The 243793-nt window shown below is 36.8% G+C and overlaps 3 protein-coding genes, 2 long non-coding RNA genes and 1 pseudogene across 9 annotated transcripts in view; 3 read left to right on the top strand and 3 right to left on the bottom strand.

Annotated features, from left to right (window-relative positions):
• The first annotated feature begins 315 nt into the window (after positions 1–315).
• Positions 316–10602, top strand: LOC120621475 (uncharacterized). The gene is made up of 3 exons (XR_005658165.1): positions 316–552; positions 8117–8213; positions 9857–10602. It is a non-coding gene; the product is annotated as an uncharacterized LOC120621475 (long non-coding RNA).
• On the bottom strand, positions 7924–8032 carry LOC120622448 (uncharacterized; annotated as a pseudogene).
• Positions 10603–11625: 1023 nt separating the features above from the next.
• On the bottom strand, positions 11626–130965 carry PPARG (peroxisome proliferator activated receptor gamma). Of its 4 annotated transcripts, none has more exons than XM_039886764.1 (8): positions 130887–130913; positions 110923–110995; positions 59697–59924; positions 57496–57665; positions 49079–49217; positions 37908–38107; positions 28299–28749; positions 11626–12080 (listed from the first exon to the last, which is right to left on the bottom strand). In XM_039886764.1, exons 3-8 carry the CDS (start codon positions 59914–59916, stop codon positions 11833–11835), a joined length of 1428 nt encoding a protein of 475 aa, XP_039742698.1. In that variant the 5' UTR covers positions 59917–59924; positions 110923–110995; positions 130887–130913; the 3' UTR covers positions 11626–11832. The 4 variants fall into 4 exon arrangements, with proteins under 4 accessions (XP_039742698.1, XP_039742697.1, XP_039742701.1 ...); XM_039886763.1 differs by lacking the exon at positions 130887–130913 and adding an exon at positions 129877–129977; XM_039886766.1 differs by having other exon boundaries at positions 11629–12080; positions 110923–110998; positions 130902–130965.
• Positions 130966–201084: 70119 nt separating this feature from the next.
• Positions 201085–243793, bottom strand: part of SYN2 (synapsin II) — a 164318-nt gene continuing 121609 nt past the window's right edge. The window contains exons 5-13 of the mRNA XM_039886761.1: positions 240679–240768; positions 230289–230351; positions 229778–229920; positions 225393–225467; positions 224832–224934; positions 223353–223502; positions 208896–208956; positions 204669–204918; positions 201085–201987 (exon numbers count right to left, since the gene is read on the bottom strand). Coding sequence (XP_039742695.1) covers positions 201852–201987; positions 204669–204918; positions 208896–208956; positions 223353–223502; positions 224832–224934; positions 225393–225467; positions 229778–229920; positions 230289–230351; positions 240679–240768 — 1071 coding nt within the window. The 3' untranslated portion in view covers positions 201085–201851. The remainder of the gene's footprint in view (positions 201988–204668; positions 204919–208895; positions 208957–223352; positions 223503–224831; positions 224935–225392; positions 225468–229777; positions 229921–230288; positions 230352–240678; positions 240769–243793) is intronic.
• LOC120621473 (uncharacterized) lies at positions 201942–206978 on the top strand. The gene is made up of 3 exons (XR_005658164.1): positions 201942–202037; positions 205116–205189; positions 206820–206978. It is a non-coding gene; the product is annotated as an uncharacterized LOC120621473 (long non-coding RNA).
• The window catches only part of TIMP4 (TIMP metallopeptidase inhibitor 4), a 22762-nt gene continuing 11537 nt past the window's right edge, over positions 232569–243793 (top strand). The window contains exons 1-5 of one of the 2 annotated variants that reach the window (XR_005658163.1): positions 232569–232819; positions 234019–234116; positions 234548–234662; positions 237248–237372; positions 238010–243021. Coding sequence is in view for 1 of the 2 variants with exons in the window: in XM_039886762.1 (XP_039742696.1) it covers positions 232681–232819; positions 234019–234116; positions 234548–234662; positions 237248–237372; positions 238010–238207 (675 nt within the window). In the remaining variant the exon portion in view is untranslated. Of the gene's footprint in view, positions 232820–234018; positions 234117–234547; positions 234663–237247; positions 237373–238009 lie in introns of both variants that reach the window. The other variant, XM_039886762.1, reaches the window with a different exon arrangement.

The raw sequence follows: 243793 nt of genomic DNA, 5'->3' as shown, positions 1-243793 counted from the left end.
TCTTAGTTTGGGCTCCCCCACAAGCAGACCCCGAGCAAGGATCTGAGTCTAAGTAGTTTATTGGGAATTGTGAAGGGAACACCAGTAGGGGAGTGAGGAAGTAAGATCTGTGAAAGAAGTCAGCCAAAAAAGGTGTATTCTCAAACTGGTTACCACTGTAGCAAACTGAATCTTATTCCCACTAGAAACTTTTGGGAGTCATTATAGCTTGTACCATACCTGGGGAGTGAGGGAGAGTAGTAAACACTCCTACTCTCATCGGTCCTTGGCTGAGGGCTGTTCCTGGGGAGCATTAAGACCCTGGCAACTCAATCAGGAAAAACAGCGCCAGGATGGCAGCTGAAGGCAGGCCCTGTGCACTCAAGTGGCAAGGGTGATGGATTTGGGTGGGACTCCTACATTCATATTCTGCAACAGTCTCCCAAATGGTCTCCTGACATCCACTCTCTCCCTTCTAATCCCGACTACACACTTCTGGAGGGCAGCAACTGTCTCATTCATCTTTCTGTCCTCAGCATTCAGCAACAGAGCCTGGTTCAGAGAAGAGGCTTGGTGGGTACTGAATGAATGAATGAATGAATGAGTAAATAGGGGTGGAATGGAGTGGCTATCAGGTTAGCAACTTTCTTCCTTCCCGGAGAGGGGAAGTAAGGGGTCTAGAGATCCCTAGGAGCCGAGAGAACGTAGGTGGATGGTGAGGCCAGGGCAGGAGAGATGGAAGTGGGAAGTAATTGGGATGAGGGAAGACCATCCCATGTCTTTGAGGTTGGCTGGCCAGGTGGCCATGAAGAAAGGCTCATTTCATGTATTTTATGGGGCGGGGAGGCTCCCTGGCTCAGGCCTCGCTGCTGTGGAATCAGTTTCCGCCCTGAGCCTGTGGGGTTGCGTGACTCCTGGAATGCTGGGCCCAGGGCGTGGAGGCAAGCAAACGCCATTAGCCCTATCAGTGATCTCCCAGCGCAGATATGGAAGTTTGAGGAGGCCCAGCCGGCTCTGCCTGACTGTAAAGGGACGTGATTGAGGCAGGTCATGGGGAGGTGGTGGTGATTAAGGGGGGGGTTGAGTCCCTCAGACTTCCTGCCTAGCAGGTAGTGGCGACCATGGGTTATTAGTCATAGTGTAAATCCTCTCTGAGCTCATAAAACCTGGGCAGAGAGTTGGTTTGGGAGCCTCCCATAGCTCCAGGGAGAAAAGCTGATTCCCTGGGGTGCAATTGTGGCCCTCTGGGCTTATTTTCCTAGTCTCAGACTAAAGTGTATGCTTTAGTCTTGGGTGTACCCGCCCTGAGGCCCAATTCAGAAAGGTAGGTGGAGACAATGGCTCTAATAAGAGTAACAAGAACTCAGTGACTCCACGATTTCTAGTTTATAGTGTTGGCAAAGCACTTTCTCCTCCTCTTTTCTCATTTGATACTTCGAACGGACTTACTAAAATGTAAAATTTTAATGTAAAATGGCCATCACCTCTATTTTATTGATAAGAAAACTGAGGCCCCAAGGGTTCGGGTCTGAAGAAATGGGGGTGAAAGGGAGCATATCCAGGTAGTCAGACCAGGGGGCCAAATTTCAACCACAACAAGTCCAGTGTTGGGCTCTGGCTGAGGTGTAGGTACACATGCTGGGGTGAGGAGACTGGCTTCCTGGGCTGGAAACTGGAGGCAGTAGCCTGCAGGAAGAAGGAATCTAAGGGTGAAAGGACTCTGGCCCTGGGCCCCGCCTTCTGTCTAGGCCACTGCTTCCTGATAATAAAACTCTTTCTCTACAAGGAGAGACAGGAGCTCAGGGGAGTTTCCTGTTGAGTTACGGGAGAGAATAAAGTCCTTTGAAGGAGTCAGAGCAAGGCACACCTCTGAAATGAGATGTGTGAGTCTGTATGTGTAGAGATCAGATGGAAACACCCACGGGGGACCCATTTAGGCAGGTTTCAACCCCCAATTCCTGGAGGCCATAGTGAAATAAATACTATTCATCTCCGATGGTCATTGTGTAGGAGAAATGAGGTGACATGTGCCCTTCCCCATGCGAAGCTCTTAAGAGCGGGGAGTTGAATGGACTCCTATTTCTCCAACAGCCCCTGGCATGTAGAAGCCACTCAATAAATATTTAGGGAATCAATGGGTAAAAAGAAGATAGAGGAAGTCAAACCTCTTATTGACCTCAATGAGAAAACAAGGCCATGTTCTGGAATGTTTGTTGGTCATTTCCTTTGCTTCACTGTCCTGTGATTGTCCTCATCTCCATCGTTTCCACGTTGCCCTGCTGGCCCACCTCACCCCTCAGCTGCAGACCCCCATCTATTTAAGAGCCAACTAGACACCCCCACCTGGATGTCCAACAGGCTCCCACTCTTGCTATTTCTAAAGTAGGACTTGTTATCCTTCCCTCAAACAAGCCTCCATCTCAGTAATGAACATGCCCTGTGCTGCCCTATTGCCCAAGTCAAACCCTGAGAATCGCCCTAGACTGCCCCTCTCCCTTGCCCACAGATTAAGCAGATTTGGCCTGTTTCCCAAATCTGTCTGCTCCTGTCCCCATTGCCAACGCCTTCCCCTCACTCATGTCACCGTTGACTTAAGAAATATCCAAACCTGTAGAGAATTTTTATGAGTTTATTTGAGCCAAAATGATGACATTTGCCAGGGAGCAAGCCCTCAAATTCTCCTGAGATTAATAATATTGCGACTTCTTTTATGCATTTGAAATTAAGGAGGGTACACGTAAGGAAGATTGGAGAAAGCAAGTCAGGGATTAGATTACAGATGGTTAACAAGATTATGTGCTCCCTTGAGGGTTCATAACCCCTTCCAGGGGTATTACTTCTGGCATTTCAAAGATGTGTTAACCTAGAAAAATGGATAGGGGTGGCTTAAAACCTTTCACTATAGAAGTTATAGGCCTGGGGCGTAACTACCCGCCATGATCTGCCCAGTTAGGAATTTATGATCACATCACCCTGTGAGGTTACTTTGATAGAACCCCTTTTTTCATCCACACCGCCATCTTCTCTTGTCTGCAAGATCATCGTAGTCTCCTAGTGGTCTTCCCACCTCCCATCAAGTCCTATCTCCTTTCTGGCTGACAAAGTGGCTAGAGTAATGTGTCTAATTTTGCTCCTTCCCTGTTTAACTCTCCCATGACTCTCTGCTCCCCCTTGGAAAAAGTCCAGACTCCTTCATGCATTAGTATAGGCCCCTCCCCTAATTCGATTCCATTCTACTGTTTCAGACTTTTCCCTGTCCCAGCACCCTTTGGTTCCTGTCACACCAAAATATCCATTCTTCCACTTGCCAGGTGGCACTGGTGTTGCCATTTTATGTGCAAGTCTCTTCTAGGAGAGTGTGAGTTCCTTGGGGTGAGTCATGCCAGGCATATCTGAATATCCCCAGAGTTGGGGATAGAGAATGTCAGTGAACATTTGCTAACATTAAGCTCAAATCTCTTTCTCCTCACCTCTCTCAGGCTGACCACGGGCGACCTTTTTCACTTTGGAGCTCTCTTTCAGGCTCTCTTTTGGCCAGATTTCCTGTGTTTCAACCATGCAAGGAGCAAGGGTACGGGACTCAACATCTGATTATCACCTGTGTGATGTTGGGCAAATAACTTCTTTGGGATAGGTAGAAATAAATTAACTTCTAAGTGATATTTTAAACAATTTAAAATTTAAAAATATGTAGTTTGGGGAGTAAACTCCAAAGCTTACATAACTTTCGGGATAAAACAAGCATGGGTTGCTTTGGGCCATACTCCTTAGGTCTCTAGGGAATATTATGTGGAAAACACCCAATAAGGTTGTTCCAATTCCCAACTACTGGGTCCCCCAAGCTAGGGGCCTGATGAGATGCTGAATGCGCCAACCCTCCCTCTTTCTTGCCCTGCTCCCCTAAGTCTGCTCTTATAGCTGGTTTAATACAGTGGGAAGAACTTGGCTTTGGAACTAGACAGACCTGAGTTTGAATCCCAGAGGGGACCGTTACCATTCTGTGACCTCAGACTTAAGATTCTGTTTCCTTTTCAAGTGTCATGGGCTTAACGATACCACTTACCTGTGCTGCCCCTGCGGATTAGCCCTTCAGCCTTCTCTACCCTGCTGTGAGCCCCCGCAGGCTGAATCCTACAGATCCTGTCAATGGGCTGTTTTGTTCTAGCTTCCAGTAGGGTTTGGCCAATGGGAGACTCAGATGGGGGGACGTGAGAAGAAAGAGGACAAGGTGTTTATTCCCCAGTTGCTCTCTGCTGTTTGGAGTATAGCAGTGAAGGAGTTCCTCAATTCCTTGGGCCACAGCTCCGGCCAGGTGGCCCTCTTGCCCTCAGCGTATAGGGCTTTCTGCCATGGTTAGCTTTGGGCGGGGGTGGGGTAGGGTGGGGATGAGGGGGGGGTGTCTCACCATCCTTTACTGGTTTTCTTTACCTCCTCTCCTCAAACTTTGTAAATGGTCTCAGCACTGAGCTCTCTCCGATGGTCCCTTCTGAGTGAGCCAGTTATTTCCTGTGGGACCCTGACCCATAAACAACTTCACTGGGTTTCTGGAAGGATTAAATGGCTGCAAAGCAGTTTATAAGTAAAGCTCGTACTTGGTGTTTGAGAGGAATAATGACTATCATTGGGGACGGAGTTGGGAGACTGGGGAGGGCAGAGGCAGCCCTGGCTAGAATCTTCCCAGAAGGAGGCAGCTCCTAAAAATGTCTTCCTTCACCAACACGGGTTCCCCACCCTGGAGCCCTGGGAGGCCTGGCTGGGGACAGGCTTTTTCAGGGCACAGTTCCCATGGCTGTGGCAGGAGCGGCAGCATCATTGATAACATGCGGGGCTCCTCGGAGGCCCTCCTGGCTGCATCTCATCTGGCAGGCTCAGGCGGCCAGGGAGCCCTAGTGCCTGGCCGCCAGGGCGCTGACTCAGCACAACGCCTCTCTCTCAGCAGCTTGACTTGGGTGGAAACCAACCAGCCATCCGGTGGCCCCTCCCCTCCCCTCGGAGGCGGCGCCCCCTCTGGTTGGAGCAGCCCCAGGCCCCTAATGAGTGCTGGCTGGTGTCCTGTCCAGCCCCAGGCCTGTGGAGGGGAGAAAGCTCTCAGGCAACAGAGAACACAGGCTTCTCTGATGGTCAGCCAGAGAACTCTGTTTCCCTTCCAGCCTCCCCTAGAGCTCCCCAAGGTCTTAGGGTGTCAGAGCTGGAAGGGCAGAACAGAGACTCCGACTGTGTAGATGGGGAAACTGAGGCCCAGAGAAAGCGATTTCCCAAGGGCAACAGCAAGTCACTGTCAGAATCCAGGCCAACACTGGACAATTCCTCACAGGCTGGAGTCCCACGGTTTCTTTTCTGGTTAAAGACACTAGTCACCAATGTCCCCATGTCAGGATGAGCGCTTAGCAAATTGTGTCAGTTTGGAGATACTTGTCTTTAGAAGATTTTAATTGTTTAGGGGCTGTAGGCACATCATCTATATATGACCTCTCATCCTCCCAAGGTAGGAATTAGGATTTTCACAGACTGGATGGAGAAGCTGAAGTCCAGAGACAGGAAGCAACTTGCCTGAGGTCGTACAGCTAGTATGTGGCAGAGACAAAATTCTAATTGAAGTATTTTATGCCATAAGCTTGCGCTCTGCCAACCAGGCAACACCGTCTTTGGTTCTGTCAGAGACAGCAGCACATAGTAGAAAAGAGCCATAGGTGGAGTGGGCTTCAGGAAGCCCAAGGTCTAGCCTCAGCTCTATATCTCCTTTTCTTTTGTGTAACCTTGGGCTAGCTTCTTTCCCTAATTAGGCCTCACTTTCTTATCTGTGAATAATGGTGATCAAGCCTTTTTTGTTTCCTTCATGTGATATTCCATAAGACACGCAGGATAGGTACTATTATCCCCATTTTATGGACAGGAAAACTGAGACCCATTCCTTTATTCATAATGAATGAATTAGATAGCAATTGCTGAGAGACTTCTATAGGCCAGGTACTATGTCCCCAGAGAGGAAGGTGACTTACCCAAGGTCACACACCCAGAAAGTGGCAGAGCTAAGCCTCAAACTGACAGTGTATCCTCTCATACACACTTCACGGCCCCCAGTATTGTGGAGAGGTGGCCAGAAGATCACGATTTTCCAACTCTTGCAGAAAGCCCCTTGGATCCTCTTTGAGCCCAGCCCATGGCACTAAATAGATCCCAGGAATGACATTATCCTGGGAACTTTTGGCCTGGAACATATTTACAAAACTCCAGAGGGGATGGAAATATCCCAACCCACTCCCTACAGACCCAAATTAGCAAATTTCTTATTCTTCATAACCCCTCTGGAAATATAAACTATGTAATATCAGTCTAAAATTAGGAGCATAAGTCACAAGAGAAACGTCCCACTACTTTTGGAGGAAATGTTTTCCTAGCATCATCCCGTCATTTGTTCTAATTCAGCACACAGCAGTTGTCTTTCAAACAATTATTTTCTCCTAAACCTTACGGATTAGGGGCTAAATACTTTTGAGAGAACATATTTTTACTGTGCGGCCAAATGCTGTAATCCAATCTCTTTACCTAGCTTTGAATCTACAGGATATTCAGGGGAAGGCCCAGAACGCTTGAACAGGAAGAGCCTGTTCCCTGGTCCCAGGGTGCCTTCTTAAATGAAGGGCACTTTAATAATAACAATGGCAATAATGTTCTCTGTGGCCAGCACAGATGGACTGCTTAAGATGTGCCAAGAAACTATGTGAAGTGTTTTACAACCACTATTACATTTAATCCTCGTGATAACACCTATAAGATGGGTTTTATCCCATTTTACATACGAGGGTAATTAAGACCTACAGAGGTTAAGAGATTGGCCAAAAGCCATATGGTTATAGAACAAGTAGGTGGTAGAGTTAGAATTTTAACCCAAATCACTCTAACTCTAAAGTCCACACTAGGATATTGTCTCCCATAATAGTTGCACCCACTATATGCACAGTTTTAAGTGACTTACATAATAATCTCTTGGTCATCACAATAATCCCTCCCAGACTTCGTTCCATTCTTTTCCTTTGCTCCCCAATGCAGATACTCAGACTAGATTCAAGTCTGTCACATGCTTTGAGATTTTCTTGTTAAATTGCCAGTCTCCCTGGTGGTAATGTCAGTGTTGATAAGAGTACATGTGTCATACAACACCTTCGAATAAACTAATCCTAGTAGACTCCTAGGACCTTGGGCATGTTACTTAACTTCTTTGATCCTCAGGGTTCTCATCTTTCATTTGAGTTGATTGGCTCCTTTGAGCTCTAATTTTCTAAAATTCTATAACTGCAGGGCCTGTCTGGAAATGGGTGTGGGATATGCAAGCTTTGATACATGGGGGCAGAAATGGCCTTGCCATCAAGGCAGAAGTACTTTGCAAGTTTGGGGGCTGTGAGGTTCTTGCTCCTAGGAGCAGCAGAGAATGGATGGCGAGGGCGAGGCAGCCAGGGTTCTTCAGCTGGCCAAAGGATTGAGTCAAAAGATTATAGCCTGATTGAAGAGGATGGGCGAGTCACACCCCTGAGAGTGCAGGAATAAGCATGTGGTATGTGTGACCCCAGGGGCAGAGTAGGCCTATACGATGGAAATGGAAATCACTGAGGGGATGAGAAGGGAGAAAGCTTCTTGTCCCTCCAGGCCGTTGTTCAGGGGCGGGATAGCCAGTGGAAGCATTGTAGAGGGGATCTGACTTTTAGAAAGCTGACTTTCCAAAATGGACTTTCCTGTCCCTCTTTTGCCTGGCAACATCTACCAAATCCCCAACTGCCTACGAATACTGTCCAAAGTAGCTCCTTACAGTGGAGTGTGAGGCATGTCACAATCTGCCACTAACTTGGCCACATCACTTCTTACCCTCTAAGCTACAGTAGCCATACCTAAATTCCTGCTATTTTATGAACACATTATGCACTGTTTTTTTTTTTTTTTTTTTTTTAACACTTACAGCACCTGGTCTTCCTAGGTGGTCTCCCATCCAAGTACTAACCAGGCCCGACCCTGCTTAGCTTCTGAGATCAGATACATTCAGGGCGGCATGGCCGTAGACACTGTTACACTTCTGTGTGAATCCTTTTTCACATCGCTAGTCACTTGGACTGAATTGTAATTATGTGTCTGACTTCCTCAACAGACTGTGACCCCCCCTGAGGACTGGCCCTAGTCATGTTCAACTTCATATGTGGCAGACTTGACTGGAGTATGAACTGGGTATATATTTGATGAACGAGGTCAGTTTAGATGACATCTGATGGCCTTTTAAACTCTTCAGATCTTGTTATTTTATTTCCTTCCAATAAGCATTAAATGGAGGGACTAACATGTACCATCACATGGTGAGGGTTGGGGACACACAGATAATAATAGTGATAATAACGTAACCAGAGACAACCCAAGAACCGGGGTTAGTGAGGAAAGAGAAAAATAGGGAGGCAGCTACCTAGTGAAGAACAGGCATCTTGGCTCCTTTGTCCCATAGCCCCAATCTCTTCCAGTGAGTATGTGGGAAAAGAAGAAAGAAAAAGCAATGGGGATGCTCCTGCTGGAAACGAACTTTGGTTCTTTCTCTCGGGATTTAGAACTGAAATTGGCTTTTTTTTTGAGCTCCAATTTTCTAGAATTCTATGACAACTGCAAGGTCTGTCTGGAAACGGGCATAGGATGTGCACGTTTTGATACATGGGGGGTAGAAATGGCCTTGCCATCAAGGCAGAAGATTTTGCAAGTTAGTGGGATGTGAGGTCCTGGCTCCTAGGAGCAGTAGGAAATGGACAGCAAAGGGGTGGGGGCCAGGGTTCTTCAGGAGTTCCCACCCCAACCCCAGCTCCCCAGTAGGTATTTCCAAGGGAATAGGTATCTGGGGGCCAATTACCAACCCCTCTCATCCTGACGTGCTTTATCAGCACCAAACAGTTAATAGCAAATATCAACCAATTCAAAGCCTGCCCATGCCTTCTATCGCCTCCAGGGAGCCGAGAAACAGTCACTGGAATCCAGTAGCAACTAAGTAAGCCCCAGAAGCCTAATTTTCCCTTTATCTCTTTTTCCTCAGTGGAATTGATATAACTGTCCCCCTGGTTTCTTCCCCACCAGCTTATAATTGAGAATTTGCAGTGAGACACCAGCTAGTGCTTCCTGACTCTCTTGAGTTCTTATCGAAAAAGCCCCAGTCCTCTTGCTCCTCATCCAAATTCTATTAAAGAATCCAGGCCAGTTTTTGATGGCTGGAGAAATGGGGTGTACAGATATGGTTTCTCTCATATGTACCCTGCTATTCCTGAGCTCCACTGACAGCACGGAGATGGAGAGGAGCCAGGTCATATGCAGGGGCAGTGCTGGGGGTAGGGCTTCATGGGAGCCTCAAAACCCTTTTTTTGACTTTTGACCAAAGTTACTTTTCTTCCTATGTTGTTAACACAAATCTGTGTGTTTGTGTCCAGAGAAAGTACTATGAATAACTGATGATATAGTTGTTGATTAACTTGTGAATCATCCTGAGGGAAAGGGAGACAGAGAAAGGAGAAGGAGCTTTGGAGGCTGTATATGATTTGTCATAAAATATTTAGCAAATGATGGTCCAAACCACAGGGAAAAACTCAGAGAGATGGGAATTTGAAAGCTGCCAGGATTTAAAAGCTATTTAATGCTAATCGCCAGTGCCAAAGAGCTGAGAGCATCCCCCTTCCTCCCCGCATTGGCAGCCACAGCCTGGAGAATGTGGAAAGGGCTTGGATGGGCTGCGGAGCGCGGGTGGGAACTGAGAGCAGGCAGCGTGCTGAAAGCCCTTCTGTTTGGGAAATCTTGTAAACAAGGGATCTCCTCTGAGGTACAATCCTCACCTTGTCTACTGTTTGCCTGTTCTTTCTTTTTCCAGATCTCCTGGATGATACACTCTCCACATGGAACAGTAGCGAAGGCTCTAGTCAGTCATGTGGATATTTCAAAATATCCTGATGTTTGAGATCGAGGAAGGAAAGAGAAAATCGCCGTATGACGAATCGAATTTGTCACAATTCTTCCCAATGTCTTGGTGTCACTTAGACAATGGCTTCAGTCGCTGGTTCTCAAATGACATGGTTGTTCTCTGTTGTTCTAAAGGTTTGAGCTAAAAAGTTGTCTCTCCTAAAAGGTTAGGGAACCTACATTTTTAGGTCTGGCGCCAGGACTCACTTGTTACCTGACTCTTTGGAGATCTGTTTATTTTGGGGTAAAGGATGAAAGGGTCTTCCCTAATATTTTGGCTCGAAAGCCTCAAATGTAAAGTTTAATACCATAAGATAAACTAAGGGAGAAGCAGCAGGGAAATAATTTAGGTCAGCAGAAATAATCATCCTGGTGAGCTGGGACCTCAGGATAGCTTGTTTATAAGGCGTCCTTCAAAGTCATAGTATTATGAGTTCATGCGTAAGCAATGCTAGTGAATTTGGTGGCTTTAGTCAATGCTAGTGAATTTGGTGGCTTCAGTCAATGAACCTATTAATTGTACCAAGAAGGTCCCCACTTTTAGAGATTATATAACCTATTTGCTGTGGAAGCATGCATTTCCTAAATGATATGGACAATTAACCTTAGAGATCAGAAAAGTAAGAGATCTCTGGGCAAAGTGGTCCCAAGAAGGACCATAGGAATAACTCCAGCAAAACTGCTCTGCATACAGAACATGGTTCTCTCTCATCCATGTTTTGTTTTGTTTTGGTTTCTTCTGCTTGTTCCTGCTGTTTTGCCTCCATAGAATGTTACTCTCCTACTCCCTACCTATCCCAAATCTAACACATCCTTTGAGGCTCACTTCAGTGAATGTAAGAGTCACTCTTTACTATTCCAATCTTCATTAATCTTCACTTCCTTTGAACTCTTACAGTTCTTAGAGTCTGAACCATTCATTTGGCACATGATTATACTGTGCATTATAATCTGTTTTTATGAAAGATTAATCTTTTCTCCTGAATCCAATTTTAAGTTCTTTTTGGCAGGTGCCAGATTTTAAAACATTTCTGTGTTACTCACAGCTTATAACAGTTTAAAACTTGCCACTGAGTATTTGCATATGCCTCAGTATCCTGTTAGGAGGCTGCTCTTGGTGAGTGAAAGTCTTGGTTGGGATTGTTGAAAAAGACTGACTTCTTGGTAGGCCTAGGGATAGGCCCCAAGTTAGCACATACAGGTTAAGAAACACATGCTCTGTGTACTTTTTGGTTCTGAAGTTCTCCTTTCCTTCTTAGTTGTGATTGTTAAAGCAGATGAAGGGTTCAAAAGAGTTGTAAATTGAGTAAAAAATTAATGTCGATCAGCAGTTCTATTCACATTTTTTAAATGTGAATAGAACTGCTGATCGACATTAATTTTTTACTCAAAAAAGAAAAATAAAGGAAGGAATGAAGAAAGAAAGGAAGAAAGGAAGGAAGGAAGGAAGAAATGAAGGAAGGAAGAAATGAAGGAAGAAAGGAAGGAAGGAATAAAGGAAAAAAGGAAGAAAAAGGAAGGAAGGAAGGAAGGAAGAAATGAAGGAAGGAAGGAAGAAATGAAGGAAGGAAGGAAGGAAGGAAAGAAGGGAGACTGAGAAGAAAATAAAAAGAAAAAGCCTGGGGCAGGGTGACAGGGTAGGTGAGGAATACATCAGACTCAGTTTTCAAATAAAACCACCAATTTCATAATGTGGTAATTTTTAATATTAAAAGTAAATTGTAAATGTATCTTTATAAACAATATGCATAAAATAGATCTATTATTCTAAAACCTTTTCTTTTTAAAATGCTTTTTCACAGTAAATTTTTTTAGGTGTCAAATCTTCCCTCAAAATAATAGTGCAATTGGAAGAAGGAAAACGTCAGTGAATTTGGGACTTCTCTGCTAATACAAGTCCTTGTATATTTCCTGTAGGAGTGGGTGAAGACACATGTCTGTCTCTGTTTTCTTTATTACTTGCAATAGCTGCACATGTTCTGTTACAATCTGTCTGAGGTCTGTCATTTTCTGGAGCAGCTTGGCAAAGAGCTGAGAGGACTCGGGGTGGTTCAGCTTGAGCTGGAGCTCCAAGGCTTGCAGCAAGTTGTCTTGTATGTCCTCAATGGGCTTCACATTCAGCAAACCTGGGCGGTCTGTGGGAGCAGAAGAACAGGAGGTTTGGTTACAAAATTCTCTGGTGCCACATCTGAGGCACATTCATCCAAACTACTCACCTGTCTTTTTGTTGGTTTGTTTTGCTCTGGTTCTAAAATAAGGTGGGAAGGGAGAGTAAGCAGATAGAGGACAAGAACTTCATACAGGAAGACGGACTGAAACCAAGACTTATCAGAGCCCTTGCCAGGGGTATTCTTTTCCTGGCCAGGACTAAGTAAATCTGTGTGATCAGTTGACATAAAATGGTAGCAAGGCAATCTCCTCCCCAGACTGAGGACTCTTCTGCCAGTATGCTTCTACTCACTCAGAAATCTCATTTTTGGCTTCTGCTCCTTCCCAATGAGTCTATGTTTCATAACCTCCACTTACTTTTTCACCGCAGCTTTAAAGATGCTTTTAAAACGATCTTTATCTTCTTTTTTTCTTAATATATTTTCAAAGAGACTAGACATAGTTTTTCAGTACTGTTCACCAAATTTTAACAGGGGTTTATTCTGAGTGGTGAAGTTGCAAATAATTTTCACTTTCTTCTTTATACTTCCCTTCTTTGAATTTTCAAATGGTGAGCTTAAATTACTTTATTTTTATTTTTTGTTTTTCTTCATGCATATCTTGTTAAATGTATCCTTAAATACTTTAATTTTTTACTTTATAGTACTCTATACTTTTTGTTATATTTTATAACATAACCCTGCTGATGTTTAGAAAAATTATTAACTTTAGTATATGGAATCTATTTCAATTTCCTTAACTCTTGTCAATTCAAAAAGTCTTTATCCTGGATGTTTTTTTTTCTATTTTGGATAGACAATTACATCTGCAAATAATGGCAGTTTCATTTATTCTTTTCCAGTGTTTACATTTCTCATTGCTTTTTCTTGCCATAGTGCATTGGCTAATACCAAAATAATAACAGTGGTAAGAGGCATTCTTATTTTATTCCTAACCTTGAGGAGAATGCTTCTAATGGTTTACCACAAGTATGATAATGACTATAAATTATGGTGGATATGTTTTACTACTGGCTTTCTAAGTTTTAAAGTTTTTCATTTCTTTTAGTCAGGAATGCTGTTGTATTTGTCAAATGCTTTTAAATTTTTTCTATCTAAAGAGATGACCATATGGTTTTATCTTAATTTGAGTACAGAGAATTATATTAATAGATTTTCTTATATCTTTGTACTCAATTGCTAATAATATACTTAGGGTTTTAAAATTTGTAAGTGAGATTGGTTCACAGTCTACTTTTTTTGTGCTATCGTTTTCCTGTTTTGGTAATAAATGTTAACTGGCCTTATAGACTGAGTTTTTTTCCTTCTGTTTCTATTTAATAATGATCTGTTCCTTGATGGCTTCTTGGAATTCACTGATAGAACCATCCGAGCCTGGTGGTAAATCTTTGACTACCTTCAATTTTTCTTCTATAGATTTTTTTGACTCTCCAGGCTTTGTAGTACTTATAAGTAAAATTTTAGTAATTAATACTGGAAAAAAGTTTTAGATGATATTCTCTTAGAATCTGAAAGCTCTTATTTTTATTTAACTGAATGCTTTTTCTTTGTATTATTTAAAAATTTGATTTGTCAAAAGCTTATCTATTTTTTCCTTTTTAAAAAACATAGATTTTAGTTTTATTAATCAACTTTTTTTTAAAAATGGTATTTTGTTTTCAATTTAATTCATTCTTTTAACTTCCTTTAGTTTTTTTTTTTCTCTTTTTCTAATTTCTGGAATTGAATGCTTAATTTAGTTTTAGTGTTTCTTATTTTTTGAAAGATGCCTTTAAAGCTCTAAAATTTCCTCTGAGTGTCACTTTGGTTTCACTCCAAAGGCTTTGCTAAGTAGTACATAATTCTTTTCTAAATAGTCTGTCTTATTATTTTGATTTCATTTTTAACCTGAGTTATACAGAAGTGTGTTTTTATATTTCCATGTGGCAAGGTTGGGTATTTGTTTCTGTTTTCTGATTTCTAAGTTTTATTTTCTAAGTTTGTTGCATTGTGGTTAGATATAATTTTACCCTGAGGGGTACAGAGTTTATGTATAGCAGGCAGGACACTCATTTGATAGCCTGTATTGATTCCAAATTTTAGTTCTGAAAAGCTATTCACCCCCTTTTTCTAACTTTAATTCTTCTCCCCTTCACTGTAAACTAAAGCACTATATGAGAGTTTTTACTTACCTTTTACTATCCTTCATCCTCTAGCCTCAGTTTCTGTAATTATCTCTTCGCTCCAACCATATTAAACTATTTCCATACCAAGTCCCTCAAACATCCTATATTCTGTCATGGCTCTGTGCTTAAGCAGATTCGGTTCCTCCTGCATGAAACAGTCTTACTTTTGCTTCACTCATCTTACTGACTTCAATCTATTCTTCAAAATATAGCTTGTGTCATTATGTCCTGGAGGCCTTCCTTGACAATAACCCTACCTCTCCCCTGTTCTTCGATCCCCTTTCTTTGGATCTCTTAGCACCCTATAAATACCTCAGTCACTACTATACTCATAGATTACCTTTATTGAGTTGTTATCATTTTCCAAAGATTGTGCTAAAGGCTTTATACAGTGTGTCATTTAATCTTTACAATAAATCTGTGAGGTCAGTGTTTTATGGAGGGGAAAACAAAGATTTAGAGAAAGGAGTTAAATTTTGCCCAACATCTGTCACTTGCTAGTAAATGGAAGAGCTGAAATTTGAATCTGTCTATCTGATTCCAAATGTCATACAGCAGCAGTCCCCAACCTTATTGGTACCAGGGACTAGTGCTCCTATGAGAATCTGATGCCTGATGATTTGAGATGGAGCTGAGGCAGTGATGCTAGCGCTGGGAAGCAGCTGCAAATACAGATGAAACTTCACTAGCTTGCCCACCGCTCACCTCCTGCTGTGTGGCCCAGTTCCTAACAGGCAACCGACTGGTACCAGTCCGCAGTCCGGGAGTTGGGGATCCCTGCCATACAGTATTTGACTCACATTATTTTGTAGTATAAGTACTGATTTTCTTGTTTATCTCCCCTACTAGGCCATGAGCTATCAGAGGTCAGAGACTATGTCTTGATCATCTCTGATCAAGTGAAAACATAGGAAAGTACTCAGTTGGCTGAGTTAATGAGTGAGAAGGTTGTTCTGGCTAAGTGTCCTGGATTGAAAAGTCCAATTCTTTGGGCTGGGAACAAGACTAAAGGCAGGATCACTACACAATGAAGACGTCTCCTGTAAACGTTGTTTTCCTGTATCTAATAAACTGTAGTAACCTTTATCCATTAAGGTGAGGCACAGGAGAGCAATGTTAAAGAATGGTAAAGGTGGGGATTTTCGGAACTCTAAATAATGCTCTGAAATTGTTTCTTTTTCTTTTTTTTAATTACAGAAGGAAAGTTACCTTTGGTTTGATTTTCTTTTTTCTAACTCCTTTAACATGTCCCATTGACCAGAATAATAATCTTTTTCAAACTTCAGCATTTAATTTTGGAACCATCAGCAAAAATCTCAAATTCAGAGAATGAAACAAATGATTTAGTCCTGGCTTAGAGAATCATGCTCCTGGAGGAGTGGTATCTTTCTCACAGTTGCTATGCAATAACAAATACCCCTGACACTTCAAGGAAAACCAGGTCCTGGATTGGTGCTTTTGGTTTAATGATTGCTGATCCTCCCCCTGAACAAATGTTCCAGATTTCAAAGGCCAATGGCAGTGCTAACGCATGCACATGGGAAGTTGGCAGCACTTTGTGTCAAGACAGGTGTTAAATGTGGCTCCTCCACGGGCCGGGACCGCACACTCTTGTGTAGAACTCTCTGCTCATTGGGGTACTGGCCCTTTAGAGTCCTTTCTCCTTCCTTCTTCCTCTTGAGCAGCATCAGTGGGGTCAAAACTTCTGCTGAAGAGATTACATTAATCTAGTAGGTTTCATTTATCATGACAGTTCTAACCAAACCCTAAAACGCAGCTGCTAAGGCTTGCTGCAAACACTTGGATTTAGTGCAATATAATGGAACTGGCCCCTCTAGAAGTTGGGAAGGATCTGGTTTGGATTTTTGAACCCCACTTTGGCAAGTTACTTTTTATGATGTGATAGATGAAATTTGGCTGAAGGGCTGAAATTTTGTGGTCACTGATTTATACTTTCTCTAGTGACAAGTTAGATCATTTACAGATCTGTCCCACTGTCCTTCTTACTGAGCCTCAGTCAGGGCAAAAGGGAGTGCAGTACAGTGGAAAAAATAGTATATTTTACTTCTAGGTCTTTCACTAACCAGCTCTGTGACCTCGGGCAAGCTCACTGGGCCTTGATTTTCTCCTCTATAAATGAAAAGGATTGGACTAGATAGATGAACCGTAAGATCTGAATTCAAAAGTTCTAAACTTTATTCTTATTTGTGATTCCCTTTACATAATTCACATAATTAAACTAGAAAAATAAACTAAAAATCTAATTAGAAAAGTGTACTAACAAGCTTACACATTAAATTTAGGACACTTAGCTTATTTAAAAAGCAAAAAAGCTCCCTCTGGTCTTAAGTAATCTCTAGGGTCAAGGGCATTTGTCAGGGTTGCCCCTCGCCCTGTACCCTCCAATCAGCAACTAGGCCTTTCCAGTTCCCTTCTCCTATCTTTCTCTTTCCATTTTCCTTCTACTCACACTCACACCCTTACTGAGCTCAGCTAGGTATCACAAATGTGTCATAGAAATCTGTCTATTAGCTCAGTGCCTGCTAAAATATCATTCGCAGCATGCCTGTCTGAGATCCTCTCCCTGCACCTTGCTGACTGTTAAGAGTTGAGGTCTAGAATAGGATCAGGGTCAAGTGACCCCCCTTTACTAGCGTAGGCTGCTTAGAAGGCCCTTTTGGGAAAGTGTGGGTTGACTCACATACTCCAGGACACAACACTTAAGGAAGCTGGAGTCAATTACTGGTTCCTTCTCCCCAGGCTCCAAAGAATTGGGAAAGAAACCTTTCTGGTCTCCATTCACACAGTGCTGGAATTGATTAGACAGCATGTTGATTACGGGGAAATCTACAAAGATTCCATCTTATCTAGATCTGGTTCCCTTAAGTGGACAGCTTATCTGAAGCAGATTCAAATTCTCTTGACTCTCCTGGGATCTGCCCACCTGGGCCAGGCATTTCCCTAGCACAGATTTTTCTCAGGCGGCATCTTAGTTAGGGAACCAAATGCCCATAGTGGAATCTTCTGAAGGACAGGCAGAATAACCGAAGTAGATGGTTCTGTCTCTGTTGTAGGAGCTACTGTCATGGCTTTTCTAATCTCTCCCTATTGGCTTTCTGATAGACACTAATAATCTGAAAAGGACTGTACCCAGGGCATTTAGAAAAAAGAAGTCTGATAGCTGGGCAGCTGTACGATCCACAGGCAGTGAAAGACCTAGTTCAGGTATGGGTGAAAACTGAAGAGGAGGGAGGCCCCCTTAGCGAACTTGGCCCTTGGTAGGCTCACTTCTTTTTACACTTCCTCTCCAGTTTCCTTTATTCCATTGTTTCTTAAGTTCACAGATGTGTTAAAAAGAGCAGTGGATCTAGAAACTGAAGACTTGATTTGAGTCCTGTCTCTCCTCCACTTAGTTTCCTTGTCTCTGTGGACAAATCATCTAATCTTCCTGGGTTTTGACTTAATTTTTAAGACAATAGTATTTCTTTCCTAAAGTAATGGTGAGAATGAGTTAGGTAAAGGAACTTTATAAGATATTACTTTTGTGTTGTGTGTGTGTGTGTGTGTGTGTGTGTGTGTGTGTTCACAAATAACGGTGATTTCAATAGGGATGAATCAGGAGTGTAAGCAGGGATGGGGGTGGCGTATTCACTGTTGGAAAATGCAAGGTTTTTGAGTTGTTGTTGGTAAGAGCATAAATTTAGGAGCAAGAAAATAATTCCTGTTGCAGACACATGTTTGGGGGTTTGGACAAGGTCCCATTCATGTAGTTGAATGCACATAAGCAAGACAGTTTAGGAACGATAACAAAACAAAGCAGCCCTGGTTCCCAAATTCACTTCTTCCTGGAAGAGATAGTGTTAGGAATTCTTTGATACTTTTCTGATCTAACCATCAAAATCGTGGTAAGCATGAAGCAAAACTGTGAATTCAGCTAAGTTTATCTTTGGGAAACTCTGGGATGGCCTTTAGCAATTCCCTCCCACCATCCTACCTTTAGGAATAAATAATTTAAGAAAGTTTCACACGTGTTCTTCTTTCTATATTTAAATTTGAACTGGAGCTTGATTGAATGCAGTGATTCTCAACAGGCTATACATTGAAATCATCTGGGGAGATTAAAAACACACCAAGTAACACCTGGGTCCCATCTTTAGCGATTCTGATTTACTTGACCTGGGGTATGACCTTCGATACTTCTACAAGCTCCCAGGTGATTCTAATGTACAGCCAAGAGGAAGCACTACTGCTTTAGTGAGAAACAGTTGGAATCCCAGCCTTAAAACTTACCTGCTGGGTAATCTTGGGCAAGTTCCTTAACCTCTCTGTACCTCAGTTTCCTCATTTAAAAAATGGAGACATAACCGTAATCCAACTTACAGTGTTGTTGAGAGAATTAAATGAACTAATAGATGGAAAGCGCTTAGAGCAGTGTCTGACACATAGAGAGTGAGCTCTTTCTATTTATAATAGCATAACTCACCTCTTTTCCCTTTCTCCCTTTCTTCTCTCATTTCTCTGATCCTTCTGGGTCCTCTTTATATCTCTGCTATTCTTTCTCCCTCAGTTGCTTCCTTCTTCTCAGCCATTCCTCCTGCACGTCTCCCCACCCCCTTTCCACTCCTGGATGGCACCTTGTTGGGGATCTGGTATTAGAAATCCCAGCAAGGCCAGTTTAAATTAATCAGAAGCCTGAGCAATAAATGATTTTAAGAGAATGTAGTTGACTGCTGCTATCAGAGAAAAGGAACAACATAACTTAGAGATCTTGAAAATGCTTTACCAAACAGGCAGAGATCATCTGTAACGAGGACATTTTGCCATCAACACACACGTTACTGGTAGAGTCCCTTCACTCTGAAGTGAGTTAACATTCTAACATTTCCCCATTTAAACAATAGTTTAATAAATGCTTTCTCTGTCTCTGTCCAAATGGTAACATCTCTTCACAACAATGACACATATGATTTGGTTATGATGGTGGAGGGGGTTGACCATGAAACCAAACCCAGGCAATATTTTCTTTTATCTGTCCACTAAGCGATTCCGTACCAACTCCCCTCATCTCAAACGCTCAACTACCACCTCCAAAAGGCCCCCTCCCAAACTACAACAAAGAACACGAAAACATCTGGTAACCAAGTGGGTAGCACTTTCCCCTTTGCTACGTCAAAGCTCGCTTCATTGTTCAATGGGTGCCTCTAGAGAATTAAGCTTGGGCTCTGTTTTATTTCCGGGTCTTTAAGAATGGAAATGGGACTTGAGATTTTGGTCCTGCCCTTGGGACACCTTTGTCTTTCCTATCTCCTTTCACCTTGGGGTTAGGGTCTTCTCGTTGTTCTAGTCATTAGAAGTCACCCAATTGAAGTTCAGCCATCATGTCTGCTCCCCTTTTCTGTGACAGGACCAGGAGAGTAGGGTGTTCTTTCCCCAAGCCGCGGCATATGGATAAATTTCTGCTCTTTCTATGTCTAACACTGTCTCTGGTCAGGCCTGGAAATGGGCAGTGGGTGGGAGGCAGAGGAAGGCTGGAGTGCGGGGGAATTTTTTCTTTCCCATCGAGCCTTGAAACACTCAAGCTCCCAGATCCAACTACTCCTCCTTGCTTCCTCAACCTCTAGAAACACCAACAGCAAACCAAAGGTAGCCAACAACAAACCAAAAATAAAAAGGGGCCAAGTATCAGTTCTTGGCAATCCCACCCTTTCTTCCTTTCCACTGACCTTAAGGAGAACCCCAAAACAGAGGCGTGATCTCTAATCTCTAACATGACCTCTCAACACATAACGTCCCTCCAAACTGAATCCGAATTCTAGGAGCATGGAACCCACCACACTCCTATCCCCTATCTCCTTCAGGGCAAGTAGAGTTCTCTCCACTTTTCCAGCCCATCCCCCTTTCTTCAGTATCTCTTTCCTTTGGGGTTTTGTTCTCAGTCCACAACTAATCCCCTTAAAGTGATTGCTGATAAAGAGATTATTTGATATCTCCCTAGGGGTATTTATATTGTAATAAGTATTTTAAGAATGGCTATTGGTGGAAATAAGCAATTTGACTGGCAGGAGTGAGTGGAGCTACTTCAAATATTATACAAGGGAAAAGGGAAAATTAGCATTTATTGTGTGCTTAACATGTCTCAGGCATTTTGCCAGAGATTTCACATAATGTTATTTCATTTACTTAGGGCACTGATAAAGAAATTAAAGCTTAAGGAGGTAAATAATTGCCTGAAATCACATATCTAGTTAGGAGTGGAGGGGGCGGGTAATAACACTCAGGGCTGTCCATGGGATCCTGAAGCTTTCCAATGCCCTTCCTGCCTCTTCTGGTCTACTTATTTGTGAAGCTGGCAAGAACCTTGGAAGGTGCCTTCCCTGAGTACGTGACTTCTTCACTGCCTATACTGGCCTCTCTGTTATGAGTGACTCGCACCAGTCCTTGGTTTCATTCTTCCTCACTTGCAGATGATGTTTGAATGTCTTGGCGAATTGTGCCAGTCTGGAAGGCTGCCTGGGGTCACCCAGAGTTTAAACACACATTGTGAGAACCCAAAATGATAAAGTACTCCAAAAAGCGGCCCACTGACTGGCTGACTGAACTTTTTCCAAGAGTGCCGGTGTGGTGACAGAAATGACTCAGCAGTTTGGCTTTCAATCCCATGTCTGTCTCTGAGGTCAAATACAATCTTTTGCTCACTCACTAAGATGATCCTAGCCTACCAGGCTCAGGGTGAGGAGGGGATTTTATTTCTGAAGCAGTCGCAGATAAAGATGTTTCTATAGTCTACAATCAACGAAAGCCTCTATTATTGTGTGTGTGTGTGTGTGTGTGTGTGTGTGCGTATTGTATTTTTAAGTTTCTCAAATGAATATTCCATCTTCACCCTATGCTCCCTCTCCGCCAGCTCTCTGGATTTTAGAATTAGGGTGCCAGCAGAGAACATATACTTTGCCTCTGTTTAAGTCCATGTGGTTATGAAAAGAATGAACTAATGGGACATTTATAGATAACTCAAGTTGAGTCATTATTCAAAGCCATACTGGCCATCTGACAGGGTTTTCCCATTGGTCATGGCAGCATGGTGGGATGAGTAGAAGGGTGGAAGAAGGGAAGAGTGTCATAAACTATGTAGAAACAGTAGGTGCTCATTAAATAGTTTTCGATTAATAAATGAATGCTATTACTCTTTGACACAATCACAGCCCAAGATGGGGGATATGAACCATAAGGTAATAACACTCTTAGACTGTCCTGCTTAAGGCTTAGTCATATGAGAAATCAGATAACCTTGTTTACTCTCAATAACACAAGAAGAGTCAGAGAAATAATTTTCATCACCTACGCACCAGCCTGAGTCTTGTCCAAAAGAGCTGTATGGATAAGGTAGCTGAGCATTTAACTGGCGTAGGTGAGAAGAAAGTGGCCTACTAGTGTTCGTACTATTTTTAATACCCAAGTTTTAGACTATTTGGGGTTTTGTCTCCTCCCAGTTAACAAGTAAGGATGATACTAACAAAGAACATGTGGGGGCGACTGGACGGTGCAGAATCAGAGGCCCTTTAAGCTGGGGTTTCCTCACGAGAAGTGTAGGCGCACTCAGGCACATACTCTCTGTCTTTGGTTCGAGAGGAATGTTATATTGTCCATTCTAACTTGTAGAAATAGTTCTGCAGTAAAATGGAAAGGTCACACATGAGCTAGTAATATCCCCAAGATTTTGAAGGGCAGTTAAGGGTGGGGAAGAGACACGGAGCTCCTCACACTCCATGCCTGTGGGACCTTAAGTGTTCTGAGAGCTGGAAGGAGGTGTTCTGCTGTTGCAGCTCAACAGGTGTCGTTTCGACTGTTTCTGATGGGCAAGACGAAATTAAGTTACTGGATGATATTTTAACAATTTTAAATTTCTCTCATAAATTTTTCTGCAATCACATCTCTATTAGAACCTGGTATAAGATGGTATCAGACTAAGTATGAATGTATTTACTTAGTTACTCAAAGCTTATCGTCAATTTTTGTGGGGAGCTCTGCAAATAGGGCTATTATCTCCAGGGGTCACACTACTTGCACAAGATTAAGAACACAGCCCCAGTCTCCAGTGTTATCACTAGGCCTCACTCCTCCCCAGGGCAATTTTCAAACCTAGGGTATAATTTTCTTAGATAGGTTAAAATGGTGTCTCAAGAAGGGCTTTGGATATTAGTAAGTAATATGTGGACTATAACCTGGAAATTCTTGATTAAAGTATTAGGAGGCAATATGAAAATAGGTAATTTTGGATAACTCCCAAACAACTCCAAGACCAAGGTAACTAATTGGGATGCTTCCATATTTTAATATACAAAAAGCAGTAGTAGTTAAAGGCTTAAGTTTTAAAGTTAGAGAGACCCAGGTCTGAACCCTGGCTTCATCAAGGAGCTCTGTGATCCTGGGCAAGTTGCTTAATCTCCCTAAACTTCTGTTTTTCTGATCTGTAAAATAGGGATAATAATAGGCTCTGTAGAACTGCAAGAAAGATTAAACAAAGATTATGAATATATGTGAAGTGCTTAGCATACAGTGAAGTAGTCAATAAATGGTAGCTATTATTAATATTTGATTATTATTAATTCGACAAGCATTTATTAAGTATTTATTCTGGACCAAGGGCTGTGCTTTGATTCTATTCTAATTCCAACAAATTTAAAAGTCTGTATCTACATCTAAACCTGTTATCTATAGCTATACCTATATATATACTGTATAGTAATGACCAAGGGGAAGAAGCAGGGGCCTTAGGTTATTGACCTGATGGGACTAGCAGTTATCCAATATTTGATAGAATAGCAACTCCTCCTTGACCTATAAATGTATAGCTACAAGGACAATTTCCCCTTCTTGTATCCTATTCTCACTGCCCACTCAACAGCAGAAACACACATGTCCACTCCAAGAACAGCTGTCCAAAATTGCTTCGCAGAGAAACAACATGGCTGGGATTGCTGGAAAAAGAAGGAGCTGCTATATAGGTGGTTTGTATAGCCAAGCCAGACTCAAGAGGGTAAACGAGAAGGCTGGATGAGTTGCCATCTGTGGCCATTGTATCAGTATTTATAGCTCTTCTGTCATTAGGATGGTGATGGCAATCTGCCTAGAAAAATATATTGTAAAATCTAGTGAATTTCCTCCCCCATATCTTGGAAGTTTGGGAAGAACTGTAATGGATTCCAAACTGTTTTGAATTAACAAAAAGAGCTTTTTCCTGTTTCAGAGTTCCAGCTGGAACCCTCCTATGTCTTTTCTTCCCCAAACAGCAAATGCTCAAAGGGGCAAAGTGTCCTGGAGCTTGTCAGCTTTACCGAGCTTTACACTTGGCTTTGGTTGCTGGGTAGGTTTTGGGAGTTTGCTAGTGTGGCTGGCATGCTCTTATGGCGCCAGTTGCAAACATGCCCCTGCTGGAGGCAGTTTTATTACTCTTGACACTACCCATCCAGTCGGTGAAACTAGAGGGAGCAAGGAAAGCTATTACTCAATAGGAATACTGAGGAATAAGGTATGGATTATAGGTCCATCCATACCTTAGAGAATACCATGAAGAGAGTGCCGGTTGCAGACCCCAACACAAATGTGAGGGAGCTGAACACGATCCACTGGCCAGGTAGCAGAGGGCAGGGTGTGTGGCAGACAGGGCACTTGGAAGTGATAGTTAGGATACCTGGGTTTCATTCCTAGTTCCACTGCTCACTGGTTGTTAGATCTTAGACAAATTGCTTAAGTCTATGATCTTTACTTTTCTTTCTATGAAATGAGAAAAATACAGAATTGTCAGGGTCTAATGAAAAAAAGCATATGAAATGCTCTTAAAAAGTACACGATGCTTTCCTTTGTCTAGTTCTAGAATATAAACATTCTTTTAGTCTCATTCTTGCCTCAAGTTCAGAGAAGAAAGAGAGAGAGGAGAAAAAGTTGAGAACTGGGTCATCTTTCTCAGCAACCTTGGTTTGAAAGCTGAGTAAATAGTAGAGAAGTTAAGCACTAGGCCAATCTAAGTACCACATCTCATGGTATCAGCAGTTTCTAGGGTTGAAGTTGAGTGACAGTGATCTTACTACAGCAACTCCAGTTTCCTCAGCAAACACTTGTTGGGTCAAATCGGAAACTTCCTTTTATCTTTTTTTTAGTTTTTTAAAAAATTTTATTTTAATTAGTTTCAAGTATACAGTACATTGGTTGGACATTCATATAGTTTATAAAACGATCGCAATTGCTCCTTCTCTCCTCTGGTTTTCCATCTAGCCAATATATTAATGCTAACTACATTCCTTATGCCATGCTCCCCATCCCTGTTACCACCTATTTTCATCTTAAAAAATCCCCCTTTTGGGTCCTCTGGGGCCCCCCTTTAATATCCTCAGTTCCTTACCACCCCACTTTTACATCATGCTCATCTTCCCATTTCTCCTTCAGTCTAGGGTCACAGTACCTTCACCAGAATGAAGCTCTTCTGTGATTCTAAGGCTAGCTCAGAATGAGGTCAACAGATCCATGAAAGCACTACCTGCACCCCGCCCCACCTCCAATCACTAAAGCTCTCTATAGATTTCAGAATAAACTGCAGAGCAAAAAAAGTGACCAAGTAGAATCAGAAATTAGTTGAGTAGATCAAAACCTCTTGCTTACAAAAATGTTTTCCCTTTCTGGAAAATCTGGTAGAAAAAAAATAAAAAACTAATTGAGAAATATATGTTGGATTCTAATAAACTACAATCTGGGATACCGATCTCACCATCTACAGATGACTGGGATTCTTATCTTACTGGAATCCAGTCTTTGGACTGGGAAGGACTTAAGCTATTTTTTTCTCTGACCTGTACCCAATCAGCTTTTCTGAGCAAAGAAGAGAATCAAATTCCTATGTGTTGAACAAACATGGGTTCCCATTTATTCATTCTTATCTACTGCCTGTAAGTTAGACTTCATCTACAAAAGCAAACTTTGATCAAGGAAGGATTTGCTTTTCTTGTTATGGGAACTAGTCAATGGTAAATTTTACTTTTTTAAAGGAAATCTAAAATTATTCACAGGGTTTTCTCATTATAACCACAAATATAAGATTTTAATAATCTATGGCTGGCTGCTATCTTCAGATTTCTTTCACTGTTGTGAGGATCCAATGATTGGTCACCGTGAAGACAGTCTGTGTAAGGCTGAAGGAACTCATTTATACAGCATCTACATTTAAATGGCACCATTTTTAATTTTCATAATTGAAAGCCAAAGCCTGCAATATCTATTAAATTGAATCAAACTATTCACAGAACTTTTTTTTTTTGCCACTTAATGAAAAATTTAAAGGCCTAATAAATCACTGATTTTTAAATAATAATAGCTTGCAGATTATGAGCAGTAATGGAATTTTTTTCTAGGTAAAACCACACTGTTATCTCATGTGCCCATAAGATATTTCTCCAGTTCAAAAAGCCCAACATTAACATGATTGTTTCTTGTCTAGACCTTTCCTGGTTAAAAACTAAGCAGCTTTGAATGGTTTACTTCAAATGCCTCCTTTGGCATTTGCAGATATATAAACTGGTACACACTTTATGAAAAACAATCTGGCAATGACATAACGAAAGACTTAAAAGTATTCATAGTCATATACCCAGCAATTCCACTTCTGGTCATTTGGAATAAAAAAATAACCTAAAATTTGAATAGAAATTTATACATAAGAATGTTCACTACAGTAAAATTTGGAACACATTTTTAATAATTTCTTATATTCTTCTCTATAGGTTTTTATGTAAGTTATAAGCAACCTAAATATAAATAGGGAGATAATTTAGTATGTAACGATCCTTTATAAAATGGAATATTTTATAGTCATTAAAAATGGTAGCATATATACATGCTAGTACATGCTAGGAGAAAAAGGGCTTTGTTAATTCATTTTAATTCTGGGAATAGAGACCTTTACTTTTCGCTTCCACTTTTCTGTACTATTTGATTTATAAAATGACCAAGTATTACTTTTATTTTTAAAAATCCATAAAAAATGTTAAGAAAGAATATGTAATGACATGGAAAAATAATTAAGCAAAAAAAAAAAAAGGAATATAAACATGGTATCTATAGTACACTTAGGAAAAATCTTAGAACATATCAAATGTTAATAATTCTATTTCTATTTTTCATTAAAAATAAAATGTGCTTTAAAATATTATCTAGTTAAACAATATTAACTTGTTTTCTAATCAGGTTTTTCAAAATTTAATCTTTTTCTCCCAGTGAACCTCAAATAATCTAGAATCTCATTCTTGTTTGCTGAATTAATCACGTATCTGAGAGGATCAAGGGTTAATTTAAGACGTAGATTCAGTCAAGATATTAAAACATGTTGGATAGCATATTTTTGTTATATTAAACATAATACCAAAAAAAGTCATTTTTAAGTGAGTTACAACTTAACACTAAACTTGAGGCTCCAGAGTTAATCTATGCCACATTGTTATCCATTTGCACCCTAGTCATGTAAAGGGCAGTATCAGTATAGATGCTGGAGCCAGACTGCCTCTGTTTATAATCTTGGCTCCATCTTTTGCTAGCTGGGTAACCCTGGCAAGTGACTGACACTTTCAGTGCTTTGTTGTGTCCTTGTTTCCAAAATGGTGCTTATCTCATTGGATCGTGAGAATTAAACGAATGTGTATGAAGTGCTTAGAACATTGCCTGGCATATAGTTAAGTACTTAATAACTGTTTGCTATTATTACTTTTACTAACATACTAAGCACCTGATTTCAGAAGCATTCCATTCTCAAGTAATTGGGCAACAAAGTACTACAGAGTGAATCATGGTTTTTATAATATCCTGAACAGTTGCACACAGCTTACATCTATAGGACCACTATCCCTCCACTGTCACATCAGTTTTCACAAACAGAGGATATTCTGTAAGTACACAAAAAGCTCACCTGAAATGCACTTCAGTTATGAAAACTCGTTGTTAAAAACAATTTTTATAGAGTGATATGACAGTAAAACTTTCTTCTACTCATTGGAAATATGCGAGAGGCCAATGAAAGTAGCATTTGGTATAAAACCTGGCTTTTGGAGTTGGTTAGTCAGATCAGCAGTCCCCCACCTTTTTGGCACCTATGAGCATCTGATGCCTGATGATCTGAGGCGGAGCTGAGGTGGTGATGGTAGCTCTGGGGAGCAGCTGCAAATACAGTCGAAGCTTCGCTCACTTGCCCGCCACTCACTTCCTGCTGTGTAGTGCGATTCCTAACAGGCCACAGACTGGTACCAGTCCGTGGCCCAGGGGTTGGGGACCTCTGAGTTAGATCATGTACTTGCAAGGCCAAAACTAAAATGAATTGCTAAATAACTCAATTTATTGCTCTGCTGTGTGTTCTTTGGTTCAGACTGAATTCTTAATCACAGCCAACCACCTCACAAAAGTACTTTAAGGGAAGCCATCAGAGGAATCGACATGAGAGGGTAGATAGAGGTCAGTAGATATACATTCTTTGATTCCCGATATTGGAAAAGCAATTCAAAGAAGTATCTTACCGATGGTGGGGCAGGAGTACAATTTGACCAAAACCACTTAACGGTGCTTTCTATATGCTAAATGAGCATCATCTTAAGCAAAGTTATACATGTTATTACTTAAACGAAATGAATATTAGATTAGCCTTCTGAAAAGAAGAGAAAAAAGAGAAGAAAAAAGAAAATAAGGAGGAAAAAAAAAGGGCATTTGCCTTCCATGTATGAGTTTGATTGGAAAAAATATTATAATGGATAAAAGAAAAGAGCATGGGTTACCCATAGTCTTCAAAGAGCAAATCTACAATATTCTTTCTTGGTATTTTACACACATAGAGACCTTCTCATGGCATTATGCCATTGGCATTTTCTATATGAAAAGTAAGAATAAGGAAAAAAGGAACACAGACAATCACCAAGGAAAGTCAAAAAGTTTTCACCAATTCCACCACCATCCCACCCTCTTTCATGGAAGATCAAAAGATGAATCTTACCTCCACTGAGAATAATGACGGCTATAAATATTGCCAAGTCGCTGTCATCTAATTCCAGTGCATTGAACTTCACAGCAAACTCAAACTTGGGCTCCATAAAGTCACCAAAGGGCTTTCTCAGGCTCTTTAGAAACTCCCTTGTCATGAATCCTTGGCCCTCTGATATGAGAACCCCATCTTTATTCATCAAGGAGGCCAGCATTGTGTAAATGATCTCATGGACGCCATATTTTAGGAGAGTTACTTGGTCATTCAAGTCAAGGTTTACAAAGCCAGGAATACTTTTGGCATATTCTGTGATCTCTTGCACTGCTTCCACTGAGCGAAACTGACACCCCTGAAAAATGCGGATGGCTACCTCTTTGCTCTGCTCCTGCAAGGGGGTGATGTGTTTGAACTTGATTTTATCTTCTCCCATCATTAAGGAATTCATGTCATAGATAACAAATGGCTGCAAATAAAAAGAAAAAGTGGCTGAGTTGGAGATTTCTAATTCACAGTGAATACCATCCCGATTTCTTTATACACATTTGCTTTAATAACTAAAATCTTTAAAGTCAACAACACTTAATAATGATGAAATACTCTTATCTCCTGATTATTTCTCCTCATTGTCTTCTGGGATCAAACATATTTTAATAGTTTTGGTCTTTTTTTCCTTCAATTTATACTATAACACTTTACCTATGCCTGGCTAATAGTTCCAATTTCTGTTGTTTGGAGTGTTTGTTGTTGATTTAAAAAATAATATAAAATTTATTGTTTATCTTGGCTTTCAATAGAATACGTTTTTAGCCTTCTTTCAATAAAAAGCATTTCAGCAACTCAGGGTTGAACAGACACACTTGAACATAAAGTAACCTTGCAGTTTTAAATTAAATCTACTGAGATCTGAAATGAAACAAAGTGTGCATGTAAAATATACTTAATTATAAAACTCAGTCTGAAAGCAGATTAGAAATATTGAGCCAAGAAAATGTCTATTTCTTTTTTTTAATGCTCTGGAAGCAATCTGTTTCAGGAAGAGCAGATGTGTAAGGCCTGTGGGTAAGCGCTGCAAAAAGTGGCAAAAAAAAAAAAGTTTTGAACTTATTTTTCAAAATATTGGTATTTAAGGGTCAAATAATCAATAAAACATGAGCATCAGGTTTGCAAAAGGCTGCTTTTAAAAGCAAGTTGTATTAGCCATGAAATGATCCCACTCCTTCATTTTCTTGTATAGAACTAACAAAAGGTTTGTAGTCATTGTGAAAACTCTCAAGGCTACTCTGATTGAGAAGGGGCAGGACTTTATATACATTGGATATAATGAACTACATAAGGAATCAAACCTCTAGTCCTATTCAAATCAAGTGCATACCTGGAAGTATTAGAACAAGAGTTGAGGATACTTGGGTTCTAGCTTCTGTTCTGTGGTTAACTATCTGACTTTAGGAAAGTCATTTATCTTTCCTAGGCCTCAACTTTCTCATTTGAGGAAAATGGATTAAATTGGAGATTTCCATCTCTTCTCTTGAGAATACTCTAGTTGTATTTCTCAGAAACTGTGTGTGTGGTCTGTGTAGTGTGTGAGTGGATATGTGTGAGCATGCATACACATGCATGTACACTGAACATGAAGTCTCTAATGTGCTATAAATATTCGTTTGAGCAGAGATGTTGAGAATTCTCTCCTGATTGGCAAGAGAAAGTGAGTGCAATGAGTGGAAGTCATTGCCAGCTTCAAGGTTTAGAGATTCTATTAATCTCTATATGAGTCTAGAATTTTCACCAAGCTATTAAATCTGTTCTACACTGAAGAAAATAACACTAACACTAAGGACTCTAAGATGCTGAATAGATTTCCAAACTTGCATATTATTTCAACACTATTTACTGGAGATATGCCAGAAATTCTTCATTTAAAAAAAATTTTACTTCAATTATATTGTTTAGCAAACCACAAAGGAGGACAGATGTGAGGAGCCTAACAGTAAGTTTGCCTGGTTGCTCTAACTAATTCTTCAAGTAAATCAGGAGCAAATAGTGCTATGTTTTTGTATATTTTGCTTTTTTGTTTTTTTTTCCCTACTTTAGGATTGATATTATTAATGGGAGAGGAAAAAAAGCCAGAGTAGATAGTAAGTCATATCAGTTATAATGTGCTATTTCCTCGGAATGTCAGATTCTAGTGGGTAAAACTTGTTTTATAGAACCTAGAGCAAACCTGGTTTCTGTTTTCCAGGAGTTTTGTAGCTTATTATAATTTATGTTGAAGAAATACTAGCTTTTTTGCCATGAGAATCTCATGGTATGCATACCTGAAAAGTCTACCTGCACATGTATGTACAAGTTACATGAATATAAAATCATCACCTCTTCACATATGAAAAGACTGTACCCAGAACAACCCACTTCAACTTTTAGAAGAGCTTCTGCTCACCCATTTGGTTCTTGGCACAGAATGTATGCAGAAAATTCTTCCACCCCCATGTAAGCAATTTATCTGGAACTATGCCCTGATAAATCACCCTGTGACTCTTCCCCTTGACTTCCCCTGTCCCCTCATATAAAGACCCAGGTTCCTGTTTTTGAAACTCTGAGATAGTTGAGCATAGGGCACAAAATCCTGCTAATTTTCTCTCCCAATTTAACAACAATGTGACTTTAACCCCTTGGCAATCAATGTTGGTCAGGATTTCCTGGCAGTAAACACTCAAGGACAGAGAAAGGAATCAGTGGCCCCCACCATCATGCCAAACCATTCCAGTTTTTTTTTTTTTAATCTCTTCAGCATTTTGAAAGTGGTGAGCTGGCAGAAAATTCTAGGTATTGACATGTGAATGAATACCAGGTGGATTTTTGTTTTGTTTTGTTTTCCCAGTCATATGATTATGCTGTTTTCATTGAATTTTTGAAGTCTGCATAGTTTCTTTCAGCCTCCACGTGCATCTGTCAAACTGTACGAGTGATGATCAGATATGATCTGCCTTTCTTTTTCACCAATTTGACAATCCTTAGATTGCAAACGGTTAATCTGCAGATTTCACACAATGAGACCTCCATATCCTAAAACAGTAAAAAACACTGAAGACCCTATCGCTTAAAACTATGGGTGAAATTAGGTCTGTGGAATTTATTTTGAATCATTAATTCAGTATTACACTTCTGGTAAAATATTCCACATTTCTGTATTTTCTACAAAGCAAAGGGAAACCTTATCTGTTCTATTAGCTTGTACAGTATCATTAGATGATCTGCCATTATAAGATGAACCATATCATCAAATTTAGTTTTAATGATTTTACCCTTTCAGTTTGGAACTAACAATTTATTTATCTTCAGACACTCTATCATATGGCTAGATTAGCATCTCTCCTTAACAGGAAAGCATGCTTAATTACATTTAGAACATTATCAGGGATAGATCCAGGTTTTGTGGGGCTTAAAATGTACATAGTTGTTGGGTACATTTACAACATTGTTGGGTTCAATAATACAAATTATAAGAACAAAATTGCTCAGGTTCTTCTCAGGGATTGGAAAGGGCTCTGTGCAAGGGAGGGGCCCTTAAGCTTCATCAGCTTCCTGGTGAATCTGCCTCTGGCCATTATGATGCTTGTCCTTCTAGTACACTGAACAGACCAGAAAAATGTGAGAATGAAATGAAAAAAACTTCATTTGAACACGTTTTTCCAGAGAAGGAAAAATGGTTTCTATAAGGGGAAATTACAAAAAAAAAAAAAAAAAAGTTTTCTCTGGAGAGATACATCAAATGTACTTTATTTTGATATATTGTGATTTTCAAAAATGGCTCCACATATCAAAGCCAGGATGAGATTGGGGGGGGGTACTGCTTTATATAAATAATTAAATTTAGTTGCAGACCTATTTCATGCCTCCTATGTATAACACAAAGGTCACGGGGAAAGCTGGCTTAATAATGGAGAAATAGAACAAGAGTGTTCCTTAGTAGTCCAATAACATCAGCATTTTAATACTAGCTATAAAAGGGATTATACATGAATGCTCTAAGTTTACAGCTCCTCAAATAATAAATAGCAAACTAAAGGAGATAAATGAGAAAGTCAACTAATAAAACACAGACTATTCCAGTGATTTCTCTAATTTGGGAGACTGAAATTAGTGTAGCAGACAACTAACTCTACCTTCTCATAAATGATCACTTGGTAACCACCTCAGAGTTAAAAATGACCTGAAAAAATGTGTACTTCATCTTGTGGGGTTCTCCTGATATTCTTAGTTTTCTTGACAAATTAAACAAAAGTACAAGGAAGAAAACTGAGTTCTTAGGGCCTCTCTTCTTCATTTTGTTTCTTTCTTTTTATATTTCTGACTTTCGTCCTTTTAGACACACATAGTTCTCCTCAATTAGCTATAGTGGGTGAATGTTCATCCATAATGCATTGGTTGGGTTTCCTCGACTTCTTTCTAGTTTCTGCCCTTGTTGTTCCTATTTTCCTTTTTTTGAGAACCATGGGATTTATAGAACTAAAGGGGTCTGTAGAAATAAGCTACAGCATTATTTTCTGACTAGGTATGAATAAACTGAAGCCAAGAGATGTTCCAAAGTCATAGCTATTTATAGTAAACCTGAAGTAGGACTAGATCTCCTGACTCATAATTAGTTCTTTTCTCTTTCTATTTCTTTCTACATGACTTCCACACTTTTCTTCTTTAAATAAAATTACCGTTCTGGGAGGAATTGGGGCTTTTACACTGAAGCTCCTATATGTTGGGATCTTGGAGTCAGAGCCTTCTGAATTATTATTTCCTAGAGGTCTAGTGAAGTGCTATGTGATTGAAGTTAAATTTGAAAGTCTCTCAAATGTAACTCTGTTTTCCTGCATGGTTTAGAGATTTAAGACAAACAAAAACTTAATAGGAATAATTATTCATACTTTAATGAACTAGCACATAACCACAGCTCTTAAAAAACCATCAACTGCCAGTCAAAACGTTACTCAGCTGGCAAGCAAGGGTTTTGGTCAACTGAGTCTAATCGTTAAAAAAAAAAAAAAAAATTCCAAGCGCTTTTTTTCTTAACTACATAGAATATTATCTTTTTAATTTATTGTCTGAAAGAATACTATTGGTTCAGATATATTATATCTTTAGCTATCCCTGACAGTCCTGGCAATAAAGGAATTTATTTTTTTATTAACACAAATTAATGATCCCAGGATCCTACCTTCTATAGTAGCCATTGAAACAAAATAGCACTATTATCCTGCTCTTTATTTGTACTAGATGCTGAGTCTCTTTCCTCTGAGGGTTTGTCTAGTGTCTTCTCAGGAGAGTGAATTCCAGCTCACTCAGGTTTTTCCACAGATAAAGGGGAAAGAGGGCACATTTTGTGTAGCTGTGAGTTAAGTGTAGGATTTTAAAGGACAGATATCTTTCCAATAGTTTGAGTTGCTAGATTTGATGGCCACTGTAAATTTTAGAATGCTAAAGTTTAAGTGGGTACGGAAGTATTTTCACAAAGTTTTACACTCCTATATTGGTTTTATTAGTCAGTAGTTTTATATTTCATACACTATTTAGAAAAACCATTTTCATTATGGCATCGGTCTGTTCTTATAATTATAAAAACAGTGACTCCACGTTTACCTATCATAAGCAATGTGCTGCCTTGGGACCCAAAGTCCAATAAGTATAACTAACAAGTTTTATTCCTTATTTGCAGATAGAGTACAGCCAGGGCCTCACCATCTCTCAGATATAAAGTGAAAAGCTGGCAGGCACACCAAGCATTTTTCTATTTATTGTTTTATGACAAACCATGGCACTGAAAATGGTTTTTGAAAACCACTCTCTTTATTTTCACCAACAAACAGGGGATTATGTGATAATTATACACCTAGTGTGATCATCACATCAGGGTAATGGTCAAACACTGGGAAATTCCAAATCCATTCAGTACTCAAACTGCCTTTGTGAAACACAGCACCTAGTTGTAACTTATTCGTTTTCAGAGTTCACTAGGATCTCTTAAAGGAGGGGCCTGGGCTGGAATAAGCCACTGAAAGAGAAAGACTGCGGGAGAGCCAGTTTCGTTTCTATTTGAGGGTAGCTAAAAGGCCTATCGCTCCTAAAATTCTTCTCCAGTGATCCATATTCTGTGCTTCCATATCTCATCTTCTCTTAGCCCTGGGCCTAAAATTCCCAAGCATTATTATTTTCAGACAAGACAATGAAAAGTACATCATGTCCCAAAGATATGATGTTAAAGTTAAAAAGATAAGAGGGAAGCAGGAACATTTAATTTATCTGTCCACTTATCTGTTTTGAAAGGTGCAAATGGCACCAGGGAATAAGATATAGGAGAAGGAAGTTAAGTTGGCAAGGAGAGAAGCCCCGGTTGTACTGCAGGCAAATGCTGGTGCTGGGCCTGGGAGGAGAGATTAGCAGACATTCCATATATGTGACAGAATAGGCAATGGTTAAATTAAATAGTAAGATAAACTTAAAGAATGGCCACTTCAATAAAGCCATTTCCTTTTCCAAAGGTTCTGGGCACCCATTATGCTGAGTAGCCTCCCCCAGGCTTGGCCTAACCAACACTAATGACATCAGTTTTAGCAGGGTGTATATAATGAGACCCAAACTGCTCTACAACACCAGCCGTAGCCACTTTTCACATTCCCCACCCTCTCAAAAGTCCATATTTCTGCAAAACTTTTCCTATCAATTCAAATCTTAACTTTCATAAGTCTTGGCCAAGAGATAACATAACACCCCTGAGAAAGATGCTATCAAATGAATAACATGACCATGTAAGATAAAGAACAAATCTCTAGTCTCATTGGAAATCACATTTTGGATTTTTTTCCCTCTCCCATATTCCTCTCTGAACTATTTCTTTCCACCAGTGCTTAATTTGATTTTGAAAGATAAGGAGAAAAAGGAGAGCCAAACAATTCTATTTCAGTTTTGTGTAATCAGGGAATGGATTATTTTAATTTGGCCCAGTCTCTCATTCCTTTCCAGATCTTTATAAGAGGCAATTCTGCCTCTATCCAGATCATTAATGATGTCCAAGTTTGGTGAGCAAATATTGGGCTAGTTAGAGGCCAATTTTTGCTGAAAGTCCAGAATTTCAAAGGGCATAGGCAACAGTTTTTAATTCAGTTAAGCAAACAGTTTTTAATTCAGTAATACATCCCGAATAACTACTATGGGCAGTGCACACTCCCAGTTACTATAGTGGAAAAAATGACAAATATTTGGCCTCTGAACTTGAAAAGACTATAATCAAGCATTTTGTATCCCTTTCCCTTAAAATAGCTTAATACCTATTTATTCCATAAAGAGCCTGCAATTATCTTATTTTTAACTCAAAGATTTAGAGCCGAAGAGTCAATTGACATGAGGCTTTAAAGTGATTTACAATGGATTGGGCTCTGTGCCCTTCAGTAACACACAGAAGAGTATGTTGGACACTGGTAGTGTAAACTTAAATTCTTGACTACTGGGGAAAATTTAAAAAACAAACAAACAAACAAAAAACTATCTTCCTTCTATCTTCCAGGTACTATTAAATTGATAGGATTTCCACCATGGTTTGCAGGTCTGGATTGGGAGATAAAGTGAAGCTGAGAAAGCAGTTCCAGGAAAACAAATGGCTCCAGGTAAAACTGGAGTAAACAATTTGTTTTAGTGCTCTTTCCCTGTCATTATTCCTTTCTCAGTTCTGGGGCTCCTAGCCTCCACTTCCCTACCCCATACTGGCTTTCAGCAAGCTGTTGCAATTTGCCGTAAACTGTTAACCCTCTTTAGCCACACTGCTCTAGTATTTCTTTTATTTTTATCTCTTTAAACAAACAGTTTATTTTCCGTAGTCAAATCGGCTATGTAGAGGTCTTCATTTATTTGCTTTTGTTTTGTTATGCCTTGACTTTTTTCATGTAATGAATACACAGACTTAGCTTTACTATGACCTACAATAAATGTCTGTGGGAGACAGTCCTGGTCTCTGTAATTCAGGAAGAACAAAGCACAAGAGTATACTGGGATAGCAGAACAAGGTAGATAATTCCTGCTATTCTAAAAATTGATAAAAATAAATCGTAACTCAGAATGTTTCTCCAAGGTGAAACTTTCCTCGTGTATAAGTCAGCCTGGCTCATTGCTAGCCGATGGGAAAGGCTAGCTTCCAGAGAGAATATCATGCTAAGAAAGCACTGAAGTAGAAGTCAGAGGCCTGTATTATAGTCTTGGTTCTTCCACATGCTAATTATGTGATCTCAAGGCAAAATGCTTAACCTTTAAATAGAGGGTAATAACAGGAGCCATGAGATGGTTTGGTGTCTCAAACATATGAATGTGTAAGATTTTTTTGAAATTGTAAAGAACTGAATATAGGTATAATACTGTTAAGGTATCAACAACCTCTTGTAGTCAGAAAACTCATTGTCCTTCTGGGCATTTCACCCTTTATACGGCAATATCCCACAGGAGCTTTTTCTTTTAGTTGACCCTACTCTGTTTAGCTAAAAGGAAAAATAACATCTTGAGATAGTCATCAAAATACATTAAAGGGTAATGAAATTTTCCCCAAAATATAACTGAGTGGGGAAAAAGTTACATATATCTATCAAGTAACTGCATACCTCTCCTAAAGGTGTTCATTTGAAAATAAATGAGAGCATAAAAGGGCTCCTAAGGGCTGGGATGGTGTCTCCTGAATGCGTTCCGTGAATCTTACTACCCTAGGAACCTGCTGTGGAGAAAATGACAATCAAAGTCAGACCCTGCCTGTGTAAACTGAGGTCCAGAGATGTGATCAATCTGCAAGCTAATGGCAGAACTGGGATTAGAATTCATGTGTAGTTGTGTTTTGTTTTAATATGAATCCACATTGTTTTTTCAGATTCCTGCCAGAGAAGAGGTCTGCTTCTGGAAAACTTGACTCAATAACAATTATAATCCATTCTGGGTTTTCTAAACAGTGGTAATCAATGAGCCTACAGATGTTTGAGAATCCACTAGAGTAGCCCAAGCAGCTCTGAGTCTCACAGAAGATAAAATTCATACATATAATAAAAGGATAAAGCTCTCAGTTACCCAGGAACTATCAATAAAGTGCTACAAAGGAAAGAAAGGTAATATAATATCCGGAATGTATTTTTGTGCCCCACGTGGAACTTCGTAAAAGGTAACTCTAATAGTTCTCTTAAAAGATAAAATAAGGGGACTGAATACTTTTCCAAACCTAGGTCAGGAAAGCCGGGTTGCATGAATTAATGTAGTTGTGACCAGCTGTTTTGATACCAAAAAAAGAGATGTATCCTGAAAGAGGATGGTGGGATGAAGGAGGCTTTGGTTCATTCATTAAAGTTAAGATGACCTGCATATTTTTACACTGTTCTCAAAGAATTTATTAAGAGAACTTGAAGGACTTTCTCCCTTCTCAAAATAATTTTCACTTATCCTATCTGAAGCCATTTCCTTTCCTGTGTTTCAGACTCAAGCCTGCAGTATGTAACAGCCAATAGCTGAATAGTACTCTACCTGTGTGTGTAACATGGTAAATCATTTCCTCAAAGGAAAAAACAACAACAACAAACCCGGCCACCCCAAATGAAGACAGTAGAGAGAACTAACTGATTTATCTGTTGTCTTTCCTGTCAAGATGGCCCTCGCCTTTGCTTTGGTCAGCGGGAAGGACTTTATGTATGAGTCATACAAATGTTTTGCCAGGGCCCGTAGATCAGCAGACTCTGGGTTCAGCTGGTCGATATCACTGGAGATCTCTGCCAACAGCTTCTCCTTCTCAGCCTGTGGCATCCGCCCAAACCTGATGGCTGTAGAGGAAGAGAAATGACAGGATGAATCATTGAAATACTACTGCTCTTAATGCACTGTTCTCCTGTAGTCCTAGTGCCTACAGAGAAAAGGCCCTCCTCCCCTCCACCAATCTCAAGTCCTGGTTTCTATCTACAACCTTGCTCATATTTTTATTTCACAGCAATAGGACAGGCTACAAGTAAATATTAAATTGTTCACTTCTTTAATTTAAAAAAGTAATGCACGATCTGTGAAAGAATCTAAGAGTTTGACCAAAAAAGGTATTCGGTCCCATTATTTACTTACACATAGAGAGCCAGCTCCTACTCATCCCTCAAGACCCAATTCAAATGTCACCTTCTTTGTGAGGCTTTCTCTTTTTTCTTCAAGCAGAGTTTATTATTCCTTCTCCTGGACTCTAACAGAGCTTTGTACATACTTCAACGATAGCAATTTCACCCTGTACTTTATTTATTTTACATGTCTGTTTGTCTCACTCTAGAACAACATCCTGAAGGCCAGGGCAACGACTTATTCATCTTTGTGTCCCCAGCACTTGACATAAGGTCAGGCACTAAAAGGATTAACATGTTTTACGAATTAAAGAACTGTGTAGGATTCAAAGTTGTACAGACATAGACTTTATTCTCAGGGAGTCTGTATAATCTGTTTTGTCTCTGTTATAAAGAAATACAGATGGTGCTTTCTTTCATGTTACTAGGCCAGACAGTACTTTTATATTTGGTGGAAAGAAGCCATAATTATCCCCCCGACTTTACAGGATTATCACTTAATGATGTTTGTCAAAAAGACAATTTCCTTAATATTTGATTTCCTATGGAATGAGAAAGTATGAAAGAAGAAGAAAACTAAAGGAAGAAGGGCAAAAAGGAACATTTAAGAGGTTTGTAAGGCCTACATTGGGGGAAAAAAAATCACCTATTTATAAGTGCTTCAACTCAAATATGTTTTTCTTCCTTCCTACTAATACTATCTGTAAAATAATATTATTATTTTATTCCATTATTATCATACCTCATTCCAGGTGCTTACATATGCTGTTTTATTTAAATCTTCAAAATTTTTATTGAGATATAATCGACATATAACAATATGTTAGTTTCAGGTGTACAACAGTGACTCAGTATTTGTATATATTGTAAAATGGTCACAGTAAGGCTAGTTAACAGCTATCACCACATATAGTTACACAATTTTTTTTCTCGTGATGACAGTCTTTGAGATCTACTCTGTTAGCAACTTTCAAAATAAAACTCAGTATTATTACTATAGTCACCATGCTGTACATTACATCCTCAGCACTTAATTTTATAACTGGAAGTTTGTACCTTTTGACTTCTTTCACCCATTTCACGGCCCGGCACCACCCGCCACTCCCAGCCACTTGCCTCTGTTAACCACCAGTTTGTTCTTTGTTATCTATGAGTTAGTTTTTTGTTTTGTTTTCTTTTGTTTTAGAGTTCACATATAATGAGTCATATGGTATTTGTCTTTCTCTGTTTGACTTATTTCACTTAGAGTAATGCCCTCAAGGTTCATTCATGTTGTCACAAATGGCAAGATTTCTTTCTTTTATATGGCTGAATAATGTTCCATTGTGTATATATACCATATTTTCTTTATCCATCCATACAGGAACACTTAGGTTGTTTCCATATATTGGCTATTGTAAATAACGTTACAATGAACACGGGGGTACAGATATCTTTTCAAGTTAGTGTTTTTCTTTCCTTTAGATAGATACCCAGAAGTGGAATTGCTGGAACATAATTTTGACTAATGCTACTTTGGGGCCACACTTTGGACTCTGCATTTTCTTGTAATAAGGTCATTTGGATATCATATCAAATATTACCCTGTGCATAGCTCTACTATTATACTTATCATATGGTATCATAGTAATGTGTTTGTTTTTATGAGTCTCCTGCCCTAGACTATAAGCTCCTTGAGGGCAGAGACTTTTGTATTCATTTATATCTCTAGCACTTAGTGGTGCTCAGTTAATGGTTGTTGGATACAGGAATGAATAAATGGATGGTGCCTTGCTATATGTCATTATGCTAAAGATAGCATTTCTACCATAGACATAAAAGCACATGAACACATTTCCATCTGAGTACTTAGTGAATTTTATTTTGGATTTGCTACAGAAGAGACTGCTTTGTATCCCTGAGTCTCAAATTCCTAAGTTCATTTCAGTTGACCCTAAGCTTTATCAAAAACTAATACAACTATTGGGTTGTAGGGGCCTCCTTAGGGACCTCTGAGTTAGAAGGGAAGAGAATCTTACCATTCAGTTTGGAGTCCTTTAAATTAAATTAGCCTATATCCATTTGGTAAACATATTCTCTGCGTATGACCCCTTCAACTTGCCTTTTTTTTTTTGGTCAAAAATCTTGTCTTTCTTCTCCCTTTTCCCCATTCTCTTTCTTTTTAGTTCCACGGGGATGGGCAATGAATTGTTGTTCACATTCTTATCTCAGTCCCCCACCCCTCTGCCCTGACATATAAGTCTCTCAGGATATAACCTCATCACTTATTGTATTCTCTTTCATAGCACTGATTACAATAATGATCTGTGATGTTTTCTTTTTTCCTCTGCTATATAATCTCCACGAAGGCAGGACTCCTGTTTCTTATTGTATCCTTAGCATTTAGTATAATGTCTGGCATTTGTTAAATCCTCATATAACATATTTTGAAATAAAATGAAAAAAAAAAAACTAGATAGTAGATTCCTTCAAAATCCTTCTCTGGGAAACCAGTCCAATTATTTGCTTCCTTGTACTATGTTTATTCTTTGTTCACCAGTAGTTCTCAGTTGAGGAGTGGGGAATAGAGGGGAGGCAGAACGTGTTAGAATCACTTGTTAACTTTTAAAATTATATATCTTCTATAGAATATTTTAATATGCCATTCTAATACTCAATGAGGAGTGTATCAAAAACTTGGGGTTTGGGAAAGTGTAGAAAAAACTTCCTAAATGATGGGCTCATGTTGTATGCATACCTTAGTTTATCTATCGAGCTAGTACTATACTACTATATTGGTTTATGTTGGTTATTCTACTAGAACATAAAATATATAAGTACCAGGTTTTCTCATCTATGCTCCTGAATGTAACAAAATACACATAGTAGGTATATAATATATGCTTGATGAGTTAAACTCCAAAATATCAAGTTTGAAAACAAAAAATGAGATAGTATTATATTGGTAAGTTTGGGAAAGTGATCACGAAAGAAAGCACCCAGTAATAATTATGGCATATAAAAAGTAGAAGAAATTTGGGTGCAAAACTTGGAGAAAATCAGAGTTATATACCAAAACAGAGGTGGTTGGAATTACAAACAATCTTTTGCTCTTTAACTTTCGTTATTTACCAGAGCATGCAATACTGCCTCTTCACTCAATGAGTAAGTACTGACTATCTACTGTATGCCAGACATTGTCCTAGGTGCTGGTTATTTTTTCACAGGTAATAAAATATAAATACACACAAAAGTTTATGTGCCTAGGAAAGCACTTTTTTCCTAATAGGTAATCCAAAAAATTAATTTAGAATAAACAGCCAAAGATAGTCACTTATAACCTTTACTAGTCCTGCTTTTTTATAACCTAACAAAATAGACAAAAATAACTTTAAAAAATAATTTTAGAATTAGGATATATTAAAGCTAAAGCCTTTTGCTCCAACCTAAATAAAATGTGAATTCTTATAAGCTGAAGTTCCCCCGAAAGGCTAAATCTCATGAACAAATGTTCTGTATCGTTAAATGCACATGCTGCAAATTAAACTCAATTAACTATTAGTGCAACTAATTCTATAGGTGATTTTAGCATTTTTACATACCAGAGATTAAAAAACGGGATAAAAAAATACATCTCATTTAGTGGGACTAAATTTGCACAAAATGTATAGAAATCTGAAGTGGTAAGGGAAATACAATTTTTTATTTGTATGCCTATTTTAAGGGAGAAAAAGTTGATTTTATTTTGTCGCTTTTGAGTCCCATTAATAATGTCTACCTACCCCATGTGGGGTGAAAATATTAGGCACAGAAAGTGTTTAGCTAGTGCCTGGCATGTAGTAATGCTTAATAAGCACAGCTTTTATTACTTGCGGATGAAGTGGTCTAAGGCAACTACGGTTGCTGTAGACTATAGACCAGGATGGTAGGCATGGCGCACTGTCCCAGATTCTTTCTCACAGGCAAAGAACAAACCCTGAAGACCTAATCTGTCTGTCTGTCTGTCTGTCTGTCCGTCCAAACATCCATCCATCCATCCATCCATCCATCCATCCATCCATCATCCATCCATCCATCCATCCATCCATCATCTCTTTCTTTAACTTGTTTAGGAATGGTGTTTTTTAGTGAAGTAATTCTTGAACCTCAGTTTCCACCTATTGAGTGGAGGATCTGAGAACCGAGAAGAGGGAAGACTTCTCTTTTTGGACTGCTGCTTCTGAAGAGACTGAAGTTAAAGCTCAGAAACAGAAGTTGAAACTTCCAGACTGGGGACCAGAAATACAAGGTTGAGCGTGCCCATATACAAGTATATTTTTCCAAATCTCCTACCACTGCTGATTAATCTTAAAAGATAAAAGGAAAATGCTCCATGAGTCACTGAGGGAGAACTTTTGGCTTCTCTGGAAGACAGTGGAATTAACACTGCTCTTGAGATAGGTAGTTAGGAAGTCTACTTTCTAGTTTTAGCTCAGTGGAAAACTAAGTGGCTTAACTTCTCTGGTCTTCAACTGCTTCATCTACAGGATGAGGGACTTAGAAAAGATCTCTAAAGATTCCTTCCTTTAGCTCTGAATTTAGCTATAAAAATTCTACAAATCTCAATGATACATAGTACTGGGGAATATGCTATACTCTCTCTCTTTCTTTTTAAAGCAATATTTGTTTAGTCTTTGAGGTGCTGAAAAAACAAAACAAAACATTCTTTCTGTTCTACAGATCTAGCACATATCACATAGGGCAACTTCCAAAATACTGGCATTCATGTATCTTAGTTTTAAAAAAACTGTCAATATCAGAATCACTACACACTCTTCAGGAAGAATAGGTTTGGTAGACACTCATTAATTTCTGGTAAAAATATTAGCATGCCTTTATGTAATATACTTTTACTGAACTGAATGCAGCTCACTACTAGCATATGACAGATTCAGCACTGAGTATTTAGTACTGATAAACTCCAAGCACATGGAACATTTAGCTATCTCGCTCTTTGGATCTAAGTATAGCGCTTAGAAACAATTAATGTTTCTTAATGATAATTAATGACATATTTAAAAAACATATACCTAATTGTAAGATCATCAATGACAAATGCTACTTAATTACACAGATAAATTAAAGCAGATATCAAATAATAAATCAAAAGAAGATAGAAGAATTAAATAAGTTGTGTTTTATTAAAAATGCTTTTGTCTTTTAACATCTAAGGGGTGAATGTGCAGTCAAATCAGGCTTTTGGCAATTAGTAAGGTTATGTTTCATGGTCAGTTTCCCTATTTTTAACATGTTTATTTTCCATAGCCTTATCATATAAATAAGACTTGTATAACACTATTGCTTTTTGTATAGCTACTGTCAATAAGTTATATGTTTTCTCACCTCTTTCTTGAGGGAAAAAATGTGCAGTTTGAGGTTTTGTAGAATTTGGCAATCTAATAACTATCATTTTCTAGCTCCTCTAAAGTAAAACAAGGAGCAGCAGACTGAACACCAATATTAAGTTATTTTTATGTAGGGGTAACATTTTTCAAACTATTTATAGAGGACATTTAAATATTTGCCTAGGTTTCTTTCCAAAGTAGAGATGAGCAACAAACATCACTGCCTCACCTTCTGACTCAGTCCCAGTCCCTGAAGTCTTATTTGACATCGTTTAATTCATTCATTGAACACCTGTTTAGTGCAAGACACTGTGCTAGACAGCCTGGACGGGGCTCCGCGGAGGGGGCAAGAAGGATGAAAAGGACATGTCTACTAGGGGAGATGCTAAAAATACACAGATTATTCTCTCTCTTATACCTCTCTTTACTAGCTCCTTCCTTTCCACCTAAGCAGATGTTTAGTTTTGACACTAATATTACCTCCCCTTCATGTTATCTTTCCTCAACTGAAGTTATTTAACGAGTAGTCTTCCTTCTCTGTCTGCATTGTCACTATTTACTTCCCAACCCACTGCAATCTAGCTTTCGCCTCATTTAAAATTTCCGAAACTACAAACGACTCCTGTCTATTCTTTCCTGAGATCTGGATTTTTATTTTTCACTTCTTCCTCTATTCCTACATCCCTTTATACACGGATGCTGTATATCCCATAAGCACTTCAAATACAACAAAAAACCAAACTTTCATTTATCCCTCCAGACTGTCTCCTCTTCCTGTTTTACTTTCTTGGTTAATTCATTTTATCACCCAAACTGAACACCTTGAATAACCTTTGACCAACCTCTGTCCCCTCAGACACTTGCATTCATTGGTCAGTGCTCTGATATTTCTCTCAATTCCACTTCTTCTCACCCATCCCAATGTCTTGTTTCATAATATTGCACTGGTGTTCTGATGAATTTCCCTGATTTTTCCCTCTCATTTAACCTTTTTACTGTTATCTATAGTAGCTTGGTTTCTGGCAATAAAGATCTGATCACTCTCTTGTTTTATAAGGCACAGTGTAGTGTCAAGGAAAGGTATAATACACAAAGAGGAAGAATGGAGAATTAGAAGTCTTATGGAAGAGAAGACATTTGAACTGGGCCTTGAATGCCAGGTAGAATTTAGACAGGGAACTGAAGGACATAATACAGAGGCCCACAGGTATTCCATCATAGGGCACTTTCCAGGAACAGTCAAGTACACAACTTGCCTGAAATATACGTGGAAAAAGAGCAGCAGTGGGATAAGGTGGAGGAGGCTGGACTGTGGGCAGTCATGAATGCCAGGTGGGTTTGAGTGACATAACTGTCATGTGCATTAGGACCTCTTACTTTGTTATATTTTCCTGAAAGTTAACATTTGGGTAACTTTCCTTGATACCACAAAGAAAAGACTAAAGAAAAAAAGAAGAACATGTTGGAATTTTAAATTTATTTGCCATACAGGTTTTCCTTTTTTGTAACATACACTAGGGCTTCTATTTAAAAGGAAGGAGAAAAACTACCTTAAAATGCTGTGCCACAAAAGTGTGCAACCATTTTTCTGGGTTTTTATTTTATTTTAAATTATTTTTAAGTTGTTGGCTTTTTTTTTTTTTAAGAATTATAAAGACCATCATTTCTATAATAGGACATCCTAATCAGCAAAGCTAAGATTTCACTAATTTTTACATTTATGAAAAACATAATTTTTATTCAAATCTCAATAGTACAGGAAAAACTTAGCCAAATAACTTATAAGTAACATAAGTCAATTCTTCAGATTATTTTTTTAAATGCACAGCCTACACTTATTTTATTATGTAGTTCATACACATGAAAATCAGTCCTGAATACAAAATATTGACTAGTCAGAATTCTTAATGACTAAATTATTTCATTAAAAATAAAGAGAACACATTTAAAAATGTGATACCAGAGATTTTGACAGCAGGACTTGAAAACGAAAATTATACTTCAGAAATCTATAAAACTGTGAGTGCCCATTTAATTGAAGAAGCAACATTAATCTGTGAGAGAGCATTTTTATCAAGATTCTGTAGATACCAGCTTCACTAATTCGAAATGTAAAACAAACAGTAGCTGATGCAATGATCCCTTAGTAAGTTAATTTTGGGTAGTCCAGGAAGTTGGCTCGCTATTTCTGCTCTACTTGCAATTGGAGCCTTTCTCTAAAGGTGTCTGGACAGGGTATTGAACTGACTGCACTTGGGATAACTCAGGAAGGCTTTGGAGCAATCAGTGGGACTGACCCATGGTCTAGAAATGATGGATTATTAAATGACCAAAATCATTGCAACGTGTATTTATCCTGATCATTACAGAAAAGAAATTGCTCCTAAAGCATATCAGACCAACACTCGGATGCTTTTACTACTCAATGCTGAAAATGGATATTTGGGAAACAATTTGAAGTTTCCAACTGGAAGAATGCTGAAATCATATCCTTCTATGATGTTTAGGTTACACGTCACAATTAAAATGTAAGTTCTATCTGAACATTAAGCAACTATACCATTTATACTTTCTTTAGCCCAGACTGCTTTTGTACTCTGGGGTTACAGTATTATGTGATCATCAAATGTATTGCCTTAAATTACTGAGCAAGTGATCAGAACATATAAAAGACCTGATTAAGGCATGACTTATATTTTTATGGCACCTAAACATATAGGTGAAAATTTTTAAATTCAGGCAACTGATGATGCCGGTTGCCTAAATATTTTGGAAGACTGTGACATAATCTGTAAGATACAGAATAGCTGGCTGAAAAGTGAAAAATTCAGTGAGGTAGATTACTTGATTTACATAGCATCATAGACTTTACAAAGTTGAAAGGCCTTAGAAGTCACTGATTTCAGTGATTTTCCAACAATATACCCCAGGGCCCTTAGGGCTCCTTGAACGTTACCTCAGAAGCCTCCTTCAAAGCTGGGGGTGGCTAGCTAATAGGGAAGCTAAACTCACAGAATGGGCTAAACAGAGACCAAAGAGTAGAAATAAAAGTAACACAGAATAGAGCAAATTTACTTTGGTGGATGTTCATTTCTTTCTGTGTGTACTAAAAACAGTGAAGTCCTGATTTTGGTATAACACTAAAAGCCTTATTTTGATAAATTGGTTGAGGTCCATTCACATAAAACATTAATAAAAAAGCATTCTATATGAATGGAAATCTCATTACTTTGGCCTCACATTGGCCAACGCAATGAGTTTTAAATAGTGACTAAGATCTCCTAGAAAACTTTGTATATTGAAATGTTTCCTTCATCAAGAAAACAGGCAAGGCAGGTCAAAACCTAGTCATTGAGTTTCCCTTCTGTATGTAGATCAAATGGATGTTTCCTTTTCTGTGCAGCAAACACATTCCCATCAAAACCTCTGAAAAGGGATTTTCTTAGTTATGTCTACAATCCTGTAAGTGCTGAACTGCATAAGTCTTTGATGCCATGACAATTCCTTTTATTTGTGGGGGGTGGGGGGGTGGGGGGGAAGCCTTTGCAAGAAGTACCAAACACTCCTGTCAAGGCTGCTCCTCTCTCTAAATAGAATAATAGTCATACGATGTCCAAAGATGACCTTATTCAGTTCATGATAACTTTCTCTGACTTTTCTGGGAAGAGAAAATTATATCCTCAATAATCACAAGGCTGGGCTTTAAATATTATTTGCCTATAAACAATAAGCAATAGGAGATATATTTTATATGTATGTATACAAGCAACAGGAAATATATTTTACATTGATGTGTGATGTGACAATTTTTTAAAGGACAAAAAATATAATTAAAAGCAGAACTGGCATGCTTTATTAGGCAGTCTTAGAGATAATGACCTCAAAGTCAAAGATTTCTTCATAAAGATAAAATAAGTTTATTTCAACTTGATTGCATCACCTAAAATACAACCCTTGACTTGAAAACATGCCCTTATGTTTTATGAGGTCTAAAATAAAAAGGAAATGGATGGAATTAAACCAGCAAATTATTTAGCAATCAATGACTGCAGTTATATGCTGCTACACAGCAGATGTAATTAATTGTTGAGAAAAGTTGGACCAAATTTCCATCCTGTCTAGAATACCTAATAGATCTAGTCATAATACATTCTTGCCTTTATAGGAAATGACACATATTAATGATAAAAAATATAATTTTTTAAACTATTTTTAAAAATTAGAGTATCGACCAATCATTCTCAAATATCTTGATGATTTCCTCTGTGAAAACCAAACATAGGCTTGATGAAATAAAAATTTAATTTTCACAGATGTTATGGAGTCCTTATAGATGAAGACTGACTTTAAAGATTATTCTCTTACTAGGTCAGTTTTGAGAGAGGTGAAGGCAAAAAAAAAAAAAAAAAAAGTAAAAACAGGATATCCAATGTAATAAGACTTTGAATTTAACTTGATTGCTTTGGCATTTTACATTTCTTGAGCCCATAATGAGTTTTTAAAGAACTGACTAATATTGACAAATATAATAATGTCAAGTTACATAAAAGTTTGTTTTGAGCTAGTTAACCAATCAGAGCTAAACAAAAAACAAGAACTATTTCTTCAAACAAGCTCATCTTCCATGATTTTACTGAGTTAGTTCTCCACAGTTCATGAAAAGATGGTTCTTCTCAGGTCTTCTACATTCTTCTCCTTAGGTCGACACCCAAATCATAAGCTCGATTTTAGATATAGGTTTAAAAAGTAGAAAGTTTTATTCTCTTATGTTTCTATAGACACTGAAGTTTTGTGGAACTTTTAAATATCTGCTTTATCCACAAGTCTGTATGCTTCTCCAAGTCAAAACAACTGCTATATCTATACTCACCTCTGCATAGTAAAGAGGAAAAAGAGTATATAAATCTAAATTCTGATAAGCCACTTAAAGTTCCATATCCAGAAATCTGCAAGATTTTCTTATATTTGATGTAGGAAGAAACTATTGATACACCTAAGTAAAGTATAATTCTGTTTTTAATACTATTAAAACAACATAAAAAAAATTATCACAATTTGCATTACATTTGTTTTAAAATACTACGGTTATTCCCATCACCTCCCAGATTTTCAAGTCTTTTCTCCTATTATGGCAGGTGCCCAACCACAGAGAAGATTCTGCACTAACAGCTGTGAAACTCTGAACTAAATGAGAAATGCTTTATCAGCATGCAATATTCTGAAATTTGGCATTCTGTGGAAAAACTGTGCACAATTTCAGCAATGGCCCTTGTGTCTACTGATCTGGCAGCCAGAATGAGAGTAATGTATGTGGTGCTAAGTGCTCACTTACCATTATGAGACATCCCCACAGCAAGGCATTTCTGAAACCGACAGTACTGACATTTATTTCTACTTTTTTTGTGGATCCGACAGTTAAGATCACACCTATCATAAATAAGCTTCAATCTGATTGTTCTCCGGAAGAAACCCTGCAAAGGGATAATGAAAAAAAGGAGCAAATTTTAAGTCTTTGTGACACACAGAAGCAGCAACATATGACTAAAGGTGCATTGGCCTGGGAATCAGAAAAGGTAGATTCTTGATTCAGTTCTGTCACTGGTGACTTGAGATAAATCACTTATCCTCTCTGGAACTCAATTTTCTTCGCTATGAAATAAAGAATCAGGGATCTCCAGTGTCTTGTTTTAGCCCTTCAGTGACCACATCCAACTAATGTCATTCGATGTATTTTGGCTCCACGTTTGCATTTCAGCATGCTCTAAGAAGTGCTCTGGATTTAATGTAATGCAAATAAAACACTATGTAATCAGTTCAGTGTCTCTGCAAGCCATTCCAATAGCATGCCCCAGCCTTTATAATTGTGCTAAGCAGTTTGGCAAAGTTATAGTCATTTCATTCTAAAATATGATCAGGGCCAATAAAAATCCATATGTGTATAACTTTTTGGAATTCTCTATGTTGCATAATTTCCTACAGAATTGGTTTCATTTATTTATGCAATTGAAAGAGTGTCTCATAATTGCTGTAGCCTACAAACAAAAAGAAATAATAGAAAATAACATGAGAAGTAATATATAAATCCTCAGAAAATCAATCGCTATCCCAAAATAACAAATATATCAATTTGAGGCTAATTAAATGCTGTTATACTTATATTTTTTGGAAAGACCTGAAAAAAATTCTAATTAGAAATGTTTTCTAACTTCATTTTTTCCCCCCAGAATATTCCTATTCATTTCTATTGTGTTCATTTTCATGAAACTCAGTTCTTAATTCTTCCAAATTTATCTGGTCCTGTTTGGTACAAAAAGCACTAAACTAGTATTGATTGCCACTTACTTGCCTTTTTACTTTCTCCATATTTCTTTCTTTAACTCTAGACAAGTTTATTCTACTGCTTACTTGACATCTTCACTTGGAAATCTAATAGCCCTCTCTAATCCAGCGTGGCCAACACACTGACATGACATCCTGATCTTACCCTGCAAATTACTTCATTGCAGCTTTTTCCATCTAGTTGATGCAACTCCATCCTCCCACTTTCTCAAGCCAAAATCCCTGAAGTCACTCTTGACTTTTCTTTCAGGTGGAAAGCTTTCTTTAAATAAGCACTTGCCTATTTCCTTCATTGTCTTCAAGTTTTGCTAACACCTCAACTTCTCAGTGAGGATGATCCACCCTATTTAATACTGCGGCCTGTCCCTACCCCCACCTCTCCTCTGGAACTTTTCATCTCCTTTATTCTGCTTAGTGTTTTTTTTCCAATAACACTTATGACTTTCTAACATGCCATATAATTTAATATTCATATTTACTTCTGCTCCTCTCCCACAGCCCAGTTAAAATTGTGAGCTCTACGGGTGAGAGGGGATGGTATCTTACACCCCTAGATGTCACCCAAAGACCATCAATAGTGCTCCATTAAAATTTGTTGAATGAATATGTGTGTCACTTAACTTCCTTTCTAGGCCTCACCCTTTCCATTTGTAAAACGAGGAGGTAATTTCCAGTTCACACGGTATGTAAAACTGAACAATATATTTCTTAGTTATGCTTGCTTTGGGGCTTTATTAAATGGTATCATACCCCATGTAGTTTTTTTTAGATTTTCATTTTTAAAAAGTAATATTAGGTTTCTAAAATTTATCCACTTTCTTGTGAGAAGCTATGATTTATTCATTTTCACAATTATATACTATTGTAAAACTATACTACAATTTATTAATCTATTCTTATGTTGATGATAATCTGAATTGTTGCCAATTTTTTGTTATTATGAATAATACTTCTATAGATATCTTATAAATATCTATCATGCACATGTGGAGTTTCTGGGTTGTACAATATTTGGATGTTAAATTTTGTAAGATAATGCCAAATTTTTTCCCAAAGTGATTATATCAGTTTATACTCTCACCAGCAGTTTACGAAAGTTTCTACTATCAGCTTTCTTAAGTTTTGACAATGTAGTATGTATAAAATAGAATCTAAGTAGGATCTTACTTTGTATGTCCCTGCTTTTTCATTTTCCAGTTTTCTAATGGATTGTCTTTTCTTAAAATTGATTTTTAGGCATTCTTTATACACTGTAGATACTAATCTGTTGTCTGATATCGGTGTTGCAAATATCTTCTCCTCTCTATGGCTTACTATCCTTTTTTACTCTCATTATTGAAAAATTATAGGGTACTCAGGTATTTTCTGTTTCATTTTGATTTTCATTATCTGTTTCACTTTGAATTCCATCATCTTTCTTCTTCCATTGCTGCTGTTGAGACGTCTGCTGTCAATCAATTTTGAAGGCATTTTTTTTCTTTTCTCTTGGTTGCTTTTATATAGTCTCTTTGTCATTAGTATTCTGCAGCTTTTTACTGCACTGTCTGGACATGAATTTCTTTTCATTTATCTTCTTGGACATGTTGTTTTCTGTATATGGTTTCACTTGTTCGTCAGTTCTGACACTCCAATTAGATAGGTGTTAGACTTTCTTACTCTATCCTTTGATATTTCTGAACTTTTTTATATTTCCCATCTTCTTCATTATTTATTATTTATATTTTATTATTATTTATTATTTATATTTCCCATCGTCATTAAATTAGTCACTAATGCTGATTGCAGGAGTAAATATCAGAATAGCAGTCAAATAAGATTACATATATATAATTATAATAGCAAAAGTTCATCAGTGAGAACAGTTCTGTATATAACTCTTCTATTCATTAGTAAGAAAGATATGTTTTTAATATTCAAAGATCCTTCGAGAACTAAAAGAGGCTTCAAATCATAGCAGATTCTGAATAGGACATATTCTTTAAGACACTAAGGTCTCATTTTCAGTAATTTCCTTGCATTTTTCTTCTAGTTCAGTAATCCTTTCTTCCACTGTCTCCACTGTATGCTATTTTTGAACTGTTATTTCAGTAATTATATTTTTACTTTTAGAAGTTCCACTTGGTTTATTTTCAAATCCACCTGGTCATTCCTGATAGTCTATTGTTGCTTGTTGATTGATGCAATTATTCTGCCCTCTTTCTTTAAATATACGTAGGTGTTCTATATTCTGTATCAGGCAATCCCAATATCTGCTTTCCTTGCATAAGAGCTGAGGGGTTCAAATCCTTTTTTTATATTTATTTCTGATGAATGTCATTCATGTTAACTACCTATGTGCTTGCTGATATTTTATTGAACTAATTTCTTGACCTTAAACTATGGAAATCCTTCAGGATCTAAATTTGGAATTCTTTCCTCCAAAAAGAGTTTGTAGATGCTTCTGTTGGAAGCCGAGGGGTGCCACTGACTTATGACTATTTCAAATTGCCTTAAGAATTCTGGCTCGATTCAAAAGCCCCGGACTCAGCACCTCCTCACTGACGGCCCCTAATACTCTTGTAGGCACCTGCCTTTGGGGCAGTGCTGCACCTCAGCACTCCTATGGGCATCTATCATGAGGGAAACCCCACCCCTCTAAGTGTGTCTGTAGTTCCCAGCTCAAACTTAGGATTTGCTTATTTGTTTGTTCTGTTATTGTTGGTTGTTTTGGAGAGTTTTCCCTTCCTCTTCGAGATCACCAATATCTCAAAGAATATGTCCTATGTAGGATCTGCTAGAAGTCAAAGCCTCCTTAATTCTCTTGAATTAACTTTTGAATATTAAAAAGGTTTTTTTCCTCACTTATTAAAAGACAGTTAATGTCAGAATTGTTCTCACTGATAAACATTGTTGGGAAATTTTGTTTTGATTTTTGCCACTGGGATCATGTTTTATGATATTCTTTGACCATTTTTCTGATCTTTACTTTTTAAAACTAGTATTAGTGGTTGAAAATACTGCTTGGCTAGCTCAATGAGGCAGTATTCAAGTATTTGACTGGCTGGAGAAGAAAGATCTTCCTCTCCAGCCAGTCAAATATAACATAAGAGAATTATGTTATATTTAAGTTTAGCCCTTATAATGCAAATTTTTGTTTTGACTCACATGGTATCTTTCAAAGTGCATCGCATTCTTTTTGTGATGATTCAGGGTCTTTCAATGTTAAAAGATAATTATTCTGTATATTATTTATGTATAGTATATGTACATAAAATCTTGAACTGACTATATACAGACTCCAGCACACCACTTGGAACTTACTTTTACTTTTTGTTTTAAACACCAACTTCATGATAACCATCTGTTTTCTTGTCATTTGACTCAAGAAATCTAGCGAGGAAGATAAAAGGCTATTGCTAAGTGTCTTCCTGCGAGACTACTGATCTGAAGAATGAAGCAGGCTTCTCCAAAGTTTCTTCATATTACTGATAAAGAAACACTTTTTAACAATACTCTTATGTATTATTTCAGAGTCCATAAAACAATGTGCAATTTCAAACACTTACTCTTATGATTATCATGAAGTCTGTGAATTGGTGTAATGGAATGCATCAGTCACCATTTCAGAAAATTGTTTTGTGTATATACTTATTCTGAAGGCTTTGTATTTGTCTGTGACAAGGTGATGCCTGTTTTTTCTTAGTTTTGCCTTTTAGAAATTTTTCTTCAACCTCTCCTTAATTGTTTTACTTTTAATAAAACTTCAGGTGCAATGAGACCTAAGAATGATATTGTTAATTTTACAATAAGATTAAAAGCCTTGTGCTGGGCCTACATTCAGCTTTCCTGTGAAGTGTATAGCCCACAGAAGCTGAATCAATGAACTACCACTGGCAGGTGGGAATATACTAAAAACTCTTCCTGAGGTAGAGTCTTACATAAAAACACAAAAATAGATTACATTGTGTTGTATGATAGATTGTATTTACTTATATCTTTAAGTAAATCTATGGTTCTAAAATGATCTTTCATTAGAGATACAAAAATATGATGAAACCTATTAGAGAAAAAATAAGTGTCCAAAAAAAAGGACAGCTTTGCAAGCCTCTAAGGTATTTATATCTTTTAGTAGCCAAAGGTTATATTTTACCCAAGAATCTGCTATTATTTCACTTTAATCCAAATCCACATTTTTTATTTGTGTTTGAATTTTGGCAAGAATCACTGATATAAACCTTTTCCACTGGCGTTGTAAAATTGTTTAAGATCTACTAACAGCTATCTTAAACAATATAACTATTCCTTTCAATCCATAAATTAGTCTGTAGGTTTGTGGTCAACTGTATTTTAATTATGGGTATATCCTATATTCTACTGAAATGACAAACATTAAACTGCTGAAGCACCTTTCAGAAAATACATGCAGGCAACTCAAACACATTGGTTAATTTTACTTTCCTAGCTCTTATCACTGAGTATTGTTGATAAACTAAGATGATACCTTTAATTACTACCTGTCACTGGTCTAATTTAGCTGCAATCAGAGTATGGTAGCAATTTAGTTTACTTCCAAAGTAGCAAAGAATGAGTATTTCTTCAGCTTCAATGCCTTATAACAGTGATTTTCAAACATTTTGATCTCAGGACCCCTTACTCTATTAAAAATTTTTGAGGACCCCAAAGAGCTTTAGTTTATGTGGGTTATATTTACTGATATTTACCAGACTAGAAATTGAAAATGAGACATTATTATATATAAGAATATACAAACATTCCATTAGGCATCAGAGCTGTTATCATTCCATGTCATGTAGCTTCTGGAACATTTCACTTACACTTCTGAGCAAATAAGAGTGCAAATGGTAAACAACAACATAGTATTATTATGAAAATAGTTTTAACCTCATGGGTGCTTTGAAAGGGTCTTAGGGACTCCTAGAGGTCTTCAGACCGCACTTGGAGAACTGCTAACTTATACTTGGAGAAGCCAAATTATATTATTCCACTAATATTTTTAAGGTTTTTATCTTTAAAATGAGTACATGTCTATTTTCCCTGCCAAGTTAGCACAACTTTTGCATTTTAGTCTAGGAAGTCTGTAATCCATATTTGGATGGTTTGCAAGGTGCTACAGGTTAGTATATAATACTCTTAATTTTCTTCTATGGTTTTTACTTGTTTGTTTATCTATGGTTAGTTAAGGACTCCCCTGTATTCTGCAGGTTTTATTAAGTATTTATTCTCCATCTCTGCTTTAGAACTCTTCCTGTTCCTGACTTGAAGGCACAAAGATTTTCTCCTCCCTCTTCTCTGTCTCTTTTTTGCTACCTTTCTTCTTTGCTTGCTTTTATCTTCAAAGGTTTTGTGCCTTCAGAACTTAGCTTTTATCACTATAACCAACTACCGACAATGTTTCTCTTTCAGTTTTTAGCTGTTCTCAGTAATGTTAACTTTACACAAATATATGACTAATAGAATCATGGTGGAACTATTTGCTTAAATGTTCTAAGTGCTTTATCAGCTCATAAAAAAACAATAATTCATTGTGGAAACTTAACTAATCATACTGTTTTCATTTATTTATCAACATAAATTACCAAGATGACCAAAACTAAATGGTATCTTCAGGTTATTTCTCAAAATTTAGCAACAATTTACTCACCCCAAAATTGTGTAAATCTAACTCAATAAAATGATATGTTTTTACTGATCACTGAGATCTTAAATAACTAACTATAATGATTTCATAAAAGATTATAGATATTTTAGTTTGGTTTTAATCATAGATTGAATGGGTTTTAGTCTTTTACATGAAAGCATCTATTGCCAGCAGTTTTTCAAGCAGTCATTTTGGAATGTTACACCTTAAATATGAGTGAGACATTGGAAAGCTAATCTAACCAAGTCATTTTACACATGGGGTGACTGAGAGTTAAAGTGTTTTTGTGATTGGTTAGTGACTGGGCAAGTGGCCCAGGTTACTACTAACTTTTCTTTTCACTTTATTAGGTTGCCTTTAGAGTAATAAACTATTTAAATTGCAGAAATATTAGAGATCATCTAATTCAATACCATCATTTTATAGATGCAAAAACTTATGCAGAATGTTGTTAAAGATGATATATACAAAAGCATCTTGTACAGTATCTGGTGATAGTAGAAATTCAATAAATAGTCATTTCTTTTTTTTGGCCCACAATCCAGTTAGGAACCCAGATGTTCTAACGTCTACCTAACTGCTGTTGTATATCTTTATTCTTAATAAAAAGCCTAACTGAGGATTGAATTTGACTTATATAAGTATTGTTTATTTTACAAGATAAGTATTTTTAATAATATTTTTATATTTATAAAATACATAAATTTATTTAAAATTTATATTTATAAAAATTTATAAAAGGCAAATACTTATTTTGTAAGGTAAATATGAACAATTTATTCTGAGTCCTGGAGTATATACTAAAACTATTCTACTATGATTTTATTCACGTAGCATATTAAAATTATTTTAAGAGACTACATATTAAAATATGAGTGGATTAACGCTTTCTTAATAATTGGGCAGATTACTACTAAATGTTTGAACTTTCCAAAAATGCTCTTTTCACAAAGAAAAAAGGTTATGAGAAGCAGTACCTCCTTTCCAAAATAGTGATATCTTTTTGCCTGTCCATAATAACACAGCTCAAACTGATGGTGGAATAAGAAAACGCAGGGCACTGGTTTAGGAGTCAGAAGACATATGTTCTAGTCCTAGCTCTGCCACTTACTAATGAATGACTACAGGAAAGTCTCACTAATTCATGATTTTTATTTCTGTAAAGTGGCTATATATAAGCTCAACATTACAGGACTGTTCTAAGGCTCAAATGAAGATTATCTATCTATCTATCTATTATCTATCTAATCTGCCAACCCTTACATATATAAAATATTACATGGCATAGTGAGAAAAAAAAAAAACATTGGAAGAGTCAGGAAATCTGGCTTCTGGGCCAGCTCCTCACTGTGTTGCCATGACACCTTGATTAAGTCACCTAAAAAAAATCGGCAAGATGCAAGGGTTGACTAAGATCAGTACCTCATAGGAACAATTTAGAGAAAGGAAAGTGAGGCAAAATAGCCTTGCTTTTATCAACTTTCTTAGGTTTTCATATGTATCATTTGAATAATGTTGTTTTACCAAAAAAAATGGTTTGAGTCTACGGCCATGCTACCCTGAACCTGCCCGATCTCGTCTGATCTCAGAAGCTAAACCTGGTTAGTACTTGGATGGGAAACGACCTAGGAATACCAGGTGCTGTAGGCGTTAAAAAAAAAATGGTTTGACAATATTATCTCAATTCCTTATCATGTGTTTACAACAGGAAATGAAATAATAGGTAAATTTTTAGCAAATTCTTTGAAGAAAGAAAAAACATTTTTTTTCACCTTGCATCCTTCACAAGCATGAACTCCATAGTGAAACCCAGAAGCTTTATCTCCACAGACACGGCATTCGATTGCCATGAGGGAGTTGGAAGGCTCCTCGTGAGGCTTATTGTACAGCTGAGTCTTTTCAGAATAATAAGGTGGGGATGCAGGCTCCACTTTGATTGCATCTGTGTATAGAAAAATGTGAGCAGATAATTATCACATAAAAAGCAATGTTAAAAAGGCAATAGGGCAAGTCACTATAGTACATCTTAATGCCATATTTTTATTAAGTGTAGAAGCACTATGGAACATGAAAAGACACAGGAAAAAAAGTAAACTTTGTAATCACAGGCAAGTTACAACACCTCTGAGCCTCACCTGTAGAAATAAAATGGGGAAGGGAATTAAGCCAGTGGTTCTATGACCCTGCTACACCCTGTCATACTAAAGCTCTAACAGACAATATATAGTATTTGAACAATTAAGGTTATTTTGCTACATAATGTGCTATATTTGGTATTTCCACAATATTAAATTGTATATTTTTATTTAAATGTTGCACTCTAGAAATATTTGTTTTCTTCATTTTCTGTGTTCCTCAGAGTCCAAATATAAGTGAAATCATATGGTATTTGTCTCTGAAATATTTCACTTAGCATAATATCCTCTAGGTCCATCCATGTCATTGCAAATGGTTTTCATTTTTTTTCATGGCTGAGTAATATTCCATGTGTGTGTGTGTGTGTGTGTGTGTGTGTGTGTTTATATATACTGTGTGTATGCATGTCACTAATCATCTATTGATGGGCACTTACATTGCTTCCATATCTTGGCTATTGTAAATAGCGCTGCTGTGAACACAGGGGTGACCATATCTTTTCGAATTAGTGTTTTGGATTTCTTTAGATAAATATCCAGAAGGGCAATTGCTGGGTCATAAGGTAGTTCTAGTTTCAATTTTTTGAGGAACCTCCAAACTGTTTTCCATAGTGGCTGTACCAATTTGCAATCTCATCAACAGTGTACAAGGGTTCTCTTTTCTCTACATCTTTGCCAATACTTGTTTTTTGATTTATTGATGATAGCCATTCTGACAAGTGTGAGATGGTATCTCACTGTGATTTTAATTTGCATTTCTCTGATGAGTAGTCTTTTCATATGTTTATTGGCCATCAGTATGTCCTCTTTGAAGAAATATCTATTCAGGTTTTACATTTTAGAAGTATTTTTAAATTACTCTTGCAAAAGAAACACAGAAGGAACATTGCCATGAAAAGGTAATGGTAAGCCCAGACTGAAGGTAAATGAAAAATAAGAGAGCAGGTTACCATCAGTGTTGAGTCAGAAAAGGTGGTTTGTAAAATGATGTTTGATACTGAGGAACCTATGGAAAGTAAGCACTACCTTTCCACTGGTTAGGATCAGGTCTATTAAATTCCCATATTAGGCTCTAACTGAAAACCACACACATAAATATAACCAAGTATATCATTTATATTTTTAAAAAAACCCTAGAAATACAGGAGATTCCTACTTATTGTCAAGTAATGGTTGCCAATTACACAGTGGTGACTTTGGAAAACTGGTATTATTAGCACACAAAGAGCTAAAAAAATCAAGGAAATAGCATCAGAGAAACTTATTTTATCTTGAAAAGTAGTTTTAGTTTTTCCTGAGTCTGATGTTTTGATGTGAATTGAATTAATGGCATGAAGATTTATTAATAGACTACAATGTCAAAATTTAAATTTGTGCTGAAAAATCGGTTTCATGTAAGCTTCTCATATGGCAGAATTAGAAGAAATGGATCAATATTTAGTAACTTGGTGATGATAACTTATATAAGGTAGCAAATTTTTACTTACTAACTTATAGGTGACCAAAAGAATTCAAAGTTTGGGTGATGGACTCTTAACCTGAGATAAACCTGGCAATGTAATCATGCTAGAAAATGCTTCTAAGAAAAATCAAGAAAAGAAAGAAGAGAGAAAGGAAGAAAAGAGGGAAAAAAGGAAAGAATGATCTGGGGAATTTACACACTGCCTTCCTTTTTGGTATATTGTAAATACCTAATATTTCATGGATAATTGGATGAATAAATGAATGGTAACTGTCTTTTCTATAGAGTTTTCATCTCTGGAGAACTTATTCCAGTGTTATTGAGATCAGTCTAATTCTAGTCTTAGTAGTATGAAAAGTGAAAATAAACATCATACTTTGGTACTCTTGGAGCTTCAGGTCATACTTATAATCAGCAACCATTGGGTCAGCTCTTGCAAATGGAATGTCTTCATAGTGTGGGGTAGAAATGCTGGAGAAATCAACAGTGGTGAAGGGCTTGATGTCAAAGGCGTGGGAGTGGTCATCCATTACAGAAAGATCCACGGAGCTGATTCCAAAGTTGGTGGGCCAAAATGGCATCTCTGTGTCAACCATGGTAATTTCTGAAATGAAAAAAAAGAACAGCTATGGAGTTGGTCCTAGAAGACAGAGCAATCCTCTAAAGATATACAGAAAGGGAACTGAAAGAGTGTTTGGTAAAGTGATCTCATCCAGTTTACCACAGTAAGAGAAGAGAACATAAGCACCTTCCTAGTGCTGTCTAGGTTGTTTTACCAAAGGAGGAGAAGACACCCCTTATCTGGATATCACAGTAGAGAACCATATGATAGCATCGACGTGTACAGTGTACCCAGATAAATGTTCTGTGAACAGCCCTGTTCTCATTATCTTCCACAGAAGATCATTAATTAGATTTGTTAATGATTTTCAAAAAGTACAGAGTTCTGGGAAAATTTTCTTAAATTTGGAGAGCCTAAATATTTTTCTCTTAGGATGAAAATTTTGCTCCTCCATTTGTGTTTGTAATGCTTTTGTGTGACAGAAAAACTGGTATATTAAATTTAGGTAATAATTTATTATTTAACTACATTATAAAATCATTTTGTTCTTAAAAGTAATACCAAGATGAGTCTTTTAAAAAAGGGATGATCCATTCTGTGCTATGAAAACTTACTTAAATATGTTTTCTGTATATACATCCTTCCTTAACGAGGAGAAAGTGTTCCCTACAGAATGAAGAGGTTCGAGATATGTGAAAATATATTCGATTATCAATGAAAAAATATTAAAATGAGAATCTAGCCCAGCATTAATTTTAAGCCACTCCCAAACTAAAACCAAAACAAAACAAAAATGGAAACAAGAAAACGTATAACAGACAAAGGTAAAAACACTGATATGAATTCTAAGGCCACAGAGTAACTCATTTCATGAACTGCTTGCTTAAGACGATATATGCTACAAGCATTTTTCTAAATATGATTTGTGGCCACAGTCAGTAAAATAAAACCCTGAGAGAGTTTGGTTCTAATTATTTAATGTGGACTTAGAGTGACCAGAGTATGTAGACTTTAAATCTTTATGCAATAGGAACCCATCTGACTTGGTTTACCTGAAACCAGAAAATGATGCCAAAAAAGCAGTCACAAAGTATTTTAAATGTTAACTTTTTGGTCAAAAACACCAGTAGAAAGTTGTGGGAATTTGAGACTGCTGACATTGGTGACAAATAAATGAACTGCTCATAAACTCTAGGGCTCCTGAAATCATAGGCTTATCTGTCTTATTTGCAGTCATAACCCCATCACCTAGCAAAAGGCTTGGCTCATGGTAGGTGCTCATTAAATATTTATTTATTAAATACTAAATGAATTAATAAGGTGGCCGTGAAATTTTAGCAAAAGAGGCAGGGAAGGGGGAAGCAAACTGATATTTATTGAGTACCTCCCACATACCAGACACATTCTAACTTTTAATCCATGTAACCCAAGATATTATCCCCACTTTAGAAATAAGAAAGCTAGGACTACAGAAGGAAAGGAACTTGCCCAGTGTCCAACAGCTAGTAAGTAGAGAATTCAAACTTGTGACTGACCCGGAAATGCTGTTCTGTATATATTCTCTTTATCCTCTCATTGATGAAAATGGTTTATGGAGGAAGGGCTGCTCTCCTAGAGGTATCTGGGAATGAGTCTCTCACATTTTCCCAGCAAGCAGAGAGCTAAGGAATTTATTCTCAAAGGCTGATTCTTGCATGAGGTTAAAGATTCCAGTTGTGGTCTTCATAAGAAAAACAAAGTGCTTTGAAAACACAAATAAGGAGACTAGTCCTGTGAATGTGCTTCAGTGGTTCCAAGAGGACTCATTAGGCACTGTTTGGGTTCACATGTCTGAATATCTACATAAGCAAGTACCCAAACAACCTTAAGTTATCTATGTTACAGTGTAAACACTACACACCAAAAAGAAGAATGTGTATTGGTAATAGCTTAAAGGTCATACTGGGTCTCAATGACAGCCAGAAGAAAGTGTGCTGTTAATGACAGGGTCATCCATCAAACTGAATCCTTTGTCTCAAAATTCATCTAAATCTATATAACCCAGGTCACTCCATTTACTTTGCCCATCTCCTCAGCATGCTTATTTCACATTTCTCTAACCATTTTTCTTAGTATAAATTACTTTTATTTCAAAATATAGCTATTTTATCTCGATTGTAATATCTATAAAAGTGGGTTTATCAACTATTTCTCATTATGTCTATTGCAAACAAAATAAAGGTTGACTAAGTTGAGTTAAAGTTAGGGTACGAGCCTCTGTACGAAGACAGGGAAAGAAAATAAGGATGCAAAAATATGTATTGCAAGAAAAATTGGTTGCTCATCATTTAACTGGTTTAATATTTTTTTTTGTTTTGCTTTTAACATATGACTTCAATGACTCCCTGTCAACCAAAGCCATGCTTCTTAATACAGAAATCATACTCTTACAGGTCATCTATTTTACCAAAAAATTTGGGGCAAAATTTTCATGTTAAAATAGCCACTTATGTGTAAATGAATAGAATTAAAAATTCATGTGATTTAAAAGATATAATATGAAACTCCTAAAAAAAATTATACTTGTAGCATATTTCATGGCTAAAGGGATGCGGTTTTTAAAAATAATAGACTTTATTTTTTTGGGTGGTTTCAGGTTTACATAAAAGTTGAGCAGAAAGTAGAGTTCCCACATATTCTTTCCTCTTTCTCCCTTCCCCTATCCCTGAAACACACAATTTCCCCTATTATTAATTTGGATTTCCCCTATTATTAACACTTGCATTAGTGTGGTACGATTGTTACAAATTGATAAACCAATACTGATATATAATTATTAACTAAAATCCATAGTTTATATTAGGGTTTAGTCTTAGGGTTGTACAGTCTATGGGTTTTGAAAAATGCATAATGTCATGTATCCATCATCACAGTATCATACAGAACAGTTTTACCGTCCTTAACATCCTCTGTGCTCCACCTATTTACCGCCCCTGCACAAGAATGCTATGTTTTGGCTGTCCTCTTCTATTAACGGCATATTGGTAGACAAGAAGGAGAAACTCTAACCTATATAATAAATTAACGTCTTGGCTTGGCATTCAAGGCCCTCCTTGACATGGCCCTGATTTACTTTTTCACTACTGATCTTTCCCATTAGTGACCCCAGATCTCACTCCCATTCTTGGCATAGCCTGTAGTTAGGCCAATCATACTCTGTCCAGGTTAAACGTGGTCTGCATTTTCTAGGCTGTTCATCTTTGTTCATGCCGAGGCTGCTCTACCTTCTTTCTGTCCCTCATCAGTACACATCACAATCCCATCTTTCTTTCCACAGTAGGGGGAAATCTGACAGTAGTCCAAATGCTACTTTCTCCGTGAAACCTTCCATGAACTTTCAAACTTAAAATACTCTCCATTCTCTGTGTTCCCACAGCATTTTGCACCTCTCTTTTAACTCTGACATAATTATTTGGATAAATATCTCTACCTATTAAAATTCAACTTCTGGAGCAAAAGGACAATGTCTCATTATTCTGTTTTCCCTTTAGTCCTTATGCATAATTGTTTACTAAATGCTTGCCAACTGAATAATCATATTTTATAAAGAAGAGTAGAATGAGTATTCACTTTTCTGTGAAAATGGAAAAAATAAAGACACTTTCTCAAAAGTTTAGTTTTGCTAAGACTTAAGCTCTCCAGAAAAGATGGTAATCTCCAATATTATAAATATTATTATAAAATACAATTTAATACAATATTATAAAATACAATTGAAACTATAAACCTTCCCCTCAACAATGTATACTCAGTTTTTCTCTTTTGATAATTGCAGGAGGAAGATTATGGTCCTACAAAGTTTGTGTATTTGTTTCCTACATGGAAAAGACAAAGTAAGAGAGAAAAACAGCTTTCTCCTCATCTCTATGAAGACATATTACTGAAATACACGCTTTTCCTTCCCCCTTCCCTTCTCCCTGTCTTATTCTGGGACATCTTGACCTATTACTCCATGAGCCATATTTATTGGGAGGCACAGTGGTTCCCTAGATATTTTATTTTATTTTGATTTAGGGATGGGTCCAGGGAGCCTGCTTCTAATTTTGTCTCTAGAAAACATAAGCTACTGTTTCTGCCAAGCTGTAAGCCAAGTAGGTGTTTTTTGTTACTCCGTGCAATTACCCATGAAAGAACAAATGAACGAAATATTAGCACAAACAACAGCCCTTCTCGGGGATAGGTAACAGTGTCTTAACTTTCCAGCTGGGTGACAGGAGTGTGTTGCATCACAGTGTATCTATCAATTTCACAACCTTTAGTGCGTTTCAAGCAGGCAAGTCTTTAAGCAGACATTGTGGGAAAGGACATAAATATGTGCCATCTTAGACCTTCTAACTTAACTTTAAACTCTATTATAGTCAATAGGCAGACTTTGCACAATATTCCAAAGTACAATATATTTCATACAAAAATACAACCAATATCATGCAAAAATAAAGTAACTTCTCTAATCTTATAGGCATCATTATTTGGGAGTATGGAAGCGGGCCAAAACAGATGCTAAATTATAAGCACCAGAACTATACAATTTACCTGTGGGGTTTTATGTTGTCCCTTATGAAAAAAAAAACAAAACAAAAAAACTATCAGAATATCTGGGGAAATGCAGCATTTCCTTAATAATTACATTAGACAATATTAATAAAACCTTGAGTCTTTGCTAAGTATCGTGCCAAATACAACACTTGGGTTGTCCCATTTAATCTTCATGAGCCCTATGCGGTAGGTAAACACAGATCTCATTAAAGAAGAGGAAACTGAGGCAAAGATATGGAAGTAAGTATCTGGCTAAGAACATACAGTTACTAAATAGTGGAGCTGGGTTATTAAACCAGGTGATCTAAAACTCCATAGCCTGCCCACTTAACTTTCTAAACTGAATACCTATGATGTGCCAGGTACAGGGGGGCTGGGATATACTATGAAGAGTAATTCACAAATAAAAGCTTCATTAACAAAATGTGTTAATAAGCTGTGCAATATGAGTAGGTACCAGGAAAAAGCCTTTCATAGATTCTCTAAAACTCAGTAGTCTTGCTGGAAGTGCCCTTAATGAGACAATGATTTTTTTCAATATCTTCTAATTTGTTTCAGTTTGATGTCATAGTACTCATAAATATGGTTCCAAATAATTTATCCAGCCCCTCCTTATTGATTCATGCAAATCATCTTGCAGTGTAAATTGACCTAAGAATTTTCTAATTCTTCTCCCATTATAATAGCTGGTACTCAGAGACAACAATCGTTCTGAAATATTAGAGTGGAAAAGGCCTTTTTGAGACAAATCCAAGTTCCTCATTTGACAGATGAAGAAAATGAGGCAAGTGATTTGCCCATGAGCACAAAGTTAGTGAGAGGCAGACCGAATAAGAATCAGGTTTTCTGTCTCCTACCCTAGCATTCTCTGCACTGCATTATGAAGTTGTTAAAGCATCAGCATAGGGCCAGACAATACATTCTCAATAAATATAATTATTAGTACTAGTAGTCATTTTTGTACATATTAGTAATCACAGTACTAGAATCATGTAAAAGGTGGGCTAAAAGCCTTTAACACTACCACTAGGGGACAGGAAGCGGAAGGAACACCAGCAAAGTCCTATTGTTCAAGCAGGACTACGCCTAAAACAGATGTCCTGTTTTAAAGATCTCTGGAAAAGGAGAGTCCACAGCTTCTTTTGGTACTTATTCCATTGCTTAATTGCTCTTTTGTAGCCAGGAAAGTCTACGTCTTATCTGGCATTTCCCCAATTGTATTATACATATGTTAATGATGTTCCTTTTAAAATAAAAACAAAAAAATTCTGGTGGGCAAATAAATTTAGGAAATGCTAGTAAGTAAGGTTAAATAAGGGTTTATTATGGGACTTCTTAGCCTAATAATTCATGAGAAAATATAAGAGAGGTGAGGGCACAGTATGCAATAATTGAGGAGTTTAACATTTGATGGAATAATGTTTATAAAATAATCATTTAACCTATGCGGTAATTTGTAACTTTTTTTCATTTCCTAAACACATAGTTCTCTGCATATTTGCCCTTTACCATAAGTACTTGAAAAGTGTTATTAAGTTGTCTCTCTGGTTTTCTTTAACTTTAGAGTGACTGAGGGCAACAATTTATGTTGGCAAACGACAACAAAACCTGAGAGAAATGATTTCTTACTTAAATTACCCAGAAAGGAATCACTATAAAAGACTAATGCTCTTTTTATAAAGTCTACCCTAAAAGCTTCCAGACAGGAAAAAAAAAGTCCCATATAAAGGAACAGGAATCAGAATGACATTGACTGATCAACAGCAACACTGGAAGCTAAAAATCAATAGAGCAATGTTGTAAAAATTCAAAGAAAAAAATTATTTCCAACTTATAATTTTATACTCAAACCATCACTCAAGTATAAGAGTAGAATAAAGATATTTTCAGAAATATAAGGCCTCAAAAAAAAAAAAAAAAGTCACCTCCCATGTGCTCTTTCCCAGAGTGATACATCAGAACAAAAAGAAAATATGGGCTCCAGGAAACAAAGGTTCTAAACACAGGAGAGAAGTGAAAGGAAGTTCCAGGATAATAGTTAACGGCAACTTCAAGAGAATGGAATAGGAGGAGGATGAAGAAGGCCATGTGAGATTACCTGAGAAATTAGAATGCCTGATATACTTGACCACTTTGAGAGCTGGTATTATTCTGTCAGAGTCTGAGAATGAACTAGTGATAATGTAGAAAAGGAACAACAAAAATGAACAATTACTAAGTAAAAAAAATTGCTCATAAAATCAAGCAATTATTCAAGATTGGAACTGTAGTAAAAAGAAAGAAAAAGAAATGAAAGAAAAAAAAAAAAGAAAGGATTGTAGTATACTGCCTAGCTCAACTGTAAGCAGCACTTTAAAAGTTATTACAATGTAAACTCAGACAACTGATTACTTAAAATTACAAACAACTATATTATGGAAATGGGAGAAGAGGAAGCGTATAGTTGGGAAAGGGTGGGTGGTGGTAAAGGGCTAAATTCTATCTTCTACAGTAGGAATTCAGTGAGTAATGAATACAATTTTTAAAATAGCAATATAAGCATGTATTTTAAAGATATAGAGATAAATACTAGGAGAAAGAGTTAAAAATCATTGCCTCTATAGAGTGGGAACTGGGTGTGGGACTAAGGATTGCTGTTCTTCACTGAAAGCCTTATATTATCTGACTTTTAAAACTATGTACAAGTATGATTTTGATAAAAGCAAAAATTAAGATAAATATCTTTTAATTGTAATATTTTCCCCATGATCTCACCTAACAGAGAGAGTACATATATATATTCCTTGCATGTTTCTCATTCCTCTTAAAAAGGCTTATCAGGCAATAAGCGGGAAGAGTAGAGAGAATTTTAATGTAGTTTCAGTAAAATAAAGGAAAATCAGAAAACATTTTTGAGACTTGACCAACAGATGACTGTCCTTTTGACTCAAGCATTTAAAAAATAAATCTATGAATTAATTTTTTTCTGCACTGGTATCACGGGTTTTGATTAGTAAAGGAGGAAAAAGACTCTGAATCCTATTAGTAGAATTACAATTTAATAAAAGCTAACAGTTTTTAAGCACTTATTATATGACAAGCACTGTACCTTAAAATCATTACATATGTAATTTGCAATTTATTAATGTATACATATAATTTATAAATGTACATATATGTAACATATAATTGACATACACAAACAGTCCTATGGGTTATATTATTTTTATTATTACCACAATTATTATTACCACCCAACAAATTGAAAAAAATTAGACAGAAAGGGGTTAAGTATTTGCCCAATGTCACACAGGTAATATATATGAGCTGGGGTTTAAATTCTGTTGTGATTTCTCTGAATAGAGAACATCTTATTTTGGACACCATGAATTAAGAAAAGGATTAGAAATGGGTCATTTGGTGTGTCATTTGTTTCTTCAATATAAGAAAATATATTTTCATTCTGTTGCCTAGTAGACTATATTAAAAACCAAATGCAATGCTTCTGTGGTTTGATTCTCCATTGATACTCCCATTGATAGTGCTGGCAGCAGTTGAAGCATTCCAATATGTATCTGCACATGCACATTTCTTTATGATAAGCCAGCAGGTCTCACAGCAAATTTTCAACTCAGATCAACAAAGGGCATATCATCAACTTCAGAGATCATGTTCGTTTTCTCTTGCATGGGCCACATGTTGTTTAGATAGCTTGTCTAATCCAGTCCTGAGGTATCAGGAGACTGAAAAGATTACAGGATCATGCCCTCATCCATACTCATCATTGTTTCTGCTTCCTTAGCTGGAGATTCATGTCCTCTTTCTCCTTATGGTCAAACTAACTCAAGCTTTGTTCTTCTGCTAAAACTACCTTCACAAGTTTCTAACGGGAGACTTACTACTAATAATCTAATCAGGACAAAGTCTAAATCTGTAAAACAGTTACTCTGGTTTAGTCAAAATTTCTACTTTGCCTGCTAGCACACGAAGAGTGGCGCTTAGGTCAGAAAAAAGGAACTGGAATGTTTCCCCCTGGCTAGCTCCCTCTTCACATTTTGGGTTTCGCTTCGCAGTGATAGGAGATTGAAAATGGAACAGAAGAGACTGCTCTAGAAATTTGTAACTAGTCAGAAAGGAGGGAGTCACCAAAGATCACCAAAGTACTATTTCTCTCTGGTCTGTCCACCTCTCAAACACTGTAAAGGACCTCCTACAACCAGGAAAAGACAGAGTGGATGGGTGGTTTTAAATAATGCTTTACCACTGAAGCACCTCTAATAGCTTGAAATTATCATAGAAGGGAAAGGCACTGTCTTACTCAGAGCTCTTTAGTCTGGCAAAATGATGTGATACATTATGCTTCTGTTTCTTCTTTTGTTTTCAATTTACTGTGCCAAGCACTCTTAATGAGAAGACAATGGTCTTCTAAACAAACAGAACAAGTGTCAAAACAGATGTAGCCCGATTGCTAGGGATTATGGCTGATTAACAGATTTTAACTAGTTATACTATATATTATCTTAAAACATATTACAATGTGATATTAAAATATCCAGAGTAAATGTTTTTCATATTTTAAATCTTCCTCCTGAGCTATTATAGCATTATCAAAAATATTCTATATGAAAGCATTTGACACAATTTGACACTCATTCATGATTTTTAAAAAACCTCTTAACTGAGAAGGAAAGGGAACTTCATTAATTTGGTAAATAATATCTATAAAAAAACAAATAAACAACCTAAAGTAGCCATTATATTTGATGGTAAAAATATTTAAAGCTTTCTTCTTGAGATCAGAAATGAGATAAGAGTACTAAATATCACTATCTCTATTCAACACTGTACTGGAAATTCTATCTAATGTAACAGAGGGTTGTGGGGAGCACACAAGGATTAGAGAAGAAAAAATAAAACTAACATTACTAACAGATGACTTAATTGTATAAAAAATTTTAAAAATGTAGTTAATAAGAGAATTTAGCAAAGTTGTCAATATTAAAGGTCAATATTAAAAAACCAACTATATTTCTATAAGCTAGTGACAAATCAAAAATGACATTTTATATGATTTGAAGAGATATCAGAGTATAAAATGATTTTTACAATAGCATCAAAACATCAAATATCTAGGGAAAAAATATAACAAAATATGTGTAAGGTCTCTACACTGAAAATGCAAAAGTATTGTTGAAGAAAAGTGAAAGAATACCTAAATATACCACGTTCATGGATGGGAAGGCTCAATATTGTAATGCTGTCAATTATCTCCACATTTATCTATAGATTCAGAAAAATTTTAATCAAAATCCTAGCATTTTTATGTGGAAATGGACATGCTTAGTCCAAAATTTATATAAAAATTCAAAGGACAAAGAATAGCCAAGGCAATCTTGAATAGAAAGACAATGCTGGAGGACTCTACTACCAGATATTAAACCCAATTATAAAGCTACAGTAATTAAGACAATATATTAATTGGTGAAAGATGCAACTAATGCAACAGAAGATCAAGTCCAAAATCAATCCCACATGTATATGGTCACCTGGTTTATGATCAAAATGTCACTGTAGTGTAGTGAGGAAAGGATGATCTTGTCAATAAATAGAGTAGGTCAACTGGATATCAATATGGAAAAAAATGAATCAACCTCTACCTTAGACCATACTCAAAAATCAACTCCAGATTGATTTTTGGACTGCAGATCTAAATGTGAAATATAAAACCAAAGAGCTTTTAGAACAAAAACTAGAAAAACACTTTATCAATCATGGAATAGGCAAAGATTTCTTCAGCAGGATATAAAAAGCACTGATCATAAAAGAAAAAATTGGATAAACTGGACTATATTAAGATTAAAAACTTATTATTAAGTACATGAAAAAGCAACATATAGAGCGGGAAAAGATATCTGCAGTACATGTATCTGACAAAGTATGCTTTAGAACTCGTACTCCATATAAATTGGGCAAAAGACTTGAATGGGCAATTCACAAAAAGGATAGAAAAAAATAGGCAACAAGTATTCAAAAGATGCTTAACTTTTTAGTTATCAGAAAAAGGGAAATAAAAATTATTATATGATAATTTGATATATCGATATATAATATGATACTGCCACACCCAACTGTTTGTCTCTTGTGACTGACTAGAAATATGGTTGAATCGATGGCAAGAAGATTTCTTTGTAAATGGCAAAGATTTCTATGTAATGTGGTGGCTAAATGAAATGTCACTAAATGGCTAAAATGAAGAAGATGGAAAATGCCAAGTATCAGTAAAGATGTGAAGCAGCTGGAACATTCAGACACTGTTGGTGGAAGCAGTAATTGGTACAGCCATGCTCAAAACTAGTATTATCTCTTAAAGCTGAACAGATCCTATGGTCCAAGTACATATGTAACAGAAATGCGTACACTTGTTCACTGAAATATCTATACAAAAATGTTCTTAGTTGTAATATTTGCAATTCTGGAAACCATCTGAGTGCTCATCACCAGTAGTATAGAAAAATATATTGTGATATCTTCACACAATGAAATACTATACAGTAATGACAGTGAAGTACAATTATACTTAATGTGATTAATCCAACAAACAAATGTTGAGCAAAAGAATCCAGACACAAAAGAATAAACAATGTATGATTCTAGTCATATAAAATTCAAAAGCAGGCAAACTAATCTATGGGTTAGAAATTAGAACAGTCAGAGGGCTTCTGCAGTGCTGGTATTGTTCCGTTTCTTTATCTGAGTGCAAATTACACAGGTATGTTCATTTGCTAAAATGATTTGCATACTTTTTTCTATGTATGCTATACTTCAATAAAAAAGCTAAAAAGAGAGATGTTCTGAAAGGGTCCTAGGAGTGGGGGTCGGTAGAAGGAAACATGCAGACCAATCAGATAAGCCAAGAAAAACTCTTTCATTTGTACTGAAAGGATTGTTATACAATTTCTAGGGCATTCATTTAAGAATTTTCCTATTCAGAAATGATAAAATGGTATTAAAATTAATGTTAACAAACTATCTATTTTTCTAACTGGCTTCCTTGTAAAATAAAGGCTAAATACATATTCAACCAAGGTCTTCAACTCAGTGTAAACAGAGCAGGTAAAAATTCAAAGGGTACACATTTTATTCTAAGGAGTTTAAAAGTTGTGTTTTTGCTTTAGATATGTTTGGCTTATATGTAAGGCCTATGCTGTTTAACAAGGACCATGTAGTTTTTAACAATGCAGGAAATCTTTTTCTAAACGCTAATGCCTATATCAAGAGTCCTGTGTTTGGGAAGTTAATACGTTTGTTATCTTTTAAGACACTCCATTTAAATGAAATAAAGTCAGCAGCTTAAGTACAAGTTATCAATTTTATGCTAATTACTTAATGCTTCTTTCTATCAACAATCTATTTTATAAACCTTGTTTCTTAGAAGAGTTATTCTATTTTACTATGGTGTTTCTCTTCCCAAAACCTTTCCTTGTTTTACTTTGCTTTGTCATTTTTCTTTCTTAATGTCTTAATCTCAGCATATGCTCAATCAGTAATATAAAATCGAAACCACCTCAAATCAAGATAATCAATTATCTAATACTATGTGCAAGGTATTTTTCAGGCCTCACAAGAAATACATTATGATATAGTTCTTTACCTTGAGAAGTTACCAAGGTGAAAGAAGTTTAATAACAGAAGGAAGTATAGAGACCAAACTAGTGATGGAGATAATAAGTGCTCTAGAAATGTAGAGGAGATAGAGACTAACATGTTATTAAACAATCAGGTATAACTTCATGGTAAAGTTTTGAATTATGAGGGTCCAGTGGGATGATTAAGATTTGAATTATTATTGATAAAAATATTCCAAGGAAAAGATACTCGTTTCTATCATCCAGCATGTTCCCTTATATTATGAGTTTGCTTAAGTAATAACTAAATGAATATAATATCAAAGATGATTAGATTTTATTTAGGACATACACTTGCAAATTGAATTGGTTTCTCCTGGATCCATTGCTGGTATCTTATAATAGACTAGAAATGTGGCTGTGTCAATGGCAAAGTGCTATATTTGTTAATGGTAAAGATATTTATGTAAATCTGGCCAACTCAGGTCAGCTCACACTTTTGGCTCTTATTCACATTATTTTTTAATCAACTAAGTAAACTTGCCCAGGTGTCTATATATTAGGTCTACAATTTTAAAAACTAAAATAAAGGCAGGATTTTAGGTAAAGTATAAGACAACAGTAAAATAATATGCAATAATTTAACATTAAAAATATTTAATTGCTAATGTCAAGCTAAAAACTTAGAAGAATGAATATTTTACTTTTTCCAGAAGAAGTGACTTAATTAAAAGAAGCAAGGGGAGCCATTATGTTTACATGGCTGGAACACATGAAGAATATTAGAACTACTGTTCTGTTACTAAGTTTTGTCATTGGTTCTTTGCCGAAACAAGAAATTAAACTTTGATTTTATTCTTCTGGAGGTATGGTTAATAACATGTATCTATCAGATAATACCTACATATTTGGGGGGAAAATGCTAAGGAAAAGATTATGAGAGAGTAAGCAACAAGTATGACTTAATTAACCATGATAACAGAAAACTTTTGATAGCACAAATAATGAAAATGTGTATTATACCAATAGTGATAACTTCCATTTTAAGGGTGAGGAGACAAAACTAACATTTGTTGTGCATGGATTTACATATCAGGCACTGCTCTAAGTGCTTGATGTGTTGGAAATTAGTTACTTAATCAAATAAGTTACTTTTCTTAGCACTGCTAGCAAATGAGTCTTGGAAGTTCAAATGGATACTGGAAGTATCAAAATGTAGGCCAACTTGCAGAAAAAGCCAGGCATTTAGTTAATTCACAAACGTATGATATTCAAATTAATATTCAAAGGATACTGAACTAATGATATTCAAACCAATGAAAGGACATGATTCAAATAACTGTAAAAAATAGGTAATTCAAAATATATTTGTACCTATTTTTAGCATATCTAATGTTGTAAGTTTTTTATATTAGCATCCGTTTTGGAATAGTATTTAGTATACACTAAACTTTTGTTTTTACTCACCGAACATATTCTAGTGCCTGACCTCAGGAACTGCTGAGGCACAGTAGATCAGCCTGATAGTAGTAAGCCCAATTGGAGCAACAAGAACTTATTAGATACCTATTATGTGTTATGTATTTGTGGAGGGCGGGGGAGGGGAAAGGCAGTGGGGAGGACAGACAATTAAATAAGCGGGTCAAAGCAGTCCTCCCTACAAGGTAAGATCTGAACAAAGATTAAAAGGAGCTGAGAGAGTCAGCTAAGATGTCAGAGGAAGAGCTTCCAGGAAGGAACAGGAGCGAGAGCAAAAGCACTAAAGCAGGAGCATGTGTGGAATGTTGGAGGAACAGCAAGGAGGCCAGTGTGATGGGAACAGAGTGAGTAAAGGGCAGGTAGATAGGAGAAGGGACAGAGAGGCTGACTGGGTGGAATGGGGAGTGAGGGGCTGACTGAGGCTTTTGTTGTAAGTGAGGTGGGGAGCTAGTGCAGGGTTTTGAGTAGAGTGACATATCTGACTTATGTTTTCACATGATCCCTCTGGATGATGGGTTGAGACTAGGCTGTTGGAAGGTAAGGGCAGATGCGGGAAAACCTGTCCAGAGACCGGGATATAGCAATCCAGGCAACGGATGGTGGATTGGGTCAGGGTGGTGGCAGTGGAGCGGGGAGAGATATATATTCTGAGCATATTTTCAGTTTAGAAGAGAGGGACAGCAATTAACAGTAATGTATTCAGAGAATGCTTCACAGCTTAGATGTTACTTGAACCTGAATTTGAAGGACAGGGAGGATCTGAAAAAGTGGAAGAATTAAGAAAGGCATTCTAGGATGTGACAGGTTTAGAGGTCAGGGTGAGTATGACTTATTCTTGGGACAATGAGATTAGTCCTATTAGAGTAAGGTCGGCCAGTCTCTGGGGTTTGTAGGAAAATAAGACATAAAGTGGAACCAGAATATAGAGAGCTTGGAAAACCAGGCAAAGGTGTTTAGACTTCACAATGGACAGGGGGCATATGCTGGACAACTTTCAAATGCCTAATTTAAGGGTATCCAGAGGAATCTAAAATAACAGAAACTTCATATCAATTCTGTTGATCTAAAACAACGGAGAAATTTGCTCAGTTTTTTTGCTCAGTTTTTTTCTGACGCAAAGAATATGTATGTACTTTACAAAGAGTTATGATGATTTCAGAATTTCCTCAAGGTTATCTTATTCAAGTTATAAGTGAGAATGCAGACAAAGATAATAATCTATGACAACCTCTATTAGAGGTATAAAAATTGTTTTTCACTTAATGACTCATGTTTTACACTGCAATTAACAGTTTAAATGGATAATTACTGTCAGGTAGCTTTCGAGGCAAGTTGTATTCCTTACGGCTGCTAGGGGAAAATATAATTTTTAAAAATGCTGTGCTTCCTTGTAAGCATCTAATATAAACGATATTTGTTTTGAGTGCTTTCAACAATTCATAATTTGGGGGAAAGTACAAGAGAAATGATAGTTTTGGGAAACGTAGTAAGGAGATTCTCAGAGTCTAGAAAAATCTGCTAAATCTACTAAATCCTGGTGATCAGAAAAGAGATTTGAATAGTTAAATCAGAAATAAATGAGAGCATTTGAGATCTTGCTCTCTGGCATATGTTGTCAGCTTGGCTCAAATAAACTTTTATAAACATTTTCAAACAGAAAAAATAAAATAAATGATAAAACTAGAGCCATACTAAGAAAAAATTAATATGGGCAATAGTAAAATTCTAGAAAGAGGCCCTGAATTATTACTGCATGTGAGATTATGAAATTCAGAGTTGTGTCAATAACCTAAATCTTTATCACATAGAAAACATTATAATCTAAGACAGTTTTTCAATGTCTCTGAGAAGAAAACAATCATTGCTTTCATTTAGGCCCAAAGAATGATTACAACTTTTGGAAATGTAATCTTTTCATACACAAATGATAATGAAAGTGGGAGCTAATTCCTCCATTAAAAATCAGACATATAGATTCTTTCTCTAAGTTTGATCATTTCCTTATCAAAATATTCATAGGAAGGCATGCAGAAGCCTTATCTCACTCAAAACTACCACTTATTTTGGTGCATCAAGAATCTGTAGTCCCCCAACTCCACCCATATTCCTTAAAATATTCCAAATTTAGAAATTTAGGAAGATTATATGTCTTCTATTCTATCCAGAAATGATTAATATTATAAGGCCCAAATAGTAAACTCTATATAGGGCTTCAGATGTGCTTTCACAAATGTTGTGTCATTTAATCCTCACAATAACCCTGTATTTTCTGTTAATATAAGTGGAAATGGAGGGCAGAGAGGATAAGTGACTTGCTTGAACTCATGAAGAAAGTATGTGGCCAAGATAAGATTGGTGGTTACATCCCCTTATATACATGGGTCCCTTCAAACTTCTGGAAAGGTAAAAACTATGATCAATTGCCTAAATGTTTCTAAGTATACAGTTGTCTGGAGTCAGATACAGTTTAAGTATCTCAATAAAAACGATGGGCATTCGATCATGTACTTTTATCTCAGGAGAGACTCTCGTTTCAAGAATCGTCTATTGCAGCATTTATCATGTCTCTAAGGCATATTTCCATTGCTCAATCAGCTCCAAAGGATAAGCGTGTCATCATCTTTCAATGCTCTGGTGCAACAACTTAAAATTAAAGAATTCACACAGGACTAAGTCTGGCACTAAAAGCAGGAGACATATTCAGCTTGAGTTTGTGGAAGCTTCCCTTCAATCTTGCCAATTTTTACTAGTGAAAATGGTTTCAGAGCCAGCATGGGGTTACTTGGGGTTGCTTGAGAAGCTCATGATGAAAACAGAAAGGGGAATAAGATAAAGTGGGTCACAGTGATCATGGAGCCCAGGAAAAAGTGGAGAAGTCCTCTTTGGGCATAGTGGCTATGTAGAGTTTTTAATTTCGTGAATATGACCAATACAGCTGGGCATCTGAATCATTTACACTTAACAAGCCACATTTCCTTCAACAGCAGCACCCAGCTACTTGTAACAACCCCCTATTCTATTTTGACTGTGATGAGAAAGAAGGAGCACCTAAATTAATTACTGTAGCTAGGCCTAATCTCTACAGTGTTTCATCACTGCTGGCTCCTAATAGCTAGTGATGATCATATTCCCAATTTATTTTCAAGTTTGTCTGTTTGTTTTGGCAAGGGTAGAGTAAGTATTTCATGGTCATCTATAAAATATAATAAGTTAACAGCTCCTAAAGGTCTTTGGCCTTTAGGAGCTCATATTTTTAAGAGAAAAACAATAGTTATGAATAAGAAGTAATCAGAGACCACATAAGACAAGAGTTAAATTATTGGTACAATATATGATTTCTTAATTGCTAGTAATTCTCTTCTGTATCATGTTAATTAGGAAGGAAAGTACTGGGTTATTCTTTTGGAGGGGATATGAGACTCAAAAAAATTAAATCCAGGGCAAATTCAAGGCATAAAAATAGATTAGTAGAGAATGAAAACTAACTTGAATCACACAACTATTCCTTACCATAAACCGTACTTGTCCCTCAGTTAACCTAAAATATTTGCTGCACTGCACTCAGAATATATTTTTTCAAACACACAAAACTATCAAATTTTGAATCAAGAACTACTTTATAGTATAGCTAGGACATTCTGCCCTGATGTCAGCTAAATTAATAATTGGAGAAAGATAGCAATAATTTTTATGGCCTGCAGAAAAACAAAATGACAGACTATTATATCATATAATGAAACTACTTAAGAGGCTCAGATGATAGAAATATACAGAGTCAAGTCATCATAACAAAATAAAATAGTATTTCAGAAAATATTTTTTATTAATTAAAAAAAAGCTTTATGTTTTAAAAATTGTGATTAATACATCCAAACTTCAGGCTTTCAGAAAAATTAGAACATTAAAATGTAAAGCCATTTCAAGAATTATGCAACTTAATTTTAATGTTTTAGCACTTATATTGTAAATCATGAATCACACTAGTTAACACAACCTATTTTTTATGTGGCATCTATGCAAAGAAAAACATAAAACAAATAGAAATATAGAAATAAATACAAAACAGTACAAAACAGAAGAAGCTGTGCTAACAAACTCCAGTAGAAGGAGCTGTAGAAATGAAGAACTTACATTTTGCAATGTTGAAAATGAGGTATCTGTTTGAATCTTATATATCTGAGTAAAAGTAATAATTAACTCATTTATTTAGCATGCAATAGGCATTTAGGGACCTCATTTTCTTTATGTGTAAAATGAGATGCTTAGAATAGACATTTTCCAAGTTTCCCACAATCTATTCTACAATTCATTAGGCACTATGCTAAGTATCCTAAGAAATACAAAGAAGTATTTAATTTGGTTCTACACTCTGGAAGCTTATAATTCTTTGGGAGAGATTAAAATGTACATGCAAATGTCAAGATTTCAAAGTAGAACAAAAACATGCTGAAAGGGCTTTAAGAGAAATAAAAATGCTGTAAGAGGCATAAAAACTGCTATGAGAGAAATCTAATATATATGGCTAAAAGGGGAAAACGTGACTCTTCAGGTATTCTAAAAAGATCTTAAGTATCTTTGGCAAACATATATAAACCCAGGAAATAAAAATGAATAGGTCTTTTTTTTTTATGCTTTAATACTTAAAATTCAGGAAATGGGAGCCTGCACAAAGATAAAATATAGATTAGTTTAGGTTTTAATTTTTTTAAAGTTCTGAATATGCTTATAAGTGAGCAGCAAATTAAGTATTAAAATATTGGACTATACATACATATAACAGTATTAGAACAAATTTCACTTGAGCAATTTTAACTACAAGAGCAATTTTAACCTCCCGTAAATGCCCAAAGTATTCCAATAGCCATATCTGGAATGAACTTTACCTTGTGAAGTGCTTGCAGACAGTGTATCAGCGAAGGAATCACTTTCTGGGTCAATAAGAGAATCTCCCAGAGTTTCGCCCATAACAGCATGGAATAGGGATTTGCTATAATTCACATTGATATTTTGTCTATTTCTTGCAAAAGATTCATCCGTTAAAAGAAAAAGAGTTGCAGTGGTAGAACTGGTGAACACACCAATGAGTCAAGACATCAGTTTCCAAATATTTGGGAGAGGTGGGAATAAACACACAAAGCAGCAGGCTTGAATTGGCTGGCACTCTTCTATTAGAGAGCCAGCGGTGACAAAATGTTGTGTCATAATGTTGTTCATTGCTTTGGCAAGACTTGGTACATTACAAGGAAAACATTGCCACACCACCTCGCCAGTGACCCACATGTTTAGTGTCTTGTGAGGGGCGCAAGCTGTATAGTATTTAGAATTATCAGAGCAAAGAGATTGTTCAATATTCAGATGCTTCGTAAATAGAAAACTTTAAATCTCTTGGTAATGAAAGATTAACTTGCTTGGACAAAGTTTTTTCTCACTGCCCACCCTTGGCTGAACCTTTAATCATATTATCTAAAGAAAATTTTGAATTCAAACATGTATTCATATTTTAAAATGTACTATTAGTATTCAACTAAAAAGTTATGTTCTAAGGTATTCATCCACTACTTTACAAAGCCCAAAATGATATTGACTGATATCCAAATGCTATAATTAAACAGTTGAGAGAAGGTAGGGCCTGAGATGGTTTTGATTTTATATATCAGGGTTTACTTTTTAAAAACTTGATTATTAAGTTTATCCATCAATAGCAATGCAGCAGTGTTGCGTCAGGTGATGTGTGAACATCAGTTGATGTTTAAGTATAAATGCCGTATAATAATGAAAAAAATGGACTTTTCTCTGAGAAGAATAATGCATTACCAGAAAAAATTGACCTACACTGACAAGCTGGCAAGGAGTGTGGTCAGTTTTGTAATCAGGAAAAAGCTGGCTTCTTGCTTAAGGCCTTTGCCCTTTTTGGCAAGGAAAAACACTGGATGTGCCAAAATTCAATGTGGGAGCTGGTATCCTTTTTTTCATATAAATGGCCTAATAGAATTGCAGTGATTTGTGGATTTTAAAAGATATATCAGATGGTAATGACTCTGAATCACACTTATGCCAATATTCCCCAAGTGGAGTAAATATATATCTGATTAATCTACATTGAGTAACTAGTCATCCTTCAAGGGGACTAGCAAAAATTTTCCTGTCAATCATAGAGCAACAGCTTGGTGGGAAAACGCTTAGTGGTTCTCAGCACAGAATAAAATAGATAGCTGGGTGATTACATCTTTATTTTAAGAATCAAGTCAAAGGTTCAAATGAGTGAGGTAAGAATAGTTGTATTGAACTAGTTTTATTTACATTCAGTTTGAATTCTCAATAAAGGAGTTTCTCCTTCCCTCTCAATGCTGGAAAATTTACTTACAGATACAATGACATAATATTTAAAGGTGTGATTGAATCTAAGATTCTTGGTTGAATTTATGTTAGATCAAAACAAATGATTAAAGTCAAGAAAATTGTTTTTCTTCGTAATAAAACAGAATAAAAATTTAAGCCCCATTTTGCCTACAGCTACTCCTATTCAATGTACTCAGGTATGTTTGAGTCTGGAAGGCAAACGTAAGCCTTATTCCTATTGAGTGGCAGGGTCTCACCCAGTTCTTAATCATCACTCATTCATGCCCTTAGATTCCAAAGTCTCTCCAACTTTTAAAAAATGAACATGTTTATTAAAATGTTCTTAAGATTATGCCGGATTATAAGAATGATAAAACTGACAAAATGTATCATTTTAGAGTGAGAGAAATTTTTTAGAGTCAAACAGTCTGTTAATGAGAAAATGAGGACCCCAAATGACAAGTAAATTCTTCAAGTTAAAAAGCGAGGTAGTGACAGGCCTAGAACTATAATCTAGGTTCTTAGGCCTCTAATTTTCAGGCCAATCTACTATTGGACTTCACCAACTTCTACTCTTAGAAGTGTCTAAATCACTTTTTTAAATAAATTAGTCACCATGGGATAGAGTACCGGGTGAGTTAAGGGAAAATAAGTTAACTCTTTCAAAGAGTACCAGTGAACAATCGCTTTACTCATTTTTCAATACTTATGGATACTGCCATGGGGTGGGCGGTTGGGAAGTCTCTCACTGCCCTTCTTCCTCTTATTCCCACATTTGCTCGGTTTTGATGTAGTTCATTCATGCTGCATAATTCTATCTGAAAATCCTAGTTTTGTTTCTTAGGCTAACAGTATTACCTGGTTCTCAAGTTTTGTAGTAGTCCCTTTTACGATTTGGGCAATACACAGATTCATTCTTTCCAACTATCACTAAAGGGACTAATTTATGGACTCTTCACCTACGGTTACTTCTATTCTCTCTCTCTTTTTTTCTTCTCAGACACCATTCAACTTGCCTATCTACAGTGTATCTAGGCCTTCTAAGCCTCTCGTAGTTTTCACACTCTTTTTAACAGTGAATTATTCCATAACACCTGAATCTAACAGCATCTGCTTTTAACAACATTGACCACACTGTCATCACTTCTCCCCTTAGACTATATTACTTGAAAGCAAAAACTTGTCCTATTCATTGTATTTCACACATTTATTTGTTCAACACATTTATTGACATATTGGCAGGCACTGAGCTAGGTGCTGGCTTAAAGAATAAGATGTATTCTTTTCTTGTGGAGTTCAAAACTAGTCAATAAACAAAAATTACAATTTTGATAAACACAGAGCCTGACACATAGCAGGCTCAATAAATGTTTAAACTTTCGACAGCATGTACAAACCAAACGATATATGAAGCACCCCAAGTTACTAAAAATACCATGTGGATTGTTTAATCATATTTTATGTTAGTGATAATATTTTGTCCTATCACACTATAGCACTATGTTACATGAAATAACTTGCTCACACGGACATTTAAATAGATAAAAATAGCTGAGCCAATTCATTTGTATCTAATTATGCATCTGTTTTGTCCTTAGATATTGAAAAGACATATTTCATTTTACGGCTATTTATCTGTCCATTCCTCAAATATTAATCAAATACCAACTGAGTGCCAGGTATTATTCGAGGCATAGGAGACAAATAATAAGCTAAGGTTCCTGTTCTTAATGAGTTCAAATTTAACTATATTAATAAAAATTATCCAAATATACCTAAAAGAGTGATCCTTTAGCTTACTTAACTTTGAAGGTCAATTAGCATGCACTGATACCAGAAATAATATATTTGCTTAAAGTTGTTACTATTAGTGGACAGTATGTGATCACCAAAAAATTTATGAGAGTTTTGACATGCATGTGACTATATCTTCAAGGCCTTAAGATTCCTCAGTGTCCTACTCTTTATTATATAAAAATCTGAAGGATATTATAATAAGATCCATAAAAGAGCATGCTGGTGAATTACCCTATAATGTAAAGTCTTGGAGCCTTAGACAGTGTCTAGATGCTTTGTATAATTGGTTATCAGCGCTTTGCATCTGAAAGGTACCTCTATGTAGAAGTCAATTGCTTTTCACTCTTTAGAGAACTCCCTTAAAGGACATTTTTTGGTCGGTCATTCTACAGAGTGAGGAATGGTAAAACACCACCTTCGTTATGCACTACGCACAAAAACTAACTCAACTTTTTCTATTGAGGGATGTAGGGCTTTGTGTGATGCAGAGGTTGAGAAGAAGGACATTTTCGCTTGGACTTTGGAGGTACAGTGGTACGGATATGGTCGTGGGTGTAATACACACCTCAGGAGAAGAAAGAATGAAGATAATTAGGAATGATTATATAATGAGGAAGATGAAAAGCTTATTTGACTCTATTGCAGTTTATGACAGCTGAAAACAATGGACAGTTTGGTATTTGAGAAGGCTACTCTTCAATATTTTATCTTTAATATTACTTTATAGAACCTATCTTTGGCCAAAAGAATCTGAATATTGCTCAGCCAAAAAACTAACAAAATTTTAGTACATTTAGCTATGAATGATTCATAACAAAAAAGGTCTAAAAAAGTCTATAGCTAATAAAATCATAGGATTATATCCGTATAAAGTTTTTAAAGCATTATTCAGTGTTTAGAATGGTTAACATCAAATAATCCCAGGAAATAGAATATTAAATATTATTTGTGCTGCATTACTCCTGAAACCTTGTTTTTTTATTTTTATTTTTTGGCTATAGATTAAATTTGTTTCATTCTCTAGATTAAATTTAGATTTTAAAAACTGCTTTAATTGCTTTCTTTTTACTTAATGTAAAATAAGTTGTTAGGATTGGCATTAGTATTGGTATAGAACAGTGTGTATAGTGTTCTTTTCTTTTGCTATAACCTCATTTTAAAAGTTGCATTTCATGCTATAAGTGCTAAGAACACTTATATTAGCTCCGGAAAGGTGAGGAGGTCCTTGAGAGAACAATATCTAATACCTCTTTGTATCCCTAGAGCCTAGCACAGTGTCCCTACTTGGCATAAAACATGTTTATTGTTTTGGTTGCTGATGAGAATGATGAAAGAACAGCTGCTTGCCACATCTGTCTCACATGTATCACTCAAGGAGAACTTTAGAGACCTAATGAACTGACACCAGCATCAATTTTCTTCTTGTTCCAATAAGACTTAAATTTCCCAATAGTACTCTAAAGGAAGCCAGGTAATTGCTAACAATCAGAACGACTACCTAAGTTCACTTATCCCCTTAACCCAGAACTGCTGCTTTTTCCTAGTGCAATTATTTGGCTCAGAACCTCATCCTCTAGTGGTAGTTGCATCAATTCAGGGTTTCTTCATAGTCACAGGGGATATAATATGGAAGAAATGATGTTCCAATGGGACACATGACTTTCAGAACAAATAATTCTGTATCCTAGATGTAAATTCCATCAAGAACATCACAGCAAGCCGGGTATTCCCATAGGAAGAGGCAAAGGAAGGCTGCTGTTGAATACACTGTCATTCTCTTTTAAAAGGCAAAATCTTTAATCAACGACTATAATTTGGTTTAAATTTTCAAAAAGTAACATTGTCTATACACAATTAATGTTTTAAACTAATGTACCATATTGATATAAAGAAAATAACTCAATGAATGATGTTAACTTGCAGTCAATAGCTCCGATAGATGTATATTTGATATTTAAAAAGGTCTTCTAGATGCTGAAGCAGTATAGTATATGAAAAGCACACTGACATCGGAGCCAGAAAGCCTAGATTTTTGGTTCCTACCTAGGTTAAGCCACAGAATTGTGTTAACTCTTTGGGTTCATCCTTGACGTCTTTAGGATGAGAAGAAGGCCTTTCTGCAAAACAGACTAATCCTTAAGGCCCTTTTGGGTTCTGATGTTGAGATACTTAATACTATGCCTGTTAACTAGTTTATTGAAAGTGTAATGGAAATTCTGTATATTGTATTCTTATTCATGTTCTAATCCTGAGTTACTATTTCCTTTTCATATCTGACTGCTAATTGGGTGACATTATGAAAGATACTTTTACCTGGAAAAATAAAGCCCAACTGTAAATTAAAAGCCTCAAAGAAAAAAAAAAAACTGAAAACTTCTTTTTTTCCTCTCCTTTAAAAGTTAACTTGCCTGTAATACCTGAAAAAAGAGCCTAACCTGTCTAACCACTTTCTAGGGATCAAGTAAACACTTTTCAAATTACTATACTTTTGAAGCAAAGACATCCCACCGAACTATGTTAACTTGTCTTTGCATGCCATATCCGAAACTCTCCAGTAATGTTTCCTAGCATAATAAAATACCATGGGCTATATTATCAACTGACCTATATTTATGTTGTGGGAAATCCTAAAACTGTAAAACATGTATCTTCTTCATTCTTCTGATTTTATAATTAACTTTTCAAGATCAGTTATATTGAGATTTCCTAGGTAACATGTCCTATCCCTGGTGAACCACACTAGGAATCCACAAAGATCCTAAAGCAAGCTTGGAGTCACAGAGTTATATGCAGGTTTAGTTAACGTAAAATAAGAAATTTACCAGTTTTGTGACTGTGCTGAAGGAAATATATGGACTACTGAGATCACAGACTCATAAAACTTAATACTAGGGAGATTAACACATTCAAACTCTTAATTTTTCATTTATGGAAAATGGGTTCAAGAGAAATTAAATGATTTGCTCAAGGTATTACCTAGATAATCAGTAGCAGACTTTGAGCTAGAAATCATGTTTCTTTATTCCCAGTCCAAAACTCCATCTCATTAAAATGATGCAATAAAATGTTTAAATATATTGTTCCAATCAATTCTTCTTGATGTCAATAATCATGTTAGGAGTCTCGGCATGAAAGTATTTGTACTATGATATGATTCACTTAATGTGGATGAATCACCCATGAGAATGCCATAGTTCATCACAGAGTTTAGACACAGTGCTTTCTACGAAGAGAGTACTCAATAACAACTTGGTAATTAAAATTTGGTGATATCTGAACAATTAATTTCGGAATTCATTTTGCTGACAAATGTCCTTTTGCCTCATTCATAGATTCTTCATGAGTCCTCCTAGTTTTCTGGAGTTTTTCTGGTACAAATAGTTGTCTTTTCTATTCACATAGTATCTTGCTCTTAAGAAAATAATAAAATTACCATGTGAAAATTTATACTGAGGTAATAATATGGTAATAAAAAAAGTACCTCGGAGCTGTACAGTGTTTCTACCTCATTCGAAATTCACGATGACACTGAGAGATTAATTCAAAGAAAAACAAGAAAATAATAAGGGCTTCATTACAGAACCTGGTAATGGTTTTTGGCCATAAAGTTATTCTTTATTTCCTATCAAATCTCTAATTGCTATCATGAGTAAGATGGGTGTATTTCTGATAAAAGTACAAACTTTAAAATTCATACTTGTTTTGAAGATTTCATACTCTACTTGTATACCATTTCTTTATGAAACATTTATGTTCATGAAATGTATTTAAGAGCAGTAAAGGTGTTAGTTGATGACTGCTCTTTTTATTATTTTATTAATCATGTTGTCATGTGTATAGGTTTAAATTTTTGATGATGATAATATAAATTTTGAGACCCTATTCTGTTCCAGCCACTGATTTAATCATCTTTATTTCTCGCAACTACTCTTTTAGATGAGAACACAGAAGGAAGCTTCAAGAGAGAAAGTAACATGTGCAAAGTAAAAATGTGTCTAAGTGATAGAGTTTGAATTCAAACAGGTCTGTTTGACTCTTTATAATCATACTAACTAAAGACAAATAGACAAAGCTTTACAGCCAAAACCATTACTGGATGTTTTTTGAAAGACACTAAAGTGTTTTCTAGCTTTTGCATCTTCTTTCCTCAAAGGAAACATTTTATTTTCCTTTAATGAACAGAATACACTGCTACTTTTCTATATGAAAGGGTTTTTTATAAAAAAAGATAATCTTTTGTAATTATAGAACCAATCCATGTTCATTGTTGAAAATTTAAAAATATAGACTGATAAAAATAAAATCATATTTCTACTACTCAGAGATTATCAACATTGAACTCTTAGTGTTTATCTAACTGGATCTTTTTCTGGGCATATGTATGATCATAAGTATATACATATACATAAATATATACATACATACACGCATATACATAGAGTATTTGGATTTTTTAATCAAAATGAAATATGGTACCTACTGGTGGTAACCTGCTTTTTTAAAAAAGTCGATAATTTCCATGTTGCCATTTTTATAAATTTTCATTTCAAACAATACTCAGTCCAAATTCAAATTTCTTTAGTTGACCGAAAATGTTCTTTGAAGCTGATTTGTTCCAAACCTGAATCTAACCCAGGATAATGAGATGCATTTGGTTATATGTCTCTTAAGTCTTTTTAAATCCAGCAGAGCCAATCTCCTAAAAATTTTAACACACAATCTTTTCCTGAATCAATACTCTGAATTTATGAAATCAAGTTTTCTAATTCTATCACTCTACATTTATTAGCTGGCATTTTTCTATGAGGTAGAGTTTTCCTTTCAGAATTAAAGCTGGGTGGATACCCTGAAATATAGTTCCTACTGAAAAGGAAGAACAAATGTTTAATTTTAATTTGTTCTCTGTTAAAAAGGCAGATATTTTCAATACCAAAGTTTCTTGATTACGCATTTGTTTCTTTTGTTCACTGAATGTTCATATTATAAAATACATACTTACAAAAGTTTCTCTTTTATCAATTATTTTTAGAGAATTTTATTTCAATTTCACTTTTCTCTATTATCCTTGGTCCTATAACAGTTAAACCAGGACATCCATCCCCGAGTTCTTTAAGTATCTAATCCATTTTCTTTTTATTGCACATACAAACCACTTATCAAACCCTAATAATAAAACTAATGCTTCAGTTTTACCTAACAATTTCTATTAACAAGAATTTTCAATTTTTAGCAAGTGGTTAATCCTAACTTACAGGGGATAAGTAGAATATAAATTTAACTGGTTCTTCCAAATTTATGTTGCATGTCAGCATAGCTTTAGGAAGAAAGTCTAAGATTCCTGACAGGTTTGTGGACTAATTAAACCACATTCCAACCACCTATTTTCTTTACACTCCAGGGGTGCTTTTCTTTAGATATATTAAGCTCTAGGAAGTAAGATGTTATGTTTTTATATTTACATGAGCTCTGTTTTAATAAACTTCATTTAGCACTCAGAAACATCTTATTGAACACAAAGGGAAGAGGGGAAGACTAAAATATGAAGACAGAAAAGAAATAACTCTTTCAATTCTAAAATATGTGCTCCCCCAATAAACATTAAAATAAAACTGAGTGTTCAGTCAGTCCTCCTTCTAATTATGTTTTTATTTATCTATTGTATACAGTCAGATGAACAGCTCAAAATGCCTAAAGTCATTCTGGGCAAGTTGACAAGTATCCTACACATTGAAATGAGAAGTGGGAAGAAGGCCAGATTGCCTAATTGTTACTTGAGAATCTGAGGAGGTGGACAAGCCAAAATCTTTATGGGGATCCAAAGAGTACAACTTCTTCCTTAGGCAGCAGGAGAAAACAAAGGGCCAGATTCTTATTCTGTGTAATTTTATAGGATTCCATTGTATCCTCCATTGTTTCTTTCATGTACTGCCTGAAGGAGAAGTGTATTGTTATCTGTGGGAGAGCTTCCATAAGAGAGTTACAGAGGATGAGAACATAGCCTCTGGAAGATTAATATATGATATGCCATTCAGTCTAGAATGGAATTTTCAAATAAACATTTCGGTAACTGTGTACCTAAAAGACCTATGGTTAAGGTCAGGAAGTTTTAGTGACTGAGAGTTAATGAGACAAGCAATAGCCCAAACTGATTAAATTGGCTTAGAAAAGAGCATTTGAGGAGGAGGGGAAAATGGGACATTGAGAGAGCACCTATATGGTATTCACAGAAGTGTGAAGATGAGACTGTCATATCTGTAGAAAGTCTTAGAGAACATTTACTCTAACTCCCTCTTCATTTACAGATGGGGAACCAAAGCACAAAGACTCAGTTAAGTGACTTGCCCCAGCCCTTGCCCAAGATAATACAGAGTTAATGACAAAGTCAAAACTAGAATCCATTATATCCTAATTACTGGACTCTCTCTAGTTCCACTAAAACAGAATTTTATCAACTGGGTCTCCTTATTGTGCAGAGGGGATATCTATAGATATATATTCTTAGGAAGTCCAAAAAAAGCTTTATAAAAAGCTTTTTGTACAACTTTATTGAAGTATATTTTACACATCATAAAGTATATAATTTCAAGTATATCATTTAAAGAATTTTAGAAAATTTACCAAGTTTTGCAACCATCCCCATAAATCAGTTTTAGAGCATTTTCATCACTCTATAATATCTCTCATGCTGATTTGCAATCAATCCAGTTCCCACCCCCAATCCCGGGTAACCGTTAATCCAGTTTTATGCATTTATAGCTTTGCCTTTACTGGACATTTCGTATAAATGGAATCATTCAGTATATCATCTCTTGTGTCTGGGCTTTTTTTACTTATAATGTTTTTTTGGTTCATCCCCACTGCAGCACATATCTGTAGTAAGTTCTTTTTTATTGCTGAATAATCTAGGCTAGGTTGTGTCTGACTATACAATATTTTGTCTATCCATTCAGTTGATGGACGTAAAATTGTTTCCAATTTTTGATAACAAGTTTTTATTTTTTTTTAACAGTAACATATATAGATATTTACACTGTGTGTTCACCTCCCATACTTAGATTTCTTTCTGTCACCATATATTTGACCCCCTTTACCCTGTCTACCTCCCCTCTGCCCCCACCCCCTACCCTCTGGTAACCACTAGTCTATAGTCCATGTCCATGAGTCTCTGTTTGTTTGTCCTGTTGATAACAAGTTTTTAATTCTATGCTTTCAATTTTTCTTTCATTTTAATGCTATAAAATTGCAAAAATTTATATTTTAGATTACCTGGATATCTGGATGATTTAATAACTGAATACTTAAAGGCAAGTTCAGTGCTATAGTTTGTATTTATGATTTCATTGGTGCCCAGTATTACTACTTTAGTTGCTCAGGATTAATGAACAACTTTTATTATTATTAAAACAACTTATTTCGTTATTAAAAGATAAACTTTTAATATGTAAATGAGTCATTTGATTTAGGTGGAAGCCAAATGAGATCTGGTAATGCCGTAGGAAGGACTATTTCACAGAAGAATTCAACAACAGAAAATCAAGGGAAAATTTAATTGTGTATGTGGCATTGAGTAGCACAGCATGTAGAACCTCAAGAAACATGTGTTACAGCAGTCATTTCTATTTTAAATTGTTAATTTGAATGCAAAGGGGTTTGTAACTTGTCATTTAATTTGTTTTAGTTGTATATAAAAGCTACAAGCGTAAAAGCTTATGGCTATTTTGCACATACCTTTTACATTACAATAAAAATTATGTGAACACTGAGAATCATAAGAAATTTTTTCCTTAAAAGAAGTCTGTGCTTTACTCAAGTAATACTAAGATATATCTATATAAAACAACTGAAAATAACTGAACCAGACTTTAAAGACTTTCTAATCTTCTCATTTATAAATAAAGAACAAAGAGATAATATGACGTGTAAAATTATATAACCAGTTAGTGACAAAGCTGGGTCTAAAACACAGGTTCTTCACTGACATGGCTACAAAACATTTATTCCAAGTTGTATACGATTAACCTCATAGAGACTTTGGTCGTTTTATAAATAAGACATCCACTGAGATTGGGACATGAAACAGATTCATTTTCTAAATCCTATTTTTCTACTGATGACAGAATAATGATTACAATCCAAAACTATAATTCAGGAGCTAAGATCTGGTATTCACATAGCTGGTGTGAGGAAAAAGGAAAAGATGTTTTAGCTAACCTCAAGAGTCAAGAGACAGAATGGTATAACTGAAAGAAGTTTGAGACCAGGGTTCAACCTTCATGTCTGCCTCTAACTCTGTTTACGAATTTAAGCAAGTCACAATGACTCTGATCTTAATTCCCCATTTTTAAAGTAGAGATAAGGAAAGGAGAGTAGGATGAATGACTTCTAACATTTTCTTTAATCATTTCCATTCAATACATTTTAAGTGTTAAGGGCTCATATATTATAAACTCTTGTCCCTAATCAGAATCATGTCAACCTCTGCATTGATTAATAACATTATTGCTATAATCTGCCCACACACCTACCCACTCACCCATCTTATTGTTCACTATTTCCTAACATGTAATTTATGTTCTGTTCAGAAAGATATATCAACTCACTCCTATGTACCTATGGTATATATTAGGTGCTCAATAAATGTTGAGTGATGTGTTCAGATGTGAATGAATGTGTATATTCCTATTTTCTGCCATCCACCAGGACTTGTTTCTGGCTTATTTATGCTATAAGAATATCTTTTTCTTGATAAGTGCAAAGTAAATGGGCTTTGAATGTCAATTTATTAGTTCTTATGCCTATTAGCTCATTGTACACAGAGTCAATACCACATAATTTACACCTAAGTTGTTTCTTATATGTTTGTTTCATTTCTCCAGCTATATTATTAAGTCCTTTGAAAACGTAAGAGGGTATGTCTTATACTTCATTTATTCTTCTTAGTACAGCATTAAGTGTTCAAGACCTGATTGTTAATTCCAGATAGTATACCATCTTTTCAAAGGCCTTCAGGAAAGTACCATACCCCAAACTTAAATGTCCACAAGAAGCTCAGTCTCCTTGTTTTACTTTCAAAAGAGGTCTAAGAAATATCATTATCATTCTTTGAATAAACCCCTATAAACATTTAAACATCATTATTCAAATACAATATTTCTCTTCCTTACTTTTCTTTTCCCAAAGAATTGGTTTCTTGTAATTAGTTCTTTTAAACTTGATTCCACTTTTTGTACTTGAGAGTTCTAATATAATTGCTTCCTTAAGTTGTACATAGAGTCTTGGACTATGAAGGAGCACTAATAAAGGTTCTACTACTTGCTAATGTCTTTGGGTAAGTCACTGAGCATTTCTGGGCTTCTATTGCCCCATATGTAATATCTGCCCTGCCTTAAAAGGATATTATTAGGATTCAATACATTACTATATGAAAGAACTTTACACATTTTAGAGCTCTGTGCAAATATAAGATACGACTTTCCTATTGCTACCAAAACACTAAAAGCATTTTCTTTAAGGTTAAAATGTAAGAGATTCATTGAATAAACACTGAAAAATACATATGTGTATGAAAGTTGAAAGGAATTATGCTATACAGTGCTAATGTTGGTTATTTATGAGTGATGAAATTATGAGTGATTATTTTTCACTTTACATTTTCTGCCTCTTTTTCAATAGTAGCTACTGAAAAATTAGAATTTAAAATTTTACTTTAAATAAAATAAAATTGAGTATTAACAAATAACAGCTATCAAATCTAGAGGATTTTCTAAAAGAAAATATCAAGCAAACCTTTTATAGTTGATAAAATTAAATTTCTGAGTAGATTATTAAGTGACAGAGACTTTAGCTAAGCTTTTCAAAGAGGAAAGTTATCAAGAATAATTTTAAGTGTTTCCATTTTTCTAAAGAACTATTATCTTCCATCTCTTTTTCTCTCTGAAGTGTTCCTACTAGATATCAGGATCACTAGTCCTTAAAGAGTATGAAGAGGTGAAAGATTCACAGTATGGAAAATCCCAGACAGGAAGCTTAACGTTAATATTGCATAAAAGAGACCACAAACTCCTGACCTGGTTATTGTCTTCCACCTCTCCCCACTCCCCAAGAGCAACCAGCATTAATCTAGTGGATCTTTTGGTGTTCAGAATGTGTTCACAAATCAATTTCCAGCTCAGCTTTTACTTACTGAGAATTCAAATCAGTAGCCTTTTGGTTCTAGCACTATCTCGTCCTAAAGATCAGTTTTTCTTTAATATGTTCTCATCATTCCCACTCCTTACCCCTCCTGATTAGTGTCTCTAAGGGATTAAATGAGATGACCATATATACTTTCCTACCCAAACTGGGACACTTTCAAGAGTGAAAGAGGACAATACTAAAAATTGCACTCAGACAACAGGCATAAACTAAGACTGTCACAGGCAACCAGGATATATAATCACTTTAAAATGAAGCAAAGTGAGGAGATTAAGAGAGAAGTTTCATGATGTCTTAGGTCCTGGCAACTAGAAAGTAGGTCAGTGCTGCCATAGATTTGTTCATATTGCCTTCCACTTCTAATGGTTGTTAGCTCCTGAATGTAGCTATCATATTAACATTTTATTGGAAATCTATAATTAAATGTGGTGAAGCAAATTTTCTTTGTTTGCTTTTCTTCTTTTTTTAATGTTAAAGGTTCACACAGGGTAGTTGTTTTGCAAAGAAAGGTGGGAATTGCAAAGGAAGGTGGGAATTGCAAAGGTTTTGCCCTAGGCTGTCTTGCATTAAGAGTTATTGCATCTGGCCACTTTTCAAGCAACCAGATGTGAAGTAAGTAATGCTCATTTGGATTACAAATCTCATTTTAATATCTTTCAACATAAATAACAGTAACAATAGTCAATATATTTATTTCAAGGCTCCCAAGAGGTGAGAGACGTTAGCCACACGGAAACCACACTGTACAAAAGCTAGAGAAAACAATGATCCTATTAAAAGTACTCTTTTTAAATGATCTAAAAAGCTTATTTCAATGAAGGCAGTTACATAAAGCTTAGTTTGACAGCTACAATTAACCAAAGCACCAAAAGTAGCAAACATCAGAATAATTTGATTCAGTAAATTCTTAACACTTGGAGGTCTTAATCATTTGACCTAGCTATTGAAATGACTGTATTTGGGGGTTAACTAAGTCTGGCAAAATCCTATAAACACAACATAGGTAATAAGGTAACATATTCTTTGGAGAGAATATAGAGCTCTAATATTGACTAAAAAAATCTCGATATAAAATTCCTAACAAATGCTGTAGGTGTAAAAAAATAAAAAATAAGGGATTGTAAGCGGACAAGGTCTTTGCAATCTGTGAGGTCAACCAAGGGTTGCCTTGCATAAAAGAAAAAAAAAATTCCTAACAAACCCTTCATATCAATCTGAAACTAAAAGTGAATGGAGTAAGCTACCTCGAAAGAAAATAAACAGTAATTTCTATCATTCCCAATTTTGTAGTATGATGGGACCATTAATCCGTTGGACCTTGTGATCTATCAGATTAGGCTAGTCTGATGACAGTTCATACCATTTATGTGTGCAGTCATAAATCAGACCAAGGTTTGGGAATACAAAAAATGAAGGAGAAAAAAAATTAGAAATAAACTTACAGCAAATAAATACATTAAACTATAAAGAGCTATATGGTAGGAAAACAGAGATGAAAGTAGACCAAGTGAACAGTTGAAGTAAATGTGAAAGAATTCAGGATAGTGTGACTTATACCACAAAGCATAAAATAAATAGTAACACTATATAATCTTTTAAAGTGTACAAGGCATTTTTACATATATTATTTATTTAATCTTGAGAAGTATAAATTATTTCTATTTATTGAAAACTGAGGCTCAGGGAAACTTTCTGACATGGCCAAGATCATTTGAACAGGAAGTAAAATCTAAACTTAAAAATTTAACACAAATCAACAAACATACTGAAAGAATCCAGTCAAAAAACTTTGCTGTTTACAAGATACTGTGGGAAATAACAGAGAAGTGTAAGCTTGCCCTTAAGGAATTTATATCTGGTTGGAAAACAAGTCGCAAAGAGGTGAAAAGCACTGATTCATGATTTGAATAAGAATTCCAGCCAATGACAGAAGAGATGTCACAAGGTAGCACCTGGTTGATTGCCAAATAAATGAAAAATGACTGAGTTTCACAGGGACTCTGAAGAGCATGTCAAAATGGGATGATTCATGGAAACAGCTCCATGGAAGAAATGGGATTTCGGCTAGGGTTATATAGTGAGCAAGATACAGAGTCTAAATATATAGTGAGCAAGATACAGAGACTAAACCATCATGGTCTTCTGAAAGACAGTGACCACGTATCTGTGTCACTTTCATATCTATGTCACAGAACCTCAATAACTATTATTGCGTGAATAAAGATCATTGTCCGGTTAACTGATGAACTGATTAACAATTGAATGTATGAACACAAGGAGAGAAAGTATGGAGCATTTGAGGCAAAGGGAAAGAGCAAAAGTATGTCTGGGGGATGATGAGTTCAAACAAATTACTGTGCTTTACAGTAGTCTAGGAAATGACTTAGTCAAGGTTATATAGGTAGAGGACGTGGCAGGAGCTAGAATATAGGTCTCCTGGCTTCCAGTGAGGAATAGATGTGTAAATAGAAAAAATATTGGCTTTAACCCATTTCTCATTTAGAAAAAAAAGTGCAGCTTGCTGCCATCATTAATTTAATTTTACATAAACACACTCTTTGAGGCTGAAGCAAATCTGATTGGTTTCCAATATAAAAATAAAATATAAAAACTGTTCTTGGAGTTATTTCTAAACAGAACTTGTCTCTAATCCTAATGTAACAGAAATGTATGTGATGATCAGTATTTAATAATTTTTTTTTGTGTGATAAATTTCAAAGCACAGAATGACACAAAACAGAAAATCTAGGATTTGATATTTTCAGGGATCGAGAATTAGTAAATTTGTAAATAGAAATACCACTAAAAACATAATGCTACAAATAGAATGATGTCATTTGTTTCCAAAGGCTATCGATAATAATAATAAAAGAGAAATATTTTGTAGCAGAATTTGGGGGTAAGGTTAGGACTGTAATCTACGAGTTCTCTTGGGGTAAATTATTGCAGCCCCAAGCACTGCTGGTATGTATTCTCGGGGCAAATGGAAATGGGTTAAATCTAGATAAATTTAAGCAAGAATCCAGGCATCACCACTTATCAGAACCACAATGGATTCTGATTGTTTTAAATCCAAACTGAAGTAATCTGGAGCCTCTTCCCATTCCTTTTTCCCATTTAAATCAGCAAACAAACAATGCTTTTTCCTACCTAAGAGCTTCCACATGGTATTTCCTCTGTAACATCAATCTTCTTATAGTTTTCTTAAACTAAGTCTTATTCTCTTTTTGATTATCAGCATAAAAATCACTTCCCCAAACTCTCAGACTAGGTTAAATCACCCTATCATTGCTTATCATTCTATATAACTTACATTACCCTTTTCCTCCCTCACAGCACTTATTTTAGTTATTACTTGTTCATTTTCTGCCTTACCCACTACATTATAAACTCAGTGAAGACATGATCCCTGCAGTATGTCCACACTATCACAAAGAACTCTGACTAAAGCTTTAGAAGACTTGAGTTTTAGTGCTGGTTGGTTCTATTAACTTGCTGTGTTATTCTGGCAAGTTACTTAACTTCTCTAGGCCTCCATTGTGAAAAGAGAGGAATTGGATTTGACCAGAGTTTCTTAAACTTCACTAATGTATGGGCCCCTTTTAAAGGAAGAAAAAAATCTTACAGACCTGCCAAGGTTGTGTCCTCAGACTCCCCAGTGGTCCTATAAACTTAGGTTGAGAAAACTGATATAAGAAACCATTAAAATGACCTCGAACTGTGAAATTTTAGCTTTATAATAACATTTTAGATTATTATTGATATAAAAACACATTATTTTTAAATTCTAAAACTCTCAGAGCCTAAGAATATATTCATGGTTCTCCAAGAATCTGTGGATCCCTGTTTGAGAAAGAGATGGTCTATTCCAGGTCTTAAATTTCATCATTCTAAGAAAATGAATGTTTATTTTCCAGAGTACTTTTTAATGAATCATACCCTACACACAGGCTCATTAAACTGAGATTTGGGAGAGAATATAAGGAATTCCACAGCATCAAGGCATCCAGAAAAAATCTTTCATTTGAAGAGAGACAGAGTCTCAGGTACTGATTTTGGCAACAGGACGAAAAGCATTTGACCTTATGTCAATGTATGCAGCAATGAAAGGCTGATAGAAAGCATTTCTTTGGGCTCAAACGAAGTGATCTTTTTGATTATATGAAGACGTTTGTGAGAACATGAATTTAAAAGTGAGCAAAGAACAATAAAAAGGCAAAAGGCAAACAGCCAAATTAAAAAATTGGCAAAGGAACTGAATACACATTTTACCAAGGACACACAGATGTCCAATAGCACGTGAAAAGATGCTTAACATTATTAGTCATTAGGGAATTGCAAATCAAAACCACAATGAGATACCACTTAATACCTACAAGGATGACTATCCTGTGACCTGAATTATATGAAGTAAATGAAATAGGCAAATTCATAGAGACAGAGAATAGAATAACAATAACTGTGGGCTGAGAGGAGGCGATGGGGAGTTGTTGTTTAATGGGCAGAGAGTTTCAGTGTGGGTGATGAAAAAGTTTTGGATATAGACGGTTGCACAACATTACAAATGTAATTAATGTCACTGAATTATATGTCTAAAAATGATTAAAATGGCAAATTTTATGTTACATATATTTTACCACAATAAAAAAATAGTAAGAGAAGATAGGCAGCTTGTTATTTACCAGTCGGATGTCTAAATTGTAAACCTAATGACCTAATAGAGATGTAAAATATACAACACATTGTTTTAATAGGCAAACTTGTTCTACAATCAAGGACCTCAAGAATTAGCAGTAATAAGTGTATGACTAATCACCTAGTCTACCTGTTTATTTTGGAATTATGAATGTCCCCGTTGCTGGTTTATACCTATCAAGCAGGACAAACTCTAATTCTTTGGCTCAAGTTAATTATTAATTATCCTCAGTGATGAATGTTAAAGGCATCAAGGATAATTGAAAAACAGCTGAACTACAAATCTAAATATTCTGATTTCTTATTATTCTTTTTATCTTCTAGTGGAGGTGATAATAAGTGATTAAACAATTATCAGAACCATGGAAAGAAATGTTGAGAGCATGATCGTTCTATACAATAAGTCTAAGAGCAGAACTTAATACTATTTCTTTTAATTATTACTTTACAGCACACCGGCTTTGCAAGTGAAAAGAGAGCTTTGCCAGAGCCATTTAGATACTAAATAATTATTTTTATTTGTAATTTGTTTGCTTTGTTTTTCAACTTGAGAAGCAAGTGGCATTTGAGGCCGGAAAACCTTGGGATTTTAACACTTCTTTTGTGACATGATATATGTTTTAGAAGACTTTCCCAAATGTAACTCAACTATACTGTGGAACAATTATTATTCTTCCTACCTCTTCAGACTTTGGGTCAGAGCCTTTTCAGCAGAGCCAAAAAAGCATTCATACCAGCTGTCACCTTACATTCTTTGCTATGGTCTTCACTTGCTTTTGATTTGGGCTCCTGACTCTCTTTAAAAACCTTTCCAAGTAAGTAGAAAGAGACAATGTCAGTTTATCTCAGGCTGCTTGGAGTTAAACCTCTGACTGGAGAAAGGTGATATCTATTCATAATAAATATTCTGTTCTTCAGGCTTGTCTTTACTGGACTTCTTACCAAATGCCCAGAGGCCAGGCTCTCAAATTATCTGAATATAAAGAAAATGCTTGTTTCCCAGCTGAGACCTAATATGCCAAGATTCCATGCAGACTGCTGATTTATAGGTGGTTCTAACTTTCTAAGTGCAGACGATTGTAACAAAGTGGTGACACGGCCTACGGTCAGGCAAACAGAACAACTAAAATAAAATCAACAGCAGCCCAAAGAGGAAGAAGCAAACTGGAGTAAAACACCAGTTTCCTTCTCTTTTACCAGTAGATTCCATTCACCTTACCTCTCATATTTTAAATTACAAGATAATCTCTTTCAACATAACTTGTATGCATATCATAGTAAACTGGTCACTCTTATAATAATTCTGTGAGACCGAATATATTTTGAAAAATTAGACGAATACTTAAAATTCAATGAACTTTTAAGGGAGAAATAAAAAAATCAATCACTCTCTTCCTTCAAGTTCATATTTTCGCAGGATGGCTGTGCTGCTACTATCTTGACACGAAACCCAGGATAACTGTGCAGCTTCCACTGAACATTCAGCTTTGGATATTTGGTTGCCCTGCCCAAGAATCAAACAGCGACTTATTAAATTTTGCATTTCTATGTATCCCATGTAAACAAATACTCTTTCTACCTTAGGGAAAGGGAAGACCAATGACAATCTGCAAGGTGGAATCTTGGTATTGAAAGAGAAACAAAGACATCTTCCGATGGCCAGATCACCAAAGATAAAGTCTGCTAACAGTAAAATGTCAACTCTGGCTCTACTTCCTTATCGGAAAGATGAGAAAAATCATGACTCCCAAAATAGCACTAAGTATAATTGATAATATTCTGAAATTAGTATAGAGTATATAAAAACATATATTTGGGAAAACAGTCCTGCAGTTACTTTTCTTGTTAAGAACATTAACCAGACATGTGTCTGTTGATTTTGTTACAGCTGTAACTTCTCCACTGTATGGAGCATTAAAGTTACAAATTGGCTTGTTGTTTGAGTGGTCTGGAAAAAGTATATTCTATATCACTGAACTGCTGTAAATTTAAGTCCACTTCCTCTAGTTCTCAGCTCATTTTGGCAGAATACTTCTAAGTAAAAGTGTAATAAACTATATTGCCATCCTTCAGAGTTTTTATAACTCCATCTACCATATTTGGGGTGAGGAGGAGGTGGCAAGAACCCATAAGGAAGTAAATGGTATTATGGTGACATTTTGTAACCTTTAGCTAGCCCAGGGACAACTGAAATCATGTGTTTAAGATGGGAAGTGTTACTAAATTTGAGATGACTTTTTGTGGCTTTATTTTTTCTTACACCAGCATCATTAAATGTGTTCATAAATAGAATTCTGATTTTTTTCTAAAGCAATTTTCCTCCATAATATACAACACGATTCCTTTTTATACAGAAAATAGTCTTTGTAACATTTAAACTAAGAAAAGGTGAGAAACTAGAACACTAATTAATTTTAAGTTAGTACAAAAGATATTTTTGAACAGTCCTATGATTTCTATTAAATGTTAGTCAATTTCCCCAGTTAAGTTCCCTTTTTACAAAAAAAAAAAAAATTAACATTGTAATCAAATTAAAAAAATAATTAAAACAATACAAAAACAAGGCAGTACATGAAAAGGACTAACAACACAATGAACATGTCTCTGAATTGTCATGGAAGAAACTGAGAAGAGAGATTAAAGAGGAGAAAAGGAATGGGATTAGTACTATATTAAGCCTCTTTATTGGTGACATTTCATTTTGTAATTCACCATTCATTCACTTAATATTTATTGAGCAGTTATGTATCAGGTATTATGTTGGATGCTGAGGATACATCAGAGAATAGGATATAGCCCTTGCCTTCAAGAGAGTTTACAGTTGGTAATATGTTCAGACATTTTAGTAATTTATAATAAGAAGGAAAAGGAATACATCCAGAAACTTTGGCTTGTGGACTTAAATTCTAAAAATTTCCTTTGGATCTCTAGTTTTAGTTATTCCTACAAGTTTCTTTGATATATAAAGCTATACGACTGCCATATCTGTGACTGCTTAGAAAGTTAAGTATTGGAATCAATTTCAATACTTAATCAAATTTCAAGATCGATTTGTCTAATCTAACCTAATTTGTCTAATGTATGGGAAAACTGAGGGTGGAAGAGGGCAAGTGACTTGATTAAGGTCACTTAATTGCCATGTCTTTCTTCCAAATAAGATATAATTAGTAGGTATCATAACTAGTGCTTTTATAAATCTATGCTTGCCTGCCACCTTTCTCATTTACCTTCCCTTGATCTCCACTGAGACAATCATCACATTAACTTCGTTACCCTTTCTTCCAAACTTAGCAGAAGCAGTGACTTTCCTTAGAGGGTCTGTCTCTTTTTAACGTCTAATCTAAGACTTAACCCCCATAATGTTTCCTCCTTCTCCACTGATTTGCACTCTTCTCTGCTATAGTTGCCTCAACTGCTCCAGTAGAACTGTCCTATTCACTGGCCCAAATTCTCGGTGGTCTAAAGTCACATCAATCCTCCATTAACAAAAATGGGCAACTACCTATTATTACCTCCTAAACTCCCTAAAATATCCATTCCTATCATTATACTAAAGCTATAATCTTAAACAATGATCTCCTCTTTGTAACTGTTAATGGCCTTACTCTCATTTTCATTCTTTTTTTTTTTTTCATTGTCATTTTTCAATACTTCAGTAAAAAAAACCCACACACAAAAAAAGTGGGCTTGGGAGTCAGAAGAGGCTCAGTTTAAATCCAGATTCCACCTCTAGCAGTATGACCTTAGGCAACTTATTTAACCGTGATAACTTTATTTACCCGTAAAAGAGGGAAAATCATAATTCCTACTTTACAGGGTCATTGTGCCAGGTACACAAGAGGTACTAGGTATTGTTTTCCTCTTCTTAAAACTCTTCTCATTTGGCATCAGTGATACTATTTCCACTCTCTCAACTTCCTTTTTGTTAACTGAAATATATTTGACATATAACATTGTGTAAATTTAAGGTGTATAAAATGTTAATTTAATATGCTTATATATTGTAATATGATTGCCACTAAAGCAATAATTAGCCTTTCTATCATGTTACACAATTATCATTTCTACCATATGATCTAGAAATTCCACTTCTAGGTATATACCCAAAGGAAATGAAAACAGCATACTGAAGAGATACATGCCTTCACATGTTTATTGCATCATTATTCTCAACAGCCAAGATGTAGAAAGAACCTAGTCGCTCGTTAGTGGATGAATGGATAAAGAAGATATGGTATACATATACACATACAATGGAATATTGCATGAGAAAGGACACCTTGCCTTCTGGAACAACATGGATGGACATTATGCTAAGTGAGATAAGTCAAAGAAATTCAAGTACTTTATGATCTCACTTATATGTGGAATCTTAAAAAGCCAAGCTTGTAAAAAAAAAAAAAAAAGAGTAAAATGGTGGTTTGGGGTGATAGGACAGATGTAATTTAAGGGCATAAACTTGCAATGAGTAGTAAATAAGCCCTAGAGATCTAAAGCACAGTATAGTATATATAGACAATAATATTGTATTATAACCATCAAACTTGCTAAGAGACTAGAACTTAACTATTCCAACCACTAAAAGAAACAATTAACAAAATGAAAAGGCAATCTACGGAATGGGAGAAAATTTTTACAAACCATATATTAAATAAGGAGTTAATATGCAAAATAAATAAAGAATTCGTATAACTCAGTAACAACAAAAAAAATCTCCAAACAATCCATTTTAAAAATGAGCAGAGGAACTAAATAAACGTTTTCCCAAAGAACACATCCAAATCGCCAACAGGCACACGAAAAGTAGTTCAACATCGCTAATCTTTAGGGAAATGCAAATTAAAAACACAATGAGATATCACCTCACAACTGTCAGAATGCCTATCATCAAGAAGACAATGCCTATCATAAAGAAGATATAGTTATCTTCTTTACGTTGGAGAGGATGTGGGAAAAACGGAACCCTTGTGCACTGTTGGTGGGAATGTAAATTGGTTCAGCCACTATGGAATATTATATGGAGGTTCCTCAAAATATTAAAAATAGATCTACCTTCTTCTTTTAAACTTTACCTATGTGTTGTTTCTTAAGACCTCAGGTTTCAATATATTCTTCACTCTATGCTAATGACAGCCAAATCAACGTGTCTAGTTCTGACCTCTGAAACAAAGTCCATATCTTCACATCTCTCTAGGATATTTCTAGTGAGATATTCCACCTTCACTTCAAATTCAACAAGTCTAAAATCGAACTCATCTTTCTTTTCCAAAAACAGAGTCCCTCTTCCATATTTAATACCTCTTTTGCTCCATACATCAACCAAAAGTTCATTTTTTGGTTCTTCTTTTTCTTTCATCATTTTTATTTTTTATTCAATTCAAATCTTTTAAGTTACCAAAATATCTTTCATATATCCCTTTCAAACAGTGCTTTTGTCATAGCACTTCCCTATTCCCAAATCTTTAAGTTCCCCCAATGCCTTCTAGACAAAGTCCAAGTTCCTCACTCCAGCCTTTGTATCCAAATTTGGTCCTTTTCCTCTCTCTGTGTGACCTCCCACTGATTCTAGAGTACAACATGATCATTGATATCTTGAAATTATTTCCCAATGATGCACCTCCTGTTTAAAATTTCCATCTTCTTCCTTCTCATTTATCCATATCTTTACATTCAGGGTTCATTTCAGGTGTAACTATTCATGAAACAACCAGCTCTGCAATGAACTTTTACTACATGTTTTTCCTCAATCACACGCTGCCCAGCTCTAGTATTTAATTCTTTCAAGTACTGTCTATCTCCTTGAGATAAAACTGCGAGCAAGAATATCTCAATTCATTTTGTCTAGAACAATACTGGATATATAAAAGCAGTTCAATGATACTTGTTTAATAAATAACATACATATAGGAGCCCCCAAAATCTCAGAACAAATAACTATTCTAGCCTTTTATCTGACTTACAAGCCCGGCTTCAAATGTTATAGAAATTTGAAAAGCTATAACCAGTCTGTGAACTGAATATTTCTCATCTCCAAATTATATAAATAAAAAGTGGCTGATAAGGTACCTATGTGTTTTTATAGATTTGTTTTTGACATTTGAAGAAAAAAGCTTATGCAAAGATTAAATCTACAAATTTGTAAATACATACTATATCATGAAAATTCTTTTCTTAAAATAATTCAATTTTGTACCATGCTTTCCATCTCTAGTTGGTAAATTTTAAAATAATATTTAAGCGAGACTACTAATAATACCACATTTAATTAGTAGAAATAAAAGTATATCTGAATCATTTAATTTCAAATGCATTATAATGCTATTACTTGCATAATGTTTGCTAGGAATTGTGTTAAGCACTAGGAATACCCAGGAGACAGTATCTGTTCTTAAGAAGCTCATGCCATAAAACTAATTAATTATAAACAATGATATGATATGATAATTGGTACATTCCAGTCATGAACCCAGTGCTGTGAGAAGGACACTGAACAGTCTGGTGGGGCTGAACCATAATATTTGTGGTAGCAAATGAAGGCGATAAGACCAAGGAGGTAGGCTGAGGTGGACCACGAAGTCTCCAATACTCTCTGAAAAAGAGGTGAATTGTACACACAGTGTTTTGGAAAGAAAATCCTCTCCATTTGGAGGACAAAACGAAAATGGTGGATTGTAATAACTCAGGTGAGGAATAAGGAAAATCTGAACTTAAAAAAAATCAATGTAAATTAAAAAGTTGGAAAAACAAATTTGTAGCAGCAATCAGTAAGTTCATATATGGATAAATATTCTCCCTCACCACTTTTGGAACCAGGTAGCAGAAATGTACAAAGAATTTATTATTCTGAGACTCCTGCTGTTGCTCTTATTTTTATGCCAAAGTCCAATGGATAAAAATAGTTACTCCATATATATTGAGAACACAATATATGTTGTGTGGGCAACATTTTTCTAACTTTCATGTTATTACTTAGGGTGAAAGTCAAGTGACTCCGCCATATTCCAGCCACCGTTCATCCCAGATCAGTTACTCTCTAAAAGGATGTGAACTTAAAGGAAGTTAGTCTACTTCTGTCAGACAGAGAGGCATCATAATTTTAAAAGTGCGATTGTGTCCACTAAGCACTTTCTATAGTGAATATGTGATAGGATACAGATCTGTTATATCTCACCCTTTTCATGTTGGTGCATAAGATAAAATTTAAAAACTGAACTAACATATACAATAAAGGAGCTTAATGCTTTTCCTGAACAAAGATATTAAAAACTATTAAATAGTTTCAGAGATTCTTTGAACATACGTCATATCATATAGATAAGCATTTAAGCAAATTAGTTTGTATTTCTTATTGGATGGCAATATATTATTGTGCGGTCTGAAACTAAAATAACTAAATGAAGAATTATCTAATTAATTTAAACAAATGGCTACAGTCCCAGAAGGAAGCCACTCAGGTATTTTCCTATAAATCTTTAAATTACTGAAAACACATCATCGCCATTAAGGAAATAAAGAACAGTAGGTCCAAAAGGTAAATACCACATTCAGCTTTGCTTTCATTGGTAATGTGAAAGTAGAGTCTAAGGAATAAAAATGTACATTTCTCTAAAGCAATAGATAGATGATAGATAGATAGATAGATAGATAGATAGATAGATAGATAGATAAATATTCAAGACGCATTTCCAACAACACGTCTTTGAAAATAGATTAGTATGTGCTAGGAAATAATCAATCCTGATGGCAAAATGTAATACCCGTGTACTCAGCATGATGGAACAGCTTCTGCTCAAATCCCAACCTCTTAAAGAATGAGTTGGATTGGCCACTGAGTGAGTGGACCACTGTTAGGGCGTACTGGTGATTTTTAGCTTGAGTGGGAGAGAATAAGTTACTTGTTCTCTGTTTTGATGTTTTCATTTGGAAAAGATAAAAATTAAAGGCAATTATAGGAAGACCTTAAAGATATATAATGATATACAATTTATCTAAGCCCTTTATGTTTTTGATCTTACTTGATCCTCACAATTAGTGTCTTAAAAGATAAGGAAATTGAAGTCCAGAGTTTTTAAGAGATTGCCAATTAACAGAAGAGGAGAGACTACAACCCAGATGTCCTGACTCCCTAAGCAGCAACTTTCTCTAGAATTACATAGCTAGGGCTCCTCCAAAGTATAACTGGAGGCCAGTGTTGGTAAAACATTGAATATTAAACATCTCTATAGGAAAATCATTTCCATGATTTGTATGCAATTATTATAATACTTCCTGAGCAATACTTCTTGTATTTCCAGTGAAAGTAACAAAGAATATTTGGTGGTTTATTAGTCATGCAGGATTTCTCGGGATTTTCAAAACAGATTGATTAAAAAAAAAATGAGGTCTTGTCAATTGTATTTATACTTCAGTGGTTACTTCTGTACACAAAAGTGCTCTCAATTTTACAACACTATCTGGAAGAAGTTCAACAACACATTGTTAATACTCTGCTCCTACAAAATAATTTTAAAGCTCCATGGGAATTTAGATTTGCACAAGTTATTAGGATGTGACCTTTCCCTTAGATTTCTTATTTTAGGATTGACTTAACATGGTATTTCCCCAGTGGGAGCTGTTGTACTTCCTTCGCAGATAAGAAAAATAGCAATCACAAATTATAGTGAGTAAACTTAGGGAAACATATATTTCTGTGATGCTGATGAAACTGAAATCATAAAAGGAGACCACACTACGTATTCCTTGGGTTTGAGAGGAAAGCCATGTGGCTTGCTAACAAAAGAAAAAAGTTATGCCATTATGGTATTTCCCTGAAATTTATTCCTAATTGTTTCTTGTCCCAGCTACCAAGTCTTATGACTTTTAAAGATTATTAAAGATGTTTACGTCACTAAATTTCCTATGTCCTGTCTACTGGGAGTATAAAAGGTTAAAAATATCAAACTTTTAATAATTTAAATGATTTCAGATCACAGGATCTGAACTGAAGGACAAGGAGTTCATGAGAGTAAAGAAAAAAACTAGAATTAACATGAAAAAGATCACAGTTACTTCACTTTCTGTTCCATGGAATAACAGTGGCTTCCAATTATTCATCTCTTACTATATGATACTGTGGTAGAATTTGTGAACATTACTTGAACATACGAGTTATTGGAAACATCCAAAGAATCAACCATGCTACAGCTCAAACGATAGAGCTAATTATTGGCAATTTTTAAAGAAGGCAAACGAAATTGTGGAAGGGGAGACAATAAAGTCATGTACATTTTTCCTAACTAGTCTAACTAGGTGCCAAAATCAATAACTTTATGTAGTGTTAGTTAATGAAACATTAAAATTTAGAAATTATGAAAAGAGTAAAAACGTTTTTCTCTTATAAGAATAAAAGGATGAGATATAAGTGAAAATTAAGTAATCATCAAAAGTAATTTTTTGTATCCTCTCATCAGATATACGTGTAGATTAGGTTTTATTAAAATTACTACTTGAGGACACTGTTTTATTTAAATTATTACTCAAGAATCTCAAATAATCAAACCCCTCCCCATATCATGGATTCTGTATTTTAACTGCTAATTCATAGTCTCGACATCATAGAAGTTTTTCTTTCAGTAATTTTTAGGAATTAACCCTCTATATTTACAGTTGTGGCTGACATTTTTAAGTATAGTGCCCACATTGGTGGACTTATCATTTTTCCAGAAAATAGTATATAGTTTAGACACAGCTGGGTTTTAAAACATTGTTTTTGACTTGAAAGAGAATTAGAAATCATTAACACAATCGCTTAATTTTATAGACATTGAGGGTCAGGGATAGCAATGCATTTACTTCCTCAAATATTACAGAGACATATAAAAATGTGTGTAGAACTGGAAGGCAACTTGCGGAAATTAAAATACTTTCAATAAGAATGTTAAAATTATATTTTTTCTTTAAAATTATCTTTATTGTTAATACATTGCTTATTTGATATTAAAAATATAACACTGTACTATAGTTAATCTCTATATTATGCCATTAACTGAAACATAACCCCCAAATGAAAATTTAGAATAAAAAGAAAAGACAATTAGCCATATTTTTCCTATTTATTGTAATACTTAATCATATAATTTTGTATCTTAAAATTTTCTATTATCATTATATCTTTATTCTAAAATTAATATTCTCCTCATATATTCAAACCACAAATTTAAAATATTTATCTTTTTAAAAAAAACTGGTTTATCTCCATCTCTCTGGAAGTCCTATTCGTTAAACCTGCATTTTTCAAAAGCAGTCATTCCTTTCTAACAACTAGCAACATGTGGACTTAAAGGCCATGAGGCACCCGCAGCACAGTCTTTACATTTTATTTAAATTTGGCATAGCCTTAGGAAATTATTTGCAACTTCCTTGCAATTAAGAAAGTTTTTCCCCTAACCCCCCCAAAAAACACAAAAACAAACAAACAAAACCCACACACACCAAAAACCCCATATTATTCTGATAACTAAACAATTGATAAAACTCTTCACTCTCCACCTGCATTACACTATAACATGCACAAACCACACCTAAAAGATAATAGACTTAAATGAAGAGAAATCATTTAAATGTATGCTTTAGAAATACGTCTTTGTTCGTTCTGCTCTTAGTATATCCTCAGAGAAATTTCAAATGTCACAAATAATGCAAGAGTAATACAGCTGCTCAAATCCTTTAACATAGAAACTTCTTTTTCAGCAATTTAGCTGTAAAAAATGATTTTTAAAAAGTGAAATATGTGCAGGAAGATATTCAATATATGTAATGGTATAAGAATTAACAGTAATTGTATAACAGTAAAAAACTAGAAAACACCTATAAAAACTGGCTTAGTAAATTATGTGGTATCACTAAGATAGACTATTATATTGCCATTACGAGAAATCTGAAAGTGAGGTAGAAACAAAGAAAGATTTATATGATCTAACAGTGAAAGAAGCAAAAATGCTACGTATATCATAACTGTTAGTAAGGAAAAAATGTGTATGCTCTAACAAGAACTGGAAGAAACTATGCAGAAGAATGGTAGTTTATTGTGGTCTTTTTATTTGAAAAAATATGTTCACAGCTTTTCAGTAATAAAAATGTCTTAAAAGAATTTAATGTAAAATGAAACAAACCCAATGGCTAAAATTCAGAAGCAAAGTCATTTGCCTAGTTTCTAATCTTATTTCTAAATGTACCACCTACCCGCCTTTAAGGTTTTAAAAGTAAACATTATCTAGTTTCCAATCCTGAAGTCCTGAATTTATATGTAGCAGTACAATTAGGCAGAGAGTTCATTTACACAGGGCAGGACTGAACTTTGCATGTGAGCACATACAGAAAATGATAAAGATCGTTGTGTCCTAATAGTAATTTACAGAGTTGTGATTTGCTCCACCCAGCATACTTATAATTGAATTCCTCAGCCATAAAATCATCGGAACCAAACAAGTTCAGATATCTTTTATCTAAACCCTATTTTCTCCCTTACCATCAGTTAATGTATTTCTTATGGGGCTTTTCTTCTTTTTATAGATTCATTTGTCTTAGTTATAAATTAACCCCACAAACAACTCTCCCAACCACTCAAGCTCTACTGTTTCCTGTGTACCAGGTTTCTTTCTACTTGCACAATTTATGATACAGGGGCCATTTAAACTGCCAGTTGGTAAATGATGTCCCGGGAATTATCTTTAGATTAAAAAAAAAAAAAAAAAAAAAGATTCCGAAGGATAAATGCCCACAGGCAGAGATTCTCCTTAAAGCTGGGCACCCTAGCAAAGAAGTAAAATGTAATCGCTGAAAACTTCGGTCATTTCCTTTTTACTTTAAAAAAAATGTAGTAAAGTATAAATAACATAAAAATTTACCATTTTAACCATTTTTAAATGCACAGTTCTGTGGCATTAAGTATATTCACAGCGTAACCATCACCACCATCTACCTCCAGAACTTTTTCATCTTCCCAAACTGAAGCTACACCCACTAAACATTAACTCTTCATTCCCCCTCCCTCAACCCCTGGTAACCACCATTTTACTTTCTGTCTCTATGAACTGGACTACTCTAGTTACAACTTCTGTTATTTCTTGTTTCACTTAAAGTCTGTGAACTAGTGTAATTTCCTAAATTGGTTGAATACACAAAAGAGTTGCCGGTAAAAAAAAACAAAAACAAAAACAAAAACAAAAACAAAAACCAGGAAAGAATTCATAAATAGCATTTTTTTTTTCCATGCCCAAACACTTGAATTCAGACCAAATACTCATTTGCAGATGCCAAAGTACATACTTGCCCCTTACTTCATCTTTCATGAGCTTGGTCTTTTGATTTTAAGTGGCTTTAGGTTTTGCTAAACTTAAACTGACTTTCCAAGCAAACTTAATGCTGCTATTGATTTCTTTTACGAATCAAAGTTCCCTTAACACTACTTGTATTCACTGAATTCCCACACATTTTATCTAAAAATGATATAATCTTGGGCAATGAAGACTGGTGGACCGAGAGATTATTAGTGAGATCAAAATACTTTCACAGTTTTGATCTGAACATTCAAGTCATACACTGATTATCACCAATTGAAAACTTTGCTAAGAGATAGTTCCAGAGGAGGCGGAGCCTTGTGGAATTTTCCCATACACAGGTCTTCTAGGGGACTGGAAGTAACTGGCTGAAGTATTAAGTGGCAACCAAACTTCTGGTGGTAAGGATGGCAGTGTGTATGGACAGGATTAAGAAACACAGCTCAAAGAGTATCCTAGATGAAAACGATGATTTGCAAACCAAGAGAAATTTACTCTATAAATCAGTGACAATCTGATAAGAATGATTATTTAGTCACTCCAATGTTACTTTTAAAGAACTTTTAAATTATTTTCAAATAATTTGAGGCTTACAGAAAAGTTGAAAAGATAATAGAGAGGGTTCCCATGTACCCTTCACCTAGCTTCCCCTACTGTTACATTACATATTACAACCATAGTACAGTGATCAAAACTTATAAATTAACACTGGCACAATACTATAAATCACTTCATTAGGATTTCACCAGTTTTTCCATTAATGTACTTTCTCAGTTCCAGAATCCAAACCAGGATCCCACATTGCATTTAGTTGCCACGTCCCTTTATTTTCCTCCAAACATTTGGTAGTTTCTTAGTCTTTTTTTTTTTTTTAAACAGCTTTACTGAAGTATATATGATATACAAAACACTGCACATATTTAATGTATAGTTCCTCAAACTTTAGTTGTCTTTTATGCCCCTGACACTGTTGAAGAATGCTGATCAGTTATTTTGTAGAATGTCTCTCTATTTAGGTTTGTCTAAGGTTTTCTCATGATTCAATTGATATTATGGATTTTTTTGGAAGAATACCAAAGGCATGATGTGATCTTTTCAGGATAATTTATCAGGAGCTATATGAGTTGATATGTCTTATTACTGTTGATATTAACCTTAATCACTTGGTTAAGGTGGTGTCTGACAGGATTCTCCACTGCAAAGATACAAATTATCCCTTTGTAATTAATAAATATTTGGGGGGAGATACTTTGAGGTTATGTACATATTCTGCTTCTCATACTTTAACCAATTTTACTATTCATCTTGCCTGTAGCAATTATTACTGTGGTTCTTTAATGGCAATTTTCTATTTCCCTCATCCCTTTTATGTTTATTAATTTAAAGTCATCTGTAAGGAAAAATTCTCTTTCCATTTGTTTATTTATTCAGCATTTATTTATATCGGTATGAAATCACATATACATATATATTTATTTGGAGGGCTATACTGATTTTATACTAATGTTTTATTTGGAGGGCTATATAAGTAGCTATTTATTTTATTATTCAAATTATTCCAGCTTTGGCCACTGGAAGCTGGAACAATTTGAGTAATAAAATAAGTAAGTATAGTATTGCATTATAACTTCCCAAATGAAACACATATCATGAGTACTGGATAGTGAAGCTACTTGCTCTTTGTAACCAGGAATCATGGTTGCATGGCTTATATGGAACCGAGCAAGACATTTTAATTTTTATCTCAATTTAACCGTAAGTATCATAGGAACCTAAATACTTGTATTTGAGACATTTCTAAGGATATGAGTTATTTTTCAACTTCTAGGTCACCTTCCTATCTTTGTTTTGTCTTAGACAAATATATTACTGTGTTCTCCTTCAAATGACTGGTAAATTATGCTGTAGAAAGTATTCTGATAGTCAAAATAAAAACTCTCAAAGAAATTTTACAATAAATTCTATGAAGAATTTGAATATTCTTTTTAAAAAGGTACTTTTAAATACAAATTTAGTATAATAAATTCTGAGTTTACCTACCGTTAAAGGGCAATTCTTGTTTGAGAAAATGGACTTCTTGTTTATCTGTGGTTTAGAATAGGCTTCTTCAAATCTGAACAATTAAAAAGAAAGAAAAAATTTAATATGCACACATATTCGAAATTCCTAGACAACCTAGGCTGCCAAAGTGTACAAGAACAAATAAATTTATTTTTTTCTGTTGGATTTCATTCTGAATGTCTGCTTTCCCTGAGCTTATTTTTGGATTCTCTAGAAGTAAACCAACAGGCTACCAACTGACTCATTAGTCATGCAGGGCTGTAGAATCTTCCTATAGAGATGTGTATTAGATTCATTTCACCTACTTTCCTAGTTCTGTCACTGATCGTGAGTTATGGTCCTCTATCTCATTCATCTTTTACATCAAATTAATAATGACACCTATATTACCATACAGACTTAAGAAAAACTTATGTTAAAAGGATTAATAAACTCAAAAAGATAGATGTTTGATCAAAGTTATACACAGCAAAGATGATATTAAAATATAACCTCCTTCTACATGGCACATGGCTGTTAAACCTAAGGTAAAGTACAGTGATGTGTTTATAACTATTTAGGGACAGTAGATGCTGCACATTCCATGTGAAGCAGATTTTTAAAAGGAAGACCCAGAGAGCACATTATCTATGTAAATGTGCCAAAGGTCTTGGGCTACACATCTTTGGCTCTTATGAAGGGATCCTAGAATAGCTGTGCATTCCCTGAAGACAAAACAACATCTATTGCCAAAAGCTTTATCATCAGGGCCTTAACAGTCCCAATATCCAGACTCAATGTTCTGCAGTCTAACCTATAAAAAATTCTAAATTTTTTTCCTTTTTAATTCTGCATCTTTCAATTTGGAATTTGCAAAAACTATTCTGTTATCCATGCATGACACAAAAGTAGTGGATCATGAATATAAAAATTTTCCCCATTTTGATGTTTCTAATATGAAAGAATATAAACTACAGCCAATGTATTTCTTTTGATTATTTGTTTCTCTAGCATTATCTAGTACTTTTGTTTGGAGATGGAAAAACCTCTTAATGTAGACTCAATAATAAAGTAACAATTTATTTTCAGAACAAGACATATTATTCTATAGAAAGAGCTAATTTGTCAGTATTTTAGAACTGGATGTTTTGTTTTCTGACTAACTGCTCACCTGTATCACAGCAATTTATGTAAACACACTCTAATTTGTCATCAACACAAAAACAGTATCCACATCAAAACTGTTCATTATATATAACATGCATAACACATGAGAAACAACTTTATCTATAATGAATTATCACTTTGATTTTTGTTATTAAGTCAACTAAAAAAGGCTTAAATATGTGAAAACAATAAGAAAGAATATTAATAAAACAAAATGTCTGAAAAACAAAAGAATGATGACTTCAGGTTAAGATTGTTATACTAGCTTCCCTTGACACTCATCACAATTTCCCTTTGAAATACATATGAATTCCTTAAGAAATAATGAAAATAAAGAAGGAAAAAAGTAAAGATTTCTGGAAATTGCTATCTATTCCTAGCTTGTAGCCCTAAGAGTTGGCTCAAACAGAAAACTGGGCCAGCTCCTATGATTTTCAGACTGAATTCTATAACCTTTCCCAAAACCCTCTCCCACGGTAAAATCCGTAATCTCCTTTCCCTATCTATTCAGTATTGCGTTGCACCACAGAAGGTATTGTTTCCAGACATAAATTTTATTTATATTTAATATATATTTATATGTTTCTCATATTTATATTTTATTACATTTATATATTTATTTATATATTTCATTCAGATGTTTTATTTTATCAATATAATTTATTCTTTATATTAATATTAATAAAATATAACTATAATCACATTTGTTAATAATTTATACATGTTAATCATATACTTATTAATATTAATTACATTGATATTAATTTTATAAGTATACTAAAATACTATAAAATATACTATAATATACTATAAAGTATAGTATTTATTTTATTATAAGGCAGAAACAAGATCCATTCTGGGGGCAATAAATATCAAGGATTATAGTTTTTTCATGTTATCCATCCGGTCAAGTTAAATTCAATTGGTTTATATTCATTAGATCATAAATCCTTCTACTCATCCCCATAAGTCAGAGAACTAGGCTGTGAAGATAGCAAACAAGGCCTTCAACATTTCAACACAACCTACATTAGATAGGGGCTGTTCATATCTAGTTATCCAACATTTTTATTTCTGAAATAGGATTTTCACCAGAATCTAAGCAGATAATAATGCAGCCAAAGGGCAACTTAGTCAGACTAATTTGTCTGAAATGACATAAATGGTAAAGGTTGACGTAAGCAATAAAAAAATAATTAACAATGGAAATGAATGAAAGCTTATCAAAGAATTACTTCCCCCTAAAGCTCTGGACCTAGATAATTTTATAGATGAATTTTTTTCACATTTTCAAGGAAGAGATAATTTTCTTGCTATATAAACTGTTTCTGAGTAGAAAAATTTCAGTAACCAAAGTAGTTTTTTAAAAGTAGCATAATATTGATATTAAAAACTAACAAGAACAATGAGAAAAATAGCAATCCTACTTATTAATATTAACTTAAAATTATAAATAAAATGATAATCAAAAAAATTTAATAGTATATTGAAAGAATAAACCATCATAATCAAGTTGGATTTATCACGGAAAGGCAAAGATGATTTCATATTAGAAAGCCTAATAATGTGTCACAGCACTAGGTCAAATTTTAAAAGAAACCATATGATTATTTCAAAAATGCAAAAGAATATTCAAAATTCAACATCCACTCTTGACAATATTTCTTTAAAAAAACTAAGTAACTTTAACAGGAATATTTATCTCAAACTTACAACCAGTATCATCTTAACTGTGAAATAGCAGCATTTCCTCAAATGTGTTCTATAACTAGTTCCATAAGATTTTTCCAACAGAAGAGCTTCCACCATAAAACACATTTGCATATGTTGTTCATTTTTGGAGATTAATAAAGTATATTAACATTGTTTATAGTCTATAGGCCCTAAATTTTAAAAAATGGTATAGACAATAATAATCTGCTTAACCGTTTAACTTACTAGTTCTCAAACTTACTTGAACAGTCATTTCTTCACTTTCCATTATTTCACTCCTCAACCCACTTCACTGTGGTTTGTCACTTATCTTTCTACAGAAACTCAAGCAATAGTGACAAGTTGTCTCCTTGCCAAAGCCATTAGACTTTTCTTGATTTTTATTCTATTTATCCAATGGTATGCTGGTAAATGTTTAATAACAGTTCCCCTTGTAGGGAAAAGTACTCTGATTTGTAGTGGTTGCCAATTTCTGCGGTGTAAATACTCCCACTATGGTTGATTTCAGGTTATCAATGTGTTGTCATGGAGAGCAGAGTGGGGAAGAGCTAGTACAGTAGCATACAACAGTAGACAGTATTGTCACGATAAAGTTACAATCAATATGAACACCTCAAAAGTGTGTTTATTACCTTCGTTTTTAACATAACTTGTTTAACTGCATTATTAATTGCATTATTAATTTGTGCTTTTTTAATTCCTCTGTGGATACAATCAGCTCACAAAAATCTGAAAATTTCACAACTGACTTTCACAAGTTGGTATGAGCTGGCTTCAGCACACCTCTGTCTCTTCCTCTTTAGCATGTGACATTATGTCCATCATCTATTATTAAAAGTCTCCTCCCCTAGCTACTCAGAGACCAATTTCTCTGAATTCTTATCCTACCATAGGACTACTATTTTTGTCCCTTTTCTTGGTACCTCTTCTTTCTGAGCCCTTCTATTTTGTGTGCTCTGCAAGTTCCTTCCTGGCCTCTTTTACCCATAAACACACCTACTTACTTGTAGCTCCCAAATCTTGATGTCTAACCACAACTCTCCTCTCAAAAGTTCTAAATCTGTATTTCTAACTTTCTTTTGAACACCCCTACCTGAGTTTCTTCAGGAACCTCAAATTCAACATCATCCAAACTGACTTCTCCCTCTGAAGAATTAAAGAAGCACTATTCAACACATAATTGGATACTCTTCGTTCCCTGCAAGATTAAATGGAATTCTATCCTCTACTCACTCGTCTTTCAAAATACGTTAAAGATTCAATTCATAACCACAAGCAAACTTTCCTTTTTAAAACTTTTCCTCTCATATCCTTTTCTCCTTTCCCTCCAATTTTTTTCACACTCTACTCTCCGAAGTGTCTCCTTCTCCAAAAGCGCTCCCAACTAAACACTTTCTCCATTCCTAGCCTAGTAATTTCATAATCTCTCCTTCTTCCTCTCTTTCCCAGCATTTTATTATGTATATCAATTTAAATCTCCTCCAGCTTTTCATGACCAGTCCCTTTCCACTCATTCTCTAATACTTCACAAAAATCTTTGGCGGACAGAGGAAAGTGAAAGTATACGAATACTCCCAAATGACTAATTTTTATCGCATCTAACTAAATACATGGATCTGTCACTGTCCTCCCCTCCTCGAAATTGCTAATTGGTTCCATTAGAGGCCAGACTCAAGATGGACCGATTATAGCCTTCCCTCGATTGTTACAATGGTCATACAAAATTTGCTACTAAATTGACCTCTATATCCTGGGATCACAAAATAAAATGACATCAGATTGACAGGGATTTAAGAGAGAAAAAATGGAAATAAAGAATCTCCTAACAGAAGCTGGTATTAAGTGATGGTAGAGTTACTGAATATGAGTTGAAGATTTGATGTTCTAATTTACCTTGTCACAAGTAACAAAAATAAGTACTTTTGAGTTGCTCACCACTTACAAGACACATAAACTGATTTGCAGTGAACCAGAACAAGTAAAAGTTTAGATCTAATCTGTGGTTATACCTGAATACGGTTATACTTCTGTAGATCTAATTGTTAAGTGTAGAAAGGTGGTAGACTATAGACACCTCATTCCTTGGCAAGTTAAATATTGGAAAATTAGGCTCTTATTAAAGAGGGCAAGACGGTACTGGGTTCAGGTTGCTTGGGTTAAATTCTAGTTTTATCACTTGGCAGCTTATTTTTATCTCTGTGCTTGTTTCTTCATCTGCAAAACAGATAATAGTATACATCTTGTATGATTGTCGGGAGAATAAAATGAAATAACATATGTAATGTGCTTAAAGTAGAGCCTGATACAGAATAAGTGCTCAATAAATATTAACTATTACTATCAATAGCTAAATTACTTTTTTAGTGCTTGAGAAAATTAAGGAAGAGTCCTTTGGAAGGGTGGTTAAATGACATTTTGGCTAAGAATTTAAACCGTGTAGTAGACTAAAGGAAAGAAAGCATTTTCTGAACATGAAATTGTATGGTTATATTTATAAATCCATCATCAATTAAGTTATCCTAATGATTAATGTTACTCTAAAAAGTTAGGATAGATATTTAGGATTAGGAAGTAGAATGAGACTGTAGATTTGAAATGAAAGCAACAATTATTTGCTGAGCATCTGATATTTGTTAGCAGTGTTCTAGGCACTGGGGATAAAGAGTTAACAAAATGGACAAATATTCCAGCTCTTCTGTAACTGCATATAAACAGATGTAATTAGATGCTAAAGGATCATATGATATATCTGTCGTTTGGGAAAAAAGGATAGAAATTAAGGTTGTTAAAGATAAATAGGAGTTATTTCAACAAGCCACTATGCTTTACCAGGATTCATGAGTTAAGGTCTATTTGTCCACTTTTCTCAATTTGAGGACTAGTGATTCAACAATTTTTTAAAAAATCAATCAAAATCCATTTATAAATTATAATCAATTTTATTTAGTCTCAGAAGGAGAAACATAAGCATTTTATTCATGTTAAATTCAGAATAAAAACATCCCTAATGTAAAGTATGGTGACTATAACTGATAACACTGTATTGTATAACTTAAATTTGCTTAGGGAGTAGAAATTAAATGTTCTTACCAAAACAAAAAAACAAAAAGAGAAAGAAAAAAGAAATATGTGAGGTGATAGATGTGTTACGTGTTAATTACCTAGATGTAGAGAATCCTTTCACAATGTATACATGTGTCAAATATCCATGATATACACTTCAAATATCTTACAATTTTGTGTCAATTATATCTTGACAAAAATAAATCACTACTTCTTCATTTGATTAGTAGATAAAAATATATTTCATTTCCATATTATAGGTGGTAAAGGGAGAGAATTAAGTATTACAGCTAGAGCAAAATCAAGGGGTATAGGGAAGGAAGGAGGGAGGAAGAAAGGAAGGCCTAGAAATTCAGATTAGTCAGAGGTAAAAACTTTTGATATTTAAGTTCATGCATTCACTTTGGATATAAGCATCAGAATCATCTTGGTATTTTAAATACTGTGTAGAAATTAATAAGCCACCAAAATTATTTAGCCCAAAAATTTCACATTTGTAATTATACATACATGATACCTTCAGGAAACTATCTATGCTTTTCTTTAAACTCACATTTTCCTACTCCTATTCATACTATTTTTCCATTTGAAAGGCTTCGTCCACCATTACCCCACATTCAATGGAGAATATTCAATATCTACTGTGAATCTTATATACCAGGCACTGATCTAGGCACAATTCAAAATTTTACACATATTCCAATGAAAAATATAAGCTGTTTTAATAATACATAATAAAAATGGGCTATTCAATAAAATATTCTACTAGAAGTGAAAAGAATTTTTCTTCTTCAGCTAATCTTTTTCTTCACCCGATACCATAAGCACTAAAATAATCCTTACGAAAATAATGTCCCTTATTTAATTCTTCCAAAATATAGTGAGGTTTTCAATCCTACAGGAATCTAAGTCTTTCAGGTCCTCCAAATGCAATTAATCTGTGACAATTCTAGTTGCTAAATGTTAGTTAAGCTTACAATAACTAAGTCAAATATGGTGAATAATAAAAGCTATGTGAACTTTCACCGACATCAAAATGGAATCACAAAGACATTCCCAAAAAGGCTAGTCATGCCTGGTCTTGATCAACCACAACATTACATCACAAGAACAAGAACAAATGACTTAAAGATCAGCAGCGTGACTGTGATTTACGTAACTCACTTCTGCAGAAATTTGCATTACTTGTGAAAAATATCATGTGGAAGAGGAACTTACTACAAATATTAAAATTGGAAATAAATGTTGGCTGAGAAGGCATTAAACAGTACTTTCTTTAAAAAGAACTATGGAACTAACTGTATAGATATGTTTAAAATAGAATTTGCATTCAAATTTAGTGTAATTACAAGTATGGATGAAAATGGCCAGACACCTAGTATGCATTGGTGTTCCAATACAGTCAAGTGTGAAAGAAATATGTTAGCTATTAAGTTAACATTATAGAATGGAGAATCACAGCACCTTCGAGTTGGAAGGGAACTTATAAATCACCTAGTTAGTTCCTCCTACCAAAGCAAGACTTCTTGACAGATGGTCAGACTCTGCATGAATTTGTCTACTGACATAAAAATGAGTAAAGAAATGGCTGATGACTACCCTATGTGACCCAGTCACTGAGTCTAGTCAACATGTTCTTTAGGGCAATAGTGCTCTAACTCTGGCACAAAGGAATTTTTCTTTTCTTCTTCTATCCATTGTGGATCCTTTTATAATGAAAAAATGCAAAACCATGCATTTGAACATCCCAAGAGTATAAATGTTTTTAAATGCTTATCCTTAAATCTTTATGTACCTTGTGCTAAGTCAGTAACTAAGAGTTTGTGAGGAGCATCAGTCCATTGACCATACTTGGAGTATCACTCACTGCTTTAGAACGTGTCTCACATTTTTCCTTCCTCTTGGTTTCTACAGGCCCTCCTCATGTTATGTCCAGATTTTGAGATAGCCTCCTAACTGCTTTCCCTGCACAGATTAATCTTCTGACTAAATCATCTCACTCCTCAAGACCTGGAATCTCACCACTCCTTATAAGATAAAACCCACACTGCTTTGCCTGCATTCCAGACCCTTTCTCATCTTACCTAAAATCTACCTTTCTAAACATATTTCTCACTAACTCACATACATGTACTATCCACATCAAATAGGTTGATCTCTGCAAAGGTCCCCCGCAAATCTGTGCTTATTCTCTTGCCCAGGCTTTGTTTACTTACACTGGAAATTCTTTTCCTCTTCTCTTCTGCTATCTCAATTCCTGAACTTTTTTTTTTTTTGAAGTAAAATTCACAGAACATAAAATTAACTATTTTAAGTGCACAAGTCAGTGGCATTTAGTAAATTTTTAAAGCTGTGCAACCATCACCTCTGTCTAATTCCAAAACATTTTAATCACCTCAAAGGGAAATCCTGTACCCATTAAGCAGTCACTCCTCTTCCCCCTTCCCCAGGCCCTGGCAACCACTTATTTGCTATCTTTATGGATTTGCCTATTCTGGATATTTCATATTAATGGAATGGTACTTTGATTCTCTTTTTTGTTTCTATTTCTGTATATTTTTTAGTTTTGTTTTTTTTTCATAAGGTTACTCTGGCAATTCCTGACTTCAAAGTCGAGTTCAATTCCTACCTTCTCTACAAGGTTTGTTCCGGCTACACCTCCATGACACACTTATCTTGCCATTCTCTGAATATTTATAGCATTTGTTTTCTGCTTTACTTAGTTTAGTCCTTAATCATATACTGCTTTGAAATGTTGGTTACAACAATTAACTTTACCCCTTTTTGATTCATGTAGATTATAAACTCCGAGTTCTTAGAGCTTTGGTGTCTTCCTTTGTTCCTAGAATCCACTTGAACATGTGTGCAATTCATTGTGTGTGACCATATATGAATGAACATTAAGTTAATGGAACTGAAGTATGGGTTGTCAATGAAAGCTTCACACCTGTTTCAGTTTTTCATCTCTCCTTCTATCATGCTGTCCTCCCTGCCCCTCTACTATAGTGTCTAGTAGGGTACTTCTTTGTCCTACCTAGTAGGAGATGAACAGATGTGGCTGCAAGAGGCTAAGGGCAGGATGCCCAAGGGTTGAGAGAGTACAAATTCCCTGCATTGATCTTCCATTGATAGACTCCTACATCCACAGATGAAGGCGTACTAAGAAGAGTGGGTGTGCAGAGATATCGCAATGCCACATTAAAAAAAAAAAAGTTAGTCTATTGCTTTGCTTTTATATGTAAATCAGTTCCTTTGGTATTTTGATTTAAAGTTGCTCATAAACCCACATCTACCTTGTAAAATGAAATTAACTGCTAAGTAATGATGATGATAATACTTGTGATTCATATATGAAATAGCTGAGCAATTATTTTATGTATTAGAAGCAAATAGGCCCAAACTTGACAGTATTTTAGCTAACACTTAACAAAAAGTTTGAAAGGGAACTAGTTTTATTCTACGCATGAGCAATAAATCTAACATTTGGTATTGTACACTACTGCGAACTTTTCTCTAGCAGTAGTACTAAACAGAATTTGTTACAGTTGTCGTTGGAAGCCTCCAAACAAGAATGTAGAACAGTGCTCTGGCCCTCAGGCCACTTAAAACCTGTTCTTCTGACCAGAACAACTAAAAGATCCAACATAGAATGCTGAAGTCTATAATTAACATTTGTTTTCCTTTTTCATATCCCATTTTGCTGCTTTAGAATAGCAAAATGTCTTCTGGCATTAATTTCATATCATTATGTATCATAAAAAATGTTACATAAAATAGAAATTAACATTTTAAAGAGTAATTTAGAGAATTCCCTAAAAATGCAGGCAACCGTAGCACTGAGAATCTCAAACAAGTGATACTGATAAAGCAAAACTTGTCCTCAAAATCAAATCAAGTTTTAGAAGTATTTAAAGAGTACTTATACTACACTCAGTCCCCCAAGTTATAGGCTGTGAATTAGGGAAGGTATGCAATGCATATATATGTAAGAGGAATAAAAAATATAATACTTATTAACATTTTGTCTGGTACATAGAACTTGTACATAAAACTATAAGACATGATAGCAAATGTCATGTATAATATCCACATTAGATTACATTTCAGAATAGATCTACCTTCTGTTTTACTTTGGCTAAGATTAAAACTAGCTTGTGTTTTCTGAATTCAAAAGCTGGTGGCCAGGGTAAATATTTCACACACATGTTGTATGACAAAGAAAATCATCCTGACATTTAAAAACTGAATGTGCATAATAAAAACAAATTGTGTGTATGTATTGTGCTTTGTTAGGATCAAAGATGGTTCCAGCAGGCATAGTGGAATACACAGCATGAATCATGTGCATGGCCTGACGACACAACCATGCCAACATGCTGTGTTCAATCATTTAGTCATTTTCTCAACTTTTACTGAGTTCTGGTTATTTGCCTGTCTAGTGCTAGATGCTGGTTCATCTGTCCAGCATGGTGTAGTCTCAAAACTGAAAAGCACCTGTCTTACCATCTACAAGGCCATGATTCCAGGTGGATGGATGTTGTTTCCCATATAAAGATATCTAGTGCTGAAAAGCAAGTGATCATTCAATAAATGTTTATGGAGTTTATGGAATTGAATAAACTGTGATGAAATTTGTAAAATTTGAAAGTTTTGGTTGCATCTGCATTGAGTTGCACTCCAATATTCCATATCACCCTATACATGAAAATAAATTCCATTTAACTTCATTTTAAATCCTTTAAAATTTATTTTCCTTTCATGTTCAGTATTTATTCTACACTTAGATATCAATAAGATATTTTCTATCAATTTAAAGACAGAACTGAAATTATAGTTGGACAATTTGATTGTGAATATAGAAGTTGGAAATAGCTATAAAATTAATTTGACCAAAGAAAGGTCATTTGAAATAGGATCTGGGTCTCCTTTTACTCAAATATTATATTCTAAATATGGAGATGTTCTTCATAGACTTTTAAAGGAAAGTAGCTAACTATATTTCCCAAAGAAAAAAGTTGTTTTGTTCTTTTTTAAAAATTTTAATGGGATAGTCCCAGTGAACTTTGTTTCACATTTTTGTTAGGTGTAAATAATGTTTTATAAATAAAGATATGAACTAAATTGACTTGGACAGTTCACCATTTAAAGAGATCTATTATGAGAGCATTATAACATAATCCTTCTGTAAAGTGCATGATCACCTTGTCATTTGGATTTTCCAGAATAGTAATACCTTATTAACAAATGATGCATGCTACCTCCTTTGTTAATAATTTTATTACAAAAAATAATGTAATAAATACATCATATATAATATATAATACATAATACACACGTGTGTGTGTGTGTGTGTGTGTGTGTGTGTAACCTAAAATAATATAATAAGAGATCTAGGAAAAATATCCTGGGACACAGGTTTTCCTCTAAGGCACACTTAACTCAAAGGTAGCCACCCAACTTCATGTTGGCCTAGCACTGCTATCTAGAAACAAGGCATGGGTCAAGACTGTGGCCTCCCCTTAGTCACCATCTCTCCCACTAACGTTCTTGTTAATATAGGTAACAATGACCGTAAACTGCAGGAGGGATGAAGTCTGTGTGTCTTATTCATTGCTTTATGCTCCTTCTTTAAAACAGCTCTAGGCACAAGGTAGGAGCGCAATAAATATTTGTTGAATGAGCAAATCTTCATTAAAAAGGCACTTCTTCTCAAAATTGTTCCTTGAGGTATCATATTAGGTTTGTATAACCCATAAACAAATTCTAAGAGCTATAAACTGAATTTTGATAGCTGAGGTTTGACTTGAGCTATATTAAGCAATAAATCATCAGAAATGGGGGAAGCAGAAAGAAGAAATATTTAGTATCCCTGATATGAAATTTCTAAAACATTTTAGAACTTTGTTTTTATTTAGATAAAATTATTCTAAAGTCAACAGGCTGATACAAGTTTCTTAAAGAAAATGACAGGAAAAATGTAACCTGTAATCTGGGTCAAAGTCAAACCACTTAAATTTCCCTCTGGAATTTCTAAAACAATGAAACAAAAGAAAGGAAAAATTAATTAATTTGAATTAATTTTTCCGTGTGTGTTATACATGTGTGTATGTGTGTATATATATTATACATAGATATATAGATATATCTTGTACAGTGTTCACTCAGAGGTCTGACTAGATTTTGGAAAACCTCTACTCATTTATTTTTTAAATTATTATCACAGGTTACATCAACGTCTCACAATGACCACCTGTAGTAGAAGTTTACCTTTACATGCTTCTGCATCAGCTCTTTATGATTACAAAATTTTAGAATTAAAAAAACTATTGACAGTCACTAGGAAGAGTATGTTTCCTAATATTATTAAACTGAAATTAAGGTTTACAAATCCATATCTTATAAGTCTGTTTAATGTGAATCCTCTAAGGGCGGAGCATTCTCAGTGATCTTATAAAATCCAGTCTTTGAAGTTGTACTCTTTGAACTTGCAGGCTCAGAATCCTAGCAACCATTCTAAGGTGAGAAGAACCAGTGACACTTGGACTAAGAAGTGAGCAAACTAGCTTCTCTTGACATAAGCGTATTGACAGGAACACTGAGTTTATTTAAGTATAAAACGTCAAACCAATAGGGGTAATTTTACAGGATGATCCCCAGAGATTCTACTAATGGGGAGACTATGGCAAAGAACAGTAACTAAAGGGAGGGGTAAGGCTACTAAAATAATACAAACTAAGTGCACCAATGGGCTCCATGCTATCATCTTGGATGCAGTAATCATGTTGGGCAAGGGGTTCTAAAACAGTATACATCAGAATTCCCTCATAATTTCTGATTTAGTAGGTCTGGGGTGGGGCCTGAGAATTTGCATTACTACAGAGTTCCTGGATAATCCTGATGCTGCTGGTCCAAGGATCACACTTTGAGAACCACTGCCTTAGACTATTTCTGTGTTCTTATTAAAATATTTATTGAGTGCCTATATGTGCTTTATGCTGTGCTACATGTGGAGATAGAAAGAGGAATAAAATGCAGTCAATACTTGTTTCAAGAAACTGTACTACGCTAGTTCTAAAAGCCAACAATTTGGACCTTCTTGTAAACAAAGTTTAAAAATATATTATATTGCCTTTAAATAAAGCCAGGATGTTTCTAATCAGTTCCAAATGCTTTAGGAAAACGTGTAGTAATCCTACATTGGCAAATGCCTGGGTATATTCTTCGTTCTTCTGGATTTCATTGGCATATGCAAATAATTTGTTAAAGCAACTTCTTCATTTATATATACACTTCATTTATATATATATTCATGTTATTTTCTCTTTCATAAACTCTACTATATAAAACAAGAATTTATATAAGTACTTTTCTATAAGCAATCAAAAACATGTTTATACAGGTAATTATCAACTGACAGAAAAGAAGAACATTTAGTCAGGTAACACTTTGGGATTCTGTGCTTTACATTCAGACTTCCGCAACACTGTGGAAAAAGTGAATGACAAGTAAGATATATGCTTAGTCATAGGCATGTGGGTGGCCCATATCTAACTGTTTAACACTACCTATCAGCTGAATCACAGAATTAGTGAACCTGCTTTTGAGGTGGCTACTCAAGCTTCTGTTTCTAACAGAGATGTGTTGGCTTGCCATACTATTTTTGGCAAAAAATAAAAGAAAAAAATAAAGCACGTATGAAATTTTATGATCTGTAGATCTGCTAAAGTATTAAGCATTATTATTACTTCTTTGGCGTATTTTCCCTGATGAGATTAAAAGAGTCCACTCATTTCGAATTATTATTAAGCTACTTTAAAAGTCTGGAAGAACTAACCAACTCATGAAGAGAATAGATAATCTGCTTAACACCGCAGAGAAAATAAACTACAGTGAGAGGAAATATTCAGATATTTGATTACATTAACCAACAACTAATTCGTAACCTTAATTTTGATAACATTTCTTAGGTAAACTGATGTTTGAGAATAACAACTTGTTTTCTTTGAAAGAAAAATGGTTCAGGGAAGAATTACAACATGCTGATTTTCAAGAGAAAAATAAAGGCAGGTATGGGAGACTAGATAGAGCCTTTCCTATCACTACCACTTGAAATGGCTATTTTCATATCTTGTTTCATGAAGGCTGGTTTATGGAGAAATTGGGGCATGAATCATTTTACTTTTATTTTTCCTTCTCCTTGTCCCTTCTTTCAAATTCCAAGTGTGTTTTTTATTCTTTGAAGGCCTCGTTTTCAAGTAGCAAGGGAACTAGGAACTGACCTCTGAAATATTTGCTGATGGTGATTTAAACAATTAACCTTGCTAGAAATATTGGCATTATGAAAGTGAACTCCAAACTTGCAAATGAAAGAGACAGTTTTAGAGGTGGAATAACAGCCAGTGGGGTAGGGTCAAGGTTAAGGGGTTCTTTCCAGGATTTCATCATTGCATTCTGGCAGTCTGATAGGTACGTTTCCTCACTGACTTGACTATAAAGAAAAATTTATTCCTTAAACATACAGGATAAGAATAACCTTTTCCCATTCACTTTCCCAGAGGCAACTTATAGAGCTGGAGATAATAACAGTGCTAAGTGGCAACTCTAGAATTTAAAGCTTTTCTAAAATTCTATGATGTCACCAAAGAGCAGGGTACATTCTTAGAAACCAACCTTATATTTTAGGTCTATGCACAGGAACTATGAAACCTGCTGATTGTAAGAGCTGAGCATACAGAAATCTCTTACACTCCTACTCAGGGTATTCCCCTATTTTTCTACCTCCCTCATTATCTACCATCTCCTTATCTGTGGTAAACTGTGAAGGACTTCTCACCCCAGGTTTGTACTAATCTGAACTCTTCCCAGAAGGTTAGAAAATTAGTCTCAATAAGTCTTACCTATATAGTACAATTCTCCTAGAGGAATCCACAAATTAGTTATTAAAAAATAAAAAAACTCAGTTAAAACCAGCAATGAATTTATTTGCTAAAATCAATGCAGTGGAATAAAAATGTTTCCAAAACAGATACTGAATTCAATTGAATTAAACCATTAAATGATCTAGTTTAAATCCTGAGCACAAGGTTTTAAATCTTTATTTTAACCGATTCATGCTGCATGAATTGATGACTTCACCTCTTTCCTTTATATCTGAGAAATTATAGTAGGAGATGGAAATTCATTGCACCCTATCCTCCGAAAAAATTTTAAGTTGAGAATGGCCTGGTCACTGGGAGAGCTGAAGGTACAGCAACGACTTTGAGAAAGTCCATTTGGACTTTTGAGAAAGTCCAAATAATATCATTAAGGGAGTGGAAGTTAATGCCACTCTCAACTCCCCCACCCCCAAAAGCAAAGCTACAGGAAAATGGAACATTTACCTACAGGCACTGGCTTAAGTCTTTCTTTGCCCCCTGCTTCCACTTCCGTTTAGTTATATTCCTACTTGGGCTTTGTAGCTCTATATTCCAGGAAAATAGTGGGGTTCAGGCCTGGAACCAAGTCCCTTACTTTCTTGTATAGGGGTCAATTCATAATAAAATGTATTATTTAACAACTCACAAGGAGAATTTAAAATGTATTATTTAGATGATGCATGGTTAATTACATGCTTTTCCAATTACTCCCTACTAGTAAATTGGTGGGTTATTAGGAGACATATTCACTTTTCAAGTCACCAAAAGCCTACCTTTCGGTTATAGCTTGTTAGAAGGAGACCCAGTTTTTACAAGCGCAAGTCACTATTTAGTTTTTTAGGCTGTGATACTAAACTGTCTTTTGATCTGAAGGATCGTAGCCCTTATTATACAACAAACTTGCTCCTGGGTAACATACAATAAACATTCACAGAGTACACCATAAATATATATAAAGTACAGAACTTTATCAAAAACAAAAAAGTACTATCTGTGCCTTCTAGACGCACTAGACACACAATACGGACAAAAGAGGATCCGCACTATATCTAGTCACAAACATATAATCAATAAAATAAACATAATTATTAGGCTGATTTCTATTCGAAGTCATCAGGGAATGATGACAATTTAAAATCATATAACAATGAAATATTTCCAGAAATAATTTATAAATTGATCATCACACAGCAAGCATTATCTTCAGTTCATTCTTAACAATAATCGCAAAATTAGTACTACGGTGAACTATTAACATTTGTAAAAGAGTTACTTAGCTATAATGCAGATAACTATGAAGGTTCTCTTTAAAATATCTGCTCAATTAAATTCAGGGCCAAGGTCATATCATTTAAGATACACAGGTTTGTTGATAAATGTCTTAAAATCATGCCCCCCAAAAAGCACAAAACAATAACTACAATATTTTTCCCATTTCAGAGATAAGGAAATGGAGAGTTAGAAAGGATAAGTCACTTGCCCTGCTATAATAATTGAAACTGTTAAAAATGTAAACACTTACATTCTCAATTAAATAACCAGTATTAAAGTATTAGTGCACATTGATTGTTGAAGAAAAATTTCGAGATTACATAAACCCATTTTTAAATAAAAAAATAATTTAAGTATATAATATTATTGGCGATAGTCGTCTTAATATCTACAAAAGTCTTCCCAAGATATGGTGTATTGTATTTGAGTCGATTTCCTTCCAAGAACCTACTAAAGTATATTAGGTAAATAAAACATAAAACAGAATATTTTTATTAATCTTAAACCATATGCCATATAACTCTCCCAAATCTACTTCTGTATTGTGATGGAAAACAAACATTAAATAAGAAACCCCCAGGAGGATTACAAATAATCTTCCACTAAAATTTATCTAGAATGCTATGAAACTAACTGAAGTATGATAAGTTGGGGCTATCTATGCTTGCAAGATGGTTATTCACAGATCTTATTGTACTTTTGTGGAGTCAAATTCCTCAGTTTTAAAGGACCTTTGTAAGCATTTTAAATCGCTGCTCTTTTTGTTGTTTTTCAACCTTAAGAGGGAGAAATGAACAGCTCAAAAGGTCAACCAGAAAAGCAAGTTAGAAATTCAGTTTTACAATTTTTAAGGCGGAGGGCATATGTTTACGCTTATAGACTGGTAACTTAAATCAAGTTTTCTTGATTAGTGATTTAAAAAAATCCTCTACAACTAATATTTATTTAGTAGAATCCTGAGACCAAAAATTTGTTCCAGTACATTTGCCACGCGTTATGACATATATTTCCAAGTTTAAGCGACAATGAATTCAGCAGAAGAACACTCATAAATTAGAATGACTGACATTTTCTGTTCTATCTATTGGGCATATGCAGATCCTATGAAAGAAACAAAAGTATGTGCAAGCATATACAAAACATTTATGAAGTATTATTTTAACATTTTTTTCCCTACCTCACGAAAGTCTCCTGTTATTAACAACGATTTCACAATTTGAAAACTAAATGAAATGTATCATTAATACTTGTATCGGTTTTCATAGCAGTGCCTTTCACACCACTTTCACATGCATAATTATCTTGATAATTAAGTTAGTGGCAAACATCCTTATTTTCAGAGAATTACAGAAGAGAGAAAAATAAGTATTTGCTTTTAGTCATATTACTTATTAATTAAAAGCAATTAGCTGTGATCAGTAATGCATTTCTAATGCATATTTCTAAAGTTACACTTTTTATTCTGTATAAATTTTAATATATAGGGATAATATAATTTTAACATCACAGAAATTTTGAAAATATTGATTTTTAAAAATTATCATTTACCATTTCAATGTAATTCTGAAATATACAAAGAAATGAACATTAACTAGTCTCTTCAAAGAAAATTGTATTTAATTATTAAAAATATCAATCGCAGTTTTAACTTAGAAATTATATTCTTTTAAATTTAAAAGAATGAAAAAACTGACCAAAAAACTTAGCCGAGAATTCTCCAAACCTTTATACTTCACTGATGCCATGCTTTTACAGTAGGTATCGTAAAAGCTAGAAACAAACTTAAATATGAAAGTCTTGATTTAAAAATTAAATCAACATTTTTTCCTACTAGTGAGTTGCAAAGGATTGAGTAGTCAATCACGAATTGACTCTCAGATCTTTAAAGATATAATTATCAAAAATGGAATATCAGATATTATCTAACTTAAATAGAGGATAAAAATTATGTGAAGTACACAGTAAGACAAAAATGGATGGTTTTGTGACAAACTTCACTTTTTGGCTAACAAGATTAGTTTTAAAATTTTGTATATTAAAGAACACTACAGAACGGCTAACCTTTAGAGTGAATCTGACTGAAACATACAACACAAAAATTGTTCTAAAACTTGAACAGGATCTTTTGAAATATCACTTCACATGCTAACTGGGAGTATCTATGAGTATTTTCTATAAAACTTTCATAGGAGAGAAAGGTATTTCTTTAAGAGAGAAGCCACAGTGAGTGTCTATATCAGTCTCTGTACAAGAGGGTTTTCTAGATAATTTAGCACCATCAGGTTGGTTCTGCTTTTAGTTAGCAATTGATCACTTCAATATAGACAGGAACACTGCCACAGAATACATGAGATCTGTCGAATATCTGCCCAGGTCCTTGTAAAGGTAAGCTAGTCATTGTTCTCTCAATAACTCGTTACAATTTGTTTCATAAATGATAAAAACACTTGACATTAAAATAATGTACTCCAAAATCGGGTTTCTCCAGCAATAGGTTTCACACAACTCAGTTCATCATCTTGCCTGTTTTTGTCTCCAGATGATAATTTACACAAATTAATTGTACATTTTGTCTCCAAGCTTGAAAGGAAAAGAAGAAAAACTTCAGCTTCTTAACACACTACTAGTTTTTGACTTTATTCACCTAAAATAATTGACACTATTTTTCCAACCATTAAACTCAAGTGAATTAGATTCTCACCGTAAAGCAAGAGCACATCAAAATAATAACGATATAATACGGTCACCACCATCGTCATCTTGCAAATTTTGGACACATCACCAACACATTTCAACAGAATGCAATCACAGTGAGCCGACTCACCTAAGCACTGGGAGTTAACAAGAATTTAGAAATGCAGCCTTCTGATTCACCAGCAGAGGTAAAGGCCCCTTCTTTACCTAACTGACCTTATATAAAAGCAGCAGATAGGTTACTCCCAGTTTCTGCCTCCTTAACCTTAGGCTCCTCCCCAAATACCAAGGCATAAAGTACCAAGACTACACACCCACCTTGCACTCCCTGCACTGAGGGACCATGATTTCTCTACTCACTTCGATTAGGCTACAAAGAGCAGTAGTAAAGCTTGTGGGCAGGAATGGGGGCCCGCAACACGCTAACGCTCTCTTTACAAACACCGAGTGGGAGGGGGCCGCCCTCTCCGTTCCCGACGACTCTCGCCCCCAGCCCCCACTCGGCTCAGGGCCAGCAGAATGCTTAAGGGCACTGGGACTGGATGACCCCAAGGGCGCCCCTAGATTAAACTGTCACCACGACCCCACCAAGATTGCCGCCTAGGTTCTGCAGACTGAGCAGAATTCCACGGCCGCCAGACGGCCACGCACACGGTCCCGCGCTTCTGCCCCCACAGTTCCCCGCGAGTCGCTCCGGGACGCCTGCGCACCTCGCCGTGGTGCTCGGAGGTCCCGGATTCTCTCGGACCCCCACTCAGGGCAGCACTGGACGCACGGGCGCCCGGGGCGGGACCGCCGCGCTCCGGCGCGCCTCGCGTGCAGCCCTTGCCCTCCGCCGCCGGGTTTGCTCGCGCTCCGCCGGGACTTCTACCGGCGCGACCCTCAGCCCCGGACCTGTCAGCGCCCGTCCCGGCGGACAGTGCCCTCTGCCCACCACCCTTCAGCCAGAGACCCCTTTACCAGCGACCCCTCAATCAGCCCCAGTCCCCTCTGACCAAGCCCTCAGCCCGGGTCCCCTGAGCCCTGACCGTCGTCGGTCCTGGGTGCCTTAGCGCGCCCCCTCCCTCCACGTCCCTCGCCCTGCATACCCCACCCCGCGGCCCCGTGTCCCGGAGCGCTGCCGGGCACCCCGGCTCTGACCTGCGGCGGCGGCGGCGGCGGCGGCGGCGGCGGCGGCGTGGCGCCCCTCTCCGGTGTTCCGGCGGCGGACCGAGCGCCCCAGGCGGCAGCTCCGCGCGGGCTCCGGCTGGGGATCGGAGGGCGGTCGGCCCCGCCTGCCCGCGGCCGAGCAGGGCCCGGGGCGGGGGCGGGGAGGGAGCGGCCGGGGGCGCCCGCGCCCTGGCGCAGAGTAGGGCCCCCCGCCGGGGCTGCCTCTTCTGAGCGCCTACTCTGTGCCCAGCTGCGTTTGTTCCTCACAACCACCGCTGGGAGGCGACCCCGAATGGTCCCATTTTACAGAGAAGGGCCCCGAGCGAAGCTCAGAAAGATGCCCCGGTCACGTCAGGGTAGAGCCAGGGTGTGGGGTTCCGGAGCCCGCCCTCTCCCTCCAGACCAGTGTGTCTCGCCTTTCGCACAGTGGTCTGCGAGATTTTACGGCCCCCGCAAGTTGTTCTTTTTCAATGACATCTTTACAAAAAGTACTTAAAACATACTTAGGAGCACCTCATTTTTATCTGATATACCAATGGTGCTGCACACTTTCAGTGCAACCCCCCCCCCTTTTCCATCTGTAATTCACACTGGTATTCATTAGTCACAGCGACAGAGTTTTAATCATTAAAAGCATTTCTTAAACTCATTAACAGAATTTCTTGAATTCTTTAACAGTGTTTCTTACACAGACGGACCCGGACACATGGGATGGGAGGTGGGACATGGGGTGTGGGAATCTCAAGTTTTCAAGTTTGAGAAGCAGCAGTTTGGGGCCATGCTGCCTCATAAATGTACAGAGTAGACTGTGGGCAGCTACTGTTCCTGCCGCTCTCTCCATCAAGACCATCCATAGGGAGTTAACAGGTGCCCACTCAGAAAGCTTCTGGTCTCTCGGATGTGAGGCCTTACTTTCTTTGCCTTCTTCCAATCTAATTTGCCAAATATCCTGCTGTAGGCCTGACCCTTCCAAAGATGAGTAAAGTCCCTTATTTCCAGAACCTTATCAATTGCTTGCCCAAGATACTCTCTAGTGCTTTAGCATCTTAATTTGTTGGGAAGGCCTAGTTCTTTTACTTCTAGTGCATAAGGCCCTCATTTGTAGTTTGAGGTAACTTTTTGTGAGGATGAATATCACGTCAGGGAAGGTTCAGAGCTTGAATCACTAGATTCATGTCTTTACACTCATCCCCTAAAATAAGAGATTAAGAGCCACAGCTCTTAAAAGACCATTTTATTGACCACTGAAAAACCTCATTTCCTTGCCTGCCATTTAGGTAGTCTGGTTGACATGGCTAAACATTCTACATTCAGGCATAGAAGTACTACATGCATGCATTCTACTTCTTGATCATTCCAGAGTTCCCATGTGCTCTTTTTTTTTTTTTAAACCGCTTTATTGAGATGTAATTTACAAAATCTAAAATTTAAATACTATACATTTTAAATGTACAAGTCAATGATTTTTAGTTTATTGACAGAGTTGTGCCGCCATCACTATTATCTATTTTTAGAACTTTTTCATCATCCCAAAAGAAATCTCTTAACCCATTAGCAGTCACTCCCCCTAACCTTCTATAGACTTACCTATTTTGGAGATTTCATATAAATGGAATCGCACAAGGTCTTTTGTGACTAACTTCTTTCGCTCTTTTCACTTTCATAATGTTTTTTGAGGCTCATACATGTAGTAACATGTATCAGTATTTCATTCCTTTTTATGGCCAAATAGTATTCCACTGTTTGAATATATCGCATTTCGTTTATTCATCAGTTGATGAATATTTGGGTTGTTTTTACTACTATGAATCATGCTGCTATAAACAGTCACATACAAGGTTTTGTATGGCCATATTTTTCATTTCTTTTGGGTATATACATCAGAGCAGAATTTCTGAGTCATATAACTCTGTTTAATTTTTAGAAAACTGGCAGCATGTTTTCCAAAGCTCCTGCACAATTTTACATTTCCATCAGCAATTTATGAAGGTTCTAATTTCTCCACATCCTTGTCAACAGTTATTGTTGTCTGACTTTTTTATTTTATCTAACCAATGGGTATGAAGTGGTATGTCATTGTGGTTTTATTTGCATTTTTCTAATGCATCTTTTCATGTACTTATTGGCCATTTATATATTCTCTGAAGAAACATCTATTCAAATCCTTTGCCCATTTTTAATTTGGGTTATTTGTCTTTTTATTGTTAATCTTTAAGAGTTATTTACATATTTTACAAACAAGTCCCTTTTCAGGTGTATAACTTGCAAATATTTTCTTCCACCCTGTAATTTGTGTTTTGACTTTCTTCATGGAGTCATTCGAAGCAAAAGAGTTTTTAATTTTTGTGAAATCCAATTTATTTTTTCTCTTGGTGTCATATCAATATCTAATCTAAAGCCATGGAAATTTGCTAAATTTCCTTCTAAGAGTTTTATAGGTTTAGCTCTTAAATATTTAGGTCTGTGATCCATGTCGAGTTAAATTTTGTGTATGGTGTGAGGTAGGGCCAATCTACTTTGGTGGGAAAATTCCAGTTTGACAGCATTGGCTAAAGAGAATCCCACTGCAGTGAACTCATAACTGGTGCAATATTTTTAAATCGATTTAAACATTTTCTAAATTCTCTTACAGATATAAAAATTTTGTGATTTTTAAAAAAGTGATCTATAGTTAATGAAGCCTATAAATGAAAGAAGTTAAGCAATGTAAATAAAAATAGTATAAATCTGTTTTAAACTACTGCTCTTGACCCATTGGTGGCTTATTAAATCAATTTAGTGGGTCATAACTGGTATTTTTTTTTTATGTCAAATAAGACTACAGAACAGAAACTATCAGAACACACATCTCAAATTAAAGAATGTATGTGTATTTGTGTGTAAAATGTGTTTCTTACTGTGGGCTACATTTTAAAAAGCTGAAGAAACACTGTATAAACTACACTTGCAGAATTCTTTCATTCTACAAACATTGAGTGCATTCTGCTAATTGCTGGGGATAAAATGATAAACAGCATATGGTCTCTGCCCTGCAACAGTATGCATATGCAGTCTGATCCATATTAGTTTCTAGAGACAAAAGATTGTGTTTTGGTTCAGTTTTCTCCAATCACAAGGACTCCTTCTGAATATTGATGTTTGTCCCGTGGAATTAATGTTCGGTTGGTTATCTCATTTGAGATTTGCCAACATATTTGCTTTTCTTCCAACTAGGGGAATTTTGTTCCCAGGTTCATAATTGCATACTATGTTTATTATATTGGGAAGGAAGAACAGGCCTAGTATTGGAGTTGGTCATAACTGAATTGATTCCCACTATACTCCTATGTTTAAACTAGTTCCACGGACAGACCTCAGGTATTTTTAAATTCTGCTACATTACTTTTGTAAAATTGTAAATCATGACAAAAATTTATTTTCCAAGGGTTAAGCAAAACAGTGTCAGCATTAATAGTGACATTTAACCATTTTGGAGATGAGTTCAGCAAAGTCACTGTGCTATATTTCCAGTCATCCAATTGGGTCACATATTTACAGCAGCTGTGTACAATCATGGCTCTGACATTTGCTCCTCCTCTTTATCTGAGATACCATTTATCAGTCTGTAGACACCATAAATTCTCAGGATATTTATAAGCCTGAATTTAAAATTTTTAAAAGTATAACCAGTTCAACACGCTGGGCAGGTTAAACACATACACTGACATCCACAAATACATCTACTTTTTGAATGACTCTATTATGTTCCCACACATGATTTTTAAATCTGGTTATGAAATTTTACCTGCAACTTTAAATATTAGTAAGGTCCTTTTTCTCTCCTCTCCCTATTCTGTCCCCTCCTAACTTGCCCCTCACCAAATGACTTGCCTATTTCTTATAAGGTCATAAGGACCAAAGCCAGGCTTGTAACCATTTCTTATGACTTCAAATTTCTTGATCTTTTCACTCTACCTTTCTGCTTAGTTCAGCATTCTATTTCAGTTTTGAGTGGTTGCCTATAAATAAAAATTTTTTTCCAGAATATTTTAATAAAAGTTAATAATTGATTACATACAAATCATTAGGTTACAATATAATACAGCCATGTATTGGTTCAAAACAAAAAACATGGAGAATATTCCAAATTAGTTTATTTTTTCTTAATACCCTAACTTAGGGCTTTCTTTTCGATGATTTGGAAAAATAGAAAGAGACATAATTTTAAGGTCATTTCTTCAATAATATACTTTTCTTTAATACTGAATGAAATACTCCTGATTTTTGAAAATATTTTGTTTTTATAATTTGTGAACACCTATGGTATTAATAATGATATTTAACTCCGAGGAAATTTCATTTGGTACTTTTAATAGTTTTGAGTTAGACTAGTTAAGTTTTTAAGGTTTTAATGATTTTAAAATATTATTTGAAAGTTCAAAAATACTTCTGATCTTCAGGGAATAAAAAAGAAATTTTAGCTTTGCTTTATCAATTTTTCTCCACTTTTTCCTTAAAAATTGACCAATTTTGCATATCTGATTGACCTCTAAGTCTCAAGAGGTAGAAAGTAGAGAACTCCTGGTCACCTTTGGGTGGCAGAGTTTTCAGAATAGGAAAGTTGTCCTACTTCTGATTTGTTTTTTCCTTTCAAGAGTTTCGTTTTTTAATTAAGTACTGGTAGAATGGAAAGAGCCCTGACCTTTACATCTGCTCATTATGATCCTGAGCAGAAGACTCACCCTCTCTGAGGCTTAGTTTCCTCATCTATAAAATGCACAGATAATATATTTTCATAATTTCATCAATGAGATAACATGAAAAAATGCCAACTCAGGCTCCTAGTATGAAATCAATAAATACTGTTTATCAAATGGGTGAAAGCATTGAGAATGTTTTTTCTGACCATCATTCACTAATATATTAAAGCCCAGTTTGGGTGCTAAATTGAAGGATTTTTTTTTTTCATATATGCATCACAGTTAGTCATCAACTAGATGGACACTCTACTATCTTTCTTGCATGTAAAAAAAATCACTACCCTAATAAATAGATTTTGAAACAGTCATGAACCCCACATTCCTGTATGAGAATGGTTTTCTCAGGATGCCCATGTGAATTTATAGGTCTTAGGTTTTGCCATATAAAACTAAAAAATAAAAACTTTTTATGATGGAAAAAGTTAGATAAATATAGAAGTAGACAGAATAGTATAACAAACCCATACCCACAGACCTACTCCATACCTATAACCTAGTTTCAGTTTATGGCCAATCTTGTTTTATTTATACCCTCACCCACCTCCCTCTCTTTTACATAATTCTAAAGCAAATTCCCAAAACACATTTCATTATAAAACTTTCAAACTGTTTAAAAATGTTGTTCTTAAGTGTTCTATTTAAAAGTTGGTTTGAATGATTTGCTCTGAAAGATTTGGGATTTATTAGAAAAGTTTTTGTACTGAAATTTTGTCAAGCCGGTGTTTCTCACAGGCAAGTTATAAAATGTGCTCATTGCTGAGAGGACCACTGTCTGCAGCTATGGAGTTCCAGAGGACCTAAGGATGTAAATATGTTCAGGCTGAGAAATGGGCAAGGAACTTGGACCTGGGAAAGGTAGTCGTGGTAGTTTCAGTTGCGAACAACAACAACAACTCTCTGCAAAACAAAACGACCTTTGTGTACCCATGCCAAGAACAGATTTCAGCAGATAAGCTTGGAGATAGCTGATGGAGCCTGGGTTGTCAGAGCCCTAGGGAGTGGTCACCTTCAGCCACTGACAGCACTTTTCTTTTACTGTCATTTATCCCCTATTTGGGTTGTACAAATGAGTATCTGAGTGGTACAAATGGGAGCACTGCAAGACCTTAATCTTCCCTTCTGGAAGACCTCCCAGGGAATAACCATGTTTCTCTTTGCTTCTGCTTGTTCCTCTGTGCTTAGTGTAGTCTTCTGGCTTAATAATTGTCATCGTTCAGTATAGGTTGTTGATGAATTATCTCTTCTCCCTTACTAAGACTAAGTGCCTTGACAGGAGAAGCCATAGTTTACTGATATTTTTTACCCCAATACCTGAAACCAAATACGTGAGCAATCAATGTTTGGTGAATGATTGATTTTTGAGTGTTTAACGTGCAAACCCAAGCCTACTATTAAGTAAATAATTCAAGTGTCACCTCATCAAGAGGTCTTCCATCACAATCATTCTCCATTCTCTTAACACTTTTATTTTTCTTCATACAACAAATCACTACCTGAAATTACATTTTTAAATTTTTACTTGTTTATTGTTTGTATCCCTACACTAGAATGTAAAATCCGTGATGGCAGCAATTTTTAAAAAGATTTTATTATCATTTTAGAGCAGCTTTAAATTTGCAGCAAAATTATGAGGAAGAAACAGATATTTCCCATATTTTTGTAATTCACTTTGTTGCTCTAGCTTATGTTATGCTTAAGATATGGCAAGTGGCAGGCTCGCGACAAATTTTTATTATTGAAACAATAGGAATGTCATAAATTCAATCAACTTTAGAAGTTGCATTTTTAACATTTATGTCTACAAAATTGACTAATGTTTATTTATGTAAACTCCAAGCACAGCTACTGAGTTGAGCCTTACTTAGGTAACCACAAACCTTTCTGTTTTTATGAACATAATTTAATTTGAACATTGGGACCCATGTGCCAACTTTGCTCTTGATACGTGGAAAAACTACTATTGATACACAATTTCTGTTTGGAGCAGAGTTTGAGGCCTGGGAAGTTTGAGCCTATGGCTCAAGAGCTCAGAACAAAACATCTGAAATCTCTCTATTAGGAAGAAATAAAGAGAGATTTCAGATGTTTTGTTCCCAGCTCTTGAGCCGTAGGCTCAAACTTCTAATCTCTCCTAATAGAGAGATTTCAGATGTTTTGTTCCCACTATGATTTTTCAATAATATAATTTCCTTTAATCTCTTTTACAGAAGAAGTTTTCAGACATCTAAGTGCCTATTTCTCCAATGCCTAAAAAATATAAACTAATCTACCAACAGACTTCTTACTTCTGTGGACATCACCACAACTTTCTTCAGCTTGCTAGCCCTGGCACTGACACCTAAAGGAGCATTTTTCATACGTCTAGAACATGGAATTTGGAGCCTCTTTCTGGAGGTGACACTTTGGAACGGGGTGACTTTTTCCTTCTCTTTTGCATCTCTACTGCATTTTAAATGTTTGAGTAACTGGTAGGTTGGTTATGAATTGCATTTATATGTTTAAACTTTTGTACTACAGTGGGGGAAGCAAACAAATGAAACTATATCAAATTAAAAAGTTTCTTTACAACTCCACAAAAATACAAGGAGTCATAAGAAAATACTACGAGCAATTGTACGCCAACAAATTGGACAATCTGGAAGAAATAGTTACATTTCTAGAAACACACAATCTCCCAAGACCCAGTCAAGAAGAAACAAAATCTGAACCAAGCAATTACCACCAATGAAATCGAATCAGCAATTGGAAACCTCACAGAAAACAAAAGTCCTGGACCAGATGGCTTCATAGGCGAATTTTACCAAACATTCAAAGAAGAATTAACACCCATTCTTCTCAAACTATTCCAAAAAACTCAAGAAGAGGAAAGTCTCCCTAACTCCTTTTTGAGGGCACCATTACCTTGATTCCAAAACCAGACAAAGAGATTGCAAAAAAGGAAATCTATAGGTCGATATCTCTTATGAATACTGATGCAAAAATCCTCAACAAAATATTAACAAATGAATTCAGCAATACATTAAAAGTATCATGCACTATAATCAAGTTGGATTTATTCCTGGGATACAAGGTTGGTACAATATCCGCAAATCAATTAATGTGATACGCTACTTTAACAAGTCAAAAGATAAAAACCATATGATCATATCAATAGATGTAGAAAAAATGTTTGACAAAATCCAGCATCCATTTATGATAATAACGCTCAGCAAAGTGGGAATAGAAGGAACATATCTCAACAATAAAGGCCGCGTGTAACAAACCTACAGCTAACATCATACTCAATGGGGAAAGGCCAAAAGTGTTTTCCTTAAGATCAGGAACAAGAAAAGGATGCCCATTTTCACCTCTCCTCTTCTACATTGTATTAGAAGTCTTAACCACAGCAATAAGACAAGAAAGAGAAATAAAAGGTATCTGAATTGTAAAGGAAGAAGTTAAATAAAACTCTCATTATTTGCCAATGACATGATACTAGAGTAACCCTAAAGATTCCACCAAAAAACTGTTAGAACTGATCAATGAATTCAGTAAAGTAGCAGGACACAAAACTAATATTCAGAAGTCAGTGGTATTTTTATACACCAATGATGAACTTTCAGAAAGAGAAATTAAGAAAACAATCCCTTTTACAATTGCATTGAAAACAACTAAATACCTGGGAATCGAATTAACCAAAGAGGTAAAAGACCTGTTCTCAGAAAATTATAAGTCATTGAAAAAAGAAATTGAATACAGATAAATGGAAGCATACACTGAGCTCATGGGTAGGAAGAATCAACATCATTAAAATGGTCATACTACCCAAAGCAATCTACAGATTCAATGCAATCGATTCGAAATACCAATGGCATTTTTCAGAGAGCTTGAACAAATAATCCTAAAATTTACAGGGAATCATAAAAGACTCTGAATAGCTATGGCAATCCCGAGAAAGAAGAACAAAGTTGGAGGTATCCCACTACCTGATATCAAACTATACTACCAGGCTACAGTAATCAAAACAGCATGTTACTGGCATAAAAACAGATACATTGATCAATGGGAAGAATAGAGAGCCCAGAAATAAATCCATGCCTATACATTCACATAATATATGACAAAGGAGGTAAGAATATACAATGGGGTAAAGACAGACTCTTCAATAAATGGTGTTGGGAAAATTGGACAGATACATGCAAGACTTAAATATAAGACCCCAAACCATAAAACTTCTAGAAGAAAACATAGACAATAAACTCTCTGATATTGCTAACAGTAATTTCTTTTCAGATATATCAACTTGAGCAAGGGAAACAAAAGAAAATAAACAAGTGGGACCACATCAAACTAAAAAGTTTTTGTACAGCAAAGGAAACCATCAACAAAATGAAAAGACAACTTACTGAACAGGAGAAAATATTCACTTAGGATACATTTGATATGAGGTTAATATCCAAAAATATATAAAGAACTCATACAAATCAACAACAAAAACCAAACAATCCAATTAAAAAATGGGTAGAAGACCTGAACAGATATTTCTCCAAAGATGAAATACGGATGGCCAATAGACATATGAAAAGATGCTCAAGGTCACTAATCATCAGAGAAATGCAAATTGAAACCACAAGGAGATATCACCTCACACCTGTTAGAATGGCTATCATCAATAAATCAAAGAACAACAAGTGCTGGCGAGAATGTGGAGAAAAGGGAACCCTCATACACTGTTGGTGGGATTGCAAATTGGTACAGCTGCTATGGAAAACAATCTGAAGGTTTCTCGGAAAATTAAAAATGGATATACCTTTGATCCAGTAATTGCACTTCTGGGCATTTAGCCAAAGAAAACCAAAATAATAATTTGTAAAGATCTTTGCACCTCTATGTTCATGGCAGCACAATTTACAATAGCCAATATATGGAAAGCAATCTAAATGCCCATCAACAGATGATTGGTAAAGAAGTTATGGTTCATATATACAATGGAATATTACTCAGCCATTAAAAAAATAAAATCCTACCATTTGCAACGAAATGATAACCTAGAGGTTATTATGCTGAGTGAAATAAGTCAGACAGAGAAAGATAAATACCATATGATTTCACTTATATGAGGAATCTAAGGAACAAAAAGAACAAACTAATCAAAAACAGACTTGCAAATACAGAGGACAATCTGGTGATGGCCAGAGGGGAGAGGGTTGAGGGGCTAGGAGAAAGGGGTGAAGGCTTAAAGAAGTACTAATTAACAGTTGATAGATGGTCATGGAGATGGGGAATATGGAATAGGGAATGCAGTTAGCATTAATGTAATCGCTAGGTGGAGAGCCAGATGAGAGGAAGAGCAATTAGAGAGATTGTTTTATAACTATATAAATGTCTAACCAATGTACCGTATACTTGAAACTAATAATAAAATAAAATTTAAAAAAAATGAAAAAGAAAAGTTTCTTCACAGCGAAGGAAACCATCGACAAAACGAAAAGACAACCTACTAAATGAGAGAAGATATTTGTAGATGATGCATCCAATAAGGGGTTAATATCCAAAATATATAAAGAACTCATACAACTCAATAACAAAAACCCAAATAATCTGTTTAAAAATGGACTAAAGATCTGAATAGACATTTTCCTAAAGAAGACATCTAAATGGCCAACAGGTATATAAAAAATTGCTTGACATCACTAATCATCAAGGAAATGCAAATCAAAACCACATGAGATACCACCTCACACCTGTCAGAATGGTTATCATAAAAAAGTCAACAAATAGAAAATGTTGGTGAGAATGAGGAGAAAAGGAAACCCTTGTACACTGTTGGTGGGATTGTACATTGGTGCAGCTACTGTAGAAAACAATATGGTGATACTTCAAAAAATTAAAAATAGCACTGCCACATGACCCAGAGATTCCACTTCTGGGTATTTAGCTGAAGAAAACAAAAAGATTCATTCAAAAAAACATATGTACCCCTATGTTCATTGTAGCATTATTTACAACAGCCAAGATATGGAAGAAACTTAGGTGCCCATCAATAGATGAATGGATAAAGATGTAATACATATGTATATATATCAAAGAAAGATATGCATGTATGAATATACATATATATGCAATGGAACATTACTCAGCAATAAAAAAGAATGAAATCTTGCCATTTGCGACAACATGGATGGACCTTTAGGGTATTATGCTAAGTGAAATAAGTCAGACAGAGAAAAAAAAATACCATATGATATCACTTATTTGTGGAATCTAAAAAACAAACAAAGAAAACAAAACAGAAACAGACTCATAGACACGGAGAACAAACTGAAGGTTGCCAGAGGGAGGGGCTGTTAGTGGGGTGAAAAATAAATTAATTAATTAAAAAAATTTTTTTTAAAAAAAGGAAGAGAGAAGCTCCTAAAAGGTAGGTAAAGCAAAACCAATCAAGAGCTTGGCAGTCCAGAACCATTTATTGTAATCCTTATAAGCCTCTGAATCTACTGGGTAACGGGATCATTGATATCTATTTTCTAAATTTTGGAGTCATCGAAAAGACATTACCCATTCATTCATTCAGTAAACACATAATGAACACCCACCCTGTGGAAAAGAAATTGTTTTATTCAGTAGTAGGAAGTTGATTCTTCCAAGTATAGGACTTTGAAAAGATAAATTTATTTGATTTCTTCAACTGTTTTACCAAATGGAATTGCAGTGGCCTAGACAACTTGTATAATTTATTAATAATAGAAAGCAAATTAGGGCATTAGCATTAGGGCATTATTTAGTCTGGTTCTATGAAACATAATTGTCACTGTGACATTTTAAGTAATATCACCAGACATTTTCCTCCCGAATTTTTTTTTAAATCTACCTATCATAGAGCATGCTTAAAGAAGGTAATATTATATAAAACAAATACGATGAACATTTACAAACCAAATTTCAAGAACAATTGTAATATATAGGCAACTGAAGTCAATACAATCAAACAGCAACAGGATACTTAAATCTAAAAGTAAAAACAAAAACAAAATAGAAGAGAAAAAGAAATTAGAGCCTTGATCTTTAATGTAAATAATGACTTTTTTCCTTTTCTTTTTAACGATTTAAAAAAATCACAGAATATAAGCTTCTTATAAAAAGTCAAGCCACTTGTACACCAGTGTTCATAGCAGCGTTATTAATAGTAGCCAAAAAGTGGAAACCAACAAAATGTCCATCAATGGATAACTGATAAACAAAATGCAGTATATCTATACAATGGAGTATTATTCAGCAATAAAAAGGAATGAAGTGCTGATACACGAGACAACAAGTAGGAGCCTCAAATATATCATGCGAAGTGAAAGAAGTTAGTCACAAAAGACTTCATATAGTATGGTTCTATTTATATGAAATGTAATAGAACAGGCAAATCCATAGTGACAGAAATAGATTAGTGGTTACCAGGGCATGGGGGGAGGAGAAAATAGAGAAGTTTCTTTCTGAGGTGATGAAATGTTCTGGAACTAGAGAGTGGCGATGGTTACACAACTTTGTTAAATATACTAAAACCCACTGAACTGTACATTTGAACAGGTGAATTTTATGGTATATGAATTATATCCCAATTTTTAAAATGATGTTGAGAAAAAAGGATCATTTATATCCTCTCCTTACTGAATAAGAACTACCATGGTTTTACATTTCCTTTCTCCACCCACTACCTTGCTTCATCATTCTGTTATTCCAGGGCTGCAGCAGACTGTCATGCAGGTTATAACTCTGCCTCCAGGGGCCAAAGAGAATCTGAAATCCTAGCCACACACTCTTCTACCTGAACTAAGGGGTGCCTTCTTCTAGTTCACATGAAAACACCTTATGGATTATCAGTGGTCTTAATCATTTCAATGGGCTTTTTTGGGGTAGGGAGGATTGGTAAATAGATGTACTCAGTCCACTGTCTTGGATTAAAAGTCGAGCACTTTATTCTACTATAGTAATATAATGGATTCACTATAATGGTTAATTTTCTAGATCCTTTGGTCTTCTCTTTACAAGTGGAATTGAAAATCAATTAATCTTAAAAAGGACATCTCTCATTTAAATGAGTATTATACAATTCCTTTAAACTTGCCTTTTTTGTTTAAAAAGGATTCAGTGTATTGTTCAACTTTACATTATAATCTTCCAATGCAGTTTTTATATTTGATATCACTAAAGTGCCACCGCTACCAAGGGGATTTCCTGATACTTACTTGTTCTTACAATGCAACTTTTCAGACAACATTCTTGTATAGATTTCAAAAGAGCTCAAATAATAGTATTTTCCACACTAAATTTAATCAGTGAGTCAACACATATTTATTGGATTACTATTATGTTCAAAATAACACTCTATTCCAAATAGAAAGAACCCCTAAATCTTGATATTTTACATTCAAAGTTTATGTGTGCCTGGTACATAGTAGGTACTCAATAAGTGAACCGATGAATTAAGAGCAATTTAGGTTTATTTGTGATACCTGAAGATTAGACACTGGGGAATAACCATAGAATTTAATAGGTCCTAGATTCACCTGCAGGTAAAGAAGGGAAACTATCTGATATAAAAAATATGATATGATTAGTGACTATTTTTAAGGTAAATAACAAAATTCTGGCAAACTAACAATTGTATGTTTTAGTGTGAAGTATTTGTGGTGTTGTATTAATAATGACAAATTCTCATTATTATTCCCAGTTTGGGTTCCTTCTTTCCTTCCCTGACTCAGGTACACTCCTTATGCACATAAAATTTGAGAATAATTCCTATAACAAAAAAGCCAGAAGTGGTAAACTGAAAAATTTTGTTAGAACTCAAAATATAAGGCCAGATTTTTAATGTTGTCTCTATCATGTGATTACAGAGTCCAAATCCCAATCAAAGCAAAGAGAATTGCCTTTTTAAGTATTTCAGGGTCATCATTTAAAATGCTATCTTACTAAAAGAATCTCTTCCTTCTCACGAAAAAAAAAATGTTTAATTCTAGTTACTCTCAGTAAGAAATGTTAGCAATGGAAATAGTAAACATATTCGGTATTGGGAGAAAATTGTTGGTATTCAGTAAACACTAAGTAATTTATTGACTTGGCAAGGCTCCCTTGAACTCTAATATATAGTTAACTCTTACTTATTGAAGAGCAAATTTGCTATTTTGTAAATTGTCTGTAATGTCATTGAGCTTCTTTTCATCATTGTGCTAAATTCTAGGCTACTAGAATTTAGAAGTGGAATCAATCAAGCTGAACAGTGGACTAGTGTAAGTTCACTTTCAAATCCTTATCAAGCACATTCTCTTTGCCATACAATGTGTTAGGCTGAAAGGCAAAACCCCTGCGTTTAGGGAGCTCACAGTCCTATAGAGGAGACAGACAAGTGTTTTTTGTCTGTTTGTTTAAGTAGAATACATTGCAATAAATGCTATGAAAGTGGCATCACATGGTGCTGTGGGGTACATAGAACAAGAAGAAATCTAACTCAGGTTGAGGAAGGGGGTGATTAATGAGAAGGATTTCCAAACCTTAAAGAATGAGTAGAATACGGCCATGCAAAAATACTTAGGAAGTAGGATCCAAGGCCTTTAAAACCAACCAACTAACCAACCAACTAACAAACAAACCCATCTGCACTACAGAGCATGAGTCTAAGCTGATGCTCAGGTTTCTGACTCAAGTAGTTGATAGGCTCAGTTTGAGACATGTTGCATTTTAGGCATTTGTGGGGGATAACCAAGTGAAGATATCCATAGACAGTTGGCTATCTACTCCTGTAGACAGAGGTCTTGAAAAGGGATCTGTGATAGAAATACATGGAGTTGTCATTGTTTATCTAGCAACTGTACTCATAAATGAGATTGCCAGGGAAGGCAACAAGGCGAGGAGGCTAAGGAGAAATCTCTGGGGAAGGTGAGATTTTAAGGGGTAGGTGGAATCTGACAAAGAGCAGCTAGAGAAGTAGAAAAAAATAAAAATGAGAACAGCCTGGTACAATGAAGGTCAAAGGAAGAGAGCAGACGATACTCTCAGATGACACGAAGTGGTCAACTAAGACTGGCCTGATAACTCTGGTGAAAGAGCAGATGGAGGCAGAAGCCATGTCAGTTAGAAACATTTATTGAGCACCTACTATGAGCCGAACATTGTGTTATTTAATTTTCACTACAGCCCTCTGAGGTAGGTCAGTATTATTATTAATATTGTCATCCTCATATTACAGATGAGTAAATTGAGACACAGAAAGGCCTTGACTATAGTCATACAACTAGTTTGCAACAGATCTAAGATAACTCAACTCTGCCTAACTCCTGAGTCCAATCTCTTAGCCATTTATGGATACCTATTGTAGTGAAAAGGTGGAAATAATGAATGCAGATGGCTCTTAGAGGCATTTGTCAGTAAGGAAAGATGATAGATTTTTATATTGTCTTTAAATAAGGTGGAGTTTTTTTTGTTTGTTTTATTTTTGTTTTTAAGATAAGAGAAGTTTGAATATGGTTTTAAACTAAAGAGGAAGAGCCAGTGAAAAGTAAGAGAAGTCTCAAGAATGAGGGGGTTGATGCATTTCTAGCCATACTTCTATTACTGTGGCTGGATCAGAATAGATCTGGAAAGAAGCTGTCAGTTTGAACAACTGAAGCTATTTGGTATTGTATAAACCTGTTTTATGAATGAAATCACCTGCAACAAAAATCCATCCAGTCTTTTCTCACTTTGGAATCCATTAATATAATAAATATAATTCATAATGAAGTAGACTGAATTTCTTGTTTACCTACAATTCACAACCATACTTGCCATGTCAAAATAGGCCATATCTTTCTAGATTGAAGGTGAATATCAACAGTCAGGGATAAGCTCCCTTGACACTTTTTCTTCCTCTGTTCACAATATAAAATCAAATATCTTCTTTCCTTCCAATGGAGTGCCCAGAGTTCCCTCTTTTGCAACAGAAAACATGGTGCCCCTTGCAGAGCTCTTAGATGGTCCTGCAGTGGTACTAGAAATGACTACTTTCATTTCTCTCAGATCTTATTTTCAAAAAATATATGCCAAGTATGGTTCAAGTTTATTAAGCTAAGCTTCTAGTAATTCTACTAGAAGGGGCAATAAAAATTATACTAGAAATGGCAATAAAATCCAATGTTTTTTGTTTTAAAGGACTTGTAATGATATCCGTAACCAGGGCTCTTTGTAGATTTCTCTTCAAAAGATAATAGTTTTCCTGCTCTGGTGGAATAGTGGCTTCTAAATCATATTCTATATCATTATTTTTTATATTTAAGAGAGTCATATTAAGGACCTACTGTGTCAAGGTACTAATGCCAGGGCTGTGGGGGAAATGCAAAGTATAATGCATGTATCTTATCTACGAGCTTTCAACTTTCTTAGAAGAGATTGTATGGTTACAGAAATGATTAGATTCGGAGTAGTAAAAAGGGCCAATACAAATGGGGATATGATGTTAGGTCACCTTAATTTCTTCCACTTAAAAACAATTATACCAGTGATGTATGAATTTAGTTTTGTTGAAAGGAATACAGACATAGCTAGAATAAATTATAAAAGTTCCCCTTTACTGTCTCCCCACTTCCACTTCCCATCCTAAAGTAAGGTGTTTCTTGTTAGTCTCTTTTCTATGTATTTTCATACATGTAGAAGTACATATGCACTTTAGCATACACACTTTTATAGTTGTTCAGTATAAATTATTTAAAATACATTGTTCTATAAATTTTTCACTTACTAAGGTCTTTTCATGTCTAACATATAGATCTACCATTTTAAAGTCAATATTTTACATGCTTTTAAATAAAAATTTAAATGTACTCTACAAAAGAAAGTGAAACAGAATGACTGAGTTCTAAAACTTTTGAATGGCAAAATATTCATGATTATATTAAATTACTTCCATTCTTAATTATTTATTTGAGAAGACTAAGCCTCATAGAAATTTTTTCTTACCTTTTAATTTTTATCTAGAAATATAAATTTAATGCATTATTTTGATCTATGAAAGGCCTTAATAAATCTTTTGCTTAAAACCAAGTGTTCTTAAAAGGAATACTTAAGTAGAAAATACTGGAATACCACCTACGTGCACATATAATTGAATACTGTAGATCTCACGAGAAAGAAGTAAAGCTAAATAAAAGAAAAAAAAATCTTAAAGATCTAAGGAATGGGAATTGTTAATGAGAGTTCTTTTTAAATTTTTCAGTTCTTTTCTCAACATAGTTTAACTGGGAACTAAAATTTTTTAAAAACACAAAATGCTATCTACATCTTGTTTAAAAATATATTTGTACATACACATGAACAGAAAAAAATAAGTTTATGTTTTAACAGTGGTTATCTCTGGATAGTGAAATGTATTCAAGGTGATTCTTATTCTTTACCTTTTTCTGAACTTTCCAATTTTAAAAATAATGAATACATGTTTTTTCTTAATTAGAAAAAAATTAAAGCAATAAAATGAATTAATAAATGAACTGAATGACTGTGTCGCTAGATTTAAGAATAGGAACTTTACCCTCTTTATATTTCTTCACATTACTTTTACTCAAGTAGCTGTCAATACAAATTTTTAAAATTCATAAGAACAAAAAGTAACATTGGACCATTATGCATAATATATAAAATGATAGCCATGGGTCAAAAAAATGTAAAAATAGTCTTGTAATGTATAAATAAACACAAATCTAGAGTAGCTTATTCTAGTACTATTTGACCAGAACGCAAAATACATTTTTATTAACTAATAAGTTAAATCTCTTTTGTTAAATAATTATGTTTTTTATTTATAATTTACCAAAATGTAGTTTTTAAAAAAGCTTATTCTTGTCATTTCCATAAAAAGAGAGGGGAAAAGAGAGAGGAAGCTGTGCTTACTGGGAAAGTTGCAACATTCAGTTCATAAGTATTTTTGCTTTAGACATTTTTTTCAACTACTTCTCTTACATAAGAGTCCTGTAATATCTCCATAGGGAGAAATAACACTGGGCTACATTATGTCTTTTAATTTTTCCTCCAGATAGTGTTTACAAATCAACATGTAAGAGTGACTCTATATTCAAAGTTATTAGCCAACTTTGGTGTCCATTTGCCATTAAGGACAATTGGTAATTTTAACAATCAATGAGAGTTTATTTTAGGAGAAAACTTACTGAAATTTTCAGGAAATAACCTTTTTGTTCCAAAACAGCTGTCATTGAACACTATTATATCTACAACAATTAAAATTATCTTTGGTGACTTTTAGCATTTGGCATTGCTCCATTATTGTTCAGTTAAATATTTTTCAAGTTTGCTAGGACTTTTGCCCACTGTGTGCTTACGGCCCTTTATTGTCAATATGTCTCTTAGAATTCACCTTTGTGACATTACTTTTTTGTATTGTGGGAGAGAGTATATTTTCTGAAGCAAATTGTCTGAGAAATCAAGTAATACTTATTAGGAAATTGCAGTATATATCTATAAATTACTTACGAAAGCAGGATTAAAATTTACTTCATTATATTTGGCAATAGAAAGAAAGCCTTTTCAATCTTTTCTAGATCCTTGCAAAAAATTCCAAGTTTAAAGAGTTAGCTAAGGTTTGATGGACAAAAAGAATGAAGGCTCACATATGCTGTCATTTTGATAAATATAATTGAAAACTGAGTAGAAGTAGCCCAGGCTATTAGTGAAAGGGATTGATTGTCATAAACAAACCCAAACAACAATAAAAACTACTGTTTTGCATGTCAGTGGAAGTCATAAATGTTTGTTCACCACCTATCCAAAATGACTGGTCTTAGAAAAACATTAAAAACCTGAAATCCTGCAATAAATCACCCAATTTAAATTTTAAATAAGACTTCATATATGTTTGTTTAATTTTAAAGGGAAGTAAACGTTTGTCTTCAGAAATGATTAATTAATATTGAAATATAGTAGTTTAGGGACCCTAAATACACATATGATAAAAGGGTAACATTTAAAAAACACCTCAGGCCTTGATCACTATTACTTCATTATTATATTTTGAGGGAAATAATTTATTTATGATTTTCTTCGAACCAAAATGTATTTGGAAAATATTTAAGAATTATTACCATTATTGAATCCTAGAATACTGATATCAATGAACATTTCTTATACCCTAATACTTTTCTGAATACTTGCAAGCCCACAGATAACCTTTCAGACAAAAAATTACTGGAAAGGATTTAAAGGAGCTAGTAGGGTGAAATTTATTTAAGTATCTTCAAAAAATCTGAAGAAATTTAAAGCAATTTAAGCATAGTGCTATGTGTTTAGGGCACTGTTAATTTGCACAAATTGTCTTTATGCTGACTCCCTTTAAGGCATTTCTCTCTGTTATCACAACATATATTTTTATTTCTGAATCTCACACCCCTTCAATTCAACATAATCAAATGCTAGACTATTTCTGAGGAGAAACAGTAACTAACAAAATTGTTTTCCCATCTCAGGAAGTTGAAAACGAAGGGTTTGCAATATATTATTTTAAAAGCATATTCAAAACTTTCATAAAATTTAAAATTGACTAACAACTTGAAGACAATACTCCAAATAGTTAAAATGTCTTCTTTGTGGCGTATGGAATACTAGTGATGCTTCTTTTCTTGACATTTTCTGAATTTTACTTTTATAGTTAGCAAAATAGTAAAACATAGGGAGGAGTATCCTATGGATCATGAAAATGTGAATAAAATATGTAAAACATTGAATTTTTTCAAAGAATTGAAAAAATTATTTTTGTAAAATAATCCAGGCCTCCAAGCTCTTTCTCTCATTTGTGGAACATAAAGTATATTTTGGATCAAAACATGGAACATTCCAGACAATGTGAAATCTAGAAAGGAACTGCACCTGTATCCCGATGCAACGCCAAAAAAATATAGTTACTGAATAAATAGTCTTCCTAAATTGGGAAAAAGAATTAAGGTCCACTTTTCCACTTACTACTACTATGCATAAAAATGAAAGTTTTACTCTTGGCACGAATATGATAGAATTCATGAGATAGTAATTATTAAAAATAAGGTATTTTTCAGAGTTTTATTACACTGAGCAGTTTTAAGTAGAAAAGTAGATATTGTAGAATATAACTCAGTGCTTTAACTGAAAACTTGATTTTGAATTCAACTATAGCTACTTACTTTCTAAGTTTTGAGTTACTTGATTATTTTTCTCAAAACTATTACTTGTACCAAACAGAGAACATTGTGTATTTGAGGATTTGTTTACCTAAACAGACTCTGTATAGAGATGAATTTAGCTTTAGCAGTACTTTCTGTAAGAAGAATAACATTTACATAATGGCAATTCTAAAAAAGTAACCTTTTTCATAGGAAAATGTGAAGCAATGTATGTGGAAAGCTGCAAAATCTAGAGTTACAGGAAGATTAGGCAAGGGACATTTGGTATTTAAAAAAAAAGAATTAAATCATGGCTAAGGATTTTTCTGGCAAAAGTAGTAATTAATACATGGAACAAAATATTAATATGACTTTTTGGAACAAACTGTTAGTACAACTTCTTAAAAACAATCAGAAGTTGTAAAAGAATTCCGACAGAGGAGAGGCATGAAATAAAGAGGGAAGTTGAGAAAGAAGAATGAGTTTGTGACTGGACATGTGACTTTGCCATTATTTTTATTATCTTTGCAGAAAGCCCCAGACTAATGAGGAGAGAGCACTGAGGAGAAGACAAGCTAAAATTTAGCTCACTAGACTATATCTTTTGCTTGCATCTTATTGTTTTTTATAAAATTTTTTATATTTGTTTTTTGGGTGTACTTCATGGTAGGAAAAATCTCTCAAATATTCTATTGTTGACAACAAAGATTAAAAAGCAAAGAAAACATGTGAAATTATTCTCAGACATAGAAAAGAGACCAAAAAAAAAATCTTCACCTTTGCATTTTAAATTTCAACAGAAGTGTTGTAGGTTTATTTGAAATCTGATGCTTCAGCTACATTCATTTTTCCAGTCCTTTTTGCAATAATCTTAGCAAATGCTCAAGGAATCTAAATTGCTAAAATCAGTTCCAGCCTAGTAAAATGACCTATATTTCTTTCTTTATTGAACCTTTTTATTAATCTTCCAGTTTCTCAATTTATCACAACTTAGAGCTGCTCTTGAATTTGCTTTTTTCCATTTATTTGATTAACACAATCTCTGATTTTGTGCTAGGTACTAGAAATACAACACTGAACAATTCGGAAAAGTTTCTCGGACTCGTTGTACACCAAGTTTACTCCCCAAAAAGTTTGTAAAGGTTCTAACAATCTCTACAGTGGTATCAAAAATAATTTCTCCTTCCTAATTGGGAAAACAAGAACATTAGTCATTATTTGTTTCTTAATAATTTTCCACATGCCAGTCATCCTATCTCGGAACTCCTCTATCTTAGACCAATCCCCTCTACTGGTGTATGATTTTTCCCATGTGATCCTTTAAATAAATTCTAAGATTTTTCCCATAATTAATTAATCTCAGAAATAAAAATGAAATATGTCACCAGGGTCTTATTTAAAGCCAAGAAATTTACTGGCTACTATCCAGCCTTCTTTCTAAATTAAACAACCTCAAATACTACTCTCACCATCCTTGCTTCTTGATATTAGGCATTTTTCTCTCCAGAGAGATAACTGGGGCACATATAAGAAAGAGTTTCGATATGTCCAAATTGTAACCAGGACCACATTTATATTTTATTTCAATGATATATACGGATATTTTTCTCTAAAATTTCCATATCCATGTGCTTTTAAAAAGATACATGCAATAGAAATTAATTTTCCATCCTTAGCAGTAAAATGTTATATTATTTCTTATTTTTCGAATGATTCAAAATATAGCAACTCAAATTTTTTTTTTCTCAAAGTCCGACTCTTTAGGCCTGGTAACAATTTAATGTACAACTAAATCTTAATGATTTACAGATGATTTACTTGAATTATACTTTATCTTTGGTGACTCAGCTCTTCTTCACCTTTGCCACTTTGCCAGGTTCAAGGATGCTAAAAAGGAAGCTGAACTGAGTCAAGGTCAAACATGTAGAGTATAATCATGGTGTGTATGTGTGTGTGTGTGTGTGTGTGTGAGAGAGAGACTAATTTAATTCCCAAGCCAAACTCTAGATTGTCCATTTTTGGGGGAGAGAAAAAGTCTCTTTTGTTGAGGTAGATAAAAAAAATTACATATAACTAAAGAGAAAGCTGGTAACCTTCCTCCCTCCTTCCCTCCTAGGAAGATGTCTTCCTTTCTGCTGCCCTTTCTTCCTCCCTCCTTTAGTCTCCACTCCTTCTCTTCCTTCCTTCCTTTCTTCATTTTCAATCGTCTCATCTTAAACCGAAAGCAAAAGATTCTTTTGCAGCAGGGTAAGTAGAATACCTTCACATTCAACCCTAAGTTTAATTGCACCTGGTCTTTTGGGAGACATTGATAAGGCTGTTCTGACTCCAGCTGAGCTGCTGGGCTAGCCCAGGAAGATGGTAGCCTCTGTGCAGTACTGTGCCACCTCTGAGACACGCCTCGAAGCCTACGATGCTGAGTGCCTATATTTCCTTTTTCCTCTCCCTTTTACTCCCTCCTCTGTCTTTCACATTTGTCTTTTTCTCTACGTCTGTCTGCATGCTCCCTGTCTCTGCTGTTCTCCCTATTTTTCTTTCATTTATTCACATTTTCTCCTCTTTTCTTGTCAAAACCTCTAAATTATTATTTAAGATATTTTCTTTCTTGAATTTAGATGAGGAAGCTGGGGCTTTGATAAATTTCTATTTCTTTAATGACATAATTGTTGTAACTTGTAATTTTTTTTTATGAGTCAGTGATCTTTGATAGAAAGCATTCTCATAGCCTACAGAATTACTGCTTAGAAAACGTATGAGATATCACGAAGGGTTTAATTTTTTCCTTTTTCTTATGATAAAAAAGATTATCTTATGATAATCTTAGAAAGAAAAATATAAACCTTAAAAAGCATGATTATCCTTGGCTATCTTACAGTTGCCATATTTAGCAAATAAAAATACAGGACACTCAGTTAAATTTAAATTTCAGATAAATAATGAATAGCTATTTAGTATAAAGATGCCCCGTGCAATATTTGAAACAAATAATAGTAAAAATGTATGTTGTTTATCTGAAATTCAAATTTATCTGGGCATTCAGTATTTTGGGCAAAAGTATGATTGACCTTTTATATGTATGTAATATTTATAAGCTAAGTTTTTTTAATTTGTGGAGTAATTGTATTTAGAGTTCCTTGCTGCTTTTGTATTTAGAGTTCCCTGTGCAGTTTCCCAGTGCTCCTGAGGATGGCTGTCAGATAAGGGTGAGTGACAGTGAAAAAACTATAATTAAAATTAGTTATGTTTGCTATTTACTTGTTTTTGCATGAAGGTCTATGGAGGGAACAGTACATTTCTTATTTATTTGTCCCTCACTAATTCTGAATTTGAAATAATATATGGAATTTATATTTTCCCCCTTAGGTATATATTTTATTTTACTTCCAATTCCATTGAAAATGTAGATAATTTATGGAGAAAAAAAGTACCTGCATATTTAATTCTTATAACCTCCCTCTGAAACAGGCACTTATTTACTTAATAGATTTTGTAAAGGGCAGCATTTCTGAACCTCTTATAAAGCATCAGCCTTATAGTTGCACTAGGTAGATTGTTTTCTTAATCTCTTTCTCATTTTAAAATAAAATATCTAAAAGAAAGTGTAAGTATTGTAGTAATAATAGCTAACATTTATGGAGCACGTATCAGTTATCAGATACTATTCAAGCATTATATATAAAATCATCTAAATCCCAAAACCAATGAGGTATTATCCCTACTTTAGAGATCAGAAAACTGAGGTTCAGAGAAATTTGGTAACATTCATTTTCCTCTGTTATTAATAGTTTACATTAAAGTAACTTTTTCATAATTAATGGACCAATCATATTATTATTATTATTATTATTATTAAAGTCTATACTTTATTTATGTTTTCTTAGATTTTATCTAATGTCCTTTTTCTGCTCCAGGATCCCATCCAATATACATTACATTTTATTGTCATGTCTCCCTGGGCTCCTCTTGGCTGTAAGTTTCTCATACTCCCTCTGTTTTTGATGACCTTGATCGTTTTTGAAGAGTACTAGTCAGGTATTTTGTAGAATATCTCTCAGCTGGAATTTTTCTGATATGTTTCTTATATTTAGACTAGGGCTATCAGTTGGGGGAAGAAGACCATAGAAGTAAAGTGTCATTCTCATCATATAATGTTGTCCTTAATCACCTGGCTGAGGTAGTGTTTGTAAGTTTTCACCACTGTGAAGTGACTCTTTTCCCCACTCTGTTTATACTGTACTCTTTGGAAGAAAGTCACTATTCCCAGACCACAATTATGGGGTGGAGAATTATAATTGAGCTATTATTTAATAACAGCTTTATTGAGATATAATTCATTACCATACAATTCATCTGTCTAAAGTGTATAATTCAGTGGTTCTCAGTAAATTCAGAATTTTACAAACATCACCACAATCAATTTAAAAACATTTTCATCTCCCTAAAAAGAAACCCCATACCTATTAAGTCACTTTGTTCTAATTCACCTCCCCACCAACCCAGCCATGGCAATCTAATACACTTTTTGTCCTTACAGATTTGCCTAGTCTGAATATTTCATATAAATGAAATCATGGTATTTTGTAACTAGCTTCTTTCACTTAGCAATAATGTTTTTGAGGCACATCCATGTTGTAGTATGTACAAGTACTTCATTGCTCTTATTGCTGAATAATATTCTATTGTATGGATATACCACAATTTGTTTACTCATCCATCAGTTGATGAACATTTGGATTGCTTTCCTATTTTGGCTACTATGAAGAATCTGGAATGAACATTTCTACACAAGTTTTATGTGAACATATGTTTTCATTTCTTCTGGCTAAACACCTAGGAGTAGAGTTGCTGAGTATAATTGAGCTATTTTTAAAATAAGAAAACTAGGCTAAGTAGGCTGCAGGCTGTCCTGCTTTTAGTTATCCATACGGGCTAGGAAAACCTAGCCAAATGCCCTATAAAGCCATAACAAAACATAAGGCCCCACCTCAAATATGTTGGCAGGTACCCAAATTGCAAGCATGTTGACTAAGATGAAAGACAACAGCTTCATAAAACCAGGCTTACATGTTCCATTCTATAAATCTATAGCAAATAACATAGATTATATGCATTGAAAAAAATAGAGATCCCACATATCACTAGCTTCTGTTAAAAAGTTAGCATAAGAAAGCTCTGCCTGTTCTATGTCTAGATGTTCTTCAAGGTGCATAGAGTAAATTGTTTGTCTAAATCTTTTTGAAACTCTTCAAAGTTTACAACTATCACTACTAAGACTAAGTATTATTTATCAAGAAATAGGAACTAAGGAGGGAGCAGTAGCTACTATTTTCTGGAGCAAGTGATGTATATATCATTTTAAAGAAGCATTTGGTAGAAGAAAAAAAGCATGATTATACAGCTTTAAGCACAGACACTTCTACACTGGAGAAGGGAGGAAGCGGGGAGGGACGGAAACAACAATGAATCTGAAGTCTAGACTACCACGCCTTCCCAGTCACCACTCGTAGTAGGAACTAGTTGAGGTAATCAGCAAATTTAAAAAGTCAAAAGATATTTGATCATTTTCCTATTCTTGGTGGAAAGAAATTAACCCTGTGGGTTGTAATAGATATCATTTAAGTTATTCCTTTAAAAATAAGCATTCAATCAATGCTTCCATATAAAAGCCTTTGACCATATCCATCATTCCTTTCAAATATGAAAACCAAAATTAAGCAGGGCACTTTTACGCGTAGTCCTTTAGCTGAGAATAAGAAAGGTGGAAATAAGTCCGGTTTCAATGAGTAATAAAACACCAGAAGATAGTGGTCCACACAAACTCATCATGCCTTCTCTTTCTTTGGTTCCAGTTTCCTCTCCACAGATCTAATATAGTGTCCCACACACAACTGGAGTAAAATAACTTTTGAATGGTTTTAACTGATTTACTTCTGTCTCTACTTGTAGAATTTTGCTGACTCCTGATAGAAAAGATACTTATTAAGTAATCTATGAAAATGCAAGTCATAGTCTGGTCTTCGGATGTAAGGTATGCATTAGATAAGGGTATTATACAAAAGAAAGTGTGACAGAAAATTACTTCTTTAAAGAATGAAATCATGGCTGTATACCTAAACTAAAGTCCTTAAAAATGCTAGTGTTGGCTTAGACTAGGACGCAGTTTGAAATAAGGGATATCTGGCTGCTATTCAAGTAGCAAAATCTGAGAAACAGCCAGAGGAAAAATTTAACTCAGGAAGAGGGGTAGAATCTTCTTTCCTGGGGACATTTCCAAACAGACTGATGTATCTCTGCCTGGAATGATGTAGATCAGAGGTAATGTGAGGGGAATGTGTTTCAGGTGTGCTGAGATAGTGATCATTTCAAACCTAAGGAAGGTGGGTAGGGCCTGGGGCCCACAGAGACCCAAGGCTGATCATCTTTGTGCACAAGTGTCCTCTTGGATTTACCCCTGTGTGCCACTGAAATGCCGTTTTCTATGTGCTCCATGATGTGAAAAAGTTGAGAAGCTCATATTTAGATGAAATTTGCCAGGAGTTGACATAGATGATTATTCAGTAAGGATTAATGACACAATAGATTCTCCATCATTCTCTCTCATGAAGATAAAGGATGATACAATAATTACAAATCATTTTTTATTTAACCTTAGAATTTGATTTTGTTTTTAGATTAAAATATGGCCATTTCTAATACCTTTAGGTAATGGGAACTGAAGTACTGTAGCCCAGCATTAGAGGACCCAGCACCTAATTTGATGTGTTTCTTGGTATCTTGATTCTGATAATTGGAGTTCCGCCCTATTCCCCTCTGCCTGATTTCCTGTCTTGGGTTTTGCCTGAGACCCCAAGCCCCCTAGAACTTAGGCCTTGTCTTGTTCTTACAAGTCTTTCCATCAAAGGAATGAAAGTTTCCACTCCTGAAATCAAGCCCAGGGCATTCCAAGAAGGAAAAAAACAGCATCTGTAGATAAACATGGCACGCTCAGAAAGATTACAAGTAGTTCAGCATGACTAAAATGAAGTGGAAAAATCTGAGAAGAGTGAACAACGAAATGAGAAAGATAAGCAGAGAACATCATGAAAGACCTTACGAATCATGTTAATGTCAGGATATATAATATGTCCCAAACCTGCTGAGGACATATTGTAGATATATAGATATAACACACATTTTTACATCTACTTTTTTAAAATAAAATAATGCAAGCTCATATTCAAAATTTAGAAAATATAATGAAATTTAAAAAAAAAGATAACCACCACCTATCATTCCATTACTCAATACCATCAATAATGTTTTGGTGACTTTCCGGATTTATTTTATGTATGATATAGTATTATTTAACATAAGTAGAATGGTTTGCTTCTTACGCTTAATATTACATCTTGTAATTTTCTTATGCTGTTAAAATTCTTCCAAAAGACAATTCTAATGATTGTGTAATACTTCATCTCAAGTAGTACAATTTATTTAGGTGTTCTCCTAGTACTTACACTAGATAGGTTGTTTTCAATTTTTGTCCTTATAAGTAACAGTGCAGTAAATATTCTTGTACAGAAATACTTATATTTTTCTCTGATCATATCTTTCCAATAGAATGTCTAGGATAAAACCTTTAAATTTTCTTTTCAAATTACATTCCACCAAGATTGCATTAAATATGCATACATGCATACACACACACATACACACACACACATCAGGTGTCTCATTACACTCTGCTCAACGCTTAGAATAAAATTATTTTTTCATCTTTGTGAATTTGATAATAATGTTATCTTTTATTTTAAATATATTTGATTACTAAGGAGGTGAACTTTTAAAAAAATTTTTGTTTTTCAATTAGAGTCGACATTCAATATTATTTTATATTAGTTTCAGCTGTATAGCATAGTGGTTAGACATTTATATAATTTATGAAGTGATCCTCCTGATTAGTCTAGTATCCATTTGGCACTATACATAGTCATTACAATATTATTGACTATATTCTCTATGCTGTACTTGACTATTTTGTAACTATCAATTTGTACTTCTTAATCCCTTTACCTTTTCCATCTAGCCCTCCAGCACCCATCTGGCAATCACCAGTTTGTTCTCTGTGTCTGTGAGTCTGTTTCCATTTTGTTTGTTCATTTATTTTGTTCTTTAGATTCCACATATAAGTGAAATCATATGGTATTTGTCTTTCTCTGTCTGGTTTATTTCACTTAGCATAATACCCTCCAGGTCCATCTATGTTGTTGCAAATGGTAAGATTTCATTTTTTTTATGGCTGAGTAATATTCCATTGTATATAGGTACCAAATCTTCTTTATCCAAACATTATTTTTAATTGCCATTTTTTCCCTCAAATGGCTTGTTAATGCCATTTTCTGATTTCCATATTGAAATTTTAGTGTTAGACTATTAATATAAATGCCCAAGTAACCTTTTCATGTATGGGCATAAGTTGGGTATGTATAAATAAAATATATTATATGTTAAAAAAAACTGACAAAAATTACTATATAAAAACTTAGTTTAAAGATTTCTTGAAAGTTATTAAATTTCTTCATTTTTCTTCACACTTTACTTATTGATTTAAAGGTAAACTAAAAATGTACAGATAACCTTTAAGTTAATGCTACTCATTAATCTAAATAGATTTGTCTGCTTTAATATGTTATTGTAGTCACCCCTTTCTTCAAGAATTAAAAACAATCAAGTGTATTCTGTTTAAAAGCTCTCATCTTTCATCTTCTTCTGGGATGTAGACTGCTTATTGAAATAAGTATATAGAAATAGCAATGATGACCACAAAAGAATTTTTAAAAAGACCAAATGAAAACATGCAAATTAGAATTTGAAGGCTCAGTTTGCCATAGAAAACTTTAACGTAAATAACTTTCAATACTTAACCCAACCATATTCACAACAGAGAATATATACACAACGAACATGGAAAGACTTTTAGCCGGCAGTTAAAATGTAAGATCGCAAAAGAATTCCTCCGCCCTCCAATTAAGCCATATATACAAAATAAAGTAAAAAGAGCAAAGAATATACAGTTTATGCTAAAACCATGCTAGGGTCTCCATCTCATTCTTCATACTTCAAGAAATATCATCAGATATAACAAAAATTTTAGCAAATTAAAAGGGGATGGTGGGAACAGACTCTTGACTTTCTCAAGAGAGAAATGTAGTGGGGGTGATCAGTAGTCAGAAAAACTTCTAGAAAACCTCACTGAGGTTTGGGAGAAAGAAGACTGGGGATGTAGATGACAAAAGGTAGAGCCCTTAAAACTTGAAATCCCTTTCTCCAATCTCAGGTAAATAGTTCGTGAGCCTAATTTAGGAAAACTTGCAGAATTTGTCTCTATTTCACTTTGGCCAGGTGAAAAGTGAAAGAGAGTTGTGCTTTGGTTTGGTTTTCTTTAAGCAGCTAATAAAGTCTTTGGATTCTGGGTGAAAGGGAGGAACAATAGGACACAGCAAACTAAAAGTTGAAACACACACTGCTTTCACGCTAAATACACTAACCTGTTGACCTTAAAACAAGGAAACATTGAAACTCAAGAGAACCTCATTGCCCCAACTACGGTTGACCCTGAACTGATACCTGCACAGTTGAAAATGTGTGCATAATTTTCGACTCCCTCCAAATTTAACTACTAATAGTCTACTGTTGACCAGAAGCCATATTGATAACATGAACAATCAATTAACATATATTTATATGTTATATGAATTATATACTGTATTCTTACAATAAAATAAGTTAGAGAAAATAAAATATTATTAAGAAAATCATAAGGAAGAGAAAATACTTATATATATTTTATGCATTCATGACATAACTTTTTTTTTTCAGTATTTCTAGGCTACATGGTTTGTCTGAGAGTTTTTTCAAATCATTGCAAATCTCCAAAAAATTTCCAATATAGTTATTGAAAAAAATCCATATATAAGTGGACCAACACAGTTCAAACCTGTGCTGTTCAAAAGTCAGCTGTATTTGTCTACTAGGACAGACTCTCTCCCCACAACTCAACAGAATGACCTCTTTAAACAGAGCTTCTTAGAGAGAGTGGTAATAAAGCTCCATGACTTAATCTGCTCCAAGTCCCAACACCCTCAAGCTCTTTCCTGTTCCCACAGGCATGTGACGGGTAGAACAAAACCACAACCCATTAATACGAGCCCTTAAATTCATGTTCTGAGGGGAGGATATAAATATTACCCAGATAAATAAGGCTGGAGTCAAGGAGAATTTGCCCACATTATTTTCGGGCAAAAAGGACTGCTGTAACAAAGACGAGTAGGCAAAACAATCTGAAATGGAACCTGTGCAAAAACTTGTTAGTCTCTTCTCCAAAGGCCTCCCAAAATAAATGCAGTGAAGAATCCAAACCAGAGATAACTTACCTCGGAAAGAGAAGAAATGTTTAGGTACTGTATTCTTCACACTCTTGAGATTAAGAGTTATAAAATAACAAAATCACTGAATAACGTCCAAAGGGAGCTGGAAATGTCAAGGAAAGGAATTGAGGGGAAAACAATATAGTCCCAGAACAAAGAAATGTGTTAGAAATAAAAAGGCACAGAATCAAATCAAATCAAATCAAAGACACAGAAAAATGTCTCTGAAATGATTAGTTCACTTTGCATACCAAAAGATTTCAGGGGCAAAAATAGTAGAAGAGAATTAACACCAAGAATACTGGTGAAAAAAATAGAAATATTCATACAGGCCTCTTGGAGAAGTGGTCAAACCACCTACACAGAGAAAAAGAATTAGGTTAGCTTCAGACTTCCTCGCTGGAACTTTTATCAGAAAACAGTGAAGCAACATCCAAATGTTTTAAATGATAAGAGATTTGACTGAAAAACTCTATACTAAGTGTCATTCAGGCAACAGATATGTACAGGCAACACACAAGAAATAGCCTCAGAAAGGCATGAATTTTGGAGATAAACCATTTCTGAAAAGTCTACTTGATGATATAATTCAATCAACCAAGAGTTGAAATGAAATAAAAACATGCAATGTGTGAGTCACAAAGTATGCCTATTTTCAACTTTACAAGAGATTTCCAAAATATTTTGCAAAGTGGCCCTCTGGATTTACACTGTATCAAGCATATACAACATATGTAGTATCAACTTTCCCATCTGCTTGCCAGCACTTAACTATTATAAGATTTAAAAATTGTTTCCAATTTGATGTGCACAAAATGGTACCTCATTACTGTATAATTTTGCATTTTTCTGATCTGAGACTCCAGGTTGATCTCCAAAGAAAGTTGTACCAACTTTCATTCACATTAGCGTATGTTAGCATTTATTTGCCCCACATAATTGCCCACACTTGACATGTGGGAAACAAAGATGTTTGGTCATCAGTTAGTCTAACGTAGCCTGAAAATTTGATATAACTTCTTTTAACAATTTGTGTAAATACTTTAAATGCTCTTTATAAATATATGAACATTTCCCCCATTTTAAACAGAGACTGGATATTATGATCCATATCATGACCTCCTTTTTTCATTCACCAATATATTGTGGAGGGTTTCACAATCCTCTTTCCCTCCACCCCTCACCAACAACAAATTCTGTGAAAGAATTGTCTGTAAAGAAAGAAAAAATATTCCTTTTTTCCTTTACCACACGATTTAACTAAAACTCAGTAAAATTTTAATGAAATATCAAGTTGAAAATCCTGAATAATAAATGGATTTTTTCCCCTTTATCTAGTGCAGCATTTAACGGATCTTCCTTTTGCTACACTATGTCACTGAGAAGATAAACTTTACCTGAAGACTGGCTGTGGTTTCACACAGAAAAAGTGAATATTTATAAATAAACAATTGATTCAGCCAAATAGCTTAATTTCCAGTTAGTTAGGAATCATTAAACATTGTTTTTATGATACCTAAGTAATATTTTATTAGAAAAATCACTCTGAGATAAACTACACCCTAGGAAGATTATATTTTACACTCTTCAGTTTTATGACTATATAGAGCCAACCAGTTTCCTTATTTCATCATTGTAACTTGAGTTTCTATGCATGTGTCAAAAACACATTTCTCCCGATGAAGCTATTAATGATAATCTAGCAAAAAAATCTAGGAAATAAGCACCTAGCATGGTAGCTGGCACATGATAAGTGCTGAACATTATCTGTTGAACACATGAAAATTAAATTCTATTTTCTAGTTGAACTTACTGTTAAATCCATCTCTGTATCTTATGTTGTATTCAAATTGCCATTTTAAATGGTGAAATGTAGATCATTTGTATCATATCCATATGATGATCTCCATGACTGGGTCTTCTTAATGTTGTTCCATTTTTCTAGATCCATCTTGCAAAGGTATGTGAGTCAGTGCAGATGAGATACAATTTTACATATTATATAAAAATATGATGTACATAGTTTCTTTTGATACCCTTCCAAGCAGCTTATATTACATTTCCCCCTGACGCTAATACTTTAGGATCTTGTTTTTCCCCTCGATCACAAAACATTTATGTGCACAAAACTCACACCCAGGAGCCATTCCACTTGAATTGAAAAGGATTAAGTGCAGGTGGCCAGAATGCTAATTCTAATCTTGGGTTTTGCTTCTCTCATCCTGATTCAAATTTTTGTTTACGTTCTAGTTAACAAGGTGAATTAGATCCATAACTTTACCTCTGTTCCCCTTTGAAACATCATCAACATGACAGCATAGGAATTTAAAATGGCATAAATTCACTAGTACAAAGGGAATGGGAGAGAAGATAACAATGGATGGAAGACTCCACAAGTTTTAAAAATGGAAAGTAAAAGGACCAGTGGTAATTGATTTACTAGAGTGGAGAAAGCTAAAATCTAAGTCTACAGATGACAGAAAGCAATGAAAAAAGATTTATTCTACAGAATGCTAGAAAGTTCAGGTATTGAGGCATCAGGTGAAACTTGGGATGGGAAGGATGGATGACTGGTTGGAAGTCTGTGTCAAGAACACTGAGCTGCCCACATCTACTCCATTACTCCACCTAGCTAAGTGACTCCTCCTCGCTTAAGCATATACAAAAATGGAGATTTATTCTTTGAGAAAACTGAAGGAGAGAAACTCTAGGCACAGGGACTATAGGCATTATGGAGGGTGTGGGTGAGCACTGTACGAAAGCACCTCCTTTGCCCTCCAGCATCCAAGCTTATATCTTCCTCTCCTTCCCTTACGCCCCTCAAAATTTCCCCCATGCAGAAGATTGGATGATCTCTCCTGGAGAAACTACTTTGAGAGGAAAAATATCCACAGACATTGGCATTTAGGGGCATCCCAATGAAACCAATTAGCCCTTCTGAATCATATCACGATGAAGGCCTCCAGTCAACAAACCCTACCCATGCCTCACTTTTAAATATAATGTGTCAAATATCACTAAACATTTGAGGAGCACCTCTAACATGAAAGGCACACAAATAATAAAAAACAAACAAAGAAACAAAAATAACCTGGAAAGAAAGAATTCAGAGAAAAGAAACTGAAACAACATAGGGAGTAGGAAAGAGGTTTAATAGTATTCTGAGAGACAAGAGTATACACCATACCCGTGAAATAAGAACAATCAGAAACAAGAAAGAGCTCTTGAAACTTAAAAATATAATAGCTAAAATTAAAAACATCCAACACAAAGATTAGAAGATAGTTGAGAAATGGTTCCAGAAAGTAGAATTAAAAGACCAAGAGGTGAAAAAAAAGGAGAGAAAAGAAAATTAGAGGATCATGCCAGGATTTGAAAAATAGCAATTCTAGAAAGAGAGAATAGAGACAGTAATGAATTATAAACCATTGGAAAAAACTCATGAGTAGTATATACCAAGGATAGAGAGATGATAAATGATAGATAGATAGATAGATAGATAGATAGATAGATATAGAAAGAAAAATGGATGGATGGATTGATGGATGAATGGATGGATGGATAGATGGATGGATAAAAAGAGAAGGGAGGGCTCCTGCTTTCAGTAGAATGCTGAGTTCTTACTGGTAAATGTAAAGAGAGTACAGGAGTTAAGTCATCATTTACAACCATCAAAGTGAAGATTGATTCAGGCAAGAATCATCAATGGATGCAAAATCTAGGGGGAAATTTCAATGATGAAGAGGATATTGGTATGGTCTTAAAGTATCTTCCCACAGAGTGCTTACTGCAAGAAAAAAAAAAAAACTATCCAACGGAGAAAAAGTTGAATAGCACTTTGATGGGGTGACCAAAATTAACATCACAAGAGAGGTAGATGGACTGAGTGTCTTCAGATGTGATGTCCTAAAAAGCACACAAAAACACTTATGTTATATTCTGACCAGGAATGCATAACTTGAATCTAACCATGAAGCAACATCAGGAAAGCAAAATGAAGAGCATTCTATTTAACATAAAAGAAGGAGGGGCTTTATTCTTTTTAAAAAAGTATCATAAAAGACAAACTGTGGAAATTTTCCAGAATAAAGGAGGCTAAAAAGACATGACGACTAAATGCAATGCCGGATCCTAGCCTAGATTCTGTACTGAAAGGAAAAAAATAATATAAAAAAAACATTCTTGGATCAACTGACAAAACTGACCCATTGGAAAATGGATGGTGGATTAAGGTATTATATTAATGTTAAATTTATCAAAGTTGATAATGGAACTATAAATATATAAGATAATATCTTTACTCTTATGAAATATATATTGAAATATTTAGGATAAAGGGCCATTATGTTTAGAACTTAGTTTAAAATGGTTCAGAAAAAATGTTTTTAGTGTACATATACATACACATTCTAGTGTGTGTGTGTGTGTACGTGTGTGTGAGTGCGAATAGGGAAAAATGTTAGTAGGAGAATCTGGGGGAAATTATATGATTACACTCACGTAATCTCGAAGTTATTTACAAATAAAAAGTTGTTAAAAATTGCTTCCTACTTACTTTTACATAAGTAAACTAGAAAAAATACTCTAACAAAGGGGTGAAGTAAACCCATTACAAAGAAGACAAAAATACAGAGAACTGGGGAAATAACACTGGAGAAAGGGAGGGTGATTCTCAAGATAATGGTAAAGGCAAGGTTGGCAACTTGCAGGAGGCCAAAAACAACAAGTAGTCCTACTTGGAGCGGGAGGATGGGGGGATTTTAGAAAGATGTCTGTCTCCCTGATCCCTCAAAATGATAACGATAGATGACCTGATGTGTCTGACTTGTATTGAAAGGAGTTTCACAGTTCTTTTGGAGGGTTTGGGAAGAATTAGTGATAGTAAAAAAAAAAAAAGCAATTATTAACTCTAAGGAAAAATAAGCTTGAACAAGAAAAGATGTAATATACTACTTGGCTCACTTATGAATAATATTTACATGATAATAACAATGTAAACACAGACTATTCATTTATCCAAAAATTGTAACAAAACTATATTGAGAGAATGAAAGAAAGGAGGGAAAGAAAGACATGCAAGGGAATGGGAGTGGGATAAGTGTTAAATTCACAGCTTTCATAATTGCAAGTTAGATAATGCCTAAGTTAACTAATGAAGAAAAAGTCACATAAGCAAATCAATTAGAAATATGGAGGAAAATATCAGACGAAACAGAAATAGCAGAAGAAAAGGGTTAAAGATTGAGAAGTGACTGAGAATTCAGAGATGGAGATGTGGGTAAGTGAATTGTAGTTTGTGGGGGGATTCGTTTGTTTGTAATAGTATTTGACTTATATACATGTATGGTTTGCATAAAGAAAAACATTTAAAACTCCAAGTTTCTGCTTACTATAACAATGAACATGTATTTATTTGTATCTCCTTTTTTTGATCATACTGGATCTATGTAAAGGAAAGGGGAACTGTTAATTAGATATGTTTGATCATTATATTAATGATAAAATTTAGTTTCTTATGTTAACTTTTTAAAGCTGTGAGTAGGGTGTGTGTGTGTGTGTGTTGGTTTTGAAAGGGAGAGGAAAAGGAAGAGTGTGTTTTGAATAATTCAGGTATTTGCAAAACTAAAGAAGAAAACTGTGTTCGTTACATCCTTTATAATATGCTTATGATCAAGAAAGTAATTATGACCCAAGTGGAGTTTGAAGTCTAAAAATAAGAAAAGGAAGCTCGAAAAAAGGCATCCTCAATAGAACGTTGTTGTCTATCATTCTGGATAAAGAACAGGATGGTTAGGGGAAACATAGAAAAGATGTTTATTTGATTTTTACTAATTTAAGTGCTAAGCCTTATAATGTGGTACAGCTAGGGAATGATTTCACCTGCAGGACAGGTGTAAAAGAGCAAGGCATAAGAGGAGTTTAGACATGTTATGTGGGTTTCACGCTGATTTCCCCGGGGAGGTGGGGAGACGAGTGTGGGTGGTACACAATCACTCAGTCTGGTTGGTGGAAATTTCAAGGCTAAGCAGAAATATGCTGACTTTTCTTTGGCAAAAAAAAATGTGTAAGAATACCAGTGATTTCTTAATCCAATTTTGCAAGTACAAACAATGACTGTGTATTATAAAAAGGGCTATTCAGTTTTAGATTTCTTCATAGTTCCAATAAGGCAAAGATCAAATCTGTAATGTAAGAAAGAAAAGACAGACCTGTAGACAATAGAGAATGTTCTAAGAACTTTAGAGATATTTTAATTGCTTTATAGTTTATGGCATTCCAAACTATAATTCTTGCAAATGGAAGTCAATATGCAAAATGAAGTTAAAATGTTATGGTTATGGAGTTTTTCACTCTCTCATGTCAATCTAAGATAAAACGAAGCATATGCTTGTTCAAAGGCTGATGGTATCAGTGTCGTGGAGTGAAAACGCTTCTTGTTTATAATGCCAAATATCCCATCAAAATAAAAAATTTTAAGTCCATCATCTGGATGTTTCCAAACATCTAGATGTTTAGTGCTATGTAGACAAAACATACAAATCACATAATCCAAAACACACAGAAATTTCACAGAACTTTGCAGGTTGTGTCCAAATTTTTGGGATGGTATTGCTAGATGCTCATTGCTCTTATCTCAGGCCTCAGGAAACGGGCTGTGCAAAGTGACTTTGTTTAACTCTTCCTTAAGCTAGCTTGAGTTTTTTGCCGAAATGAGTTGTGATTGCAACTTTACTTTAAGAATCATATCCATAAATTTGGCAATTTTGTTGAGCACATCAAGAAAAAAAAACAGTTTGCACCCCATTCCAAACCTGGATCAGGAGTATGTTAAATTTATTTTAGTGGTCAGATTCGTCTCGAGAGGACAACCTGGTAGCAGTATTTTGAAACATAACAGAAAGCAGCGAAGTAAGTGTGACCTGGTCTGTCTTTTTTTCTGGAACTGAGAACACAAGAATGAGTATATTCTCTAACCACAGCATTCTCTTGGAGAGTCAAGAGCGAGGAGCAGCCATTCTGCCACAAGAACATTATCCTAAACTTACCTAACACCCCAAATTTGGAGCTAGGAGAAGGGGGAGAGTTTGCCCAAATGATTTAAAGAAAAGAAATGCTTCCCTTATCAATAACTTAAAGTTATTAGAGCCAACAAAAAATCAGGCTCCCATTGGTTTAACACATAAGTGAATAAAGACCAAATCCTCCTATATGATAAAGAAACTCAGAAAGTCAGGGAGTATTTTTGTTTGTTTCCATCTCAGTTGAGTTTCTCAGGTCTTTAGAAAGAGATCATTCTTGGCTCAGGACTACTATCTATTCACATGTGACCCTGTGGGAAGCTTACACATTCTTCTACAACAATATAGGATTCTCTTTCCAGAACTACCTATGTTTTGGTGCCCAGCAAGTAATAAAATTGCAACATGTGAGAGCAGGAAAGGACATCTCAGAGGGAATTCAGTTCAGTCCTTTTGTTTTATCCATAAAGGAAGATGCAGAGAGCTCTTAAGTAACTGATGCACGGTCCCGGAGCTAATGAGAGGCAGAGCCCAGGAATCCTGCCATTCAATACTGTCTTCTCTGCTATATTCCACACATCACACCACTTCTCATTTGTGAACAGGACTAAGTGTTAACCTGCAGTTACCCCCTTATTTCCACTTGCTTCTTAAACTTTTCATTCTTCCAGACATGCTCTTGTCTTGCCTCTAATTGTTTCCTTTTTCTTCTCTTAAAATTAATCCTGTAACTTCTAACCTTAAAATTTTTGAGTCTTTGCTAAGATAGCATCTATAATAACTTTGAAAATGTTGTGGCCTTCAGTGCAATGAAAAAAATATTAAATTTGGGTTTCAGATATCTATATTGCAATCCCGAGTATGCCTTTAATTTCTGTAACTTTGGGCAAGTCACTGCCTCTCTCATATGCAGTTTTCTTATCTATAAGATAAAAAGGTGGTCTGGATGATCTTAAGGTTTCTTCTACCTTTATAGTTGTATGATTATTTTGCTTTTTAACCAATTTAACTCTGAAAACGAAACAAAAAAAACCCCTATTTCTCTTAATCTTCATAATTCCTCACCCACTGGAACAAATCTATATTCTTCATGTTGTGCCTCTGTCTTAGCTTCCCTTTTCTACCCGGCAAAATGGAAATTGTCTCCACTTAGTTCTCTTTATACACTGCTTAGCACATCACCACACAAAGTCAGTAGCTTAATAAGTATTTTTCAATGTGATGATGACAACAATTATAAAATATAGTGCAAATGTAGACAGTCTAATGCCTGACATTTAAAGTCTTCATAGAAACCTCTGTTATTTCTGTTTTACCCATCCTCTCAAAGATCAAGAATAAAATATTGATTTTGGAGGAAGAAAATTAATTAAATCCCTTCAGGGTTCATCTCTAGCCAAATGTTGTGGCAAAATAGTGCAATAAAAGAATATTAAATTTGGATTTAGGATATTTGGGTTGTAATCCCGAGTATGTCCTTAATTTTCTATAAGTTGGGGCAAGTTAATTAAGTTTAGAGGGATCCTAAGAAAGGCATCTTTCATTCCTGGCCCCTAATAGCTAGGCTTTATTTAGTCTATTCCAAAAATACTGGAATTCAAGTACATCAAAAAATAGTTGAAATACAGGTTAAGTAAAATTTACCCCTCCTTAGGAAGACTATGGCATTTCTTTCTTGTTAAAGTGTATTTAAAATGTAAAAAACACACACACACACAAAACAAGCAAACAAAAACTTTTTAAGAAATGAAAGGAGGTAACATTCATAAATAAGACTTACTTATGTTTATGGTCTCTAGGATTTACCATAACATGTTTCCTAGAAAAGGAATTCCATACTCTTGGAAAGGGTGCAATGTACATTGAGTCTAAAATGAAAGTTGAATAGCCACAGGTAACTGCCCATAGCAAATATGAGTCATCATTCCAAATAATAAGCAAAAGACAAAAATAAAATGACCGAGAGTAGAAAAAAGCAGAATTACTGGGAGCTTTATTGGCTCACCCAGTGCATTAGCTCAATTTTTCTTGTAGAATTGGATTTGCCTTTTGAAGACCTTCTAGCTATTGAGCACTATGAGAGCTAGCATGGCTGTGTAGCTTCACTAGTTTATTGGTGATTACATCTTTTTTGCTTGTTCGATTGCCATCTGTGTTAGAAAGATGATTTATTTGTACTGTTCTTCCTTAGAGAACAAATGCTCATTTTGAACTTTCTCCCACTTTATACTGGTGCTAGGAATGTCGGGGAGGCTTTAAATATGCTATAGAAGAGATTCGTGCTTTATTTGGCATGGCACTTCAAGGAAAGAGCAGTAAAAGGAAAAATGAAGAGAAGGATCTCTTAAGCCAAGTGCAGTTAAAAACAGTGAACATTATCTGATCTTTTATTCTTACAACTCAAGGTGAGTGAGAACAGAAAGTCTATTCATTAGGATGAAGACTGACACTCAGATATTTGGGTGACTTACTAGAGAATAATAAATAAGCTGTCATTTCAAAGGCATATAGGGAGCTGCACATCTGTATATTACTGCATTCAGAATGATTAGCAAATCTCCTTAGCAATCGTGAGGTCAGCTACGCTTGACCCCAGTGCTTGAACTTGTGGTAAATTAAAAGGATATATGTAGTATTTGTTGAAATGTTTTTCATTGAAGAATTTATTTTAGGGGTTCACCTATATAATCTATGTATACCTTGTATTAGAAGCAAATCATTTAAAAAATCACATGAGTCAAAATGATGCCCAGGAAAATAAGGAGCTAATCATTCCTAATTACTCAAAACCCTCAATTCCTTTTCCGCCTTCTCTAGCAATTTTTGACCATATATCATTGCTCATTAGTTTCTCCAACAAAATATAGAGGAAATTTTTAGTGATGGAGCTCAAACAAGAATTTGCATTCTATACAAAAGCGAGAAGTTGGGAAAATTTTCTGTGAGGAAGAAACTGAAACCTTATTTACCAGGAATTTAAGAATTATGCTTCATCTGGCCATTCTTTTGAGGTCTCCTAATGATAATTTTTCAGAACTGACTCCCTGAATAAATAGCAATTTTGACCTAGGCAAGTCTACTCTAAAGTAGGGACTTTGTCATTTTAACTCTCTGACTATAGAGCTAAGCACCAAAACATTGCAAGTGTTTCCCTCTAAGGTGATACTATCAACGGACAGGGGCGGCTTTCTCAGGAGTGGGAAAGCAGGAAAGAAGGAAGAAGAGGCAGAGCTCAGTGTCGTTTGGATGTATACCTCAAAGGCCTCACTGTATGCAAAGGCCTGTCTTTGATAAATAAAAGTTCGCTATTAAAGAGATGGCCATTTGAATCGTCACATACTACAATGTAAATATTTCCTGAGAGATTAACACATATTAATAAACTGTTATCTTTCCATACTGCCACAGTGTGATTTCTGTAGTCTGATTCTATTTTTAGCACGCTAGTTGCCCGAGAGCAAATCTGGATAGTGTGTAGGAGTGATGGTGACACTAGTGGGGAGTGGAAAGGAGACGGTGCGTTAACCAAGTAGAGAAAGTTGTTTAAAGCAAGGGCACTGACCCAGGAATCTCTGGATTGAGCACAGTGAGCGCCTTGTCTGCCTGGGAGCTGCAGGAGAGTTCTGGGCAGCCAAAGCAAGGGGAAGAAGGAGAGTTAAGAGACTCTTAGGAGTCTCTTAAATTTTAAATTTTATCTTCACTATTTAGCTTAGTTCTGGCGCTTGGCCACCTAGAGAACAGAAGGGATGACAAGAGTTTTGGCTTTGGTGACAGGTCATCCCTGGGGAGGAGAGGATTGCAGAATGGAAGGAGGGTTTGGCCTCATCATGGGTGTGTGTGTGTGTGTGTGTGTGTGTGTGTGTGTGTGTGTGTTTAGAAACTGGGATCAGGAATTTGATACTAGAGCATGGACTTCTGGTATAAACAGCAAAATGATTTTGGTAAGTAGATGGATAAGTACAGTAAGTGGAACTAAGAATCAGAACAGAAGGCTGGATTTGGGGGTGGGGTGCGTGTTGGTGAGGAGCTCTGTGACTGGGAAAAAACTACTCATGGCATGTGCTCTCTTGGTCTTTTTCTCTTTTCATTTTCTGTTTGTCTGTTTTATTTGTTTGTTCTTTTCTTTTAATTGTGGTAAAAAGAAACACATAGCATAAAATTTACCCTCTTAACCATTTCTAAGTGTAGTGTTAAGTATATTCATATTGATGTGCAACCAATCTCCAGAATGTTTTTATCTTACAAAACTGAAACTGCGCTCATTAAATAACAACCCTCCATTTCCTCTTCTTCTCAGCCCCCAGAAGCCACCATTCTACTCTCTGTCTCTATGAATTTGACTACTATAAGAGCCTCGTATAAGTGAAATCTTACCATACTTGTCCTTTTGTGACTAGATTATTTCCCTTAAGGTTCATGTTGTAGCATGTGTCAGAATCTCAATTCTCTTTAAGGCGGAGTAATATTCCATTGTACATAAAGATCACACTTGGTTTGCACATTTATCCATTGATGGGCACTACGGGTGCTTCCATGTCTTGGCTATTATGCATGCTTCCCATTTCTAGTGGTTCCTTTCCATTTTTCTTAATTGTACACATCAAGAAACTGAAGTCTATTTTAAATTATTTATTTATTAATTAAATCATCAAGAGAAAGAGAAGAAGCATAGCATATGGAAATCAATTTAACAGCTTGGTATCTAGTTAATTGTATGATCTTGGACAAGTTAGTTAATATCACCGAGATGCTGTATATCTATAAAACGAGGGATTTGGTCTAGATGAATATCTTTCTAAGGACTATGATTTCTAGTTTTCTTTTCTTATATTTAAAGCAGTAAAGTTAAAGTATTATCTCAAATTAAGTAGATTGTTCCTCACTTGTATGAGAGTATTTTGGATTTTTTTCCCCTTTGAATAAATGATACATTAACAATAAAAGCTCTCTACTTTTGAACTTCTTTTATGAGTCTGTCCAGATTTTCAGTGAGTTTTAATGACATGTAATGAGTTTCTTAAGTTTCCTATAGATAAATTCTAAGATTATCTCTTTTAACTTTAGCCTCAATCAAATGTTTTTAATGCACAAATATTCACTGGGCACTTACATATGTCCAGAATTGTGTTTAGAAAAGAGTAGTTTTATAAGACAATGGTATTACTGTTAAAAAGCTCCAAACCTAATCAACTGTGTCCCAGATTTGGGTAGATTATTGATTTTTTAAATTTCCATCCAAGTTATCCTGTTATACTTGTATTTTATCTTCACTACTATTTCTATAATTGATTAATCTCATGATATATCTCTGGTTTTCCCTCTCCATTCAGAACATTAGATTTTTTTCTTTTTGTCTAGTAGACACTAACACATATTCAGTTATTTATAAGCTAAGGCCTTTGCATGTATGGCATGGTACAGAGAGTTCTGTATTTCACCCATGAAGACATGTCATGAAGAAGAATTAGAATCAAAAATTTTTAATTATTCAAAAAAATGTGTTAAGTGCATTAAGCAGTCTTAAAGGACTAAAACTCCTATTCTGGAGAGATAAAGGATTATGAGGACATCCTCGAAGTCTAATAAATATTGATAGATTTTATTGAAGGGACACCGGAACTAGGAAGAATCCACTAGATCTCGAAAATGGACTCTGGACTAATTAAATAAATGAAACCTGACACTTAAGAAATACGTTCCTCTGAAGAAATAGTATGGGCTTTTTGAACTTATTAAGTTTTGGGGAGAAACAGAGGCTCTAAGCAGAGTTTTAAATAAGAGATCGATAGATGAATATAACAGCTTAAAGGAGAAACATGCAGATAAAAGAGCCCCTTTCCATGTGGTTTGGTTGCTGTTATTGCATGTGGCTACTTCAGCTCTATGCAGTCCCTCTGGGGAACTCCTGTTAAAATTATTGTTATTGTGGGCTGAAATGTGTATCCCCCATAATTCATGTATTGAAATCCTTACTCCAAGAACTTCAAAATGTGACCATATTTGAGGACAGCATCTTTACAGAAAGTGATTAAGTTAAAATGAGGTCATTAGGATGGGCCTTAATCCAATGGTACTGGTATCCTTATAAGAAGGGAAAATTTGGACACAGACATGTATAGACGGAAAACGGTGTGAATGTACAGGGAGAAGATGGCCATTTACAAGCCAAGGAGAGAGGCCTAGAATAGACCCTTCCCTCACAGCCCTCATAAGAAACCAATGCTGAGGTCACCTTGATCTCAGATTTCCAGCCCCCAGAACTGTGAGACAACAAATTTCTGTTGTTTAAGCCACCCAGTCTGTGGTATAATTTGTTATGGCAGCCTGAGCTGACAAACACAGTTGTAACATACACCTTTATTTTATTTATTTAACAGAAACCTATATAGAGGTCACTATGTACCACTATGTACCAGGCAGTCTTCCAAGGACTTTACAAATATTAATTCAATTCTCCTAACAACCTTAGGTAGAGACTAATATTTTTCTCATTTTACAGGTAGAATAACTGAAGCACAGAAATTAAGTAACTTGTCCAAAGTTTCATATTTGCTAAGTAAAGGAGTTAGGATCTGAACTTGAGCAGTCTGACTCAAGTCCAAGCCCACTCTACTTGGTCTCTCTTCCTTTGTCTCCTGAGATTTAACCAGTGGTTCCAAGATACTTGTCTCTACAGAAGTGTGTGTGTGTGTGAATGTGTGTTTTATATTAGTTTCTGGTATACAGTACAATGGTTAGACATTTTTATAATTTATGAAGTGATTCCCCCAATTACTCTAGTACCCACTGTCATTATACATAGCCATTATAATAATATCGACTATATTCCCTTTGCTGAACTCTATGTACCCATGTGTACGTGTGTTTTAATCTAATATCACACCATCCCTCACTGCCAAGTAGATAGATAACATGTTTCATAATGATTTTCTAGATTTTTAAGCCTCACATTAAGGCAAACAATCCAGGATTCCTACAAAAGATTTGCTGGTTCTTCATGAGGGGCAGACTACTGGCTTTAGATGAATAATTCTTATTTCTCACATAGCAGCATTCCACAGAGATATGCAAGGAGTGATGCTGTCTTCTCTGTTAGCTTGCAGATAACTTCTTTTAGTTATGCAGAACTTGAAGAATCACACGAAAGGTAGGGCTCTGCAGTCACACTACAAAGCATGGGGGCAAAGGGCTTTTCCGTCTGCGTCTTTGGCTGTCAACGGATTGTCAATCAATGTGTGTGCAGATGTTTGACTTCAACATGTGAAAAAAAAATCTTTCTACAAAATCAACCAGAAAAGCCAAATTTAATTAACCAACATTCCAGGACATGAACAACTAGGAAAAAATATCATTGCAGGGAAAGAGGGAACTCTATTCCTGGCCAGGAAACACAAGGGTTTTGAAGTTTAGTGGCATTTTCCACGAAGAGCATCAGAAGCTGGACCACAGTTTAGTGGGGAAAGTTAATTCCTTTATAATTATTAAATGAAAGGAAAATACACATGTCCAACCTGCTGAACATGCACTATGTCGCGCACCTTCCCACACCCTGCCCTTGAGAGTTTCAGGTTGAAAGACTTTGTTTGCCATTGTTCAGTGCTCAGAATCTTGAGTAGAGAAGCCAGAAACACACCTCTTTACTCTTTCTCATTTCAGCTGACTCACCCATAGCTTTTATGGAAGTGACAGTGAGAGGTCAAGGAAGGGCATGAGAGGCCAAGATGGTGCCAGTAAAAGTTTGGACTTTGATGAATCAACATACTTTGTGATTGAAAAGATAGAGTGAGGGAAGGACTTCTTGTTCTACATGCATTCGGTAGTCTTTTCATTTCCCTTAAGAATTAATAATACTGGACCCAGGTTATACAGTGAGCATCTTGTTAGGTTAGCGACAGAGCCTTTCCATTGATTACCAAAGAAACAAAGTCAAAGTACGATCAGCAAGAATGGAGCAGTGACCTGTGAACTTTTCTAAACCCTTTCCTCTCACATCTAGTCAAAAGCTTGGCTTCTTTAAAAGGATCCATGTGGTTTTCTGTCTTGTTCAAATAGGAAGTGTTGACACTTTTTTCCCCCCCACGTTATCTCTGGTATTTCTAAACAGGCCCCATTCCCAAAATTTCCACGGCAGAGAAATCCTAAGCAAGCTTCTTGGCAAGTCTTGCCTGTTGATCTGAGAGCCTGCTCTGCCCCAGGTGTTCTAATGTTGACATGCACCACAGGGAGCCAACTTAGAACATCTGAGAACAAAAGGAGAAAAATATTATGAAACGTGATTTCTACCTGGTATATGCCAGATAGGAAGGAAACAAGCCCTTTGTGAGGAAGCAGGTCTCAACCTGAATCTCAGTGCCCCAGTAAAGAATGCCAGGAGGTTGTTGTTGTTGGGGTGGTGCAGAAAGAGGGTCAAAAATATCTAAAAGAGATGCCTGACACTAGAAAAGCAGCATAATGCTCAAATGCCCACAGTGCTGTAGGTGTCAGCACCTACCAATCCCATAGTAGGGACATGGTTCATTCTAGTCTGGGCCATTCACTTCAGGCAAATATAAGAAGCAAGGTCAGATTCACCTACACCAGGCACGCGAAGAAAACGTCACAAGAAGCCAGGGAACAGGGAAACATTTCTGTAACTGAAGCCTTTGTAGATTTGTGATATCTTTGAAGAAGTTGCTAGAGAATGAATTTATAGGTAAGAGTTTGGCTTCTTCTCTGGGTAGTTTAATCAAAATGGAAAGTTTTGGACAATTCTAGTTCTTTGCACTATGCTAAAGGCCAAAGGAAACATTGCAAACTACCCGCCCTCCAAACTGAAGTTATTTATCACTTAAGGAGATACCATGACAACATAGCAGGTAGCTTTATGATCCTTCAGGTCCTCCTAACTTGAATAACAACATTGCTAGTTTATCATTTCCAGCTAAGTCAAGCAATACCTGCTATGCAGGATTTCTAAGCAAAATAATTTACTGTAAGAAACTGTCAATTGCCTGTCTGTCTTAGTGACTCTAAAGAGATTGACAAAGACCAGAGATATGAAAGGATATATTTGTGAAATAGAATCAGTCTCTGCTCCGTCCACTTGGCACCACTCTTATCTTTCTAGAGTAATTCTAAGACTGTTATTCAAGTTGAAAGCTCACCCTGAGCTTTTCTATGATGAATATTTATATAATTGGATTTTTGTTTTTACTAATTTAACCAGTTTTTTTTTTAAAGATGAATCCTAAGTATATAAAAGTGAACTGATTTGCATGTACTTTTTGACCAGAATAAGAGTTTCATTCTACCACATATGAGGCTGAAATTCAGACGAAGAAGCATATTATGTGAGGCACTTTATAAAGGAAACAAGCACATTATCTAATAATTATTTTAGTACATTGAGTTCAAGTAGAGCTTATAAAAAGGTCTTGTTAGGTTATTAAAAAGCAAAAACAAAATACCCTGATATCAATGAAAGCACTTAAATATTTTCTCACCCAAGCTAACTTGTGTTGGTTAAATTATGCTGATGGATTGCATAACCTAATTAGGAAGCGGGAATGCCAGAAACCCACTTAAGTGAGGTTAAATGAGCAATGAAGTTAAAATAACTGTGGTCTCTAAAATATTGAGTCAAGAAAATGCTCTGGGTTCATGGAGTGATTTGAAGAGAAAGTAAAAGGAATTCAGTGGTTATGTGGTCAGGTAGTAAGATTTCTGAATCAATAGTCAAGAGATCTAGCTTCAGATTCCAGCTTTTGTTGCCACACACTGTGGAATTCACTTCTCTCTGGGCTTCATGTGTAGAATGAGGTGCTCAGATTATATGATCGCTAAGGTTTCTTCCATGTCTATTACTCTGTGAAATAGATGACATTAATTCAGGGTATGCTGGTTTTGATTCTTTTTGTTTGTTTGTTTATACGTGATATAATTAAGTCATAGTTTGTAGTACATTAGCATGCTTGGGATTTTTTTCAATGGTTTTTCTAATCCCCTGAATTCAACTTGGTTAACCAGGTTATTTAAATAGATTAAGATTAGCAACTTCCAGTTAGAATTAACAGTTAGGATCGTCAACTATATTTAAATTTTAAAAAAAGGATTAATGGGGTAGGAAAATTATCAGAGCTGCCTGTCAAAATAGGATGAAGACCTTAAATCAAAGTAAAGGATGAGGTATATAATACTTGTCTAAATTTTAGCAGCAAGAGCATGAAAACTAGGGAGTTTGAAGGTCTCAGTTTAAAACTATGTGTTCATAAATATTCTTTTCTTTTGGACCATAAACTTTGGTTTAAAAGAATCAATAAAACATAGAGGATATTAGAAATGAATGTTTCCAACACTGAAGAAATAAAATAACATAAAAAATCCTTGAACTTCACGGGCTATAAGCAAAGACATAAAACTTCTTCAATAAAGGAGGTTATCTGAATAAATTTTAGCCTATAACCTACCTTTGGAAGCCTAATTTTTATGACTTCGAATAGTAAACCTCAGAATCTCCACTCAAAATAGGGATTCAATGGAAAATATGGAAATCAAGGAGTTGGAGCAGAAGAGGGGCAAGACAGGTATTCTAACTCATAAATTTTCATGTCATGGAACCATGAAGGACGGCACTAGCGAGGCTGCAGTTGGTGAAGGAACTCATTACTGCCTCTCTTAGTGTGCGTTCCCTGGGAAACAGACTCAGATGGAGAATTGCCTGCAGAAGGTTTAATGGGAATCCTCTGGGGAGCAACATTTAGCAGGAGAGAGAGAAGCAGAATTGGGCAGAAAAAGAAGCAGATTATGATACAGTTACAACAAAGGTTTCAGCCAATCTGACGGAAAGTTCTGGAGCTGGGATGGTCTTTCAAAATTGTCTCAAGGCAAGAAGCCTGGGTCTTTGTACACTCACATAAACTGGTCATTGGATGTGAGCTGCACCTGGGCCGGGAGCATGTCCTTGGGCGAAGCAGCTCCCTTTAGCTGAAGGCAATGTCCAGAGAGAAACTCAGCTATGGCTTTAAGCAACCAATACTGTCAGCTGCTATTGGAAAAAGTACCCCGGTCCTGAAAAGGGTGATGCTTTGGGGGTCTTGCACGACAGCATACACTACTCTGTTCGATAGCATAGGAATTAACTTTTCGCCTTGTAAAAAACTGTATAAAATAGTAGCAAAACTTCAACAAACAAGAGCTCAGCTCCCAAGCAACCTAGCCTATTCGGAACATATCTTTCACAAAAAAAAAAAAAATGAGTAAAAAATGCCCTTCAGCAGACAAGATAGATGTTACCAAGTCTATATACTAAAGCTAATTGCTTCATAGAAGAGTCTCTGCACAAGAAACCTGGTAATATATTGTCTATGCCCATATCCAATGACAAATAACAAGTATTAAAAAAATCCTCTCGATACAGGAAATTGTGACCATTAACAATATACTTTTGAGAGCAGAGTCAAAGAAAATGACACGAGAAAGAGAAAAAAATTAAAGGTAACAGGAGTCTGGAAACTTTTAATGTCATAGAGAAAATGTGTGCTGACATCTCACTATGCTTAAGGGCATCATCACATTACAGCCTATCACTGTGATTGATATTTATAATAATTAGGTCTTCAAGAAAATAGTATTCTATACATTTAGTTTATAAAGGAAAAACAAATCTCACAATGATTTCATTCCATAAGTTTATTGTTCGAATCTTGACTGCTTATTCATAGCTATTCAGACTCTACCTCATTCTCTGAAGGATCTTCATAGCCAAGACTTCACTCTATGCATGGACATGGAAATTAAAGGTTAATAGGCATAGCTTCAAGCAAGGCTTTAGTAGGTAGATGTTCACACCACAGATCTGTGGCAGTGGCTCTATATCTTATTTCTTTCCTTCCTTAATCAGGTCCCCTAGGGAGTACACTTGATAAGCAAATGGCTAGGTACAGATTCTTTCAGGTGAATTAGACAATTCAATTGCAAGGAGTTCAGAGCATGCTCTTTGCTTCACCAATCATCTTATACTTGCTATACTAGCTTAGAAAAACTTTCTACCAGCGGGTAGAATTCTGCTCTGGCTAAATCATCCATTCAGTCTCTTTCCCACTGCTCTCAAAGGGAAAAGTGGATATAAAGAAGACATAGTAAAAGCAGATCTCTCACCAGCTTTCAGAAGCTATGACGGCTGTGAGAGTGAGCAGTTGTTGCCTTTTGACTGACTCAGCTAAGTAGGAGGAGAAAGTGTTCCTGAAAATTTACCTAACTGAAAAGTCAATAGATACAATTTTTTTTTTTTGTAAAACGCTTAATCATTCTGATGCATGTAGCCAGACGTTTATGCAATTTCTCTTTTTATCACCGGAAGATCTTTAGTAATTATAGGCGCTCCTCTTATTTCAATAGCTTTAGAGGGGGACTGTTAACACCTTAGATTAAGCCAGTGGATACATGCCACCTTTTCCATTCACAAAGTGAAAGAACTAGACGTGCTGAAAACCTGAAAGTCATTAAAGAACTGGACTTCAATTTTTTTTTACCTTGAAATATTTTTCATGTTCTTATAAGAACTTTATACCATGAAAATAATTAGGAATCCTCTAATCTTTTTTTTTAATGTAGTAAGAACACAATATGAGATCTACCCTCCTGACAAATTTTAAAGTCTATAATACAGTATTGTAGACTATAGGTACAATGTTAATAGCAGATCCCTAGAACTTATTCATTTGAAATTTTATACTCATTGACTAGTAACTCCCCTTTTCCTCTTCCCCTAGACCCTGGCAACCACCATTACTTTGATTCTATGAATTTGACTATTTTAGATACGTCATATAAGTGGAATCACGCAGTATTTGTCTTTCTGTGACTGGCTTATTTCACTTAGCATAATGTCCTCAAGTTTCATTCATGTTGTCACATACTACAGAATTTCCTTCATTTTTAAGGCTAAACCCAATATTCCATTGTATGCATATGCCACATTTTCTTTATCCATTCATAGGATATTTAAGTCGATATTTAAGTGCTGAAGGATGTTTAAGTCGTTTCAATATCTTGGCTATTGTGAAGAGTCTTGTGAACATGCAAGTGCTAACATCTCTTTAAGATCCTGGGAATCTTCTAATCTTACGTGCATAAAAATCATATATATTCTTCGCCTCTCTCCTTCCCTCATCATCCTTTGTTCTCAGTCAAGTCCCTTGGCTTATATGGCATTCCTGATATACACATAGCTTGCTTTGTTTTCAGAGTGTAAAAAGCATGACAAATTACTCTGTACCACGCAACCTCTCTGCTGACTAAACCCTTACCACTACCACCCTCCACAAGTAACAGTTTTGCTCGTATTCTGTCTTCAATGTAGCACCAGGAGTGCTGTGAGCATTTGAATAAACATTAACTGGGGAAAATAATAATCTCCTTTACTTACCTTTTTACATTAAATTGCTTAACATCTCATGTAGTGCTCACCAGGTGTACCATAAGCTATTCAAATCATAAGTTTCTATACCTGAGAGATTGTTTCACATTTATCCTAATTATTAATATTACACCCAGATAAAATATCTAGTCTGTTACAAGCCTTAAAGCATAGGTCATTTATCAGAAAGTATACATGAAAATATGTAAGACTCAAGCTATTAATCATATCCCCACAGCTAACAAAGTCCAAACACTCAACACAAATTGAGTAAGGAAATTGGCCTTAATATCGAAAGCAGAATCTTACACTTTTATATCTTACAAAGAAAGACTTTATTTTCTCTCTGAAGTCATAAAAAATACCTGACTTCGAAATCACGGTTGGATGACTTAATTCCAACATCACTGGAGCAAGCTGGAGTTTATTATTTGCTCCTCAGTAAAATAAAGCACATTTGGAATATACTTAGTGTCCCCAACTTTATGCTGAAGGGAATTGCAGAAGACAGCTAACTGAAGTAGCATTCTATTGGTGTTAATGACCAATTAAAGGCCCATTGTGAAGGGACAATTTCTAGAATATGCATGGCCTAGAAGGAAGAATGGACCTTAAATTAAATTAGCAATATGTCTTAAAGTATTCCTGTTTAAGGTGAGAAGTTAAAGCTTCTCCAAGCTGTAGGAAATCTAATTACACCATTGGCAATTTACTTTACTATATTTCATGCATTCATTCATTCAATTCTACTTTAACTTGAGTGGGAACACAACTATAAACTATCATTGTTCTATGAGACTAAAAAGCAGATTATAGTTCTGTTTCTAGCCATGATGCAACAACCAGTACCAGACTTTCCTTCTCACTGAAAACTACTAGAAAATTGAACAAAATTGAACTGTTTTAAAACATTAGACAACAGAGAGCACAGGATCCTTAAGAGAAGAGAAACAAAAGAGGTAAGTCCTAAGATCACCCCAGCTTACTGCCCAGGCACTTTCTGGACTACGGTGTAGGAATGGGGAACTCAAGCAGTACACATGGGTCTTGCTAAAAGAGGAGACAGAGATTAGAGTTCTGGCAGTGTGAGAAGACTGGAGTTTACGGAGTAAAATAATAGTGAGGAGGGGACTGCATAGAGAAAACGTTTCAGAAGTTTGTATGAAACTACAAAAGGCAGCACTAATAACAACTATAACAATTACCAGGGAAAACATAACTATGAGAGAACTATAAGCTATACAATTCATAGAGCTCACATAATGCTCGGAGACATTCAAGTATAAATCTCTTTAAACACCTGGGGAATTCAGTAGAGACCCCAGAAACACCACGCCTTAGAAGTAGGGCTAAACTAACCATAGATTAAGGTGATTCTACACCAACATAACAGAACTTAAAAACCAAGCCTTAAAAGGACCAAACTGATCTCCAAGTATTTTAACGTCCTGCCAAAAGATCACAATGCCCTTTGAGAGAACAAAATTTGATCAACACAAAGCATCATAATGTCTGGTGTTTAATTAAAAATTGTTAGACTTGTGAAGAGCATGAAATGTGATCGATAGTCATAATAAAAATTAGTCAATAAAGACAGTCCTAAATGACAGAGATGGTGAAATTATCAGACAAGAACTTTAAAAACTATTGTAAATGTATTTAAGGGTTTGAATAAAAATATGAATACAATGTGGAATAAAATTAAAGATATGTAAAAGAACTAAATGGACATTCTAGAGCTGAAAAATACAATATCTGGAATAAAAAATTCACTGGATGAGATTAACAGTCCTTTAGGAAATGAAAAAGAAAATCAGGGAACTTGAAGCCATAGCTATAGAAACTATGTAGACTAAGAAAAAGGTTGAGAGAAAATAGGCAGAAACTTTGTGAATTGTGTGATAATATTATGTGGTCTAATATCAATGTAATTAAAGTCCAAGAAGGAGGAGAGATAGAGAAAATGAATAAATAAAAGAAATGAATAAATAAGGCCAAATTTTCTCTCCAATTAAAGAAAAAAAAGAAAAGAAACCTATAGACCCACAAATCCAAGAAGCTCAATGAATCCTAAGCAAAATCAGTACAAAGGAAATTATATCAAGACACATCAGAATCAAATTGCTGAAAACAAGTTTCAAGGAGAATATCTTAAAAGCAGCCAGAGAAAAAGAACACGTTATGATACAGAAGAAACGAAGGTAAGAACAACTTCTGAATTCTCTTCAGAAACCATGCAAACTAGACAGTATTTAAATGACGAAAGAAAAAAAACAAACAAACAGAAAATATCCCTAAAAATAAAGGTGAAATAAAGACATTATCAGACAAATATTGAGAGAATTTATCAGCAGCAGATCAGTACCTCAAGAAATGCTAAAGAAAGTAATTCAGGATGAAGGACAATGATATCAGAGGGAAATTTAGATCTACACGAAGGAATGATGAATCTCAGATATAATTGTAGAGGTAAATATAAAATATTTTTTCTTTTTTTGTTTCTTTAAAAGGTAATCTACTGTTTGGAGCAAAAATAAGAATATTGTATTGAGTATTTATAATATGTATAGAACTTTTAAAGTATACAATAACACAAAAGTGGAGGAAGAAATGAAATGCCTGTTTTTGCATTTTTTGTGGTAAAATATATATAACATAAAAAGTACCTTTATAACCATTTTTAAGTGTAAAATTTAGTGGAATTAATTACATTCACAATGTTGTGCAACCATCACCGCTATTTCCAAAATTTTTCAGCATTTCAAATAGAAATGCCGTGACAATTAAACAACAACTCATCACCTGCCCTGAACATTTTGAATATTATAATGTGGTAACTCTGAAAACAGATTCTCCACTTCTCAGGGATTTCTATTGAGGGCTGCAATTGTTCATTTGTGTACTGGCTTTTCCAGTACACTATTTTTGCAAAGTCTTCATTCAGTGTTGTGTGTGGTCACTGAAGTTTCTGTTATTTCTGAGGTCAGTAGAACTCTGCTGTTTTCTATGACCAGAAGTATCTTGTTTTAAGATTCTTACATTGTATATGATAAGGCATAATATTACCGAGCTGTATATAAAGCTAAAAAAAGATATAAAGATGCGTATTGTGAACCCACAGCAAGTGCAAAAAGTAATGCAACCACTTTGGAAAACTATTTGTCAGTCATCTATGAAGGTAATCAAATATATAAATGATATTCTAAAAAATATTGAATTAATCCAAAGAAGGCAGGAAATGAGCAAAAAGGAATAAAGAACAGAGGTGACAAATAAAAGATATGTAGTGAGACAACAGATCTAAACTCAACTGTATCTATAATTACATTAAAAGTAAATGAGCTAAACACTTCGATTAACATACAGAGATTTTCAGCCTGGATTTTTAAAAATGTCCCAGCTGTATGCTGTTCACAAAAAGTGAATTTTACATATAAAGACATAGAACTGTTAAAAATAAAAGGATAGAATCTAAAATAAATAAAGGACTCTTGCAACTCAATAAAAAGACAAACAACCGAATTAAAAAATAGGCAAATAAACATTTCTTAAAAGAAGATATACAAATGATCAATAAGGAAATAGAAATAAAAACCAAAATGAGATACCACTTCACACCCGTTAGGGTGGCTATAATCAAAAAGACAGTTAATGACAAGTGTTGGCAAGGATGTGAAAAAAGTAAAACCCTCATACACTATTAAGTGAAATTAGCAGGGTCATAGGTTAGAAGATCAATATACAAAAATCTTTGTATATTACTAGAAAGGAATATATACTAGATACAATAGTATATACTAGAAAGGAATATATACTAGATACACTAGTATATACTAGAAAGGAATTACTGGAAAGTAACACTTTAAAGTACATTTTTAATAACATCCCCAAACATAAATTACTTAGGGAAAAATTCAACAAAATATGTGCAAGACCTATACACTGAAAACTACTAACATACTAAGATAAATGAGAGGAATCATATTCATGAATTAAAAGAATCAATTCTTCTCAAATTGATCTATAGATTCAATATAATCCAAATGAAAGTCCCAACAGTCTTTCTAAAGAAAAGAAATTGAGAAGTCGAATCTGAAAATTTCATGGAAACATAAAATACTTTGATTAGCCAAAACAAATTTGAAAATTATATTACTTGACTTTAAGACTTAGTATAAAGCTATAATAATCAAGACAATGTGATATTGGCATATGGACTGACCTATATATATCAATGAAACAAAAGACTTCATAGACACAGACACACACAGACACACAATGAGAAAGACAGACAGACAGACAGACTGAGAATTTATTTTCAACAAAAAATCCCAAGGTAATTCAATGGGGATAGTCTTTTCAACAAATGGTGCTAGAACAACTAGATATCTAAATGGGAAAAAATGAGCCTCAACTTTGATCTCACAAAGCTGGTTCAAAATGAATCATAAACCTATATGTAAAATCGAAAATTGTAAAGTCTAGAAAAAAACTTAGAAGAAAAATCTTTACAACCTAAAGATAAACAAAGATTTCTCATTTAAGATACAAAAAAAAAAAACATGAGAAAAATAAAGACGAATTTGATTTCATCAAAATTGTAATCTACTCTTAGAAGAATACCGCTAAGAAAATGAAAAGACAAGACAAAGACTGGAAGAAAATATTCACAGTACATATATCTGACAAGAAACTTGTATCCAGAAAATGTAACAAACTTTTACATATTAAGAAGACAAATAAACAAATTATTTTTAGATAGACAAAAAGTTTGGATATTTCACAAAAGAGGATATACAAATGACCAATAAGCACATGAAAAGATGCTTAACATCATTAGTCATTAGGGAAATGCAACTTAAAACCACAACGAGATACCACTATACATCCTCTAGAAAGGCTAAAATTAAAAAGACACATTATCAAGTTTTGACAAGGATAAGAACACCCAGAACTGCTATCCATTGCTGGTGGGAGTGTTAATATAGTTCAATGACTTTGGAAAACATTTGGCAGTCTTCTATGAAGGTAATTTATTCTTACCATCTGACACAGAAATTTCATTCTTAGACACTCCTCAAGAAAAATAAGAACATATGTTCACACAAAGACTTGTCAATGAATGTTTATGGCACTTTCATTTATATAATAGCCAAAAACTGTAAACTCAAATGTCCATCAACAGACGAATGGACAAACCAATTGTGGCATATAATGGACTACCATTCAGCAATAGAAAGAATGAACTACTCGTATATATGTACATAGATGATTCTCAAAAATATTATGTTGAACAAAAGAAGCCAGACACAAATAGAGTACCTGCTGTGTGATTCCACTTAAATGAAATTCTAGAACAGGTGAAAGTAATCTTTAGTGACAGAAATCAGATTAGTGGTTGCCCAGGGGTGGATGGGTGGTGAAGTATAGGAATTGAATGCAAAAGGCACAAGGGAAATTTTGGGGGTGATAGAAATGTGCTATATCCTGATGGGGAGGGTGGTTACATGGGTACATACATTTGTCAAAACTCATCAAACCGTCTAAAAATGAGTTGATTTTATTGTGTGTAAATTATACCTCAATAAAATTTATTTTTTAAAGGTTTTTAAAGCAGATTGTAGTTACATTCAGTTAACAGTCATATTGGTTTAATGCAATATGACTTTTTACTAAATGCTGAGGGAATACAAAGTTGAATTAGACATGGCCTTGCCTCCACATACCTTTAAGATAGACAGGCATATAGATAATTATTGTATAAAAAATGTGATCACATCCTTTTACAATTTCATATACTAAAAAGAAACAAGACTTAGTTCTAGCCTTCTAGAAGCTTACAAGAATAATGTGGATTCAGCTGGTGGGGGCATGGATGGGGGCAGGACATTCACTCTAAAACCTACATACAACCATGTACAGCAGAGCATTATGTTAGCTCAGATCCTATTAATTGTAAATTTGTAACAATGTGCAAAGTATAATTATGAGCTTCTTGTTGAATAGAAAGTTTTATAATTTAGGCCTTTAAAGGTATAATTAATAAATAATGAAGAACAAATGAGCAATGTATACATCTTTCTTTATCAAATTCTTTTATGGAGATACATGATGAACAAGTGTGGACTTTGGAGTCAAACCTAATGACAATAATAATACCTAATGTTTATGAAGGTTTACAGGTGCCTGGCAGTGTGCGAAGTTCTTTGTATGCCTTATCTTACTAAATCTTCACAGTCAATCAATCTGTAGGTACTATTATTATTATTACCCATTTACAGATGAAGAAACCGAGGATTGGAAGGGATAGCAACTTTGCCCAAATATACACAGCTTATGATTGACAAACCCAGAAACTGAACCCAAATCTATTGATCCTGGAGCCTAAACTCTCAACCACTTTACTTTTTACTGCCTCAAATTCCAGTTTGGTACGTATTAGCTACATGTCCTTTGGCAAGTAAAAAGATCTTTGAGCCTCAATTTATTGTCTATAGGGCAGGAATAATTTCTGGAGGGCTGCTGTAAAGATTAAATAAGATGATTTAAATTAAATCATTTAGCACAGTATTTCGAAGGAATGCAATATATATTAGCTTTTCTTTTTTGTTTACTTTAGGTTTAATTTATAATGTGTATATTAGAACTTTGTCAGGATCAAATGAGAAAATTAAAAGAACTAAAAACTATAGAAACTCTTAGAAAAAAAAATATAGGGATACAACAGTCCGCCACTTCTGCTTCTGTGACTGCACACCAGCACTCCCCCAGCCGACAACTCTGCCACCATAGAGGATACGAGGGAGTACAGAAATGGAAGAATTCACAGAGGTATCCAAGATCAATGCGAGCAAGAATCAACAGGATGATGGTAAAACGTTTATTGGAGGCTTGAGCTGGGATACAAGCAAGAGAGATTTGGCTGAATATCTGTCGTGATTTGCGGAAGTTGTAGGCTGCACAATTAAAACAGAGCCGGTCATCGGAAGATCAAGAGCATTTGGATTTGTGCTTTTCAAAGATGCTGCTGGTGTTGATAAGGTCTTGGAACTGAAGGAATACAAACTGGATGGCAAATTTATAGACCCCAAAAGGGCCAAATCTTTAAAAGGAAAGGAATCTCCCAAAAAGGTTTTAGTGGGTGGATTGAGCCCAGATACTTCAAAGAACAAATTAAAGAATATTTTGGAGCCTTTGGAGAGCTTGAAAATATTGAACTTCTCATGGATACAAAAACAAATGAAAGAAGAGGATTAATATAATGACTTCCTTATTTGACTTACTAGTGATGAGTTATAATTCCTAATATTGAAGCATTCTTGCATTCTGCAATGAGTCCCACTTAATCATAATATTTTCTTAATATTTCCAAATATTCTATTTAAGATTTTTGCATCAATATTTAAAAGTGAGATGCTTTGGTCTGTAGTTGTTTTGTTGGTAAATTACACTTGTTTTGGTAAACTATATTTTCCTAGAACATTGTCTCAATTTTTCACTCTCATTCTCTCACAAATATACAGTGGAGTTATCCAAAGGCTACAGTGTGTGTGTGTGTGTGACATCACAACAAAATGAATGCAGAATCCACTTGTCTTCTGTACAGCCAGTTATTAAAGAGATCTGCAAAATGTAAACAAACCACTCTTTCCAGCAAGTTTTTAAAAGAAATATAATTATTTTCATAAAATTGTTATTTATATTAACATGTAATGGGTTTATTATTTAAAAATTAACACAAATTTTTAAATTCTCAAATTTAATAACTAACGTGGTAAATATAATAAATATAACCCACATAAATGAAAGTTCTTTTGGGTCTTTGGTAAGTTTTGGGAGCCCCAAAAGTTTGAGTACTGTTATTCTACCAAGTTACCTATTTTATGTAGGTTTTAAAATGTATTTGCGTAGAGTTGCGGTTTTTAAAATTACCTTTCTTTTGATGGTTACTTTACTCTTATATTTCTTACTTTGTGTCTTTGGGCTTTCTCTCCCTTTTTAAAAATTAGGTTGGCTGTTGGATTATTTATTTTTGTTGATTTTTTCAATGAATTCGCTTTTTAATATACTAGTGTCAGTTTTTAAAACTTGTTAATTTCTGCTTTTACTTTTATCAATTTCTTGTTTTTTTCTATTTATGTTATTGTCTTATTTTTAATTTGTATATTTAATTCATTTATTTTAATATTTATTAACATAAGTATTTAATACTATTAGTTTTCTTTGAACAAATTTTTTTTGTGCTGTATCACTAAGATTCTGATATGTCTGTTTTCAATATAAGAATTTTCTAGAAATTCTGCCATATATTTTTACATTTCATCTTTGATCCTGGTGCTCCTTGATTATATATTTTAAATATCATAAGTAACATGGGCCTTTTTCTATTTATCCCCTGTGCCGCTTCTGAAATATGGTAAAACTTGAAATAATAGGATTTGAAAGCATGAAGTTTTACTGTTTACCTGTTTGTACTTTACAAGCCCCGGGCACAGTTCTATGTCAGGTTTGTGACAAGTGAATTTTGGCTAGATGCCCTCTGAAATTCCTTCCAATTCTAAGATTCAATTATTCTAAATGTATATATAAATTAGATTTTTTTTTTTGTAAATTAGATTTTATTCTTTTTCACATGTACGTTTCTTTCCTCAGAAAGGTTTTCTAGCTCTCAAAGAGAAAGCAAATGTCCTCATTTTAAGCCTCATACCCAAGCTGACTGCAGCCAAGTAGAAAACTTCTTAAAGGAGGTAAGTTTAGAATAAAGTGAGGAAGACTGAATACAATTCTGGCCATTACCAACCAGAGCCCCCTGCTTTCAGAGCTACCATTCAATCAGTGCATCCCACTAAAGGCACTTCACACTGTGTTCTGTTGTGGGTAGAAATCACACACACTGTTTATCTCCAGCAAGGAGAATTATGCATCAAGGAGCCCAAATGACTCTTATTCAAACACTGACAACATGCAACCACCTATGCCAGCACCTTGTTGTTACCCATTAAATAATAAACACGCTGCATTTGGAAGAATGCTACCACTGTCAGCATAATTCAGAAGCAAAGTGGTGGATTGGTAGGTTTTATGTTGATGTGTTCATTTCACGGTTCTCTATTTGATTGCCTGAATTCTAAGTTCTGATGGTTTGCCAGGTGTTTTCTCAAAAACACTGTTCACTTTTGTGCTCTCTGATGTACATGCTCCCAGCTGGCACCTTGCTGGTGTTTCACCCATGGGCTGGTACACATCTATCAAAATATAACTTTGGTCACTTTGTTTTTTCCCAAGTTGGCTTCCAGCAGCCATACCCTTACTCACAGTGGAGTGTAGACTCCTATATTCACTCAGATATTGTAGTTAAATACGGTATATTTTAAAATGAATCACTTCCTTTCCTACAGAGTTGTGCCTTCCTTCCTACTCTCCTATCTCATAACCCTGGGCCCTTTGAATTTTTCTTGGAAGGCAGGGACACTTAACTCAGGGCTGGGATGGGAACTCTGGCTTAGCTCTGCCTGTGGTTACACCAACAAGCTCTGGACAACCACCAGTAGAAAGTTAGGCTTCCCATTCGTGTTTATCCATGATTATCTGTCACATAGTACTTTTCCTCAGCTCCTCAGTTTGGATGTGGGATCTGGCATGAGGAATCCCTTCTCCCACAATACCATCTAAATGCTTATTCATTTTTAAGAAGCTCCCTTTTCCATGCAAGAAAAAATAGATGCATTTTGTGATCCTGGAAGATCCCATCTATTGAGGTCTTGGATTTCATTATAGAAGAGAGAGGCCTGGGATGGGCATTAGTGACAAAATGGTAATCTGAAACACATTTTTAATATTCTCTACCCTTACTTAGTCTTTGTAACCTTTCATTAGATTGATCTTATCATTAGAGTGTTTTAATTAAAATGATATTTCAAACAGCCAGCAGCAGCCCTGAGGCTTAAAGCAATTGTAAGGAATAAAGGTATTGCCAAATAGTCCAATCCTATTTTCCAAGGGACACTCCGTAGAACTCCTCCTATCTGCCTTCACTGGACTAGAGGGAGTCAGCTCTGATCCAGAGGTTGACACTGAGCCGCTCTCTTAGTCCATCTCTGAGTATTTTGGCACATATGACATATGTTACTATCTGTTGAAACTTACTGACTTGTGCATTCCAGGTGGATTTTGATTTGAGCAGCTTCAACATCTTCATTTTGATAATGGTTATAATATAACCTTAGCTCAAATTGAGCTAAACGGGAAGTCTAAACTCTTATATTTAAAGACAGGCTGTGAACAATCATCAGAGGTGTTGTAGACTGGATAGCAGAGTTGGACTAGACCAACAATAAATAGATTTTTGACTTGGCATTCCAAGGAAGGGACGCAGAGATCACCTTGGGGTAAAGTGACAATAGAGCTGTCACCCAGTGGTGTGCCTGGCATGCTATCCTCCTTTAATTAGAATAAATTTACTTTAATCCATTTTATACATTAAAGTTCCATGTAAAACATTTTTTGGGGGAAAAAGGGTGTTCTATTATAAAAAAATATAAAGTTTAAAAGCTACTGGACAAAAATATTTGTGGTTTATAGATTTTCTAGAGAATGCACAGAACTTCCTGCCTTTTAAGACTTATTCTGTAGATATCCTAAAAACCAATAATCTTTAATAAGTCTTCAGGTTCTGAAAGGATTGCTTGAGCAGCAGCCATTTCTTTAAAAAGGTGATTTGGGTGTTTGTATTTGCCTCTAAATGCTAACTAAATTGCCTACTGCAGAATCTGGCCTAAGAGATTAGGTCTGAATGTGATGCTTATCTTTTTACTTTCAGCTCCTAAGAAGTTAGAATAATAAATTATTATCCTTTGACTTCATTAAGTCAGGCAACATTGGGTTCCAAAAAATCTGTGTCATTCCATATAATTAATAGAACTCAAATCCTTTGTAATTGCATTCAGAGACAGCTTCATGGGTGAAATGTGAATGGGGTTTAAAGGGTGAGGAGTATTTGGACAAGCAGAAGAGAAAGAGAGAGCACATCTTTAATTTCATGAACAGAGGTGAATAAGCAGAAGTTATAATTGGGGAACAGTGAGTAGATCATTAGTCCAGAGTAGAAGATTTGTGTAGTAGGAAGCTGAGACCATATATTGTTTTTGTTTGCTGAGGGCCTTGATGATCAATTATAGTATGGCTTTTATGGTCTAGGTGTGGGGAGCTATTCTGGGTGTGTGAGTCAGGGGTGCGCTTTGATGCGAGTGACACTTTGGGCTTTATCTGGCCTACTTTTTCAGAATGGATGGGGGAAGCAAGTCTGGTTGGGAACAGCCAGAACATTACAAAGACACAAAATTAGAGGAGTTAAACAAAGGTGTTATTTGTTTTTGAAAACAGCATCAAAGGGTCCAAAGTGGTGACCTAGTTAATAAGAAGTTAGAAATCCAGAACTTTTTAGAATTCTCTCATTTCCATTCCTGTTACATTGAAGCTGGTACACGCAAGGTCCTACAGATATTGTAAAAAGCATTGCTCTACTTCCGTTCCATAGGAAGAGGTTCTTCAGAGGTTGCACTTTATAAAATTTCATTGTAAGAGGATCTATAATCATATTTTCAGATGAAAATAAAAAATATCTGATTATTTCTATGTCACTAGACAGTTGCTTGAAAAGTTTATTTTCAAGTAGGGTGTCTGAAAGAATTTTATCATATATTGGAAGCAACCTCATTTTTCAATAATATTGTCAGTCATTTCATAGGCCATGGCTTTTCTGAGAGAAATCAAACTTCAACATTTCAAAAGGATCATCTAGGGAGCCCAAGAAGAATGTAACAAACTAATGTAAAGATTTTAAAGTCAAGGGAACACCATTTCCTCTTTCCATACTACCCTCATTCACCTGAATTAGTCTCTCCTTTAATTTCTGACCCATCTTCCTGCAATATTGCAATAGCTAGTTCAAAACTATCTTTCTGAGGAATATCACCCACTCTAGGCAAAACTCCAGAGAAGGCCTATTCTCAATACCTCTTTGTCAGTATGTATTAGTCAGCTTTGCTGTAAAAACAACTCCAAAGCACCAATTGCTGATAACATGAACATGCATTTATCACTCATATATCTTTAACTACACAGCAGAGGCTAACATCTCCATGTTCCTTAGAATCTTTCCTCCCACAGAGGTTTCCCCTTTAACTCTGCCTTGCAGCATTTGGCCTCTTCTGGAAGAATCTCTTATTTTTATAACAATAATAATTTTATAATATAGTCACTTATTCATGTAGAAAAAAGAGAGTATTATTATATATGAAAGCCTTTAGAGATCAGCAGCAGTAAGCAAAGCCTCCTCTCAGAATCCTTTTACTAATCTACCACTTAATTGGATCCCCAAGTACTTTACTGTTTAACTATTTGTAATGATCTGTTCAATATCTATCTTCCCCATTAAGCTGTCAGCTTCATGATGGCAGACCCTTGATCTATTTTGCTCATTACTATATTCTCAGGAATTAGCAGAATACCAGGCACATAGTAGGTGATCAGTATATATTTGTTAATTGATTGACTGATGCTAGACTAATTGCTTACTATCTTAGGGCTTTAAATTTTTGCATCTATAAAATCAGGGGATAAACTAGATCATCCTCAAAGTCCTTACCAGATGGAACTAATTTGTTTCATAATTAGTGGAGTGTACTGATGCCTGCAACTTACCGTGAAGTGCATTAAAAACATGATGGATGGTTGAATGCATAGAGGGATGGATAGACATGGGATAAAGCAAGAATAATACAATGTTATTTGTAGAATATAGGTAGTGAGTATAAGGATGTTCACCATACAGTTACTTCAACTTCATTTATTTTTAAATTTTCATAATAAAATATTGGGAAAATGTGGGGTTCAGAATAGCCTACAACATGGACTTTGGTAGGAAAAAAAGCCGAAGAAAATAATTCATTATAAAAATAATTAAAAAGAGTTCAAGATGCTGAATAGAACAAAGAGACAAAAGAGATACATACATGTTAATGAAATTGTGTGAATCCGCAAAAAAACTATGTAAGTAGTAGGGGCAATAAGTGTAAGAGTTTGTAAGAGCAACAATCATGGTGGACTACTAAGGTGGGCAGAAAGTGCTTCATAGGTAGGCATTATATCAGCTGGGCCTTGAAAGATATGCAATCTGGATAGGTAGTGAGAATAAGAACAGAAATTTTTAAAGGGCTGAGGATAGCTGAAAATGGTAAAATGAGTATATATGAGGAGCAAGAATGCAAAAGCAAGGACAGTAAATTTTACATCAACTTAGCTGCAACTAAATAGGGGAAAATAAGTTTGAAAAGCAATAATGATAATATTAGGATTTTTCTTATATGTGTGAGGTACCTGCACACAGCACTTTCCATGCATTATCTAATTTAAATCTAACAGCCATATGAGGTATTACTATTACAGTTGTAACTAGTAAGGAAACTGAGGTTTAGAGAAGTTTAGTCATTTGCCCAAGGTCACACAGCTAACAAGTGGTAGAACTTTTACTGAAACCACATTTGCTTGGCCCCAAAGCCCAAATACCTAACCACTAGACATATTCCTTTTCTGGTAAATTGAGGTTAGACTCTAAGGGGCCTTGAATACCAAGATAAGGAGTTTGGGCTTCACTCTCTATGCCTGGAGACCACTGAAAGATTTTGATAATCAGAGGTTTTAAAAGAAGTGTACCTTACAGAAATAGGCAAGAGATTGAAGCCATAAAGCACAATTGTCACAATAAGAGGTGTGAATAAAGGCCCTGATCCAGAATAATAGCTATGGGGGTAAAATAAAGATATAGTCTTTAAGAAGAAATAATTTACTGACTTCTTGCTACTAATATTTTATTGAAATATATTGATAAATTTACTGTTTAGGTGTTAAATATTCAAAAGGGTCTCTAGAGCTCAAGAGTTATATTGTATTAGCCTAGTGAAACTCCAAAGGCAACTGAGCAGCCCAAATGTCATTCCAGTCCACTTGCCAAGCCACTCACGTCTCAAGGCTAGTTTGAGGTTCTTCTGAGTTGTTCAGTGGCTAAGTTATCTAATGGGCTCCTTTGGGCCTAGTCTTGGCAATTCTCTATCATTATCCCTGAACTCCAGAGTGGCTCCAAGAAGTCCAAACTTGTTTCATGCCATTAGTATTCTCAAAGAACTATTCTCCCTTCCCCAAGAACTGGATCTCGAATAACCACAGCTTGTTAGGTAGTCACTGAACTTAACCTGATCCACCTGGATAGCTGTGGCTGTCTGCTGTGAACTGCCTGGAAGAGTTAGCTGAGGAGTAGAAATTCTTATCAAAAGACATGTACGTGGATATGAAGGCACATGAAAATGACCAGAGGGGCACCTGGAGATCATTCATTTATACACAGGGTGGGATCCTGAAACAGATTTCTGGTGTTTCTTCTCTTTGATAAAGGTGGCAGGCTAGAAAATATGGACCATGAAACAGAAAAAGAGACTTCCGAAAATATAGACCAGTAGATGGGCACGTGTGTGTGTGTGTGTGTGTGTGTGTGTGTGTGTGTGTGTGTGTGTGTCTACAGCAATATCCAAGAGAGATAGAAAGCAGGTTCTCAGAGTGATAGGGTGTTGAACAGGAGGAGAGAACATCAGAGGGAAAGAATAATTGCATTATTTTCTCCATATGTTTATAATCAACAGGCTTTGAAGTTTAAGGAGATTTGTAGAAGGAAGAGTATCACTCAAGTGTGAGCCAAAAGCTCAGACATTGGGAAGTCCCCTATAATGAGGACTGCCACATGAGTTATTGTGAGAATCTAACAAAATGATAGAAGAATCAGTGCTTTTTAAACCGTATAGTGCCTTTAAATTGCAAAGCACTATATAAACTGTGAAATACTACATAAATGTAAGGGATAATGGTTATGATTATTTGAGGAAAATATTATTCTGAAAGTCGTTTGTGACTTGAGAATTAGACAATAATGTTATTTTTAACAAACAACAGAATTTGCCCATTGAAATACATCTCTCTTTCAAAATCAATAATCTTGATGGCACTTGACATTTATTTCAAAGAGAAACTATTCAAAACATATGAGACTCTTTTTCTGGGATCAATTTCCTTCAGAACCAGTTTACAAACCACACAAAATGATCTCATTAATTTATAATCACATTGTATTTTGAACCTGACATATTTTCTAGCTTAATCATCAAAGCTGACTCCAAAAGAATTCTAAGCATTTTTTAAAAAATCAATATTCATTCCTAAAGCAATGATTCTTAATTTGTGTGTGTGTGTGTGTGTGTGTGTGTGTGTGTGTGTGTGTGTGTGTTGAGAACCTCCTGCTAAAATGTACAATACACAGAACAGTTTGCATGGGAATCTCTAGATTACCAGGTAAAGAATTCCTGATCTTCCAAGAGTTACAGAATTCAAATTTGAAGGCTACAGATCTGAGGGCAATTATTTTCTGAACATAAGAAGAACATGAATGTTTAGTCTCCCAAAGGAATTGTATGAAGGAAACCATATTACTGTAGGAATGATCATATGGTACGAGTGTTTAAAACTTAGCCCATTAGAGTCATATGTGGTCTGTGTTGTCATTTCTATAGCTGCAGTGGTTTTTAGGTGTATGTGTGTTCTTTGCTAGTAGGATGCTTAGGTCGCAGCATTTGCCTCCCCAGTTATCTACCCTCAACTCACTTTAACCAACTCAAACTAAGGAAGTCATAGTACTAGGAAAAGGCATTAGTTGGGCTGAAATTGCCTTAGAGGCCTACCTGGTTCAAGGAGAGGATGATAGGCATGCTTGACTGTCCTTTAGCTCATTGGTCCTCAACCTTTTGGCACCAGGGACCAGTGCTCCTATGAAAATCTAGCGCCTGATGATTTGAGGTGGAGCAGAGGCAGTGATGCTAGCGCTGTAGAGCCACCGCAAATACAAATGAAGCTTTGCTCACTCACCTGCTGCTCGCCTTCTGCTGTGCAGCCTGGTTCCTAACAGGCCACCGACTGCAATCGGTCGTCAAGGTTCAGAGATTAGGAACCCCTCCTTTAGCTGCTCCTGGAGGAGTCCTGGCTATGGGGAGTTTGGGGCTTAACACTGGTGTTCCTTTTTATGAGACAGAGAAGATTTCTTACCATCCCCTCACACACCAACCATGGTTATATACAGACATGAGATAAATTAACTCATTTATTTCTTTAAAAAAAAAATCCTCAGAAAGGGAATATTGTTCTCATTTTATAGATGAAAAAATTGAGACACAGTAAAGCTAAATGACTTATAATAAAAGCCAATTAGCTAATAATTATCAAAGCCAGAGTTTAAACTCATATTTGATTTCAGAGCCCAGGCTCTTCCTACTGCCAGCACTGCCTCTTCCCATTTCTTCCCTGGCCTCTGTGAAATGCTCCAGTTAGCATCTCCCTCCCTGAAGGGCCCCTGGAAATGAAACCCATTCATTTACCTCGCAAAGAACAGTGTCCCCGAATGGCCCATCAGACACCTAGGACTCAGACTCATTTGCTTCTATTGCTAACTTCCTTCATGGCTGTGACAAGCTCCTTAAGTTGTCTGGGCCTCGGTTTTCTCATCTGTAAAATGAGAGGATAAAAGTAAATGAAACCTCCAGCTGAAAAATTCAGTGACTGAATTCTGTTTGCTCATCCCATTCCCCCAGCTGGCATGCCTATCTTGTGGGTTGCTCACCTCTAGGGCGCCGCCTTCTCTGACCACCCCAGCTACAAGTATGCTCGACGCCAACACCACGAACTGCTTGCTGTCCATTTTACACTTAAATGTCTCATCTCTTTCATTCTCTAAGTTATCTGAATTCCTCAAATATTTTTGTTTCTTTAACTCCTATACAGCATTCTAATTTATAAATAAATCAATTTGTGTTTGAATTCCCCCATGAGAGACAGTGGGTTTCCATTTTTCATAAAGGATGCTGAGACTAATATTCTTTTACGTGCCTCCTTGATTACATGTGTAAGAGATTCTCTAGAATGAATGTCTAGAAATGGAATTGCTGAGTCATAGGGTTTGTGCATTTGATACTGGCAAATTTTTCCCTGAAATGATAGTACCAACGTCCGTTCCCACTTGCAATGTGTAAGATTTCTGTTTCCATATCCTCACCAATACCTATCAAGTTTATTTTTTTCCCCCAAACTAACATTTTGACTGCATTTGCCTTATGGCACTTACCACTTTCTTCTTTATATTTGTTTATATGCTTCTGGGCTGTAAAATTTGTGAGGGCAGAATCAATTATATTCTTCCCACAAAATTTATTGATCTTAGTGAATACATAATAGAGTTGTGAACAAATAAATGATGAGCAGAATTAATTCATCTTGATCCAAGGAGATGGGGAATTCCATAAGAGTAGGAATGAGGCATTCTATCTTTATTAATATGGGATAAAATATAGGTAGGGAATCCTTATTAGTGGCAGAGATGGTTGCACAGTGGTCACAACTGGCCTATAGACCAAAGGTTTCAAGATCTATAATGGACTATCACCAAACTTTGGAAATCCCACCATTAGATCAATTTTTATCATGGTAGTCATCCAATATTTATTGATTGTTGTATGTGGAAAATTTAGAGTCTCTGGGGCCATCTTTATTATGTACCAAGAGAGCTGTTTCTGAGTGGAACTCCCCAGCCTCTGGCCCTACCCCATTATCAAGGTTTGGATAGAATCCATGCGTCCTTTGGACTAGGGTGGTGCATGACCTATGGTAAATTCCTCCCCTTTTTGTCACCCTAGCAGTTCCAGGCTGACTCATTTTCTAAATAAGCCACTTGTGGTTTTTGGTCTGACATCAAATCTGGAAGAATGAGTAATTTTTTAAGAACCAGAATTATATTTGATCAGAAAAAGATATCTGTGTACGTTACACCAGTAACAAGTACTCCAACTTTCCCCACCCCTCCTTTCCCTGGGGCCAAGGGATATATAGAAGGTGAAGGAAGGAAGTGGGTATGGTGAGAAGAATTTTTGTGCACATCTCTTATTTTGTTAACACTTATTTTGTTATGTACATTTTAATAAAATTATATCTTGTTGTCTCTGCTAGATTAATAAAAGTAATAATAGCGAAGTAGTCAGGGCCATGAGTTCTGCTGCTTCGTTGCTTGGGTTCCAATCCCAGTTCTACCACAAACCAGTTGGGTGATCTTAAGCAAGTTATGAATCTTGATGTGCCGCCATTTCCTCATTTGTAAAATAATAGTACCTATAATTCAGGGTTGTTGTAAGAAATAAATGATTTGATATGTTAAGTGCTTAGAATTCTTCCTGGAACTTAATAGGCACTATGGAAATGTTAGTAAATATTTCTTTCAGTCCATCACAATGTTTATACTCATTAAATGCTTAATAAATGCTTTTAAATAAAAGAATGCATTCTATTAAATCATATTTGGAATCAGGGGAATAGATGTGACTACAAGTGGTATACTCTTGGTTGGAAATGGAAGGAGTCATGAAGATCAATTCCCTTGAGCGTAGGTATTTCTTACCCCGACCTTTCTGTTCGGTTTTTGAGTAGTTTGTTCCCTAGTTATATGTGTTGTGGTGGGAGGAGGGCTGCCATCCCTACCCCAGGTGTCATTCAATTGAAGTTCTACTTCTTGCTTTTTAAGTGTAAGAAGAAGGTATAGCTCTAGATCCTTGAATCCTGAAAGCATGGGCTGAGTTAGAAAGAGACCCTGGCACCAGAGAAATTCATTCTCTGACTCTCAACATCTACTGCTTGTGAGGAGAGTTAGCAAGATAGTGGCATTTGGATGTGTTATTTTATTGAATTAGCAGAATGGGTAACATGTCGGAAATTATTTAAATAAAATGTTAGTATGCCAATTTCTTTTTATCAGTGCAGATGTAGTGTTTATCTTACATTTATGGTTTGGGGGAACATACTCTTAAGTACCGGAGAATCATGAAGAAGACAGAGTGAAATCCCCCAGAGCCCACCCTCCATCGTGGGCCTCTTCAGGATGCCTGGGGCTTGCAGTACTCCATTCACTGGAGCCAGCTGGTCCAGCCTCATTGGTACCATCATGTGGACTTTAGTTGAGGAGCTTGATGGACTAGACAAGTAGGTCTAACTTGGCTGCTACAGGAGCAAGAGTGGTATGCATGTCAGAAAGTCTCCAAATTTAGTAAAATTGGTAGAAATGCTGAGTTATTGAAGGAAGTCCAGCTGTCCTGGAGGAAACTGATTCACTGGGGAGGTGTCAGGAAGCCCAGCATAAGTGTCACCCCCTTGGAAACAGTTGTACACCTACAATCACACTCACGCATAAACACATTCACACACATACTGATGCAAACAGCTTCACCCTTCTAGACTTTTCCTTTCTCTACACTCACAATCACACACACATGACTCACATACACTCTCTCAGTCAAAAGGGTGGCTTAGGGGAGACCTCATGGCTGAATCAAATGCTGGTTAATGCTGCTGCTTTTATTACACCAAAGGTCTTAACATTTATTTGGAAATGAACACAAAACTGGGTATACTGCTGTTACAGTGGCATGCATTCTCTACAGTGCAGCTTTGGAGCTCAAGATCACTGCAGCACGCACACAAGAACCGCGCTCCAGAGAAGGGAAAAGGGGAAAACTGCAGATCCTTGTTCTCTCCAGTATCAGTAGATTAAAGGTGCTTCACCACGACAGCAGTTGAGGAATCTTGTGTGCTGGGCAGCTGTGTTTTAAACAGCTAAACAGGTGTGACAAGGAATCCAGGTGTGGGTAAGTTCCTAGCATTTAGAGCCAAGAGTATTTTTGGACACGTATATACTTCCCAAACAGGCAGCACTGACTAAAGGAGTGGCATGCTTAGCACTGCATCTGAACTAGGTTAAGCTACCAGGAGCCTCAATGAAGGGAATCTTGGTTTCACAAGGAAGAATAAGACACAATGGCGCTGTCACAATAAGGCCACTAAACTCACAGCAAACAATGACCTCAGAGGAAGCTCTCAGGACTACAGGAAAGCAGCTCTATCCTCTCTGATGTCAGGTGCCCTTGCTGGTTAGGCATCTGCCCTGAGACCTTCATATGGTCCTTTCTGAGCTGCACAACATCACTTAGCACGACGGAGCAGAGGAAGGGGCCACACAAGTCAAGGTCATGGGACATCACCACCAAACGTGGTTGACTGTTGTTGGCAAATGTCTCAGATGCCTTTCCCGGTTGGGCCGGGAGCCCTCATGTGTCTGGAGAGCTAATCTGAAAAAAGGCTGGCAAAGGACTTCCTCAAGCTCCGGATGGTCTCTGCTTTGGCTTCATCCTCATTGGTTGCAGACCGGAAGAAGGAGGACTCAGAGAAGCTGAAGGCATTTGTCAGGGACTGCGACTTGCTTGAAGATAAAAACCAGAGAGAACATGAGACGGTGGTGTTCCCAGCCAGGTAGGGAAGGACGATGACATGAAGATACACAACCAGAACCCCATGCCCGCCCCAGGGAGAACAGGGTAATAGAGAAAGCCAGCAGAGGTCCTGCTACCAGGACTCTGGGAGGTCCCTGTGCTATTTTCTTCACCTTCAGTGCTGCTAAAAAAGGAAAGGGTGGGGGCAGTGAGGGAGAGAGGGAGAAGGGGGAAAAGAGAGAAGAGAAAGAAGAAGGGTAAGAGGAAGAGGGGGTGACTCAAAGGATGTTTCTTTTATTTAATGCTAAAGGGCCCATAGGCTAAATTTCAAAGGCTCTTGGTAAGTACTAATCTAGGAATCTCACACCCTTCCCCTCTTATGAAATGTAGCAACTATGGGCCTATGGACTCTTGCACTGTCTTTTCCATCAACTGTGAAGTAGTGGAACCAGCATCAGAAGACCCAGGTCAACGTCTTGGTTTCTTATTTGCATTATGCAGATGTTTGGTGAAATGATCTCTAGCCCTTTTCAGCAATTTCATTATGTTTTTTTCTTTGATCCCAAAAGAATCTTTTGGCTTGGCACAAACTCTAATGGTCAATTTACCTGTCCTTAAAATGAACATAATATCACCCTTTGCAGCCTTCCTAAGAGGAGCTTTAATATGAGGTCTGTGGGGTTCAGAGTATCCAGGGGCAAGATACAGTCGGCCCTCCAAATCCATGAATTTAACCAACCGTGAATAAAACATATTTGAAAAAAAATCCCAGAAAGTTCTAAAAAGCAAACTTGAATCTGCCATAAGCTGAGCACTACACTGAATCCATGTGAACGAAGATGTGTAGGCATACCCTGCGGTAGCCTATATGCAAATATTGCACCATTTTAGATAAAGGACTTGAGCATCTGCGGATTTTGGTATCCCCAAGGTGCCCTAGAAAAAATCTCCTGTGGATGCTGAGGGACAACTGTGCATATCATGCCTATACAAGGTTATTGGATAGGTTTCTAATGAAAAAACCCAAATTGCAGATATTTTAGGGACTTTGGAGGCAAGAAGGTTGAGGGGAGGCCAAGCCCAGCACTCTAGACGAGGACCAGAGGTCTGATGTCTCCAGTGGCCCATCTTCTCTCCTTCTTGACTTCTACTGTGTCTCTTTCCTGCTGGTTTCTGGCTCCAGAGCTCTTCTTCAGGTGTCTTAGAACTCCCAGCCTTCCCCTAAATTCGAGGTGCAGTCCCAGAAACTCCCTTCTACAGAAGTGTGTGTGAGCAGTTTCTCTCCTCCTGCAGTGACTGTGAACAGATGCCCCACCTCTCATTAGGGCTGGGGACAAGCCCCATCGTGCTGGTTTCTGGGAGAGGGGACTCTGCTGCATGCACAGGCTGAGGACACAGGGTATAAGCCTCTCACTTGTCATCAGATGCTGTCTCTATTCAACAACTTCAGGCCAGAGGAAGTGATAACCCAAAGATCTGCCCTTAGACTTGGGCCAGAGTTGGCTAATGAGAAGGTAGAAAAGATTAAGAAGACAGCACACACATTTAAAAAAAAAAAAGGGGGTTGAGAGGAAGTTATGGGGCAGGTGAGAAATGAAATGTGCCACTGGCCAGAGCTGGGGAGCAGGAGTGAGTGATGTTCCTCCTGTCAGGAAGGACTGGAAGACCAAGAGAAAGTGGTCATCTGGACCACCGGAGCCCCAATCCTGGCTCTGTCACTAATTAGCAGAGTGACTTTAAAAAGAAAATGAATCAAATCTCTCTGAGCCATATTTCTCATCTATGCAATGACTAGATAATCTCTAAGTGGCTCATTTGAGCCCTAAAATTCTGCAGCTCCCTTTTTTCCCCTCTCTAAAGATTCTCATCATTTTACTCTGGGAAACAGTGATGCATCTCTACCATTTTCCCAAGGCTACAGCTGTGTGTGCTGACAATGATGACAGAGAGTTGTTTGAGGAAATTGAAGAGAGGCATCTCTGGTTCTGTGGGAGAGGGTAGAACTGACCACCATTCACACCCAGGTGCTGTCCCTCCTAAGTACAGCTATACTGTTTCCTAGGGGTCCTCAGTTCTTCCTTTAAAGCAGAATAGTACAATGGGAGCTTTTAGGGTTACTCATGGGAATGTGGGAACCCCTCAGGATGGAGTTCCTCAGGGCCTCTATCTGGGCCTTACTTCCCCTTTTCCTTCTGGGCCTTGCTGATTTCACACCCTAAACTGTGAGTCAGAGGCAAGAAAAAGGATTTTTTAGAGAGAGACACACACACGCACACAGAGAAAGGAATGGAAAAATAGGAGACAGGATTAAAAAAAACAACAACCTGACCTAGTATAAGAATAGGAGGGGAGTAGTAACTCTGCTTTATTGCTAGTCCTCAGGAAGAAAGGGGAGGATTGAGCTTCTAGACCTTAGACTTTCACTTCCTCTTTTTTCTCCTCCCCAATCAACCTCTATCAGGCACCCAACCTCCAAAACAAAACAAAACAAAACAAAACAAACAAACAAAACAAAACAAACAAACAAAAAACCAAAACCCCCCCAGAACCCCACAAAAATATCTATAGGAGGAAGCCTGACTGAAGGTGCTTTCTAGCAGCTCTGGAGCCCAAAGTCTGCGAGGAGGGGCAGGAAGGGGGGTGAGGAAAGAGCTGCTGAGTTGTCTCTTACTTGAGCTGTGGGTGAGGCTGGGGCTTCTGTGGTGGAGCAGCCGGGGGTGGCTGGGCTTCTGCCAGGGAGCTGCTGCTGGAGGGTGCATCTCCGTGGGTGGTGGGGCCTCCCGGTCGCTGAGGAGCCGAGAAGGAGGAAGAAGAGGAGGAGGAGGAAGAGGAGGAAGGTGGCACTGATGGTCCGGGGGGAGGCCGGCGTGGAGGCAGCACCTTGCCTGGGGGTTGCATTCCTTGGGGTTGCCCAGGGCCCCCTAGGTTCAGTACAAGAAAAACTTCATAATTCAACCATATCAAAGGGTTTCCTTGTTAAAATATATGTCTCAAAGGGTGTGGTTAGTTAATTACCAAAAGGATAAGCTCTATTACAAGAAGCCACCAGAGGCTCTGAAGGACTCCAGAGTGAGTTGCTGGTTACCCTCATACATCACTACTACTTGCTCCTCCTCAGAGACACAGCACTGCAGTCACAGCAGAAGTTGGGAAGACAGGGAAGAAACTATAGGATGGCGGCCCTGATCAGAGGTGAGCTCTCTTACAGAAGACCCCCCAGATCAGAGGGACCCCACTTCTCTTTCCCAGAGGTTCCTCAGGCACTGGCCAACTTGCCCCATGGTTGACTAGGAGGTCTCAAGTTCCACACAGCAGACAGCACAGGGCGGTGGAAAGAATGGTCTGGGAATCAGAAAACCCATGACGTAGTCTATCGGTGATTCCTTGAGCAAGTCAGCAAACTTCTTTGGACCTCAGTGTTTTCAATCATAACACTGTTAAAAAGCAGGTCTTAGTTTTAGTTATCTTTCAAGACGGTAGTGTTTCAAAGATTATAATGGATAAGAAAGCTTTTCAAAAAGTATTCTGTGCCTTATGATCATTAATGATCTGTGACAAATTATTTTTATGGAGCTAGCCTTTGTCCCGCTCTGAGCCTACATGTGTCTGATTGCCACACCCCGCCCAACCAGGGCTTCATTTTAGCATTAACTTACACTCATACCCATAATGAATCTTTTTGCCTCTTAGTACCATTTTAAGGGCTCTAGTCCCTTTCGGGTGAGTATGGTGAAATTCTCCAGAAATCCAAGCCCCATTTCCACCTTGGGGTGTTGTGGGCACCATCTGGCAAAGAAGACATCCCCTCAGAAAAAAAAAGAGGACCAAGATACCCTTTTCCCAGCATAAGACAGAAAACCATCTGGCAACCTGGAGAGAAAAAAGGCCATCCTTCCTCTAGGGGTTGATAGGCAGGAAGTATGGTACCAGATTGCTCAGATTTTGCAGAGGGGCTTCCTATACTAAGAAATTGAAAGATGTTCCCATCAGCACATATGAACTAGTAGAAATGATGTATACCTGGCCTGGAAGATCCAATCCCAGAGTCCATATCTATGGGCCTATTAGAAGGAGTAGGCTTATAGAAACTCAACAGCAGCTAAGAGTTGCAACTTTGTTTTCTAGAAACACCAGAATACTTGCATCCTCTGGAGAGGCAGAATTCTATGTCTACATCACTATGTCTTTATCCATGATTGTCAGTCCATTTCCCCACTCCATGGCATGGGTTCCAGTTTATCATCAAGTACCAATTAATATCGGAGTTAGTTACACATAAATAAATCCATAAATGAATAAATGGAATTTTGCATTTGCATGTTTAAGAATTTCCATGTTCAAATTAGATAACTATTGAAGATGACAGATTAGCAGATTAATTCATATTAATTAGTCTTTGCCTTTTCCAAAGTTTGGCATCATTTATATTAGCATTTTCTTATAAAGTGCTGCAGGTTGATAGCTCAGCATCTTGTACCAGAAATCTGAGTACTTTCCCACCTCTAAAGAGATGCTTGAATAGCCAGAAACTTTACAACTTAACACTGAAGACAGATATAACTTTTCCTTTATTGCACATTAAGCTGTACAAGAGAGTCACAAAAGAGAGGTACTTCAATCACACTTCCAGCATTGGCTGAGTTTCTCCCAGCTGGATCGGTACAAAAAAAGGGGACAACATCAGAAAAGAAATGGGTACAAAACACCTGAATGGCAATCCTATACTGTGACATGGATGTCCCCCAGGACATAGAATTGTCCTTTAGCATGCTGCCTGAGGGCATATGACAGTCAGGGTACACTGTCTGTTTGTTTTTGGCAGTTTCTTCCCCACCTGAGAGACCTTGGCTGATACCACCCTGGAGCCTGACTGAATTCAAATGGAAAGATTGTATTTGCGGTTCACAAATGTCACATGAAAAGCACCTAGATGTTCACACTGATAACATGCAGAGAAGCAACACTACCATCAGCTCACCACTTGGACAAAAAATAAAAATAAAAATAAATAAAATGTGTTTCTTCATTCTAGAAAATGTTGCTTTATTCCCTTCTATCATTTAATCGAATTGGGAGGTATTTAAGGACCTGATTCTTATGTAACCCACCTGGAAGTATGTAAATATATATATGTGTATATATATATATATTTATTTACAGATTGACTGCCATCATCATCTAAAGGAGGATCACAGACAACATTCACTTTCTGTGCATTTCCCTATAGCTTCAGAATTTGCCAGCAACCAAAGGAGAAACCAGGGCAGTGCCCCTTGACACACAAATCATGTTACATACTACCAACACTAGTTATTCCTCAAACCTGATAATCCAGAACAGTGACATATTAGTATAGAAATGAGAGAGAATGTAAAAGTAGAGCCAGAAGCATTTCTTCTAAAACTGCTGGCATGAACTTCCATGGACCGTGGTGCTAGAGGAGGGAGTTGGTGCCCATTCCCAGTGTGGCCAGGAGGTGGCAAGATGAGGCACTGAACCAAAGGTCTGGTTTAATTAACTACCTCATCACTACCAGAAGGAAAGAGAATAAACTGGTGAGGGTTCTTCAAGAACCACGGCTGTGCTGCCTCTGCCCCAAATACAACCAAGCTGAAATCTGAGACAGTTTTTCCCAGAAAAGATAAAGCTCTTCATTATCTGGACTCCAGAGGGCTCTTAGAACAGCTGAAAACTAAAGCCGGAGTCCACTTAAGGGTTCTGCAGGCAGTGTACCCACTCAAGTGAAATGGGACATTTTTTATTTGATCTTGTGTTATGATGCCTCAGGAGAGGCCAAGAGCAAAATGGCTGAATCCTTCCCAGACTGCATTCTATATCTAAAACTGCTAAAGATCATCTCTGTACACAGGTCAAGCTTTGGGGACTGTGAAGAAGCCTCAGTTCTACAGAAGCGCACACATGGCCAATTCAGAAACAGCAACAAAGAAGAAACAACTTAAGGAGACTGAGATCAACATAGAAAATACAAGTTCACTTTGATTGATATTGCACATCAGCGGCCCCATTTTTTTTTGTCTAATCTCATAGCTAATTAGTTCATAATAAAAATGAAGGGTACACTGGGATGTAAAATACAGAACACATTCCTGCAAATAGCTTGTTCTTTGTATTTCACGTAATCACTAAAAACACAAGAACTTTACAGGCACAGCCAGCCGATTCACATAAACTCAAACTGCACCACATTTTAGCAAATGGAGAAAAAGGTAGATGACTTCAGATTCAATGGATGAAGCTATGGAAATTAGACCTTGAAAATCTCTTAAACTTCTATCTATTTACCCTAGTCATGCAGAAAGGAAGCAAAAAGCACAGTTCATTGAAGATCCCAAGCACATTCATGGAGGTAAGCAGGAGGTGGGGGGTGGTTTAATCTGAGCCTGGGATGAGGGGAGCAGGAGAGGAGTTGGGTTTTGTTTTTGTGGTCTTTGTTTCTCCCCTGTCCAGCCCCTATTCCTGTTTCACCCCACATTGTGTAATCTTTAAAAAATACTATCAAACCACCCAGAAGATACAGTCACACTGGACTTGGGAGAGGCACAATTCTTTTGTATACTGTTGACAAACAGCCCTGGAATCACAAGTTATACAGAGAAACATAAGTGAGCATTACAAGCACGAACAGGAACAGGTAAACAACCAGACAGAGGAGCTGACACTGCATAGGAAAAACACAGTCCAGTCAGCATTGAAAAAGCACAGAAACGGCACCAATGGGAGGGTCTGTTGCTCCCCTCCCCACTTTCCTTTCTTTCCTTAAATGTTTTTGGCTTAAAATTTCTGCTTTGAAAAATTAACTACCAATCACTTTAAGAAGCTTGGACTTGTTTTGGCCCTACTGCAATGCCATTACAGTCGAGAATATACTGTAAACAACCTTGGGGGGGTGGACGCTGAGGTGGGGTCTTGCTGGAGTCCGGATCCTTAAGTGTTCCACTCTGGAAGACAAAAATGCAAAAAAGATAAAAACAAAACTCCAAGCAGATTCCAAAGAGAAACCTGTGGCTCTGTGGCATGGTTACAGTGGGATCTATGGGATCCAGTGAGATTTGGCCCAGAGGCTTCTGCTGTTCCAGAAATGCCTCAAAGGGGCTCTCTCTCACCTCTGGGGTGTTGCTGGGGCATGGCATAGGCAGTCTAGGGCTTGGAACCATTCTCATACACAATGTCTGAGACCTCCTCAGCCCCTTTTTCATTTTGCCCACTTACAGATTTATTCTTTCTGGAAGCTTTGAATTTTCTAACAGCACCTGGTTTATTCTATGGGAGCTGCCTGATGTCCAGCTCCCCGTGATACTCAGAGGCCTGGCTTCACGAAGAAAAGGAGGGATCAACACCAAACTCCAGAGAGCAAGTTGGGTTTTAGGCGACTCCAGGGCCTGGAGAGCCGGGGAAGTGGTGGGTGTGTGTGTGGAGGGAGGGGGCGGGGCGGGGAGTTAGACCAGGTGACTTGCCTAGACTTGGCTCACTTCTTGTGGGAGTTAACTACCGGGTGAGATCAGCTGTGGGTCTAAATCAGGGGGGTCAGAGTCACTCCGGGCTGGCTGGAACTTTCACAGGGAGAGACTTGAGGGAGGGGACAGTTGTTTATTTCCCAGAACCCTTCTTACCCAGAGGGAAGGAGTAAGATGTTAATGTTTGTAAAAGTGCTCAAGGCCAAGCTGTTTTCCCTCTCAAAGAATATCACTGCATTTTACCTAACAACAGGACTTCACTCCCAAGCTTCCTCTCCTCCCAGCTGTGATTCTGATTATGCCCTGACAGGATCAAAGATGCATGTGACTTCAGTTTGTCTAATATTTGTATTAAAGGCAGTGAGCTTTTGGAGCTTGAATTCAGCACAGGGGAAATGCTCTCTAAAGCCTAAGGGCTGCCAAGTGTGCCAATGGTGATGTCAAAGAGGGAGCTTCTGAGGCAAGGCTGCAAAATGGGCTGAGTTATGTCTTTAGCACTCTCCCACTTCCTCTCTTAGTGCTCCTCTCCCCTTGTGACACTTCCCCCCACTCCTCAAGCCCTACTCCCACGTTAAAACTGTTTCTCCTGTTCCCCATTTCCCATGGAGCTCTGATTTTGGCCACCAATCTCCCCTCCTGCCTATTAAGTCCCATTTTTAGCTCCACTACCAGGAAAACAGAAGTATTACCCTTTCTAGTATCATGGTCTTAATAACAGCATTGCCTAAAACTGTTCTGCTTAGATTATTTCAGATGGAAGGAAGAAGTGGGCCTTTAAAATGCACTTAGTATCCCACATTAGAGAGCATTATATCTATAATCCCCAACCTCACAGATCACAGCAAGAACATGACACTTGTTTCACTTCTTCCAAGCACTCTCATGGAATCCAGGAGGCTTGGTCTGAGCTGTGGCACTGAAATATCCAGATCCAATAAGCCAGCTAGAGACCACTCCATTCCATTAGCCATCAAGACTCATCATTTTTTTCCCCTCTTGGCATCTAAAATTCACCATTTTCTCTTCACCAACCCTGATCAGGCCTGTATCATTTCTTGCTTGGACTACTAGAATAGTCTCCTAATTCTTCAGTCTCGTCTCTCTCCAATTTATCTTCTCCATGACTACTTATTATCCTTCTAAACTCTTTTCTTAATTGCATCACTTTACTGCTCTAAAAGATTTATAGCTAATACTTTGTATATGCTAGGTAACATGATGGAAACTTTTATGCACTATGTCTCTTAAACCTTACAACAGCCCTATGAGGTAGAAACTATTATAACATCCCTAATTTTAGATAAAGAAACTGAGGCACAACTAAGTCAGGTAATTTGTCCAGGTTCATACAGTAGTGGCTAATGCAACTGGAATGTGAGTCCCAGCAGTCTGATGCTCACTTTCTCATTACCTAGAGAATAACATCCACGTTCTTCAGCCTGACATCAGGAACTTTCTTTAGCATGGTTAGAAACAATCCCTTGAGCCATTCTCCCTCATGTCCTAATCACACCTGCTCCTATCAGGCCTGACCTCTCAATGTTTATTCTCTAATCTAGGCCACTCCATTGTTTATGGTGAGTACCCTCCAGGAGTACTTTTTCTCTCCTTTTCTACCAACCCAATCCAACACATCCTAGAGGTCTAAGTTAAGTTCTATCCCATTCATGAAATCTCCCCTCCTGACTATCCATGTCAATTGTCATCTCTTCTCCAAACTCCTATAATAGCACTTAGGAGACTCATACTACTGAAGAGGGCATCTGCAGTGTTAACTTGTTGTCCTGAAGACTGGGATGATGCTTCTAAGAAGACAGCCAGATCCTTGAGGGCATGGACTAAGTGTCTTCATATTCCCATGAATTCCTAACAAATATAGTGCCCATTTTTTTTTTCAAAGAAAATTTTGGATATGTGGCCTAATATGGGAATTAATTATTAAAAGTTAAAATAGAATCAGGGATAATTTTGGAATATTCAAAACTTGTCATTTTACGAACATCATCAAGCACAGGGCTAAGCATAAGAGGTCCTTAAATGTTTGTTAAATAAATGAACATGTAACAACTATAATGAAAATCCAAAATGGAGCAGACTATAAATCTTTTAAAAGAAAAACATTGTTAACCGCTCCCCCTTTTTTTAAAAAAAGGTTTAAAATGTTAAACTATATTTTACTTGGTATTAACTCTGGTGAGCAGATCTGAAAATGCTCAGGTTAGGGAATGAAACTTGAGGCCTGTTATAGGTGCCTGTATATCAATCTCAGAGGTAAAGTCAAAACAAGCCTCAAAGCAGCAATAATTGCTCCCACCAAGATGGTCTAACTTAGCCAAGCTGGGGCATTTTGGGCCCAACACTTCTTTCCTGTTGTGATCTCTTCTTTCTTTTAACCTGGCAGCTGGATGAGAAGTCTGGGGCCAGGATATAGTATTTGATATTAGGAGCATGGAATATAAGGGTTGCCTTTTTACCTGGAGCTGGGCATTAACCTCACTCCCCGAAACACACACATATACACACACACACACACACACACACACACACACACACACACACACACACACACACACACACACACCACCCAAGTCTACAATAGCAAGTCTTTATGATGGGGTTGCAGAATGATTAAGGAATTGGGCTTTTGGGTTAGGCAGACCTTGAGTTAAATCTAAATCTACCACTTAACTAGCTTGTAACCTTGGGCTAGTTATTTTGCCCCTCTGCACCTGCCTTTCAAAAGGTTTTTGTGATATAAAGATTGATTATCTATCCATCTATCTATCTATCTATCTATCTATCTATCTATCTATCTATCCAGATATCTATAAGCACCTGGCCCTGGTAGGTGCTAAATAAAATATAATAGATGCTGGTGATGGTGATACTGATGAGGTCTTTTCCTCAGAAGCTCCATTGTTTCCTAGGTCTCACTCCCATGATGGAATATGCCATGCAGTGGGCTCCCATTCCTGGGCTTCAGAGAACTTTATTCTGTTGTAATGGTACAGCCTCCTCTGGGCTCTCTCACAAGCCATTAGAGTTATGCCCTCGTTGCCTGATAGGGATGTTCAGATGAAAGACAGCAAAATTCATAGTTTGTGGAGCCACTAGACTGGCTCTTGGCAGTTCCCTCCCCCAGGGTGTTACCCTGTACCACTGATGGCTGCCAATGAATCATCTTGGGCATTGGTCAAGAACATCTTAAGATTTCTTCTCCCAGAGAATTGTCATTGTCAGAGAAAGTTATGGAAGACCATAGAGCACAAGGGCAGAACCAGAGCCAATGGGCAGAAGCCCCAGCAGAATAGACTTTCACTTTTTGGAAGAACTTTGTATAGTTAAAACAGTGCAAGAGGCTGTCTTGGGAGGTGGGTGTGTCCATGCAGAGGCTAGATACTGAGAATATGCCTTCATTAATTATGAGACAGAGACGATGAACACTATAGTTCCTTCCAACCCTGAGAATCTATGATTCCAGGAAAAAAACTTTAAAATCCCATATATAAAGCTTTAATGGGATAATTCCAGACACTCATAGGATGAGACGACAGGAATAATAATGTCATGAAGACAGGCCCTACCTCTCCAAGCCATAGAAGTATACAAATAAGACACCCAAGGATGAACTGTGCCCAAAAGTTCTATTCCGAAAGCTTCAAGGGAACAGCTCCGGTCCTGTGGGAACCTGGGAATGTGTCTTGGCCTAGGGAGCTTCTCCTGCCCTAGGCTCCACAAGATTGTGGACGGAAGACTTCCCAGGAGCTACAGGAGGCAGAAGGAGCGTCCCCTAGGACTGTCCCTTGCCAGGCTGAGACTCTCTGCTCTGCCCACAAGGCTTCTGTCTGCTGGGGCTGAGGGCCTACTCCCTGTGGGGTTTGGCTACCATGGGATCTATCTCCAGTCACCAAGAGCTGCCTGGGATGCCAAATTCCACAGAAGTCTGGCCACTCTGGCGTCACTGCCAAAGACTGGCCTACAGCCAGCCCGCAACAGGAATGCATGGCTGGACTGAGATGCAGTTTCTCTCAGGACGCTGAGTTGACTTAAAACAGGTAAGAATGTGAAGTCTAATGCTTGTGCCCAGCTGCACACAAAAAAGAAGGTGAAATAAATGGCCTTATAGTAGCATAAGGAAAAAGACTACAACTACAACTACCCTGGGCTTAGAGATTGAAAATAAGCTCAGAGGATGTCAGTTTGTAATGCTGCTGCCAAAAATCTAATGCAGCTGGAGGTGCATCAGAGTTTCCAAAAGGGGAGGCCACAGGTCCAATAATCTTTTGGCTGATAAACCTTACAAGAGAGCACTACAACCAGTTCTGGGTAATTCTTTTAAGGGGGACTTGGGTGGAATAAAATGGGTACACAGAGCAGATAGGATGGTGAGAAGTAAGGAAATGACATCTTTCCGGATGTGACTTTGGGAAAATTCCTTAATCTCTGAGTCTCAATTTACCAAATGGGCCAATTATAAAGATTAAATGAGGTAAAATGGAAGCATTTAAGACAGAGTAGAAGATCAAAGTTAGTCTAATGTAAATGTGAACAAGGTCAAGGGCTGGCTTGGAAGTAGTGAGTCTCCTGGCATTTAGAGGTATTTAAGCATGGCCTGGACAATCTCTGGTCAGAGATACTGTAGAAGGGGCTCACATAGTTGCAGGAAGATGACTTCTATAGGCTCTTCTGGCTCTGGGCTTCCATTAATTCCTTCATAAATTTTTCAGTTCTTTAGGTGTCTAAGATTTGAGACAAGCCCTTCATAGCTGTGGAGCCTTAAGCCCAGCAAGACTCCAGGGCTATTGAGCCTGAGCAGAGGTATCCTGCAGGCACAAGCTTTGACGGGTTTAGCAAGAAGAGTATGCTGCTGCACTCCATAAAAGCCAACTGAGCTTGTATCCTGCTATGCTCAATCCACTAGGCTTTAGTGATGAGAGAAGCCAAGGAGACAGGAGAGAGCTGATGAAGCTCCGACTCTTCCAGGTTGGCAGGTTTAGCACTCAGCTGTCAGGAGGAAGAGAGCAAAAATTTCCCTTATACAGGGTCACAAAGGCCCCGCTCTATCCATTTTTACCAGCTCTGTACTCTGGTAGGGGATCCAGAAGATCCAGCTCTCCTGCTTACAAGCTGTGTGATCTTAGACAAGTCATTTGCATTTTCTTTGCGGATATGTGAAACAGAGATAGAAATACCAGCCCAAACCATCTCACATAGCGTTATGAGGCTCAACATAATGGCTGTGCTTTATAAACTGTAATGTGGTAGGCCAAATGTTCATATAAGTGAACTTCATTAATATTATTCAATAATATCAGTCCAAAGGATGGTAGGATTTCATGTATCAGTAGAGAAGATATTGTTGGGTGGCTTCCTGTCAACTGGTGCATAGTAGTTCAATGTGTGGGGGATTCTGGGCTAAGCTATACCACACCCTCTGTATATCACTGATTAGTTCCAGCAAGGTCTCTGAAGATACAGAAAAGTCACTTCAGAAACAGTATTAGCTCTTGAGCTGACTGGAAAACAAATCACTGGTCAGATAGAGAAACCAAGCCCATGATGAAGGTTTTTGTCAAAGGCACCTTTAATTTGCCATCCTGTGGCTTCCAGCAGACAAACTGGGAGACAGGACCTCCTGAGGTCCCAGCAGAATGGAAAGCTGAGGAAGGAAAGACATTAGTGACTCAACTCTTAAGAGTTGTTGGCCTCAATCCAACTGCCCCCACCAAGGAGGAAGGCCTGTGCTTGCTCAGCATATCTGAGACAGGAAATTGGGAAAGGGTCTCAGGGTCTGGCCCTAGGAAAGAGGCCAGGCCAAGCTTTTTGTTCCACATGCCACAGAACTATTCTGATCGGTTCCCCCAGGCCCTGCTCCCCCAGTCTGGGACCCCAGGGGGAATGAGGCAGCAGGAAGGAATGTGGTCAGGAGGTTGTAGGTTCAGTCAGAGCAAAGGGAACAGCATGTTTTTAGGCACCTTGGAATCTTTCTGGGATCACCCCTGTAGTCACCAATGCCCACATTCCTTCCTCTGAAAGGTTATATTAAAGGTGCCCAAAGATGAGCTCTTCCTCCTTCTTTTGTGAGGGAAATTGCTATTCTGAAGGCAGAGCTCATTGCTTGGATTGGGGCCCTCCCTTAACCAGTGATTTCCTAAGGATATAAAACATGTCCCATGGGGGCAGTCCATGAGACCTATGGGGGCACTGAGGGCCAGGTCACCCGAAGTCGGAATGTCAGCTTCCAGTGATTAAAGATGTCCCTAAAAAGTTAAGATAGCCCCAAAATAGTCAGTTTCCCTTAATAGTCTGTTAAGGGATCTAGTCACTAGCGACTTTATCTGAACCTGCCTCAAATCTCCTCAAATTTTCAGTTTATCCTCACTGGGGAACAAATTCCCTAAAGCCAGTCCTGCTGTGGGAAGCAGGAAGGCCTTTCATTTGTCCTAAATTTACTTCTTCTAAGCTAAGTGAAGTTCTCTTAGTCCCATGTTTGGGATCTGAATTGTGCCCCCTTTCTAACTGTGTGGCCCTTTAGAATCCAATGAAACCCTTTCTCAGCCTTGGTCTCCTTGCACTCAAGAGACCTCATCTTTTCAAGCCTTTGTGGCTGGAAAGACCTAGCTGGAAATGTTTTGAATATCTCTTTCGACCAGAGAGTCAGTAAAAAAGGACTCGTAGAATATCCTACCAGAGACCAGAGGTTATTAGGATCCAGTCCTTCAAGTCTGAACTCTCATCACTGCCTTTTCCAGGTCTGTGGCTAACAACCAGCCTGGATCATAGCATCTCAGATCTAGAAAGAGATTTTAAAAGTTACCTGGTCCAACAGCCCTAGCCTCCAGCCTACCCTTTTACAATGTCCCTGACAAGTGGCTCATCGCGTTCCTGCTTGAACACTGGCAATGACGTAGCAGTCACACGCCACTTCCCAGAGTAGCCATTTTCTCTCTCAGTGTTAACAGTTTACTCCCGTCTTCCAGAAGTTTTACTTTTTGGCACCAATTCTATCCCATGACAGCTATCAGAGCGCCAAAGATATTAAGTCATGGGGCTCCTTAAGACTATTGCTCTTCAACTGCAGCTCCTTTAACTCTTAATCATAAAATACATTTGCCAAATTCCTCAACCTCCCGGTTTTCTCTCCTCTAAGGACATGCCAGTGAGGGTTTGTCCTTGTTATACTGTGACCTTCAGACTGGAAACAACATTGCAGGTGTTGGTCTGATCAGCTCAGAGTAGAAGAGGCTCATCTTCTTCTTGGATACTATATATGTATTAATGCTTCCAAAGGCTGAGTCTTAGAATCACTTCTCATGGATCTAACCACAAACCAAATAGAAAGCCCATTGGTGTCTGAAATCCCTCCATTAGCAATTTAGTCCTTTGGCCCTGGAAGATTTTATAGGGAAATAAAAAGAGTGGAAGCATTGTAATGAGAAATTGAAAGATTAGCCACATAAAGGAGATCACCAGGATGCCACCTCTACTGGCATGACCTGAAGGCTCTGTCCAACTGAAGTTCTCTCTCTGGTTCCCATGAGTCTCAGGAGTAGCCCACAGCTCTCCAGGGACTCAGGATGTAAGGCCCAGCTCTGATTTCCGACAACAAACCCCAAAGGTCAGTGAACGTGAGGGTGGATAGGAAAGCAGGGTATATAGGTAGGAGGTTCTGGAGGTATATAGCCTGGAGGCTTTGGCCATGACTGGCCACCAGGTGTCACTGCCACCTTAAGAATCATCTCCCTAAAACACTTTAGAGTCAATGGGCAGCCCCAGAGCTGGCAGTCTAGCCGAAGCTAAGCTGTCATCAACCAGATAAGGCTTTGCCACTCTCTTCCACGCTTTTAGAGACACAGCCATTGCCTCTTACACTCTTGCCTTTATTCCTTTAAACTGGGTATAGCACTTAGCCTGGGTCCACTTCTATGGCTCTGTTTTCTATGATTAATCCATCTTAGGCTAGGGGGCTGGCTGACAACAAGGTTGGGTGTGCCCTCTACTCACCTCCCTCCAGCCTCCTTTAGTACTCTTCTCAAAACAAAAAAAAAACCAAAAACCAAAAAACAAAAACAAAACAAACCACTCAGGAGCTATAGGCAAGGATGGAAAGAAAGGTAGACAAATGGCTAGTCATAAGCAGCCCCAGTCTTGATCTAGAATATTGAGCAAGAAGCAGCTCCTAGGGCTTGTGACTCAGGCCCAAAGTGACAGAGCCACAGAAGAGAGTGGCTTGACTGTGTGGAATGGCACAGGAGTTAGTGACAGCACCTAAGGGCTCAGTTCATCACGTAAAGTCCTGGCTGGGACCCAGGTAATGGCTTTTGGTTTACATCCCTTTCATTTGCATACTACCAAAATCATTCTTAGGATCCTAAAACCAACTCCAATATGCCACCATGGCTGTTAAAGACTCATTCGACAAATATGCTTTATAATGGCATATTAAGGGGAAGGAGAGATGGGAGTGGTTTACCAGGGTAGGGGGAGTATTTCATCACAGCCATTGTGTAGAATTGCTATTGCATTATGATAATAAAAAGCAGACTGACCTCGTTTTTTATTGTTTAACTTTATTATAAACTAACTGAACCTGAGCTGACCACTTCTACCCACCCACCCCTTAGTATAACCATGATATATTCAATGGCTACTAGGTGCTAGCTACTCAGCCCTAGAGATACAGCAGTGAACAAGTCCCTACTCTCAAGGAGCTTACATTCTAGTGGAAGAGACAAAGAAACAGATGAGGATGATCTTAGCTGATAGCAAGTGTTATAAAGAAAATTACATAAGGGAGGGTGGTAGTCAGTTGCTAGGTGGCAACTCTGGATTGGATGGTTAAGAAAATTTCAGTCTTACTGTCATAAAGGACCTAACCATGCAAAAATAAGGAAAAGAACATTTCAGAGAGAGGACACAATTAATATGAAGGCCCTTACCAGTATGGCTAAGGCACAGTGAGCAAGAGCTGGTGAGGCACAAGGGTAGAGAAGCAGGTAGAGGCCTATGTGAACTGCTTGGGGGAAATCAGGAGTAGAAACAGATTTAAGGGGGAAGAAAACAAGAGTTCTGCTTTGGCTATGTTATATTAAAGATGTCTTTTAGCCATGCGAATAAATATGTCAAGCAGGGTCAGAAGTACGAATCTGGAGTTCAAGGAGTGATCAGGGCAGCCAAATGTACATAGACCAAATTCTCGGGCACTGATATTTAGAGGTTTAGAAGTGGAGGAGCCAGCAAAAGAGATGAGGAGAAGCCAATGAAGTAAAATGAAAACCACGCAAGGGTGGAGTCACAGAGGCATGGAAAGGAAAATTTCAAGAAGGAGGGAGTGGTCAACTGTGTCAAGGCTACTGAGAAGTCATTCAAAATAAGAAGTGACTACTGGACTTGGTGACATGGAGGTGACTTTAACAAGAGCAATTTCAGTGGGGCGGTAGAGGTGGAATGCTGACAGGAGTGAGTTGAAAAGAAAATGTGATGCAATGAAGGGGAGATGGTGACTAAGACTGCTCAAGATTTACTGCAAAGGGGAGCAGAGAAATGGGGCAGTAGCTAGAAGAGAATATGGGATTGGGGAAGGTCTTCGTTTTTCATTTTATTTTTCTTAATGGGAAATATTTGTATGTTTACGTGATAATATTCTGGAAGAGGAAAAACTGAAGATGGAGAAGAGAGGAGATACCTGAAAGCAAAAAGTAGGTGAGATCCAGATCACCACTGGAGGGTGGGCCTTAGAAAGAGATTTATGTGGGTAAAGATGCAGGTGAGATGGTAGATATGATAGCGGGAAAAGAAGACAATCTGCTCTGACAGCTTCATGGTCCTGGAGCCATGATGACTGAAATGTGACCAATGGAAAGATTATCAGGGAGAAATGGGAGGTGGAAATATGACCAGGACAGTCATGACTTCAAGCCCCAGTTATGGTGTTTTGCTACGTGTGGCAGACTGTTGGGTGTTTTTTTTCTTTTGGGTGGCCTGGGGTCAAGGCACAAGTTTCAGGAGAAAGATAATAGAGGATACATCTGATAAATGGTAATGACCTCTGTGATTTCAGTCATGATTTCAATTTAGAATATAAAGAACTTTTGGACAGAAACTATATGTCATTCATCATTAAGTCTGTTAACTAATTTTAAGCACACACTTTGGGCTAGGCCTGTGCTGGTCAGCAGAAACAAATTAATAAGGCAAGGGCCCAGCCCACAAGGGGCTTAAAGTATTTGAGAAACATTTGCTAAATTTATTTAATTATGTATGAAGTAAAGAATTTGGCCTTGCCCAAAGAGATTTGGCTTTTGTCCCCTATTCCTGGGAAATAACCTATAAATTCTTGGCATTTCCTGAGCGATAGGAGTGTCTTTGTTATTCATGGTGAGAATCTCTCAGATCACACCTGATAGTATATGATAATGAGGTGACTCACAGTGGGCCCCTCCAGCCACAATGGTATTAGCTTCACTTCCTGGGAGGGGGGAGTTGGAGACTGAGTTCAAATAGGTGATCAATCAATCAGTGCCTATGAAATGAAACTCCAATAAAAACTCTGAACATGGAAGCTCAGATGAGCTTCCATGGCTGGTCATCCATCCTGTGTATTGTCATACATAGATACCAGGAGGGTAGGCAACACGTCCTAAGGACAACAGAAGCTTTGTGTTTGGAACCCTCCCAGACTCTGCCCTATGAATCTTCCTTTGGCTTACTTTTGACTTAAAGCTTTTTCTGTAATACACCTGTGAGTATAATAGTTTTCGGTAAGTTCTGTGAGTCCTTTCCGAGAATTATCAAATGTGAGGGTGGTTTTGAGAACTCTGACCTTTCTGTTAGTGTCAAAAGTGACAGCAGTCTTGTGGAGGGCTGTGTCTTCAGACTTTATGGCTGGGGTGACTCCAGGTTCATGTGACCTTATAGTTCAAAGGGATCCAGACATCATGTAAATTAGGCTACACTCTATAGATGAATAAAGAGAGACCTAGAGATGGGACGTGACTTACCCAAGGTCACAAAATATTACGGCAGAGTGGGACTAGCCCCTGAGTGTACTGACTCCCAGCACGATGTGCTTTCCACAATATTCTTTTGCAGCTTCGAATGTGAGGCTGAGCGGAAAAAAAATGTATCCTTGAGCCAGACTGGCTTTGCTACATGGGATTTTTGCAGGAGCCCCTATATTTAGGGAGGTTCATTCCTTACTATATTTCCTGACTTGACTTTGATAGATTTCTTTTTAAAATATTTAAGCTGTAATAGTGAATGTTTATAAAATAAGGGGCTCGTACCAAAGAAGAGCTAATGCTTTCTGTGGGGTGGAAACAATATTGTTGTGAATTCTCTTTTAGTTACTGCACTTTTATGTTTCAGAGATCATTTCCATATAATCTCAGTTTTATTCCTAGAAGAGACCTAAGCAATTTTTTGGTTCAACACCCATTTTACATTCGAAGATGCTGAGGTACAGAAATTGTAGGACATCTACCCAAAGTTACCTGGTGATTCAGTGGCAAGAACAAGGCTAAACTCAGGTCTCTTGACTCTTAAGGTAGCCTTCATTTTAGTTCAGAATGACTTCCCTGTAGGAGGCCAAGAGAGTGTTGCATGCATTTATAGAAGTACTTAAGGGTCCCTCACAGGATCCCAGAGCAACCCATTTTTGTTTATCTTATCTGGGCAGTGTCAGGCTCTCTTACTCTGTCATAAATTCTTTAAGCGACTACCAGATGTTCTCTGTATTTCTCATGGTCGAAGGGAAGAAGAGGACTACTTGTCACTCTTCCTCTATTGCAGGAATGAGCAATAATCTGCCAATTCCATCTCTGAGAGAGAGTGTGCACTAAAAGGTAAGGCTAGGACCCAAATATTTTGATTCTATCAGATTTAAAAAATCATAAAGTCGACCACAGGCCTGATTTTTTTTTTTAACCAGGAAAATCTTTTTATTGCCTCTAGTTAAGCACAAAATTTTAAATAATGGGCCTGTATCTCTAACAAGTAATTAAACTTTGTTCTCCTAAGTACCTAGTATAATTCTCTAGTGACTCTCACTCCTGAAGTACAGGAACAGATTCTTGCACTTGGTCAGAGATCCGATAAAGTATGAACCAGCTACAGAAGGTGTGAAACACCTGCAAGAGCTTATGTATGATAATATCCTGCCACATGAAGCTACTTTCAAATTGGATACCCAAAAAGAGTCAGTCGACATCTATTAGCCCAGAAGTTCCCATTTATCCAACACCAGTAAAGATGAAAGTATTCTACCCAAAGAAATTTTTAGAGCTCAAAAGGTATTTAGATATCATCTCATAGGTGGGAAAACTGAGATCCAGAGAGGAAACTGACTTACCAATGTCATACTGTTTTATTTTAGTCATTTTCTACAGAAATGTTTTTGTACATTATGTTTCTAGCTTTCTTAAACAGAATATGGAATACTGACTAAAATGTAACCCTTTCTAGACGGCTCAAGTCTATTATTATAATATCAACTATGCTTCTGTGCTATGATTCTGTGATATTCAAATGATGAAAAGACAAATATGGGGGTAATTTGTTTCTATAATAAATAATCCAGACTGCTTTAAACTGTTTTTTCCTCTCACTCTCCTTTTTTCTTACTGAAGGATTTTGAGATCTAATTACTTGGCTTCTAACTATGGTATAATCCCAGTGAGACACCGCTCTTTAGAAAAGTGAGTTACGATCGCAAAGCCTAAGGTTTTAGGGAACCCATGCTCAGAGGCTGCTTGCTTACATAATAACAATAGGTAACCTTTATTGAGTACTTATGATATACTATGCCATATTTTGATTTTTTTACTTCATTTGATTCTTATAACAACCCTAGAAGATAGCTGCTGTTGTTCAGATCTCTCCTGAGCTAAAATAAAAACCTTGAACAAGGTCACAAAGCCAATAAATGGAGGGTCCGGGATTCAAACTCGGGTAGTTCTTACTTCAAAGCCCACATTCTGAGTCACTTTCTATTCTACCTCTCTAACTGTTTGAAATAGGATTTTGAAGGGATGATTTCTGAGATATTTTCATTTACAAGTGATAAAACTAGAACCCTAGAAAGGGTAGTAACATCTTCTGAAAGTCACACAGCTAAGAGAAGAGCTAGACTAGGACTCAGTTCTTAGATTGAGAGTTCTTACCACTTCATTATATAAAAGCTCAGTGGAGTTTGGGGATGTTTTTGAAAAATGAGATATCTCCTAGATTGGACTAAAGACCCTCAGGCCTAGGGTCCTTGCCTTTCTTTGGCCCATTCTAGAGCCATTGGGGCCTGAGGTTCCACAAAAATTTCAATGTGAATTTCCCACTAGACCTGCAGCTGGGTTACTGTCACTATGAACATGACTAGCCATGAATCACATACTGTAGTCAACCGAAGAAACCTGCCTCCTCTTCCTTAAGAAGGAAAGCAGATTTCTTATTTGAGTTTTACCTCATCACTCTCTCCCAGATTGAGGGAGACTCTCTTCCTCCCTCCAGACCAGCAGATTTCTCAGAAACATTCTTCTTTCTCTGCAAATGCGGCAGACCCCTTCTAGACAGTGAGAGGTCTGACCCAGCTCTTCCTCTGAGAGCTTCCAGATTAAAAGTGGGAGCATCCCAAGGGAAAATGGGTCTGGTTCCCTGGATACTTCAAGTTTATAGGGAAGAGATTCAGTAGTCCATCTCTGGATAGTGCAGATTGCTAATGACAAGATTCCTATAAGGAGTGGGAAGGAAAGGAAGAGGGAGAAGACTCCATATATCCCATCCAGGCCTATAGGTTTCTGATCTCTTTTCCATCCTAGAGCCACTACAGTCTAGAGCAGTGGGTTTGGTAACAGTTCTTGGCTTTCCTGTGTCTCTTCCTAGCTGCTTACCTGTGGCTGCTGGGTGGTTAAGGGTCTCTGAGGAGACAGGACAGGGGTCCTGGACAGCAGCTGGTTCATCTTGCTGATGACTAGTTCAGTGATGAGTTGTCTGTCCTCCACCTGGTGTTCCCCTATCAGTGGCATACTGCAGTCCATGACCTGGTGGAAGATGTGGCCCAGGTTAGGGAAGGGTCTGGAGACATTAAAGGCCTGGTATAGTCTTTCAGAATGAGTAGGACTTAACCCAGCAGAGATAGATTGGAGATGAAGCTGGTGTTCTTCTCTTCAGCTGGAAGCATGTTCCTTTGCAGAAATAGAACCTTTGTCCTCTCCTCCTCCAAACCTTTGCCTTGGGCCTCCCTCCAATCTTTACCTAGGCCAGTGCTCAGTGAGACTGAAAGACTGGTTGCTGAAGGCAGCGGGGAGAGGTAGACAGCAGGGGAGAGTACAGACCCAGGGCCCAGAGGTTTGCAGGCAGGGGGAGCCGAAACACATGAATGCTAGTTCCTTAACTCTCTGGTTAGGAGCCGGGAGTTCATCTCTGTGACTTTTCACCCACAAAATCTGTATCTCCACACATACTCTGCCCATTAAATGACTAGATTTTTGCCTTTGTTCATGAACTGGGATGACTTCCCTTTTTGCCCCAATCCTGATTCTTCCTATACCTCAAGGTCCAGATCAATGCTTTCCTATTTTAGAAAGTATCTGTCTACCCAAGATCACAGATTCTGTAGTCCAACTCTCTCATTTATAGATAAGAAAACTGAAGTCCACCCAGACAGGGGAGGAATGACCACATAGATTGCTAAGAAGACCATGGAGTAGATTCTGAAGCCCACGCTGGGCTCCTGACACTAATCTTCTGCAAATACCAACTCCTGGTCTTTCCTGATCCTAGAAAGGTTGGGCAGGAATCTGGGTGAAAGATTCATACTGACACTGACTTTCCCTTTAATACGAGAAAAGGAAGTCAGCAAAGTTGTATTAACAGGGACAGACTGAATAAAGTGTCTCCAAAGCTTAGAGAGATGCTAAGAAGAACCTCCTGTATCCAGGAGATCTGAGTTCTAGCTCAGGTTGAGACACTGATTCACTCTGTGGCCCTGGATACATGTTCATGGCATTAGGCCTCAGTTTTTCATCTGCAAAGTGAGTAGATTGAATGATTCTTTTTGAGACCAAGAATAGTAAAAACATTACAGTCTTCCTAGAGGAATGGCATTAGGGCTAGGAACCCAGAAACCCAGACCTGGTATCTCTTACCCATGGTGTGGGTCAGCATAGTTGGTTGGAAACAAGAGCTCCAACCGGTGGATGTGTTTTGCTATGCGTAGCCACTGGTCATGTCATATGAAAACCTTCCCATGGTCCAGGAGAGTCTAACCTAAATGTAGTCCAGGCTGCACACACAGTTCTCAAGCTAAGAGCTTGGCCTCCAGCTTTGGGGTTTGTTTCTTACTGGGGTACTCCTTGAGCCAGACTTACCTCAAAAATGTAGTCTTTCCCGTCTTTGCCATGTACAGCCTTGACAGCACAGATGTCCAGGCCACCAAACATTTCAGAGCAGGTATCTACCCATAGCTTGTACCTGGAGGAGATGGGAAGATATCCTGAAGCTGGGGTATTAGCTCATACCAAGCTTGCTTGCTGGTCACATTTTCCTTGCTACCTCTGTCGCAACCTTCCCTCCCTCTGCCCCCATCAAACACATTGCCTTATCTTTAGTGCCCTTCTGCTTTGCTTTCCAGATCCTACCCATCTTTCCAGGCTCAGAGCAGGTCTCACCTGCTCTAGGTGAACTTCCTTGGCTATTCCAGCCCACAGTAACTACTCTTTTCTTGGAGCCTTCTATGGTCAGTCTTTATCTCCATAATTTAGCATAATTTAGCCAGTCCTGATCTTGTTAATGGCTGCTTGGGCTTTTGTGTTCTATCTGTCCTGTCTGATTAGAGGCTCCCATTGGGCAGGGCTCATTTCTTACACCTCTTTTTCTATGGAAGCCCCTCCTCTTCCAGGGCTGGGGACTGAACTCCTTCTCTCACTCACCTGTCTGACATGGCGATTTGCTCCAGCATTGCAGAGCCAGTGTTTGTCTTCCAGTTCCCTGAGATCGACGTCCTCCTACAACAAGGTCCCACCAAGATGGGACAGGCAATGAGCCACACCAGTAAGAGGAAGGCATGATGAAACTTTCCAGAATTTCAGCTCACCACTGCTTTCCTCACTCCTTCTCCCACAAATAGCCTAGGTGCCTGTCTGCTGAGCCAAGAGCCTGGCTGTCTCTGCCAACCCCACACCTTCAATGCCTTCCTCTTTTCTACAACAGTCCTCTGATCTGGCTCCATGAAGCCCTCTCAACCTTCCAACCATCAGAGTGCTTGCTCTCCTTAGAACCTCTATAGGACTTTGCCTGTACATCACTCACAATCTTACATCTATTTTTTACTTTAGTTATTTGAGCTAAGTCCTCTGTCCACAAGTCTGTAAACCACCTGAAGATATATATTATGTCTTGTATTCCCAGCAGCCTATTCACTTAGTATCTGGACTGACTTGGTACAGTAGTCCTCTATTTTCTGTGTGTGGTTCGCTATCCATGGTTTCAGTTACCTGTGGTCAACTGTGTTCTGAAAATACTGAATGGAAAATTCCATAAATAAACAATTCATACGTTTATTTTGTATGCTCTTCTGAGTGGCATAATAAAACCTAGCACTGTCCTGCTCATCCTGCTCAGGATGTGAATCATCCCTTTGTCCAGTATATCCATGTTGCATATGCTCCTCTCCTATCAGTCACTTAGTATTGATTATTAGATCGACTGTCATGGTATCACAGTGCTTTTGTTCAAGTAACCCTTATTTTACTTTATAATATCTCATTTACCTCAGTTCATCTTATCATATAGGCATTTTATCATCTCACAAAAAGAAGGGTGAGTATAAAACAATAAGATATTTTGAGAGAGGAGACCACATTCAAATAACTTTTATTAGAATATATTATTATAATCGTTCTATTTTATTATAGTTATTGTTGTTAATCTTTTACTGTACCTAACTTGTAAATTAAACTTGATCATAGATATGTTTGTATAGGAAAAAACATAGTATATATAGGATTTGGTACTGGTCACAGTTTCAGGCATCCATGGACAAGGGGGGACGGCTGTATATATGAATTGAGTTCTATTGATCCTGAGAACACCCTCAGGGTTCTTGCGACTATCTCCCAGTGGCTTCCACACTAGCTCACTTATTCATTCATTCAACAATTGGTTTCAGAGGGCCTACAGTATTAGTAATGTGATTCTGGACAAGTCAGTTAACCTCTTCAGGCTTAAGTTGCCTCATCCATCAAACAGAGCTGATACAATCAAGTCAGCATCCTATTCTCTGCTGTGCCCTCTGCATCCTCCATCCATAAGCATGTGTTAGAGTCAACCAGTATTGGACTAAATAGGAGGCAGATAACCTGGTTTCTTGTTCTGGATTTGCTCTTGACTGGCTGGGTGATCTTAAGCAAATCACTTCACCTGTCTGAGCCTCTTCTATCCTTGTGTAAACACAAGGTTATCACAGGGACCAACAGTTTTAAATAAACTTCAAAACACCAAAAATATGTCTTTTTAATTATTAGTCTTCACTCAGACACAGTCAAGAAGATGGGGATGGCCAAGGGGACAGAAAAGCCGTGCTCACGCCACTTACAAAGACCTTCATGTGCTGTCCTTGTCACTCACTATTGATTGAAGATTGGACATGCTAGTCTTCACTCAGCAGTTCCCAGGAGTACCCTCCCTAGAGAGCGGTCTTCAGACAGTGAGAAACTTAGCATAGCTAGTATTCCAGAGCCCTCAGGCAGAGTAGCGAATAGACAGATGTGGTAATAACAGCTCCTCACACTTGTATGATACTGCTTTCCAAGGTTTTTCCTCCTCAAGTTCCTCACCAGACCCTCATTGCAACCCCTCTGTTGTGAGTAGACTGGGATTCTTGCTCCCACTTTGCAGACAAGGAGATTAAGACACAGGAAGATTAGATGCCTTGTCCGAGATTGTATCTCTAGTTAAAGTAGATATAAGATAAAAATCCAGGCCTCTTGGTTTCCTCATTGTGCTCCACTTTCCTCTACACTCCACTACCCAGCTCAGGAAAAAAAAAAACAACTAACAGCAGAGTGGCTCGCTAAATCTGAATGGCAGCACAGACGGATCATAATGAAAATAACACTGTCTTCTCAACAGTGGTGTTTTACAGATGTCTCCCTGTGACAAGGCTGGGCTCCTCAAGGACAAAGGCAGAGAGTCACTCACTTCCATGTCCCTAGCACAGTGCCATGGTACATAACAGCGTTCTCAAACCATTATTATTGAGCAATAATAATGTCTTTTACATTTCACACCTTTCTCTAAGAACAGGATGCAGAGCACAGATCCATACAGACTACCTGGGGCATGTGGGAGTACAGGGGACATGGAGAAGCCACTCAGTGACAGCTCAACTGCCTCTCAGGACTCGTAGGACTTCTGACCTCCACGGAAGGACCCATACTATTGCCTAAAGAGAGTGGAGCAGGAACAGCACCTTCTTTCCACCAAATGTGGATGTCTCTGGGTCTCTAGAGTGAGAGCTAGGGGAGAAGGAAAGGATCTCAAACCTTATCTTGGCTATTGCCAAGCCAATTCCTTCTTCTGAGAGCAAGGGGATAGCCAAAAGTTTGGGGAAGAGGAGCTAAGAGTACCTAAACATTCTCCCAAATAACTGACTGTACCTTGAAAATAAAAAAATAAGTAAATGTTTTTCTAAAGCTGCTCTGATCACCCACCCTTAATCAATTGTTGGGGATTCTCTTATGCTTCGTTTAAATTGCTTTCAGAAACTCTAACTCTTAAAAATGTGATATCTCCTTTTTAAGAATCAAGACACTCTTTCCCCACCATCAGAAATGTTTTGTGTTTATTTAGGGATTTTAAAATTAAAGGACAGGAAATCTGCTTTTCTAGGTGCCTGAACATATTGATTTTTCTGCTTCTTTTAAGTAGTTTTTATAACGGTCTTTTCAATTATCCTGTCTTACATTGTGCATAATTTTAAAGCAAGCCTAAATTTCTTTTTGAAGCAGAAAGACTATAAATAAAAAATTACAAACTTTTAAAATGTAGGAATCTAGTTGATAAAGGTAAAAAAGATCCTATGCCTCAGTTTTCCACAAGAGCTGTTCCATGAATACTTATTGGGTGCCTACTGCTTGACTGCTGCTGCACAAGGTAGTGGACTGCAGAGCTGATTCTATCATTTATGCCCGAGAGCTCAGAGGAGATACGAACTCACATGTATGAAAAGTGCTAAGCTAGAGGTGTATGAAGGGTTATGAGAAGGGAGTGCAGGGAGGGGCTCCTAACTAACTCCAGGGGTGAGGAGTGGAAACACTAAAAAGGGGATGAAGGAAGCAAAATGAAAACAGATGGGTAGGGAAAGGGAGGCTGCTCAACCTTGAAGTCTGCTGTGTCTTGGGTGGCAAAGATCAAATTTATATATTATAATGTTCTCTCTTTGTAAAAAATAAATAAATGGAGGTTAATATTTCTAAAACTGGAATCGTAATCCATTTGCATTCTTAAATATATTATGGAAGATCAGGTAGTCTTGAAATCTTTTGTTTTCTAAATTATAATGGAGGAAACCTTTAACTTTCCATTCTGGCAAACGAATACAGTTCATAACCATTAGGCTTTCAATGCTCTGTAGTGTTTTTAGGGCTATATATTTACATTAGGAGTTTCTTAACTTTTTCTGTGCTCTGGTAGCCTAGTTAAGCATACAGACTCCTTTCACAATATAAAATATATAAGAAGTGTAAATGTATAAATTATATAGGATAACAAAGGAACTCAATTATTTAAAGTAATTATCAAAATAGAATTATCAAAATAGTAAGCAAATCAATAATTAGTAAAAAAAGTTTCTTTTTAAATAACAAATATATTTACAGGGGTAAATGTGGTGGCAGGTCTAATAACTACCATGATTCTTAAGTAGTGATAACAGCAATTAGTATTTAGAGATATCTGTCACAACTGTACAAAAATACAAAAAGTCTGATTACCTTTAGTGACAAAATCACACATGTTGTGGCTACTGCTACAGTCTGTTGCCTTTGTTCATAACTGAGGAGAATACCAAATTTCACTTAAAGGCTAGTGAAAATAAATGTTAATTTTATTTCTCATTTTAGTTCATGGACCCCCTCCTCTCACTTGAAAAGAACCCAGGCTAAGACACTCCGATTTGAATGGCACCATCTCTGTTCTCTGCCTTGTTGGTCAGGATGAGGTTAAACCAAGAGTTGGCTGCTATCTGAAGGCTCAGATTCTCTACTGGGCTGAGAAGAAAGTGAAGCGTGTCTAATGGGACCCCACCCCCACTCACATGTAAGCCTTGTAGTTGTTGCCTATCTTCTGGACCCGGATGTCATACTTGGCATCAATGAAAGGCTCTGCTGTGGCGTAGGTCTGGGTGAGGGCCACCACGCTAGCAATGTCCTGGAAGTCATAGTGGTTTTCCACCTTGACCTAATAATGTTGGAGCAAGGCATAGAGGGAGAAAATGAGACAAACATATATACATGCTGAGAGTCACCAGAGCCCTGAGCCTCCAAACCTATCAAGATGTTTCCCATCCAGATGCAAACCTGGGTACCATATCTCCCTAGGAGGATCCTTCTCTCTAGTTTCTCCTGCCAGGGCTCAGGAGCCACACTTGCTACAAAGAGCCCAAGGGACCAAGCAGGTAGCCTGATTGGGTAACATTAATGGCTTTGGAGAAGCCAAATCATCTTCTCCTTGGAAAGAATTCATCAGTAACAGAGGTGGGAGAATAGTCCATAACTGGGCTCTATGAAAAGTGCCTCAATCTCTAAGCACAGCCGGCTGAGCCTTACCTTGCCCATGCCCGAGTGAGCATGGCCAATCTTCACCACCACAGGGAATGTGGGCAGTGTTAGCTGAAAGCAGAGGAGAAAGGAATGAATTGGTTAGAGCATGCCTGTCTCTCTGCAGAATCTTACAAATATTTTTCTTGGGAACACCCGTGGAAGGCCCCTTTAAAGAACTAGTCCAACCTACTTGCTCTACAAATTAAAAAACCGTGGCCCGTAGAGTGACAATGACTTGCCTAAGATCACAGCATGTTAGTTGCAGGGCTATAAAACCTGGCTCTCCTACTTGGTACTCTCTACATCTTTAAAATGTATTGTTTCAACCTTCTCTGCATTAGACAAACCCCCATGCAGGACTGGTCCATAGCCAAAGAGAATGCGTAAAATGTATCTTTGAAAAGGTGAATTTTACCGTATGAAAATTGTACCATTGTAAACCATATTTACAAAAGGAATATATCTTGGAATCTTAATGTCCCTTTTGTATGCACCTCCCTTTTCAAAGGTCCAGCTTTCCTATACTGAACCTATCTTTTCTCCCCCTTTCACAGTCTCTTCATTGCTCACCAACACCCCAAACTCACCACCAAACACAGCTTAGTATGCTGAGGCCTATTTCTGCCTTGCTTGGGGACTGGAAGAGAGCTGACATAAAAATTCAACACGTTTGTCATTTGAAAGAGATCCTTAAGAGAATAAACTCTACCTTGAGGTGGCTATAGTCAAACAGAGGAACAATAAAAACTTAAAAGAAGAACTACTACCCTCCAAATGCAAGAATTCAAGCTGTTAAAAAATGGTGATGAATGAAGTAATACGGTGGAGTGGAAGGAGCACGGAACTTGACATCAGGAGACTTGCATTCTAGTACTCTCTGCCACTGACTTTCTGCAAGTCACTTCACCTCACTGAGCCTCAGTCTTCACACATGCCAAATGAAGAGACTGGACTGGACACTGTTGAAGATCCTGACCAATTATACATTAGACTCTATATTGGTATGAGTATTGTGTGCTGAACCAACCCAGACACCAAACCTCATCTTTGTCAGGCTCAGCTTTCTTTCAATTTCCTTCTTTTCAAATATCACTACCACATTGAAATGAAAAGATGTCTTTTAAAGAAAATAATGTTGACTGATGAAAAGTCAGATTCTCATGTGACTAGATACTGGGAGTACCTGACCTGAGGATTTCAGTATTCTTGGCTGAGGCCAGCTGATGCTGGGGCAAAGAGCTTCGAAGGAACTTGGAAATCATGTAGTTCAACGTTATTTTATGGAGAATAAAGTGAGGCCCAGTGAGGCAAAAGCTGCAAAGCTACCTAGTGACAGAGTCAGAACCTAGCCTCCTACCTTCTAGTCCAGCACTATGTGGCATGATCCTACTACAATAATCCCGTGAGTCTCTTTGTATTTGGAGCCTTGGAGCACTATACTTTGACAAACAGAGTGGACAAGGCTCTGGTCGCACTACTCCAAGTGCCTTGCTTGTTTTCTAAGCTGCCCCGCCTTATATAACAACACATAGTCTCTCTGGTGAGTTGTGACATGAGACAGCAATCAATGTATCCTAGGGTCTGAAGAGGTCCCAGTTTTGCCCTAGCTGATGAGATAGTATGTGCTTTGAGCTCCCACCAAGAGCACTGTCCTCAGCCATCTGCAGTCTGTGGCTCTGGGTATGGGAAAGGGTTTCTAAAGCACTGGCTGCTCTGACATCTCCTCCACCCCCACTCCCCACCACCCGCCCCACTCCCCAGCCAACAGAGCCAAGACACACACACACACCCCTACTTTCTGTGTCCTATTCCATTACTGTTTACTGTTGCTTTGGAGCCTCCTAAATAGGGCATTGAAAACACTTCCTGCAGCTGAAAGAAGCCCTGAGTAGCTTGTCTTATTCCCAGTGTGCAGCTCAGCAAGGGGTCCGTCCTTCTCTGTCACTGTATCTTTTTTTGCCTGTTGTAATTCTGTCTGCCTCTGCCTGTCTCACTCTGCTTGTGCCTTTCCTCACTCCTGTTCCCAATGCTTGAATCACACAGTCCCTCCGTCTTTTTGCCTCAAGCATTTGTCTTTGTTGCGCTTCTTTTTGCCATGACACCATTCCCTCTCCCAGCGCCATCCCTCCACTTTTGGGAGGCTTAATTGCTCTGACAGGGAAATAGAGGCTAGGAGCCTCTCTCTTGGCTTTCTTCTTCATCTTAATGAGCGTGCCGTTCAAGAGGGCCGCGTCCCCAGATGGCCTACAGCCAAAGGAGGGCGGAGCCCATCCGGGTAGGATTGGCCCGAGGTCTACCTCATAAAGCCAAGGGCGAGGGGCGGCACGTTCTGAAGGAGCTCTGGAGGGGCTGTTTGTTCCTACAGACCCCACTGTCTTAGTCGGGGCCCTGCAGTGTCATGCCCCGGAGCCCCCGGACCATGCCGAGCTGGGTGCTGTTGCTGCGGCTGCTGGCACTGCTGCGGCCGCCAGGGCTGAGCGAGGCATGCACCTGCGCTCCAGCGCACCCCCAGCAGCACTTCTGCCACTCCGCGCTTGGTGAGTCTACAGGCCTGGGAGGTCCACAGGAGGGGGTGGTTCTGTGGAATTGGTATGGGGCCCAGCTGTAGACCCGGAGAGAAAAGGAGGTGCTCATATCCCTCACCAGTTGCTTCCTGTTGGGGCTGGTGGGTCAGGCAGGGCAGGCACCATAGCAACCTTGCAAGCACAGAGACTGGCTGATTTGCAAGGAAATGAAGACTGTGTAAGGGGCCCACAGTGACCCCCCCCCCCAACACACACACACACACACACACACACACACACACACACACACACACACCTGCCTATGTAATTAAAGATGTCAGTGAACAAGTCACTGGAACTGCCCAGTGATTATTTTAACTACTGGATGGGGGAGGGGGAAGTCAGGGGCCGGGGAGTTGGGCATTCATTATAAACAGCTCTCTGTGTCCAAGCCTATAATTGAGGTTTCCACCTTGTGCCCACCCCAACACACATCTTTTGCCCCTTCTCTTCCCTCTGCCTGGAATGCCCCTTCACCTACCTTTAAATTCCTGGCAAACTCCTATTCATCCTTCCAGGTCTTATTCAGGTACCTCCTCTCTGAAGGCTTCCTGACTCCTTGGTGCTACCACAGCATCTCTAACATCTTAGTGCTCCTGCTGTGCTGTTGTTCTTTGTAAGTGTGTTCTCCATTAGACCAAGAGTTATGCAGGATGAGAACCGTCTCTTAATCATGTTTATGGGCTCAGTACCTAGTGTTAGGCCAGGCACAGAGGAAAAACTTCATAAACAGTTTTTGATTAATGCCCAAATAGCAAGAGATGAACTACCCCTGTGCAGGTCAGATTATTTATTAATTCAATAAACATTTACTAATACAAATGCTGGGCAGGCTCTGTTTTAGGCCTTGGGCTACATCAGTAGATGACTGCACAATGACTGTCCTCCAGGGGCTCCTCCTCCCTCCTTTATCCTGATGCCCATCTCTACTCCCTGGTACCCTGGGCTAAGGAGAACTAGACTCTAAAAACTAGCAGGTAAAATGTAGAGACTGTAGGACCTAATAGGCCTGCCTGCATAGGAGGAGTTTCTAGGTCCTTACTCTCTCACATCATTCTCACAACCCAACAAGACCTAAACTCAGAATTCTCCAGGGGCTCCAGGTCATCCAGATCCCAGATGGACTGCTCCCACAGGTTATTGAAGGTTCCCTTTTTTTGCTTCCTATGCAGCCATCCGGGCCAAAATCTCCAGTGAGAAGGTAGTTCCTGCCAGTGCAGACCCAGCTGACACTCAAAAAATGATCCGGTATGAAATCAAACAGATAAAGGTACATGGGGACAGGACAGGGCTTTTACCCCCTGCACTGTTGGGAAGAATAGGGGGGTCTGTGTTCTGGGAGGGGTAGGGCTGGTATATCAGGCACCCCATCTCAGTGATCCAGGGGTGTAGATGCTGAAATGGAAGTGGATGACATGTTGGGAGCCGGGGTCAAATCATCCGAGTGACAGTGCAGGACAGAACCTCAGTGTCCTTCTCTTCTTATAGCTGCCTATGCAGGGGGCCACTAGAGGTAACTCCTCTCACTGGAATAAACCAAGGTTCAGATTTTTTTAAAGAGAGAAATAATCCAGTTGGGCTATCTGTACACCAAATCCTAGACTTTTGCTTAATTTTCGTAGATCGAGAAATGAGTTTTTCCTGTTAAAATATAACGTTTACTCACTGACTCAATATTATTTTTTTGTAATTGCCTTTCAGATGTTTAAAGGGTTTGAGAAGGTCAAGGATGTTCAGTATATCTACACCCCTTTTGATTCTTCCCTCTGTGGTGTGAAACTAGAAGCAAATAGCCAGAAGCAGTATCTCTTGACTGGTAAGTTAAAGAGCAGCAAGTGGCCCAAGAGTCTCTGTCCTAAGAAGGCAGCCAAGGAGGAGCCAGGGCTGTCACTGGGCAGCAAGCTGACCCAGGTGATATTTTCTTGGGTATAAAATAGAGCTGTGTTACTAAGAGACAGCCTCTAAATTGGGAAGAGCCTTGCATTGGTAATCTCCCTTTCAATGCAAGAGTCCTCATTATAGCAATCTTGGCCACTGCTTCACTACTTTAACGACAGGTTGCTCGCCCAGTGTAGGTTGGCTAGGTTCCATTTTCAAACAGCTTTAATTGGCATAAGATTATTGGTATCTTGAACCAAAATCTGCCCCTCTGAAACTGCCCTTTGTGGATTCGGCTCTGCCCCCTGCTCTATGATGAACCCTCAGAGGCCTGAGGACAACAGATACTCCAGGTCTGCTGGACATGGTTCCTAGCCCCCTTTCTATTCTGGCTACTTTCTCCAATGGGATATAGCCTGTCCCTGTCCCTTCCCTAGCACAAGATCTTGAACACTACAGGAGAGGTATTAGTTTCACAGAGTAAAGAATTGTGTGCGTGCAATCCCCACCCCCAACATGCACATTATAATTACTGTACCATATGATGGCATTAGCTTCAGACAACCACATCGGGTCACACTCCTGACTCATAGTGAGCCTTTGTGGCTAACTCACACCCCAGGCCCTATTCTGGGGGTACAATAAAGCATAAACTCTAACAGGAGACTTGAGTGTAACATGGTTCTGTCTCCATCAACTTGGGCTTAGGCAGGTCTCCTCCATACTGAACTGGTTGAGATAAAACAGTTAAAGAACAACACAAGAATATGACTCTATAAGTGAATGAATACAATACTATATTATTTCGTAGTTCAAGGAAGAAGGTATTTGTGTAGTCATAAACAATTAGGGAAGCTTCACTGTGTAAGCAGATCTAAATTAGCCCTGAAGTATGAAAAATACTTAGAAAGGTAATGGAAAAAAAACACAGCAGATGGGGAGAAGAGGAGGAGAAATTCCACTATCTGCTCATCCATTCAACAATGAATGGACACCTACTTGCTGCCAGGCCTTGGCTAGGAGAGTGGAGGCTCAGTAATAAGTCATAGACCTCAAAAAGCTCAGAGTCCAGACTTGACTCTTGAGAAGTCATAGGCATTGGAAGCCACACTGGTAGGGGCTTTCCAGCTCTAAGGATGTGGAATTGTGCTGCTCTGGAAGCCTCTGGATGGGAGAAGCAGAGGCAGAGCATACTGCTTAGCCGGCTCTCCATGTCCCAGGACTAACAGATGAGGCCACCTCCTTCCTAAGTACCTACCCTCTGTGTGCCTAACCCTCTGCTAGCACTGTGAAGCATCGGAAAGCAGGCAACATGCTCTCTGCCCTTAAGGAGTCAAGTCTAACTAAGGGTGAGGATAAATGACAAAACACAGGTCTACTAAAAAGTCATCAGGGGCATCCATGCTCTTCAGAAGGCACAAGCTCTTTTGTCTAATGTTGAAAGCCCTTTGTGACCATAACACTGTTGACCTCTCCAGCTTTGTCTCTTGCTACTTATGACTGACAGTTCCAAGCCCCTCATTTTCCCCAGAGTTGAACTAAACTATTTGTAGTTATAGAAGGTGTTTAGCTGGGCTGCACCTTTGCACAGGATAGTTCCAATGTCCAGAAGTCCTTCTCCCAACTTGTCTGGCAGGTAAACTCTGACCTATCCCTTTGAGGCCCAACATGAGCATCATCTCTCCTAAGACACCTTCCTTGCACCCACCCCTTCCACAGACAGAGATAATTGTGCTTTCCTTTGTTCTTATACTGCATCTTGTATATAATCACACAACAATGTGATTTTTGCCTACTTATCTGTCTGACCTACTAGTTTAAGCTCCTTGAGTGAAAAAATCCTGTCATATTTATTTCTGTATTCCTGGTACCAGGTCCAGTAGTTGCCCAGTAAATAAATGACTGAGCAACTAAAGTTCAAAGAAATGTGGACCACATGGTCAGGGATGGCTTTGAGGATGAGGTGGTACTGAAAAGTGTCTTTGGAAGATAGGAAAGAGTATGATAAGTAAACAAGGGGAACTTTCTTATAGGGAAGGGGAAAGACTTACTAAGACAGATATGCGTAGATATTTGGGAAGGGTAGGAAAGGGGAAGGGACTTATTATTTATTGAGCATCCTCTGTGTGCTGCGAACTTTTAAAATATTCATTTAATTCTGACAATAACCATATAATTCTCATCTTCCACTTGAGAAGTTACATGACTTTCTTAAGGTCACACAGCTAGTAAATAATAGAAAAGAAGGGCGTTCCACCAAGACTCTGACTTTAAAGCCCATGTTCTTCTCTCTGCACCATGCTAAAGGAAAAGGCTTTCATCCCACAACTCTTCTTTCTACAAACATAATCTTTGATATAAATATTATAGAGGTTTTTCTGGTCCCTTCATTGAGCCTTATGTTACCAATGCCACCTAAAAGCCATTGAAAAGGCTTCAGTTCTGAGCTCTTCAAGTAACTGGGCTCCTGGAGCTTCACAAGCAGATTCCTCATGCTAGGTTCTCCTCCATCTCCCCTTGAAGGTCAGGTCCTCAACGATGGCAAGGTCTTCATCCATTTGTGTAACTACATTGAGCCCTGGGAGAACTTATCCTTTTTGCAGAGAGAAAGTCTGAATCACCACTACCACCTGAACTGTGGCTGCCAAGTAAGAGATGTCCATTTACAAGGTCTTTTGTGGGTGGGGAAGGGTCTTGAAGCTTGCAGCCTCACCCTTCATGTATTCTTTCCTTCACGCATGCATTTATTCACTTACTAGAGTATACTTGAGATCTGCCGTGGATCTGGCACTGTATGAAGTTGCGAATGGGAAAGCAAGATGGTCCATAGTCCCTGATTGCAAAGTACTTATATTTTGGCAGGGAAGGTAGCCATAATATAAGGCAGACTGAGGTAATATAGCTACTGTTTAAAGAGAGGCTACTCTTTGCCAAGCCCCGTAATGGTCAATTTATTTAAAATATTTTAATCTAGTCTTTATAACAAATGTGTGAAGAATTAGGATTTCAATTTTAAGGTGAAGAAATTAATGCACTAGGAAGTAAAGTAACTTGCTCAAGGTCAGTGGCAGAATAAGGACCCTCAGGTTTGTCTGACTCCAGAGATGCCATTAGAGAGGCAATACTATATGTGGGGAACACAGGGGAAGGAGAATTTTGGAAACTGGAAAGGCTTCATATGACAGGGGCATTTGAGCTAGACTGTAAGGATATGTAAGAGTCTGAAAGGCAATAAAAGAAAAAGGACACCTTACTCACTTTGATGTTGTGTGGCTATGACTCTAGATCACCACCTGCTATACAGTGCCCTGTACCATCTCGGCCCCCAATGAGTGCCTCTGGACAGACTGGCTATTGGAACGGAAGCTCTATGGGTACCAGGCCCAGCATTATGTGTGCATGAAGAATGTTGATGGCACCTGCAGCTGGTACCAGGGACACCTGACCCTCAGGAAGGAATTTGTCGACATCATTCAGCCCTAGTGCCGACCAGTGACCACCACATTCTTTTGGGAGTCCTGAAGACCAACCCAGTTCTCCTCCTTTGCAGAGTTCAGGCTGTCACCACCGGCCTCATCGTTGCCAGCCAATGGGAAATACCAAAAGGATGGCATTAGAGCAGGGATGGGGCATGTTCCAGCTTGTGTCTTCGACCCCAGCCCAGAACCTGTCAAACGCTAAGGAAAGCAGCATGGCTTTTCTGTCCTCCCCTCAGACCTTCTCCCCTGCCTCCCAAACCCTTTTAGTCTAGCCGGTACCTGTTACTGAAAGTTTTGATTCTGGCTTAGTTTGTTTTCCAAAGCCAGAACTATATTCCCTTTTCTCCCTAGGAAAATATGTTTTCTCTTACATTAATTGATCTGATGGGAGAAATGGTGAATGTTATACATGTGAGAAGGGGTAGCCTTCTGATGTGCAATACAAGAAGGCAGGTTGACAGTTATCATAACAGGCTGATTTGCAAAAATGAAAAGAACAACATATTGTGGCTGTGTATCCTCTACTGCAGCGGTCCCTAACCTTTTCGGCACCGGAAACCAGTGCTCCTATGAAAATCTAATACCTGTTGATCTAATACCTGACCTGATCCTATGAATACCTAATGCCTGAGGTGGTGCTAAGGCAGTGATGCTAGTGCTGGGGAACAGCTGCAAATACAGATGAAGGTTTGCTAGCTCGCCCGCTGCTCACCTCCTACTGGGCCCGGTACTGGTCTAGGCCCAGGGTTTGGGGTCCCTTGCTCTACTGAAATCTCAACTCATCCTAATCTTCTCATACACTTTCATCTGTTTGGGGATGTGACTTGCATGGTCATGGAGTCACTCAATGTGAGACCTACAATGACCTAAACTCCCTCCACACACTGTAATCCCCTTTATACCATTTCTGGCAGATGGTCTGGCACAGTTAGCACACCTCTTTGGACAAGAATAGACTTAGGTATTATCTCTCTAGGTGAACTAACTTTAATGCCCTTAACTGATGTCCATAGGCTTCTCTTCTGTTTCTTTTAGAAATTCTCTACTGATTAGTAATGTCTTCATTCCAACTTTAGAACTTTTTTAAGCCAAAAAGCCTTTCTCTTATAGAGATGAAATTTCAATTTAATTTTTGACACCTCAGAGATATCTTAGGAGGTCTTCACTTGAGGGCAAATTTTAGGATAGAGGCCAGAAGAAAAATAACACAAGGCCCCTGTGGGAAAAGGATGGTAGATGGGGAGTATACTTTGCAATTTTTAAAAATTTTTTTGGTGGTTAGCCCTGCTAGATATTACAATAGGAAAAATCCAACTTTGCTCCTCATCGTCCCTTAAACTCAGTCCCCTCACCACTGTGTCTTGGACTCCCGGAGAACTCTAAACACAGACCCCTTAGGGTTCCTCAGCCTCTGCAAGGCTTCCTGGCTTGCCCTGAAAGGAAAAGCCTTGCTGTTGGTCTCAATGATTTATTAAGGACAAGGGCTTAAAGTTCCAGAGCCTCTCCTTGAGGAAGCTCTGACAAAGATGAAGGAGGTAGTTCTTTTCAAAGCCCAAGGTCATTGTTATTCATCTTCTGCATATTGTTTGCTGATAAGCAGGGCCATGCACAATATACCAGAAGTTTCTTGATTCGCAGAACTGGTGCAAGTGGAGATCCTTTTTGGAGAAGGGAGTAGAAGGGAAACACATAATTTCTACCCCAGAGTACGCCTGGAATGCTAGAGCAGGAGGTCTCCATCAGTGAGTTAAATAGGAACACCAACTGACCATGAAGGCCTGGGGCAGAGGATGTGGGGACAGAGAGGGAGAAAGAGATTGAGCTCAAGGTCTCCATGAAGGAAACATTAGCAACAGCCTCTGCACCAACCAACCATGCCATCTCTCTACTCCTTCTGATATCCTTGGACAGTCTCAGAGAAGGCACAGTGTTAACCCAATCTTATCAAAATCTTGACAAAATCAAGGGAATAGAAGGACTTGGTAATTACAAAACAACACCTTATATCTGAGGAGCACTTCACACTTTTCCAGGAGGCAATTACTTAAAGAATCTCGCTTAAATTTTGTAAGTACCAAATTAGATATCTTGGTCAGTAATAATTACACCCATTTAACTTTCCAATTGGGAAAGTACACATAGTGAGGGAATGTAACTAGTCCAATGATATGTGGCAGGGCCAGGGCTAGAACCCTAAACAGTGGGATCTTCTGGTTGCTGATCTATAAGTTTACTCCTTTCTCAGCCTGATAAACTGGCTTGTTTCTGCTCTTCCCTATTTTGTCTCCAGATTTTAGAGACAGGGCTATCAGCTAAAATCCAGCCACTCTGGCCCCACAAAGCAGGTCCACAGTTCAACCCCAACAAAATCTCTGGGGTGAAATGCCAAGGCCCTCTTTAGAGTCCCATAATCACATGTGAATAAGCTCAGAGTACAAACAGCAGAGAGAGTAAAGTCTCCGCTCAATCACCTACCATCTCTTTGTGGTTGGGGTAGTATGTCTGCTCAATGAGTGGGAACTTTTCTCCTCCCAGTGTCTTGTAGATGGTGACCAGCTGGGCAAACTGCAAGAGAGAAGCAAATGTTTCAGCTTATCTAGATAACAGACAAACAAAACAACATTCAAAGATTTATTTTGCATTTGCTCTGTTGAGAGCTTTGTGCAAAGCGCTTTGAGGATATAAAAGTGAACGATTCCTATCCTCAAGAAACATATTCTTTAGTTGGGGAAAGGTGAGAATGAGGTAACATTCATTCAGTACCTCCTCAATTTTAATGATATTTCACTCAATCATATTAAACTGAGGAACTAGGTACTTTATCATCATTTTATATATGAGACTCAGAGAGGGTAGGGGAGTTACCTAAAGTCACCAAACTGCAAAGAGGTGAAGCTGGGATTGCAATTTGGGTCTCTAATTCTAAACATCTGCATCTCTCAAGCTGGCAACTGATGAAGCTGGATAGGTAACATGGGGCCAAGTCTTGGAATTTCAAATGCCAGGCAAAGGAATGGTATTTCCTATAGGTAGTATGGAGTCATCAGAGTTTGAGCAGGGGGGTCATGAAAGAAGCAGGAGGGTTTTGATGGTCATGGTATATAGAATAGACAGACCTAATGTTTCTGGGTCTTGCTACTCATCTAAGAACTGAACTCAGCTGGACTCTTCACCTATGAGAAAGCAGAACAGCTCCATGAGGGAGAGGTGAAGTACACACAATTATAGTGTCAGGGTTGAAAGGCCTTTCTTTGGCAAACATCTAGCACTCCTGCTTCACTCCCTTACATTTTATAAGTGAAGAAACTGAAGCCCAGAGAGGTCACTTGCCCCAGATCATACAGTAGTTGAGTCAGATTCATAGCCAGACCCCTTTATTCCCATTCTTTAACTCTTCCTATTTAAGTAGTTGCCTTTCAGTTTCTACAGAGACCATGCTCTTCACACAGGAAACACAGAGGACTTTCCTGCTCAGTCCATTCACACACATTCCCACAAACTCATCCCCAGTGCACTGACAGAAACAGTAATCCAGCATCTTCACTTTAGTGTTATTTTTACAGTCTAACCCAGTATCTGGAACTGCTAGAAGGAAAAGTTACCAGATCAAACCTGCCTTCCATTTATCAGAGAAAGGAAAGCTAGAACATTTTTCAACATCCTAGGTCCTATTCTATAATGGATGTTGTGGCACATGAGCCAGTGAGGAAGATAGGTTTGGAGTTGTAAACAACTCAGGACTTGGTTGCTAGAAAACTGGAGTCTTCTGATTCTTGTTCTCCCTCTAACTTGCTAGGTATCCTTTGGCAAATGATTTCTTCTCTCTAGCCCTCATTTTCTTCATATGTAAAATGAGAGAATTGAATTAGATCAGTCCTTAAACTTTTTACCATTAAAATTTTGTTATATTTCCTCCCAAACTCCATTATCAAATGGCAGTTCAAGTGGTCATCTGTTGTGGTCCTTCTGTGGGCAAAGATAGAATTTTGTTATTGTTTTTGAAATATGGGAAAATGTTGGAATTTCTGGGTCACTTCACTTAGTGACATATAGTTTATGACTCCAAATCTCTAATTCACAGACTCTCAAGCCCCTAACGTTTCATTATTGAAAGAGACTTTAGAGACCTCTGGACAAAACATCTTATTTTACAAATGAGGAGACTGAGGCTAGAGAGAAGCAAAGGAAGGCAGGCTCCCAGATCATGCCTGGAGTTGGGGCTGCACTGGGACAGCACCCAGGTCTCTTCTCGCCAAGGCATTCTCCATTGTGCCCTCCTGTCCTTGCCATTCTTTGGTTCTTGAACTTGCTTTGACTATCAAGACCAGCCCCTCATACCTTTCCTGCCTCGTCTGATTCTCTCCTCCACTTCATCTGACCTTTAAACCCTGCCTGCCCACTTCAGCTTGGCCGACTCCTGCTCTGCCTCTGGATACCTGCCTGAGTTCCCAAGACTCCCCAGCATCCCCAGCCAGCTCTGCCTACAACCTCTGTCCTGCTGCAGCCCACGCCCTGGCATGGCACCAAGGCATGTGGGTCCCTATCTCGCCAGCATGTAGCAGAGTTACACAGACACGATACTGATGCCAGGAAGGCCCACGGCAGACTCCCAGAGTCCTGGGACAGCCAAGATTAAAATGGTAGCCAGTTCCCAGGCATTAGTTGGGCCCCTAGGAGCTCGCCCTCTTCCACCTTATCTCTAGCAGTCCTTGTCTGCTCAAGGTACTGGGCTTGGCATCTAACCCTTGCATCCTTAGAAACTTAGATTAAGTCACAGGCACACAGTCACCAATTAAGCAAATGTAATATCTGATAAGGGTTATTTACTTTATGCATAGACAAAAGGATGGATTTGGGATCCGGGGGTGATATTGGCAACAAATAGGAAGATAATGTTCATTATAACCACTTATGCAATGAATCAAGGAAAATTTTGGAAGAAATGGGATTTCAAGATCAGTCTGAATTTAATAAGTTATCCTTATCCCTCCTAGAAATAAAATGCTTAATTCAACCCTAGTGTATCTGTCTCTAAAAAACCCAGAAAGAGTGACAGGGTTTATTTGCAACAATATGGGATGGTGACATTCTTGCTTTCCCTGGAATGCTATTTTCATTGATAGGTCCACTTCTGCTTCCAAAATCACAGTGTGCCTGCCATGACCAATTTATGAGATGGCAGATGTGCTCAAAGACAGTGATGTGAGGTAGAGCCTTTTCCAACTAAGGCCGTTCCTCACACCAAAAGCACCCACGACAAGGAAATTTAGAAAATAGGAACTAAAGTTATCATTTCAGAGGTACCCCCCGCTTCGCAATAGTCACCAAATCTGTCCACTCCCATAAATTGCAGAGAATAATATATAAAATGCCATAAATGTGGCAGCTGCTTAGTGAAAATGAAGGGAGAACTTGAAGTCTTTCCAGGGAGCCCTGCTGTTCTCCTGTGTTGCCAAAGGCAATGCGCTGCGATTGTGAATGGGTGAGAATGTGAACCCTCACCAGAGCCCAGATCCCAGAAGGGGCAAAGCCCTAGGCGTAGGCTTTCTGATTTTCCCCTCCCTGGCACAGTTTTGAAACATAAAGCAGG

Source organism: Pteropus medius, unplaced genomic scaffold, assembly GCF_902729225.1.
Source record: "Pteropus medius unplaced genomic scaffold, Ma_sr-lr_union100, whole genome shotgun sequence".
NCBI lineage: Eukaryota > Metazoa > Chordata > Mammalia > Chiroptera > Pteropodidae > Pteropus > Pteropus medius.
Note: the sequence above shows the minus strand (reverse complement) of the source record. Positions and strands in the feature narration are given on the sequence as shown.

Coding starts and splice junctions, on each gene's coding strand:
- PPARG (XM_039886766.1), bottom strand. CDS start 59,916: ATGGTTGACACAGAGATGCCATTTTGGCCCACCAACTTTGGAATCAGC. Junction 57,666..59,696: donor GAAGCTCCAAGAGTACCAAA/GTATGATGTTTA, acceptor TTCTATACACAG/ATGCAATCAAAGTGGAGCCT. Junction 12,081..28,298: donor CGTCATTATTCTCAGTGGAG/GTAAGATTCATC, acceptor CTGCTCCCACAG/ACCGCCCAGGTTTGCTGAAT.